The sequence below is a fragment of the Poecile atricapillus genome, chromosome 1 (genome assembly GCF_030490865.1).
Source record: "Poecile atricapillus isolate bPoeAtr1 chromosome 1, bPoeAtr1.hap1, whole genome shotgun sequence".
Lineage (NCBI taxonomy): Eukaryota > Metazoa > Chordata > Aves > Passeriformes > Paridae > Poecile > Poecile atricapillus.
The window spans coordinates 90,800,765-91,089,122 of record NC_081249.1 but is presented as its reverse complement, the minus strand read 5'-3'; the positions used below and the strand labels follow the sequence as shown (position 1 = coordinate 91,089,122).

Sequence of the window (288,358 nt, the reverse complement as noted above, 5' to 3'; positions counted from 1 at the left end):
AGTGGAGAGAGGGAAGCCAATCAACCTAATGAAATAAAGTACAAGGTTAGTGAAGGGCTATTTATAGACTCCAACTGGTTCAGCCTCGTGCACTTAGAGGCTGGTTCAAACTGGCTCCTTAACAGCAGTAATAATCATTACCGAAAAGAAAGAGAAAAAAAAAAAAGTGAAAGCTTGGAAAATTCACTGCCGGAGGTAAAGCTTTAGAGCTGGGTCTGGCTAGAGTCAGAAGTAACTGCATTACTGAGAGATTGAAAGGTTAATAGGAAACCAGCTGACACTGAAAGGGAACAATTAGAGAGGTTAAGGGGCTTAATATTAGATTAATGGTTGCCTGGAGGAGCAAAAGCAGAGATTTCAGGAAAATGGGAGAATGGTGTGCAGAAAACTGTTTGTTTCACGGATGAAGAGCCTCAGGTCTGCTCTTGCCACTCCCTGGATAAACTGGAAGAAGGTGGCTCTTCTATTCCTTGTCTGTCTTGCTCAGTCTCCTGTTTCCATCTTTCTCCCTCTTCTCCTATTTGTCTCTTGAAGTGTCTTTGGGGGTGTTCTCCCCAATAACAAGCACTGTCTGTGATCTTATCATAGTGTTTTCCTTGTGTTCTTCCTCTGTCCTCACACTGTCTCCATAATAAAATAATGTTTGGTATTCCCATGGCCCTTCATTCCTCCCAGTGTGCTGCTCTCTGGAGGCAGTGGGTCTCCAGAGCCTGGAGGCTTTCTGGAGTAGTGGGAATGGACACTTTTATCTGCACTGCCTGTAACCAGGACTCAACACTTCATAAGAGAAAAAAAAAAAATAAAAGTTGACGAAGATCAGATGACGTATCTGTTCCCCAGCACATTCTCCACAACTAGATGAACAATAATGAGACTGGTCAGGTACCTGACTACGTAAGATACGCTGTTCTCCCTTCCCCCACATTATGAGATGAGTAGCAAAAGATTTGGGGTGGACTCATTGCATCTGTCCAGTGCAGACTCTTCAGCTGGAACATTTCCTGTCCCATTTCCCCATGGCCACTGCGGGGACACAGCCAGTTCCCTGAGAGTCCCTGTACCTCAATGCCACGAGAGTTTTGTCACAAAACACCACCAGCTGCTGCTTAGGACCATACTGGGAGCACTGAACTCCCTGCATCACCCTGAAGGACTCCTGAGACCCAGGAAGAGATTCTTCCCTCCTGCACCTTCAGTGGCTGCTGCACTCAAGAACCTTCCCAAATGCCTGGCCCTTGATGGCTACTTCTGTAGTCAAACAAGTGCAAGCTGGCTGGATCCATTTTAATCTTACACTGCTTCCCACAGTACAGCCTCCCCTTTGAAGATGTCCGCTGCAAGATTAGAGTGCAATGCTCTCAACACTTCCTTCTAGGGCTGTAAAAGCCAGGCTGGCACTCCAACACTTTGCAGGCACCTGACAGAAAAGTTTCCTCATTTGTGATAATGACAGAAAATGTCCCAGCTTAGAGAAGTTATGGTCATTCATGGGATATTAGCCCCAAAGACTTAAAATGCAGTATTCTGGCTTAATGTAAACCTCTCAAGGTCACCCATGGGGTCCTGAGGAGAAAAGACCAAAGAAGCTCTGACTGGCATCAGAAGGTAATGTAAGCTGTTTGCTTCTTATAGCCATGACAGCTGAGCACTGATTTCTGCTTACCAGCTGGGACACTGCTAATCAACAGAAAGACCAGAAAGATGACTAGAGAAGCATTCACTTGAGGATTCATCATGAGGATGTGTTTATCCTCAGGTCTCTCTTTCAAGCAGCCTTTTCTGCTTAAAAGAAATGAGCCTGAAGGGACAGGCCCTCCCTGTCACCTTCCCATTCTACATAGGAGCACTTCCCAGACCTAAAATAAGCCTCCTCTATGAGCCTGGCTAGCCACATCCCTGGAGCTGCATGTCTGCTTCAAAAGATCTGATATGCTCTGAGTACTGGCCTCTGCCAGAGCCTGGGGGTGCCCATCACCTGCAGCCTGAAATGCCCCAGAGTTCAAAGCAGATTTCAGCTAAGGTTCCTGAAGTACTGTACAAACAGCCATTAATCCTCAAACCGTCCCTGGGAGCCAGGCCTGTAATTATTTAGCTCAACATTTATCTCTGGAACTCTCTGTGCCCGTTCTCCCAGCCTGGGGATGAAGAGAGGTAAAACAATACCTACCATTTCATAACAAACTGCAAATTAAATTGACTGCAGCTCAGCCGTTAAGGGAAATGTTACCTTTTCCATAATCACCTCCTGCAGGCAAGTGCAACAGCTATTCTTTGACAGCTAGGTAAACTTTGACCAAAAAAATGGCAAGGTCTGAGTGAGACAGCCAACAAGTGGCAAAAGATTTCCAAGAGCAGAAATCAGGAATCCCATCTCTGGGTTTCTTGATTTATCAACTGAATTGTCTTTGCTCCACCCCTCACTCCCCTTTAAAGGTGATCGCCGAAGAAAAAGAAATGCCACCTATGCCCTTTATGTGACTTTCTAATAGATTAAGGAGCCTGTAGGATTTCAGTCCAATGGAAAAAGATTAAGCGTTTTTCCACTTGTTTTCTTACATTAGAAATGCAGGTATTCCGGAGCCTAGAAGTCTCCAGTCTGTCTACATCATGACAAAACTAAGACCAAACAAAGACAAGAGGGCAAGAACGGGGTGGAGAAGGGGAGAGGGGAGAGGAGATGGAGCCAAACTCACAACGTGCTGTTTGCAAGCAACAACTTCATAAACACAGTAACAAAACGGTGCACAAAATACCAGTAAGAAATTATGTGCTATTCAAGAGTTGATTTTCCTGCAGCTCCAGCCAGGGTGTGAGAATCCACAGAGGTCAAACTCTGAGTACCCCAGGAGATCTGCAGAGCAAGAGGAAAATAGAAAGAGAGCCTCATACTTTTTTTCTTTTTCCTTCTCAAACAGAAGCCTTAAGTGGCCTGATATGTCAAAGAAGACCCAGCATACAGGAATGAGAATTGGGTAGTAAAAGCAGACCAATGGCTGTCCTTTCTCTGCCTCCTGTGTTGGCCAGATTCATGCAGAGGAATCCCTGGAGAGGAGATGTTGAAGGGAAGGAGCATGGGGATGGGTGGAGTAAACCAGTAAAACAAAAGGCAATTACAAAGTAAAGCGGAGATGGAGAAAGCGACAGAAGGACAGGGCTGGAGCAAATGTCAGCACACAAAGGAAATGGTCCCACTTCAGTCCAAAAACCAGAAAGGTCACTCAGATGGTGTCAAAGGGACAAAGCTGTCCCTTCTCTGCCCTCTTCCTGCAGCTCCATCCCCTACCTGTTCCAGGGAGGCAGCAAGATCCCTGCTCTGGTCTAAGCCCAGAAGGCAGTAAAGGAAAATTTCAGTCAGTTCCAGCTGCACCTGTTAAAACTACCTCTGTGGCTGGGAAGTTTAAATTAGAGCTAGTCTGCAATTTTTAGGCTTTGCACTGCTTTAATAGCCTGGAATCAAAACCTGTATGACCAGAGGATGGAGTGAAGGGCAGTGAGGGGTGGGAGGGGAGGACAGGGGATGTTGCAGCTGTATTGAAAGAAGTGCAGTTGCACAGGTCCTGTCTAGATGTGGCTGAGGAGTACACAGATCACGTTTGCACAAGGGCATTTGGTTGCAAGCCACTGAGTACTTCAAGGTCTAAAATCCAATTCAGTAAGGAGAAACCTTTCCTCAGGAAGTGTTTTTCCAATTCTTAGCAGGTAGCTCCTCCAGAAACCTCCAAGCACAGAACATTAAATAATCATCTGTTAAAATTACCTCCTTTGGAACTACCTGCCAGCAATGCTTCATTGCTATCTCTATGTATCCTGAAATCCAGAAGTCCAAGAACGGCCTGCAGTAACCAAGTGTAAATCTTGTGTCAGGAAGCAGGTAAATACACTCCAAACTGGTGCCTTGAGCTATAAGGACACAATCCCCTCATTAAAGGAAACTGGAAGGGATTGTGATGAGCTCTTTTTCAAATGCCATAGCAGCCAAGCAATTGCTGATCTTAGAGCGGTGCCTGCTGGCCAATCCTATCAGAAGCACTTGGAAATTTTTCCACAGGGGACAAAGTTGCAGTCAAGTTCAGGAAGACATTTCTAGGGAAGAGGTGCATGTCCAGCTCTGCTGTGCTTCTGCCAGAATTCTGCCATCGAAGTTCTCACCTCCTGCAAACAAGCTGTCCTAATTTTGTGAATCAGTCTGCTATTTACTTCTATCAGATCTCCAGCCCCACACTGTTGCTTGTCTTTACTCGTGAAGGTTTTATTATTTTCAAGCCAATCACAAGGTAATTGATGACTTGATTATTTTAGTACAATTGTTGTCTTAACAATGCAATTCCCTGAAAAGTTCAACTTCTCAAGAATATCATCCCAACAAGATCCTTAACCTGTTTCATGTTGGATGCTGAGAACATAAGACACTTCACATCACTTAGAGCTTTTGAAAAGTCCAACATTTTACATACCTTTGCCATACAGAAACATGCTCAAAATAGCAACAATGCCACTTGTGCAGGCTGGGTGGAACAGCTGCTGAAGCCACTGTTTTCTTACTGTCTTTATGACATGCTGGGCAAAGAAATGATGTTATGGGTGAAACAGCTCTGATCACAGAGGCATTGTCTTGCATCTTGCATGCCTACAAATAGAAAAATACAAAAAAAGATGAAATTACAATGATATAATTCTCTCCAGAGATACAATGTAGCACTCTTATGCCACCATAACACATGTATAACATGGTATTAAACTGGAATTAATCTTCAGCCTGAGGATCTGGAGACAATTTAGATAGGAACAAAAAAAAAAAAAAATAGGTAATGTATCTGGTAATTCCTGAACTTACGAGGGAAATAGAGTTCCATCAGAAGGTTGGAATTATGTCCCCCCAAGCCCACAGTTCTTTTAGGTAATGACACACACCTCTCCATACACAAACACACATGGACACAGAACTCTACTTTTAAGGCAGGAGTTTAAAATGTCTAAGACTGGTAATGGCAGAGGGTTGCATCCATCTTCATGTGTCTTCCACGGGCTGAGACAGCACAGCAAACTCTCTCGGACCCATGTTTTCTCACTGATGGCAGGTAGGGCAGCCTCAGGTAGAGATTTCCCATTACTCACATTTGTTTGCTGTTTTGCTGCACTTGAACTGGCAGTGTGACGTTTTACATCCTCAACATGAGCAGGCAGATGGAGGTGGGAGGTGGGCAGGCAGACAAAAACAACAATAAGGCTGCTAAATGCCTTTCTGAAGAACTGGATATTATCTATACATCTGTTTGAGCTCCCCCAAGCTGTACATAAACCAAAACATTCAGCTGAATATGTATTTAAGGTAAACACCGGCCAAATGTCTGTGTTAAACTGGCAACTGCACAGATTTGAGCTGTCCTACTGTCTCAGAAGATGAAAGGACCCTCTCCCCACATCCTCTCCAGCTTGGGAGATGGTCAGATGCTATGATGTGAGCATTATAACTCAAAAACGTCTGAAAGAAAGTGAATTAAAAAGCACATCTCGGGTTATGGACAAAAGACTATGGGCTACACAAAGTTAATGCAAAAAACTCAAATGAAATGTTGAAGCAGATAATTTTTCTACCAACAACATCTATCTGCTGAGAATAAAAGTCTATTTTCAGAACTGGGGGGAATAAGGGAAGACTGCAGAAAATACTGAATTCAGCAATCTCTAGTCTTTCAGTGTTTGACTTTGCCGCTGCAATGAACTTCTGTCATAATTTATTTGGCTTCAGAAAAATGGAACTGAAAAACAACCAGATGATAAATAATTATTAATGTGGAGCACATTACTAGTGATTACAATACTCCAAATCACCGTATGCATGTTACCACTATGACACCATAGTGATTAGAAAAAGCATATTATGAGTTCTGGTTAATATACTCCAGAGTTGACCAAAGGACTTTCATATTTAATCAGTGCTGTTCAGCAAAATTCATGATTCAGAGCCATGGTGGAGCCTGAGAACTGTAGTCTGGCTGCATTCCACACAGTTATCTACTTGGAGATATTGTAAGAGTGATCCCAAATCAGGTATTTTTTCCCATGACCTAATTGCCTGCTAGGCTGGCCACAGGAACCAACCAGGTCCACACCACTGGAAGCCAGTGCAACTTTTCTCAGGACCCTGGCATGCTTCAGAGTAAATCTAAAGGGAGATGTGATCTGCAGCATCCCTGAGTCACAACATCTTTTCACAGGGAAAAAGATCCCCACCTCCATGGGCTGGCTCTCAACCACAAAGGCCTTCAACCTCAAGGTGCCACAGCCAGTTCCTTATAGTTTTCTTATTAAATCCAAGCTTTGGCCCATCCTGCCTGCTGGCTTTGCATTACCCAAAATCCTAATGACACTGGTGAGATCATTTCCCTAAGGGTCCAGGCCCCTCTTTCAGATGTCCTAAAGATATGTTAAAATATTGAATGTCTTCACCAATTTCTAATTTCTCTAGGAAAAAAAAAAATCAAACTATATTGGCTCTTGAAAACATCTACAACTAACCATACCACATGGCAAATCCCGCCCCCACTCACCAAATGCCCATTGAGTAAGTAGGCAGCAACCTGCCTCCTACAGCTCTTAATGCAAAACAGCTAATTAATAGGTTATTAATCTCAAGGAACCTTTTTCTCTCCCTCTGAATCAATGGCCTTCCTTGGGAAGCTTCACATTCCACACAGCAGAGGGAAGCTGGGAGTCATTTCCTACACTGTTGGGTCTACTCTGCTGCCCCAGCAGAGCAATGTCACTCAGACACACAGAGCTTCAGGCACTTAGAGTCTCTTGCCTTTTTTTTTTTCAAGTGTTGTCTCTCCGAGACAATCCTCTGGCTTTAATGAGAGACACCACCACCATCAAGGTGACTAGTTAAATGAGTTGTTTAGTTTAGCTTAATATTTACTTAAAATGGAGAATTTGCCACTGGAAGGGAAATGTCTGAAAATGTAATTCTCAACCAGACCTAGAGGGAAATGCTGATGTCAGTGGCAAGGCATGGCTCCCCTTGTCAGGGCTGCAAGACACAGCTTACTACAGTATAAGGCCAGCATTTCAAAAGGTTATTCTGGAATTAATTTATCTTTGTAGCCCTAAAATAAGTCTGTTTTGCAGTATTCCGCACAGAATTTCTGGGCCTTCTTTGCACTTAGCCCCACTAATCACTGATTGTTCCATTCACTTACATTCCATCTTCCTGGTCCAACTCTACACGCTCTTATCCCCTCTATTCCCTAGGAAGCAAAAAAGGACCCAAACTGCATACTTGAAGCACACCCAGTGAAAAGGAATGGTAAACAAATATAACTGAAAATGATAGAATAGTAAACACCTTCTAAATTGGAAACTTGCAATTTATAAGGCTAGGAATGATTTTTTTTCTAGGTGGAGAGGCTCAGCTGCTAGAAGGAGTTGAGCCTTGTGACCCACAAGCCTATCCTCAGATATCCAACAGGGATGAAGAAGCAGCTGCATTTTACCCAAGTTTTATATTTGGGTCATATAAAACTTCACAGATTAGAAACTTAAATGTGTCCTTGAGCAGAGGATACACTGATTTCTCCCATGACTGCACTTTTTAAACCACACTGGCCAACATGATGCCCCAAAATCAACCCTACTCACCAACTTTTAAGGAGGAAAATTCCCTTGAGGTCATGACTAAGGCAAAGTTTTTCAGAATTCTGCTACATGTTCATTTGGGTCCCTAGAAATGTTTTGTGTCCTTGTACCTGCCCCACAGTTCAAACTGCACCCAGAAAAGGTTGAGCAGACACACTCACCTCACCTTTTTGCTTTGGGTGTCCCTAAATTGTGCTGCTACTGCTTGAAGAGGATTGCAAACCTGTGTTCCAGCAGCAGCATGATGCCACACAGGGTGTGTGTGTCACCTTCTTGCACTCTGCCAGGCACAATCAGTCCCTGGTTTTAAGGCACAGATACAAGTCTGCTCATAAGGCAACCATGCTGCCAGCAGGTGTTCTGCTGTCCCGAGCTTTTGCTGCAGTCCTGCTCCTGGAAGCCAATCCTCTCATATGAAGCTATTTTTTAGGCACTGATGAAGGCTGTCTCAACTCACAGGACTGCTTTCACACTGGAATCTGTTAGAGATTGCTCCCAACAGTTGCACAGCCAATGCTAATGAGTGGAAGAAGCAACTTTTTAACCAGCACAGGGAGATCCAGCACAGTGTGTTTGCAAGCAACTGAAAGTTGGGCATGTCAGCACAACACAAAGCTGCCTGCACAACTGTGGGTTGAGTTTCGTGACTAAAATCCACGCTTTCAGCAGATACTGAGCTTTGAGCTCATTAATTCTGGGATTAATTAGGAGCAACATCTCCTGCAGACACTGCTTTCATAGGTTAAAGCTAGTGTAAAGGAGAGTCAGGACCAGGGAATCAGTCAGGCTGTGTCTTATGAGCACAGGTAGTTAGCAGCAGCTTCTACTCACTGTGAGTTTACTTATTAGCTAAAACAGGTCTTACCACCAGCATCAAGGATGTTGGAGGGCAGGCTCACTTCCTGGAATACAGTCAGCATTTCCTGGATTCAAGTTGTTCACAGGTCAAAAATAACTGCATTTCGAGCTTGCTTCTACTGTCTGTTATTGAAAACTGCCTATTTTTCCATTCACTGCAAAGTAAGATCGTACACAAGCTTTTCTCAGAAAAAATTGTTTATTCTTTAGTTACTGAGGAGACATTTGAAGAGAAGGATATAGGGAATGGCATTGCAAATACTGTCACCAAAACCAGCAGGATGTCAGGTGAATTTATTCTCCCAAATGTCTGACTTCACACACTTATAGGAAAAAAAACCCCAAAACTACCCCTCATAAAACCCAGAGAAACAACCATATCAATAATAAAAAAAAAAGCTTCACTGTTGCTTTGAAAACTGCGATTTGCACTTCTACCAGAAATTTCTCATGCACAGAAGAAACTGTGCAAGGTAAAAGGGTGAAAGCTGGCAGTGTGAGACTGTAGAGCCTGTAGTTCTTGCTCTTACGTCAGCCTGCCATGTAAATGGGTTTTTCTACTTCTATCAAGCTCCAAAATTCCACAAACCAGTCTTAAGACTTCCAGCAACTTTAATTAACCACAACTGCTTACTATTTTTGAAGGATGTTGCTTCTTGCCTTTGAAACAATGTCAGTTATACCAAGTGTCAAAGAATTTTCAAAACCACACTATATGAGACCTTTCTGTGTTGTTTAGTATTAAATTGCATGAGATGAATGGAGACCATTACACAAACTGGCAAAGTTTCTGGAAGCAATTTCAGACAGTTCCACCAGTCATTTTTTAACAAATATTTCTCACATTAATAACAGAAAATAGGACTTTGCCCAAGGAGGCAAACAAACTACACGTTTACTTTTACCACAATAACCACGACAAAAGATATCTTTGTGTGGAGAGTTGTTAAAAAGTTATTAAGACAGTATTATCCTGATAAATTCATTCAAGGTGGAATGGAGAAGGACACTTGCGTCAGGAATACTGACCCCCAAAAAACAACAAACAAACAAAACAAACAAATGCAAAAACATATAAAATACATCACTTTGGGTTAAGATTATTTTGGGATCAGTTAGTAACTCTTAAGGATAAATAAAAATTGCATGTATATATTACAAATAGACATGACAAAGTTTCTTACATCTTGAGTATTTTCTTAATAAATTATAAATATTTACAGACAGCAGTAGAGGTAAAAGTTCTAGGCCTACCAGACATTTGTACACTGTACAGTGAACAATCTGTACACTCATGCAGTACAGCTCCAAGAAGCAGAAGAAATTGTGGGAGTGGAAAGGGCATAAAAAACAAGAGGAAAGCAGAAGCATCTTAATCCTTGGTTACCAGTGTCAAACCTTCATGATTCTTTACACATACCAAGTTAAAAATGAACTGGCTTTCAACTGAATAATCAGCATGTACACATAAAGAAAAACACTCCATAGCTTGATGTTCTGAAAACATTAATGCATGGTGGTTTTCTTTTTGATTGTTTTTGAGCTTCATTATATAAATTATCTCAGTTTTCAAGTTTTTGTTCTAGTCTCAAGCAACTTAAAAACATACTATTATTTCCTAGAAATGAGTAGAAGTGAACTGACATTCTTAGAAAAATGTAAAGAGCTAAGGCTTAAAAAGTCTTAAAAGTTAAAAAAATATAAAAAGCTTTAGGAAAAGCCCAAAACTGTTGTTAATAGCAGCTTTGTTCCAGTGCAACAACGAGCTGAAATGTAGTTTTATCACAGAATGAACCACTGTGAGGAGATGATCAATTTGCCAGGCATCTGGCAACTACAGGACATAGCTTTGTCTAGAACCAAGACTAGAAAATGCAACCTTCCACCTATCTGGGCCTGCTGAAGGATGAAGGTTTTTTTCTGATTGCAAAAAGGCACTGATAAAAAAATGTGTAGAAAGCTGATCCATTTTTGATTTGTCCACATTCATGCAAATATATAAAACTTTGTAAATCTCTAAATATCAACTACAAAAAGGTTTGGTGTGTTAGTAGGGCACTGTTTGTTAAAACCATATACAAAACAATTCAAAATATTTTGTCCATGATTTGGCCTATTTGTCTTCAAACAGTAGCACTAGAAAATGAGGCTGTCCTTCCTGAGGAAAGAAAAACAGGTACTGGAAACAGTTCAGCCTGTCTTCAAAGTGTGTCTCGATGAAGCTATGTCAACTTCATTGCTTGTGGAAGCCCTTCAAGGGAAAAGGTGGCATCTCCTTCATCACTGAATTCTGCTGCTTCTCTTCCATATTTGTTTGGGCAACAAAGCAATTATCTGCTTATGCTTTAACATCTGAAACAAAAGAATAAGAGAAGCACACAGGTAAATTACTATGTATTTTCTTCTAGAGATTGAACTATCTACATGAGAATACTGCAAGCTTTAAATACTAATGAGGTGTTGTGAAGATGCTCCCCACTGTCACAACTCATAACAACTCATAACAGAGCAGGTACATGACCAATGATATTTGATAGCCACTAAACATTTTATCCAAATTACTTGCTTATGATAGGCACGTTCCTCTGTAACTGGACTACATTTAGAACATTTAGTAGTTACTGCCACCCACCTGTTAAGCAGCTGGTAACCTCTGAAATTGTTCTGACTCCATGACTTTGGATCACAGAATCAGGTAATTTAAGACACCACTTCTATTCAAACATTTTATGTCTATAATCTCGGTATGAGCTGTGCATCACACATACATGTGTTGCTGCTGCTATTTCTTCCACACAGTAATGTCAGGTGCTTTTAGAGTTTTCCCCTTTGAGGGCTGAAAATACAGCTCTTATTTAACAAGCAAGGAGACTGAAGGCAAATGGAAGTTACAGTGCAGGAAGTTCAAGACTATATGATGATACTAAAGAACATGATCAAAAAGCCAGTTTTGTGTGTGTGTGTGTGTGCTATTTTCCTGTGTCTGCGCAGTGAAAGGGTCTGAATATGAAATAGGGTTCTGCCACTTTACATCTTCAGGGATAAGCATTTCATACCCCTACAAAACACACAAAATGTTCTGTTCTCACATGGTTTGCAAGCAGCACCAAAGCAAGCACGGCTGCATCTGGCACCTCAGCATGACATAACAACAGACCAGTTTGAGACGCTAAACCTTTAAAGGTGAGGCAGGAGCAGAGTTTAGCCCAGCAAATCAGCACGTCACATGGACCAGGAATAGACACCAAGTAACTTCATTTGGCTTTCAGTATTACTCACTGTTAACTAACAGGATCTGACTCAGTTATTACGACACACCACAGCTTCCTCTGCAGCTACACAGCCTGTTCTGCTTCCTGGTTTCATGATCAATTCATCAGCAGTTTTGTCTGCATCACCGAGTCAGGTTTTTTATACTCAGTCCTAATTCCCTCCTACCCTTCCATTCATCCATGTTTCCTCACATCTGGAGATTTTTGCACACCTCTTTTCAACATTGTTTTCAGCAAATACCAGAATTTATAGATGTGATTGCTCGGCTGATAATTCAACAGAAGTATCAAACTTGGCAGAACAACTCTGCAGCAGTAAGGTGCCACTTGCTTTCACACTGCTGTGCATTTTGAGAATGTTTAAATGGATTATCTGCACCAGCAGGCTCCAAAGTGGGTGTGCACAAGGCAATCCATTGTGGTGCAGGGAAAAAGTATTTTCGCACCAGTAATAAAATTTTAAAAAGAATAATAGTATTTACTTCATTATTATAATATTTTGATTTTTTATTTTGTGTATGTTTTATAATGTATATAATACTTCAGTATGGTAATAATTGTATATAACTTATAAATATACATAAATTGGGTGTGCATGTTCGAAGTATTTTACTGATGTGTTAGACAATCACAAAAAGTTTGGTGACCACTCACCTACAATATGAAAAGCAGAAACCAGTATGAGATGCCCACAGTTACACCACTCAAGTAAGAACTGTATGACAGACAAAATGACATTTTTCCTTTTTTTTTTCCAAGAAAGGAAAATTATTCACAGTCAACCTCTGTGTCAGTCAGCACACTCCCAGGACAGAGAGCTTCACGCTCACATACCTTCTTTATTGCAGCTGGAAGAGTTGTTCAGGGGCTCCCCATTTCCACCTCCTGCATCCTGAGTCACTTCTGCAAGGATAAAGGAGATACTCAGACAATCCTGGACCTCACAACACTCTGTCTCTCTGCCCCAGATGGATCAAGAATAATCAGACTGAGATTTGGGCCATTTGTTTGGCAACAATAGTAACCCTGACCAACATGTCCCACTCCCATGGGATCACCATTCAGTGCCTCCCTTCTCTTCTCCCTTCCTGACTGTGCATTCTCTTCACAGTCCCTCACACACGCTGTAGAGGCCAAGCACAGGAAGCACTCAGCGCCTGTGGTGCCACCCATTAGGTGACATTTGGCAAAAGTCTCACTGAACGAAGACTGCTCACAGCCCAGGCACTTTTTTTTATTTATATATAATATAAATATAAATATAAATATAAATATAAATATAAATATAAATATAAATATAAATATAAATATAAATATAAATATAAATATAAATATAAATATAAATATAAATATAAATATAAATATAAATATAAATATAAATCTCCTTTGTTTATGCCATGGTCATCTGCATGCTTGGCCAGCAAGCTGCTGTTCTTCTTCTTCAAGGTGTCTGCTGAGAGATAAGACAAATACAGTCCCCTGCCTTGCTCAGCTTTGAGGTATGGCTCTATTGCACCAGACTGAGTTGCTAGTTACGGCTCTACATGTCTACACAATATAAAATATAAAAAAACCAAATATACACAACATTAAAAAGCTCCTGGAGAGCATCCAAAGGACGGCCATGAGGTTGGTGAAGTCTCTGAAGGGGAAGCCTTCTGAGGAGTGGCTGAGGTGACTTGGTTTGTTCAGCCTGGAGGAGAGATTGAAGAGAGACCTCACCACAGTCTACAGCTTCCTTGTGTGGGGAAGAGGAGAGACAGGAACGATCTCTTCACTCTCATGACCAGTGACAGGACTCAAGGACATGGCATGAAGCTGAGTCAGGGGAGGTTTAGTTTGGATATCAAGAAGTTTTTCCCCCAGAGGGTGGTTGGGCACTGGAACAGGCTCCCTAGGCAAGTGGTCACAGCACCAAACCTAACAGAGTTCAAGAAGCATTTGAACAACACTCTTAGAGATATGGTGTGATTATTGGGGTGTCATCTGCGGGGCCAGGGGCTGGAGCTGATCCTGATGCATCCCTTCCTACTCACCAGATTTATGATTCTATGAAGGAATCATGGCCAGTTTGCCTACTGGGTCAGTAGCACTGACTGCTCCCTAGAACAGGCCTTCCTGATTTACACCATTCTTAACTATCTGATTGTCTTTCAGGGCACTGTAACCCTCATTCTGGTCTGTCTGAAAAGAGACCAGAGAACAACTGCAGTCCCTCAGGAGCACACTCCTCCTCCCCAGCACAGGCCACTGCTCTGTGCAGCCCAGGGCTCAGAGCACACCTTCTCCTCTGCAAGTTAAGTACTGCTGTGCTATCAGCAAAAGCTCTGCTTGAAATTGCTTTGTACACACATTTCAGAGAAATATGAAATATGAAACTCACATTTCATAGCCTAGCCTACTATTTCCCATCCATAGAGAAGTGACTGCCTGTTCCCCACAGGTACTGTTGGGTGTACTGCACAGAGGTGTACTCCCCTTCCTGATGTTTCTATTCTATTCTGCAACAAAATAAAGGATTTAGTTTTCTGCATCTCATGTCCAAACTAACCTTTACCTATGGATCTGATTTTTCTCTTGCCTGAACAGTGTGTTTCCTTTCCACCTTAAGACAGGCATAAAATAAGCCTCCTTTTCCCATACCCATGTCTATGTATATGGAAATAGTTACACAAGGGATAACACAATTCTGCAGTGCACCACACCTTCACCATCAGCTACACAATCCCTATTTCTTCAGATGAAAGAAAGCTTTTCTATACCCATTACAATACATGCAGGAAGAATAAGCAGCAAACTCTGGGGGCTTCTGAATTTTTATGAGTTTCCTTTTCCTTATTGTCATCATAGGTGATTTTTTTTCCCTTATAGGAAAGGGGGACCAAACTTTTCCAAGCCCTTATTATCAGCTACTTGTGGAAAATGGTGGAAGAGTTAGTGAATGAATGAATCACTAGTGCAACCAACCAGGGAAAAAAACTGACATTTTTTCTTGACTTGAACAATAATGTTCATTTTCTTGATTTGAACAATGATGTTCAATTTCATCAGCCCTTTGGAGTTAAAAGAACTTCTAGAAAAAATACAAGTCCCAGAACTTCCTTGAAATTTACAGTGACTGAACTAAGAAGACAAAACTGGAGCTTTGCTTAACTGCCTGATGAATGCAGTCAAAAGACTTTCCTAAAGCATAAAGCAAGTGGAAGATTCAGCAGGCTTCATTCCTTAGAGAAGCACATTTCATCTCCCTAATACAAATTTTGCAAGTTGGTAAGCATCCCATCTCTAAATTGGTGTGCTGAGGCTCTTATCTTGCCTCTATGCTGAGTTCTGTTTCCATATATATGGTAAAATGCTTTGCAAACCCAGCAAAAGAAGCATCATTCTCATCATATCAAGAGGGAAGGTGAAGCCCCAAGAAGGTGTTTGCTCTGTGCTGTTTACCAAACACAGCCTCCAGGTCTTTCTGATTTGTCTTCTAGTGATCTACCCATCAACATTTACTGTTTCTAAGGCAATAGGTTCTTCTAGGCCAAAAGGGGAATAGTAAACTCTATACTGAGAACATGCTAATGTGGCTTGGACTGCAAAAGGCCATGTGCAAAATTACTTTCCCCCTTCGTGTTCCTCTGTTCTAGGGCTCCATCTCACTAGTTACCTGCTTCAGGCTCTTCATTCTCACAATAAACAATGTGTGAAAATGCAGCTGCAAGAAAACAGAAATCCTTTTCCTGAAACATGTATGGAAGTAGCACAACAGTCTGCAAAATATGCAACTCAGCCTTAAAGTGACAATTTCATTTTTAACAGATGATCCTGAGAACCACTATGTTATGCCACTTTAAGGACTCACAATTAATTTCAACTTCCCTCCAGCAACCACTTAAGGTCCCAGACCATGACCAACATTGTTTATATTTATGCCTACAACTTTACAAAAGTCTTGCTGAAGTAGATCTATTGGTAAAGCTGCACAGATCTGCCATAAAAAGCCAGAGACAGCTGAGAAGAGAACCTGCATCTACTTTTTTTACTTCATCTTTGTGTTCCACTAACACTGTAACTTTAAACCCTTCCTCTTTGCAGACCTTAAAGAATCTTTAATAGAAACATTCTAAAGCAAATTTAAGTGCAGTACCAAATGAGGTCTTTTGCAGGGGTTATTGGGGGGTTTTTCCTACCCATCCTTCTCCTTTTCTCACTTTCAGATTCATCCACAGTCTCGACTTCAGCAGTCTCTGAACCATGGGCTAGAACCACAGCTGTAACAAATGTAAGGCACCAGACTGAGCACCCTGTGAAGGCACACTGAGAGCTCAAAACACTCCAAGAGGACACTGAGCCTGCCACCTGATGCAGGAGCTTTGGCCATTCCCCACTAAAACAATGTTTGGTCTGGTAACAGAACATTTCTCAAGAATCTTCCCCTGCTCTCCCCAGTCTTCTTGACTGCCTTGGGGGTTAATTTTGTTTGGTTCCTAAAAACAGACCACAGTCTTAACAAAACTCATACATGTTAAAGCTAGAAAATGGTAGCCAAATTCACTCTTATGAAAGGGGCATTAGACTAAAGGAGTTGTACCCTTCCTTAGCTGCTCAGCATACAGAGTGATTTCCACACCCCAACACACAAGAAGCCAGAAAACAATGCAATCTTGCTGCAAATTAAGGAAGTAAAAAAACCCAAAAACTCTCCAACAAAACCATTAGGGAAAAAATCCACAACAAACCAAGCCAAAAAAAAAAAAAAAAAACAAACCAAAAAATCATCAGTGCAGATTAGAACGGACAGCAGAAGCCCAGGCAGAGATCTGGACAGCAAGAGAGGAATGACAGATTGCCCTACAGCATGCACTTTTCCAGCCCTCATTCTGAGGCCAGCCCCAATTCTCCATTGTTAGAAAGGTATCTCCGTTGTCACCTCCAAAGACAGCTGTTGACCAGGAAAATCTCAGATCATTCACTGTCAGTAACTTTGTCAGCCCCACTAACACATTCACTAACTGCAGGTCCCTATAATCATCCAATATTGGACCTGAACTGAGATTTTGAGTCTGCATGTGAACACTTTGAGAACCAATTCAAAAGCTCAGACCCTGCCATAAAAGGAAAGAGCAAATCAGACTCCCTGCTCCAACCAAGAGCAGGTGTTCAAAACATTAATACCCCAATACAGATTTCTTACCTCCCTCTGAGTTAGGCTGTTGTTGGCTCTTCCCAGGGAAAAGTTGCTCATGTTCTCCTATAAAGAAATGAATTTGTTTTAGAAAGGGGAAAAAGTAACTACACGGAGAGAAAACTTCTTTACCTCTCCGATTAAAGACTACACTGACACAGAATAAAAACTGACAATCCCAGACCAAGCACCAGTCTGATTTCCACACATTTGTGACACTCTCTTACCTGATCCATTCACTGGACTGTTATTCTGAGAAGTCCTTCTTCTTGTTTTAAGCTTAATTATACCTGCACAAAAATAAATAGAATACCTGGAGAAATTACTCAGAAATAAAGTATTGTACCTTTAAAAATTTGTTTACGGCCTCCATCCACTTCATCCCCCTCTCCAACCTCCCAACAAAAAAAAAAAAATACATTTCACTGAGAACATGCAACTGAATACTTGACTTGGAGGAAGAACAGAGAATGAAATACTGTTTTGAGGGAAAGACAGTCAGTAAGAGATCAACAGAATGGATCTCCTGCAACAGCAAGTGAGAACACATCTAATCAAATCTAAGGTGGAGCTTTAAAATTTTCTGATAATACGTCTTGTGCTTAAAACAGTAAACTTCTGCTGTTTGATTACACTTGTGCAATGCTTATCCTACCAAGTTAAAACAGGTTTATTTTCTTGCATGTTCAAACCCTCATTGTTTCAAGGGAAGCAACTGAATTGTTTTGATTCTAACTGATGATCAGTTTTGACTGACATTCTTTGTTCATTAACAGCTACAGCAGTGGTGTTTAACACCACCAACATGAACAAGGACATAGAAGGCACTTTCTGAAAGTTTGCAGATGACATCAAAGTGGGGAGAGTAGGGGACATGCTGGATGGGAGGGTTGCCACTCAAACTGACTTCAACAACCTGGAGAAACATGCTGGCAGAAAAGATGTGGTATGCAAAGGCAAACAAAGTCCTGAATCTCTTAAGTCACCCCATGGACCACTACAGGCTGGGCTCTGCCCAGCTAGGAAACAGCTCTGCAGGAAAGGACCTGAAAGCATGAAGAAGCTAACATTACTCAGAAAAATGTGGTCTTGCAGTAGAAGGCTTCCAAATACTGGGCTGTGTTGGCAGAAATGCAGTCAGCCCATCAACACAAATAATTCCTCCTCTGTGTTCAATATTTGGGACACCACATGTGGAGTACTCTCTCTAGTTTTAGTCTCCCAGTTAATGTAAAAACACCATCTTTCTGAACTTACTCCAGCAAATGTCCACAGGGCAACATGTCTAGGGACAGGAGCTGTGCAGGGAGGTGCTGAGACAATTGGGTTTGTTCAGCCTCAAGAGGAAGGATGAGAGGATGATGTCTAACTGCAGTATACAACTAACTAGAGAAAACAAAGGAAACCCCTCTCAGAGGTACAGAACAAAAAACCAGGAAGCAACGGCTACTGGCTGACAAAGGGCAATCCCTAACAGAAAATATCCTTCCCTACAAGAGTGATTCAGCGCTGGGAAATTCCCACCCTTGGAACTATTCAAAGTTTGACTGGACAAGGCCTTAAGCAACCTGATCTAGCTTTGAAGTTGGTCATGCTTTGAGCAGCAAGTTGGATGAAACTTCCAGAGATGTCTTCCCTCTTAGTTTATTTTATGATTCCATGCCAACAGAAACTAAATGGACACTGAACAGGAAAGCAAAAGGTCCGCATGCAATCTATACCTATTCATGTCCTGATCAGAATATCATCAATTAGTCCTTCCCAGATGGGAGATGCATCCACTACTCTTCACCCCGCATGTGGCCCCATCTGGAAGCCAACATGAATCTTCCAGGCAGAGCATGCATAGGATGAAGAAATGTATTCCTGTTTGGGACTCTCTCCAACACAAAGAGAAAAGATGGTGTACTCATCTTTGTAAAATCAGAAGACAATTCAACACAGAAGTCCAAAAATGTGGTAGAAAAAGATATACAGTGATAGCCTATAATTACTATTTCTGATTAAAACATCAGATTTACAAAGGAGATACTTGAAATCTGTGTAGGGATGGATCAAAAAACAAATATGGAACTCCAAGATGATGGCAATCCAGGCTTCCAGGAAGCACAGAAGGTCCCATTTATCAGCTGACCACACTGTGTTGTCAGATAAGACTTGGCATATGATATTCAGATCTGGTGTAAGTCTGTCCCAACAGTAAATGTGATCTTGAGGGCAGCTTTATAATGCTCTCAAAAGCTGTGAAAACACACTCAGGTAGGAACGGGTGAGGCGACAAATACTTGGTAAGTAGAAACACTGTAAATCAAACACCCAGCCTGAAGGAGAACGATGCAAATGCAAACTGCAGTGCTTCCTAGGACTCAGAGCCCAGTGTCAGAATGCAAGAAAGTTCAGTACATCATTTCCTTCAAATCTATTAATTTTTGCCTAAATTGGACTTATTTCTTCTACTGTTTTACAAAACCTTTGATGGTCAAAAATTTTCATACATTCTACAGAATCTCCGATAAGCATAATCTGGAAGCACATAAAGCTCAGTTAGGAAGTGTTATACGTACCTTTCCTGTTCAGGAATATTAGGCTTAATACTAGGATAATAGCTGCAGTAAGGACAAAAGCTCCTAAAAGAGCACCTCTGTTTCTTCTGTGAGAACTGTCTCCTTTAAAAAAAAAATAAAAAGAAAGACTGGTTAGTTAAAAAGCAACTGTATGATACACTAGTTCAGTGGAGATACAGTTCCAAATATGTTTTATAGCTATTTTTTAAAAAGCAACCTCAATAAATCAGTGCACCAGAGTCAGTTATTAGCAAAACCTGAAGCCATCTCCAGGACAGTTACATGTTAAGTACTGCATTTCAGTGAAGACACATCACCACTTGAAAGGCAATGGCTATTCCAATTCTTGGCTTATGAAAGGCTGAGCCAGATTTCAAATAAATGAAATTTCAGCAAATATTGTGTATGGGGTTTGCACTGCAAGGTTTTGATGGTTTTTGTGAGAAGATGCCAGAAGCTGCCCCATGTCAGATAGAGCTAATGCCAGGTGGCTCCAAGCTGGATCTGCTGTTGGCCAAGGCAGAGCCATCAGTGGCTGTGGTAGTGTCCCTGGGATAACAGTTCTAAGAAAGGGGAAAAACTGCTGGACAACAACAGCAAGGGTGAGAGGGGAGTGACAATACGTGAGAGAATCTGCCCAACAGACACCCAGGTCTGTGCAGAAGGAGGTGCAGGTGCTGGAGCAGAGATTCCCCTGCAGCCCATGGAGGACCCCACTTAGAACAGGTGGATCCCCAGAGGAGGCTGTGACCGCATGGGAAGCCCACACTGGAGCAGGGTCCTGGCAGGACCTGTGGCCCCATGGATAGAGGAGCCCACACTGGAGCAGGGTCCTGGCAGGACCTGTGGCCCCATGGATAGAGGAGCCCACACTGGAGCAGGGTCCTGGCAGGACCTGTGGCCCCATGGATAGAGGAGGAGCCCACACTGGAGCAGGGTCCTGGCAGGACCTGTGGCCCTGTGGAGAGAGGAGCCCACACTGGAGCAGGGTCCTGGCAGGACTTGAGACCCTGTGGTGAGCCCACACTGGAGAGGTTTGTGAAGAACTGTGGCCTGTGGGAAGGACTCATGTTGGAGAAGTTCCTGGAGGCTGTCTCCTGTGGGAGGGACCCCACAATGGAGCAGGGGAGAGTGTGAAGAGGAAGGACAGTGTGTAATGAGCTGACAGCTGTCAGCAAGTCCCATTCCCCATCCCCCTGTGCTGCTCATTGATACCATTACCAATATCAGGTAATGCTATTGGGAACAGAACTGAGTCTGGGAAGAAAGAGGGGGTTTCAGGGAAGTGTTTTAGATTTTCTCTTGTTTCTCATTATCCTGCTCTGATTTTGACTGGCAATAAACTGAATTCATTTTCCCAAAGTTCAGTCTGTTTTGCCCGTGATAGTAATGGCTGAATGACCTCTCTATGTCCTTACCTCAATCCATGAGGCTTTTATCATATTTTCTCCTCCCTGACCCACAGAGGATGGGGAGTGACAGATCAGCCTGAAGGGCACCCGCAGCCAGCAAAGGTCAACCCACTACCTGCCTCATTTCTAACAAGTTTCTCCAGTGAAGGAAGAATTCTCTACTAGTAAACCATGACAATTATTTTTGCATGAGAAATGAGAAATTTTGGCAATTAGGGACTACCTTATGCACCCTACAAACCAGATGGTTCCAAACATATTTTTACTCTGTGTTTAAAGAAAACCCCCTAAAAGTTCAAGCCTCAAGCTGAGGTCTGTCCCAAAGCAATAAGCAACAGGAGGAAAACCCTCTTTTCTATCTTATACCTCTCTGTGAAGGAGGAATGAACTGTGGCCATGGACTGTGACTCATGCACATGCTAGATGAGAAATTATTTTATCTTATGGCTACTAAGTAATGGCTGAATAGTTTCACTCCAATTCATGGAGAGCAGTATAAAGAGGACAAGTTGTTAGCATTAATTACATAAGGCCAGAAGGTTCAGAAGAGATTTTCTAAGACTTCTAATCTTTATTATTACTCAATCAAATCACAGCTAAAGGATTTATTCTGTGGAGATCCCCAAAAAAAGTGTCTTTCCACAGGGATCAAACTGTCATCCTCATACTTTTCACAAACTTTATACACACTTTTAGCCCACAAATCACTTCTGCTTTATACTCTTTAAATTCAACTTCCTGGGAAATCAAGAGAAATCTTGCAAAGGCCATGCTGTTTCCCAAACAAGCCTCTCAGACTTGTGTTTGCAACATGACACATTTATTACCTTTTCCTTCTGGCAGGCATTGAATCAAAGAGATTTCAGAGCTTCTTTCCGTTTGTGAAAATTTAATAATACATGTAGCTTTGGTGGTTGTATCAACATTCTCCAAAGGGATGGAAAGCTTCTGGTTCTGATAGCTGCGTGGATTGTTACTGAGGTTCCAAGCATAATTCAGGGGCTCCTGGAAATGTGCTATACAGTTTAATACAAGTTCATCACCGCTGGTGTTGCAACTTATTTCAGGTTCTGGAAGGGAATCTAGAAGGAGAGAAAACATTCTGTATTACTTTAGTTATAAACTATATAGAATTTCAGCACAGGACAAGGGCTGGAGCAACAAAAGCAGCAGGAGAGTGCATAGGCAGAAGTGTGGGGCTATGTCCACATGTGCATTAGAGAGAAATGTGTTTCTGAAAGTGACCTGACTTCTGAATGTGTTTGTGGTTCTCCCAGGCCTAGTCCAACAGTCCTCATGGTTCACCATCCATAGGACTAATCGACACACTGATCACATATATTGCCCAAAGACTGCTAGTGAGGCTGAGTAGATCTGCACAGAATGATGCCACAGATATTCAGGCATGTATAATATGCCCACAGGAATATATTTAATAGATACATAATGCCTGGCATTACCTGGTCAGTTTGCTCAAAAAGTTTGGCTGTCTACTTGAAAGTGTGACGTGCCATCTACACATGTCCTAGAAGTCATCCCAAGGTGAGTAATGATGGGCACACAAATGAGATGTCACCTTTGAAAGTTTGTTCAAAACAAAACTAGAGACAAAGAACAGCCCCCTCTATTTCTGTTTGCTTGCCTGGCAAATATACAATGCCTTTTCTACACATTTTAAAGTGAATAGTGGCTCACATTCTTTATGCAGTTCTTCCAGTACTTACCTAACACCACAAGTACAAAGTTTAAGTAGTGATCTTTCACAGAATCCCAGTACTGTAACTCATATGTGCCAGCATCATCCTTCTCCAAGTTAATTATAGTCAAGGATCCATTCTCCATAAGTACACTCCTGTTGCTGAGAGGACCAAAATATGTTGGTTTGTTTTGCCCTTCCCATTCAGCCACTTTGTCCTTGTTTTTCTTCCAGACAGTTTCCACTACTTTTTGGTCTGCTTGTACTGGAAAAGTAAAATTTTCTCCCACGATGCCAACTACGTCCTTACAGTAGATGTGTGCTATGAGGGGAGGGGGAAAAAAGAAGAAGTTACTTCAACAATTATTTTATAAAACACTGCTTGGCTAATGCCATATGCAATGTCAGATACATTCAAATTTAGGTTAGAAGTACATCACAAAGTTACAAACTAAGGTACACATCAGTCAAGAATTACCCAAACCCCGGCTGTCAGCACAATGGTATGACAGGCACAGCAAAATAATTCAGTTTCCACATTCTGGTCCCAAGCAGAGTAATTGCCCCAATGATCTTCCCTATCCTAAGCCCCTCTCTCCTCAGCACTTTCCCTCTGTTCACTTGAATTAGGCCTCCTGCCCATGAGCTGGTGAAAAATATTAAACGAAGAATTGTCACCACAAAAAATCTGTTTTAGCATCTCGTTGTAGTACACCCAGAGTGAAGTTCCTGCTGACCAAATAAACTGCAATTTTTCCAGTATGGATATTCACAGTTAGTAAAAAACACACTTCAGATGCAAAACTTCTACTGAGTCCAACGCACCTGCTCTGAAGTCATGGGGGTATTAGGGATTTCCCTTGAAAAGTCACTTAAGCAAGTTTATTTCACAGCCAATATACGTGAAACAGCATCCTACCCTCTGAGATCTAGCAGGGCTGTCAGCAAGGATGAAGCTGTTCAGAAACCTCCATTGCTCTCCGTTTCAAGTTAATTACATTCTGCTAAAAATGTCTAGGTGTTCAATATAAATAAATAAAACACAACAGAAGAGAGATAAGAGTTTTTTCCCCGATTTTCATTGTAAACAGCTACATTTATGAGAAAAAAAACAAACAGCTGATCTAACAGACAAAATCTTGCTGTAGGGAAGGGACCACAACCTTTAAACCATCAGCATCTCTGTGTCTCTGCTTCAGTCTTCAGCAAAGACCTCCCACTTCCAAATACCTCCAAATGGCTCTAAAAGAATTTCAAGATCACTGCCATGGCAGACAGGAACATGGACAAAACCACTTTGATATCAAGTTCAAGTTACACTTACATTTAGGAATCCATTTTGGTCCACAGTAGCTGGTAACTTTTTACTTCTAACTCGAAGGAAGGGCATGGTTAAGATGCAAATGAGGTCTCATATTAAGGCAGGATTCCCAATCTGCACCATGTAAAACTTCCCCTTAAACAGTAGCTATGTATGGTGAAACAAATATTACAGATGTCTACTCCTCAAGCCAACTGGTTCCAAGTGACAGCTAGTATTCTGGGTTTTATCTTTTTTTATTTACTCCTAAATGGCATCAGTTTAAGGACACACCAACTCCTATATCCTGACAAACAGAAGGTCAGCTAGACCTTCCTTTCCCACTGGCAAAGGACAGTGCTCGTCAGCTCTTCTTCCACACCACAGAAACACAGACTTTCTCTGACAGGACAATGAACACACACAATAGAAACTCACTTCCGTGTGCTTGGCTGGAGAACTGCACACACATCTTCTCCATGCCTTACTTTCTATGGAATATCCAATTTCCTTGCAATTTACTCATGAAAGCACCCTTCTCACACCACTGGAGTTGCAACTTCTTGTTGTCTGCACTTACAAAGTTGCCTTTTCCAGGCACAGGAATTGTAGAAGTAATCGGGGTAAGCTATCAAATCCCACATCTTGTCAACACAACCTACCTGCTTTTTTTGTATTCTACCCTGTTCAGGCAGATTTAAACATTTTACTTGAGCATCTCTTTCCACCTATCTCAATTAATGATTTCCAGAAGAAAAAAGAACTCACAAACTCCAGACTTTGTGTCTGGAGACCACAAGATTGCAAGATGCTGGGTAGGATGGAACACTGTTTTGATCTGACGAAGCCTGGAGTCTTGTTAGAAACCTTTGTTTATAAAGACAATTTCCAGGAGTGCATATTCCTCAAGAAGTCATCACTCACTGCCTAAGGACCTATAGTATTCCTAGTCTGGAGAAAAACTCCCTCCTCACTGTGAAAGTCTACCTCTAGAAGGTAGAATGTGTCTGTTTTGGCTCAAAGACACAACCAGGCTGTGGTGGCCTGACATGAGCATGAAGCCAAACCACAGTGGCTGTTGACAAGAGCCTTCAGCAAGGACAGCAGCTGCTTGCTGGGCACTTAGAACATGAACAAGGACAGCCACCACTGCTCAGGCAACCACTTATAACTTCCTATATTTGGGTGTTGATCCAGCTAAATGCTCCACGTCTTAACTCTCAGTTAGTCGTAAGTACTAGGCTGGAGTTATGAGGGCAAAATTGTTGCTTCTTCAAGCCCAGGAGTGAGACTGAAGGAAAGCAGAGCTGAGAAAAACCCACATTTTCTCTCCATGGGTTCTACATGGCACAGGGGGGCACTGCTGTCCTCAGCACGCTCTCTTCTTGCTGGCTGGTGAAACAAAGGCTTGGCAGCAAGGAGCTGATGTGCTCCTGCCCAAAGGCATTCAGGGCTTCCAGCAGCAAGACATGGAAAAGGTTATTCCTCAAGGATAACTGTCATCTCCCTCCCACCTTAAAACATCCAGTCTCTGGTTTTATTCCCTGCTTCACTGGTCTAGTGAAAACATGAAGAATCCTCCCACTCAGTGCCATCATCTTTGTTTTTTCAAAGAAATCATACAGAAATGCTGCATGAGGTCATAACCACACATTTTTCAGCTTCTGGAAAAAGCATGTGTCATCATGCTTTCTAAATTCCTAAGAAACCCTTCACCATCTTTTCTGCTTCATTTCATATTGAAACATATTTCCTATTCCACAGTGGTGAGCAAAGAGGGGGAAGTGATAACCAAACACTCTCACACACCCTTTCTGGGAGGTGAGAACTGCCTTTTCTTTCATTTCTCTGCTTTCTTTCTCTCTATTATTCCAAGATAAAGTTCACAGAACACAACAGTGCTGTGCTAAGGCCTCCAGTAGCTTCTACAGAAACCACTAGAATATCTGCTCCTGTATCTCCTAAAACCCACCCCAAATTCCTTCTTATGCCAAGTCTTTGTGCTCTTCCCTTCCAGTCAAATCACATGCTCAAAGTGGCACAGATAAAGAGGAGCTAACATTGTGTGGGCAAAGCCTCTTCTGCAAACCCACCACTTCACCTTGTCTACATCATCTTCTGCTCCCGCTACTCCAGCAGCCAGTCCCACACAACTCAGTGCTGTACTTGAGTTTTAATTCCCCCCAGACTAATTCTGATTCTTTCAGCATTTTAGCAGGCTAAAGGTATCCATATCCAGTTCAGACTAAGTAGAACTTAATACTCCATTTACCAGCAATAAATGTTTCATTACTGTATTTGTCTACCTGGTTTGACTTTCTTCACTATTTTTCTTGGAGCTGATGTAAAGCCTAGTTATTTTTGAGAATATCTGTAACCTAAGCCCTTTTTATTTTTAATGCTAACATTAATATTTTTGGTCTAAATATTTGAAATGCATATAGGTATATATTAGGTCTGTACAGGCAGCAGCTAGGTTCTCCTATTACCATTAAGACACTAACGTTCCACCTGGTGAAATCGAGTGGATAAGTCCTTATTAATTAGTTTATGGCAAGGAACTATTTGCTTCAGGAGTAGGGCTTTCTAAAGAGTAGATTTTTTTCTTATTTGTTGTAACTTCCCAACTATCCCTCTCTTCAGCTTTTTTAAAATTTTTTATTCCTCCAGCAACTGTAATCAGCAGACATTTATGTTCCCTCCTAATCCTCAAAACCACCAGGTGCATAAAACCCTGAAATAAATGTTCAGTCCAGACTATGAGAATACTCACCAACCATAGTCCTCTTAATTCCCCCACAGGCCACAAACACAACTCACTTCCCAAACTCCAGTAAGAAAGCACTTAGACCCATGGTGTAAAAACACAGGCAAAAGCTACAGCCAGGAGAGAGAGAACGTGGTTGACAACAAGCCCAGGCTGTTGCAAGATAAAATCAGACTTGTGCAGGAATGAATGCAAATCTTACATGTAACATCCAAAGCAGAGGTGTTCTCCTGCACACTGCAGCACGTTCACAGATGTGTGTGTTGCTCCCCTGGGCAATATGGGGCTGCATCTACAGAGCTCTACAATCAACAAAGTCAGGACCCAAGGGTGGCACCTACCAACAAGCCTGGGTCCCTCCCCACCACAAAATCCACACCTTCAGTCATATCCCTCAGCAAGGGCCCAATAACAGGCAGCATTCCCATGTAGAGGTTACCCAGTTATTTTTAAACTATGCTGGTGACCAAAAGCACAGGGTTAACTTACCTACTCCTCCTTCTCCCTTCTTTTGTCTGCCTGTTCCTGCAGTGAAATAGGCAAGCAGCCAGAACAATCTGCTGACAGATTGTACTTGACACACACCCCCACTCCAGCTAAAGAAACAACAAAAGAACACACAGAAGGACTCTAACTCCAGGATGTGACTCACTGTGGGAACACCAGGGCTCCTGCATGGAATGGAGCAGAAGTGAGCTAAGTGCAGAAGAATGAGAGTAAAAGCACAGAGGAGGGGCAGGCACTGATCTCTTCTCTCTGGTGACCAGTGACAGGATCCAAGAGACCTGTCTGAAGTTGTGCCAGGAGAGGTTTAGGTTGGATATTAGAAAAAGGCTTTTCACCCAGAGGGTGTTTGGCCACCGGAACAGGCAAGGGAGGGAGAGGACTGGGAATTGCCAGTTTTAGCAGTGGTTAACTGTTATGGAGGATCATTGTGTCCTGCAGATTATTGATTATTTACAGTCTCTAGGCCTTGCTTAGGGACAGAACTGATTTGCATTTAAGCCTACCTTGAACTATGAACAAAAGCAGCAGTTTGAAAGCAGTCCAGAGATGCTGGAACAGGTTGCCCAGAGAATGGATGCCCCATCCCTGGCAGTCTGGATGGGGCTCTGAGCAATCTGGTCTAGTGGAACGTATCCCTGCCCATGGCAGAGGGCTGGAACTGAATGATCACTGAGGCCTCCCCCAACCCAAACCACTCTATGATTCCAAATCCTCTGGTCACTTATTCCCAGCACCCAGACAGCAGCACTTCCTATGCTGTACAAGCACAGTCTTCATGTAGGCTCCGTGATCAACAGCACTGAGGAATAATCTGTCTTGGTAACTCTTTCCTTCAGTTGGGTTCGTTTTCAGCCAGATCATCTTTGCAGTTCTACTTATAGAGGATGGCACAAACTGATGCCATAGACAGCAACTGGTCTCAACCTGTGACAACACCAGCTTAAACAGATTCCAAATTACCACCTCTGTCTCTTACAAACCCTCTATCACCACCCTCAACACGGCCAATAGGTTCTCCTGAGGCTGTAAGCAGAAAGGAGTTCCAGTAAGGAAAAAAACAAAAATAAACAAACTTACACCCACTTTTTCTTTCTTCTTTTTTTTTTTTTTTTTCTATGAACACCTTTAACACCCTCAGGATCAAAGGAGTCTGTATATGCAATGCAGAGATGATCTTGGCTCTCTAAAGTCTATGGCCATTAATCACATTAAGGCAAGAAACTATCATAAATTTTTGTCACTGGGTTCATCCTGTAGTGTTAAATAGCAATGGCAAAAATATTGTTTCATTTCGGTAAAAAATATTGTTTCATTTTGGTTTTGATATGACATAACAACCTCAGCTCTTATAAAAAGCTTTTAACCAGAGGGCAGAGGTTTGATTTTTTTTTCCTCTATGAGGAATTTATAACTTCCTGTTTATTCAGGAAGATTCAAGACAGGACAACACAAGCAGGTGTCAGCTTCATAGTGCTGATAACTGAATTTTCAATTTATACTATTTTAAAAAATTTAAATAATGTATGTTTAATAATTTCTATTAGCAGCACACAAAATAATCACATTCCACAAACAAGCAGAATTTGTTACGTGTCAAGATTTTCCCACATTCGTCACAATGCCTTGCAGTGTAGTTCTCACAACACCTCTCATTGAGTTGTTTTTCTGATCAATAAAAATGTAGAAAGGAGCATATATTTGTGTGTATAGAGGAAAAAAAAATCCAGGTAATTTTAAAATAATAATAAAAAAATAAAAGCTAGCCCATACTTGTTGAACTGCCTAATGACACAAAAAGCCATATTGAGGAAAGTTTGGTTTCTATGCTGGTCACTCTCAGAAGTAGTATGAAAGAAAAATAATTTTTATCAGCCCTCAGGTTGTCAGTCTATGTTCAGCACTGGAGAGGCAACTTCTGCTGAAGTTAGGTGAAACAAGTTTTCTCAATTTAACTCAATTTTTATTAAGAAGGTAAACTGAGAAAGGAAGCAACCATTAATGCAAACATACAATGGAAATGGCAGTAAGGAATCCCTCTAAATATGCAAGAACTAGAAGGCAGTAATAGTGCATAACAAAGGGTTGATGCTCAGAACACTGAAAGTTGTGTAGCTTTCAGATGAGCCTCACTGCAGACGCAGAATGCTTCTAGGTGCTCTAGTTCACATATCCAGCTTACTTCCCATATCCCCTCTGCTTTTGGGGCAGGATCCTGACGCAGCTGAAGCAAATAGAAGTTGGCTGCCATCTGCAGTGCTACAGAACATCCCCAGAGGTGTGGCTTGCACTGTGATCCTCCTGTTGGTGTGGTATTATTTATCCACCTCCTCCACAGGGAGGACACAAAGGTCTCTCTCAGTGGGTTCCTTCACCAAACTAGGCCACAAATACCACATTGACTTTCTTTCCCCACCACGTACAATATCCAGAGTCCCAAATCTGAACAGAGTTTTGTCTTGAACCTCCAACAACTGAAGAAGCATGCTCTTGGTAGGTCTAAAATCAAAGTCCTTCCACAGCCTTGAGGCGAGGCTTGTAACTGACAAATCTGAGGTTCCGTCAGATAAAAAACTGACTTGGCCTGGCTTTGTGAAAAGCAAGAATCCCCATGTGGTGAGTAGGAATTCTGAAGACACCCAAAACTACACTGCAACTTCTGGCTTCCACAGGTCTTCTCCCCTACTCCAGACATTCAGCAACGTGAATGGGATAAATGCAGTGCTTTGAATTTGGACGGAGAAAGGATTCTGGAGGAGAAGGCTGACAAAGGATGAGGATCTTCCAACAGCATCCTGGTGTTTAGAACAGGTGTTTGCAAGGCTAGAAATTTGCATGCCAAGTACTGATCTACTTCATGTACTTGGGCAGATCAGTCTGCCTTTCATGGTCTTAATTTTCACATAGATGATAGATTATTTTACCTTGTTAAAATTAACACTAAACATTTAGACACAGTCAACACACAAATAACAGCAATAATGCAAGCTTACAAACAAAAAACATGGTGTGAACACCATTCCTATTTAGCTTAGTGAACAACAGTAAAGGGTTTGCATTCCTGATCTCCTGCTCCAACCAACCACTTTAGAATCAAAGTTTTACAGAGAAGACAACAGAACTACCTAAGTTTTTCATTAAAGGACAACATTATGATACTTGTTGCCACAATTACCCTCTCCAGTTGTCCAAGTACCATCACATCTTCCTTTGAATTGTATGTTCTTTGGAACCTGGAATCTTTTTTTTCTATATAAGTCTATATAGTAGGTGGACTGAGACATGCAGAGCAGCAGCAGCAGCACACCAACTTAGATAAAGCAAGGTAATAAAGTGTCTTGACTCACAGAAAAAGTTAGAAGAACATACCCAGTTAATCATGCCTTAGTCACACTCATTTAGAACTCTCTGCAAAAGCGCTGCAGGTGAGGTAAGAAATTGCAGCTAAGGCTTAACATGGGCAGACTCATGCAGGTGTGCAATGTTCTGGCTTCTCCACTGGTCATCCCTGCACACCTGGACCCCCAGCGCTCTCTTACAGAACTGGATCTCTCCGTAACAATTAAATAAAGCCTGCTAAAGACCTCTAGAATGGTATGAGGAGGAAATCACAGGGAGTTGCTCTGAAGGCTCAGCAGCAGAGAAGTTCCTTTTTAAACAGGGGGACACAATAGCTCCTATTTTAGGCACATTCAGGAAACTCCCAAAGCAAAAAAAAAAAAACCAAAAAACAACCCAAAACCCAAAGTCAGAAGAAATCCTTTAGACTAGAGGAATGATAAGTTCTTCATAGATTAAATCATGCTTTTTGGCACACCTAGCAATAGCAGCTCGCTCTGATGACAACAAGAAAGTTTGTATATCCATGTTCAATTTCAAGAATGAAGAAATTTTGATGTTCACAGCCCAGTGCAAGGGCTGTGTGTGTAAGGATTGTGCTCCTAAGGCACAGCGGTGGCAATTTGGATTAAGAAGGCCTTTGATTATTATTTTAACAGCAGTTAATAGTAATAATTTACTTCTACAAAAAAACCCAAACAACCAAACCCCCCTGAAAAACCAAAACAAACAAACAAAAAACCAAAGCAAAACCAGCCAACAACAAAACCCAAACCAGACAAAACCAACTTCTAAAAAAGCCCCAGACCAGCACAAAACGATTGAGAACTTTGTCCATGAGCAAAAACGAACACAGAATACAAAATAAACAGACAAAAATACTTCTACAGTAAAAAGGGATTTCCTGACTTCCTTAACACCTCCGGACACAGCGGTACGAGGAGGAGGAGGAGGCTGCCCGTGTGCTGTGGAGCTGCTTCCTTCACAGGACGGGGTAACCTCGGGGCAGGAATCGACACCCCTCGCGTGGGTACCACAAAACTCGCACCCATCCCCACCTAGGTATCCCGTTAACGCAAGTTTGAAACAAACGGGGCACAGGAACCTGCCGAGAATGGGATGGGGAGTTCCAGAACGTGCTGATGGCCGCTGTGTAATCGCAGCTATCGGTGCAGGAGGGACGCGGCTCCACAGGGCCCTGGGCAGGGAGCCACTGTCGCCGGGCTCGTGGGGGGATGGCGGCGGCTGGGGCAGCTCCCGGGGCATCCCCGGAACCTCTCCCCGCTCCCCAATCCCTGCCGTGCTCGTCCCCCCCCGCTCCCCAATCCCTGCCGTGCTCGCCCCCGCCGCTCCCCGGGAGCGCCCATCCGAACTCGCCGGGAGCGGCGGCCGAGGGTGCCCCGCTCCCGCTGCCCCGGGCACGGAGACCGGGAGGGAGAGAGGGAGGGAGAGAAGAGCGAAGGAGTCGGGAAGGGTCCCCACCGCCCTTTCGCAGCTTACCCAGGACGGACGTGAGGCACAGGAGCGGCAGCCACATCGCTGCCCGAGCGATCACTGCCCGAAGAGAAAGCAAAACCCGCCCCGCACCGCCCAGCCCGGCCCTCCCCCGGGAGCTCCCCGTGGGCACTTCTGGGAACTCGGGGAGTGGGGAAAAGGGGCTTCAGCCGCCCCCCGTGCACATCCTGTGCGGTGTGGGATGCCATGCGGGGCCTTGGAGTGCCAGGTGGGGCCACGATAGGGGCTTGTGGTTCGTGGGGCGCAGCGCCAGCAGGTGCTGGTGACAGAAGTTGTGTTGCTCTTCCATCAGGGAGGTTCATCTCTGGTAATTGAAAAGCTGAAAGGAAATCAATTTAGTGTGGAGTGGGAGCTGCGCAGGTTAGGTGAAGAGAGAATTTCAGCAAGCAGCTTGTCGCCTTAGAAAATGATCACAGAATTGTTTGGGTCAGTTCCAACCCCTCTGCCATGGGCAGGGACACCTCGGCTCCTAATACTCCCTGAAACCCGGTGTTTAACACTCCCAAAAATGTCCACTGTTCTCTTCGAGGGACACCTGGCAATGCTTCCTTTTGAGGGGTGGGCTCAAGGCTAAGCCTGGCCATGCTCTCCTGTTCCACCCAAGGTGAAGTTGTTCTCTGGGGATGGTGAGTGAAGGAAAAGAAATAGAACAAAAACCAGCTCTAACTTCTAGGGGTTTTCTTTGACACCAGCTGCTGAACAGCCCATTCACAAAACTCAAACATACTTAGATTCTGTTTCATGGATGACTGGCCTCTTGACACTACTGAGTGTTTTTGAGGAAGAAAGGGAAAATACCACAACAGTTTGGAAAACATAAGTACTCAGCAACTGTTAAAAAACTGCTACTCTGACAAATATTCCAGCGGCAGCTGTGAGTAAGCTTTCCTCTCATGGCAGTGAGTTGCTGTGAGTGGATGCTTCAACCTCCTTCCCCTGTATCCCACTCCCAGTGCTTTACCCTGGCTGAGAAGAGTCCAGGTGCAGACCCTACAGCCTCAATGCCCAGCTCTCAGCAGCTTGTCTGTCTGTCCTGGGGAACAGCAGCACAGCACAGTGCTGTGAGGGAGGCTCTCACCACAGGTTTGTCTCTCAGTCAGATCTCTCCCAGTGCACTTGGCCCCCACATTCACTGACAAGCAGCTGTGCTGGGCTGTTCACCATCTTTTTGAGAGACCTCAGCTTTGCACTTCACACAACAGAATCTGAAAAAAATTGGCAGCCATGGATATCTCTAAGCAGAGGTCCTTTTCCAGAGTAAGCACTGAAGTTATTCCAACTCAGGGATTTTTTCCCCCTTCCTTCTAGGAGTTACTGTAAGCTCCTTTTACTCTTCACTGACGGCTGCTGCATGAGGTGGAATGATGCTGCATCTTGAACTGAGCAATGCTGTCTCGTTCAGTTCTTACAAAAACAGAATAATACTGATCCTTTCTCCATAGCTGTGTTGGAACATCATGACATGCAACTCACAAAAGGAGACAGGCCCATCCCATAAATTCCTTTTACTCAGTGACAGAAACCCACACAGAGCTTTTCTATCCCTTTTCCCCTCTGTTCTTAATCTTTGACAAGCATCCAAAGGAGCTCCCTGTGCTGTGAAGGCTGCAAGTCACAGTGTTTATGCCAGAAATGTTACATGGCCACATTCCTTCAGCACTCTCATGGCAGGAGCATCTGTTCTGTGCTGCTGACTCATCCTCTTCTCAGGTAAAATGTTCTCCCAAGATGTCAGAGGCTTTGGATTGAATCTTGTTGCTGGGAGGATGTTTGCACACTACAACTTTCCTGTAGGTCATGAAATGTCTGAGGTTAGGAGAGAGAAATTTGAAGCAGTTTCACTTTGAAACAGGTTATTTTAGGGTGGAAGGAACCACGGAGGTCACCCACATGCTCTTAAGGCAGACCTATGTTCCTATTGAGCTGCTCCACGTTGTAGAAGATGATTAGGGCTTCACAGGGCAGAGAAACTGAGAGAGAAACTTGAACCTGGAGGCTGGTGCCCTCAGCTAGGTTCTTCTACTTGGTAATACATGGTAAGGATGCTTTCTCCCTTATATGTACTTATACAGGTGAAAGATCCATAAAGTACTCAAAAAAGGCTCAGATTGCTGGTTTTCCTCCTTTCCTGACAGAGTACCCAGGCAGACTTGCCCATATTTTCCCTTCCTCTGTTGCCAAGACAATCTTTAATGCATACATCCTGCTCTGCCATTGCTGAGACACACTTCTGAAAGCCAAGAGTTCAAATTACTTTTTGTTGAGATGAGAACTAATCCCGGTTCCTCTGTCAGTCCTGGGAGCAATACACAGGAGTCTACACGCTTAACATGGTTTCTACTTCACAGGCAAATGACAGAAAATACAGGAGCTCTGAGATCAAGTATTCCAGCAGTAGGGAGGATCCAGAATTTAATGAAGGTGTATTTAATGCCCTTCTTCAAGTTCAAAGGCCACAGGGAGAGGTTTTAGATAGTCATCACTTGCTTAGCTCACACTTAGCTTCCCCCAAGGTGCTGCTATGCCAACTGCATTGTTTCCAGTATCAAAAATTAGTTTTCCAGGCTAAGTGAATTTTCCTGTGATGAGATTTCCACCTGACAACAGGATATTTGCTTATGTGCTTATGTGCCTCTACTGGCTGTTGCTTTGTGAGTGGGGACTCAACACTTTCAGCTGAGTTGGGCACTTTCAGCATTTGCTTGAATGTGCAGACAGCACATTTCTGAAATTTTCTTTTTAATTAAAAGAATCTGTGCATAAAATCAAGTTTGTTTGTTTTCACTATCCTTGACATACTCAAGCAAATCACACTGTGCTTCATGGTTGTGCTCTGTAAGGGACTGTTAAACAAAATCTAAAGTGGTTTGAAAGTCTTTGCAACAGTGCTCCCATTGCCATTATAATCGCTCCCATTGGGAAGCAAGATAAGTGGAATTAAGTTTCTGAATTAATAGAACTGTAATTACTCTGTAATTAAGTTCACAAGCAATAAAAAGAAAACCCCTCAGACCAAAACAGTTGTACTAGTAAGAGCATTTTAAGCACAGAGTAACTTGAGTGGCTTTTGCTGTTTGCATAGGGAATCACACAGTGTGCTGCTATAGTAAAAAAAAAAAACCTCCAGGAATTACTAAATCTGAGAATTCAGAAAAAAATACTACTCAGGAAACAGAATTTTCAATTTCATTAAGACATTTCTTTTTAAAAAAACGCCAGTTTTGTGCATTTGCAGAATTGTCGAACACCAGGATGTTGTTTAACAGCTCTGCAAATCACAAAATAAAAACAGATCTTGCACATCTTGGCCCAAGTTTTGTTTAACTCTAGGGCTGTAATACAGGTGCCTGCTTTATATTACATGGCATTTCAAAATTTCCATAGGACTTGGAAAAGAAGGAATGGGCCCATTGGAGTGCACAGGTTTTATTTTATAATCTGAGATTTGTAAGATAAAATAAGATTAATCTGGTTCTGGGGATGGAAAGATGAAGAATGGGCTGGAAGATAGGAGATGGCAATTGGCATTGCAGCTTTCAGCCTTGGAAAATTGATTGAGTTGAAAAACACAATCACATATTTGTGAGAGGTCCTGCCTCTCTGACAATAAGCCAGCTCGATTCTGGAGGCAAGTACTTCAGGCTCAGAAGGTATCTCTGTATGTATCTCTGGGAGGATGAAGTTGGGGTGAGGCTTCAAGAGTCCTCCAGTCCAGTCAGCTGAGGCTGCCTAACTTTCAGTGCAAACTGGAGAAACTTATATCAGAAGACTTGGAAATAAAATTATTTTCTGCCTAAAACAGCCCCAAAGCCTTCAGCTGGAACAATCTGGAGTGAGGAAATTACTGCTATCACCAATAATTCTAAAGAAAAGTAATGCCTGATTGCTTTTTGAAATGTCTTTGGTCATCTTTCTGATCAGACTGAAGAAATTTCTTTATTTTGTTGTTCAACTAAGCCACGGTAGATTAGTACCTGGACAGGAACTTTACTTTGCTCGTTGCCCTTCCTGCCATTTCACCAAGGGTGAAGCTGCCTTGTCCAGCATGATGGACCACCACAGAGGATACAGGTGTGTCCTTACCTGAAAGTCCATCTCAGCCAGGAATATGGTACCTCCACATCATAATTGTTGTGTTACACGTTTGGGTGTGCACGTATGCTTCTCCATCTGTACACATCAAAGTGGTAAAGTTTTTTATTCAAAGGTCTCTTTAAAGTATTTGCACGCTTATGACGCTGGTACATTACTGAAGCCCTAAAAAATGTGGTCTGGACATGTTATGGTAATATGACCACCAGTTACATTTTCGCCTGCCTTTCCCCTCACTTTTCATGTGTAATCCACTCTTCTGCCTTATTTAGACTGTTACTGGTATCTGACCAAAAGTAGAAATACAGGAAAGGCAGCAATGCAGTAGGAAAATACGATGCAAGGCTGATATGAATCTTCCTGGCATAGACTTACTGTGCAGCCTTGTGATAAACCAGCATCCCTACTCAGCATTTGGCAGAAAGGTCTAGGTAGCAAGGATAAAGCACTGTAACTCTATCGCTTGCTGGGACTGGTTTCACTGGCTGATTTATGAAGTGAGAAGCTTCCCTTGAGGAAAGGGAGGCAGGGAGGAAAGGAAGATCAACACCTTCTTTAACCAAAAAGTCAGTGAAGCCTCTGCTTCAAATTTTGAGTAGTGGTTAAATAAGAGCAGAGGTAATTGCTCAAAATCCAAATTCGGTCATTTTCCCAAAAGTGCACAGGCTGATTGATCATTACAGAGTCAAGCTGATCATTAACCATAGCTAGTTTTCCCCTGTACAATCCTTATGCTTGTATTGGACGAACAGGAAGATGGATGAAGATCTGAAGAGAAAACTGCTGGTTGTTCTTGCTGTCCTCTTGTTGCCCAGCTCAGCACAAACAGGTAAGCAAAACATGAGCGCCTGGCAGGGGTTGAAGATCTTACAGAGAAGGATCTGAATTCAATTCTCCCTAAACAAGCTGTATGTCAAGAGGTCCTTGCAATAATCTTGTTAGGTGCTGGGGAGAAAAAGTAGTGCAAGAATGGCCCTTTCTTCTCTTATGCTTTGATTCAATCACTCTCAGTGATTTAATTCCATTAACCTGATTTACAAGAATGATTCAGGTTTACCCTGAAATGTAAGGATGCAGAAAAGGGAACACTTGGCCTCTGGCAGTGGCATCTCCTGCTTCAAAAGCACAGCAAGTGTAGTAGCTGAGAGAAAATAGACAAATGCCACACTTCCATTTCTTTCTTTAACTGTACTGTCAGCGAGGCTGCCTTAGTGATCACATCTACAGTCCCACATCACCTGCAGTTTCACTGCACTGCACCTCCTGCCTTGCCTTTACTGATGATCCCCCTCATCTTCCGTCATTTCTGACGCTCACCGTGCTGCACTGGACCCACTTTTGCTACTTAGACTGGCACAGAGCCTACATTTTTTCCAAGAAGATCTCTAAAAGTATCTCTGTCTTCCTTGTTAGTGCACAGGAAGACCGAAATAAACAACAGTAAGGGATGGTCACATCCTTCTAGGGGAATCTGAATATTGGATCTCACTCCTTTGTGCTGACCCATAGGCCACGTTTTGTCTAGCTGGTGTAAAGTATCTTCTGAGGGAAATTGGGAAGCTGGTTGTTTGATTTAAAAATATATAAATGAATAATTATTTTATCATACGTCAGATTCAAGGCTGTTTAACTTCCTCCAGTCCGGAAGGGGAAGGTGCATGTATTGTCATTGCAGCAGGATGCCACTCTGCCAGCTCTTAAAGTAACACTGCTAGTGACTCATACTGCTGAACTTTTGTGCTTGCTTTTTAAATTTGCTCAGGTGTTTTTCTAGCTACAGGTCAGATATTTATTTTTTTCTGTCTAGGTCAAAGTACCTTCCAGCAGCAACCTTTTCTTTCTCATAAAGCATTTTCATCCAGTAAATGAATCAATAGTGAAATTATCATTGACATATTTTTTCATCAGCATTCTCATATTTTATCATGAGCACTCTCATACTTACTTCTGGGTTTTTGATGCAATTGTCAGTTAGACTTGTACATTTTACTAAGCTTACCAGAATTTGAATAGAAATATCCCCATTCTGTGGTGATTACCTGTCAGCAGCCGTTTTTTTTTAAAGATCTAACAGCCACTTCATAAATGTACTTAGTGGCTGGTGTAGGTGGCCAATTTGCTAAAAAAAAAACCCAGGAAAATATCACTCACCTCCTGGTGAAACAACTCTCAGAAGTCAAAGCTGGTATTACATCCATGGTTATTTTCCCAGAGAGCTGGAATTCCATCAAAGGTCAGAAACTACTTTGTCAGTCAGGCAAAGTTTCCAGAATTGCCTTATTTTAATTTATGCTCTATACTTTCAATCTTTATTAATAGAAGTGAAATTGCTACCTTCATTTTCCTAATGAATTTGAATGAGGGGTGTTTTTTTCCCATTGCACAGACACAGACTAAAAGTGCCACTTCCCCCCTTTGCAGGGAATACGGACAGACTCTCAGGGCATCACTGCACTGACTTCCAGACAGCCAATTTCCTACGGGGCAGCAAACTGAAGGTCCAGTTTCTTCTGTTCACCTCCTCGAGCCCCAGCTGTGGAGAACTCATTTCAGCTGATGATGGCATCAAGAACTGCAGCTTCAACAGCAGCCTGGAAACCAAAATCATCATCCATGGCTTCAGGTGAGAGAAAGATGAGCACTGTGATTAAGTTTTCACTGGGAAATGAAACACTGCGAGACCATTCCCAAACACTGGCTGGCACACAACTCTCCTGCTTGTGTGACCTTCTCACCTCCCCAGCAGAGTGACTGCATGCAAAATAACTGCTAAGAACAGAGACTGGGATTCTCAGCCCCAAACTGGACCCAGGAATTTTCTGGGAGGCTGTTGGAAAATGCTGCTGACACCCCACCTTACAGCACAACTTGAAGTCCTTTAGTTTGTGACCCGATGTATTTTCTTTTGTGTGCTTCACACCCTTCGGAGCCTAAAAAAAGTTAGAAATTAGTATCAATTTCTTTCTTTCTTTCTTTCTTTCTTTCTTTCTTTCTTTCTTTCTTTCTTTCTTTCTTTCTTTCTTTCTTTCTTTCTTTCTTTCTTTCTTTCTTTCTTTCTTCCTTTCTTCCTTTCTTCCTTTCTTCCTTTCTTCCTTTCTTCCCTTCTTCCCTTTCTTCCCTTTCTTCCCTTTCTTTCTTTCTCTCTCTCTTTCTCTCTCTTTCTCTCTCTTTCTCTCTCTTTCTCTCTCTTTCTCTCTCTCTCTCTCTTTCTCTCTTTCTTTCTTTCTCTCTTTCTCTCTCTCCCTTTCTCTTCCTTTCTCTCTCTCTCTCTTTATCTCATTCTTTCTCTCTCTTTTTCTTTCTTTACTCTTTCTTCCTTTCTCTCTCTCTTTCTTTTTCTCTTTCTTCCTTTCTCTCCCTCTCTGTCTTCAGTCACATCTTTCTATCTCTTTCCTTTTTTCAACATTTTTATTTAAAAAGCCTTTTCTTTAAGATTTTTGTCCCTTTAAATTGTCTTATTGGATTTCATGCCCAATAGCCTGGATTAATGAATCATTTTGAACCCCAAGCAGACAGATTATCCTTTTGTTCTTGAAAGTGTTGGGATTGGAGCTGTTTTGGTTTTTTTAAACTGACATCATTCTGCAAGTTTCTGTGCCATTTTTCAGTCAGTGTAAATATATAATACCATTTGTTTTGAAGTGCAAAAGCCTGAATAGAAAGTGCATAGAAAACCAGGGTGAAACCCTAGCAGGTGTTGCAGGGTCTTCTCAGAAAAACAGCTGTTGCCTTCAAGAGAAATAGCACAGTCTTCACCAGCTGGCATTAGGGAAACTGGGTAGAATGGAGCCTCCTCGGTTTTCCTGGAATTCTTTGGAACAGATTATCTTTTTTTTGGTTGTCTAGAGATGAGAAAATGTAGTGGTGAAAGACCAGATGATCTGGCCAAAGACTTCCTGCTAGTGGCAGCAGAGAAGACTCCAAGTGTTCTCAGTCACTGCACTTGCTCCAGGTGGGCTCTGTGGTGACTGAATGAATCACCACAGAGAGAGTGAGATCTCAGCCTGAGCCCTGCAGATGTTATCTCATTCATTAAAATATCTGGCTCCCTCCTGAATCAGAGCATTCTGGAAAGTGTTATTACACCACCACCACCAAAAAAAAATTTCCAGGTGTGGGTGTCTGGCACCAAAAATAAATTTCAGCCTCTGTCTGGCAGCCTCCTCTGAGACATGTGAAGCTCCAGCAGCAGTGAACAGCACAGTGGCACATGCCCTGCTTGGGGAACACCTAACACCCTTGTCTCTGGTGACTCCACAGGGCTTTGGGTACCAAACCTTCCTGGATTGAAGGGCTTGTCCGAGCCATACTGCACACCAGGCAGGTGAATGTGATCGCAGTAGACTGGGTTTATGGGTCTACAGGAGCCTATCCCTCGGCAGTGGAAAATGTCACACAGCTGGCCCTCGCCATCTCACAGTTCATCAGCAAGCTCCTGGTAAGCTACTGGGCATTTCCAGTGCAGGGAGCACAGCCAGGGAGTTGCCCCCAACCTGCTGTATCCAGGAATTGGACAAGTGGATTTTTTATTCCAAATTTTTCTGTTTTCCCTCTTTCAATCCAGGCTTGAGTATGCCACCATTTTTATTCTTCCTTTTGAGTTTTGACGTTTTCTGGAAAAAATCCCAGTTGTCAGCTGCCTCTTCAGAATAAACCTAAGGCCTGCCTTGGGTTTTCTCAGATCCATAGTCACTGGACAGTCTTCTTCTTCTGCTGATAAATTTTGCCCAGGAAGCTGGAGGAAGTGAGATTTGAAGCTATATTATGTTTGCTCTGGGCTTCAGATACACTTCCCACTCTGTGGAAATACCCAGATGTGTCCCGTTCTGTTCGTGCAACGCACAGCTGAACAAGACTTCTGCAATCAGGGTGATGAATCTTTGTGTTAACAGCTACATGTAAACTCTCCATTAAATGTTTGCAGTGTTGACCAATCTGTTTAGGGCTGGGTTTGCATCTGTGGACCTGAAGAAAGGCTCTGAAAAACAGATAAGGGCAATATCCATAATTTCCTAAAGTATTTGGTTTTCCACTGTACGCTTCAAAAGCAATCCTGTATTAGGAGAGTTATAGAGCTGCTGCATGGGCTGGGACAGGGTATTTCACCTTTCTGCTACAGAAACAATAGTTTTTATTATTGTTATCCTGCAGGCCCTGGGAGTCTCAGGGACATCTATCCACATCATTGGGGTAAGCCTCGGAGCACACGTCGGGGGCCTGGTGGGACACTTCCATGGCGGTCACCTGGGACGGATAACAGGTACCATCAAACTGAGCCTGGAGTCCTCACCTCTCCTTCAAGAGAGAGTGAAAGAGGCAAGAAAGAGGAGTCATTCAGAATGGTCTTTTCATTTCATAAGGGCTCACTAGAGCCAAGCTTATGGGCTTCTTCCTAGATTCTGACAGCGCCTTTCCAACACCAGTCCCCTCCACACTGCCAAATGAACACAGCATTTGCAAAAAGGTCTTTTCACCTCTGCTACACTCTTCAAATTGGTGCCAGCTTACAAGCTGAGCACAAGCCCTCATGACTAGTGAAAGCCCACAACACTCAGAAGCTTTGCTTCCAAATTACAGCACATACCTGTGGTTCTTAGAATTAAAGCCCACAATGCAATTGCAGGGGGAGCAGCCGGAGTGAGCTGCTCTGCAGGAAAATGTGAGCTGAGAGCCAAGGGGACAGTGAGGTGGGTAGTGGCCTCACAGACAAGGGATACAGTCCTGCTGTGTTTGGGCAAGAAGAGCAGAGCAGGTCCAGTGATGGCCCAGTGGTCATCAGGCAAGTTTGTAGTGATAAGGCAAGCCTTTTAGCTTTTATTTACAGAAAGAACAGAAAGGAAGGTGTTTTTTCCTTCTCCTTTTCCTCCTTCCCTTTCCCCTCACAAATGCAGATGTGCTCATTTGTATATTGTTGATATTGCCTTCACCATAAATAATTAATGAGACTAATTCCAAAGCTGTGAAACCAGTGAGCTCCATGGCATCTGGAGCAGACCTGCCTCCTAAACTATTTTTGCCTGGGGAGTAAAAAAAAGTCTTATGGTATTATTTTTCCATCAAATGAGAACAGGATAAACCTCAGGGAAAAAAAAAAAAAAAGTATTCTGCTTCTTGGTATTGCCAAGGATACTTTTCTGTGTTCCTTTGAGTCCACAGAAGTTGCTCTAGGAGCAAGTTTTAGGCAAAAATGTAGATGATTGCTAAAGACTCAATTTTATTTGTGAGGAAAGGGCTCAGAAGTCTCTTGGGTTTAAAATTGTTAGGTAGTATGAAACTTCTGTAATTCCTGAGTTGGTTAATGCCTGGGGTGCTGAATTCACCACCTAAATGCTGATCTCCAGTGACATTTCTCAGACTGAAGTGCTGATATACATGACAGTACAACTTGGGAAGGCATTAAAAAGTTTGATTCTCTTTCACCAAAACTCCAAGAGACACTATGCACCCACTCTGTCAGAGCTATTTAAAGCTCAGTCATGGCTTTACAGCCTAGAACCTTGAGTTAAAACTCAAGGGTGTGCAGCTGAAAGGGTGTGCAGCAGCAAGGATAATGCAAGGAAGCTGTAGTGGAAGCTGGCACTGGCAGAAACTATTCTGGAGCTTAATTGCTGAGAACTAGGAATAATTTATTATTTCTGCCTAGCAGTATTTTTTAAGTTTTAGATAAAAATAACTGGTTCAGAAATAAGAAAGAGAGGGGTTGAAGAGTACTTGTTGTTGAGGTGTTTGATTTTCTTACAGCCCTGGATCCTGCAGGCCCTAAGTACACCAGAGCCAGCCCCGAGGAACGCCTGGATCCTGGGGATGCCCTCTTTGTGGAAGCCATTCATACTGATGCTGACAGTAAGCTGGCTTCCCTCTTCCTCAGCCTGGGCTTCTGTTCTCCCTGACATCATTATTGCTAAGGGGGCTGTAGGTCATTGTCCCTTTTTTGCCAGACTACCATGAATTCAAGTTCACTCTGAGGAAGTTTCTTGTTAGGAAAGGCTTTGATGACCAATTCATACCCCAGAGCACTTCAAACAACCAAAAGGCGGAGATTGCTACGGCAGAGTGAGTTTACGAAGAACCAGCTCAGCATGACTTTTATTGCCTGAAGGGAATTTATGGGTCAGGTTTCAATTTGGTTTTTTCCCACCTGATGTAAGAAAAGTGCCACGAGAGTGCTGTCTGAAAGTAACAGAGTCAATCCAACAGCTGGTGCTACAGCAGAGTAACTTCTCTAAAGCACTGAGGATCTACATAGGCAGAACATGTGCTAAAGAATAATGTGGTGCCTTTGAGTCACACCTTTTGCCTGGAGACCACAAAAACCTTTACCAACACAACTCCCAATTATCCTTCATAATCCCAAATTAAGGCTGTGGTCAGTTTAGTTCTCCTTTACATAGAATCAAGAACTAGGGCTGCTGAGGTGATGGTTAAGACACAGTTTCCAGTCATTTTGATGGCAGGGCCTGGAGCATTTTCTTCTCCATGTATCAAACCTGCACATGTAGAAGCAGGAAATCTGGCCTTGATGTCTCCAGCATTAGGGCTGGCTCCAGTACTACTAATGCTCAACCAATTATTGGGACCTGTCATCACCATGTAGGGTAAAGCCTAAGGAAGAGCCAAGCCTGAGAATGAAGTGGAATTTCACCTCCTTTCAGATTTCGGGATCCGGATTCCTGTAGGCCACATCGATTATTTTGTCAATGGAGGCAAAGATCAGCCAGGATGCCCCCGATTCATCTCTGCAGGTAAGAGCACTCTCTGACCAAGCAAAGAGCTCTCATGGCTATTTAGCAGCCTGTGAAAATGCTGTTTGACAAATAGCTCTTGCTACAGCCAAGGCAGTCAGCAAAGCGAGACAAACATGTTCACAGCCCACATCTCTTCTCAGCAGTACAAGAAGCAGGTGAAATTAAAATCACATACAGACCAAGTGTTTTGGCAGCACCACCATCAAGAGATGCGATTTTGGTGATGTTTCTCTGTGACACAAAACCCTAGCTTCAGCAGAGATGACACATTGCTAGAAAAAGCTCTTAGGTAGCACTAAAAAAAGCTGCCTTTTGTTTTCATGCTGGTAGTCGTGTCTACTTAGAATGTTCCTTCACTCCCAGTTCCTTGGGAATGAGCAAAAAGCCTGAAGCCAACAGGAACACTCATGGCTGCTTGTCTCTGGTTAATTTTTTTCCTTGCAGGCTATAACTTCCTGATCTGTGATCACATGCGGGCTGTGCATCTCTACATCAGTGCCTTGAACCATCCCTGTCCCATCATGGGGTTCCCCTGTGCAAGTCATCAAGATTTTCTAAATGGTCATTGCCTGAACTGTGCAGAACCCTTCCTGTCCTCCTGTCCCAGAATAGGTACAGTACCAGCATGAGACCTTCCTGGAGCAGATGACAATACATTCCTGATGGTGTCAGTGCAGAGCACAGGATGCAGTCCACATTTCTCTCAGCAGGATTTGCTTTGGATCTCTTTGGGAAGAGTGAGAAGCTGTTTCATTTTCAGGTTTCTACAGACACATTTTAAAAGCTCATATATTGCACGAAGTAGAACAGTAAAATCTTGAACATTTCTTATCTTTAAACATTTCCTAGGGCCCAGATATGTGTTAAAAGAGAGTTTCCAGAATTGCCTGCCAGAATCAGTAGGCAATCAGCTCAAAAAAATGTCTTGCTTAGAGAAGCAGCTGGAAATTTTAGTTCAAGCCTGAAGTCTCATTCTTCTGCACCATCCAGTGTTACTGAGTCACCTCCTTTTCATAAATTTCTGCCATGGTCACTCCAAAGATGATGGGGTCCAGTCCAGATGATGACCAGTCTTTGGACTGGAGAGGGTAATCGGCTTCTGAAAATGAGCTGTGGCATGAGGAAAGGAAGTGTCTTCTGCTGCTATTTGCAGTATGGTGCCAGAGGAACATAAAGAGAGGCTTTTTTTGGTATAGGTTCTCTCAGATCAGCCATTTCTCACCAAACCATTTTGCCAGCTATTCAATAATGTAGGCCATGAGTTCTGGTAGTTTGCTCATTTGACCAAGGAATTCCATTTCCCTTGTGTTTGCACTGTCATTTACATCTGCACTAAGTTACCTGACTTGGCAGTCTTTAGTCTTGCTCATTTTGCACAGATGCAACTGATAGCACAGTTTGTTAGCAAAGGAATGAAAAGAAAGCCACCAAGAGGTTCTCTGGTGATGATTACCTGGGGTAGCCAGAGGAGACTTTCTGAGGGAATGTTCACCTTTCAAACAGACACCACAAACTTGTACTTGCTCTGATTTGCACTGGTATAAGAAAGGGACCAAGACAGGGGAATCAGGAAAGGAGGTGACTGATTATATTTCTGTTTTGTCATTCATGGCTTTCCCTGCACTGACTTCATTTCCTTTCACAGGTCTGCTGGAGCAGGCAGGTGTCAACATGAGCAGGCTGCCTCAGGAAGTGAAAGTTTTTTTAATGACCAGTCCTTCAGCCCCATTCTGTGGTAAGTAGCATGAGAGAAAAATGAGCCAGAAGGGTGCTGGCCTCTGAGGAGCCCGGATAGTTCCAGCACATCAGAGTTCCAGTACCCATCAGAGTCAGCTGCTGTGGGCCATGGGGTCTGACATACCACTGAAGAGCAATAACCCTGCACATCCCTTCCATAAAGCCCTTTCCAACAGATTTGTTAGTGTGGGCACAGCCCTGATCTAACACAGCCACGTGGTTTCAGGGCTGAGGTAAAAAGGATGGAAAATACCTGTTTGTTCACACTGGGCTGTACAGACATGACCCCATGCCTCACATAGCACAGAGACTTGATTCTTTCTTATGTCTGTTTAACCTTTTCTGCTGGTGGGGCCAGGGAATGAGTGCTAGAGCCCCTCTTTTGTCATGGGTAGGTACTACAGATAGTACATGTCCTCACACCCGCATTCTTTGCTTCTTGCTCAGTCCACCACAGCCTGGTTGAGTTCCACTTGCAGAAGAAAAGGAACAGAGTGACCAGCATTGAGATCAGTTTCAGCAGCAACAGCACCAAGGACACAGCAAAGATCACCATGTGAGTGACACTGCATGCTTCTGGCCTATTCTTTCTCAGCTCCATGAGTAAGGATGTTTATCCTAGTCCAGGAAAAGCACAACAACAGTGTATTTCCCTTAGTGATGAACCACACCCTTGCTTCTTGAGTCCCTCCACATTTTCCTTAAATGCCCTCAAGAATCAGGCATGTGCTATCACTACTCAGTAACCCTAACTGGGTCCATGTCTTTCCCAAGTGCACAAAGCAGTAGGAACACTCTTGGAGCCCCAGGTTTGCATATTTCAGTGTGGCTATGCTGGTTCCTTTTCCACACCATACTCTGACCTGGTGCCACTTCAAACTGCAATCACTGTCAGTCACTAGCCCTGCTCTGGCAGACAGGGGTGGCTTACAGCAAGACCCCAATCCACCAGAGGCTCCAGACAGGTGGACTTGGTGGCTTAGACATTTCTCTTGATGCCCAAGAGGACAGCAGTTGGAAAGAGGAGACAAGTGCACCTCAGCACAGTCAGGAACGTAGCTTGTTGCCTCTGCAGGAATGCAGAAATGCTCTCACTCCCATTGCAGGCAAAACCAAGGGGCAGGGGACCAGGATCCACTGTGGAGACAGGAAGATGTGTCTTGAAAGCACCACCTTCCACCAGACTGTGTCTGAATTACAGAATCAGACTCTGCAGCTCTTGTCACCAGGGGATCTCCCCACCACAAGAAGTTCCCCAGAGCCTTCCTCACTTCCTACTCCTTGCCCACAGCTCTGGACTGGGATGCAGCTAGCACATGCTGCTGGCTTCCTCAGGAAGCAGGAAAGCAGCCTGCTAAAGTGTCCCAGCCAGCTCCCCTGGGATCACAGGACTTCCAGCGCTGGCTCCCACACAGTTCTTACTGCTAAGCCAAACTATGTGACCTGGAGCTAATTGTGTTTCTGATTCAGTCGTGGGCACCAGGAGGTAGCGGGGAGAAATGGGGAAGGGGAAGCCACACTCTAGGTACTCTCCAGAGTGACACAGATGCTTGGTCACAGATTTCCAGCCTGGCAGCACAATTTGGGTTTGTACACCAGCCTGGTGGAGCTCAGTCTGTTCGACTCCTCCTGTTTTGGAAGCCAAATCTGCCTTTTCTGCAGATGCAGGAAGGAAGAAGTAGTAATAGCCAGGTCAGACCAGGACCCCTGCAGCGCTTCCATTGGCAGCTGTCGGACACTGGGTTTGGTGGGAGCCCAGCAGGAGGCATGTGAGCACTGGAGGGAAAGGCTGCCCAGGGAAGTGAGCCAGGCAGGCAATCCCGGGGCTTTGCTGTACCCTCTGGTTTTAATGAGACAGTGGAGTTAGAGCAGGGAAACCTATCCAGAGATGCCCTGTGGGGGAGAACAGCAGCTGTGTTTCTTTTAAATGCCTTTCTTAGAAGCACAAGGCTCAACTGAAAAATTTGCTTACAGCAATAAACCTACAGATTTGAGAGTACAAAATTGGAGATATCCCTTTTATTTCCCACTAGTAGCAAAGGGCAAATTTCCTTGCTCTAGGCAAAGCTCAGCCTTCCAGTGCAGTCAAGCTCAGAGTATCATATGGGCATCTAAACATAGATCCTCACATCACAGTTCAGACACTGATCGATCAGTGACTTATCTCAGATGATCTGTCATGTAAATCATCCTGCAGTTTCCCAGAAGCGCAGAGGGACTTACTTGGGAGTGTTCAGCTAGTCTCAGACCTTCAGCAAAGGACTCACATGGTTGTGTCTTGCCTCACACTGCCCTTCTTGTCTCCTCTCCCACATATCCATTCCACTCTCACTCCTCCCCACATGTTGCTCAGAATGCCCCAAGAGACAGGTCCCCAAGCTTCAGTAGCTGACATGGGCCTGATGAGTGAGGAGTTTGCTACACAGGACACTTCCCAGCTGCACTCCTGTGTGCTTACACATCACATGGCATCATCTCCCATATCCAAGAAAACATACCTCTGAAGCCAGCCAAGTCTCCTAAATCCATCCAAAGGTTGTGCAGGATGGGACCCAGCGTCAGTCACAGGAGTGGCTCTTTCAGCATGGTTAACTGTACTGAGTTCCTCTGTCCATGGACAATGTGCCATAGAGAGATGGCCTCCATTTGCTATCCATTATTAACTTTCATAAACACAATTTTGCCATGTTTCTTATTTTTAGCAGCTTCAAGCCAGACACAGACACACAAAACGCAGCAACTACTGCTGCAGTCTAAGGGAGAGATTGGCTGTGCTGCTGTGAGCTGGCTGCTGCGAGTGCTGCTGTCAGCCTGTGCCTGAGAGTTACTTTGGTTAGCAGAATTGTAAGCTCTTCCTGATCCTTTTGTCACCTCTCCCCTTTCCCTGCCATCATATTTCTGATCAGACAGTCACCCAGGCAGTTGTGGGACTTTGCCAAGCCAGCTGCACATATATCATTCCTCACAAGCACAAGGCAATCAATGATCTCCGTGCTCTAGGAGCTGCCACGTAGACCAAGTGTAAGGCCCACTGGATGGACTCCATAGAAGAGACTTAAAATACCTGGGCAGCACAGATCTGTGGGACACAACTCACTGGGCTCTGGTCATTGGCTCATCACCAAACCTCTGTCATTTCTCAGTTCACGTTGCCTGGGTAAGAGCATAGGGACAGACAAAGGTCCCTCTATCCAAGCATCCCACCTTTGACATGATCAAAAGCAAGTAGCTAGAGAAGAATATAAAAAAAAATCTCTGTGTAAGTGTGTAGCAATACTTCCCCAAAGAGTTTCCCTGTGTCTACTTACATCTCAGGGACTTTCAGAGCCAAAGAGATCTTTATCCTTACTAGCTTTTGTATTCCACAAACCTGTCCAGTCCCCCTCCCTTGACTTGTACAGTCTTGTAAACTTCCTGGCATTCACAACATCCCAAAGCAAGGATTTTTACTGCTTGAAAGGAGTGGTACTCTGCGTGCTGTGCATTTTTTTGATCCTGCCACCTCTTAGCTTTCTTTGAGGATCCCAGTTTGTGTACTGGAAGAAATGATCCACAACTGATCCCCATCCATGCCATTCACCATTTCATAGATGTTGACTTATCTACTACTTACCTTTCTGTGGCAAGCTGAGCAGTGTTTCAATCCTTATGCAACAGTAAAAAGAATTGGTGATGGAAGGAAATATATTTATACAGAAATATTCCTGAATACAGAGATAAAACATGGAGAGACAGCCTGGAAGACGCTCATGTAATGCCTTGTTTTGACAGATGAGTCTGAGTCTTCTCACTCCATTTTATTATATGAGGGCTTCCCAATAATACTGCAGATTCCTCCAGTGTTTCCATGGATCTGCACATGGACTGTATCTGCAGGTTGACTGAACACCTCCCTCAATCTCTCATCCTGCCTTGCAGACCCAAGGACCAGGAGACAGGCAAACATCTGCTGGCCCACCGAGTTCCCCTCTGCCAGATAAACAGTGTGACCCTGAGGTATATCCCCAAGAATCGTTTTTGGAGCAAGGATGAGCCATCTGTTGTTGGCAAGTTCTGTGTAGCACCACTGCCTCTCAACAGCAGGTAAGCATCAGGAATGTCATAAAGGGATGTGCTGGGCCTATGGATGCAGCCTGTGGTTTGAAGTAATGCCTTTTTCCACCTATTTAGGGAAAAACACATAAAGAGGTCTTTCCCATCACCCCTGTGTCCCTATGTAACTCACTTTGTATTTGTGAAAGAGAAAAGCTACAAAGGTAGTTCTCTAGGAGTTTTCTAAAATTCATCCCCCAGGATAAAAGTGTAGTGCCATGGAAGGAAAAGGGCTGCAACTCCCATCACCTTGAAGACACTTACGTCACAAATCACAGCAAAAGCTTGTACTAACTAAAATTTATTCCTTTGTCCTTGCTTGCCCTCTCCATCTTCCCCTGTCTACAATGGGTCCCCATCTAAAACATGACCGGTGAACATTTTTCAGGATGAGACAACGGAAGACCAATAATATATTTCTGTGTTTTATACAGCAAGGTTTATAAAGCACTAAGGCTGTAGACAACCATTTTGTCATTTTCTAGGTCAGACATGGTAGAGTATATACCTTCAGCCATAGTTACCTTTCCTGGAGTAAAAGCAGCCAAGTCCTTCTCATCCTGAGAGAGATAATTGTCTTCTCCATAATGCAATATTCTTGGCAGGAGTTTTGCAGATCCAAAGTTATTGCAGGCAGGAAAAAACAACTGAGTCTATAGTGACACCTTAAACTGTCCATCCACATTGCTTCTGAAATGCTGGCTCAAGGCTGAAGCAAGCTAGTGGATACTTCAAAGAAGGTTCAAATTCTACTTTAATGGACAGTAGGGAAGCTGAAGTTCTAGGCAGTAAAAATGTATCCAGCAGGCCCAGATAGGAGAAGAAAAAAGGCATTCCTATATAAATACTAGGTACTCCCTTGAGTATAAGGACTTTTCCTTACTAGCATGTTTTGCACTCCAGAGTTGGATATGTTTTTATCACTTATGAATGGGACAGCAAGACACATTGCCTGAAAGAGGTTCTAACCTGCACTCCTGGAAGCACTGGACTTATCTTAGATAGAGATAGAAAGCTGTAGAGTTGCACAGGCTCACAGCTGTGCTCCTGTCACTGTACTGGGAGCACTCAGAGCAACAGTGGTGCTGCTGAGATCAAGGGAAAGGTGAAGGACACGAGCCCATACACACCCTTCCAGCCAGGGCACAGCGGCCCATTCACTATCCCTTGCAAAGCCAGCCTGACTTCTCTGTGCTCTTCCCACAGCAGGACAAGGTCGTGTCTTCCCTGGATCCTCACCCTCCCCAGCAAAACAGACATCTCGTATGACCTGCCCACCGCTTGTGCCTAGCTCTGCCTTCAGGATACACAGAACCAGAAAGAAATCCTAAATCTATCGCTGCTCTCTGCTCCCAGATGATACTTTCAGCATAAAACTGGATGGGTTTTTTACTCCCTGCACTAGGGGCAAGATGTCAAGGAAAAGAAGTGCATGGCAGATTGACAAATACAAGCTTAACTGGTTACAGCAAAATCTTTCAGTTGAAAGGCTGGATTGACATTTTTGTCTCCCAGGTTCTGTACCCAGCTCACAAATTGAGACAGGAAAGGCATTTAATCTCAAGGTTTGAATCTGTATTAAAGTAGGAGTGGAAAATATCACTCTTTTTGTAGTGGTATTTGTATTAGTATAATTCATTAGTGTATTAGTGTTTTATATTAAACTGTCCTGAAATCTTCATATTAAAGGTGAGAGGTATTCTTTTTCCTCAGCAAGGGGAAACAGTGTGGTCCAAGTTTGGAAGGAAGGAGTCATTCTTAATCAGACCTCCAATGGGAAACTCACTAGACTCATCTACAAGATGCTTTCAGAGGGAGACCCTATTGATTTTACAGCACATAATTCTCTCTGAAACTCACATGAAGTGAAGCAGACACCAGGAGCAGCACAGAGCTGTCACATCCAATTTTGCACTGCTTTCACCATCTGCCCAGAATAGAAGGTAGTAGGAGAATGGAGCACTGTAGCCACAGGGCCACCTAACACGAAACAGACCCAGAAACTCAGCACAGCTGTTCAGACCAGAAAAAGTAGTTGAAGTCTGGAAATAATTGGTGAAAGATTACAGTGGGATGCCTGACCACAGAAACAACACACCCACACCTATTCCACACCATGATACATATGCAAATTAAAGAGTTGACAAGTCTTTCATCATTTCTGCCCACAAATCACATCTTCTGTTGGCCATTTTCCCTGGTTCCCTGCAGTGGCCTCATTGAGTGACAGAAAAGTGTACCAGGAATTCCATGCTCAGGAGTGAGGTACATACTAAGAGCATTTTTGCCATGAAGAATTGTCTCAAATCATTTGCCATGAACTGTCACTCCTGCTCCACTAGACAGTGTCACAGCAGGATTAGCTCCTGCTTTCAGTTCACATCCAAGATTTGGGGCCCAAGACTGTTTGGAAGGACAGCTAACAAACACCATCTCCAACACACACTTGGGAGGGGGATAGAGCTGGACTCTGACAACCTGAGAGAGATCCATGTTAGTTGGCATCATGATTGAAGAGTTTCCCAGGAGCTTCTTGTTGAAGACTGGAATATAAACTCAACAGACACCAGTGAAGGGCAGTGTGTAATTCAGCCCAGCCTGGTTCACTGCTTCAGGCAGGTGTATAAAGTTCCTCGACAGATGGACCCAGTCCCACTGCAAATTTCAGTTCCTTAGCAGAAGAGACCCCAGCAGCTCTCATGTCAGTCTGCTGCAGACATTTCCAAGATGTGAAAGGCAGTGAGGTCAGGCTGAAGCACCAATGTATTGACAGAGCATGAAAACAATCATGAGCAGGATGATTTCCAGGCCTAGGCTAGCCCCATTCTCCTGCTCTGCTGTGGGAGCAAAGGTGAGCAATGCAAGGAGCTGTGTACATCACAAATCCCACATACTCACCACTCCAGAGGCCCTCAGTGAGAGTGCTTGATCCCAAGGGCACAGGTTTTGCCCAGCTGAGACTTGCAAGACAGGCTAAACCAGATGCTGGGCCACAGCCCCTGTGTGAATAGAGCAGAGCAGGGCAGGGCAGGGCAGGGCAGGTGGGGCTGCCTCCATCAGCCCAGGGCTGATACAAAGCCAGCCCCACAGGCAGGATGGCTGTGTCCGAGCAAGTCTGTGCCAAGAGGCACTGAAGGACACCCTTCCCTGTGTTGATGGAAGGACCAACATTCCTTGCTCTTTCCCTGAATACCTGCCCTGGAGAGGCTCCTACTCCCATTCCCAACTTGCGTGCACCAGGCTCTGTGAGACAGAGGATTCCTCCACAGGTACTTCCAATTCCCTGACCGAGGAAATGGCTGGGAAAGCTCATGAGACAAATCCTGTTGCAGCTGAACTTGGAAGAAGCCTTCCATCTCTACATTATTTTCATTAAGGCATTGTACTTCCTACCGATGGCTGCTCTCTTCACAGATGTTTTGTATCCATTCCTTCCTTCATTCACTCTTTGTGCACCCTGAGGTCACGCCCCCTTGAGCGCACGAATAAAAGGGCTCTTGCCTACATCTGTTCCAACTCTCAATTTCTTCCCTTTTTTATTTCAATAATCAATGCAAACAACCAACCAGAAGTCTTTTTTCACCAGCTTCTTTAAGAAGCTGTGTTTGTCATTAATGAGAAATCCTAACTCCTGGAAAAGTAATTTCTGGTCTTACTAGTGAGATGCATTATCATCAAACTCTCCATTGTAAGCCCTTTACCAAAGCTGTCAGGTGGCCCATTTCCCCTTGCCCTATCCACTCTGTGCCTTGAGATCACCTCAAGCGATCTCCCTCTTCAAATCCTCCTTCCCTCCACCTCTTCAAATCCTCAAACACCAATAGTTTCATCTCTGACTTTAATGGGAATCATTGAATCAAAGGGAACACAGATTCTGCAAGCAGGCTTGTATTGCTTACAGGATGTTGGTGCACTTTGGTGACAGAGCTGCTGACAACCTCAGAGAGGCAGGACTAGAAAACAAACCATGGAAGCAGGCTGGGGAAGGCAGCTCTGGTGAACAGCCATGGGGTGAGAGGTGCTGGAGTGTCACACTGCAGTCTTAAGCATGTGCTTCATGTGCTCCTGAGTGTAGATATCTGCTGGCAGATGTCTCTGCATGCTAAAGAGTGTCTCTGGTCAAAAACCTGTGTGAGCATCTGCTCCCTTGGAGGGGCTTTGGGATCAAAACAGCCTGTTGTTCCCTAGAGTTCAGGGGTCTGAGTGGGAGCCAGAGGGGCTCGTCCTTTGCAGAGAGGGTGAGAACTCTGGAGATGGTTTTCAGAGGCTGCAGAAGGAACACAATGGAGGAGGAAAGAAAAGGGGGCCAGGGAAGAGAGAGGGGGAGGGAGAGAGAGAAAGAGAGTACACCATTACTATCATACTTTCAAACTTTCCCAAGACACAAACCTCATGGAGCCCACCATTACCTGTTCTTCTCCCCTCCCCTCCTAAATGAGCATGCAAAGCTAGGTAATTCTTCAATAACTGATAAACTGGGGAAAAGGGTTATGCACTCATTCTGAGATGGCAAAAACAAACCCTTCCAAAGTGCCTTCTGTGATACTGGTTTAATAAAGCCCACAGCTCCTTTGCTTTTGCTCTCAAAGCAGGTACAAAACATTAACTACTAACTTAGACACCAAGTTGCAGACCATCAAGCATCCATCCGCTCATCTCACTCAACAACAGAAAGGCAGCCCCAAGATGTAACTGTAAAAAAAAGGTAGCAACGGCTACACATCCTGCAAGTACTTGATAGCAACAAACTAGAACAAATGCAATGTGAACAGGAGAAAAAGCAGGCTGCTCTTGGTTCTTTAAATTTCCATGCAAGGAATAAAGCAAGCACTGAGCAGAACCTCTGAACCTGCCTCCTTTGAACAGGCAGCATCCTCCTTAGAGAAAGAATGTGCTCATCACTGGGATATCACAGTCCATCTTACTCATAAGTGGACTAGAAACATTTTCAAGGAACTAGATGACATGAATAGAAGTACAATATATCTTCCATGAATATTTTCTTGTGTCTGACCTCTGTAGCACTTTGGCATTCAAGAACTGCCCCCCTGAACTGTCGTGCCGAAAGCTGACTGTTGTAGTTGCAGAAAAGGAAAAGGAATGTGACCCACAGAAGCACTTCAGCATGGGGAATTTAGAAAGCTGCAAGGCGATTACCATGTTGGGAGTTACTGGGGAAGGAGGTGAGAACACAGACCAGGGGAAAGCCCCAGGGGAGCTCTGACCTCAGGGACTTACTTTGAACAATGACACTGCAGGGGATTTTCCTGTTTATTACAGATGTAGGAAAAAACTATGAAAGTGCTGTACCTGAGCCACAGCAGACCTGCTGGGATTATTTGCTGAGGTGTGACAAGTGTTTGGATGGAGAAAAAGCCTGCAGCTCCTCTGTATCACTTGTTTTTGTTGTGAGGCACTCAAGTTGCTCTGGAATATTGTCCAGATGTCCAGACAACTGCTGTTGTGCCTCTGGAATGTGATGTGGGATGTGCTGGGATGTGCTGGGATGTGATGTGGTTAAGACACGCAAGTGCCAAGTAGGGTAACAGGGAAACTCTCATTCCACCATTATGAACACACTAAACAGAGTTTTTGATTCCTTGTCTAATTACTTTAGAAATTAAAATACCACACTGTCTATTGTCTCCAGACTGACAGACAAGGAAGATCAACTTCCTCTCCCACCTCAAATACAAGCCTTTAAACATCTGGGCTTTTATTGATGGTTTCTGCTGCCAATAGTGGCACTCCTTGATACTGTTTCAGTCACAAAATCTAGAAAGACGAAAGCTTCCAGCTCATAGCAAGACTGTGTGGAAGAAAGAATAGCTTTTTGCTATCTTCGTTGGGCAAAGTTTTGCCCAACACACACACACACACACCCCTTTTGTGTGTATGTTCACAGTATTGCCTCACTGCCAAAAATGGGCGGAAATTTTTCAATAAAAGCTACAATGTTACTTGCCTCCTTCCTCTTTTAACTGCATTTGAAATTCTGGTTTTATTGAGTTTGATCTACTAGAATTCTACAAGTGATCTGAGAATGCGTATCTTCCTTCTGAGAAGGCAAAATAGAGTCAAAGCACAGACAAAATGACTTTGCCATGTTTACAACACTACTTGTATTCACTTGTGATTGCATATTTTCACAGATACTCTGACAGCTAGGAGGATGGATGTCTCAAATGTGATTCAGTGCTCCTGCCTCTCCAATAAGGCCTGAAAAAGCTGCAAATTCATATCGCCAGCAGCCTACTAGCAAAACCAGGGGCTTCACATTCCTAGGACAAGTGTGGATTTACTTTTTTTTTCCCCTCTGTGCCTCCTTAAAAAGGGAAACAACCAACTACACAAAACCAAACAACCCCAACAACAAAACCCTGATCAAAAACTCTTGCTAACTCTTTATCTGATTCAGCCAAAACCAAATACACTTGTTCTTTCCCTGGCCACTTTCTTCATATCCCAGATAATATGAAGAATACTGCAGACTTGTCAGGGCTCATGCCAGGAGCCAATGCTCCCTGCCACTGAGTCCACAGCACAAGCAGAAGTAGATCCAAGCAGGCACAGGGAAGAGCAGGGTGCAATGTTGCTCTGACGGAAGGCAGCCACTGTAGCTACAGCCCAGCCCTGCAACTTCCTCCCTGCTGGGCAGACCCAACTGAGACACATGCAGGGGTCACTTCTAGGACAGAAATCCCAATCCCAAACTTGGTCCCTGGAAGCTGGATTATTGTGGGCGGCAGCAGGAATGCACATTTTGGGGTCTGCAGCTGGTGTGCAGCAGCTGGCATGCAGTGGCTAGCTAAAAGTAGCTCAGGGTGGAATTTCTCTCTTGGCCACTTGGATTTGAATTTTAAGCACAAGCCACTCTCCCATCTATTTATTTTTGCCTGCATTGTTCCTCTGCCCCAACAGCCACCAGGCACAAGAATGTTTTTCCCCTGTGGAGTAAGGAGCTGGCATTTTAGAAGAGAGCATCTCATTCTCACTCACTGGAAAGCAGAGTTTGGGGCATCTTAAAACAATATTTAGCCTGTCAGTCCACCCAGGGTAACTGGAGGCAAGACCTATACCACCCAGGGCAGACTTTCCAGCACCTTACTGATCTGGCAGAGATGAATCTCAGCAGGAACAAGTAGGACAGATCAAATGCTGGGATGAGCTGCAGTGAGCAGGAAGAGGAAGGACTCTGCGCTTTCTCCCCCTGCCCAGACTGAGCACTTGCAGGGTTTCCAGCAACTTCTTGCTACCAGTCTGCTATAAATCCTGGAGCTGTTTCTAGTCCTGTTGGCATCTCCTGGGATGTAGGCTCTCTCACTTGCAGAGCTCTTGCTCACTTCAATACTGGAGTTTATAGCTCTATATACTCCAGTTTTGAGTATATAGTTCTACCTCATGGTCTCTGTCACCACTTGTGTACCACCTGCCAGCCTGGACACCATTTCAGTGTTTCTGCCTCTCTTCAGGGATGGGGAGACAACTGGGCAGGGAAGAGCTTTCTATGGCCAGGTTACTGGCTCTTCCACCCCACAGTACAGCTGGTGCCTGGAGTCAAGCCTCTGCCCTGCTGCATTTCCTTAGGAAAACCATTGAGCCCACCTGGCTCAATGTCCCCATTCCTTGGGGCAGCAGGCCAAAAAACACTGCAGAGGTGCAAACCCATGGCAGATGGGGGCCAGTGCTCTGTCCAGGCAGATGCATCACAGGAAAGACTTGCTCTGCAAGTGGGTACTTACGCGAGGGTCCCACACAGGGTGAGATGTGCCCGTGCCAGGAGTGCCCTCACTTCATATACTCCCCTTCGCTCACATAGTCCATAAAAGACCCCGGCAACTCAGCAAAATCTTCCAAGACAAGACTGGTGGAGTCCTCACCCAGCAGGTCACTGTCGGGCCGGGATGCCCGGGGGCGTGGAGCCGGTGGTGGCGGTGGTGGCGGCTGTGGCGGTGGCTCAGAGACGCTGGCCTGGCCAGAGCTGGGCATCAGCTCCTCACAGTCCTCCGACTCCCCCTCGGAGGAGGCTGGCCCAAGGACATGGTAGAGGCTGGGCAAGCGGATGTCAAAGCGGAGGCCAAACTTGGCGAAGAGCTTCTCATTGAGGGAGTAGAGCTTCTCCGAGATGTCATAGCCCAGATGGGAGGAGAAGAGACGGGCGATGTAGCGGTCCTTCCTCAGGAGGAGGTACAGCTTCTTCCTCGGCCAGGTGATGTAGCTGCAGTCAGTCTCGGCTGTCAGCGTGACCTGTGGGGCAGGGAGAGAGTGGAGTAAGTCCTGCTGCCTGGGCGGGGGTCACCCACATTGGAGCCATGTGCTTCACTCCAGGGAATGACCTCAGCCCCTTTGAATCCTATTCTCCTTGGAGATGGTGGGGCTGGAGAGCCAGATTGTCCTGGTTGAATGACTGGATAAATCCTCACCTGCTGCTGTTTCCTCTCCCTAGGGAGGTGAAGACCCCATTTTCCTATGCAATTAATAGCATGTCCTCATTTAACCCAGCCACATGTCTGGCTATGATTCACCCTCTTGCTTCCAGATGATGCTCCCTATTGACATCTGAGGGATGTAGCTGAAATGAACAGGGCAGCACAGAGATCCCCATCCCTCCACAGAAATGCTGTAGAGGGGGATATTTTTGCATGCCCAGGCAGTCTGAGTTGCCAGCAAGTAGTCCTGGGGGAGGCTGCTGACCCATTCTGCTGCTGGATGGCACATCCCCGCAGGCCCTGCTCCAAGAAGGCCCCGAGCATTGGAAGAGCCACCTGAAAAGCTTGTCTGGTCATCCTGTGCCCAAGGGACACCCTATCTCAGCAGTTCTGCTGGATTCTGTAGGGCTGAATGGCCTTAAAGGACACTGCAGCACAGCTCAGTGAGAGGAAATAAAAAGCTTTTATTGTGTTCAAGTATACGTAGAAAACTCATGAGGGCTTATTGGACTGACTTTAGAGAACGTTTCATTTTCCTTCTGGTTTTGTCAATGTAGAGACAGACTTCTTCCCCCTAGGTATAGGACAAGAACAATTTCAGTCAAAACCATTATATAGTATGTAAATGAATATGATACTAAATAATAATAAAGACAAGAAATGCAGGAATGGTCAAACTGCCCTGGGCCAAAGAACATCCGAGTGTAATGGAGACACTGGCATGTGAACAAGTGCCGGAGCCAAAATATCCCGGGGGCTCCCTTTCACTCTTTGCCCAGGGGTCTCCTTGGTCAGCTGCCATGGCAGAGGGCCACTGGGAAGCTGAACATGGCCTGGCTGCATGTGTGTGTCCTTGGGTTTGATATTTAATGCCACTGCCCTGCAAACAGCTGTCTGGTGAAAGAAATATAGGAGATAAAACCTGAGAACTTTCCCAGGCCAGGCAAGCAAAAGGAAGGGTCACACAGAAATTGAAATGACCAGAATCTCATTTTCCTAACCAACTTCTGTCACAGTGATCAAAAGTGATCCCTTCTTGTGAGGGACTGACATGCAATAAGCAAATCTGCCACCAGCAGCAGTACAGCAAGACACATTTCACTCTTGAATCCCTCCTGACACAAGTGCTCCAGCATCAGCAGGAGCCTGTAATTCAGCCTTCTGGGGAAAAGTGCCAGCCCTGAAACCAAACTCCTTCAGGCACTGGGACCCAACAGTCCTGTGGGAAGCAGACAGCCAAAGAAGAAAGCTCAAGGAAACCAGCTATCCTCACACACTAAGTCATGCTTCTGCCATTTTTCAGTGGGCTCAGAATTGAAATTTTTCAATCCAGAGAACCATGAGGCAAGAAAAACCTTCCATGCCCTCTTCCAACAAAGACACAGAGTCCAACATGCACTTTTTAAACCAAATTATTATGCTGCTAGGAGTAAGGCTGAGATAAGCTTTATTAACTACTTGGGTGAGAGGGACTAGTGGGTTAAACAGCTGCCAAAAGCAGCATATCACCATGGTTAAGCCTGGCCATCAAAAGTGAGGTCCTTCCAGGACATCGTCTGGTCATGGACTGGTCAAGTTGGACCTGATGGCTGCTGGTCTTGCACAGCTGCTACTTCTTCATGCTCCTCTGTAAGAACACGTGGGATTTAGGCATTTACAGCATATGGCCTTCCCCATCCTGATGCCCGGCACATCTGACCTCACTGACCAGCCCTGTCTTGCACAGCAGGAGAGATGCCAGAACATGGTGCTGGCAGGGATGGTGCAGCCTGGCACCAGCCTGCTCCCAAGCTGTCTCACACACCACAGATAAAGACCCTAAGGAGATCTGGGAACATTCAGTTCCATGGAAATCAGAAAATGCTGTGGATGTCTTTGCAGGTTGCATGCCTGCAGTCAGCCATTTCCCTGCCCGTAGCACTGGGCAGCCATCACTCTCCCTGTTGGATTCTTAGGCAAATATAGTCCAAGAGCTAGCAGCAGTTTGCTGCCAGATTGAAGACCTGTGCAAAACATGAGATACCTCCAGCCCTAGCACAGCCATGCTGTTGTTGCCCTTTCTACTTCATTACCTTGATCTGACATTCCTATTTCTGCTCGCTATCTGTAGCCCTGTGCCACAGTGACACAGCCAGCTATCTCCTGCAACCATAATCACTGGTGACGGCACTCTTTTCAGGAGCAATCACCATGACCCTTTCACACATGAGCCAAATTCAGACCCTAGGAAAACAGATTTGGAGATCTGCCCTGTTTTAACCAAGTCTGCTTGGGGCTACCCTCATGAGAAAGCATCATTCCCTCATGACCGTCCCATGGTCCCAAGGGATTAGCAAAATCCCTCCTCATATGCCCTAACTGACATAATCAGGATTGACATCCTGACAGGTATCAGGCCATCCTGGGATGTGCGTTAAAGATAGAGGGATGTAGGCTTAAGTAATCTTCTCCAGAAGGAAAGCCAAAGAAACACTGTGGGGTGTTGACAGCAAGGCCAAAATCCTTTCAGTTACTGCAAATGAGAATTGGTCTGGCCTCTCAGCAGGGGATCCTTCTGCTCATAAAGAACCATATTCGGGTGTGAATCATCCTTTCTGCTTCTCCACGCAAAACACATGACCATCAGAAACTTCTGTGAGGAACAGGATGTTTGTGGATTTACATCACTGTTGCATATTGCCATGACTGCCATCCTGATGCCAGGACAATGCACCCTGTTAGCAGTGTGCAGGGCAAATGCACCAGCACAGGTACTAGGGAACATCAGAAGGGAAGAGAGACAGCAATTTGACACCTTGGATAAACTGGAAGGGGCACCGTGCTCCACCCTCCTTGCTCTCAGCAGATAGTAGGAGCATACCCTGAGGTCTTCAGAACAAGATAGGAATAAAGGTTAAACAGCTGATCACACAATCCTGTGCTGGCTAAACCACCAGGAAGGGGAGGAAAGTACTCCTGGTCAGCTTTGAATGGCATAATGAGGCCTCTCTACCTCCTTCTCAGACATATAGCAAAGCACCAAGGAGCTGAGCTGGGGTTACCTGGAAAGTTCCTTCCTCAGAGGGTCGCAGTGACTCCCATTCTGGAGAGTCCAGGAACTGGTATGGAAAGACGTAATGAAGGAATTGTCCATCCTGGCACACTCGGATCCTGCAGAGGACAGGTGAGGCAGACAGGCTTAGGCCACAAAGCAGATGTCACACAAATCTGACAGTTCAAACAGTCCCATCAGGGAGGAAAGAAATACTTGTCCCACAAGTCTTGTACTCTCTTGGGACAGCTGCAGGTGCTTTAGTGATGAGGCTATCCCTCCTTTCTCTGTGGGAAACTATTTGCTGCCACTTCCCCATACTCCATCTGTTTTCTGTTTCTTGCTACAAAGACAGCCCTCGCAGGTGCAATGCTTGCTCCTCACCCAGGACTTCTCAGCCCACAGGGCTGCTGCTGCTTTCTAGGTACTTCTAAGCCAGCCTGTAGCTCTCTGTGCTTGTATCTTCCTCCTCTCTCCAGGACTGCATGAGGGCAGTCCCAGTCTCAGTACTGGGAAGTCATTACACTCAGGATCCCACAAAATCCCTCTGCCCATGGCTCCTCACAGATCACCCTGAGAACTCATAGTTTGCTGCACATTACCGCTCACTTTCTCTTGCTCTTCTAAGTATCCCTTTCGCCTACTTTTCCTACAATCGCCTTGCCAGGGTCAAGGTCAAACGTGCACTCAGCTCTGCTGTGGGAATCGAGAGGGACCTGCACAGGCAAGCAAGGACAATGCCAGGGCACTCTGGAGTTCTATTCATAGCTCTGCATCACCAGACTCAGGGCCTCTTGCTTTCCTGTCACCATGTACCCCTGCTGTATGATGCACAAAGGCAATTCTTGCCTTCAGGAGTTAAAAGACTCTGTTAACCTTTGGCTTCCAATCAGCTGGCAGTGCTGCCTGGAAGGATCAGGGACTGTAAGATACATTTCCCGATCCAGGCATATTCTGCATTTAGCAGAGCCCACTTGCTCAGTTTAAGAGAGAGCACCATAACAGCAATGCTCTGCTGGGTTAGCAAGGACCTCACAAGGCAATAGGGTGGGTACTGAGAAATGTAAATCCATTCCCATCTACATGGAGCATCCATGTACATCCTTTACCAGCCAAGATGCACACTTCCCACTGCAGAAAAGAGTCCAACAACTACCCACCATCACCATCTTACTGTCTGTTGCAGTACTTTCATGCCCACAGAGTAGCATCACATTATCCAGTGCAGGTCAAGACAGCACAGACTCTTCCCCATCAATATTATTTGCAGATACAGTAAACTTCAGAGCCATCTGCTCACCAGAGGTGTTTGGTAAGGGGCAGACCTACTGGAAACACATGGACCAAATTTCCCTCTAGTGCTTTGCTATTCAACATCCTGGTGGATCCAGGGTGCTCTTAACACATCTTAGAAAAGGGACCAGCACCAAAAAAAAGGGAAGGTCAGCCATTCTTCTTTGCACACTTCCTCACCAGAGAGGATTGGCAACTGCAGTAAAACAGGAGCCCCAGGTGAGGCTTTGTATTACCAAAGGAAAATCCTTGTGAGACACACCTCCTGCAGCTCAGCACTGCTCCTATTTAGAGATCTTCTTCCTTTCCCATTCTTATGTAACATTAATGCCAAGTTCCTGGCAGCAGACTGGAAGCCAACACTATTGCTATTTGTATGCATCTGGATTTTGCAAATTATTAAGCGGATGTGCTGCTAAAGGCATGCCACAGGATCTCAGGTGAACAAATGCCAGTACTTGATGAGCACAGTTCATTCAATCAAATATCCAGTGAGACTGTCTAGAGGTCCCTGAGGTTCTCCTTGCTGGTCCAGAAGAAGGAATATCACAAATGCTTGACAGCACAGGGAAAGAAAGACAACCTGATTAGGCAGGATCTACCACAGGAGAATACTCTCTCTTTTGATGAAATGATGCTCAAAGTGAAAAATGTCAAAGCCCTGAGGGTTGGGGTGTGGGGAACAGGAACTTCTCCCTGAACACTGCTGGCCAGGGAGAGCAGGTGAACTGAGGCCTCATCACACTCAGCACACAGCTCTACACATAACAGAGGTGTGCCTGGTACCCCCAGAGACCACAGATCCAGACACACTGCTCTCCTGCCTTGAGAAACACATTCTCACAGCCAGTCTGCTCCCATCAGAAATAAGATCACTTCAAAATGATAGACAAAGGGCTAAGGATTCATCAAAACTATCACAGGCAAGGCTAAGCTGACCATTTCATTGCCCATTGCTTGAGTCTGCAAACCCTTCACTGAAATACTCTAAAGTTAGAAAAACAAAACAAAACTAACACCCCAAAAAGCAAATTTCCCCCTTCCCCAACAAACTGATGCATATCCCAGATCCTTTCCAGAGGAAGGAAACAATCCTCACCCCAGTTTCTACAGAGGGTGATAATAAAACAATAAGCCACAGTGGTTTGCTGTCAGACTTTGTTCAGAAATGGGAGTGCCTTTACCTGCCCGACAGCAGCAACGAGAGGCGGTCAATGGGCGTCTTGCCCTCCACCGCATAATTCTGGTCTCTGACTAGCGACTGGACCTGTTCTTCACAGCACTTCACGATTTCTTTGTAGACTTCCAGGGGCACCTGCAAGGGCAGGTACATGGTCTTGTACAGGAGGTCAAACTCTTCTGGGATGGTGTTTCTGCGGAGCCGGTAAGCCAGGTGAGCCAGCTGAAGCAAGCAGGCGAAGACCAGCAGCATGTTCCAGATGAAGATATCCAGCCCACAAGCGCTCAGCCAGCCCCACAGAGCATAGCAGAAGTAGCCTGGGGCCAGGAGGCCAAATATATAGAGGGACCCAAAGATGCCACTTCCCCCCATGTAACCCAGGAGGACAATGCAGCTGGCCAGCTGGTAGGCTGCTTCCTCCATAATCTCCTTCCAGGCATCACACACGGGAGGCTGGAGAATAGCCTGGTCCCAAGAGGGGCTGTTTGCGCTCATCCTTCCCCACTCCCCACCCTCCCCAGCCGTCCTGCGCTCAAAATGAATTGTCATACACAAAAAGGGTGCTGCAGAGGTTGGAAACCAGAGCTGCTGGGTAGCTGTTCCTCCTCTTCCTCTTGAGCACCGTCTGGTCCCACAGCAGCGCTTCAGAGCAACATGCTAAAAAAGTGCTGCCAAATGTTTTTGCACTAGAAAAATTCCAAAAGCGTTCACTTCTCCTCTTTGTGGCTCACAAAGCGTCGGCTGGCCCCCTTCTTAGCCACAACAGTGAGAAAAGAAGCTGGCAAACGTGAGGCCAAAAGAGCTCAGTCAAAAAAGGAGTCGAGGCCATTAGCTGGAAAACTCAGAGACAGGACAGAGATCTTGCAGTGCCTGTCTTGCCTGCGCTGCAGCAAATGGAATAGCGACAGTGAGAGAGCAGCAGAGGGAGCTGGTGTTGAGTGTGGAATGTGTATCTCTTGGCAGCGGAACGGAGAGAGACCCCAAATGGATAACCATGTTTGGAATTGAAATCCAAGGAGCAAAAGCAGCAAGGAGAACAGAGAGCAAGCATGCACCCGCTACTTAACATAACTCAGGCGGCCAGATAAGCCCAGCGCAGCACGAGGAGGGGAAAAGAGAAGGGAAAACAACCAGCTTATCACAGCGAGCTCCAGTCACACATGGGGCTCTCCACCACTCTGTGCTCCTGCGAGAGAGTGACTTTCACCCAGCAGATAAAAGGAAAAAGGTCACCCATTTTCCCACTGTGGCTCGTAACTGTGGCAGGGACTTAGCAAAATAAGAGAGGCCGGCTCTCAATTAATGCTGTCCAGGTCCACTACAGCCTCCCCTTACTCCAGGGAGCTCCCTCTTGTGGGGTGTTTTAGATCAAGGGGCACAAGAAAAAGCTCTGCACAGCCAGAGAACTGTGAATACAAGGGATATAACTAGAGCCTCTGGCACCCAGTTTCATCTATCATGAAGATGACACTATCCTGCCAAAAGCTTTGTGAGTGTGTAACACTTGGAAGCATGTTTTGTGGGGAAATACTAGTTGAGGGATTACAGGCTCTGTTGGGAAGCACCCTTGAGAAATATCATCTCACATTTTCATTTTTTTTAATAGCTATTTAGAACTTGCCACAGATCTTCATTTAGCCCAATGAGGACAGCCAACACTACCCACTCAGGTAACCCAGGACATAAGTGCAAGAGGGAGCCTTTTGAGGTCAGTCCTCCATGGTCAGCTACACAAAACATGCATAAATACAATTCCTCCCCTGCTTCAAGTAACACATTATCAGTCACACAGGCAGGATCTGCCCCACTGCCAGGATGCAGTTACATTTCAGGCATTGAAGCAACCCACGTGGTCTCCCAACACAGTATGAAGTCAACCTGCATGGGTCAGTGGGGTAGAGATAGGGTTTCAAGGGTGGTCGTGTTTCAGGCCGAGCTTGCAGCTGCCCTGCCTAACATACCATTCCCATTGGCACCATTCAGTTAAAGACACACTAATCACCTCTCCTGACTAGCAGTGCTCTGGAATAACACTGTCTCCCAGGCAAAGCTGCAGCAATGCTTTATGGCAACTTTAAAGAATTCATCGTGGTCTTGGTCAGTACAATCTTATTTCTTTAATGATGAGGCCACATGCAATACAGGGCTGCATGGTTCCTAAGAGAGCCCCCACGTGGGAAGGAAAGAAGACAAATTAAGCTTTGCACAGGATGAGTACAGTCCATTCAGAAAGGTGCTTTCTGTTAAGGGCAAAGTGAAACAGGGAACCTGGTCTTCAGAGGCCCCTTAACTAAGCAAAGAAATAAATCCTAGCTACTGAAGCAGAACAACACTCATCTGCAAGAGTTATGGGGAAATTAAGAACTCCTAGAACCTTCCCTCGACCTTCTCTGCAAAGCAGGACAGATGATCTTGTGGCTAAAGCACCACAATAAAAACCTTGGGATCCAGGTTTTGTTTTTCATACTATTGCCATAGATTCACTATATGATCCTGACATTTTAGCCTCTGCAAAAAAAAAAATGTAAGGAGCTTTCTCTCCAAGATAGGCTGACATCTGATAAAATGAGAAATTGAGATATCAAGATTGTGAACACTTAGGAGAAAGATTTTTTACATAAGATCTGTGAGACAAAACTGAACTGCTATGAATAGAAATGTAGAACTAGATTAGAGGAAGCATCCTGAGAAGCAGCATTGCAATTTATCCTACCTTTTCATACTACCAAAATCCTTTTGCAGGAACATCAGAGTGGGAAAAAAGGAAGTTAATAATTTAATTCTTCAGTTAGGTAAATTCCTGAGTAAGAAATAAGCTGGAACACAGTGTTAATGACTCATTAAGACAAAGAAAGTCCTTCAGCTTCAGAACATAAACAGTGGTATTGCAGTGATGCTGAAACCAGCACTGTGGGTGAGGATGACCTGTTGTGATTTCTCTGTGAAAGGCAAACAGGAAGCTTTCAACCCACAGCAGTAACAGCACAAAGCTCTCATTAGAAACTGCACAACTTTTCTGCAGGGTCCCAATGTGACACTGTAGAGAGAACAATACGGCACTTTAAAAGGTAGATCTCGAAGCACACACGAGATTAATTTAGTTTTCAGACTCAGATTTCTAAAAGGAAGATTTGTAAAGTGATTGAACCACCAAGACTAAATCTTCCTTTCTTCCTTGACAGTACCATGGCCATACAGATCATCTTCACATTACTCTCCATTTTCCACCCAGCAAAAGTAAAAAAACTCTCTTATTAGCAAAGAGACATTTTCTTTTCATGCCTTACTTTGGATTAGAGTAAGTGCCCTTCATCCAGGGATGCTGGTTCATCCAAGATGAATGTTCAAAAGCCAGTACTGATTCAATGGGAAATTGACATACCAAAGTTGAAAACTATTTGGAATGAAGATGGCAAGTTTATAGAAAACACCTGAACAGCATTAAGACCCTTCCCTGGGAAAAAAACACAAAAGCATTACTTCAAAATGTGTTTGTGAAGAAGAAAAATAGACATGCCAAGCTTTTCAGCCCTGATACAGGCAGTGTGGAAACAGGTATTTCACTGATTTCCCCACTTAAAATGGACTCAACCAGTAGCACTTAATATTCAGTTGCATGTGATGATGCAATGCAGGTACAGTCTGCACTATGTTTGGCAAATAAATCCTCTGTCCTTGAGAGCCACACAACACAGAGATTATCAGTCCTAAATCTCACAGCAGCTGAATGACTGGTTATTTTGCCCATCCCTCAGGAAGTCAACAGGTGATCCCATAAGCTGAAAACTAGTTTGATGACCTAAGACCTTGGTGGCTTAAAGTCAGAGAGGGCATAATCAAACACCTCTTTTTTGATTTATTATACAGTGCTGGCATTAACCTGCAAAATTGTTACACACTAATAAACCCTGTAGCTCTAAAGTATGCACATTTGATTTACAACTGTTGGGGAAGTCTCAAGCCTACTCCAGACAAGCTCACAGTGAATGACAAAGGTTCAAAGATGGCATGTACAGTATGTAGTTGGGCTGCTCTATAGTTTAGTCAAGTTTCCTGCTACTGCCATGTTTCACACCCTCAAGGTATACATCACCATATGCAGGGCAGTGTCTGCCACCAACAATGTCAGTAAGTACTAACATAGGAACTCCCACTCCCTGAACGAAACCCTGAATCCCCTCCACAGGAATACCATAGTAAGAAATTAAGCCGCTCAGCAAGGAATTTGATTTGACTACAAGGGTCTTCTGTTGTTGATTTTGAGTATAGATTTGTCCAGTATCCTTTCTGTACTTGCTGCACACAGGTACACCAGCATCCCACTCATTTCCAAAAACTTCCTAAAGTACTTGCCACGCTTTTACCTTCATGCAGGTCTAAACATCCCAATCCTTAAGTGAATAGAGTTTGTGTAAAATTCTGCAGGATTATGATTTTTTTCTTTTCTTGACCTGATATAAACAGCATTCCACTCTCGTTTGGCCAATCTCTGCTCTGCGGCACCATTTCCGCAGTTTACCCAGACCATGCTAACACAAAGCAGGCTAACATCCACAGTTTAGCATTCTCTTCAGTTCATCCTCTGACACACAATGGTTCAACAAGAAATAACCTTATTGAATTTTTACCTCAAGACAGTAATAAGCACCAAGAAGACCACCAGGTCCTGATACTCAAACAGCTACAATGGCACAGGCAGCTTTGAATGCTTTCTGCCAGAGCCACACCTGCATCCCTACTCTGAGGCTGAAAGCCAGCATGAACACAACTCTTGCCTCAAGACAGGATGTCCTGAAAACATTCCTAGAGGAAGAGTCTAAACTCTCCTCACACAACTTGTGAGTCTCAGCAGAAGCAGCACCAAGTGCCACATCCTAAATGTTCACAATCAAAAGCCATTGCTAGATTAGGATATGCAGGGCCCAGCAGGCAGAGAAACAATCATGACTGTGCCCATCCCTCCTGCAGGATCAAAGCCAGGAGAAAAATCTAGACAAAGCACAGATTTTGTATATTCAGCTTCTGAAGAGAAAACTCATCTGGACAAAAAGTGATTAGTAGTATCATCTTCAGGAAAGTCAACTCACCACAGGAAGAGTAACATTAGGGTTGCACAGTTACAATGTATGAAGCCAGAAAAGCCCCAACTGTAACAAACCAGAAATTGCACATAATGTTTCTCTAGATTGTAAGAAGGAATCAAAGGCAACAACCACCCTCCCACTATCATCTCATACAAGTGAAAAAAGAAGCCAGAAAACAAAAGTCCATGCATGCATAGCACAAGACCAACACAACAAAAACTCAGCATAAAAAAAACCGCTTTACTTTCAGGCAAGTAACCTGTGCATAAAAGTCACCTGCAGTGACAGAGAGCAATCCTCTGCTATGGGAAGTACCTAATTTTTCATTATAATACTGAAGCTTGGGTAACGGGACTCAAAAACCGTCGGAAGAATTTGAACAGGGGAAATCAAATTCAGTTTTGACTTAAGGAAGCTCATTTTGTAAGTTCGTGGTCACTTTTGCACAAACATAGTTACAGCCACTGTCATGAGCACACTACAAGCTTCAGCATGACTGCTAAAAGCTATGAATGCAATGCTACCAGCATGATTTCACAATTTGCATCAGTGGGAAAACCCACCAAAGTCCTTTCTGTTCAACCACACCACCACAGTAATCAGTGTTCCTATGTTAATGATTAAGCAGGCTTTTCTCATTCTCTCATTCCTGAAGCATACTGTTTTCAGTAAAGGAGGACACTGTCATTTCTTTACTTAAAAAGAAACAGAAGTCAGGAACATTGGTCATTTTCAGGCTTTTATTACGAGGAAAAAATATATTTTCTATAGCAGTGGTCAAGAGCAAACAGTGGAAAAGCTACAGATGTGATACATACTCTATCATTAAAGATTTTATAAATATATTCTTGGTTTATATTTGCTCTTTGAAGTAACTCGCAGAAATAATTTACTTTGCAGCTTTCCAGAACACAGTCACACCAAAGACATCATCTAGAAAAGAAAGGAAACACAGCTTCACAAAACATGGATTTCCACTGGATATTGAGCAATAGTTCAACAGTCAGCAAAAAAAACCCCAAGCACAAACCCACAAAAACCAATATGTGCCCTAGCACCAGAAATTTAAACTGAGGTTTGGATCTCTTAGAAGACAGCAGAGACAGCACCATTCTCTACTGCTGAAGGGTGACTCACAGAGGCTGGGTACTGCCCAGGGCTTCACCACCCTCACGGGACAGCAACGTTGGCTATAATGTCAATGAGGATCGGTCTGCCTTCTCTGTTGTAAGGGCAACACCATCATGAACAGTACTCTGGGCCTGCCAGTGGCACCAGCTAAGGTGCCAGGACACTTCAGAGGCAGAAGTCCTGAAGGCTGTACTCACCCCACTCAGTCCTGTTCATCTCACTCATATTTTGAAGCCCAGAGCTCTCATACACTCTTTGTGAGCTTCAATTAGGTGCCCACAATTTTCTTCTCCCTTCTCAATAATGCTGCAAAACAAAAAGATTTCCAGGGTTCAGCAATAAAATGTTCACTTACTTTTACTCAAAGAAACAGAACTGTCAAACTGTTGGCGAAAATTAAAAATCCCTATTAGGATACAGAGGACTGTTTTTGGTGGGGTTTTTTTGTCTGTCCTATCCAGGGTAGTGCTGTTTTGGACAGTATAAACTATCCCAAAAAGTTACCCAAGTCTGGAGCTGTGCACCTACAACTCTGACAACAGGCATACCAGAACTTCCTGTTAACAGGCCAGGGTCTATTCTGGGCAAGTCCGGATGGGGATTTGTTATACAACACAAGGCTGTCACATCATCAAGTACGCTGAGCTTGCGAGTTTCAAATTATTCAGTAGGGAAGCAACAAAATTTCTCCAGTTAAGAGACCAATACACAGCAGCTGAATCAGTAGATGATATTTTAGTCCAACTTCAGTTGCAATTTAAGGACCCTGAAGCAAAAAGCAAAACAAAACACAACACCTGTCCAGCTATTGTTAAAAAAACTATTCACCGTACACGGTAACTTTTGATGCTATCCATCCAAGTAAGAGCTTCTCATTGTTGGTATGTCATATATACCACAAAAGCATTTCAGACTTGCTTTTTGACTGAATGCCAGAGCTGTTTAGTTTTCTTCTTAGGTTCTACTACAATGAGCATGGACACATCCCCTGGCTGCCCAGGGCAACTCCATCTGACCAGTAACATCCATCCTACCACCCTTTTCTTAGGTGGCCCTGGATTCACCACCACTCTACCATGGACATGCTCCCCTAAATTTAGCAAAAACAGTGTTCAGTATTATGTCACCTACCAAACACCATCTATACCACCAGCAAAGTAAAAAAAAAAAAAAAAAAAAAGACAACTTGGTCATCAAGATAAAGTTTTTTAAACTTTAAAGATTCACTGTCAAAGGAGCTCCATTTTGAGGGTGCACTTCATACTATTTTATAAGTCCTATGATCATGACTAAGCCTATAATTACTAGTGCAACTATACAGGTCACCGTCCAATTTTGAGCTTCTCTGGGAAATATCCTCTGAGACTCAAAAAAACAGAGTATTTTGCTTTATTTAAAAAAGAACATAATTTATACTCAGGTGAACAACAAAGAAGTTATCATCTGCTGGTACGTGTTGCTTCAATAGTGCAGATTTACAAGCAGGCTCTTTGAAACCTGTTTTAAACACAGGCGATGAGGTTTTAATCTCTTCGTTGCTAAATTAACCTTTTAAGACAGTTTCCTCTCCTTCTCTGCACTCTCCCTCCTTCCTCGGATGCTCCCGCACGCTCCTTTCGGGGCGGGGGGAGCTCCCCAAAACCCCCGGCGCACGCCGGCAAGGGCACAAACCCCTGGAAGGGAGGAGGGGGCGGGCCGGGCAGGCATCCCGGCGGGGCAGGGCACACACACCGGCGGGAGGGGGAACGCCCGGGCGCGGAGGGGCCGCCGCGGGGAGCTCGGGCCGGGTCCCTACCAGGCGTCCCGCGCCTTCTTGGTCTCGGGGCAGGCGCAGCAGGCCTTCAGCGGCTTTTTCTCCTCCCGCGCCTCCCCCGCGCCCTTGCCATCGCAGCTAGCGGCGGCCACCGAGGACATGGCGGGCGCTTCCCGGCACCCTGAGCCCGCGGGCAGAACGGGCCGGCGTCAGCCGTGCGAGCGCTGCTGGTTCCGGGAAACCTCGCCCGCCCCTTCCCGGCCCGCGGCCTGCTGGGAGAGAGCGGGAGGAGCGGAGCCCTCCTCCCGCCGGCTCCCCCGCCTCTTCCCGGCCACCGCCCCAAGGCGAGGGCGGGCGCTGCCACACAGCGGTGGGGCGAAAGTGACGTTTTAGCAGGGACACTCGGTGCTGAAGGAGCCAGAAGGGGAAGGAGGGAGCGGGCGGCGGGAAGGAAAAATGGCGTCGTCAGGCGAGAGCCGCTGGCAGCCGCTGCAGTCAGCAAGAGCAGCGAGTGACGCCCTGGGCTCCGCCAGCGCCGGGCTCCGCGCTGGAAGTTGTGGCCAGCCACCTAAACCTCTTTCTTCCTACTCAGCCAATGGGGAAAACAGAGGATCGGTTCTTTTGTGGCGGTGGCTACACGGATACAGCACAGTCACCATCACTGGGAACATTAATGTTGTGATTTATGGCAGCGGCCCAGCCGGGCCGGCCCTTGGCATTGTTGCAAAAAGATGCTCTGATGCTTTATCTTTTATGCTTTCAAGCGTAAGCAACAAGAAGGGATAGTTAATCTGTGAAACAGAGAGCAACTAACAAGCTCCAAGTGCTGTCCATGCTTGACATGCTTCAGTGATCTCAGACCTGGGGGGAAAGTTACAGATCTTGGAAAGAAGAATGTGCATTGATACTGGACACAAAGAATGAAGAATTTATAGGCCACAGGGACATCTGGCAGAACTCCCAAGATAAAGAAGAAAGTAAAAAAAAAAAGCCAACTCAGCAATTGTGTTAAAATAGCTCCAGCTGGGTAAAAGTTAATTCTGGTAGGGGGAGATGATGACCACCAGCTTATGTACCACTGACCCCAGAAACTGTGTATTAAGGGGATCCAAAATTGTAGGAACACTGACAAGAACAAGGAGAAGCAGAAAGTGTCATATAACACTCACCTAATCAGTCACCTACTGAATTATCCATGGATCTCCGCTCAGTAGCCTGTTACTGTGCCATTTTTTGGCAAGACTGTTCAGGTGACCTGCACCCACACTTGAGCCTCCTGGTTCAGCACACATGCATTGTGAGGCCATGCAGCCAGGTGTGAGGATCTGGAACACGTACAGGTTGCACTTGTTGACCAAAATATGATTTTCCCAAATTCACACAAACATGCTGCAAGATAAAAGCCGAGATTGAAACATCTATCAAAAACACATCAGTTCTCCACGTGCTCCCTGCAGGATAACAGTTTGTAACAGAATTGCCCCAGAAGAAGGAATCGTTTCTTGGTGGGATGAAAGGACAGAGGCTGTTAAGGGAGGAGAAGGAAGACAATAGCCATTAAAGCATGGTTAACACATTTTGACACATTGCACTAATTTGGAGTACAATGCAGAGGGGAGACCACAGCCATTTCTCTTCTGAATTGCATTGTGCATAAAAATAGATTGTTAACTCCGTGATTTTTGTTTTCTATTTGTCCTCTGTCTACTGACAATGGCAGATGAATTATGTTAGAGAGCTATGTGTCAGAAAGAAAAATTTATCTACCAGTTAAGGAGGAATAGCTAAGGGCAGGCTACTGAGATGAGACTGCGAGAAAACTGTCAGAACGAGTACCCAGGAAAAAAGATCCAGTGAAAGATCTCAGTCTCTAAAAGGGATGATGAAAAAAGACCCTCCCTCAAGCTGCCATATCATTTGGTAGCCTGGTGCCACATGTAAGAGTCCAAGGACTGCAGGTTGCACTGGTTATTTACAGCTCTGTATTTAGAGGACTAATGGGTGAAATCGGGAGAGACTGCCCAGCTGTCATGGATTTCCAAATTATTTCCCCTGTATAGCCCTTTATCATAATTGAAGAACATACAGCAGTGGCTCATAATCTGTAAACATCACAGCAGCACTGCAATCGTTGTTGGCTTCTTGTGCCTTCAGTTTCACTCACTAAAAGAATGGTTGTCCAAAAAAATATGTACTTGTCTCCAATGGACAGATTTTTCAAGGAACCTAAAAAATGTATTTACATTCATTGTTAGGTTTGGTAAGCCCCTATCAATGTCAGTTGAAAGCAACAGTCTGGGGCAGTCTGGGGTTTTCCAGATTTTTCACACTTCTGATATACATGATAGAAGGTAAATTAAGCTGTGGAAATTTTGTGTGATGAAACTGAGCTGAAGGTATTTTGATATTTTACATGTAGTGCCTATTCTGGGAACGACTTTATCATCTTGAAAAAAGAAACCTGTTCAATAAAGTCTAAAGAAGTATTTTTGGTTTTGACTGAGTATAAACATAAGACAGCCAATGTTCCAGCAGCCCTGTCAACCATATGCTGTGTTTTGTTGTCAAAGAAATTGGTTATGTTTTGTGTCAATGCTTAGATAATGTGAAAATAAAGGATTTCAAAGCTCTGGGCAAGATGTCTTGTCAGGACCCTGCTGCCTGTTACATTAACTGCCCAAGAACAGGACAGAGTTTCTCTTTTTGATCCAAGTTGCAGACCTGTAACTACCAAATGCTATCACTCAGCAGTGGAACCAGAGAGAGAATGAATGCTGGGATAGAAGGACTTGTGCTCCCATCTAGTACAATGGAAGAGACTCTGAAGTGATTATTTACATCCCCTCTAAGCTTCAAACCCCACCTTTAGGTAAAGGCAAGGGGTTTGGATACTGGACTGATATCACCTCAAGAAGCAATGCACCAGTCCCTTCCCAGACTGAAGAGGCAAATCCTTATGTTTCAGGACTACAGCATGAATTCTGTACACAAGGATTCTGTACCACAGGACTGAACCATCTCCTTCCTGGGAGATCACCTTGGAAATTAGTATGGAGGAAGTCTCCTTTCTTACCGGCAAACAAGCCCTTAGAAACACAAGAGCAGAATCAAGATTACTTTAAAGACTTTTGTGTCTCTTGAATGCTCTAAAAAGCCAGTACTCCAACAGATCATCTCTTTCCAGAAATACAGCCAAATCTTCAGAGCATCAGTCTGGAGGCAGAAGGTAGTTTTAAAGAATGAAGTCACTTTCCTGTTTAAAACCAGAACTGTTATCTCTAACAGCAAGACTCGGCCCACAGCATCCCAGATATTCTGAGGTCTCATGCCAGGACCAGAACTCTGGCCCTGCTCTCCCCAGTAAAGAAGACAACAACCCTCCTACAAGCCTTGGTATAAATTTAAAAGATATTAATGCCTTCCTCACATTGTTTTCTGCACATCTCTTACCAGTTTGTGCTAGGTTTAGGACTTTCATCACTTTGATATTATGTCCCTTCTTGTCACTGTCCATTGAAAGCATATCCAAACATTAGTAAAGACAGGAATTTGCCACACATGCAACACTGCAAAATCTGCATCAGCAAGTTCTGTGTGCAGTCTCCCTGGTAATAAGGCAAAAGAAGGAAGCTGGTGTTTTGTACCATGCCACAAAATAACCTGCCCATCCCACATATGTTAGAAGCAGGAACTCTGAGCCATTAGACACGGGACACGTGGCAGCTTTTCCACAATGCAGATACGAAGTAGCTGATGTTCAATGTGCATTTAAAGGCTGGTCAGGCTTATTTCAGTGCTTGCTGGGTGACTGACCAGCTGTTCCCTTTTGTGGAGGAAACACCCATGAAAATCTGAGCATTCTGGAATAAAACCCATTGCACAGACTTGTGGGAAGGACAGGTGTTTGCACTCAAATGGCAGCATGTGTTATCAATACAACAAAAGAGCATGACAGAAGAAGACAACTGTCTATTTTCTGATAGTCTCTGTGTCTGATAGTCTTAGTAAGTAGGAAATTTTAACCTGCATTTAGGAAATAACATCAATAGTCCTCCCAAAGACATGAATCTGCAGAAGGCTGTCCCTACACAATAGTCAGACTTGCTGTTTCAGGTAAAAATCAGAAAAAAAAATTATACTAGGTTTAAAAGCACTTAGGCATGAAGCAGATACACATTAGTCACCCATGAGGAAGTTGATTTTTTTCCCAATATTGCAGAGTTACCCAAGACAGCAGCCTATAAAGATCTTTCCAAAGAGGAAAGCTCTTCTATTATCAGTTCTCATGACTTGGAAAGAACAAGATTTTCAAACTTCTGCAAAAAGACCTATATAAATTTTCAGAACTGACCAGAATCAGACAGCTGAGCCACTTTTAATATAAACCACTACATGCAAGCATCTCCAATTAGTCACCCCACAAAAAGCAAATACTGCCTAAAGTCTGTGCTTGTACATCACAGGAAACCTCATTCAGAGCCCAAGTCCAGGAGCCTGTGTACTGAAAAAAACCCACATCTTACTGTAGCTCCATAAAACCTCCATAATAAAAACTTCTAACCTTTATCAGTTCTGCTGCAAACCAGGCAGTGTTTCTGCAACTCTGGTGAATGGTGTTCAGCTGTCAGTAAGTTGAGAAGCAGCAAAAGAAACTCCGCTTCTTTTCTACTGCACACATTCCATTTGTCCTTTTTTTTCCCTGTAAGTGTTGCTGCTATTAACAATTTTATTCTGCTTGATGGCATGCCATTTTGATGCCTGTGTCAGTGGCAAACCGGGCTTGTTTGAATATATTTAAGTCTCTCATGATTTTATGAAATGTAAAGCTCCACTACAGAAAATGGTTTAACAATCTCAATGAACTGCAGGACCTAACTGGAAGCCTGGAAGGAATCCTCAGCATTTACAAATACATGAGTCATTCCATATTTGAAACTTTACTGACTGCAGCTGCATACTTCTATGTACTCACATTCCAACATCTCACTTATTTTAAATATTGCATCAAGACGTATACTGTGCAGTGCTGCAAGCTGCTTATAAAAAGCCTGCAACATCACATATCTTCTGAATCCATTCAGAATCCCCACAGCTGTTTCTTCATGAAGCAACTAGATAATGTAGAAAGTTCAGTCACTCTGAAGCCATTTCTTTCACATAAGTGGTCATTCTAGATTTCAACTTTGAACACCTCATTCATTTGCACTTGTTTTCTTTTACTTTGCTTCTTGCAGATCTTCTCAAGAATCTGTATAATCCTGATTCCCACCAAAATCAATGGGACTTGACTATCAAGTGCTTAATGGTCAGATATTAAGAAGCATTAGGACACCTTCATATGCAGGTGGGGGGATTCTCAAGAGAGCCTACTTACATTGACATCTTCCTTAATACATTATGTATCTGAAGTACAATTATTTTTTTTAAAAGTGACATGGGAACATATGTCATCTACATGGCAGAAAATTTAATCTAAGTGCTCAGCTCAAGCCCACATCCTGACTATTTCACCCTGACTTTCAATATGCTGTGCGCTATTTTACTGTCTTAGGTTGGTACTTACTCTGTATAACTTCATTTTACTCCATGCTTCCCGTATGGTCTGACATTAACTGCTCTAGTCACTTATTTAAAATGAGAAGGATTCTTCAAGGTCTGGTTCTCTCCTAGGGCTCCATGCATATCAAAGAGAGGATGTTTCCAGCTCAACACACTAGAGGCTGAGTTCTTACCGTGTTCTCACAGTCCGTATGTCAAGGCAACGATGATGTACTCTAGATCCTGTTTGGTTCAGTCTCCACCATGTGAGACTGTGATGTGGGAAGGACTGTGTGGGTGCAGGCAAAGACAGAAGGGAAAGACAAGGGAACTTGCAAGACTGAAGAGAGTGCAGGCTGTGTTCTCTTACATGAAGGAAGTGATACTTCTACATCCTTCCCCAGTCCTTGAAAGGGCTCTGTTGAGACCCCATCTGATTCTAACTTTTTTCTTCCAGTGGCCTCACTGCTTCTTCACCTTTTTATATCTGGTAGGCCTAAACCCCTGTGCTCCTGGATGTGTGTTAGCCCTCATGTGACCTTCATCTGGTGGATTGCAATTAAAGGATGATAAGAAAATGATGAAAGCTTTAATAGATTGTATTAAGATTATGTTGCACTAATTGTTTAAGAGTAAATAAGAGTGTAATATTTGGAAGAGCTATACTGTGTCATATTAAGCTGAAATTAATCTCTGCAGCACTTCTGTCCAGGTATTTAATTTCTGTGGAGTGGCTAAAATAGTCACAGAAAATCAGGAGTTTCTAATGCTCACTTCAGATCAGGCAAGCACAAAAATTCAGAAAGGTGTCTTAATACACTGAAACTTGAGACCTGCAAGCTAACTCAATGGTATTGGCATTTATTCCTCTGAATATTACATGAAAGGAGTGAGAACATTAGGAATTCACTAGTTCCCTAAGGAGTTCAATCCAAGATCCTTTTCCTCCGGAGGCAAGACAACATACCAGACTACTGCCCTGCAAATCGTCCAGATGTCAGCTCTATTCTTTAAGAATCATCATTTAAGGAGATGATCCAACCCAAATGAAGTTAAGTATATGAGTGTCCTCCAGAAAATGCCTGAAATATTGGTAAAATTTGGGTTTTGTCACAATTTGAACCATAGGCTGAAAATGTCCTTAATTCTGCCTTCTTTTTTAATTTATTTTTTTTTTAAGTGCTAATTGAAATAATTACAGAAGTCTTTTAGCAGGCTTGGAAGTGAATTCTTTAACTGTGATCACAAAGAACTACTACTATTTTTCCTTTGAACTTTGACTATTTAGGCTATCCTCATCTGTATGTTGCTTTTATTACAGGAAATGTGCCCACAGTCATACTAAGAAAAAGAAGGCAAGAGAGAACAGGTCTCCTATAAACAATTTCATCCATTTTTTTTTTTTTTTTCCATTTCAGCTGTTGTATGAGAAGATGCCTCTCTTAGCATGGCTCTTAGTAAAAACAGCACGAATTAACCACAGACTTCACCTTAGTGAAGCTCCATTTACCACGATCAGTACTCCCAGGGCATTTGGCACAAAAGATGACACAAAAGATGTCACAAGTTACAAGTGAGGTATTCCACAGTGGTTGCCATGCCTTACCGTAGCCAAAGGTCAACACAGAGACGAGGTCTCAATCCACAAAGCAGTAGATTTCACAGCATCTGTCTCCTCACATCTTTTTGAGACTTACCTCTGCTTTCTGATGGGAATAGTGACCACATTTTCCTCCTCCTCTTTGCTGGCTGGAAGGAAGGCTCCCTTCTTCTGGATTAAAAACAGCAATGACATTGACTAGCCTTGTGCTGCTGCTTTCCCACTTCTTTTGAATCACACACCTGGAAAAGATGTTTATTATACAGACATAGTAAACCGTTTAGAACAGACAGAGAATGGACAGGGAACAATCAGGAATCCAAGGGATTACCTTGGATGGGTCTGAATCTGATTTTTTTTTTTTTATCAATTCACATTCGGATGCAAGAGCTGAACTGGTGGCACCCAGGTTAGAGCCTGTGATGGGCAGAACCATACATGGAGGAATTGTGACATCCTGTGGCAAAAATGGGAAACGGCACACCAACGGTTTTACCGTTTTACCTGTTTTAAATAGATTACTTCTGGAACTTCTGGATATCAAAGCCTCAGCGGTGGCTTTTAAGGATAGAACTTTGTAGTGTAGGCCCGTAGCTTAGATTTTTTTTTTTAATAACTAGAAAAAGTCACCACCAAGTATCACAGGCATCCAGCACCACGACAGTGCTGTCATTTGACCCCTGCTAAGAGTAGAAGATGACCATCTATGGGATGAAATTTAAAGCCAGATGGATGACATCTTGCCAGGGATTTCACAGATCGTCATGGATTGCAGGATGAAAGTCACATTCAAGAAACCCAGCTCTCTCCCAGGCTGTGGAGGACAGAAGGAAAACGGACTAGAGATTCATCATCCGTTTAGCTCAACTTCTTTGCTTTATCCTCCCTAATCCTGCTTTTCCACACCCTTCCTCACTTTTTCAGCTCCTCACCTAGGTCTCCCATTTTCTTGCCTGAACCTCTTCAGTTCTGCTCTACTGGCTGCTCACGGTCTCTCCCTCCTCCCTATGCCACACTGCTTCTCTACCACCCCACTCTCCTACTATTTTTTCTTTGCTCAGCCAGCCAAGTTTCTCCTCTAACATCACGCATTCATGTCCAATCAATCTTGTCTTTGTTCAGCTACTGCTCTGCTCCCAACTAGTGCCTAATCCTACCCTGCTAAATTTTCTACTTCCCCCGTCTGATTTTACAGTTCAAACACATCAGCAAGTCATCACAGCATAGCAAGTCCATCAACAGAGTAGCAGTAATTCATCTTGCAGCAAATTACACCATCTTATCTCAAGGTTAATGTGAGGTAAAATTAATTTGGCTCAGCCTTTGTCACAGGCAGCTAAACTAGTGCACTTTTCTGCCATTTTGCAACATGCAAAGTTAATCCACTCAGACATTGTGCAGTAACTCTCAAGGGTGTGGACAGCTTACTCATACATCTGAGCACCTGGTGTGCCCTACAGCCAAGTGGCTATAAAAAAAAATCCAGATAGACAACACCCCAGCTCACCAACACAGTCTTGTTCTGGAAAAGTTATTAATTAAAAAAAAATACCAAAAGCCAAAACCCAACCCTATGGCCCACAGAGCTAAGCAGAAAGCTCATCAGAAAAGTTTTTTTGTAGGAAATAGGAATCTTATTTGATTGCTTACAGTTTAGTTGACTGCAGCTCACTTTCACCAAAGCAACAGGATATGTCCTTGACATATACAGATCAATCCACTAGATATGCTTTGAGTCCCTTTTCCAAAGTACTGATCATAGACAGGACTGCCAAAGTTTAATGCCAAGGATCAAGTATTTCCTCTGAGCCTTGTGTATGTTGGAATCTTTTTCTTTGGAATGTCTGGTTTATGACATATATTAAAAAAAAAATAAATAAACAAATAAACAAGATCCCTTCAGACCAAACCTCACCACTTTGCCCTCGCAGTGCATTCCACAGCACACAACAGGGTGCTTGAGGCTCTGGCCAGCTCTCACACAGCTTCAGTCCATAAGGATATGGAGATCTCAGGCAAAGAACACTTGATATAGGAATAACCAACCCAACTTCTAACAGTTGTAAGGCTGTCCACTCTTTATACCTGTAGTTCACAGAAATTTCTTAGAAATATAACTAAACATTAGCCAATATTTTACCCACACATACTCTAATCAAAGCAAGTTCCATGAACCTGAACCTTGAGCTTTTTCCCTCAGCCACATATACCTGTCACCTCCCATGAGTGAGTACCAGTCCTCAGGCAGCTATGCAGTGACCTGAAAACTTTTATATTTTATTTTTTGACAAGTTAGTTTTCACCCACATCAGTCTCCAGACTTGGTTCCCTACATAGTCTTCCAGGTGCCAAGACTTGACAGATCAAAGGCAGTAGGGCCAGGCAGCTCCTGGTGAACAAAGGAAAATGTGGCAACAACTCAAATTTAGGCCAATTTAATGCAGTTAAAGTTAATAGTGGGACTACACCTTTTTGGTCTAATATGACTCCAAAGAGTACTTATCTGTCAGGCTATGCCTTGGCATCTTGTAGCAGTCTCAAGAACCCATTTAATTATTCCATTTCTCCTCCTCAACTTGGTTTCCATCTGGATCCATTCCACATAAGAAAAAAAGAGGTCCAGGCGACCTGTATTTAGTCATCTCTGAAATCCTTAAAGTGGAAAAATGTCAGAGGGTGGAGCCAACAAAGAATCATTTTTTGGCCAAAGTACAGTTTACACACCTCATTACCCCAAGGCAGCATGGAAAAATTTCAGCATGGAAATCATGGAGTTTTACTGAAATAAGATACAAGAAAGGAAAATTGAACTTGATCATGAGAAATGCCAGGGAACTCTATTAAAAAGTGGCCTTTGTTGCCACATCAATGATTATCATAAGGTATCACATTGTAAAGCTCTTTAGCAAAATGAGGGTCTTTACAGCCTGCTGGGTATCTTTAGGGTGTGGATCAATCCATTGCAGGAAGTCATATCCTACAGATGTACTGATATAGATGGCATCTGTCAGGAACAAAGCTGTGACAGCATTTTTTAGTTCAGACACATCTTCAGCTGACCCACTAACCTAAAATAGTTGTTGCTTCAGGCAAGGGATGGGCCTTTAAGAAAGTAAACCAGCATTCAAAGTTGAATTGCCTACAAGTAAATTCACAGAGCCAAGGAATTTGGAATAGTCCTGAAGTTGCTCTACTGTAATGAGGTACTGAGGGGCCAGTGTTTTATGTCAGCCTTGACAAGCTGTGAATAACCCTTTGATATACAGTTTTATACACAAAATAACTAACATAAGGGACTTGCTTCAAGATTATAGACAGAAGAGTGGGTCCATTTGCAATTTCTCTGCTTTTTGTGTCCTATTCCAAGGCAGCATTGCTTGAAAATTTCCTGATGTTCACAAAAGCATTATCCCTTTCCAGTTTTAACATTTAGCATGAAGAAGCTTCCAACTTTGTTTCTCATAGAAAAGGATGGCCTCCTCCTTGAGGAAACAGCAATGTTTTGCAAAGCATGATGCTTATCTGTAATGCTTTGTACAGGCCTCTTGAGATGTTCTACAGATGAAAGCCTGCAGCCTCTCTGGGCAGTACGTACCAAGTCTGTTCTCAGAAGAAAAGAGAAGCAATTAGGTTGGAAAAGACCTCTGATATTACCAAGTTCAACCTATGACCATACACCACCGTATCAAATAGACCATGGCACTAAGTGCCACATCCAGTCTTTCCTTAAACACCTCCACCGATGGTGATGCCACCACCTCCCGGGGCAGACCATCCCAATGTCCAGTTCCTCCTAATGCCCAATCTAAACCTCCTCTGGCACATCTTAAGACTGTCTTGCTGCCTGGAAGAAGAGGCCAACCTCCACCTGGCTACACCTTCCTTTCAGGGAATACTAGAGAGAGAGAAGGCCACCGAGCCTCCTCTTCCCCAGGCTAAACAACCCCAGCTCCCTCAGCCACTCCTCGTAGGACCTGGGCTCCAGACCCTTCACCAACTCCCTTGCCCTTCTCTGGACTCACTTTCACCATTTCATAGCTGCAGAAGTCCTAAATGACAACAAGCAAAGGTAAGAATAAGAATATCCAAACTTGAATCCTGTCCCTAACTGTAACTGCTAAACCAGATTTCCTAAGCACTAAGCGAGGGTCCCGGGGAGCAGCACATGAAACAACTCCAGCAGCAGCTACTGAAAAGCAAAAATACACATGTCCTTCCTTTCCCGGCCTGGCTCGTTCCCTGTCCTCCTCAAAGCGCAGCCACATCTCCTCTCTCCCGGAGGCGGCACAAGATGGAGGCGGCAGGGCGAAGCCTCAGGGCTCTGCGGAAAGCGGGCGGCGGGTGCTGAAGGGAGCAGGAGCACAAGCAGCAGCACGCCGGCAGCCGCAGGGGAAAACCCCGAGGGGCACGGGGTCCCCGGGGCAGAGCCACGGTCAGCCACCCACAGGGCCGGGCAGCGCCGGGTCCGGCCCGCAGCAACGCCCGGCCGCAAGGGCGGCACATTCCCAGCCCCGCCCGCCGTGGCCATGGGAACGGCGGCCGTGCCAGACCCGCTCGGCGGGGCTCCCGGCCGCTGCTTCGCTGCTCCTTCGGTACCGGGCCCGATCGGGACGGCAGCGCCCTGGCCGCGGGCCCGCCCCGCTGCAGCCCCGGGCGGCGGCACCGGTACGGCCAAGGCCGAGTTGGGAGTTGGGCGGGGAGGGGTGTGAGGCCTCCCCTGGCCCGCGGCTTTCCCTGCCGGGGGTCCCCCTCTGCCCCAGGGCACCGGGGCTGTCGCCGAGCTCGGCACGGGGTGGGCGCCGCCCGAGCAGCGGGCAAGAGATGGGCTGGCGGCTTCAAGGGGGCTGGGACCATGAAACATTTGCTGGAGCAAGGCCAGCTCCGTGTCCCAGAGGGAAGCATCATGTACAGTATAGTATTTCCACTGATTATCGTTGCACCACGCCTTCCTTTTAATGTTTCATGTCATCACGTTTTCAGTTTAATTGATGGTGCCTCCAAAGAAAGCAGATTTTCTACTAGATTTTTCACCGGTATCTTCCACAGAACAGTAGGATTTCAGCTCTGATGCTGATGGTGACATCTGTTTGATACAGAGACATATATTTCAGTTCTTCTTTCCTAGTTTGTTTTATACTCTCTTATAGACAAACTTTTAAAGAGGGAAGTGCATGCTGATTCATGCTGATTCCTTAAGTATGTAACTAGTTCCATTTGTTCACTTGTCTTTCAGACCCACTGTACACAGTGAAGTGAGAAGGACCTTCCAAAGTCAGATGTCCACGCTCAGCTTGGTGATAGAGTGGTAGGTGTTGGCCAAAGACAGCTCACATGTTCACCTTGTCTTTTTCTGTATACACATGGGTAGAAACTCTGTCTCAGTCCTAAGCTGCTCCCTTAAAACAGCAAAGTACAAAACAGAGAAAGAAGTTTTCAGATAAAACAAGACAACACGGAGTAGCCATGATTGCTGGCCTATGGTGACTCTGTAACAGCAGCCAAGAAATACCCAGCTTCATGCTCTGAGTAATTTCCTAAGCTGTGTGTCAATATTTTTAATAGACTATTTTCATATGCTGTTAACTATAGCTTGTGTATGTTACTTAGACCTAATAAAATAAGTGGGCAGCTGCTGGGCTGTTGTTCAAGCAGAGCTGACATTTCACACAGCTCGTTTACTTACCTTGGGATATACTTACACCTACTTAGACTAAAATGAAATATCTAGTGACATCTAAGCAGGCAATAAAGACTTCAAATCCATGCTGATTCTTCACACATAATTACAAAGTTTAACTTCCTAGCTAATCCTTACCTAGTTAGCCCATGCTTGGCTTCCTACTACATTTGCTCCCCTGCTGTCAGTATTCCCCTTAGCTAGTTTAAAACCAGGTAGAGCATGTCTGTGGGAGCTGCAGTCACCCCTTCAGACAGGAGTGATTGATAGCTGCACAGGATACATACAGGTAGAATGCCAGAGGAAAACACACTTGGTGCAACTGCACGATGAATTGGATTTTAAACTGGATTTAAACATGCACTGCTGAAGCTGTGCATGTGACTGAGACTCCAAGGCAGATATTCTGAACTCAGACTTCATTGCTGTACAGAAAGGAGAAAAGCCCTGAGCAGCTTTCTAACAATGGAGTCAGAGACCATTTTTTTTAAGAATGTTGCTGGATATCTCCTTACTCTATTATCATAGAATGCTTCTTATATCTACATGAAAACAAAAAAGTATTTGTCTGCTTCTCCATAGAGAGATATGCAGACAGAGCTGAGAACATTGCCTGTCATCAGTGAGACCCTTGCAACAATATGGCTGTGGTAACAGTTCAGGCCAGATGAAGTAAACAGAACTGTAGTTGTCATGTCACAGGTGTAATGGCACAGATGGGTGTGGTGGCAGACTCTTGCATAAAACATGTTTTAGAATCAATCAGCAAGTGCATAATGTGTCATTCAAAACCCTACATCCTTGAACTCTTAATCTGTAGCTTCATAAATTGGAATGGACAGAGGCTGTAATACTATTAGTTCATAGGTATTCTAAATTCTCAAAAGTTGAACTCCTTTTGAAGAGAAATGAACAAAAATGCAATTTCATGTATAGCAAAAAGCTACTCGTGGTAGGGTGCCTAGATCTTCATCAACTGACACTGTCTTACATTCTGGTGAGTATTTGAAATGTCACCTGTATGCATTTGAGTTAGCACCTGCTGAAATCAAAGGGGCAGTTCATAACTTGGTTCTGATTTCAGTTTTTACAGAAGCTCAAGCCAATAGAGCTACATCACTTATACTTACAATTGCAAAGATTTATTGGCAACCATAAATTTAGCAATTTAAGGCATATCTACCCAGGGAAATTAGTCCTTAAAAGGAAGGATGTAGATCTTAAATGTGATCATTTTTGTGTGCTAGCTCCCTTTGAGTTATTTTTAACAAATGCTAAAATTGTTCCAGTATAAAATAATGTAACTTCACCCTGCAAGTGGAATATGTTACTTAATTTCTAGAGCACTAGAAATAGGAGGGAGTTACATGGGGTAATGTGCTAGAAGTTCACATTGCTGCACATTCACAGTTGCTGCACACTAACTTCTTTATGTAACAAACCGTTAGACCTTTTGGTTTTCAATATAAGTTTAGCACTGGAAAACAGCCAGAAGACAAATCTGTGCATCTGCTGCTAGTCTGGTATGCTCCACATCTTGAGAAGAACCATCCAACTAGCTGACATCATTAGCATACGTATGCCGCCTTCTTTCCCCATCCCAAATGTGCAGTCCTGTAAATCACAGCAGGCTGGAATTCTGATCTCTTTAATGCTGTTTGAAATGGCTAAATTATGGCCTCTCTTCTGTGTGTCCACACAAATGCTAGGTGAAGGCACCGATATTCTGAAGCATGGCTACTGGACTGATTCATTTCCCAGCCTGCAGTTTGTGCTTCAAGGACGAACATCCAGTGCCTGCATATACTGGTCGAAGATGGAGAGCTCAGCAGCGCCTAGAGGCTCTTCAGCAGCTTGCTGTGTAAGTGTTCTATGGTTGGATAATTTAAAATGAACATACAAACAAAACCAACAAAAAGCCATGCACGCTGAAGTGGAGATGACTGCAATTTGCTCCTACTTATATTTCCCTTGAAATTAAGAGATTGCAGCTGTTGTGGAGTATGGTTACCCATCTGTTTCTTACAGGGTGGATGTTGCACATTCCTTCATCCCTGTGCTATCTGCCTTGCAGCGGTTGCCATGAAAAAGAAGAGTTATTTCAATCTCTTACAGATCAGATGAGCTATGAAGACTTCAGTGACTCATGTGTGTTACTTCAGTGGGAGCTCTTTGATTTTAGTCCCGTGCAATTGCAGCTGGTTAGGTTGCTTTTGCTGCTCCTTCCAGGGTCCTTGGGGCCTGAACAAGGGCACCGCATTTTTAGTGCTGGGGTTTCTTAGTTGAGCTTTCTCCTGGTGTCACAAATTGGGTTTTGATTCAGCAGATATTAAAAAAAAGTTCATGTTTTTGCCACACCACAGGCTTTTTTAAGTCCCCTTGTAGCTGTATTCTAGACTGCAGACATCAGCCTAGGATTTTGTTTTCAAAGGCTCTTTCTGCTTTAAGCAACTAGCTTTAGACCATGGGCTTTTCCGATGGTGCTTGCTCTGGGGTTGCTGGTAACTGAGTTCTACCACATGCCAGACAATAATCAAAGATGCTCAAGAGTGATATGGTGGATTTCACACCTGGTTTTGTTCAGTTTCAAAGACATAGTCTTCTAATTTCCATAATAAAAAGAAAAAAAAGAAAATTGGAGTATTTTTTTCTTAATACTATTTTCAGTGTTTCAAACTGCCCCCAGAACTTAAACACCTCAGTGGCTTCTTACATTTTACCTTCAATTCTGTAACAACTTGACACCTGCACTGCTTTAAAGTTGATTTACATTTCAACAACATGTATTTGCAAAATATCTTGCAATTAACAAAAACCAAGAAATACACCCCCTCTGTTTCAGCCTGCACTGATTGACAGTGCTGCTGATACGGAAGACAGAATATTTCCCAGCTGTCTTCTCAGTAGTTGCATTGCCTCTGCAAGGTTACTGGGAATAAATGCTCATTTATTTCAGCAAAGTCAGCAAATACAAGTCAAGGACATGCAAGAGGCAGGATCTGTGGAATAAAAAGGGCTATTTCCCTGGGTTCCCATTGTGCCTATAACTATTCCATAATAGGATGAACGGTTTATGCTAATAAAGTTAGATCATAAGAATAAGTGCCCACCTGTGCTGAATGAAACACAAATCCATCTGGATGGAGCAACAGTCTGATATGTAAAGAGTCAACTAGTGGAACTAGCCATCAGCTCAATTAACTCATTTGAATTACACACACAGCTTCAGAATAATAGGTTGATTAGTGCTGAGCAAGTATATCAGGTTACAACATTGCATCTCAAAATATTGCCTTCTCTTTTCTTATGTGATGGGACTGAAAGCCTTGGGAAAAGGTGACTTTAAACTTACCTTGGCAGTAAATCATGTGTCACGGGAGGTTAATGAAGCATCTTGCTTTCCTGTGGCAGGTAGCCATATTCTTCCTCCCCAGATTCCACAGCACAGTTTGCAGGAATTATATGAGGGCTTGGAAGACAATTGATCTCAGCATGTAATCCTCTGTTTTGATCTCAGCTGTTGAGCAATGTTATGTATTGTTAATTGTATTTCTGTAAGTATACCTTTGTAATTAAAATTAGGCATCAGCAACTAATCCCAGCACCTACAGGCCCATACACCTTAAGGTCAGAATTCATACAAGTTGCCAAAAACGGTCTTATCCAAAACCTGGCCTTCAGGACTAGCCATATACATAGCTGAAAAAAATAAAATCATCATAGAATGGCCTGGGGTGGAAGGGACCTTAAAGGTCATATAGTTCAAATCCCCTTGCTATGGGCAGGGACATCTTTCACTCAGAGCTCCATCCAACCTGGTCTCAAACACTTCCAGGGATGAGGCATCCACAGCTTCTCTGAGAAGAACTTCTTTTTTTTTGTCTTTAACAACTATGCAGGTTGAGAAGAGTAAGACTGGAGTATAAAGCAGTTGTGAAATCAAATAGCAATCCTGATGAATAGCTTTCAGATTTCTCAGTTCTACCCATTATCTCACTGACTGCCTTAATGAGGTTTTCCATATGATCTTCCAAAGCCTTAAAGAAAACTCTTCAAGATGTTATAGTGAAAAATTTAAACAGTCTGCCTAATTTAAATTCAAACTGGGGGAACAAAAAATGAAGTGTTCTTGCAAAAGATATGGTTGTTCCAGCATAGATTTTGAAACATTCCTACGATTGTCCTAATTTTTCTCCTTTACTGGGGAACTCAAATTGATATTGCTGATTTTAAATTTTTAAACATTTGCTCAAAATCTCTTTACCTGCTTTTCAAAGGTAGAAAGTATCTTCTCCTTTGCTCATTCTGTGTCTTTACACAAATTTGGAAACTGTTTCATTCTTAAGATAATAAGCTTGCTCCCTCCACTTCCAATAAAAGTAGTTTTCTTTACAAAGTCAAGCATGTACAAGTGGTTAATCCTTTTCAAAACAAGCTCATAAAAGAGTTTTAATAAAGGCAGCAAAGACCATTTCTTGACCACACATAGTGGGAAATATACATAAAGTATCAAACTGTTTTGCTACATAGGTAAATATGAAAAAAAACAAGGTAAAATTGCTTGTATAAGTGTGAGAACTGGGGGAATTTAGAGTATGCATGTTGGAGAGTGCAACCAGAAGTGAGAAAGAGGAAAAAAAAAAAGGGGCATCAGGAAAAAAGATCAGAACTTTTCTGAAGGTACTTCTTAAATGATACTCTGTATTTTTGCTTTTAGAGGTCAGTCTTCTCTTCAGATACCTCAGATTGTGTATGAAGATCCTGAAGTTGAAGGAAGGAATCGCTACAAATATTTTGCACGGTAAGGAACAAACTGATTTGAAACAGGGTCCAGTTTTTTCTGTGCAGTTTAAAGAGCACCCAGGAAAAGGTTAGAGCATTATTTTTTCTGTATTTTTTTCTCAGTTCTTTGATCACTGATAAGGAAAATTTTAATAGTAGCTATATCTTAAAACACAAGGTCTTTTTAAATTCACACTATGACAGAATTTTCAGTTATGAGTTACCATATAAGCAAATATATCAGACATTCTGTACTTAATAAGAAAGCTTTGGGCTGTAGATTATCCTGTGCAAAGGAAGAAGATATCTACAAAGCCAGTGTGGTTCTCCAGACCCCAAGAAAGGTGTTTTCTTAGGAAGCAACCTTTTAACTCCCAGTTTCTGCCAGGAGCAGAAAGGGAGTAGAAGGAAGCCTTGATGAACTTTTCATCCATGTCCCCTACTGCAGGACTGCTCTGCTCCTTCCAGAAGGACACTGCAGGTCTCAATGGAGACTGCAATGGACTCAAGATCTGAACCAACAGCTACCATATAAACATTCTTGACTTAGTCACATACACTTTGAATTGCATTCACTATTTTACTCAGCAGCTATTGGCCACTATGTCCACTTTAAATATAAAAAAATTTCCAAGTTTAATAAGTTGAAGTCTATTGTAACTTCTTTATCAACAGTTTTAAAAGGACAAAAATGATGTTATCTTCTGCAATATGAAATTGAGCTTCAAAGTTTCCCAAAGACTAAGGGAAATTGACAGAGAACTGCAATATGCAAACCATAAGAATGCCTAGGAAGGAATTATGAATATGTCATTGAGCCCATATCACTTTCAAGATAGCTCATAAAGTATTGCAGAAAAGGAAACAATAAAATTAGATAAGTCCAAACCAGCGTATCACCTAATTGTAGGAATGAATTTCAGGATTTCAAGCAGTTATTAAAAAAAAAACCCTACAACTCTTTCAAAAAAGCAAAAATGAAGTGAAAAAATGAAGCTAATTAGTAAAAAAACATATACAAAATGTTGGGAACATACTCAAAACTAACTTCAATAATTGTCTTGTTTTGCAACTCCACTTTCTGCTTTGACTTAAGAATAAGACTCAGTCCTACTGGTGAAACTTCCTCAATTCCTCCTTAGTTATGGAAGAGTTCTTTAATATTTGGGCACAATTCTTAAACATTCAACTAACAGAACCACAGTTGTGGAAAATCAGTATTAACTCCACTGAATTTAGTGCAGTTTTTCTATATCATCACAATATTTTAGGCTCATCCTTGTTATCTTACTTTCATTCTTTCTTTTCAGACCTGTCAAGTCTTCTAAGCTGCCTCCAGCTGGTGTTCTAGAAGCTGTTGCTAGTACAGAGTAAGTAGTGACTTGTGAAGAATTACTGTTGTAATGGATAACATCTCACCAGAAAAAGATCAGGAAACTATTTAGCTGGTGACCACTGTTTTTCATAAAGAACTAACAGGAAAAGCTTGTTAAGAGGTAAGGTGCTGTTCTGATCATTGAGAATTGCAGAGGAAATAGGTGATGGCCTGTTTCAGAATTTGCTTGCAGGTATATAAGTAGTGCTTTGTGAATAAAGGACATAACTCTAGTGTATTAAGACTGTGAGGCTTGAAACAGAAGGCTAGGTGTCTCTGAATTCTAGAAGATATATCATTGCAAAGAAGATTCTCTGGTACAGAAGTGTTGTTGGAAAATTTTCTGATATTTTATTACAATTTCTGTGATAGATGCAATGCTGCTCAGAGATGTAGAGCATCCATGATGTAGTTTAATGTGGTTTTCAGCAAGTATCAAATTTTGAGGTCACATAATAAAATTCAGTTTCTAGTAGAATCAGTGGAAATTGCACGCGCTTATATCAGAATTAAATTTTTATTCTGGAATTGTTGGAAAGAGGAACATGTAAACTAAATTGAAGCAGTCCTACTTCATGTTACTTCAACGATTTTGTGTCCATTAAACACAGTGTTTTAGAATGGATACATAGGGAAGATTTGTATGTAATAATCATGAGAGCTGAAACTAGAAGATTTCTGGATTATTTACTTAAGGAGTGTGTTTCAGATTCATTATAGCCTCGGTCTGCTTTTACTAAAGATAATGATATTATTTTATTTATTTATTTATTATTATTTTATTATTACTCCAATGGGAGTAATGTTAAGATAAACTGAAACACATTTAAGACTCCCACCTTTGACTGATGTGTTTCTCGTTAGTTTGCTTGGAGGTTTTTTTAATGAATGTGACCAATCTTCTTCCATCTCACACCTCTTTTTAGGACAAAGTCGAGTGTCCAGTCAGCTGCAAGAGACAGACGGGTCTTTGTCCCCATGTTCCGAACTCTGGGAACACAGACAGATTACAGGGATGGTGAAGCACAGACAGATCCCTATTCCCCTGAATATATAGTTCGCAGTGGCTCAGTCCCTGAAATTCTGACACTGGCTATACTCACTTGGGGTGAGTTGTGAAATTAAGATAAATTGTAATAATCGTGTTGCCTCTTCAGCAGGAAGTTTATTTCTTTTATTTTCTTGTCTTTTCAAGTCTGTTGCTGGCTTTGGTGGTCCTTTTTTGTGTGCATTTGGGGCAATTATTTTATCTGTTTCTAAAATAAATATGATATTTCCCTACTTAATGGTGCTGTTCTCATGAAGAGTTTTGAAGACCATTCAATATAAAAAGGTCGTGTTTCACAAATATGAACTAGGAGCAGTTATTCCATTTACTCACTGTTCTTCAGCTGCTCTGAGTTGAATATTGTTTTAAAAAAACAGTATGAAGATTGCTGCCCCAGAACATACCTGGGATCTTCTCCCATGTCTCACCTGTAACGATGATGGACACTGCACATGCCAAAGAAAGTGCTCATTCTCAGAAAGTGTTTTCCTAGAAAAGCAGCAGAAGAATGAAGTGCCAGTGTTAATGTGCACTGAACTGTAGCAACTGAAGGTGCTACCATTCCTCTATACTTTAGAATCTCACTGGCCTTAGAAGTATTTCCTTCTAGCTTTTGACAGTTCTGCTTGTGTTTAACACATGGGCCTGTGCCCATCCAGCCCTCTTATACTTTTTGGTGGTGGCTATTTGTAGGATTTGCCAATTTCCCAAAGAGCTAATGCTTCTTGTCCCTGTCAGGTCGGGGGCTGCCAGCAGGACAAGCTGAGATGGAGATTATTGACCGCATCCGGGAAAAACGCGCTTGGGAAGCAGCTCTGCCACCCATGGACAGTCCCGCAAATGTCGCAAAGAGGTTGAAGATGATGGAGGCTATGGAAAGGAAGGAGTGGGCCTATAGAGAAGAGGAAATAGATAAGTAGGAATCCAATTATACTTCTTTATTTCTTTTAATTATTGGCTGAATAGAGAAGGAGCAAGAAGGTTTAGGGGATTGGCTGAAGAGTACAACAAGCCTTCTATTTATGTGAAAATACCTGATTTTGGGAAGGGATGCTTTTCTTAAATTTAATCTACAGGTCTGCTACCACAATATATTTTGCCAGTGCTTAACTCCCTTTTTAAAATGAAAGATTGAATATGAGATATGCAATATGAGCTCTTTGTAAAGGTATGTAGGATTTGATGGCATTGCACAGAACACTGCAGAGTACACCCAATACTGTCTGACCTTTTCTTTCCTTGCAGGTTGCAGAAGGTTAAAATGGAACTCTTTAAGAAGCTGCTGTGGAGGAGAGAGGAGAATCAAAATGAGCTGAATGCTATGCGCTTGAACAACCACTGGCAAAATCATCAGAAGGCTAAAGAAGAGAAAATAAGAAAGATTCAGCATGACTGTGCATTAAGTAAGTCTGAAAGACAGGAAGAGAGGGGTATAAGACAGTTTTCAGACAAGGTACTTCTATTTTCACAAGGTTACCATCTATTCAAAACTAAATAGGTTGCATCCACAATATCGATGTGCATGGCCAGCATTTGGTCTGTCATGTTTTTATTTTATCTAGCAAAAGCTCTTGCGAATTTACAGAGATATGGCTTTTACAGAACTATTTGTGTGAACTGCCATCTCACATTTGTGTTTCCTTTTCAGTGCTCAGGAAACTGATAACTAAGAGGAAGAATTGGATGGGAAAGCTGGAAAGACGAGATATCATCAAAGAGTATAATGACTTTTCATCAGAAACATACGCTCCTTTGTCTCGAATTGGTTTTTTCCCAGACAACAATTCTGACTATGCCGTAAAAACCTTCTATCTTAACACCTTTGCAGGTAAGGCATTTCGGAGGACTTAGTTGTGGGAGATACTTACTTGAGATGTTGACAAAATTCAAGTTTCTCCCCCCATCACTCCGCTACTTAATCACTGTTTGTATTAAAATCCTTGTATGTATTATAATCTTTCTTCATTTTATAATCTTAGGATTGTGTGAACTGGAAAAATCTGTCCAGCATTCTCTCTCCCAATTCAAGATTAAAGCTCCGAAACCTAAATGCACTATCACTAAGACTGGCTATATTAAAAGGTCAGGAAGACTAGATGCAGTCCTGACACAAGTTCACCAGGTATGAAGCTGCATCCAGCAGCATGTCAGTTCCTCCTAGGTTTGAATTGCTCATAAATGCAATTGGGAAGGTGTGTAAGCTTCTTCCCAATTTCCTGTGCTGAATTCTTATTTTGTAAAACAGCTTCTAGGACAGCATGGATCAAACATGCAGATTGTTATAGGCTTGACTGCTCTGATACTCAGCCCATCAGTACTCTCACTCCTGCTTCTGCTCCAATCCTATAGAAAACAAGCACAAACAAATCTGTCTTCCTACAGATCAGGTATTTGGGTTGGAACATATTATGTCAATTTGAAATTCTCACCCTTTTCTCATTCTCATTGCTCTGTTTAATAATACACTACTGACTACACTGTCAAGCTTCCAATAATTAAAGAAAGCAAATCTGGATTAATATTCTAAAAATTTTGCACATTATTTAAAAAGTACTTTTTAAGTACATACTGTAAAAACATCTGCAGCAAAGCATGATTAAAAGGACCCCACTCATAAAATCAGGTCACCATGGTGGATGCAAATCACTGTTGTTCCCTAAGAACAGCATCTGATTTGCAAACATGCTAATAGCGTTTTGCATATCTTAATTTATCACAACTGTTCATGCAGATGAGGTGTCCATATATGCAATTAACCACCAAGGAAAGAAGTGCCTCATCTGCATATGCAATCACAATATTTGTAAATTACATGTACTTTTAAGTACACTTCTTGTGATGCTGTTGAGGGTTACCTTCACATAAAATCTGGAATATTCTTGGCTGGCTGCTGTATCTTTGGAAAATAGTGACTCCAATTTGTAAAGCTTGGCAAATTTCACTTACATTTATATATATTATATGTATATATATGTATGTACATTCAGCTCTTTTGGTTTGGTGTAATGTAATAATAACTTCAAAGCAGACAGTAACCTGTTATTGCTGATTTTTAAATTGAAGTCTTGCTCTGAAAAATCAATCATATTATCTCAAGTTTAGATTCTGCTGGATCTTGTAAAGATCTCATTATTATCCAGAATAAAAATTTTCAAAGAAAATCTCGAGTGCTACAGGAATCATTCAAGAGTAAGGACAAAACTTGTAGTTTTAAAGAAACAGAAGTGTTGAAGGGGTTTGAGTTTGTGTGGGTTTGCATAAAATTCAAGAAGTAATTGTGTAATCTGCATCATAACATGGTTCTCATTGTCAGCAGAATGTTAGTCCAAGCTTTTGGAGCTGAATTCCAGTTACAGCAATTGTATTCTGTTTGCTTAAAATACTCCTCATGGTTTGTAAGACTGTGGTGAAGTGTCCAAACTGTAGCCACAGAGAAGTGTGAGCAGCCAAATGCTGGCTGCTCACACAATAATGTCTCTTCAAAGAAAAACTGACGGACAAAGGAAGATGGAATGCAGAACAAATGCAGACAATTCTGCACATTTTCTTTCTTAAATCAGTGTAGATCACTTGGTCTGCACTGTTTTACAGCAACTGAGAGGCTAACAAGTAATACTCATTTCCCCACTGCAAAAATTCCAAATGTATATTCTTTTAAAATCACAAACCATTTCCTTTGCGGGCAAAAATGATAAAATAAATTCATTATGCCAGATTTAACTGCTGCTTTTAGATATACAGAAATAGACTCCAGACTGGTTGGTCCAGACAAGCAGAAAGTACTGACACTGTGAAACATCCAGACTGCCTCAGCTACTGTTAGATTTAAACAAACTTTCTCTTCAGAGAATCAAGCAATGACTGCCCTAATTAGCTCTTGAGCTCTGTGGCTGTTCCTGGTCACTTCTCCCATCAGAGGCTTTTGCTTCTGAAGTTTGATGGCTATAGCATCTTCTGGCTTAGCAGAGTCTTGCTGACAGGTGCACCTCAAATATTGCTGGAGCTGTCAAAAACAGAGCAGTAAAGCATGCAGAGTACTTGCATTAATAGAATTTAGGTGAATCCTCCCTGAGAGGAGCTCTCTGACCACTTGGAATAAGCAGTCCCAATTGTGCCAATAAACCTCCCATCACATACAGTAGAAAAGAAGTTTAAAGCAGGTGATTAGGGATCATCTTACCAGAGCACTATGTTGCTTTGCCTTATTTCTGTAGCTAAGTAGCCAGATCAGTTTTCTGTTATAAAGCTTTACTCTAGTGCTCTCCTAGCACACTTAATCTATACATTCTCTCCCATAACCCTAGAATAAAGTGGAATCCTAGAAAATTCAGTACATGGAGATCTAGCTCTACAATTAGTTCTTAAAATTTTTGCTGGATTATCTGGAAGCAAGTGGCAAATATAGGAGGAATGCTAGATATTAGCATCAGAAGTAATTAGTTTTAATAAAGGAAGTTTCCAAGGCTTGCTTCTCTGCCCAAACGTGAGGAAAGATTGATGAGTTCTCCTTATTATATTCCTTTTTTTTGCCATATTGAGGGTATTCCTAAGCTTAAAGATTTTTAGAAGGGATAAGCAATAATCCAAGTAACTACAAAAAGGATCTGTGTCCTCCTAAGAATGAGAGCTGCTTCTTTGAGACATGAAACTAAGCCAAAAAGAAGTGATTTTAGAAGCAGACTTTTTTTAGGACCATCCTGAAACCTTTATCAGAAGTATTATGTACACTCAGTAGTCTGAATAATTATCTAAAATAAGTGAACATGGCAGAAACAGGAGTGACTCAAAATCACCGGTAAAAACAAAAATCTTTATCTTAAGACAGATCAGTAAAAGGAAAAAGAAAGATAGTTCCTAGCCAGCACAGATAACAGTGCTTTAAGGAATGCAAGTGAGCCATTATATAGACAGCCTAGTATGAAAATCCAAGGCATTAAGGACATAACATACTATTACAGATACCTACTGCAATAGTTAGTTGAATAAATTCAACTAGGTAAGTGAATGCACCAAGGAGTGGAGGAGGTGGTAGAAGACATCCCAGTGCAGAACCATACATGACTTCAGGCAGACCCTTTGTGCTCTGGTGACTCAAGAGGGATGAAGTGTCAGTTGGTTTCAAAAAGTTGGATCAAGATGAGGTCAGACTAAGAAACTTCTTAAAGCAGCATTAAGTGCAATTCTCACCTTCTGTTTTCCTTTATCTGGTTGCTGGAAAGAGGTAGAGAAGTAGAGGGGCCAAGAATGTCTCTGGAGAAAATCTCTGCCAACTTCAAAGCATAGGAAAGGCTGTTTAAGCAGTTATTCCTTCAAGAACAGATCTCCACACAGTGTTAGTTGGCTCATGCTCAGACAGCTCTGAGAGCTTTATGTCAGTCTTGATCAGTCAAGATGCAGCAGCCATGCTGCACTGCCTAGGACATCAAGGCAGCCTGTCCTTGATGATCTCACCTGAAAGGAGGCTCTAGCCAAGGGGATGTTGGCCTCTTCTCCCAAGCAACCAGTGACAGCACAAGAGGGCACAGTCTCAAACTGCACCTGGGGAGGTTTAGGTTGGCATTAGGAGGAATTTCTTCACAGATTAGACATTGGAATGGGCTGCTTAGGGAAGTGGTGGAGTCACAGTCCCTGGAGGTGTTTAAAGAAGGACTGGGCATGAAAAAAAAGATAGACTCAGTGGGATGGTCTGGTTGCCATGGTGGTGTTCAGTCATAGGTTGGACTTGATGGTCTCAGAGATCTTTTCCAACCTCATTGCTTCTGTGATTCTGTAGTCCCACAATCCCCAAAGGAAGAAGGAGAACCATGACTGTATAGTTTGTGCTGTACACGAAAATCAAATATACCTAGGATCTTGTGGAATGGGGAGGATCACAGAGAAGATAAGGGAGGAATCTAAAGAATGGATTGAATGATTTCTTCGAAGGGAGGGTTGCTTCTTAAGCTGTTATCCTGTCAAGAGCTCTCAGAAGCTGGTTGGGAAGCCAAAGTGTATGGTGAAAAGCATGAGTGCCATTGCTGTTCAGTGCATTTTCCAGGAGACTTATGTTCTTTCACTGTCCAATCCAATCAGATCCTACCTTGACTCTGAACCTACTGCCTGAATAAAGGAATGTATCAGGAAAATTGGAGTATGACAGTAACATTTGGTGTATGTTGCTTAGAAATTTAGTACTTTTATCTTTTAAAATCAAGTATTTTTGTAGTGATTCTTGAGTCCTGGTGTCCCTTTTTCCAAAAATGAGAACTTGCTAAGTTAGGCAGAACCAGTTAAGGCAAAGCCCCTACATTTTCTTCTTCTTTTCTTACGTTAAAATCTTAAAATAATTTAAAGCATCAGATTAAAAAAAGCAAATGCTAAGCATTTTTTTTTACTTAATAAAGATAGCCAAGCAGGCACTAGGTAGTGCTGACATGAAAACATAAAGCCACTTCTAAGAGCTGCAGTATATCTCAAATCTACATTAATAAGGATTCCCTCTTGTCCAAATTAATCATAATTTTTTCTTTCTTTAAAAGTTGTTAGTCTGGTTATATTTTGTTATTCTGGGTAGCAGGAAACATTTTTGAAGGCCGCAGTTTTATCAGAAAAATTCTTATGAATGTGAGATTGTACTAATAAACATAGTAGCCATTGTTTTCAAAATAGTCACAACTACAGCAGCTTTTTCTTTCTGCTTCCCTTTCCCTGCCATGCAAATCTCCTTATAAATCATAACCAGCACTGTTATAATCTTCATGGTAGAGAGCTCTAAGGTCTTCACATACAAAACACAATTCAGCAAGTCTCTCAACATTTTTGAACTATAACCATTTCACATGGCTGAAAAGCAGTTTATAGGCTCTGATTCTTGCATTATTAACATGGACCATTTAAGAAGCTTTCAATAATAAAGTATTTTATCCCCTCCACCTAGAAATCTCTCTCCTTTTCTGGAGCAATTCATTATCCTGGCCTGAAAGAACAGATTCTACATGCAAGAAGGGTTTTTGTACAATGACTACTGGAGTTTCAAAACTTCATTAATTTCACAATTAAATTCTGTGCAAATGCCATCAGTTTCCTGTTACTGGAGAGATAAATTCAGCATTGAACTTTTTTCTAAAGTTTTTCTTTTGATTTCCTTCCCTGGTGAAATACTGTATTTGAACATTTGAAAGAGGGAGAGTGAAAAAAGGAAAAGACACACTTTCCCTTGCTGGAATATGATCTTTCAATAATAAAGATCCAACCCATACAGTAGTAGGATTATAGTTTTGAAGAAGATTTAAATGGATATACTCCCTTCCCTTTCTTTGCAAGCCAAAGTGTGATGTCCTGCAGCAGGCAAGCATTGTCATGCAGTTGGAAATGCTTATCTGAATTTCTAGTTCTAAGGGGCTGGGTGGGAAATTGGCAGGACTTGGTCTTTTTAAACAGTTTGAAAATGTCTTGATAGAGCTGAGGCTGTGGTGGCACTCTAGTCTGCTGACAAAGTGTGGCATCTGCCACCAATCAGTGGCAAGCAAGATAAACCCACACTGACCATTCAGTGCATCTTCATGGTAGATGGAAGTTTTTGGACAGTTTCTCTTTTGCCCCCAGTCCACCTGTACAGTTGCTGTGGGTGCCACTGGGCTGCTGGGCAGTTGTAGATGAGCAGAGCAGAGTTGCAAAACATTTTGCTAGGAAGGGGTCATTTGGTTGAATCTCGTGCAGTAATAGCCTATCATACAAAGACATTTCACTGTCACAGAACAATGACAATACCCTCTTCCAGTGATCCCTTCATAAAATCTCCTGACTGCATAGCATTTCTAAACCACAGTAATAAGCATTACCTATTGTTAAAGGCAAAGAGCTATAGTATTCTTAGAAAATTAATTATTTGAGAATTAGAGATGAAGTTCATACCCATTTTAGATTAATTTTAGGTGACTCACAAATGCTGATGACTTGCTATTTAATATGGTAAAATAACTCCTGCTTCCTTCTTACATATGATTTTGACATTCCCATCAATGTCTTCTGACCAACCAATAGACTCATCTACTGACCATACTCAGTTTTTCAGTTGATGTGCAGTAAGAAAGAGAAGCCACAAGCCTGTAAAGCTTTCACCTCCCTGTTGTCAGTGTGGTCAGCAGCAGTCAGCATCTAGAGGACTGGTCTTGTTATGTTGTTCTATTTACCCATGTTCTTATTAAATTGGATGTCTTTTGCAGGCACTACTGGAGAAGAAGAATAAACTCAAGGAGCCAAAGAAGACTCCCCCTGTCTGTGAAAAAATAGAAAGCCCTGTTCCTAAGCCACCCACTCTAATCCTGGAAAAGCCATCAATTGTAAGTGAGCTGGTTTTAGCACTTTTCTCCCTGTTGGTCCCTGATTGTTTCCTACACAGTTGTTAGAGGAATGCCCAGGGAATGAAAGAAGGGAGTTTAATCTTTTGTGTGCATCCATGTTAAAAATAGCCATCATTATTTCTTAAGACTCTGTCTCTATTCTATAAGGATACTAGCAGCCAAAGATTTGAAAATAATTTACAGTATCTGTTGGCAAAAACCTTAAGTAAACTTTATTTTATGAAGACATAAATTAGAAGGCATGTTATTCCCTTGTTCTTGGGCAACAAAAAGGCATAATAAAATTATTATTATTATTATTATTATTATTATTATTATTATTATTATTATTATTATTATTATTATTATTATTATTATTATTATTATTAAGTAGCTTCCAACCTTCTGATCTGACAACACTATCATAATCCAGTGAGACAATTAAGTTTAGACTTACTGAAGTCAGAGAGACATTGGCTGCTTAGCACTGAGCATGCACTTCATTAATTTTTTGGAGTGAAGTCTTGTCATCATGCAGGATGCTGTGTTTGATGAGCATGCACCAGTTCACAGATAATGATTCTCCTGAAGAGACTGAAACAGCAGTAATGATGTGTCATGGGGGATGTGATATGCTGTAGGGAAAAATTACTTTTTAGGGGAGCTGCAACTTCCTTTCCTATCTTAAAGGAACATACTTAAGAGCTGGTTGCCCCAGTGGACTGTTTTGTCTTCTTACTAACACCATTTTCATGATGTACTAAGAATCAGACAGAATTGCCATGTAAACTTGTGAATTTAAGAACCACACAACCATGAAAGGGAAGAGAGAAAGCCTTATTAAATCATCCGAGCTGCTGTGTTTCTTTGTGCAGCATGATATTCTATGTTTTATGCAGTCTATTTTAAGATGACTGCAACTAGAATTTCTTATCTCCTCAGGGAGAGCTTTCCACATCTTTACCAACTTATAAGCATTAGATATTGTATTGCAGTGGTGAGTTTACATGTTTAGGTTTACCAGTTTGGCAGATTTCTAAATACTGTGATGTAACCTGTAAAGAAATCAGAAAAATGTTTCTACACTTGTAGCCATTCTTGAGTGTGTTCACAGATTATAGTTGGGGTTTTTTTAAGAATTCCAATACAATAGAATTCCATCTTCATTAATTTTGTCAACATTTGGTTTATTTTCAAGAATCTTTATGTGGGAACACATAAAAGATGGAGCTCTCCAGTGAAGCTCCATCTGTAAAATCAGGCCACTTGAGCCACTGAAGAGCAGCAATAACATCTCCTGCCTTGACAAACCCAAGTAAAGTTTCTCCTACCGGGTGGCTGTCAGGAGCAGTGAAAACAAGGCTTTTCTCTGTTGTTAATGCTTCTCTTCCTGCCACACACCCATACAAGTACCAACTGCTAAGTGCTTCCCACTGGAACTGAGGATCTTGGAAAGGAACTGTGCCAAAAGAAAGTGGAAAGAATGGATGGGAGAGAGGCACTACTGCAAGCACCCTCACCTTCTCTCCCCTAGTCATTTCTAATGGACTTAATAGCCACAACAAGCTCACAGAGCACCTCTGAATTCCTTCATTACTTTATGACTTTCTTCCAGCCTCCTCTAGTTTGCAGCCATCTCCTAGATTCTTCTAAATCCTTAATTTTTATTTTTTTTCCTGCAGGACATGATGGGCTTTTCATGTCCCCTCATTCTATCCTGCTGGTCTGTAGCAGGCAGATGGACAAGCTGATATTACACTTCCTAAGGCATCATTTGCTGCATTCAAAAACAGAAGTACAGAAAAATACTCCTCATAAAAATTCAAACCTAATCTTAGTTAATATCACACCAAGCAGTTTGGCTTACTGGTATGTGTGCCATCACCATTTCCAAAACTGTCCTGAAAGGATTTCACACTGTAGCCAGGTGATGTGGTAGAGTTTAGCTCTCTAGGACTGGAAATTTGTCCCTTCTTTCCAGAAAAGAAGAACGTACCAAATCAAAAGTCCTCTCGCTAGTTCTGCTTTGCTCCTCCTGGGTGCTGGTGTGGAACGACAGGAATGCTTCCTTTTGTGCTGGGAAAACTCAGTCTTCAACACCTAAGAGAAAACATAACTAAGATTCAAGCCCACATAACTTCTCTCATCCCACACTCTTCCCTGTTTTTCCAGCACTTCTTAAATACCACATGTCAATGCAGACCTCATAGGTTCTTTATTAAAAAAAACATGCTTCCAATTTTAAGATTTTTCTATCTTTCCCGGGCACCCAGTGGATTTTATCCTTTTCCTACTGTCAACTCCAAACTAGAAAACCCCTCACCTAGAAAAATACTGCCATCTGTGCTTTGTCTATTTCCTCTATTTAAAATAAGCCCTTTTTTTTTTTTTACTTTCTGTGGTCATGTTCCCTTTCCCACCACATGCTCTGTCATTCTTCCAAGTAGGTATCAATCACACAATGCTAGGCCAGTAAAGTTATCAAAGAGACAAATCACAATGGACTGTAGTTAATTTTACTTCCAAACTATCACTTTCTGAGTCTTAAATTTACTGAGTTACTCTGATAAAGATCACCACTGGAATAAATATCAAAAGAAAAATTGTATATGTTCCTCTTCAATTTAAAGCCCTTTTCTGTGTTTAACATCTCTCTTGGACATATTCTGTCCTCTTAGTGTATCAACATGTTAAATTAATGTAGCTGATGCTCATTTTGCAAACTTAGATTCAGTCAAGCTACAAATATTACTTAAAATGCATACAGTAATTTTCTCCATCAAAGTCTCCTTACCATTAGGTTCTCATCTCTAAAGACCCTGTAAAATCTCAAATAGAATCTAATTATACAACCTTTCTTCCCCATCCCTTGTAAAACACGGAAGTACATGTTATTCTGACTCACTTTCCTTTCCCTAGAAATTAGAAGAATGGTGTTCAGAAACAACCAAGAAAAGACAGGATATGAGTTAGACTGTTTAACAGTTAGACAGATAATCTACAGAAATCCCAGTCTCCAAAGAATTACATAATTGTTGTGTGGATATTTGTTATGTTTTGGCAGGAGGAAGAGGAAATAGACCTGGCAGTGATCTGTCTGCAGAAGTTGCTCCGAGGCAGGGCTCTTCAGAACATGGTATTCTGTTTGTTAACATGGTAACTCTTTGTTAATGTCAGTCTTCAGAATGATGGTGGGAATGACTGATTGCAAAGGGTGTTTGAAATCTTTCTTCCATAGCACTAATCAGGGGTAATGAGGCTCTTCATAGCAGAATTACTCAAATGGAAAATTCCAGACTAGATCTGGACCGTGAGTACATGTTGCCATGATTACACCAAGGTCCCAGGCACAAGAAACCTCCCACATCCCAGCAGGGCAGTTTGTATTTTGTACCATCTTTCTGCTTTCCACTGGTGGTGAGCTGGACCACATTTGAGGAGCAGCTGAAGCCTACCACTGTGATGTGCAGGACCCATCATTCTACTTTCAGGGGAACAGAAGGGGGTCTAGCTAAAAATTAATTTACTAGCCGTGCCTCCTGGGCTTTATATTGAGTCTGTCACTTGTGATCAGACTAGTCCTGAAGGTTTGTTTTTATGTCCACAAAGAGTACAACTGATACTTTCTCTTGCAGTAACTATTTAATGTTTTGAAGTGTTCCCATGCAGGACCCTGAGCTTTAGTAAATGATACGATATCATGGAAGCAGCTTGAGGTGGAATATATACTTCCCAAGTGTTCTCCAGTTGTGTGATGATCTGTAAGAAGGATGGTTGAGGCCACTGCAGGATTGTTGACTTTCAGAGCATTAAATATCCCACCATTTTAAGAATCTTCTTCCAGATACTGCTGGATCAGAAATATATTACTGAGTTGGAGAATGACACAAGCAGGGTTGAGCGATCTTCTGTTGGTCCTGGAAGTCCTGTTGGAAGAGAGTGGGATTGAAAGTAAAACAGTGTTGGAAGGCCTGGGCCACATAATTCCATAACAGGGATCATGGCAGTTTCAGCAACCTCCCCACCAATTTGTGGCTTTGGTCTGTTGCTGGGATCCCTCAAAACGAAGGTCAGAGGACAGGAGATGTTGAAACACTGTGAAGCTGTGACATTGAGGCAGATATAACAGGGTATGCAAAAGACTATTACCCTTTTGACATAGGTGGTGTTCTGCATTGCAGTGGTCTGAGTTTGGGTAAAGCCAAACAGAATAATAATAAGAATTTAAAAAAAAAAAAATAAAAAAAAAAAATTAAAAAAGAAGAAAAAGAAGTAGCAGATTTACCTGACAGCTGTAGCATTTGCCTAAATACAACCACAAATTTGTTACAGAGAACTAGGTCTTGGTAACAGCTGACCTTGCAACTTGGAGAAAAAGGGTGTGCTCTGCTAGCAAAAACATGTTGCTCTCTAGTCTCCATTTAATATGCTCAGTTGTTTACCTTTATTTTAAAGATGTTTGAAGGGAAGGAGAAGCGCCTGGATCTGATCCAAGAGCTGCGCACCACTCACGCGCTCCAGGAGGATGGACAGCTGCTCTTGAAGGCACAGAAGCAAATGACACTGTCTTTACAGCGACAGCATGAGTCACAAATGCGCCAGGTTTGCTTGCATAGATGGGAAGGTTGATTCACAGCTCTGTCCTGACCAGACACCCTGTGCCTGCAGTACCACAACACTTTCACATTTAATTTTTTATGTTTTCTATTATCCACAGCACAGAAGGCACCCCAAAAGCAATAAAGCTCTCCTAGCACAGGCCAAGTACTGAATGTCTGAGGGGCTAAAATTGGTCTCTCAGTGCTTTGGAGACTCTGGGGAATCTTAGAAACAGACTGAGGCACCCTGACCACAGCTGCTATGCAGGCTGTGTTTGCTTTGTTTGCAGACAGAGCACTTATTTGTATTTACAGAGCTTTGAACAAACTGCAGTGTCAGATGATCCTCAGTTTTCCCACATTTCAATCCATTTGACTGGTACTATGACCTGGTATCACAAGATGTGCTTGTCACTCACATCTGTTGAATGTTTTCCTGAATGTTTGTTACTGCTCTGTCATTTCCCTGTCCTTTTTGTAGCTTGGCACCCTCTCAGGCTCCTCCTCAGCATAAAACCTCAAAAAGGAAGCCAAAGCCAACTTTGTGAATCCTGCTGGGCTCAAGACTTCTAGAACCTTAGCAATGGTGACACATTGAGGTACCTGCCACTGTAAGCAGAGCAAAGAAATTTTGGGCTCCATTCTCTGCCAAGGATCTAGTGAGAGCCAGGGATGCAAATTTCCATCCTGTTTCCTTACAGTGCTACAGCCTTCCAGAGCAGAGTGAATGAAATGGCAGATGCTGGCCGGGATTGGATTATAAAGAAATTTTGTCTAGAGTTCACTACATTTCAGAGAATACAGTATCTGTCACATTCCTGCAAGTTTTCTAGTTTTTATTACTCTGCTGTTTTTTCAATGACCAGCTGTGAGGCAATTTGGCAGCTTCCATATTACAATAACAGTATCCACTGGCCTGGTGGAGATGAAGCCATACCACTGTTTCCTGCTGATTGGGCAGCAACAAAATTTCCCCTTAAATCTCAGTAAAAATTGAACCAGGTGACTGTTTTATCATTTAACATTTAGCATTTCTAGATATTCCCTCATGCACAGGAAACACAGGTGTGGAATACAGGAATACAGAATATTTCTTCTGAGGAATTAAGAGAAAAATAAAAGTCTCAGGCATTAGAAACTTGCAGTGTTCCATTTGTTATGGAAGCCCACGTGAGAGTGAAGGAGAAGGCAGTTCAAACACCATAATTACATTCATAGAGAAGGAAGGAGAGCAAATGGTAAAGATACTGACCTCTGATCTCAGAATTTCCTTTTTGGAGAGCCACTATCCCCCTCTGCTGGTATTGGCCTCCTCTGACTGTTTTTTTTGTTTTTTTTTTTTTACTGTCTCTGGAGGTTTACAGTCCAAGGCTCAGGTTTTCAAACATTTTGAACTTCAAAACTCTCAGGAATGCATATGCAGGAGTTTTCTCTGTGTGTGGCTATTTCAGAAAGTCACTGATGACTCTTAGTTCTATAGGGTTTGGTGGTCACAGGGTTTTTTTCAGGGTTTTGACCATTTCAGTGTAAAAGAAATGCTTCCTGCTGAAAGAGGATGGAAATTCCACATAAAACAGTCAGAGATGAGGAGTTGAAAACTGTTGACTCATATATAACAAAAATCTAACACAAGAGTGTTCCTGAGTTGTTTTCCTCCATTTCACACCAGTTTTATATACAGCACCTGGAGCAATGAAGAGGAGGGAGCACTTTAGTTCCATGTTCAGTCTCCCTCTGGGGTGGTGCAGTTACTGCATCACCATCTTCCATCTGAAACACCTGTGGGCTAAGAGCTGTCACTTCTAGATGTGTGCAACACTGACAATCCCACTTCCTTTGAAACACTGCCTGGGCAAATGGCACAGCTGTATAAGAAAGCTGATTTATTATTACTTGTCTGGGATATTTCAGCTCCACTTCAACTTTAATGTTTAGGTCTATTCTGTAATTGCCTGTTTATTTCAACAGAACACAGCATCCCAGCCAGTTCCAGACATTCCCTCCTGCCAAGGCCTGTGGCTTCAGAGTTCATTCTGGAGATAATGAACTCCCAATAGATCTTGTCTCTTTCTGCAGTGCAATCACACATACCCAGCCCATAAAACAGGATGTGCTTGGAACAAGGACTGAATGGCACCATAATGCTGAACACCTGGAATCTTGTCTCAACTCTGTCACAGACTTTCTGTTTTTCCATTACCCCGAATTCTGAGGTCTCATTTACACTTCTACAAACTTAATGTATTATTACTGTCAATTTGAATTTGTCGACAGTTAGTAACTTGTACAATTTTAGGTTCAATGCCTGAAGCTGCAGGCACTCATGGTTGCACTGTGCATAAACCAGTCTCTCATGAAGAGAGCCAAACTCCTGGGACTGTCCCATGGCTGATTCAAGTGGATGCTGCAGAGCTGTCTCACATGCCTGTGGTAGTCTTGGGACTTCGTACAACGTTCCTGGGGTTTCTAACACAATTCTTTGCATTTTTCTTTTGAAAGCTGTCAGCACTGGAAAGAGACTTGGCCACAGTAGAAGGAAGGACACTGGCGAACATGCTTGATTTTCTGTCCAAAGAGCTGGTGAGGCTGCAAGAAGAACGGAAGAACCATGCTTTGGCCCTGCTGGCTCAGAGGCAGAGGCGGATGCGGGAAGCAGAGGAGAGCGGACGGCGGCAGCTGGAAGAGAGCCAGCGGCAAGAGGAAGATGAGCTTTTCAGACAGGCAAGAGAGGGAGACTGGCTGGACTGTAGGCAGTTTGTAGGAGCTGCCTCCTTGTGGGAAGGTCCAGATGGATGGGAGCTGCTGCAGCACTGACTTTGGTGATGGCTAGTTTTAAAATTGAGGGGGAAAGCTTAGTGAAGAGAGAGTGATTCCTTCCTGAGGGAGTCATGCCCGTCAAACTAAGGATGATCTGAATACCCCTACAGACATTCCTGTTAGGCCTGTCATGAATGGGTGTAGGTTCTAAATTTCTCCAATAAACACCTATGGAGAACAGATGTACCTAGATCATCTCTAGGGATAATGTTTTGTCAGCACTTGTTCTGCCCAGCAGAAATATTAGGTGCTTTTCCAGGAAGGATGCCTTTAAGCAAGGGTTTGGAAAGACTTTGACCCCTCCCCCAGCTCAAGTGGACTGCAAATAACAAGAGGTACAACATTTATTTTGAAGTAATGGTAATAGATAAAATAACCTTGAAACCAAGAAAAAAACTCTGAATTACCATACTCCATAACTATTCTATAGTCCTGTTCCTATTTCCTAGCTCTTAACTGCATGAAGCATACTTCTCCCCGTTGAAAGACATGAGTGGGAGTCTAATTGACTAAACCAATAATTTTCAAACCTTGTGGGAGGTGGTTAATACCAAAAGGGTCTGGCATCATGTTTATTTTTTAAAAATTTTAGCTTCTCATCTTTTCTGTATTTCTGAGTGGTAAGCGGGTAAGGCCAAGGTGCCATAAACTTACGCCCTTCAGATTAGGAGAAGGAAAACACACATTTCTAGAATCTCATCTCTACAGCCATTATAAGAAAGAAAATAATTTTATCTTGGATTTTGACTGGCTTGATGGAACTTTCTCCTTCAGGGTTTGCTTGAATGAAAGCTGATTTATTTACTGAAGTCAATATCCATGATTATTACTTGGCAATTGTTGCTCATGGGACTATGAGAACTGAGGGAACAACTGCCATTGCATTCACAGGACTAACCTGCTGCACTAGAATTGGATCTGTGAATTGGTTTTCTTTCACCTGCACTTGTTCAATCAGTTCTCAGAAAGAATTACTAGAAAATAAATTTTTACAGAAAGCATCTCTGAAAACAAATCTCAGGTTGGCCTGCCTGAAACAAAGAGTCGTGTGAAAATATGTTGTTCATGCTTCTCTGGAAATCTTCCACTGTGCTCCTGGCACAGCAGTAGGCAGAGGAGTAAGATCTTGGTGTTTTGTTCTAGGTGGTGCATATTCAGGACAGAACTATTGACACCTACTTGGAAGACATAATCCTGAGCAGTATGGAGAGGACAGCTGAAGAGCAGGCCAGGGAAGAGGTTCAGAAAAGGGCTGTAGAAATCAATGACATTGCTTACGAAATGGAAAGTCGGTAGGTTATTAAACAGCACGTGAGGGGCCATTCACAGCAGTTTAGAACCTGCCTGACCATGTGCATCTGTGGCTGTGTACATCATCCAAGCCATGGGAAGGGCAGGGCAGTGCTGCTCCTGGTCGCTTCATTAGTGTGGCTGCTGTATGGGAACCAGGCTGTTCCTACCTGCTACACACATATAAATCCATCAGAGCCTTATTTCCATACAGTGTATGCCAGGTTCCCTTTGCAAATCACTTGTGTGATCTGTGAATCACCCTTTTTAGATTTCTCCACACCAGTGTGAGGCTGTGACTGAGCTTTAAGTGAATCTGAGAACTGCCTAAAGCAATACCCATTCATACCGATCTTTTCATTTATTTACTCTACTACAGAAAATCCATTTGAAAGAGATCCTAAAAGACACAGCTATACACAGCCTTTCATTCTGGGGTGGCTGTCCTTTAAGGAGCTGCCAATGTCCATGGAGGTCACTCATATTGATGGCTGCCTGACAAGGCGCTTGGAGTAAAGTAAGTTGTTGAGAACACCACAGTCTGTGTTTGCCCGGGGCATCAGCAGTGAATACTTTTTAGGACCTGCCAAACCCCGGTTCAGTTTCCGTGCTCTTTTTTTGGAATTGAGCCATAAAAATCCCAATGTCACAGTGACTCTCCTATGGTACAGCAGCTGTGTATTTTGTATCTAGATGAATGCAAGCAGAATGTTGGAATCCTTGGGGGAATGAAGCATAGATAATGCATGCAGCCCCTGGGCCAACTGGGAACCCACCAAACACTGGCATGGAAAAGAGCATGGGGGCCAGCCAAGTGCAGAGTCACAAAAGGGAAGAATTTAGCAAACTCAGCAATGGACCAAAGACTAAATTGACAAAGACACAAATCCTCAGCAATATTTCTGTGTCTGACTCAGTTTGTCATCAGAGGGAGCTGAACTTCTCAGTAACTTTGAGGATAAGGAGTATAGGGTGATCCTGCTTTCCAATGCACTGTGGAACATGTTGGCCGTGCACAGGGGAATAGTCACACTGTCATCTATTTGTAGGATAAAGAGAGACCCAGCTGACAACTGCTGCCATGACAATGCACTCCCTTGGAGAGTGAGGGTATTTACAAGGGAGACCTGTTTTTGCAGAGGTGGTCTAGATAGAAAATTAAAATACTAATACCACTGTGCATCTGTCCTGTAGTCGAACTCGCCTACAGTCAGAAGAGATTGTAGCAGAGCTGGTTTACAATTTCCTGATCCCAGAAGCTGAGAAAAACTTTATGAGAGAAAGAGGTAAGAAGTTCAGTAACTTTATTTTCTTTACGAACTGGTTCACTCTCCTTATTCTAGCTCCCTGAAAGGAATGATGCAGCTAAGGGTTGTCTCAGTTCCCTGAGATTCCTTTTTGGCTCTCTGCAGGTAGAAAGTTAAGCTCTGTCACCTTTTTGTCATGAGTTTTTCATGAGCTTTAGTCTTTTTAAATGGTGACTGAAATTCAGACCTGCTGTAAGATCTGGCCTGTGCTTATGCCAAAAAAGGTTGGATCAAATAATCCTTGATGTTCCAACCTGGCTTGTTATGAGAAATTTGGTGTATCTGCAACAATAAAACTGCATTAAAGGAAGCAGCCCATTGCACATTCAGAAACAAACTGGTAAAAATCTTTAAGTAGCACAGCTGCGAATTGTGTTATTATATGGCAATTTCTAAACCTGTAGAAGACTTTAACAAGCAAATTACTTAAATATGTCATATGTGGAAGGAAAGTTATATACTTTCCTATGCTTCCCTCTCCTTCCCAGTTGGCTGAGAGCAAGAGGTAAAGATAAAGTTTTAAGGTTGGCTGTAGTAGCATCATGTTTTAAGGAGATAACCTTGCAGTTGTAAAGGACATTTCTATTTAACAAAAAATGGAATGTTGTCTGTCAAAATACAGAGGGGAAGACACTGGAAACTTGTGTATTACATTAAGTAATGTAATGAATAAGTGGCTGTTCCTAACTGGGATGTTTCCACTGACCAGCACAGGTGGAAGATTGTGACTAAACCAGTCACCCACAGAAAGTGAATATGACCTAAGGAAAGCAATTGCATCACAACAGAGCTTGTAGGGGTCCTTGCTACAGTGCACTTCTCTGCCTTGAGAACAAAGACACTTAGTTCAGTGCCTCTTTATTGCTTTATGAATGAAAACACAAACCCTGAGTACACATTTTGTGGTCTCAGAACTATACAAACTTTCTTCTTCCTGGCTTGTGTGCTGCACAAGCAACAGGACCTGTTCTGCAGCTGGCAGTTCTGCATAAGCTTAAATCAGTTCCCTTCACTCCAGCACTGCTTCTGCCAGCCTTCCAGAGCTGGTGATGTAATTGTAGTCAGTGAAGCCTGCAGCTCAGGCACTAGCACACACAGGTTAGCCTGCCTCAGAAAGGAGAGCAGAAAGAAGACCTGGAGATGGCTTAGGATTCTGGACATAGTGAAGACATTCATCAAGGCTCAAAATACGTACTGGGCTTAAATGCAACAGCAGCTAATGAACAATGCACCTCAGAAGCACTCCCAAACAACAGAAGAAAAAAAATCTTCAGAATCTGTGATAGCTGCAGTGAGTTTGCCTGGAAAGCAGAGCTAGACCAAATTAAAAATTAAAGGGGATGCTGGTGGAATACAGCGGTAGGCAGTTAAGTAAGAGTGATCAAATGTGATCAGGAGAAATTTGTCATGATATTCTTGTGACAGCAGAAATCAAATGTCAGGAAGAGACGTGGCTCATACTCTCTTCTGCTATTGCTGCATGGAGCAGAGGGGGCTCCATTCACTTAAAACCGTTGAATTCTACCAGATGTACACTGTGATGAACACATCCTGCTGTAAACCTCCTGCACAGTGATACTTTCAGAATCATTAACTATTCCATGGAAATCCAAAGGAAATAGTATCAAAGAATGGCATTAGATCTTATAAACACATTACTGCATTGCATTTCTGTGGCGGCTTTTAAAGCCTTCCCTATAGTGGGCCAAATTATTCATTATGAAACTGTGTTTTAGCAACCTGGCCCATGCTTGAGCATTCACCTTCCTTGAAACTCTCAGGAAGTGATCTAAGAGCACAGTTACCTGTCCTGTCAAAGGAGCAAATCCATTTGTAGAACAAAGATTTGAGGGCCTGCAGGTTCAGTCTTTGCCTACACTTTAACTTCCCCTTAAACATCTCTGTTTTGCCATTGCCTAGTGTGGGATTTTTTCCTCCTCATTTAATTGTATTTTGATGCATAAAAGCTGGGGTTATCCCATACTGGTTCACCCTGAAATATCTTTGCACCTCAATTCTGAACCCTGCCTCAGTGGAAGTAGAAGTCACTGTGCTGATATGAAGAACCTTGCTTGGAAAAGGACAGCCACTCACCAATTTCAGCACACTGTCCTTTAGATGGAATTCACTGTGGAGGGAGAAAGGGACTGCAGAAATTCCAGGGGAGAATTCCCAGTATAGTTGATGCAGTTGATGCAAACATGACCAAAGCCAAAATGCCTTGGGTAGAGAAACCTCTCCTGGGAATGAGGGCTGGCTGGTGAAAGTCAGCTTTTCAAATGCAAGTGAGATCCAGTTGCATTCATGGTTGACAAAGTGGACCTGGGAGATGGATAAACATAAACAGGGTGGGTTGGTAACGCTGAGTGACTTAGACAGGGACAGCAGAACTGTGTGCCAGCATGCAGGACACCAGTGCTTCAGATTTACAGTCTAAGCACAGCTCAGCCTTGAAACAGGCCAAAGTAAGTCGGACTTCTGGAGGGAAGTGACAGGATGAGAGCTACACCTTGCTTCTGCATCATTTCTTACACCCTCCATAAGGCACACAGTACTTCAGTCTTCATGACTGAGATAAAGAGGGAAAGGGAGAACAAAGAATAGTCAAGAGCAATAAAGAGAGCTGTAGGGTGAACACTTAGGCTTGGGTAATTATTTCCCAGGAGGTGGGTTGGAAATGCATACAAATAGCTTTGGATGAAAGGAGGCAATCCTGCAGTAGCTGAGGGGAGGTGATAAGGTAGGCAGGTGACTTCATGTGTCAGTTGTGGCTCCAAGCCTTACTTTGAACTCAGTCAGAGTTTCTCAGTGCAGGTCAAATCCTGGCACAGGAGATAGCAGATTTCAGCTGGATTCTTCAGAGGCTTGCTGCAATTAACAGACACTGAAGGAGAAGTCATGTTAAAGCCTGAAAATATATCCTGGGCAGTTGTTCCCAAAGCTGGAAAGAACACTTTGGCTGTGCTTCCCACTGTGGGGGCCAGTCTTCAAAGTGAAATGCAAAGTTGGTTGCTGCTATTAGGTGGCAGTAGAACGCTTTCAGCCAAAGTTAGAAGGGCGTGATTTTTTTTCCTGAGACAGACTTTTCCACAGCTGCAGGGTTGCTAAAAGCTATTCCTCCCTTCTCCCCTACAGAGAACACTTTGCTGTACATTTCCAAGTAAAAGCCTTATCTCTTTTTATGCACAGTGAGGCAGTCCCAAAGAAAACACATCTATGCTGCTCATCAGATCATCCATGGGGGCACAGAGAGGGCTCTGGCTGATCTGGCACCGCATCAGGAGGCATCTGCCGCTGAGAGAGAGGAAGATTCTCCTGCTGGGACAGCTGCTGGACCAAGTGCAGCTGACAGCACTCACCCCACCACAGTTGCACATGAACTTGGACAAGGATTCCACAAGGATCCTACAGCCTCCTAGGACAGAAGATGAGTGAGTTCCCCTTCCCCTCTGTGATTTGAGTTAGGAGCATGGCGAGGGAAAGGGAAGCACATTATATTTACTTTTTCAGGGCACCCTGAATGGAAAGCCCTCTCTCTCCCTTGGGCTGTCCCTCCTGCTGCCTGCCAGCAGTGTTGTCCTTGAACCATTCTGTATACATTTTGGTGTGGCAGCTCCCTCCACTCCCTCCCTAACTTGCTTTGGACTTCATTAGCTAATTTTTCTCTTCTGATTATTTAGAGAAGTTTGAGTGAGAAAGCAGTCTTAGCATTCCTTGTTTGCTTTCCTGGCACAGACCAATAAAAATCTGCACCTGGGCTTTTGGTGGTATTTCTTTGCTTCAATAGCATTAAATGAAAAAATACTCCATAAGTGGGAAATTTTGAGTCAAGAGCATCCACAGACAAGTGTGTCCCACTGATTTCCTAAGTGGTGTAAGGCCCAGTGGCTTCCTGCTATTAATAAAAAACTGGAGCTGAACAAAACCAGTCAGATTTTGCATCATCTTTTCATATCATTAGTCCTTGGAGAAAGAAAAGGTGCCCCTGACCTCAGCAGGGTGGTTTCTGATAAGCAGGCAGTGTCTGGCACAAAGCTGGGTGATAGCAGGATGACACGGGCATGGCAGGGCTGATGCATTTTCCAGAAATGTAACTCTTCAGGCTAACCGCTTCTTGCTTTTTATCACTGCAAAGAGCAATTCTGGAAAGAATCTTATTTTTCTTGGAACAGTGTTAGTCACTCTGGCTCTCCAGCTCCGAGGGCTACACAGAAAGGATGCTGGCTTTGCTGTGTGCTGGCTTTGCCGTGTTTGCAGGCACAGGGAAGCAGCGGGCTCAGACAGGCGCGGTGCATCTGTCACAGAGCTGACGGCTTGCTCAGCTCTCCAGCACTCACGTGTCAGAACTCCCAAGGGCTGTGGCCTTAGCGCATGAAGGGACATTTACACCAAGCACGACATTTTGGAGGGGCTGGAGGGGCGGGCACAGCCGTACCACCACACCCAAAATGCTCATTCATTGATGGCTACAGTTTACAGAGCCAATAGCAGTACTGGGCCTCAGTGCTACAGTGGTAGAGGGGCTGATCTCTCCCTGCTTCCATCACTTCTCCCTGTGGATCGTCTTTTCCTTGTGCTGGGTCTGTAAAGCTCAGGTGTGGTTCGGCTAATCCCGACCGTAGTGCCTCTCCTACATAACACAAACCAGCAGCTGGTCAAAAATGGCACTCATTAATGCTTTCCTGTAAAAATTCTGCATTGAGTCGTTGTTTTGTGGTTAGGCTGGGGCAGGGTACAGGAAAAGGAATTTACAGGGATGGGAGAGGGAGGAGAAAGCAGTCTGGATACCCCTGTATTCCACTCGGGAGTAAATAACAGCTGGAGAGAGGAAAAAGAGCTGCACCAAACCACTGCTGGTCTCCAGGTCGCTGAACCAGGGGCACCAGGGGACTGCTGGGGCCAGGCAGCCTCTGTAAAGTGCTGCAGTTTCTGGCGGGAGTCAGAGAGAAGTGACCAGTTTTGGTTATGACTCTGTGAGGATGATCCCATTATGGACTGGGGATTTGGGGCAATTCTCATGGTATTCGTAGCTAGTCCGTAAAAGGGAAGGTTGCAAATACAAAAATAGAGAACAAAACAGTGTGGGAGGAGGAGCTGTGCAGGGATCGGCTCTGTAGCCTCCTTGGACAAATTTAGCCTGGTTAAAAGGAGGGGGGATAACATGAATCACAAGATCCAGTGTAATAGGAGAGACATGGAAAACTTGATACAAAAGAACAGGAAGACCCATCCATTGAGGCACTTGCTGTATTTCTGAAGATGGTCTTTCAAAATAAACATTCTGCATGTGGCTCATTGTACAATTGGGTGTGGTTTTAAAAAGCTAAATATTCCAACAGGTGTGGGAATGGACGGAGGTTGCAGCACTTTGGCCTTCTGTCAGGATACAGCTCTGCATGACAACGAGGGGGCAGGGGACTCCAGATGCTGTACACAGGCTGAGCTATAAATGTCTCAGCTTCTATTATGATTTAAGGGACACCATCAGGGTAAAGCCATCTTTTCCACATGACATTGCCTAGCATGTAAACTGAAGGCCATGGCAGGATTCCTGCAGGAAGCTCTTCTGTAGAAACTGCTTTCAATTGTCATGCAGGTCTTTTTTTCTCAAGCTTTGCAGAATGTACTTTGAGAAAGAAAATGAGCACAGTGCGAGGGAATTGGGATCATAAATCAACAGCATAAGAATGCACCATTCCCTCTCCTAGCAGGAGACCGAACAACTCTGGGGAGGAGCCCGTACCCGAAACAAACACAGCAGATGCCTCCAGGGCTGCTCCAATACAGTGGAACCATGAGGAAAATTCAGCTTGTCCCGCTTTTCTTTCACCAGCTGCCCGCAGGGAGGGAGCCTGGCAGTGCCGCTCTGCTGGCTCCTGTCTCCTGGCAGGTGGGGGAGACAGGCTGAGCCAAACGGGCCTCTGGGGTCACTGCACCCTGAGAATGGCAAAAAATTGGTCTCTGCAGTAAATGAATGAATGCAAATTGTCCCAGGGCTTCCCTGCCCATATAGCTCTGGTAGATAATCCTATGGCACCAAGTACAGTTCAGGAAAAAGGACTCTGGGTCCTTCTTTACTGGAAATGTACAGTGTCTGCATTTCTGCCAACAGAAAGCCACACCAAAACCACACTCCCCCACTCTCCTGGCTCCCTTCAAAGCAACATGACCATCACAAAAGCTGCTGCCATAGACCTGGGTGTGGTGCTGTTAAAAGAGTTCCTGCTACTTTCTGAGCACAGCTGTTCCCTCTGCTCCTGATCTTGCAAGTATGCACGATTTGCTTGATACTTCATTGGGCTCACTTCAGCCCTCAAACAACTTATTTTTTTTAGGAGAGTGGGATTAAGCCTACAAGTATGGTCCTCACATGCTCAAGGCTTTTAACAAGGCCAAGTTGCACTATTGCTGACTATCCAAGTCCTGTTTCCCTGCTTTCACCAAAGTACTGTTCATGCAACTTTTCCTGTGCTTTTATGATTGGTGAATCAGTATTGTGCTGGCATCCAGCCTCCTCACCACAGTGCCCTCCAGAATCGGGCCTGGGCTTGGATGGGGAGCTCTTGTTTCCTGTGTCTGCCTGTGGAATTGGTTTGAACACCTGCCAAAACTGCCAACTCCCCGAGACAGAATGTTTACACCTGGATTAGTAAATTCAGTTTTCCCGGGACCACCCTGGACCACAGCTCCCACCTCTCCTCCCAGCCACTGCCTGGAGCAGAACTGGCAAGGAAAGCATCTCAACAGACACTGTTTGCATGAGACAGAAAACACCACGAGGCCGAGGGGAAGGGTGTACGCTGAAACCCGTGGAGCAGGGCAGCTCCGGCTCTCTGCTCTGATCATATCATTCATTCCCTCTCATTCCTCCTTTTCTCCCACACGCTGCATCAACCCCACTCACCTTTTCCTCCACTTCTGGCTGGAGACAAGGCCACTTCTCTTGGCCTTCTCTCATGTGCCACATCCCAATCCTTCAAGCAGCACTTGGAAGGGATGTCATATTCCCCTTTCCTTCCTGCAGGGCTGCTTACCTGTATCCACATGCATCACCTCAGCACACCATCCCCAATGGACCTGAGAGCTGTGGCTGCTCCTGCCAACACTCACCATTGCAGCTGCCCACTGCTCTACTCTCTAGTGGCTTGGAACCAGATGAGATTTATCCCATCCAGGTCCCCCAGTGTGGAGGTTGCATGGCAGCCTGCACTCCTGGAGCTTCACAGTCAATGCTGGGGCTGTCGGTCCTTGTCCTCGGGGAGCGGCCGGGAGCGTGCGGTGCCCCTGAGGTGCTGATTGCAATGAGATAAAGGTGGTAGAGATTTGCTGCTTTCTCCCTGGGCTGCTGCAGGATTGAGCCTAAGAATCTCCCTTTTGTTTGTTACTGAGCCAGTAACAGCCTCTTGCAAGCACCATGTTGGTTCATTACCTGTTGAATTGAAACCTCTCTCCACCTGCCAACGTAATTTTTCTGCCTCCAGCCAAATGCAAAACATTTTTTCATTGCTGCGTGGGCCCCAAATCAGTTGTCTCCGGCAGAAACAGCTTCCATTGACCAACCTCTTCCAAGGCTTGGTGCTGTGAAACAAAAATCTTAAAAGAGGTGTAACTGAAATGGTCCAGAGAGTCCCCAGCTGGGCAGTCCCTTTTCCCAAGGCTGCTAACTTATGGCAGCATTCCAAACAATATCACTGATCTCAAGTGAAAATGCTCTCAAACCACTTGGATTTTACCAGTAAGCACTATCTTCCTCCTGAGCACTCTGGCCTGGCAAAGGATTTGGCTACAGGAACGAGCTGCAGAAGGGAGGAGGAGGGTGTGGCTGCTATTATGCCAGAGGAAGCAATCATGGAATTGTTTCGGATGTAGAGGACCTCTAAAGTCACCAAGTCCAGCCATTAACCCAGCACTGCCAGTCCACCACTAAACCATGTCCCCAGGTGCCACATCTCTTAAATATCTGCAGGGGTAGGGGGTGGCTTCACCACTTGCCTGGGCAGCCTGCTCCAGGGCTTGACAACACTTTCCATGAAGAATGTTTTTCCTAATATCCAATGTAAACCTTTCCTGGTACAACTTGAGGCCATTTCCTCTTGTCCTCTCGCTTGTTACCTGGGAGAGAGACCGATCCCCACGTGGCTGCAGCCTGATGCTGGGGACTTGTGGAAGGTGATAACAGGGATCTGGGAAGAAGGGGATGAATGCCCTTTGCTTCCTCTCAAGCTCCTGTGCTGACCCTGCTGACCTGCTGACCACACACCTGACCCTGCCTCGCTCCCTGCAGCCGCTGTCTCCCTCTGGCAGGACATGCCGGTCCCTCTGTCAGCAGCAGGTGTCTGGACCCTGTGACTGCTCTGAGCACTTGGAGGTGAGGTGAAACACATGGAGGTCAAGCAGCCAGTGCCAATGAACAGTCCTGCTCTAACTCCTGCCTTCCACCAGTCTTTAGAAACTTTGCTTAGGGAAAAAAATGCCAACCAAAATGCCCAAACCCCTCAATCTCTCTGCTTAGCAATCCATTTCATTTTGAGTTCTCTGGGCCTCCCACTGTACAGGAGGGCCTGTGGCTCCTCTGCTGGGACAGGTGCTTGTGCTCTGCCAGGCAGCTCTGCCTGGGGATGAGGGTTTGTTTGCCCACAGCCAGAGTTTCTCACTCTGCAGCAAGTGAGGGGGCTCTGCAGACAGCCCTGGGCTTGGGCAGACTGCCCCACTGCAGCTCTTGCGGCAGAGCACCCGGGTCAGAAATGCCCTACTGCAGCCACTCACAAGCTTCCACAAGGGAAGAGGCTGTTCATTCCCCACTTGTCCTGGATGACCCAGCCTTACCTCTGGAGTGAGCTGAGAGGGGTGAGAGAGCAGGGAATTCCTGCAGGGGAAGGCTTTAACTCCACTGACTGTATGGGACACCTACCCAGCTGCATGCAGACTCAGGGAGGAATAGGATACACCAAGAAAATAGCCGTGCCAGGGCATTGGGAATTAGCTGTGTGTGCAGCACGATCCAGGGCTGCATTCCTGCACTGACCAAAGGCAGGTGTTTGCTGTGAAGTCCAGTTCTCCCTTACAGCCCTGAGCACTCACCTGTTCTCTCACCTGAGATGAGCTCCCAGCAGGATTTTGTTTTGGGGGTCGGGTCTCTGCTCCAAAGCCTCGCATTGTACAACACACACCCAGACAGAGCCTGGCTTTCCTACCGTGCCCTGTGGGGCATTGACACCTACACACCTTCCTTTCCTACCAGAGCCTGGATTTTGCAGCCTTTGTGCACAGCTGGTTTAGCAAAGCCAGTCCTTTGCCAGGAACACCACGATTCAAGACTAGCAAGGGACAACAGGACGAGGGCGCAGCCAAGCCCCTCCCGGAGCCCAGGGAGGGAAGCGAGGTTCCAGGCTGGCTGATGAGGTTGTGTACCATCTGCTGGGCTCGCCGTCTCCAAGCAACTGGACGTGGTGCCTCAGACAAACTGCAGTGCTCCTCTCTCCCCTCTGCAGTTCGTGGCTCGCTTCCCTCCTCCTCCTTCTTTGTGACCCTTGTTCTTCTCCCACAGAAAGCCACTTGGACCTTCCCACCAGCAGCCCAAAAGCTGCCACCTTCCAGATAACAAATGGTGCCAGTAGCCTTGACACTGACTTTTAATTCCAACGCAGATGGCTGGCAGCTCGCTCGACAAAGACAAAGCACATCAGTGGAGCAGATCTTGCACCGCATTCAGCTCGGTGCTGCTTTAGGCTCGGATTAGCATTTTAAATCATCCCAAGGCGTTGGTGACCGACAGCTAAGTGGATTTGACCCTGGTTTGCAGACGGGTCTCAAAATGTATTTTCTCACAGGGTGACAGAATGATGTTCCCTGGAAGGTTGGGCAAGGACTGGCTCTTGATGCCAAGGTGTTTCATTACATCTTTTAAAAGGGTGTTTGGAATCTAAACACGCTATGAAACTGTAACAGTCCCACTGGCAATGCTTGCAGGGGTTACAATGGGAGGGAGTGCTGGATAAACTGGACAGCTGCAGCCTCTGTGCAGATGGCTGAATGCAATCCTCAGGTAAGGAGACAGACAGGCAGCAACTACCAGATGCTTCATTGACACTGGGGAGAGCACTGTAGGGAACTTCTGGCTGCTTTTGGTACTCACAGCTTAGGGAGGGTGTTTGAGACAACTGCAGAGGAGATAAAATTTGAACCATTAGAAAGATGTGCAGGAGCTGAAGATCCCCTTCCAATCAGCTTAGCAAGTAGTTAGGAGGTGCTTGAGTCTTGTTCATTTGGCTCTGACATTCAGAAGAGAGATTTCAGACTGGAACTCAGAGTTCCTGTGCAAAGACAGCGCATAAAGAGAGCCCACAACTTGCATTCCAGGTGGGGGAAGTTCAGGAGAGACAGGAGGCCCCAGTGCATGTCCATCCAGAGAAGTGCCCAAGGATGACTGACCACCACCCCAAATCACCGAGGATTGTGATGAACTCCCACCAGAAGCAAGCTTTAAACAGATAAACTCACCCAGAGGGGTGCTGTAGTTTCAGCAGCGATGTGTTTGCAGATGTAAATGGCCGCCCTGAATGCCAAGGCCGAGCAGAGCAGTCCCAGTCTCAGCAGGAGTTGGATGCTTCCAGAATCCCGGTGTCCTTGTGGGACAGAGGTTAGCGAAGGGACAGCAGCCTCTGCTCACTGTGCTGCTTCTGGGGCAGCCAGGCCATGGGTGGCTGCCTGGCCCTGCCACCCCGGTGCCCCAGAGCAGCAGGGCCCGCACAAAGCAAGCCCCGAGCCTGCTCGGGGAGCCGGCACCTGCTCCGAGTGGCACGGCTCCAGCAGCCAGGAGGGGCCAGGACAGCTCCCAGACATGTTTGGCAATCAGGAGAGGATCAAGGGGATCCTGACTCAACACTCACCGTGTGGACCCATCAAGGGCCCCTTCCCACCCTGCTCCCACTTGTCCTGGAGGGCTCTGGAGTGGATGCTCCAGCCCGGAGCCCAGTAGAGGTTTCACGGGAACAATCGCGGCTCGTGGCACACAAACAAAGCAAGAGGAGTCTCTTTGCAATATAAATTTGTTTTTATTGAAGCAGCAGTCACATGACCTCGCATCTAGCCTTTAGGATAGCGACAGAATGGATTCGGCCAGGTCAGCCAGCCCAAAAAAGGATTTTTATTTTTTTTTTTTTTCTTTTTTCTTTTTGCGCTAATAGACATGTCATGTTTAATACATACATTATCCAGTACCGGAAACCCAACTCAGAGATAGCTACGTGCTGATTTGCTGGAGGAACGGTCCACTGGACGTGGTCTCGACAAACTTTACAGATCACCACCAAATAACATTACTAATGGGATCCAATGATTAAAAAAAAAACAACCCAAACAACCATGAGTGCAGGATTCAAAGCCAGCAGTTTACACAGGTTCTTAAGTTTGTATCTATAGGTGGACGGTAAAGGAAGATTGGTTTGTTTCAATTTGAAATATTTATGTCCCAGGGTTCCTCTCTCCATCAAATCAAACGGTATCATAGACAAGCTGGCATTTCTTTAAAAATAGCATGGAATAACACAGCTCATTTAAGAAAACATGCTCATTTCTGGAGTTTTTTCTTTATTATTACAAAGATTCACGTCCACCTATTCTCACAGAGTGGAAAGAGGCATGAGGGTGAGGAACAAGGGTCAGAGAAGGGAGAGAGGAGGAGGGAAGAATAGGGCAATTTTTTGAAATAAAGACCACACACTTGGTATTTTTTAAATTTCATTTCCAGGCTAACCTACTTTTTATTTAATGCAAATTACAGTACCAGTTAACTATTTCCGAACCGAGTCACACAGAACAAAACGTATTTACAAGGGGAATGGGGAGGGGGAAATAATAAAACATTAAGCATACTTTCCACAAAAAAAGTTTATATTTAAAATGAAAAAAAAAAAAAAAATCAGTCACAGAGGCATTCAAGTAGTAATAATGTTATACAGGTTTTGCTTTTCCTTTAAATCAAGACAGATTTGCACAAGTGTATGCAATAGTTTGTATACAACCCACAGTCCTTAATATATATATATTTAGATTTCTGTTTTTAAGATGGAAGTGGTCACGCTAATTGGTGTGTACAGGCCCAAGTGATCCATCAGCAACACATTAATGAACGCAAATTTTACAGGCAAGCAAATTATATATATATAAATATATTTTATATATATATATTAAAAATAAATTGAGAAAGACCAACACAAGGAAGCTACTTTTCTCGAGCTAACCCCTTAGGTACTGTTTTCCTTTCCTGTCGTTTTGCCATTATTGCAGTGTTGCAAAACGAAGCCAACTACGACCAGAAGCGGCCGAGAGCCCCGTGGAAATCAGCTGCCACCCCAGGGGTACCCGCTGGCAGTCTCTGGAAGGCAGAGCCCGGACCGAATACCCTACTGTGCTTTTCCTCATCGGCTTTTCCTTTGTCTCTGCGGTGGCTGAGGTTCCTAGTACAGGAGTACGAGTCTGACAGGCTGCTTGACTTCTGCTTTTCCAAGTACTGAAAACTGGGGGAGGGGGAATTTTAGGTTGCAAGTTGCAGGCACCTGCCATTATTTTAGGTAAAGCTTGGCTTCGAAATAAGGGGACAGAGTGTTCAGGGGTCTTCTACCAGTCAATTTTCTTTTGCAGGTAATTTTTTTTTCTTTTTCCCTAGCAAGGTAGATAAGTTTAATAGTAAAGAACACCAGCGTCTTGATTGAGCATCCATCGGAAATGACAGACTGTGATCCAGCCCGGCTCAGGGACCCACTACGGCAGGGCTGACGTAAAGGACACATCAAGACCACACTGGGTTAAAAAAGAAGCCTGAAAGAGTGTAAAAGAAGAGAGGGACAGCTCTGAGCAGACTGTCGCCAACAGCTTGGCATCACTGACCTTCGTGTCACCAGAAAGAAAGTGCAGCCTCTGCTTCACTGGAATGAACACGAGATGCTTTGAAATAAAACAGCAACCTTTGGTTTGGTAAAGAGTTACGTGTTTTCCCATTCAAGACAATCTTATGTGGAATACTAACAAGGTAGTAAAACACAAGCAAACTAGTTTTAGAAACAAGGCCTTCGTGCTGGGCACAAGAAATTAAGAGTCATGTTAAACTTATCTCAAGAAAACAAAAGTGACTTCGAGGAAGGATGTGGGGGAAAAATAGGGAGAAGAAAGGGAACAGAAAGTCCTCCCGGCAGAAAAAACCACCGCAGTCTCCTACAGCGATGCCCCCACTCCCACCGCAGCGCAGCAACCCTGCGGGATGTGGGCATTTCCCTCCCTGGGGGCCCTTTCCGCTCGCCGCTGCCCCCGGCCCAGCTGCAGGGAGGGTGGGAAAGGCCGAGCCTCCTGGAAGCTGCTGCTGCCCAGCCGCTCCTGGGCGCAGGATTGAGGGGAGAGACAAGCAAAATCTAAATGGGCTGCTAGGGCAAGGGTCCGATGAAATCGGCTGCTGCTAGCGGGAGGAGAAGGGCAGGGCGGGCACCTTGGAGACTCCCAGAACAAAGCCACGGCTCCAATGAAGTAAATGACGGTGGAGACGGTTTCTTTTCGTTCTGCTACTGATCAGGGTATCACCGAAACCTTACAGCACTCAAAGAGTTAGAAAGCGGGGCGGGGAGGGGGAGCAAAGATGCGGGTTTGGGGTGGGAGACATTGTTAATAAAGAAGGAGGAGAAAAAAATAAAAGGGAAATAAAATTCAAAAAATCATGGAAGCGAAGGCACTCCAAACTATATAGATACACTATACATCGCTAGAGTTATTGTTACAATAATACAGGCCGGTACCTACTGTACAGAGTTAAAACTATATGGCTTTAAAAAGCTCGTCTACATTTTGTCTGATTATTAAACAGAATCACTGCCCTGAACGGTAACTTTTTGCTCATTAATAACAGTTCCTGGGTCCACATATTTACATACAAAACAATAAAACTCAAAAATTCAAAAACAACCAAAAATAATAATGTACAAGCTTGAATTTGGTGAGGAGCTTTGTTTTTTGTTGTTACTTTTTCTGTGTTTTTTTTTTTCTTTTTTTTTTTTTTAATTATTTACAAAAAAAGGTTGTTCAAAGACCTGGATCTAACTTGTATAAAAGAGTGTGTGATCCTGCTATGATCCTTGAAAACAGAAATAAAACCAGAGGGGCACCCCTGACCCTCCCCCCCGCCTAACACACACACGAGACACACACAGACGCCGGCACAGTCACAAAACCAGAGAGAAACGCTCTGACTCCCCTCCGCCAGTCTTTAACAAAAAAATGAGAAAGAAAAGCCACATGTCCTGGCACAAGCAGCAATTTTTTCTTTGATATTTTTATTACTTTTTTTTTTTTTAAAGACTCTGTAATTTACTGCCTCCAAATAACAGCGCCTGTGGCCAATGCTTCAGCAGTCTTGTCTATACAGCAGATCCATACCCTGCCACTGTCCTACTTTTTGAGTCTCCTGCGTGGATTTGGATCACTGGGTCAACCAAGCCCCTTCACTTACCTTTCAGGACACTGACTAGCCGAGCGCATGCGTTAAGACGCTCTTCAGCCCTTTCTATTAAGTTGCAGGTAAGGATTTGGAAAGCCATCTGTTTCTCAACGTGGGTGTGCTTTCCTTTGCAGCCAGCCAGAATGCAAGAAAGCTTTAAAACCTTTTTTTTTTTTTTTTGTGTGTGTGTGCCCAACAGCAAATCGCCGAGGGGTATAACATGAGGGTTTATCGGTTTCACGGTAGGTGGTCACTCACCTCTTCAATCAGCTCCTGCATCCCCAAGCCCACCGCGTGCCAGGCAGGAGGGAGAGGGCAGAGCTTTTATCAGTTCCGGGGCTGCTAAGAGTTTCCAAAAAAAATCCCACGTCAACAGCATAAAAGGTACAAGAAGAAACACACCGAGCTCGTGACCAAGCCCCTGCCGCCCCTGCGGCGGCCGAGCTTCCAAAGCCGCTACTGCCGGTTCCCCCCGGGCCACACGAAGGTTCCGCGTGTTCCCGAAAAGCAACTGCTTGCCTTAGAGATCCGCAGGTCGAGGAACGGCTCGGTAAGCACCAAAGGCGACTACAGTTTCTCTGAAGAAGGATAAGGCTGGAGCGGACACCAACCGCAAGCCTACCACAAGATCAGGTCTCCAAAAGTCTCGTTTCCGCGCCGGGGCTGCATCCGGCCGCTCACCTGACCCTTTCGCAAGGAATATTGCTTTGACTTCAGGAAGAGAGACGTGGATGCTCGCACCACACGCCGTCGCAGGGAGGAAACCTGGACCCTGAACTGATGGACTAGAACAAGCATTCACCTCACGCTTCAGTCAGACTGATTCGAGATCGTAGACAAAATAAAAAAAGCAGTATTGTATCTATGTATACATGTATATATTTATATAATATATATACACACACACTCATATAGAGCCAGCTTTCCTACAAGTCAGCAGGTACAAATCACCATCAAGAGCATTCGGATGTGTATTTTAATATTCTACCAATGTAAAAACATAATGGCGACGTGGCAATATGCATCAATAAATAGAGATTTAAAAAAAAAAAGGCAAGAGGTTAAAAAAGAGGAAAATTAAATACAGATTCTAGCTGTGAATTTAAAATCAGAACTATCAGAGAATGTGGCATCCTGCAAGTTAAAACTGCAGTTAAAAAAAAGTATTACAGAATAAACCAGTAGCCTGTTACAGTTCACATTATAAACCCTGGTGTCCTTTTCCTGTATGCACCTTAGGAAAGGGAAGCCTGTTCAAATCAAGAGCCAAGGAGGGGTGGGGAGAGAAAAAACCCAACCAAACACACTTTCACAGTGGCCACTTCCCAAGAAGTCCCTTAACATCCATCCACCAGCTGGGCCCCTGCCCCTGCTGAGGATTTTGTTCGTCCGCTCTTCTCTGCTGAAGCTGGGAGCCGGCCCGAGACACGGAAACAGGAGCTCCAGCTGGGCAAAGGGGATGCCCTGGCAGAGCCGACCGCTGCTGTTCGTGCATGTGTGTGTATTATATTATATATCACCCACTCGGGCAAGACTTTTCCCACATGAAGCTGCAGATTTCCTCATCACTAGCACTGATTTTTAAAATGAAAGGCTTCCGCTAGCCGTTCAAGCCTTAGACACAGGGCAAACCCCCCCCCCCCCCCCCATGGCAACCTATTTTCCTACCACGTCGCCTGCTCCGGGTGCCGAGCCAGGGCAGTTCTTCAGATAACCTGGGATATGGATTTGCTGACAAGAAACGCTGAGCTCTGTTGAATGACCCCTGCTAAGCTCCCGACCAAATTCAAGCTGTGCACTACATCAAAGTCCGAAACTTCACTTAAAAAGAAAATAAAAAAAGAGGGTAAAAAAAAAAAAATAGAACTTCAGCAGAGAATGAGGTTTGGGATTTGTTTTTTTTTTTTCCTTCTTTCTGTTGTGGGAGGGGGTATGAGGCAAGAGTCCTGGTTCTGAAGTACACAACAGCAAACTTCCAACATGAAGAGATTGTCGAGGGGAGACATTGGTGTGTTGTATTGCTCCGCTTTCCCTCCTCCCCCCACCTAGTCCCCTGCCCCGGACACCCTGCAGAGTGAGAATACAATGAAACTGGTTTGTATTTATAGATATTTTACAAGGTTAAATAAGAACAACAATAATAATAATAAAAAATTGAACACTAAAATGAACAGGTTGGTTGGTTTGTTGTTTTGTTGGATTTTTTTTTTTTCCTCTTTTTAATTTTCTTTCCAAATGTGACCAGTGTTGCTGAGCAAGACTCAAATTACTGGTGATTTTTCCTGTGCAGCTGGCTGCTTGGTACTGGTTCAGGTGGAGTTGGAGGCTGATGCTGTAGCTACACTATTGGTCTGAACTCGTTCTCCTGCGTTAACATCTGCAAACAACAGACGAGAAGGGGAGAGAGAAAAAACAACCAGCATTACCTCCAAAACTGAGACACATTGGAAACAACAGCTATGACATTCTCCACAAGGGGAAACCCACAACTCCCGCCAAGACTGTTTGGTTAGGATACTCTCCTGACTTCAGGGCATGCAGATGGAACAATCCAATCTGGGGAAAGATGGAAGATGGTCTTTAAGCAGGGCAAAAGCAATCTGGAGGGCTGAGGGCTGTGGTCTGGGCTCCAGCAGGTTCTGCAGTTTGTAACACTGGCTGCGCAGTGTGAAGTTGCCCGTGTTACATCACATAAATACAGGACAAGGCACACTGGCATTGCCAAAGCCAACACGAGTGTCTGGGGTCACTATGAGGTTTCACATTGGTGCTGAAGCTTCACATTGTTAGTCCTTCTTATAATGAACCTGCCTGTTAGTTGTGTGAATGAGTGCCGACAAGGAACGTGACAAGCCTGCTCCCCTGGCAGAAACAGCTGGTGTGCCAACGTGCAATTCATGCACTTGTTGCCTGAGAAAGTCGTTCAAGTCTGCTGCTGTATTCTGCGTTGCTTAACCCAAGTTGGATCTGCCACCCTCTGAACTGCTGAAGCAGATTAACATCAAGGCCTGAAGCCAGTAATGAGGTTTATGCAAGCACATGATATGTTAGAGGATCAGATCTCTGCAGTAAATGCCTCCAACACCTTCTCAGGGAGGGACAGTGCTTCACAGAGAGACAAGTCACAGGATCAAGGGCATGTGTCAAAGTGCATTCCAAGACAAAGGAGGGTTTGCAAAGAAATAAATGGAAATTCACTGTAACTGTGTTTTCATAGGCTGTATGTACCAGGTATTTCCTCTAAAAAAATAGTACTAGAAGAGCTGGTGGGGGAAAAAGATGCACCTGGAACCATTCTATATAGTATCTAATTAGGCAAGTCAGAAAGATTATAAGATACTTATAGAGTGGGTGAACACCTAAATGCGTGAAATACAGGATGGGAAAAAGGTATTAAATGAGGTTTTCTCCAAGACTGTCAGGCATTTTCACCCACCTAATTTATGTAAGATTAACTGCAAAGCTAATGATACTGCAACAGGAAAATACATCAGAAAGACTTCTTATCTCGGTACAGAAGAGGGCAGACTGGGAAAACCATGTATTTGAAAAGACACATGGAAAGGGTTTATAAAAAGAAAGAACAGATTTGGTGACCTCAGCCTGAAGGGCTGTGTGACTGGCAGGAATACCAGACATGATGAAACACACCGGTGGGTGCTGGGTGTGCAGTAACATTTCTCCATCGTAGAGGAGCTGGTCAATGCTCTATGGTCACCTGTTAGCAAAACCCTCTCCTCTTCAGCCACACTTACCTGACCACAGCCAAGAACAAAGGTAATGAACTGAATCACAGATTGCTTTGGGTTGGAAGGGACCTTAAAGAACATCCAGTTCCAACTTCCCTGCCATGACCAGGGACAACTCTCACTAGAGCAGGTTTCCCAAAGCCCCATCCAGCCTGGCCTTGAACAATTCCAGGGGCAGCCACAACTTTTCTGGGCAACCTGTGCCAGTGCCTCACCAGTCTCACAGTAAAGAATTTCTTCCTAATATCTAATCTAAATGTACCCTGTTTCAGTGTGAACCCATTTCCCCTTGTCCTAACACTTCATGCCCTTGTAAAAAGTCCCTCTCTGGCTCTCTTGTAGGCCCCCTTTAGGCCCTGGAAGTTTGCCATATGGTTTTCCCAGAGCCTCCTCTGGGGTGAAGACTCCCAGCTCTCTCAAGTGAGAGGTGCTCCAGGCCCTGATAATCTTAATCACCTTCCTCTGGACTTGCTCCAGCAGGTCCACATCCTTATGCTGGTGGCCCCAGAGCTGGGCACAACACTTCAGGTGGGGTGTCATAGACCAGAGTTGAGGGGCAGAATCACCTCTCCCAACTTGCTGCCCAAGCTGCTTTTGATGCAGCCCAGGATGTATCTGGCTTTCTGGGCTAGAAGTGCATGTTGTCAACTCATATCCAAGCTTTCATCAACCAACACCACCAAATTCTCAGGGCTGCTCTTAACCCATTCTCTGCCCAGCCTGTATTTGTGTGTGGGGTGCTCTGACCCAGGGGCAGGACCTTGCTCTTGGTCCTGTTGAACTCGGTGAGTTTTGCACAGGCTCCCCTCAAGCCTTCCAAGGTTCCTCTGGATGACATCCCTTCCCTCCAGTCTGTCAACCACACCGCACATGCCAGCTAGAAATGGGCAGCACTTGCTGAGTCACAAATTAAGTAATATCGACAACAGCGGCAAAAATAGTAAATCAAACAATCAGCAGCACCCAGAAACACAACTGACAAGTGGGAAGAGAGGGTGATGCCTATTTGAAAAGGAAATGCTGCAAGGAATGTGTGGGAAGAAAGACAAATTGTCCTGTGGGCAGAGGATGCCAGATGACTGCCCTGGGAGTTTCTCATTCCCCTTTCATCTCACCCCAAATTAATTGCATCCCCTCCTTTACAAAGGAATGACCACCATGACAAAAAAAAGGAAAAAATCTCATCTAATTAAAGCACCAAGGCAGCATGACGACAGTACCAATGTTATGTGGGAAGCTGGCCTTGCAGGAGAGAGATGCCCTCCTACGTGGAGAATTTCCCTGAAGGAGCAATTCCCAAATCCCACATGCATGCAGACCACAAATGACCACAGAAATGAGAAGTAATCCAGCCAGCCAGATAATAGTTTCTACACTTTAAACTCTCACTATGCCTGTTCTAGATTAATTTTCAAGTATGGATGAACTCCAGTTAATGCAACATCTGCTGGCAGTGCCTGATGCGAGCAGTCCAGCTGGAGTCTATAGTGTTGGCAGAGGATTTCTCTGTACGTGTACAAAAAGTGCTTGTATTTAATTTGCTGAAATAAAACTTGTCTTTTGATCTCAATTTCCTGAAGACAGCAGAGGCTGAAATTGTAATCATTACATTGCTACTGTACAGAGATAAAGAAAAAAAAGAGGGGATTGAGCTTCATGTAACATATGCTCCTTTTTTACCATCACTGTAACAGGGGAGTTCCTGAGAATTATATATGCCACATGTTAAAATAAATCAGGTGATGGAGGCCAAGAACATTTTCTTGGGGCTTTTCACAACGATATACAGAAGCCCCCCAGGCTGGGACAGAGCTCAGAGCAAGCTCAAGGCTGACCTTGCTCCCAGCCTGCAAGAAAATGCAGCATTTTAACATTTCAGGTCATTTGTTGACTCTGCATCAACAGGACATTTGAGGAACAAAGAGGGGCTTAGTCCAGCATTGCTTTGCTGAAGCACCAGAAAAAGACCACAACTGGAATATGAGGTTCTCTGGACATTCACTTCTCACCATGAAAAATCAGTGTTTGGGCCTAAGAGAAGGAAATCTGGGCCCTCAGCAATGCTGACAGAGGACAGCAAAGCCCTGCTGGGGAGCACAACTAGGAGCTGGCACGCAGCTTTGTGGCACAGGACAGACAAGTGCCCAGCTCGAGGTCAGGGCAGCCTCTTTGTCCTGAACCACCGCCTGACACCTCTGCCTGTGCAGACAAAGAAGTGTCATCAGGGTTTAAGTGCCAGCTGCTTCCAAAAGTTCTTTCAAACAGAGGGCAAAAGCATGTCTCATCATTATAGAGAACTTCCTCCAATTCAGCTTTTTGCTCTAAGGAGTGCCTCAGCTTTCTTGGAGGGTACATGGCACTCCTTAAAAACCTCCTGAAAGGGAGAGACAGGGCTCCAGTTCAGAGAGCAACAGAGATGCCAGCTCAGACTGAGGAAGCCCATTAGCACTGCTGACAGAATTAGCTGGGTGCATATGTGATGCTGACAGGCTGTGCTGCTCATCTGCAAAGATACAGAGACAAAACTACCACCAGCCTGGGAATCCTCACAGGAGAGCTGAGGAGACAAGTGGAAGGAGTAGGACAGCCTGGTTTTCCTATTGTGCCTGCCTATGGATGTAGGAATCCAGGCTCTGAGCAAACCTGGCAAAATGTGCAAATTTTACTTCTCTTGTAATGGATTCATCCCTGTTCTAAGCTTGTAGAAGCCTGAGAGAATTACCTGCCCATCTTCTCCTGGTTAAGGAATTAAAGTTTTTCAAAATTCCTTCAATGTGACTACCACAAATGCACTAAATCTTATTTCATGGAGCACTGTGGTGTTTTTCAACTACAACACACTGGCAGGTAACACCAGCTCTAATCTGTTTTGTTGCTGAAAGTTCAGGCACACTATTGCACTCGGGATTACATGGGATCAACACAGTGGGATGCCTAAGATGATGACCCCAGAATCCCTGCTGGCACAACTTCCCTGCAGATGGCAATTACGCTCTTCCATCTTAACGCTAACTAACAGAGAGGTAACTACACGTCTGCTGCTGGCTGATCCAGCAAGAAAAACGTAGTCACACAAGCAAATATGCATTGCATTCAGCTTGGTCTGCATGCCTCCCTCTAAGATACTGTGGCTGCACAGTTATGAAACCATCCTCTTCCTCCTCCAGCCATCCCCAGGAATACAACTGCATTGGCATTTTTAATCAATAACCAGTATAAGTCACAGAAAGCTACTGCATCATTTCAAGCAGGGGCCAATAAATCTCATCTTTCTTCTCCTCCACTTTGCTTTAGACATGCCACTTATGTCTGAGAGTTTCTCATAAATGTTTAGGAGAATTTACTAATGCCAGAGAAGCAAGACTACATACTACCACTGCAAAGCCAGCTTCCATTACTAGAGCAAGTACAGCGTTTTGCCTCAAGAGAAGAGGAAATCAACATGAAATGTAATTCTCTAACATTGCTTGCTAGAGAGAAGCACAAGTTACACACTAATAATGTGAGTTACAATTACATTATTTCCTCTTCCCTTTATTGCTTTGAGAGCTACATTTTGCTGCATCATCGCCACTCAGAAAACCAATTTCTGAACCTGTACTGCTTAGTCACACAAGTAAACATTTTGCAGAGAAGTCTCCTGCCTATCAGGATGCCCTGGGTTAGGTGGGAGATTTGTTCCCACACTGCTTTAGCAGTTACTGAGGAACTTAACATTGACTGCTCTGGGAGGTGCAGGGTGGGCAGAGAAAGAAGGGACCTCTTGTGTGGAAACCTCTTGCTAAGTGTAGCATCAGCATGCAAAACACAACAGATTAAAATAACCTCAACAGGACCTAATCCTAAACAGCGTAACTCTGGTGACATTCTCACCACCTGCAGTAAGAAATGACCAACTGCAGAAATCCAAAGCTGACCAATACTGAACTTAATTTCACCATTTCATTCCAATCAGCAAGGATATTATTTTTGGTTTTGAACCACAAATAGGAGGACATATCCCTCAATGCAGTGCTTTAAAAATGTTGACATCAATAATATGGGATGGGTTGGGGTTTTTTTGCTTTGGTTTTTTGATGGTTTTTTTTCTTTTAATACTTCCCATTTAGGGCTTGGTCTAATGCATTTTCTCCCTATACAAGCCCTTGAAAAGTTCTGAGTGAAAACAGATTTCTTAACCCCATTAATTCTTCAAGACTTGTGTCTTGGTGGAGAGAACTCCTTAAAAGGCATGAAAGGGACATTAGATAAAACAATATTTTTCAGGAAGGCTTAAGATAATTTTCCATGTTTGTATTTTGTAGTTTTTTAAGCACTTTTACTACTTTATCTGTTTTCTTACTTGTTGAGCAACAGATGCACATAAGAAGGAAACAGAGAACATGACTATTTGCAAAATACCGCCAAGTGTATGAAACAAACAAATTGGAAAATAGCAGTTTTGCTTTCTCCTAAATTTAGAGTACATAAGTAGTACACGCTGTGTCTTTAATCTACTGCTACTACAATTTCAAAGAGAAATCTCATCTTTCAAACCTGTGTGTGTCTGTCCCAGAGTATGAAAATGCTCTCTGTATGGCACTGGCTGGACCAAGTGCTTCAAATATCAGGTAAGTGTCCAGCACATCAACCAGCAAATGCTTTCCTGCATGTTTCAAGAGCAGCTTTTGAATAAGACCTTATCCTTACCAGCTATCCTATGCTAAGGAAGTGTCCTGCACTACAAAAGGACTGACAGCTCTTGTGGGCTGGTGCTGATGTGCATGCAGGACATGTGGAAGCACACCTGTTTTGCAGCCTGCCTTTGGTTGCCCAAGCCCTGAGACAGCCTCTGGTGTGCTGACTCAGGGCTGACTCAGAGGAAGAATGCCATGTACTGAATCACCTCTGCCACATCCTGCAGCACCTGGGAGTCTCTTTGGGAGTCTCCCAACTGGTATTATCAGGCTTTAAAGCTTTCACTGGAAACAGAATACAATATGGAGTGGCTATTGGCCAACAGTGAGCTTTTAAAAGGTTTCTGACAGAAACCTGAGACAGCAGGAGGCAAACAAAAAATTCACTCAGTGCTGGCCAAAACCCAAAAATCATCTGCCTTGTGCCTGACGATGACACAAACTAACTCAGTAGGAAGCAACTGCAACTACTAGGATGAGGCAGTGAACATGCTCACTGACCTCCTTAACTAGACTTTTAGATGCCAGTGCCCTTAGGGAAAAATCCTCTCCATCCACACTACACAGAGGCCACATGCTCTGAGCTAGCTGGTTTTTTTTCTTTCTAGGCATCACAAACTCATGCACCACCTCTGTTAATTTCAGGATGGCTGAGAGCATAGACATTAGGTGCAAAACAATCCATTAGGATTGCTAAAAAACAGCTGAGATAATGACTTTTTTTTAAACAGTGAAAGTCTGAGTGAAAAGAACCAACAAATTAAGCAATCAAATTCAAGTTTGAGTGCCCTGGGTTGCAATTTGGGTTGGTGAGCGCAGTTAGCACTGAAATGACCACCTACCAAGACCACAGTTCAGGTGATACTGAAACAATCCCTTCCTCCCTGCTCACTTTGTGGGCTGAGGTGGCTCACGGGCCTCAGCAGAGGGAGGGTGTCTGGGCAGCGGGAGCGAGGGTGGGGAAGGAGGGAGGCAGGCAGTTGCATGTTCTCACCTGAGGCCGCTGTAGCATTTGTAGGGGTTGAAGCAGCTGCTTGGTTCCGGGCATGAGCAGGGATGAGGATCGAAGCCAGAGATGGGTTACTTGACAGTTCTGGAGGGGAGGTGGAACAAACAGTTAGCTCATCATCCACAAAGAGCTCCACATGCAGGATCAGCTCCTAGGGTTTCCCCCTGTAAGGGCACCTCAGGTGAAACACATGCCCTTACAGCCCAAGGTCACTCATGTTACATTTTCTTCTTTGCCAACCAGCGAGAGGAAACCACAGTGATATTTAGCAAGGGAGTCTCCAGAACAAGACTGCCAAAACTACAGATAGTGGTGCAAAAGAGTAATTTCCTAGAGGAAGAGAGTGGCTTGGGAGTGAGCAAAGAACCAGCCAAGCCTGTACCTTGCAATGGCCTGATAATGCTGTTTCCTTCTGAGCACTGGAGGAGGACCCCCTTCTTCACAAGCCCATCTGCAATCAGTCTCAGGGAGAAGGCTGATAGCAGTGGTGCTGCTTTGGGCACTGGTTCAGCAAGCAAGCAGCTGCAACAGTTGCTCCAAGAGCTTCAAGGATCAGTTCTTTGGCTCACTCAAGCATCATTTTTTCTCAAGGACTCAGGAACCCAAGACCAAACTCTCACAGCATTCTCCTTGAGCGAGGCCAAGAAGAGGTAACGTATCCTTTAAAAGGACAGGGAAAGGCAAAGGGAATCGGTCAGCTGGGCAATTTAAATGGACAACAAAATGATGCAATCCTTCTGTCTGGAGACATTAACCAGGGAAAAAATAGTCATGTCTTTTAGGCTCCAAATCTAATATAGCTTCAGTGTGTATCAGAATGAGAAACTGTGGGAGGATTAAGGGCAACACACTGCCAACAATTGACAATCTTCTGGCACCCGTTCAAGAGAATCCAGTGCCTCACAGAAGGTGGGACTGAGCCGAGACAAGACAGGTCCTGCTTGTTTCAGAAACAGGAGTGACTGGCTGTCTCTTGAGAAAGCAACATCCGGTAAAAAAGGATGTGAACAGTCACCTCACGGAAGGAGACTGATGACTTTTGGAGCTCTAGGAGGTCATCTGGAGGAGAAATGAGAACAGGAGAATAGGAAGCTCTTTACGCAAGACCTCCAGATAGCACAGGCTGTACAGAAAACCAGCCAAATCATGGCATGGGTTCAGTAAGGGGGTTTTGGACACAGTCTCAAATTATTTGGGCTCATTTTTAAGAGGCTATTACTTCTCTTTAATGCTACCTTTGAACTTGGGGCCTAAAGGGAGCAGCAGTCCACTTGATTTTTTTTTTCTCTGCTGTTACATTAAGTTTCATTACTGCTGGGAGGGTAAGAGACAGAAGACTCCCCTGATTATAAGCCTCTTATTACTACACATTTTGAGACCGTGTTTCAGCACTTATGAATGCAAGCAGGTTGCTACACTACCTGCAACCCATCTATCTTGTAATACTCCATTCATGTCTAAGCAGACCTAGCTTGTCCTTCTAGAAAGCCTCAGTACTTACAGTACTTCTAAAAATACAAAATCCTCAATTCCTGTGGGAGTAATTCAGAATTCATATATTCATAATGTTATGCAGAATTTTTGAATCTCCATTTTAAATGGAAAAATAAACTGAAGAAATAAACTGAGTCCTTAAGTGTCAAAGTGCAACACCAGTTATAAACCTATACTTCAATACTATCTTGGGTCTTAGTATTTTTTTCCAAATTTGTTTCTCAAATCCGTTATTACTGGGAACCCACTCCACGTTGCTCTTTTGAAAGTTTCTATCGCCCCACATTATTTTCTGCTCATTATTCGAAACAATACAGGGCTGTGATCCAAACAAAAACAGAACTAAAACAAGGAAACCCCATGACACTTGCTACCTTCCAGCACTGCACAGTGCCTTGAAGTGCAGCTACAGACTGTTGGTGTTGCTGTAGCCCAAGAACCAGTTGATCAGACAGAACAACACCCTTGCAAGGGCACTTCGACCCCCTTCGCATTCCTCCCTCATCTAATGTTGTCAGAACACCTCCTTTTGTATTGTGGCAATAATAATGGCTTTTTGTTGTGTTTAATGCAAGTGCAACCATTTCCCTAAAGCTACCTCAAGGAACTTCCATAGAAACTAGAAGACTGACCTTGTTCCCATCTCCAACTTCACATTATCTTTCTTGGTATGAATTTCTTAAATTCAGCATACTCTGAGTGTCTTTTAAGTTAAGAGGAGCAGGACAATTCAGAGGAGATAGAAACAAAGTAAAGTGGACTGTCTTGCTTGAAGTTTAATAGCAGCTTTGCTTAAGAACTTGTCTGAATTTTTGCTACACTGCATTTTTGCACCTATCCCATCTGTAAGGATGAGACATGGCAATACTGTGGAGAAAGCTTAACCTATGACTATCTGCAGTCTACAAAATACTGAGAATCTCTGTCCTTAGTGACGTCCCCCACAGTATTTGGGCAGGGTGTTCAACTGTAGCCTGGTTATGGAAACCAAATATGCAACTCAAGGCTGGGTTAATTACAATGAATAGAGCTGCAAGAAGCTACTGTGGTCAAGGCAGTCCAGACAAAGTTTTCAATATCATGATGTGAACAGAGAAGCTATCACAATTCATTTATGAGACCCAACTCCTATCCACATCAGCTGGAAGAACATCTTTGGTTTTCTGCTGATCAAATCATATCATCTGCAGCCACTTAACATCTCCAAGAAAGAGCAGGAATGAAAATGTACACTTTTACTAGAAGACCAGATCACCTTTCATTCCCCAAACACAGGAAAATGCCTGGTGTTGGGAAACAGCAGTGTTCTTTTTCAGCATTATTATACTTGATATATCCACACTCCAAGAATTCCCTGGAAAAATTACTCTTGTACCATGGGGTTTTTTTTGTCACAATAACAAACTTGCCATTATATATGCATATAGACATATACATATATATCTCTCTAAATAAAAAAAAATTAAAGGTCACAGGCCAGGGTCATTAAACAAACAAAAATCTCAGTGCACTCCCCCTTCAGCAAAAAAAATTATCTTCGAGAAGTGTGATAACCATTCTTAAGTGCTGAATCACTGAAAGAATTTTACAGTCTTCAATGGCCCTGGAGTGACATTAACTTTTGTGACGCAGCACAATTGCTGACATGTTACAAGCAGTTTAGGAAATGGCAATCATTTCACAGACTGTTTGAAAATTTGGCTTCTAAGAGAAAAATTGCTTTTTGTCTTGCCGATTTAAAAGCCTAACTGAATTGCAGCTCTGTGGCTAGTAGAGATACTTTCTTAGCCAAAATAACTTTTTCAAAACCCAGTTAGCATATAATATTTGCTTAAATTAAGATAAACTTACAGGCAAGACATTACAAATGACCAGACAATGCTCTCTGCAACAGATTTAATCTCTAATCTCTTTAAACACCCATATGCCCCACAACTACAGCTGGCTGACAAAAACCACAATCTTGATCTTCCATATACCCTCATTGCTCTTTTTCTAGACTCTGTCTGAGCAGCATCAGTGCTCAGGTCAGCAGATTTGGTACGTTGTTTAACTTCTTTTTGAAAATCAATCCAATGCCTTAATGGTCAGATTTATCTTGTAATTTCTAAGTTTTGCCTTCAAGCCCTCTGCAGTCACCTCCTACTTCATGGGTTTCAGGCAACTGGATACAGCCAAATCAAACACTTCTAGAAGTTAATATTGCCTGTTGAAAACAAATGCTATTTAAAACAAAATTGTCTTTCATTACTTTTTAAATTACCACAGATGACTTAACATGAGTCATTATCCATCTAATGATCTGATATGTTTCGCAGTTGGGATTTTTACTCTGGAGCAGCCAATTTGATGGAACCTTGCACAGTAAAGACCAGAGAACAAGAACTGAACAGTAGACACAGGAGGAGCAAAAGCTTCTTGTAAATCCTGAATTCATAGTCAAGACTGTTGTACATTTATCAGCTACAAAGTTCTTCAAATCACTGTGCTAAGCAATGTATTTAGGTATTTAAAAACAACTCTAGTTTGGTCCTTTTTGAGTTTGACTGGTCGCCTGCAACAGAGCTTGTTTGGAAATGCATTAATGATCAGCCTGTGTCCTGCCTTCGCCTTACAGATGGTAAAACTGGCACCTGTAGATGACAGACAGAAATTTGGTGTTTTTTTTTATCTTAAGGAGGTTGCTCCACGGCAACTTTTTTCTCTTACATTCCCAGGACTGTGTAAGTGAGGGCACATTAGGTCCTTAGGATGGCAAAAGAAGAGCTTTAAATTTGCTTGAGCATTAGGGTAGCTTATCCAGCAGCTTCCACACTACCTGAGGGGAACCAGGGATACACTGTTAATACATATATCTGTTTTTCCCCTAAGAAAAACCTTTTTTTAATTGACTCACTATAGAGGTTTCCATTTCTTTTTAAAAACCTTGTTTTCATGTAGTAGATAAATTCAATCTTAATGTCATCATGAAACAATCAATACTTTCAAAAAGAACAGGGGTGAAGCTGTATTAAGATACTGGGATCAAAACTATTTTAGCTACTGAAATTGGCCTTAAAGGGGCAAAACAAAAGGCAATCCAGGAGTACAAGGAAGCACTTGTAACATAACTGCTAAATTTCTAACAACAGATGTAGAAATCAGCACAGAGGACAGTGACCTGGAAGCATAAGCTATTTACTTGACCACTTTAATGTATTTATGCTTCAAAAACGGCTTCTTTTTTTTTTTTTATAAATAAAAAAGCTCCACAAGTTGAAGGAGAGGTTCACATTTTGGCAGAGGAGCATGGCACACACTAAATAGCCTGAAAAATGACACTGATTCTAACTGGGCCAAAAGGTGTTTTAGACTTTCAATAGAAAATGCATACGGAACTATTCTTGCTCAAAGGGTGAGAGTTGGCAGCTAATCCCTAAAAAAACAAAAGAAAAAGTGCTCCAAAATTAATTACTAGCATATTTGTATGCCATATTCTCACACATTCTGTCTTGGCAGGCATAACTATTCTGGGGGCATATCAGTTTTACATTTCTGACTTCTGTATAAAAAAAATAGATGATTTTAAAATCTGATACCAGCCTGGCTTCAAATAAGAAAGTTAGTTGTACATTTATTTTTACAGTTTCTAAAAAATTACTGAGTCAGTGTAATGCCAGATGAACTGTACACCATATAAAATTTGGACAGTAAAGCATCTGTATTTATCTTTTATCCAGAACCCAAATGGGCAGTAACACTACAAACCTCCCTGCCAAACCTAACATGCATTACTACTTGGCTATGGTGTCTCAGATATGAAGAAGCAGGACCATCTCCAAATGATATTCTAACCGGCGTGGTCCACTGACTGTGATATTTTACACAAAACCATCAGCCCGGCTGCAGGCTCTGAGCTATTCATATTCACACTCTGCAAACACATGCTATAAGCATGCAATCCTTCCTGATGCAATCCAGTAACAACCACCCTCAGTACCTCAGCACAACTGAATTGGAGGAACCAAGACTCTGAAAATCCTGTAACTTCAAGACCTTTCCTCTCTTTTTGGAATGGACAACTGGTTATGCAACTATTTAATAAACTTAATACCACTCAGAGATTTTTTACTTCTGAGGGAGTAAAATCTGCATTACATTTATCCAGCTGCTCCTTCTAAAGAAGGGATCCTTCAATGCTCTCAGGCTACCTTGAGTGGTGAAATTGAAGAGTGCAGGTTTATCTCGCCCGTTTGGTAACTTGACATTTGGGTCCCGTAGTTCATCGAAGAAGGAGTGCGCGCAGGCCTCCAGGGGAGTCAGGCGGGCGGTGGGGGTGTACTCCAGCAGACGGCTACATAGCGCAATTGCTTCGGGGGGAGTGCGGGGCCGGAAGACCTGCGGGGACAACAAGAAAACAAGCAAGGAGAAACAGGTTGTCTGGCTAGGTCTCATCTCTTAGTTGACCAGAAGCAAGTCAGAGCAATTAAACCTCTCACTGCCCAGCAAGCTGGAACAAACTTGCGGTTTATGCTAATCAAAGTCCTGCAGCAAGTGTGGGAAAATCCATTCCTGGGGTTGAGAAAGGGTTAATTGCAACGCCTTGCACTAGAGTGAAGGTGCAATGCCAGCAAGAGACTTCATGAGAGCGCACTCAGAAAAACAACTTGGAGAATGAAGGGGAAACTCATTCAAAAATCATGACAAACACACACGGGTGCTACCAGCCATGCATATGGGGTGGAGTGAAGGTGGGGAAGAAGGTTCAAATGAGCAGGATTCACTGAATGTAAAAATATAATACAGCCCCGCTATGGTTTTGGGTTGGGGTTTTTCTGGCTAGTGAAGGAAGTCTTACTAACATGGACTTTTGCAGGCAGGCAGGTCAGACTGTTGCTATGGAGGCTGCTGTTCAGCTTTGGAGAACAACAAGGAAAGCACGGGTGGGGTGCAGGAAATGTCTAGCTCCAATTTGCAAGTTACTCCTTCTGTGACCTTATTCTGGCAAGCTACTCCTGTAAGTTTATAGGGATAATTCCTGCACATTTGGTATTTGTAAAGACAGCTGAAAATTGCGTCAAGAAAACCAACTATTTTAGTCTTAACAGATTTTTACTTTGAGTGATTACAAAAAGCAGTTCTTCAATGCAGCTTTGTTTTAAACCTCTAAGAATGGTTCTACCCACTGCTAACCACACTCTCCATACCCCTTCCTCATTCCATTAGAAGCAAAATAGGAGCTAATCATGTGCGTGACCTGGATGGCCTCCTCAAGCACTTGTCTCTTGCTTTGTTGCAGGTAAAATGCAGTCTGGGGTAAAGGGAGTAGGGTGGGTGAGAGTGTTAAGTTCTGATGCCAGCATTTTTTGTAAAAATTGAGGTAATCCAAAATGCCTTTGCACCAGTGGAGGTGAACTCAAGCCACACAGCACCAAGGAGCAAAAAAGTAAAAATAAAAAATAAAAAAATCAGTGCATGACATGCTAGTTAATCACAGATGAGAAACTTGCACAGGTGCTCCTTTAGTAGGTTTTAAACCAGGCATATATCCTCTCTTGAATGAGAATCAAACACAAAAGCCAAGTTCTGCAGGGACTGCAATTCCCTGCCCTTGGTACCCAGCTGGGCCAGCAGCACTGGGTTTGCTGCAGTGTGTGCTGTGCTAACTTGTGTGGCAGGGAATCCTGACTAGAGGAGTCAAGGAGCTATGTACAGGAAGACCTGACTTTATTCCTACTTCCAGGTTATTGCAAAACAAACTGCAAAAGTTTTCACACGAGGCCTACAATGACAAAAAGAAAGGCTTTAGCTTAACACTGCTGGCAGAGAACCTGTACTGACCACCGTGTTACCAGTGTAGGGCCACCCAAAGAGGCAGCAGAAGCTGCTTTGTGCCCACTGCCTGCGGAGCTTGGATTGCTGACCACAGCACACAGTGGATGCAATTATTACTCCCAAGTCACAGCCTGACCAGAACAAAATCCAAGACTGTCTCCAGTTAAAAAAAAAAAAAAAAAAAAAAAAAAAAAAGCTTCTGGCTTCCCCCCACCTCCCCACGGTAAGTAGCACAAATGTGTATGTCTTGAGGTAAACCCAAAGAAGTGAAGTTGTTCTGTATTTAATGGGAGGTAAAATTACTGAGGTCTCCCTCATGCACCTTCACAGTGATATTTTAACAAGTTTGATTTATCACAGCTTGAAACTTTAGTACTTCACTTTCAGCTGTGTTTTTCTCCTCAGTACAGCTCACATATAAGCCACTATACAGATTTTAAAAATAAAATCATTTTATTTTGTTACAGTAAAGCTGACATGCCCTTATATTGAGAAAATTAGTAGGCAGACAGTCACAAATCTAACATATGTAAAAGGAGTACTCGCTTGTCCACTGAAATGCCTCATTTTCAAGTCCTTGAAACACTAACATGTTTCCTAAACACTGTTATGAACTGCTCAGCTTGCCTTTAGATCTGGAATTAGTCAATTGGGGTAGGCAGTTCCCGAAGTCTGCCCGAACTGCTTCAAACCAGGAAGGGGGAAAATGTGTACATATATATATATATATACTAGGAGGCCTCAAGTGGCCTTCCCCTGTAACAAGTGGTGACTAACACCACAGAGGTCCATGCCCATCTCATCTCTATCATCTTGTGTTACATTTGCCTGGCTGCTGCCTTAAGGATGTCGTTTGAATTCAATTATTCCACTTCTAGCATTTCTCTCCTTTTTTTTCAAGGCTAGGCCTAGTAATTTGAAAAAATGTTTAAGTACATACCCGTACTCCTGAGGTGAAATGTCCTGTTCCTGACGAGTCCTAAAGATGATAATGCAGTGAAATAATCCAAACAGGGGGAGTCAATCCAAAAGAGAATAGTCCAGCAAGGAAAAATATAGCCAATATTATAAGAAATCCATGGTGTGGGGGACATAGTAAATGTTTATACAATTAGAAACTTTCAACATCAGTCTCCATAGCAGCAAGTCCAACTTCACCACAGTGTATGCCAAAAAATCGATTGTGCAATGGTGAGGCATAGTATAGAAACATTTCTATATGAAATTTACGTTCCAATGCCAGTGCATTTACTAAAAAAATAAAAAAAATTGAAATCAAAACTCTAACTTGAACTTAAAGGGTAATTGAAATTCCCATAATATAGAATAATAAAGAAGGTCCTGGATATAAACGTCCACAGAACCAAGTGGCCAGATTAGTTTGTCTCCAAAGATGCATCCCACTTGTAAATCTGTCCCAGACACACAATGTAAACTTTTGGATGGTTTTGGGTTTTTCTCAAAAAAGCCCATATCCCTAGCAATTTGTAATTTGTGCTGAAGACAAAGTAAAAATCTGAGATCTATACTTTAAATTTGGATACTTTTAATTTGCGTGCACTACGAGTACCTCAGGCCGCCGCGGATTATTCTCCATTTTGGATTGACTTCCCCCTCCACTGGATTTTGTTTGCTGGCATTATCTCTTTAGGATTCTTCAGGAACTGGACGTACCACCTCAGGAGTGCGGGTATGGACTGAATTTCTGTCTATTTCGGGTTTATTCCCCCTCATACCCGTCGCACCCGTTACTTAAGAAATTTTTTTCTCCTCAATTTGTCCCCTCCCGCCTCCCTTTTGAATAATGCCCTAAGAAATAAAAGCAAAGCCCTCTATGGTCTTTTAGTTCTTCCCATTCAGCAAAGTTCCCCCGGGAAAACTGCCCAATTCACCCACCGAGAACTACACGAGCAGCTGTCGCCCACGGCAATGGCTACGCCAGCACTTCCATGCCACGGGGCACCGACGCCAAAGCAATGCTGGGCTGATGCTCCGTGGTGGGAAGGGGCGGGAGGATGGACAGACAGTGGGACTTGTGAGCCGTGAAGCCCCTCACACATACATCTCAGCAGGAGTTTTTAAATCTCTGTAGTTCTCAGTGAGGGAATCAATTTAGTAAATAATCCGCGGATTATTTTTAGTCTGCGGACTAAAATTTAGTGCACGGACTAAAATCCGGCCCATCGGAGCAAAGTCTGTCTCGGTCTAAAATACATTTGGGTGAATGCAAAATTAAAAGAAAAGGAAAAAAAAAAACCAAAGAAAAAAAAAAGGAAATAAAAAAGAGAAAGGAAAAAAAAAAGAAAAAAAGCTAAGTGCACAAAGTGTTTGGGTAGACTAACATTTAGTATGCAGACTAAATACGGCCGGGCAAAAGGCACAGCAAGTCCACAAACAAAATAAAAACCAAAAATAAAACACTGACAGGAACTTTTAAAGCAATCAGATACTACCCCACCGGCGCAGCAATTCATTTTTCTAAAATGAAACAAGACCTTGTGTAAGGCTATTTGTCCACAGGAGGGACCGAAGGCTCAAGTTTTCATTTTAAAAAATGAACCTGTTTTGGAGATAAACAAATGCAAAATAAAGGCTTTACATACAATATTCTTCAAGAAAAATTTGCACTTGAATAACTCAAAACCTCTTGTTTCTGCAAAGCAAATGAATTTCAGGCTGAGACCCAGGTTGCTGGTTTTTCTCTGGGGATTTTTTGGATGAGTTACAAAAATCTCTGGATGATCATGTCAAATGGAAATGCTGACTCATCCAAAGCCACAGCTCTTGGTGCTTTTATTGGTTTTTCCCTCCCCCTTTCAGATCCCAATAAATCTATACCTCACCAAAAAGCTGAGGGACCAGTGCGAGTTGTTTCTTTGTTCAGACATGCTGGTGATGCTCAAATACCAACAGACCATAAGAGCAACTCAGCAAGGCCTGACACACTCCTCTCTCCTTCTTAAGTCGAACTGCTATCAATGCAAATTTTTTAATCTTACTCCCCCTTCATTTTTCTGGAACTACTTCTTCAACATTTCAGGTTTAAGTGCCCTGGTGCACTACACAGCTCTTATCCCCAAGAGACTTCAGTTCAGATGAAGGCTTTGTGCACTAGCAGAGCAGTAACATTTTATCTTACTAATTTGAAATAGTTCCTACCAGTGTAGTGGAGTTTACACCCCTTCTGAATTTTATTTTTCTGCACATATGGAAACATGACAGAAAAAGGATGGAAAGCACAGAATTCTCCTATTTCATTTCACTCACATCAACATTCAGCTCTCAAATAAAACCACATGGGGCAAGAGCTAAGTATTGTTTTAACAGAATGGTTGCTCTGACTTTCAATTCATTGACATTCCTCAAATAAACTTTCCATGCACAACACGAGCTCCATCGTCTTGGCATAATTAAGCCCCAAAGCCAAAGCTTCACAATGTGACACCAAGGTGCTCTTCCAGCCAGTGTTTATTAAAAGACATGATTTCATGCCATCCACCACTGTGTGTTTTGCATGCAGATTGTGAATACTGCCCGCATGCTGTGCTACCTAAGAGAGCAGGGGCTTAGGAAAATGACATCTGTTGCTAACACATCAAGTTTGTGACACCATGGTTAAAAATTTCCTCACCAGCTTCAGACTCACACACTTTGCCAAGAACCACCCACACCACTGATTCAAGGCTGACAGTCTGTGCACATCCTTTTGGTTTGTAAGCACATTTTTTATTGCACATGAACATTAGGTAAGAGAGAAAGCTCCTCCCTTCAACCAAAAGCTTGTACTGTTTATAAGCCAAGTCATCAATGTACATCACAACCCTCAAACCAACTTTTAAAAAAGGCTATCATATAATACAATTACTATGAAGCAGCATTTTGATCACTGAAGTTTAACACAATAAGGCTCATGAGAAACACAACACATACACAAACAAAAGGAGAGGGAAGACACACACGCAAGACGCAATGTACGCACTGAGCTCTACCTGACACAAAAAAACCCCCAAGGCTGCATCTGGAGCTCTTAGGACTAGTCTTGTTCTAAACACCTGAGAATTTCAGCATGGAATTTCTGAAATATGCCATTTGGCTATTCTGAAGTCTGTAAAACTCATGTGATAAAAACAGATGATAAAAGATGTCCAGAAAAGAAACAATGGTTTCTTGAAACCATCTTGAAACTTGGGAGATATTTTAAAATATATATAAGCCCCCCAACTTCTTTCTCTGATTAAATAATCCCTCTGTCTTTTTTCTAAAAGAACCTCAGAAATAGTATATTGCCTGATTAGTCAAGAATTCCTGTCTGATGGCACTTAGGGGAAAATGAAGTAACGACAGAAGGGTTAAGTGGCTTACAAATGAGCCAACACAGAACTGGGAACAGGACCAGGAACCTGTCTTCAAAGCTACTTCTTGTTGAGACCACACACTTTTTACTGGGCTCCTTCCATTGAGGACCCTGTGGAGACAGAACGAGCTTGCATTTATTACCCAGTGCATGTGCTCTTTTTGTATCGAGCTCCAAAGGAAAGCAACAAAGCTAAGAGGAACAAAATAGCTCCCCTTCGTCTGAAAGAGAACTCATAAAGCACCCTCAGTGCTCTCAACCTCGCTGGGACAGCTGCTATGAACAGCCTAGACAGATGTGTTGCAGTGGGATGGCTAAACAGATGGTACTGCAGAAGACATGTTAAACTTAGCATTTGACTTCCGTACATCTGCACTGATGGAAATTCTTTCTTAATGTTGCATTAGTGCTCACTCATTTACTGTTAGGCAGTACTTTCTTTACTGCATACAAATCGGGCAGAGGCAGGGCAATTTACCATCCAGCAAACCTGGCTTCTTTTCTCAGCCATAATATTCTGCCCAAATAAGAGATTTACACTGTCAAAAACCATTGCTGATGCAAAAGGAGCTGGCAAATATGAACTTGCCAGAAAAACATTTTTTTTTCTTTTAAGTTAGTCTCCAGCAGAGCTGTTTTCACTCTTTGCTTGTAAAGCCATTACACATCAAGCGAAAACCAGAGCTGTACTCCTTAGAAAGAGGCCAGGGCACAGTTTCACAACAGGCACAAATCAAATCCAGTTCATGCTGGATAGAAGAGTTCTTCCATTTTGGACATGTAGGTCTGCCCTGGTTCCTTGTCTCAACATCTGCAGTCTGGGCAGAATGGTCAGTCAGGTAAAGAAAATGGATTGAAATCCTGAACATGTGTTGTTCAAGAGGTTTTAACTACCATGCAAAGCATAATACATTTCAGGAATCTGCAGGTGGGAGGTGGAAAACTGACCCAGCTCCATAATGAACCTAATGCCAATTATGGAACTGCAAACAAAGAAATATCTCATCCTCACTGCATCTTTGCTCCTCTACAGAAGAGCAGGCTTAAATCTCAGAAAAAAGAGTTAGCATTTTCATCCTGAATCCAAATCCAAGTCCACTTACAAGATTTTTGACAAAAGAGTTTTCACTTTCTTTTGTCATCAGTTATAATTAGAAGTGACAAAATGAGTTGTCTGTTTATCCCTTTTACTGTTTGGTATTCTTCCTTGAATCTACAGTATGAGCAGTCACTTTGGAAGCATTACAAGCAAAACAATCTGCTTAAAAACTAGACAAGAACAAGGAGAGCAGGAGTAGGACGGGATGAAGACATAAAACCAATTCTGGAGGATGGAAAAACATGTTCATCAGAGAGACCAGGCTCTACATCCCAGTCCCAGAGTGTGGGGAGGACAATAGACTGTCCTGCTACGAGCACAGAAATATTCAACACTCAAGGTAAAATGATTAGTATGGAAAAACATATATACAGAACACACATGCACACAAGAGAATATCAAGAATAAAATATAAGGCAAGTATTTTATAGTATTAGCAGAAATTACTTCATAATATAGGCAGAAATATGAATTCTAAAGTCAATATCCAAAGCTACACTTTAGCACAACCAACTGTGGTTCTGCACAACTTCAGCTGCAGCCAGAATTGGCCAATACTTTTGGAAAAGTGCCAGAAGGGATGAGCTGGAGTCTGAAGACTCATCTTAGACACTCTTTTCCCATGCTACAACCATTTGGCTTCAAGACACAGACAAAAAAAAACCCACCCTGAACAGTTCAAATAATAAAAAAGCCCCAGAACAAAAAGGAAGTGCTTACGGAGTTGGGAGGGATCCTGACCAAATCTCCCACAAGTTTATTGTGAAGGCAAAGTGATACAGAGAAAAGTCCTCACGTATTCATCCACAGGAGTGCACAACAGAGGGGCAGAGATGCTCAAAAGTAATCTAAACCTGACAGTTTTTCTCCCTGTCTCTTCCACTGTCAGGAAAATGACTCCTGTCTTTTTCCAACTCAACACTGACTTGGAAATTATTATTCAGGCGCCAGCTAAGTATAGATTTGAGGATGGTGAATAAAGCCATTCTCTTGAGTACACTCAAATTTATCTCACCAAAAGTATATTTTTAAAATGCCTACATGTTTGAAAAATCCTGCAACTACTTTCAGAACAGGAGAAACAAAGGCAACCAAACCACAGCACAATGAAGAGACTAACATTTTGAAGAGCTGTCTGCAGTAGAAAATGTTTCCATGTCTGTAAAATGGAGACAAGGCAGAGGTTATGATTAGGTAAAGAAAACTGCCTTTGCTGTTTCAACTTGTATTGTTCTGCCATCATGAAACACAGGCATATATATGCATACATATCTTTCATTATCCTGACATTATACTGGCAAACATGTGGCAGTATCCTTAGGTGGGGAAAAGAAAAAAATCCAAAAGAGTTATTTTCCCCATACAGAAAGGGCTTAAATGATGTAATTCTATTACATTTACTACAGTCTTAATGAGATCCTTTACTAGCTAGGTGCAAGAGGAAAGGCAGGCTGTGACAGTTGGATATTTTATATATTTCTGGAAGTTAAACAGCCTTTGTTTTTCATTACCCCAGGTACCTGAGACCTGAAGGTAGCATCTGAATAATGCCAGGATAAAGGGCAGCTGTAATGGGGCCATGGTAAGCAACACCAATCTACCACAAGCTTATGAAGAATGCCTTCAGACCTTCTGTTACCTGCTTCACTGTCCCTGCCCCCTTCCAAAAGGGCCAAAAGATTCACAGAAAACTAATCACCAAAGCTGAACTTCAACAGCCCTGTGATTTACCGTCTTGCACTTGATCCTGGATTTCCTCCTTGGCTTTCCAGTCACACAGTTATATGGCAAAGATAAAGCTTAGTCAGAAGAACAGAAACAAGTATAAAGATTAGTAGCACAGATCAGACTTCACTTCTGAGAAGAAGAAAGGCTCAAGGAGTTGAGGTGGCCGAAAGACACAGAAGCCTGATATATGATCCAGTAAAAACAAGAGCAGCAAATTTCCAGAAAGGGTAGCGACTTTTATATTATGAGCTGGCACCACTGGAAAAAATGGACTTGTTTTCCAACCCAGATATACCTATAAGTGTGTTTAAAAGCCTGCCTATTCTTTTCTGACTGTTCTAAGTCAGCCATATTCACACCCTTGAAAAACACTGCTGTTATAACAAGATGCCACTTACTTCACAGACCAAGGCAGACAAGCTGTTGGATGCACCTCCATGAATACAAAATATTCTATACAAAGAACATTTAAGTTACTAAACACACTGGTACTCTGAAAGGGACCTCCCCCCGCCAAAGCACCAAAATGTTCTGGATTCCTCCTGTTGAGGCTGGGCTTGTAGGGATAGGTGACAGAGGAAAAGAAGAGGGAAGCCTTGTTTCTGAAGAATGGTTTGAGAGACTCCTGGAAAGTTCAGATTCTCTTTTCTTTTGCTAGCCAGGGACATGTTGAACTTCCATTATCAGGTGCCTCATTCATGCATGTAAACTGGCATAAAAACACACATAGCTGGCCAACACAAAACTATATTGGAGAAGAGAGAGGCCTCTGTAGGTTTTATAATGGGAGACTCCAACGCTTAAGTTACAAATTTACTTCAATCTCAAATTGTCAAGAAATTGAAAAATCAGTCTGAGAACAGTTTGTACTGCAAACTCATACTATTGCTGCAGCATAGAAAAGTACTTTTTAGAGTGTTAGTTAGACTTCTCTCATAATTTAAGAAGGAAAGTATCAACGTTGTATTAAGATAATACCAATCCGTTTGTACTGAAAAACCTAAGATACATCTATGAAGTTAGGCTTCAAACATCCATAAAACTTGTGCTCAATATTCCAATTTTAGCCCAAAATGTATTGAATCTGAAAAATAATATTCCTTTATAGATTTGTCTGTCTTCAGAATCAAACAATTTCTCTGTCTCTTTAAAAAACTCAGATTACATTGCACTGTAGCACCAGCCACCATTCTTCTTCACAAGTAGCTAGCAGCAAGTGTAGCAGACTACATACCATCACAGCAATACTGAATAGGAAAGTAACATATCCCTGCCTCCCAGAAATGCGTAAGAGCAGACCAGAACCAGATACATCCTATGCAAGTCAGCAACACAGAATTTCAGATGCAACCTGTAGATACTAGAGCTTCCAAAGAAAATTCTTAATTACATTCTATACACAATTTTTCAGACCAAGAAAGTTCCCTGAAAACAAGACCTTATTTTCCTATAGATTACTGGCCTGGAAACAACTAGTTCCAGACTGCATAGAAACATGCATTGGGCACCCTGACTGCCTGAAACTAATTCCAGGCAGGGCTTACAAACCCAACTTTAATAAATACCTGTGTTCTATTAAAAGAGCACAAAACAAGGAGAATGCTCTTGTGTCTAAGAGCTCACTGCAGGGAGTGACTATATTCTCCGTAGTTCTCTTTCAAACATGCTGAAAGTAGCTACCTAGAAGTTATTTCACACACACAAAAAAAAAAAATAAAAAAATCTATCTGCTGAGTCCTCTGGTCATAACTACTTGACAAAAATAACCACCTTCAATCGTTATCTTCAGTAATTCTTCAACTTAGATGGCAAAGATTTGTGCTTCTGAAGCTGCAAGTTCAAGTCGTGTTAGCAACTAGCTGTAGCAACCTAGTTACACACAGTTGTAACAAAAACCCACAAACAACTGACAACATTATCACTTTCACTTCTTCAGTCACTCCTGTTTTTTCAAAGCCAAAGCTCTGAAGAGGTTTTTGTCACTATTCAATTCTAAGATAGAGAAGCTCTGAGAGGATTGCCTATGCCACTGACATGTCATCAGATATTATATCAACGCAACTGGGTAAGAAGAACCAATTCTATATAATATTATTACTTAAATCTATCATGCTTCAACATGCTCAAAATGTTGAAAGGAAAGGATCTGTAGAAGTAATACAGCGAGAAGATAAGAAGATAAGAATCATTACCAGCATCATGCTGGATAATCCATTTTTTTAAATTTAGCATTTGTATAATAAGTACAGATCTCATAAATTAAGTCTCATGTAACCCAATTGCAATAAACTGGTTTAAATGCTATTCTACACCCAGCTGACACCAGGAAGGGCTGTAAGCAGAATGACTTGAGAATGAGAAGCTATGCTGCAAGCACAACTCCAAAACTAATTGTGACCTAATGGAGAATGCAGATTTGATCTTCTGGCAAGCTCAACTCACTTCTTAATTTTACCTGTGATCCTCTACAACAACCAAAAACCCATTCTTTATAAATAGAAGGAAGTTTCAGTCTTTTTGTGAAGCTTCTATTTGCTAAAAGTCGTGTTCTAAAAGACCCTGAAGTGCATACAGATGATTTGTAAGACTCTTTAAGCTAAGCTAAGCATTTAAGCTAACTATGTAACTCAACTTCATGTCCTACAGTACAGCTCTGCACTTCTACTCCACTGTATATTAATTTAACGTCCCCTAATCCAAACACCTTCAATACAAGAATTCAGATGTGAATCTAATATTCAGTGCTACACGGTTTTTGGGCTTATTCTTGTTACTTTTACCAGGATACAATTCACAACTGAAGAAACCACTCCCAGGGATTTCATCTGCTCTAATTTTATTTCCCTCAGTAACATAAGGTATAAAAAAGCCTTGCTGCATTTACTAACCTCCCATACTATTATACATCACTTAACCAACACACAGAAGGTAACTCTGATACGGAAATGCAAATGATGGACTAATGGGGAAAAGGTACATAACTCATTGGAGAATCTATCACAAAACCAGTGATGTGCAGTACTGTCAGGTACATGGCCTGCTATCAATTAGCCCTAATTAGTTTATTCAGCGTTTCTACTGCCATAGAGTGTTTGGTCCAAAAGAATCTGCCCTGGACATGTGCCCAGCTAGGCATGCAACCCTTCCACACATACAATTTACTTTCTTAGCAGAAGGAAACCTGAGTGCTGAGATAGGATGGAAATACACTGTGACTATAACAGATGTCTCTAAACCAGCAAGATGAAATGTTAACTACCCAGGCTTCAATTGTCTGAGACTCAATATTTAACTTATTCCACACCCAAGAGGCTAACTGACTGTTACTCTGTCCCAAGTCAAATATTCAATATTTCTTGATATACGGAAGATCAATTAATTGTGCAGCAATGTATTTGTTTCATTGCTAGCAGTTTTCTCTTTGGTCACAGAGGTAATAATATTGCCTGTGTGTACTGCATTGGTGTCTCCCTATGAAAGCTAGATAACAAGAAATCTTAAGAGGTAACTCCAAGAAAAAAACATCTCCACTCAACAGCACACCTACAGAAGTACAAACAGAGTATTACCTATGAGAGAAGCATTTCAGAAAGTGACTGTCAACCCTCATCAACGCTATTTAACAGCACAAAAGTGCCACATACATACTAGAACACTTTCCTCATTTTTTCCTCATTTCTATGTGACTTTTGTACCAGCTGATAGCATGACAGTATGTAGAATATTGCAATCTGCTACTAAAACACACACACACACACCATTATAAAAAAAAAAAAAACAACCAAAAAATAACCCACCTATGGGCAACCCCCAGATCAACAGATATTAATGCATACTGCTTCAGTATCTCCTTCTCCTCAGCTTCATCAAAAGTTTGCAGGTCCCCAGCTTAGTTAAAGGCACCCAGTTTAGACTGAAAAGCCACCAAATCACTGAACAAACTGAACAACTTGAATTTTTACTTTCAGCCCACATCTTTATTATTCAGATCATATAGACTCACCTTAGTCCATGGATGTGCCTTAATCTGAGGAAATTTGAATTCAGTATAGTTTGGATTCATTTCTCTAATTTGCTCCCTTGTAGGCGTTCCCAGAACCTATACAGGAGAGAAAGAAAAAGGAAAATTGCTTGGATACGCTTCATAGGGAATTAAGCCTGAAGTATAACCTATCAGACACTGAGAAAACTGAAAGTCCATCTATGTAACTAGTAAGTTAATATAAACAACAAAACTTTTGCACCCAGGAGAGTGAAGTCCTGTCTCTGGGCACCCTCCTCCAGTGACCACTGCCCAGAGTAAGAAATGTGTTGCACTCTGTGCTGCTGCCACTTGGCCAGTCAGTGGGCAACACTAAGAAGAGGCTGGTTGTTTCTTCATTCCCTCACACCACAAGGCTTTTATACACATTAATGAGATACCCCCACCTCTCAAGCTTTCTCTGCTTCAGGCTGAACAGTGCCAGCTCTTGCAATTTCTCCTCATATGACAGACGTTCCAGTGCCTTAATCACCTCTGTGGCCCTTGCTCCAACATCAGTGGTCTCTTGCTGGAAATCCAGTTCATGCTAAAAGCCCAGTGTCAAAAATTTAATTATCTTATAGAGATTTTCCACAAAATTAAAACATCTCTCTCAAACTTAGCAATATTTTGGTGGGGTAGAGGGTTCACTTTAATTAGGTTTATATAGATCAGTACTACCAAACACATTCAGGAATTGCAGTTCACTGCATATGGTTGATTAAGGATCAGACAAGTAGCACAGACTATTTTACAAGTCACAAACAGCAGTCCTCTGACAAGCTTAAAAGATCAGCCAGTTACTGCTGAGCATCTCCTGCTCTCCCTGCAAACAAAACCGTGTGGGTTTGGGCGGTGCTTCTCATCTCGGTATTTCCACATAGAGGACAGACTTCGTTTATATCTAACTTGGAAGTATCTAAAAGGCAAACCATCTCTGGTTTACCTTCAGCAAGCTGTACTTCTTATTCCCAGAATCTGCATAATGTTATTTATGGATGCAAATGTGTGTATGAGAAATAACTAACAGTTGCACGTCTCTTGGTAGGGGTGGGTATATTTTGAAAGGATTTCAAAAATCCCTTGAGGGAATAAGCCTTACAATATGGCATCACTGGTTTCTTTTCAGTTAGCACCAAGTATGAGAGAACCATTGTCTTCTAGCTATATATAAAAATTGCAAAGTATCTTCAAGTAATCCCATTGTTTTCTGCTTGCACCCAGCTCTGGGCACCTTTTTTGCTGAGAGAAGGGGAGATGGCAGAAGGACAGAGTCGCTCCTCTATGCCGGGCTCAGGTTTATTGATAGGAAACCTGTAGTGGCACTATTTTGGCCCCATGACAAATCCCTCCATACAACGCAGTGAAATGTTATCACCTCATCTCATCAGACTGCACTGTCACCATCAGGCAACAAATGATCACACAATGTTGGCACTCTACCTTGCTGCTTGACAAAGAAATATCTGGTTACAAATTCTGGTATCTGTATATATTTTCATTCTGTTGGAAGAATGGAAATCACAAAAATGCACTCCAGAAAGTCAGGTAAGGAGGTAAAAGACCAAGGTAACTGCTGTTTGAGTAATTTGTGGAACAGAGAAACTATCATCAGGTATTATGAACAAAACTTGGAATCTCTTTGCTATTTAAAATAAGAGTTGCACAACACAAAGTCCTACCCACAAAGCAACCTTTTAAACAAAGAGCAGCGGTAGAGAAAATAAACTCTGTAACTTGTTCAGACAGCTGAATAACAAATTTGACCAACAAATTATTTAAAATTAACAATAATGTTTTGTAGATCACATTGCTCATGAAGATTAAAAACCTACCTAATTCTAAAAGCCAAGGGTTACTCTCAGAGATGCCAGCAGATTTTTTTTTTGTGCATGTTTGAAAACACTGTTTTTGCTTAGGGGGTAAAAAAAAAAGAATGTTCGCAGATTCCATATATTTTGCTCAACTTTCAAAGGAAAAAAGAATTGAAAGGAAAATGTGTCCTTCTCCTGCTGATTTTCAGTCTGACACCCACAAGAGCATCAGCCACCCAGCTGCCAGCCCTGCCAGGATGGTGCTGCTCTCAAAGCTTTGATGACCATCAGTCTCAAACCTTTCCAGTTCTAAAAGATGAGGTGATTTCACACCCCTAAATGATATCTTCATCTCAATTCAGGATAAAAGTGATTTTTAAAACCTTGGAAGTTTTTTTGATTACTTAAATTAATTTTCTGAAAAATGATGGGCACCTTCTATTGCTCTGATCTTTTCTAAAAGCTAAGTTTTCAGGCCTCTCTAGCATAAACAATACTTTTTAAAAAGCATGTTTACCTTCTTTGCCCTTTTTCTCCTCAAAAAATTTCTTCAATATCTTTTCTAAGCAGCAGCGAGTAGATTTATTTTTAATATAACCCAGATATATCAAACTGGCTTTGTTGCCAAGGCTGCTCAGAACAGGAGCCTACACAGTGCAAGCATATTTGAAGACCACCTATAGCATCAGAGGCCTCAGATTAGATAAGCAAGGGCAATTTAATGGAAGAACCCACAGACAATGTCTATTCATACATTTCACTAGAAGCACAGCTGTAACTCCAGATGATGGGAGAGAGCAACTCCTAAACTCAAGTACAGGCATCTAAGCAACAGCACTTAAGGTTTCATGAATGCTTAGAAAAGAAGGTACTGAAGAGGGATCATGGTAGCTGAAAGAAAGGATTGTCTGACTTTCAGCTACATAGCAGCCTTTGACACATGAAAAAACTGTACAAAAGGAAAAGTGATTATTAGTAGCTACACAGTATCTTTATATTTACTTTGTTCGCCTGTGACTGTAAAACCAGATTGCCCTTCCAATTTGTACTGAAAGCAGATTAAAGGAAAAAAAACCAACCCAATCACAAAGCAACACACCCCAAAATCCAACCAAAAACTGGAAAGAGAAGTAATTTGCAAAGAAGAATACAAGTTTTAAAGACTGTGTCAAATTCAAGTTACAAATTAGAATAGTGGGATGAATAAAGTGGTAAACTGTAATACTGTACCAGTACTTGACTTATCTTGAAGAGGTCCTGTAGTGGATTCTCTCCTCACCCCCATCATACCAATTCTGTTTGCTACACAATTTGAAACTGTACCTCACTGATTCATACCTAATTTTCAGTATATTAGGAATAACTTCAAGTAACCTTGGTAACAGAAATCACTTAAGCTGCTGCAAAAATTGGTAAAAATTTTTCTTTTGAGAAAGAAGTATGAATTACTGTACGCATTTTTGGCAGAATTACTTCATGAAACAGCTGCTCTTGCTGTATCAACTCTGAAAATATTAGAGAGCAGATGTACCTTGGAGAGCTTTCACAGAATCACAGAATGGTTGAGACTGGGCGAGATCTCTGGAGGTCATCTGGTCCAAACTCCCTACACAAGCAGCGTTGTCAAAAGTCAGTCGCCCAAGACCATATCCAGACAGGTTCTGAACATCTCCAAGGATGGGAACCCTACAACCTCTCTGGGCAAATTGTTCCAGTGTTTGACCACCCTCACAGCAAAAATTGGTTTGTGTTCAGATTGAATTTCATGTGCTCTAATTTGTGCCCATTTTTCTTGCCCTGTCATGGAATGCCAAAGAAAAGAAACTGGCTCCCTCTTTGAACCTTCCCTTCACGTACTCTGTACACTAGTAAGATCCCCACTGATCTTCAGAAAGTCAGGGAGCTTTTAGGAAATACAGGGTCCAATACTGAATTATTAAGGTCAATGCAGATTGGCACATACTATTCTATTTCCTGGGGAGTCTTATGGAAAGTGATTTTATCAAGGAAAAAGTTGAATTTTTTTTTCTTTTCTATTTAATACTTGCAAAACAAGAAGAGAACCAAAGTAATTACTGCAATAATAAAAATACAGTTGTCTGATGGAATCAACTGCAACTAGAAATGAGTCAACTTTCAAATGAATAAAGGGGAGGTCTATGTGAGACTACAAAGCATTTTCCTGCAAGTGAAGATGCCAGATCAACTAGTTTTGCTCTTCATTACCGATTGTCATCATCATCCCTTAAATAAATATAAAGAACCACTATCTACTAAGATTAACTAAAGAATACACTTGCTGAGAAGCAGACATTGCTCTGATTCTCCTAGGACAAAAATTGAACACAACAGGTTTCACAGTATATTCTGTCAAGTTTTTTCCTTTACATAAATCTCTAATGGCTCAAGCTTCCCAAAACATTTTTATTCCAAAACAGGGTTCGTGAAGGTAGAGTAATGGTATGTATCTCCTGCAGTTAGAGAAAAGCTACAATAAAGAAAGACTCACAAAATGTCATCCTACCAAACAAGAAGGGGGAATTTATGAACCTGGAATAAGCCCTGAACTTGAATAAAGATTTTCAGTTTATGTTCTTATAACCAACTCTTATAGGAGGAAAAGATGGATTATTCAGCTCCAAAAGACACTTCAGTTACACCTCACTACCAAGACAGCTGCTGCCCACACCTGCTTCACTATGCAAAACTGCGCTGAGTCATTTATGACCAAACCCACACTGTTGCAACAGCAGAGGAAAAGGAAACTGCAAGAGTTTCAACAAATCCCAGTGGAATAAAGGCCCTTTATGACAACCATTGTTACTGCTGAACATTTGCCAAAATGTAATCAGTTAGAAGCGTAGGGACCTTGGTTAGAACCAAGGGTTCAGAAGCTCCAGCTGGTAGTAACCGAACTAGAGAGGGGAGTGTGTGATAACTTAAATCAGAAACCTCTAGAAAGCCATGGTTGAAGTTCTTCCCTGGGAAAACTGTGCAAGTTTATGAGGAAACATATTCCTAAAAGTCTGATGTTTATGGCCTACCAGATGGCATAATTAATACTTCTGTAAACATGACTGCACCTCTTCAGCATAAAGTTGTGAGAGGTGTGCCAATAGTTATTAAAAAAATTCACAGTGTAGCATCTCAAGCAGTTGACATGGCTTGAGACAATACTTCAAGAGGTCTGTGGTAGAAAGTAAAATAAACTTACCTGCTTTATATACACTTCATTCCAAAAACACTTTCTTGTCAAACAGTGAAAGCCAACTAAATATAGATATTTTTTTTCTATTCATAACATGAAAGGAGCTATACAACAGGAATAGGAAGAAACCCATTGTCACCACTGACATGAATATAATTGCCCATCAACTTTTTATACTGCCTGCCTGCAAGCACTGGAAGTGATGAATTAAGCGAGGCACAGGAACAGCCAAGTTGTGATGTGGGGGGACACCAGGGAAAAAAATGCCAGGAGACTTCCCTGAGGGCAGAGGACAGAACCCATGTGAAAGCCCATGTCAGATGCAGGCAGGTCGTCAGCACAGGACTACATCCAATAAAATGAAACACTCTCCTATGGCTTACTCTCCCAGAAGAGAAAGCTCCTCTCTGCCCATTAACTACTCTGACTGGATTTATTTTATTTCAAAAATGGAGCCCAAAATAGTACCTTGACATTTGAGCATGAGCCATATATTATAATTGCAGTCTATACTTAGCATTAGGCACAGTAAAACTGTCAAGAGCCCAAAAAGTTACACATGAATAGGATTTCTGATACTATTGAACTTGCTTTTTCATACATTTTTCCCCCGTGCCTCCCCTTACACAGGAAACTATGAGAAGATTTTATTATTCCTCTTAAATTACCATGAAATGCCAGTTTTGGTGCAAGGAATAATCACAGTGCAGTGGCAACCAAAAAACTCAAAGCAAACACCACCCCCACCCCCATAACCCCCACTTCTTTCCTGCAGTTTTCACAAGTCGGTTGATTCATCTTATACTCTAAATAGCAGCATACGGAGAAAATATTTCCGGTAAAGAAAACACCAGGCAGATTGGCTGATGCTGTCCTCCCCATGTCCCAGGGCTGCTCAGAAAATTATTGCTGCTTCTTTCGTTTGACAGATTTTTTATTTTTTATTTTTTTGTTTCTGCTTTTGAGAGGAGTAGGGGGGAGGTACTAAACAGAAACTTTGAGATCATTCTCTTGGAAACAAACCCATTACCCTTCTGAGATTCACTTCCTACAACAGGAATAAAGAATAACCACTGTCTGCAGGAACTGTTTTAGTTTGGAAAACATATGCCAGCCAGTTTTACCTTGATGGCTCTGGAGTGCTGTAGAGCTTGTGGGGCCAGGAATGTCAACAAACTCCCAAGCTTTCACAGAGAGCATGGCAGTCCTGCAGCCGCCACTGCTGCACTGCAAGCTGTGCACCAAATATTGGAGATTTATGAAGGAGTCTGTCCTGACTGCATCTCAAAGAAAAATCACTCTTGTGCTCTAAGTGCTCCTTCTTTCAAACTGTATTCAGCAGGGTCCCACTTGCACACTGGATTTTAAATAGTGAAGTGGCAACTGCAACCCTCCTGGGCTACTGGAAGAATCTATGAGGTACAAGGCTCCATGACTGCTCTGAGGCACAGTGTTTACTTGTACATAGTATCTTTATGGGATCACTGATGAAATCCACACTACCACCACTTTGACTGTTTCAGAAACTGTGCACATTTCTGAAGGAGATGTCACTTGAAAGTCAGTAGGGGCATGAATTTTAACGAGTATATTGGGTTACCCATTTGAGATATTCCCAGCGATGGGACAACCTAACATTTGCAATAGCAAGCAAGAGCTAAAAATAAGAAGAGTCACTATTCAAGATCAAAATTTGGAAAAAGCACAGCACATGATTTCTCTCCTGTAATAGCATAAGTATTCAAGAAGAGTATACTTGGGTTAAACTGTTTCTTCAGATGGAGCTCCAAGACAGGATTCCCTTATAACAATTATCATTTTGTCAGGGATAAGTGGTCAAAGTTCTTTCTTACCCAGCCAGACTGAGAACATGTGGAAAGACCATATTTAAAGAAACAGGAACAAGAGGAAAAAGCTGAAAGGAGGACTGTCTTTTGATGCTGTGAATGTGATGCTGTGGTTCTACAGGGGCACTGTTTTTCAGAGCAGTTTGCAAATACACAGTAGGTCTGGAAAAACTCCAGGTGCAACTGTATGGAGAAGATCTTGCAAGACTGCTTGAAATGAAACTACATGAAGACTGTTGAACGTGTATCAAAATCTGTCAAAAGCCAAGAATGCTTGTGATGCAGCAAGGGGCTGAGGATGTTGAGCATACGGCCTGCATGAAGGGCAAGCTGTACCAACTGATATCTCCATGAACACAGCTAAAGAGGGGATGTCATCAAGAACTGCATGAGAAAGGAGAACTAATCTAATGTGATGGCATTTTGAAGTCATTATCCAGTCCAATGCAAAAAACTTCACAGCCAGGTGTAGCACTCGCTGTGTTGTGAAATAAACTCTGAATAATCACAGCTGAGTAAGCAACTGAAGAGAAAACTGAAAAGTTTATCTTGGCTCACAAAAATGCCTCAAGTGTGACTGTGACTCAATCATCTTGAATTGATAAGAACCAGCAGTAAAGTTTCTAAGCTGACCTCTTCCGCAGTGGAATCCATCAAAAGTCAGATGTGTTTCCAAGCATGTGGGTATTTTCTTACTATAGCCCATTTTTAGGAGTTTAAAATAACACCATTTTTCCTGCTCCTAAGTTTCAGACACACAGATTCAATAAAGCTATCTAAAAAGCAGGACCCCAGATAGCCCAACAGCAGCTCCCAGGCCCCAGTCTGCAAGCTTCTACCAAGCTCACTGCTATTCTACAATTGTCAGATCCCACAGCTCTGCTTCTCCCACAGCCAGCTAGAATTAACATAAGTCTGTGTTACAATGAAAGCTTTAAATACTAGCTTTCTATGGCAGCAAATGGAAGAGGTGGACACCATCTGTCAAATTTTTTTTAATGTATCCTACCCTAAAGGAAACTTTATACAACATCACGTTTTACATGTTGTGCCAAGATTTTACATTTCTGGTAATTTTTATGCTGCAGAATTGCATGTCCTCAACTGTACTGAGGCTACGAAACTTAAACTCACTCACGTGGTTGCTTCTTTTATACCATCCTTTCAAATCTAAGTTGAATTTAACCATCATTCTGGAAGTGCGTAAGAGCAGCATGTTTCATGTTTTCTTTGCAGAGTTAAAAAAACTAATCTGCTTAATTTGATTATTGGTCATTTGTAAAGGATGTAAGATGGGATAGATCCCTCCCAACAGCTGGCAGAATAGAAAAAAAATTGACCTCACTTTCTACTTTTTCCCCATTTTCAAAAGGTGAGGAAAAATTTGAGGTAAAAACACGTTCTCCCTCTACTCCTACCATGAGAAATACTTGCAAGTGAATACAGCATTACAAGGGAAGCACCTTATTATCCCATTCCTAGAAAACTTCTCATGGCTGTTGATCTTGAACACAATATTCTCAATTGTAACTCTTCTCTGTATTCCCACTTTCACCTTCTGCTAGGGCTTTTCTGAATAATTTCTACAAAACTTCACAACAGAAGATTAGAGAGACAAGGGCACTAAAAAGCAATCAATTTCTCCAGTTTGCACTCAGCTTCTCTTCCCGTCTTACCTCAGAGTATATGCTGTATAGGTAACAAATACTGTCAGAAGAACATGGTACCCACCCATTCAGGCTCATATTTTACATTATACTTTCTTTAAGTTTCAGTGAACATCTTTTTTTGTGATTGCTTCTGTAAGATTTACAGTATTTTTTAGCCAGACTTTCCTAAAACATATTGCCTCAGTACATTTTCTTTCACTTCAATTCTGATCACTAAATATCCGTCTTTCTATATTTAAAGAAATTAGTCAGAAATTTGTTTCTGTGAGGCTGAATATCATAATTTTAACCTGTAATTTACTGAAATATTCTTTACACTGGGTATTCCTTCAGATGCCTTGAGAAGTAACATCAGTTTGCCAGTACTAGATATTGTCACTACAAGTTAGTCAAGAAAAGTTACCACCACAGATGGTACAAAGGTTATCAGCAATTTTACTGAAGTACTCCTCTGCTTCAGTACAACTGAAGTGTAAACAAATAAGTGTCACAATTGGAGCACATACATGCTATGAAATTACTGGCTCACAGATGTTTTCTTCAGTAGTACAGAACTGATGTTAACAGCTTCTCTTAGCAAACTTTCAACCAAACAACAATTTTCTGCTTGCCAAGTACGTCAATAATAAGAGACCATCTATCTCCTGATGATTTTACTTTCACATTGTGAAATCAAAGCAATGGTAGGGCAGAGCACTACAGTTTTGCCAATAAGGCCTCTCTACACTCAGATTTCTGATCAAGCCATGGACAGTCATATATAAGTAATGATAAAAAGTTCTATTTACAAAAATTCAGGTGGGGGTTGGGCTCTTTTCATGGACAAGTGAAAGGACCAGAGGACACAGTTTTAAGTTGCACTAGGGAAAGTTTAGGTTGGACATTAGAAGACATTTCTTCACAGAAATGGTGATTAACTATTGGAATGGACTGCCCAGGGAGGTACTGAAGTCAATTGTCTCTGGAGGGGTTTAAGGAAAGAGTGGATGTGTCATTTACTGCCATGGTCTAGTTGACACGGCAACAGTGTTGGGTCATAGGCTGGATTCTGTCTCAGAGGTCCTTTTCAATCTTGCTGATTCTTGATTAGCTTTAGTTTTTCAGGATTTTAGACATTAATCAAGAAACAAACCAGGACTCTTCAGAAATGTCCAAAGGCAAACACCACATGTTATCACACAAAATCCTAAGGAGGTCTGGTCATCTGATGTGGACCCCTTCAAATATCACAAAAGCAGTGTAGCAAAAAGCAGCACACCACTCCAAGACATTTCTCAAAAGTTAAAATTATTGTCACTTGTACCATCATCAGGCCTACATATGAAAGCAACTCCAATTTTTCTTTAGTGTTTCCTAAGCAAAATGACTCAACTTGGATAAATTGAGTTTGAAATACATTGGGCAGAAAGGCAATAAGAAGACATCAAGAAAGTCATAGGGGGAAGTATGCGCAAGACACGGAGTCTCCAGAGGAAAGCTGCTGACTGGATGTTCAGCAGGACAGACAGAAACTCACTGTAACAGAAGCCAGGTTTGTGTGGTCAAAACCTGGAAGAGATGGGGTGACAGTCTACAAATGTCACAACGCACCCCCAAGCCTCACTAGCCCATGTCCTTCAGGAAGGAGAATGATCAGTCAGTGTTGGTTCATGTCATACACTCTCTTAGGACAGGGACAAAGACACCAGCAGCTCTTCTAGTCAATGACACAGACGAGTAGGGAGTTCTCCTTTTTCACTCACAGATTTGGAGTTTGAAGGACTTTTCACATGCATGGCACACAAATATTTATGCATCAAGCTACTGGCAAAATCAAGGAGGAAATTCTCTTACTACAGTTCCCTCATGGTGATAAAATCACAGTATGTGTACACATCTTATCCCCTGTAAAAATGCCATCTTATTATGTGCATAGTATAAATTCAGAGGAAAATTATACTGCTCCCTCTGGAAATCTTGTTTCCTTCACTGCAGAAGTTGAAAAAGGTAGAGTAGACAAGGGTGCAGGGGAGTCAGACACCAATCTATGAACTATTCTTCCATGCTTCTAATTTGAGAGCCACAGAAGATTCACAGCTTTCCAAATGAAATCAATCAAGATGTGCTTGGACACAAGTGATATGTAAGCATTACATATTCTGACACATTAGTTATTTTACCTTGAAAAACAAGACTCTTGAGGTGGTAGGTACCTTTGCCCTACGTGTCCTGATTCTCTACCTGCAAAAACAAGTGCCCTTTACCACCTTTCATTTTAAAAGAGCTAGGAGGAAGGAAGAAGAGAAGGCAACTACATATGTGAAGAATCTGGCATAAGGAATTTAACAACATTGTTTTCAAAGCCAAGTACTAATTGTGTGCAACAAAGGAAAAAGAGACAGACTCTTTAAGAACGAAAATCATACAGTAATAAATATTGGCTCAGTATATAAGCACTTTCTCCAAGCACACTGGAAGTGCAATCTTTTATGAGGGGAAAAAGCCCCAATATATCATTATGCATGACTGCAAGAAGAGAAAGATCATCAGGTTCTCAAAATAGCAAGAGAGGTGTTTTCAAACACCATTTACATGCAAAACTCTATATATGTATTTTCATCAGTTTCTAAAAGTGCATGTTTTCATACTGATTCCCAAGCAATAACACAGTCAAAACAACAGTTAACATTCCATACCTTGATTATTTCCACCAACTGATCCACACCACTGTCACCTGGAAAGATCGGTTGTCCTAGTAACAGTTCAGCCAATACACAGCCTGCTGACCACACATCTGAAAAGGGAAAGGTGGAGGACAGGGAAAGGTATCAGTAAAATATACATATTAAGCCATTTATAAAAAACCCAGTCATTTTAAGATACTTACTTTATCCTTTGCCATGTTTGATAGCGTATGCAACACAGCTAAAAATAAAAAGACCATTCCTATACTAACAATACCTGGTATAAAACAACATATGCAGACAGTCTTAGAAGTCAAACTGTGAGATAATGAGAACTAGAATATCATGTTAAATACAGTAATATACTGACATTAAAACTTACACATGCAGGGAAAAGACCATAGAATGGTCAAAATACCATTTGTAAACCAAGAATTTCCCCAAACCCTGTGTTGGTTTAAATCACGTTGATCATGAATTATGCATAGGTATCATCCAACACAATGGCTGATGCTTTTAATGCTTCTGAGTGTTGAATAGACTCAGTTCTTCATACATATATTGAAAGCATACATGCACTGACAGATGAACCAGTACCGCAAGTATTACTGGTATCCTGAAGAACATGATGATTAAGGGATCTGGGAGGCAGCCTCTCTAACCACTCACTTTAAGATCTAATCTTTATCCCAATTCCATTTGCCAACCTGGATGACCAAAAGAACTGCAAATCATAGATCACATGTCAGCAGCATCTGTAGAAGAAGCCTTTAACTAATATTTGTATGTACACCAAAAGCCTCAAGTAGTCCTTACGAGATATTCCTGCTTCAAGAAGAAATTTTTCACAATCTCTTGCAGGTGTATCTTCTTAAATAATTAGGCAATTGAATATTACAGAAGCAACTTAGGAATGTATCTAAGTGTACTACAGAATACATGCGTTTTATTTTTGGAACATAATTAACTAAAACGAAAACTCTAACAAAGCAAATGTAGTAAACACTGTTTATCAAGTGTTTGTGAGACTCTAATGTAATTAGATTCACAGCAAACAAATGGGATTTTAAGCTGCTCAACACAGGAGAAGTATTGTACTTGGATGGAGAAAACTGCTTTTCCGCAAAAACAGATTCACTATATGGTTTTCTAGAAAGTCATCAATTGTTGCATGAATACCTGAAACCTTACACTAAAATCCAATCTCAAACAAGCAATCATCAACAGAAGATCTGTAAAACCTATATTATAAGGAAACACCCCAAAAGGGAAAACCCCTTCCACCCATACTTCTTTAATCTCACACCTACTTTTATGAACAGTCAGCAGCTTTGGCCCCTAGGAGAATTTATCTCCTGAGGCCTGTTCCACCTGAGATAATCTATACTAAGGCAGAAATTCTTATTCCCTCATGCATTTAAACTATGTTCCATCCCTGGAAGTGTTTGAGGCCAGCCTGGATGGAGCTCTAAGCAATCTGGTCTAGCAAAAGGTGTCCCTGCCTACAGCAAGGGATTGGAACAAGGTCATCTTTTAACATCTGTTCCAACCTAGGCCATTCTATGACTCCATGGTTCTGTGAAGCAGGATATACACAACTCTGCCAGTTATTGCTAAAGGTCTGAGTAAGGAAAACATCTCTGACAGTTCTCCAAGCCATCTATTATCACTTTCTCACAACTACTACAGAGTGGTGAAAAATAAAAAAAAACTTTCAGGAATTTAAGATTTACAACAAAATAATCTGCATGTTAAAACAGTTTTCCTTTCATCATTTCTAAAGGAAAGAGTGAGAAGGCTATGCAAAAATACTTCCCCTCCTCAAGAATGTGGTTTAACTGGAACATACAGTAGGACAAACAGCACTGTCATTACTTCAGCTTTTGAAATTATTCACTTCCAAATCAAATGGATGCACTTTTACCTAATGTCTTGGTACAAGCACTGCAACAAGGTTTATCCTAAAAGGTAACTACTTACAATGTAAACAGTAACCAGAAATAATCTGAAGTTTGAGTCTTGAATTTCAACAAGCAAACATACAAGATAATGCTTTTTAATCCTTTAGTCACATTTAATAAAAGCTGATATGGCCACTGAGGTGCTAAGATCTGTTCTGGACAACAAGCTAAGAATGAATCATGTAAAAACTGTTTAATTGCATCTAACTGCTAATCAATGTCTCTCACTGACAGCTCCTGCTGTTGGACCAACACGTACAGCAAAACCATTATGCAAAGCATCACTTTTTGTGTCTCCCATGCATATTGGGTTCAGAGAAATTACACAACAGTTCAACAGATAGCATAGATTTCTTCAGAAGTATTAAAGAGATAGATTAAATGTACTAGGCAGTCAGAGCACTGTAACTTAAAGGTTATATATGGCAAGGAAAAATATTTGACAGAATATATACAGACACAAACCTGACAGGAGATAAGTAATCAATCACAATTCACTATTAAGATTTTGAAATTATGCTAGTGTTACCTTTTTCAGATTAGACTGTGGCTATTTTAAAGTATTTTAAATAACCTTCTGGTCTGGCTGCTCCATGAAGCTGGCTTTGTGCTGGTTTTGCTTTTCCTAGTTTCCCTAAATGCTTTTGCACTCCACCAGCCTATTTCAAGCAAAAGCCTATTTCTGTAGGGGAAAAGTCTCAAACCCAATACAAAAATTTTATAAAACAGTGGGGAGCATCAGTGTTGCTGCCAAGGTGAGGAGGGCTCAGTCCCTAGGGGAAGAGCTGGGCTTGCCCCAGCCCTGCCAAAGTGCAACTGCAAACAAATCAAACAGTGTGCACATCCTTGCTCAAGAAGGCTAAGCACAAACAGCAGAGGGCACATGAGAAAGCTGAGGGCATCACATGGGAACAGAAGAAAAAAAAGCAAGGATGTAGGTCATGAGGAAATAGGTGGCAATGGCTGAGGAATACTTGTTGCATTCATGCTGGGTTTAATCCCTCAAAAATACAACAAATCCATCAGAAACCCATGTATTAGTTCGTTATGCACTGAAATCTTACAAACCAGGCAATTTAATGTCCTGTTAGAAGTCTATTTACTTTTCTTTTATTTTACCTGCTAACACTTTAAATATACAGTGAAGTAAAACACACAGGCATTTCAAAAAACCCATCTTTTTTTCAGGGGCATGTAATTCCACCAATTTCCAAATTAGGACTTGGGCAATGTTCCCAGGGCAAGGAAGTGAACAAATCCTTGAAGCATTCTCAACAAAATCCAGAAAATGGAGGCTAACTTGAGCAGCTCCAAGGAGGGACAGGAACAAAGCACAATATACACAGGTATTTATACAACTCTTGATAAGCAATGCACAGAAAGAACAAATGAAGAAATTTCAACTCTGCTGAAACTTGATGGAATTTATGCCATTGATAATTGGCATTGATTATGTAATTGGCTAAAATTTGGTTCCAGGATAATCTGCTCTTTGTATCCCCACACCCTTTACCTCTTGCATTTTAAAATTCATCTACCACATCAGGATGTTAACATCTTTCCTGTAGCCTGAAGTAAACAAGTACTAATGTCTGTATTTAAAGACATTAAGTGTTGCTTAAATGAAGTGATCAGTTTTTGACAGTTCCTTCCCAGACACTTTTCTGTCTTAGTACAGTCAGAGGTAACTGCTATAGATTAATATGTGATGTAACTACCTGCTCTCAGAGGAGAGGAAGCATCTTCTGAACTATTTCCTTTCAGTATGTGCAAGTTAATTAAAGCAAACTAGGACTCTCATTCATATGCTTTAAATTAGCTAATAAACAAGGTAAGAGATAATCTTAAAAGAAAATATGTCAACAAATGCCCCTTACACCAAACTAGTTGGGACAATGTGAAATTTTAGGAGAAAATACTGAAAGCTATTCATTTTAAGAAAGCAAGCAAGGGTACTTTCTTCATACCTTCAGTGAAATGTAGTCTAAGCAATACGTAGAATAAATACAACTACCAGGCAACAAAAACCTTCAAATAAGCTTATTTCAGATAGTTTTCATGCATTATAATGGTAGCTAATGCCATATCTTTCTTAAAGGACACTTAGACAAATACCATTATCACCTAACCTACCTCCATTAATTTAAACATAAAAATTCATCTAGCCTCTTGTACAACAAAACTTTTCTTAAATTAAGTTTTTACTACTTTATTGATCTTCAGAGCTGTTAGATGGACATTGTCTAGTAATATAATCTCCATAATGCCCTTGCTTTTGAATGCATTCTAGCATAGAAGGTAAGAAAACGAGTATTTTTCTTTAAATCAGGAAGAAGCATCTGGGAGGACCACCTCCTTAGCTTTAATTCTATAAGCGTGCAATGGCCATTGAGTTGGAAATTAATACCCTGTCCACAAATTTCACTTTTTCTGATCTCAAACTCTGTCTTTCCAAGCTGAAAAGCTGGCCCTCTTCTTCACAGCACAAACACCATTCATTGTATTACACTGTAGCTCCTCTAATTCCTTATTTGGAGGACATGGAGGAGGAAGGGGGGGGGGAAAAAGGTTTCTCTCATCCACTTAGTAAAAATTAAGAACTTCCATTTATCTGACGCTTTATGAAGCATATTTACCTTCCTACTTTTTTATTACCCTCATCTATTCATCTCTGCCTCACTATCCCTTCATCTCGGTGGACTTCCTCCACCTTGGAGGGGACTCAAAGTTGCTGCTCTGAAAACTGTGGAAACAAACCAAGAGTCAGAAAAGCAGCCCTGGGAAGTCGTAAAATCAACAGATTCTAGTTGCCAAATGCCAGACCCCAGAGCAGTTTTCACTGCTGATTGCCTGAAACGATATTTGGGATGTCAGAACAAGAGTAAAATTCACAATTACAGGCAGGTGTGCGATGTCAGTGGAAGTTTTGCACATGAAGCCACCACAGATCCATGAATTGAAGAGAAAGAGTAGGGCTGGAAGATGAAAATGCTTGAAGACACGCTTGTTCCAGTATTTGGAACAAAAGCTAAACACAGGTATCTCTATTCTTTTGCAATGAGATTAAACTACAATGACAGGTGGTAGAGTAGCTCAGTAAGTTAACACACCTGCTTACTTTCAGTGCTGGAAGTTGCCATCTGAGAAAGAAGCAAAGCCTTGTCACTGTTTGGCAACAGTTCTGGGACACACCCGGTGGTGGTTCTTCCCCAAGAAACTGAGACAGGCCAACTACACATGCCTGCAGAAGAGCTTCTGCTCCAGGCTGCTGAGTTGAAACACTCGTGCTTGCTAGGAAAGTGAATGAACAACTTCATGATACTTATTTTCGGACACCCCAAGAGAAGCCAGCAGCAGTCACGTGTTATAGCCACCATCTCTCCCTGCCAGTGGCTATAAATGTTCCCTCTGGAACACTCCCAACTCCTGCCAGTGCAGTGGTGGAGCAAACGCACTGAGACCAGCAGCCTCTCATTGAGCAGAAGCACCACCAGGATCTGGTGAGCCTTCCCCTGCCTCACCTCCTCACCTAGGGGAAAAACACCAGACTGAGGTAAAGCTCAGCTGCACAGTTTCTTTCCATACAAAAGGAGCACGTGGCAACAGGAACATCTGCACCCACCCCTACTCCAGTGCCTGTCCCAGGACAATGTAGGAGAATGTGGGCAGCCATCCCAGGGTTTTTCAGCAGCAGCATCACCCACATGACCAGCACAGCCAGAACCCTGCCATCACAACATACTCTGGGATGCTATAACACAGAGACTGGCAAAGAAGAAGCCTCAGCCAAAACACTGTCAAGGCATAGCCAAAGGGATTGGTTTGGGAAAAAAAAAACAAACCAGCCCCTCACTTCCCTCCCCAAACAAAAAGCCCAACTGATTAATAACAATAAACTCCTGCAAATCAAGTGCAGGAAGTAAAATATGCCCACTCCCAGCAAGCTTTAGGGACTCACACAAACACATACACTTGCAGAATTCATAGCCAAAGGTACACAAAGGCCTAAACTGTACAAGCTATGAAGGCACCCAATTGACACATTTGTGCCTGACCACTGAAAAATCCTGTAAAGTTGTAAGACAGGCACCCATCAGAGCTATTATGGGTAAGGACTTGTAGCTATTTGGCAACAGTGACTATTTAAAAACTCGAATAGGTCATTTCCCAGGTCATTATTTTAAAAATAGAGTCCCAGGTCTGCTGGAGGCACTAACTGCAGTAAATGTGATTTGATGCTACCCTTACTATGGTATATATTTAAATGCAGCACTAATTTGGTACTTTACAGAAGTGTTACAAACATCACACCTCTGGCTCAGTTATTTCTTAAAGGACCTTTTGGGTTAGACTTGAAGTCATGCACTTCAATGAAACAATCAAGATCCTAGAAGTTAAATGCAAGTTTACAGTTAGTTGTGACATCCATGAAAAGACACATCCTGGAACCAACTGCTACACTGAAGAGAAAGTAATGTCACAAGGACAAATTCATGTGTTTAAAGACAACCTGGATGAAGCCAGACAGCTTAATGTATCTCCTGGTAACAATGCTAAACAAGACAACCAACAACTGACATGGTCATAATGCAGCTGGCTGTGCTGTCAAGTCTTGGGCCACCAGTGTCACTGCGTAGTCTTAAAAAGCGCTTCTTGCTCAGAAATACTTCCAATAGTTATCCTATTGCAGCGCATTATAATCATAAGCCCTGCAGTAACATTAACAAACAACAAAAACCTTTACCAAGAGAGCTGAAAGCCTTGCAGATAACGTAGGAAAATTTCTACTTAGAACACTTTTTGGCTTTGTATTCTTCACTGATTTTACTTTTACCGTAGTTTTACTAGAGGATATTTAACTGGGGGAGTAAAGATCCCTGTAAAGCTTTTACATGTAAAGCTTACTTTTTGTTACCACACACACACACACACACAAGTGATTCTTATAGAGTGATAAAGGGAATATATTCTTATAGAGTGACAGTGGGAAAAGGTTGTTAGGCTAACAACTCACAAGAAAAGCAAGAACTGAAAAAACCAAGCATGCCAACAAATAAGTTTAAAAGGCAGTATTGTAATACTTAAGCATTTCACAGTCCCCTATACTCTGAGCTATGGATTATGCACTAATAATTACATGCTCTTTCCCTTCTTTTAATAAATCTCTTCTTGGCTGCTGATTGGTTTTCCAACAAGCTGGATGAGTTTGGATGAACAATCCCATGTGAAACAAGGAAGAGTTCTCACTCTGCACCATTGCTGCCTACCTAGCAAGAACTAAGGAATATGTACAAACAGCAGCACCACAAAATTAACCCTTAGAATTTCTAACATTGCAGAACGCTGGGGAACTGTAAAGCATGTAAAAGCAATTTACTCCTCCTCATCTCCCAAATCCAATGAGAAAAAAGTAGAAAGTGGATAGGACAGGAAGGAACAAAGGAGTATTCTCAAGCAATTCAATGCAAATTTCAAAGAAATGACTTGGAGGGACAGGTGGGGATTTTTGCCACAAGAAAGTCAGAACAATGACTGAAATTCAAGATATTTTTGGAGGCAAGTGAAAAATTGCACTTTCAGAATGGAATTTTTATTAGAACCATTTTAGAGACCAGCAGGTAAAACAACAAAAATGGAAAGCACAACTTAAAAAAGGGTCTGCAGTTAGAGCAAGATACACTTCACAGGCTTATCCTATAAAGCAGTCTCTCCTGCTGACACATAAAATACTTGTTTTATGCAGTTATCCTCTGAAACAGGAGGTCGCAGTGTATTCTGATAATGCAGCTGAGCCTATTAGCTCCCAGCTGGCAAGAAGATATCAAATGGGATCAGCCACCTTCTCTCACTCATGAGCTCACAACACTTGGCTTTTACCTGGGCTCTGCTGCTTACTGCACTGCACAATAATGCTGATGGCACTCACTCACACAGCCGGAAGTTAACCTGCCAAAATCTCTTGTCAGTTGATGGTGAATCAGCAAATTAAACTGCAAACTGTGAGAGCCAGGGTATCCAGGGGCAAGAGCAGGGGTGGGGCTGCCACTTTTGGTTCTGCCCTTCTATCTTTATTGTGCCATTACTTTCCCCGGTCTACTCTTGGTTCTGCCTCTTTTTCTTACCAGGAAGGTATGCAAGAGTTGCTACAATACATACTGAATAGTAACTAATGGGAAAAAATTAGAGCGGGAAGCCTTCAGGAACATGTTGAGGTGGGGCTTTTGTTTCCTTTTAAGAACTGCTAAGTTAAAACAGGACAGCCAGCCACTGAGTTTCACACTAGTTGAAACACAGTTAGTTTAAATATGCTGGTTATAATCAGTCTACCAAGAGTTGATCATGATCTCCAAATCCTTTTGAAAACATTAAACCTTGCCTAAGTGACTCAAGTCCATAAGCAAGGTAAAAGGTTCCCCAATATTGTGCTGAGAGCCAATCTACTCTCTTTTGCACTGGAAATCAGAAGGAGCCCAGGTAGCATTTTGACTGAAACACTGAAGTTACCAACAACCAGCCAACACACTGTTGTTCATTTCCAAGATTTTTCATTTTGCTGTTCATTTTTAGTTGTCTGCTGTAAGAAAACTTGGCTGTTCCTGATGTCCATCAAACCTCCAGCTTCTCTAGTACTTCCATGACAGAGCTATGTGTCAGGTATATGGAAAGAGTTCTTTGTGTTCAAAATTAATGACTAAAGGACAGCAAAAGCTAGCAAAATTAGTTGAATTAGAAGGACTGCTGTACACAATATATTAAAGTTGTAAAGAGAATTTAAAGTCAATCATTAGGCCACACTTACCTCCTCCTATAAACTCTTTACTAAAAGCCAAGTAAATAAATTACAGACTTATGTCTAAACCATAGCACATCAGAAGCAGTAGGTGATTTTATACAGACATTCCATACAGTTATTTCAAGTTATTAAAATGCTTTTCTAGATAAAATCTCATACCTGCTTTTAAACTAAATAGCAACATTACAAGGATTTTTTTTTCCACTTGTAATCAGATTTCCCCTCTCTACATTGAAAAGGTCCCTTTCCTAGCGTAATTGATGCTGAAATCCTAAAAGGTGTAGAAAACATTTGTATTTCTTTAAAAAGTGATACCTAATAATTTACAACCAAATTCGGCCCCTGGGGATTATATTTGAGATCTCCGGGAACCTTTACACTTCAGTACTGAGGCAGTAGGTACAGATTTCAACCAAATGCACACACATACCTATACTGGAGGTATAATCGGTGGCTCCAAAGATCAACTCTGGTGCCCTGTAGTACCGAGAGCAGATGTACGACACGTTGGGTTCTCCACGAACCAGCTGTTTTGCACTGGAAAGGAAACAACAGTATTTCAGTAATGAATGCCTTGCAGAATTAATGAATTGCTGTGCAGACCAACATTATGCTTTGGCACTCTTCACCCATTCCCAATTCCCAAATGTTGAAGTACAATGTTCTTCTAAACTGATGCAAACTGACTCCTTGATTCACTGTGAAATCAGTCCAATCCACAAAGCATCTACCTTGTATTGGGGACAGCAAAGGAAATTCCAACTACGATCTAGGTGAAAAACGGGGTCGAATTTTTGGCTGCCAGATGTCTTTTGCCAGATACAAAGGCTTGTTTACAGTGGAAAAGAAGACAGAAAACAATTCAGTCAAATGTAGTCACCGTTCAAGGTTCAAAAGCTCTCGATACTCACAAGGACTGAGTGGGGTATTTTTATTTGTTTGCTTTTTTTGTTTGGTTGGTTCCATCACAATATTCTGCCCCTTTGCTACTTAAGAGAGTGTGGTATGAGGTGACAAAGGAAAAGAAAGCCTTTGCCATTGTATTCACATGTTAATGGTCCACGATTAACATGAAGGTTTCTTTTATACTGCAATCGATCAGCCACGAAGGATCTAACCCACAGTACTGCCTCAATACTTCTCTTTGAAAGAATCCAAGAAAATAATGGACCACAAGAATACATTACTTTGGGAATATGAGGCTATGGGCATATTACACTTCTTTCTTAATTAACAAGTGCTAGACAAAAAGGAGCTGGAAGACAAAACTTCCCATTTGGAAATATGGCATTCACCTAAATAGCACCAAACACTGCAGAGTTGCAAGTCAGCCAAATCCAGTGTTAGCTCTCAGACACTCCTCTCAGCCTTCAGCAAAGAACTTCCACTACCCATTTTTAAAAGTCTCAGTTTTTCAGTTTTCTATATAAAAACTACAGTTAACAAATTCCCACTGATAAAAAATAGTAAGTATTCCCTTTTCATGCACTGTCAGTTTTGAGCTTCAGTGTAATTCCTATTTTGTTCCAACACGGGTGAGGTAGAGCCGAGGAGGAGATCCTGAGGCACCAGCCCTGGCGATGCACTGCTTGAATAACCCACATCTGACATTCCCACTCACTATGGCCACGCAAATTTAGCAACAGCAGCTTCTATGACCTCTCACACATATACCCCAACTATTTTAGTCTGCAAAGTTACAGCACAATCTGAAGACTGAACTTTCCCAGAGAGAAATCTACGTTCCATCTCACTGCAGACTGCCAGAATTTCTGTATCAGTGCTAAGATGGGGGGCTGGACTCCAAAGGTGATTCTTAGTGGATATTGGAAATAAATGTGCCTTTGGAAACTAGAGCATAGATGTCCACTATCCAAGAGCTTCAACTGGAAGTGATGCTTCTGATTTTGAGCCTCTATGCTATTTACATTTAGTGAATTGCTGTACGTGCAAGTAGACTGACCAGTGTAACATCAGCCTTTTTAAGTTACAATGCCAGCACACCTGTCCTCTCTTGCCCAAACATGTTTCACAACAGTAATTGGTTTTATTTTCCATGGTGTGGTATTTTCCCCATGTCAGGGTGTATTTATCTTATTTTTCTAATACCTGCAAAAGTAAGAGGCGTGAAGTTTAATTCCTTCCCTCTTAATACCGTTTTCCAGCTCTTCCCTGACACTCATTTGAACTCACTTTGGAGGGAACACAGAATATCAGTAATTTCTCTTTTAAGCTACAAATAAAGACCTTCTAAGGGACACAGAGAATTTCTTGGCAAAGTTGCATCAAGGCTCACTTTGAAGGAAGATCTTTTCACAAGGTTTCAGGCCACAAATGTTCTTACCTTCCGAAGTCACAGAGTTTTAGAACAGCTGTATCAGGGTCCAGCAAGAGGTTCTGTGGTTTTATATCCCGGTGGCAGATCCCAAAGGAATGGATATAGGCTAAACTCCGGAACAGCTGATACATGTACAACTGGAACACAGAAATACCAGTCAAATCAGGGTAAACAATTAGTTTAACACAAACTCTTATTAGAAGAAAAACAAAATCACTGAGGAAAAAGACTATAGTGAATGCCTGTTAGGGCATTCATAAGGTGGGCACAGTATTTGCCATACCTTCCCTACACACCCTTAGCTATGTACACACTTGTGGTTCAAACCTTTTCATGTGTTCCTTGAGATAGCATAATTAGCATAATTACAAAGAAATAATTACGCCAGTTTCCCAACATTCGTGAAGAACAGCAATCATAACAAGCATACACAAAATAAAGGTGTTTCAGTTTTCTCTACAAATCAGCTTCTTCACAGCAGTGAAGTATTACAGGTTATTAAAAAACCCAAAATAACCAACAAAAAATTGCTCCACAAAATCCAAAAGAAAACCCTTTAGTTGATGAAGCTATATTAAATGTTGCCTAAAGACAAGGGTAGTGTCTCAGCCTGTCACTGAAGTGAATCTCCCAGTGTCTCTTGCTGAGGGGACAGAGTAATTTTAATTTCAAATCTCTGGACAAAAACAGAAGGCAAAGAAAACCAACTGTTCAGAATCATTTTATACAAGGCACAACAAACAAGTAGGCTGAGGGAGAGTTTTCTCTGCCCACTTTCCAGAGCTGGCTAACCGCTTAGCAAGGAAGAACAAAGCAAGGGGAGATATTACAAAGCTAAGAACTTCACAGGACAAGCTTATAGGGCATGGGGAGTATGTCCAGCTTCTGAAGCTACACATTTTCGGTAATGTTTAATAAAAAAACTGCTGGATTCAATTAAAGATGTATAGCATATACAGTCATAAAGGCATGGAAAGCCCCTCTTTTAAGGTTGACAAAAGGCTGGCAGGTTATTTTTTACTTTTTTTGTGTTGCCACAAGTTTCCACTTAAAATCAAGCTACAGGCAGGACACTGTACCAGAGATGCACCTCCACACTATTCTTCTACAAGCATGTTTTCCACAGTTCACCTTTAACAGACTATATAACCAGGTGCAATTGCTTGATATTGATATCACGTCATGTTTGCCTCTCTTTCATCACTATCTTTGTCGTCACACTTTCTCTCCCCCTTGTTTTTTGTTGCTTGTTTGGCAGGAAAGTAGGAGAGGGAAGAGAATTGCTTGAATTTTGGCTCTAGGCCTCTGGTTTTCATACTTGTTTCTGAAAACCACAACTCTGCACAAAGAAGAGCAAACAAACATTTTTTCCGAATTGCCTGTTCTAGTCCGTTAAGTATGTATTGTGCAAGTGTATTGCAAAATAATGCAAAAGACTGCTCTAACTTGAGGGGTCAAGTCAACACATGTGGGATTTAGAAAGTATGCCTTTCATCTCCACACAGCAAACCCAAAATTTCCAAGGACTCCTTCCAGCAGGTTAGAAATTACAAATAAATTTAACCAGAAGATTACTAGAACAGTAAAGCTGCTTCTGTGCAGCTTTAAGTTTCTTGGATACCCAGGGAAAAGCAGCTCTCTGCCTGCCTAGTTATCCATCAGAAGTGAACAAATAGGTATGATCTGACCTTTGTTGTAGCCAAGATGCCTGGAAAATTGCAACATCTTTAATGACATTAAGGTAACACAATAATTTTAAGTACAGGATTATAGAAAAGCCTTGCCAGAAAAATAAGAATAACTTTCCAGGCTACCTGGAACAGGAAGTCCCAGGCATCCTGCAAGATGAAAGAGTTGAAGCAGATTTTTCTCTGAAAGTGTAAGGAAGAATATTTTTCTCAAGTTCCCATAACAGAGAACAATTAGGTCAAGAATACTGACAAAAAGATATATAAACCATTTATCAAAAGCCAAGCCTACAGATTTGGGGAAGCATTATAACCTGAAGACATGCTGTTCCACCAAAAGACCAAACAGAGTGACCTTGAAGTCTGACGGATGATAAAATTCTGTGCTTTCTTAAAAATCAGGCAAAAGTGGTACCTATTGCAGAGACATGCCATTTACAATTTATGCATATAGTTATGGCACAAAATTTCATTATTGAAATAATTACTATTTGTGGCTTTCACCTTTGAAACTTTCATCTTTCAACCAAATTGAAGTTTTTTCTTAAGCCAACCCTTACATTAAGCATTATACTTTTAAAGAGGAGTCTGGAGAAATCAATAGGCATCAGGAAAATTTGTTGGTAATTTACATTAAATATTACCTCTACACCATGTTAACAAGTTAATGCCATGTGAAAACATCATCATTCACTAGTGTGTGGACTGTGGTCACCACAATATATGAAACAGAACTATGAGGCCCCAGATGGGTCCCATGTTTGACAGCAAATGAGAAATTTTATTTATTTTAACCCCTCCGTAAAAAACATAGACAACCTGAGTAAGGTTTTGAAACTACAATGTGTATACAAGCACCTTACCCTATGTTGCTTTGAAGACACAAGCCAATACGCTTCAAGTGGAGACAAAAATGTGCCTTTCATGACCACAACAAAAGCACATGAACTCTTACTCATATGCCAGGAAAAGGGGAAGATAACAGATTAGAGAATATCCTCTTGACATCCTCTTTCAGTTCCTGACCTTTGTTCTATTATGTCTTCACCATCTCAGGAAACTGAGAGCTGCTAATCTAGCTGGTGTCAGTCTCTGTCTAAGCTGCTTCAAAAACAAAACACTCCCCCCACATTCAGTCTCCCTGGCCCATTCCACAATTTCTGTAAGGTCACAAATTGGGAATGTTTGTTTAAGTCTCAACCCTCTCTTCTTCCTTTGCCATAACAACAAGTAATTCTAAATTTTTTCCTTGGCTCAAGATCTATTTGCTTGTAACATTTCTGAAAATTGACTATTATGCCAGAAAAGAGTATCCACAGTGTATTTCTATAATATCTTTCTTCACCAAACCACATCTGTCGGTTACCTACCTTGACATAAATCATAGGGAGTGTCTGTTTGGCCCGACTATAATGTCTGGCAACTCTGTATACTGTTTCAGGAACATAGTCCAGCACCAAGTTGAGGTACACCTCATCTTTCTGAAAAAGAAGAGAGAAGAAAAACAAATCAGCACTAGATTTGGGGCATGAAGTACAATTAAAGTGTTCAGAGAACACTGTAGACATTTTTAGTCCCATCTTTAGTGTGAGAACTGCCACAGAACTTTTTAGGCTTTGCACTAATTCATTAATACTTTCGTCAAACTTCTGTTTAAGGTATGTTAATTGTTCTGGTATCCAGTGTTAGATATTGTCTGATTATAAATGGAGACAAGGATATAATTGTTCTGCCCAGTCCTAATATTTTCATTAGGAAAGTATTTCAAGGTAACATCTGCATAATTAGTTAAAACACCCTATTAACTCATTAGTCCCAAGAAGTACAAATTTAAACGTTCAAAACTCAGCCCCCAACAACAACACATCCAAAAAAGTTCAAACAACCTTCATCTTTTAGAAATGTTACTTTGATCTTACTGGACTCCCAGCTATGAAGAGATTAATACATATTAACCATTTGTATGCAGTATGCCATTGTTAACATTTGTAACCATTGTGTTTACAGGTATTTCCATGTCCCAGTTATGTCCAACTTAAACATATCAACTTATTAATGACAAAAGAGAACAAGCCAAAACCAAAGTCTCGAGAATGATTTTTAATATCTAGGATTAAGTTAGAGGTTCATGTGAATGTAACACAGAGAAACAACAAAAGTAGCTTTATAATAAGGTACTTTGTTACCTTATAAAGTACCTTATTATACATTAGCAAAGGAAAGAAGGAACAAAGAAGGCTTAAATGACAAAGTACTATAATCATATAGTGACTAACTGCAAAACTGAGAATTTTCAGCACTAAACCAGGTCTTAAAGAGACTTCTGATATTTTAATGCAGTCTTCAGTGCAAATCCTATCAGGACTGTGAATACATTTAATGTTGGGTGGTTGGTATAATTAACTGTATCAGCATGAAAAATTATTTTGAAAGCTAGTGAATTAACTAGAAGTAACATCTCCTGTATCTGCTATTTTATCACCTAGAACTTTCTATAGAGAAAGACAATACATAGGGAATTTAAATGGATGGAAACAGAACAGAGCTCCCAAGTCTTTGACTGGAGGCCCTTGTCAGAAAATCTACTGGCTATCTCTATCTTAACACCTAAGCCCAAACCTCATTTAGCTACAGCAATTTAATACTACTACTCTACTGTGACTTGACCTATCACTTCAACCACGGAGTAAGGTGTGCTTCTCTCACAGTGCTCTGCTGTTCTGCCACAGCAAAGAGCAGCAGTCTGGTACACGGTAAAACACAGAGAAATACACACCTTGAATACATATGCAAAGAACTGCTGACTTTGTGTGTTTTTAAAGGCTCAGAACTCAAGATCTCTATTCACCATTATTTGACGCTAAAGGCTTGAATTTTCAGGACATTTTAATAGCTCTTACCAATGCCTCCTAATAGACCAAGTCACCTTGCATGGCCCTGCCTATGTCATTCCTGCCTACAAGAAAAAAAACCTCTTTGCTTAGGATCATTGCTTAAATGACAGTGGCAATAGCACAGTACCAAGCAAGTGCCCACCAACTTGCACCTATCTGGTCTTATCATACTTCTCAAACATAGACAAGGAGCAGCCTCCAAAACCCTGCCTATACTGCTGCTTCTCCCAGTGACATCCCAGGAACTGGGAACAATGTGAAGGCTGCTGGGGACCAAGCTGGGGAGAAGAAAATTATTGAAATGGATGAGAAGAGACAACTACCAACAGTGCAGAGGAAATACTGGATGGCTCTGGAACTCCACAGATGTGCAAATGTATGCAAGAAAAAAATCCACCAACAAACTCGTATTTTAGCACTTTCCCTGCAACAAGAAAAGTTCTTCTTTCCCTGACTCTCACTTCAAGCCCATAAAATTCATCCACCACCTCTTCTTAGGTCAGAACTTTCAAGGTTTAGTTATAAAATACCAAAAATAAATGTCCTAAAAATTCAAAGTCAGCTTACGCCTGATAAGGCAACCTGTAAACCACAAGAGAAAAAGTTTTATGAATATGAAAGCTGTTTGCTTCAGTGTAGATACAACCTGATGAATATCCTAAATGTCTGCCTCTCAGAGGATGGGAAAGTCCTACTGGTGACAAATCACTTCACCAAGTATTGTTACTGAGGTTGACTTTCATCCAATGATTTACGTTTCTTATATCAAAAATATTTACTTGAGAAATTAGAGGAAAAAAAAGTAAAAATTAAAGTATAGTGATTTTATAATCCTCTCATAATGCAAACAAAAGGACACATGTAAAACAGTAAAACATATGATCAGTAAATCCTGTCTACACTACTTCACAGCAGTGATTTTTGAGAATTACAGAACTATTCTCTAGATCATATAAACTTTGCTTTGCTTTTAGTGCCTCCATTTTTATTTCTAATTTTACATTCTTTTAAAAATGGGACCAATTTAATAGCATGACATAACACAAGCACAAAAAACCTTGAGGCATTTGCATCTTTGGAGATGGAAGCTTTACTTCTGAGTTTTGATGCCATCCACAGTATCTGAACAAACAGCATGGGTTTTGTGTGGCACTGCTCCTGTGTAAATGTCAATCACACAGAACACGAAGGCACATGAACACCTTCCCCCCACCCCCATCAATTATTAAGTTTTGATGTACCACTTGAGGGACTCAGAACTCCAATGTGCAGCTATAAAGGCAAGGCTTATGCCATTGGCTATGTAAGTAACGGCATATTCCACTCCTACCACATGCAACTGACTCCAGAAGTTCTCTTAATGACTGCTATAATGAATTAAAGACTATTCAAGTGTTTTGAGTGACATCCTCCTAATGTCATCTGGCACTGGTCTAATAAACATAAAGGAAGGAATTTTCATGAGCCCTAATCCTTCTCAGTGAGGATGAACTGGATGAAAATAATATCCAAGTTACCTGGATTCCCCTGAACAAGATTCAGGACAAGCTAGGAAGCAGTCATGGCCTGACAAGCTCTGAGCATGATGTAACCTGGTTTGCCTATCTCATGCATTCTTCCTAAACACATATTTTTCCAGTGACCCAGATCTATTGCAATAGGAAACAGGGTTAGCTGAAAGAGCTTGCCAAATGAGGGCAACTGCTCGAGGATCGACTGAGGCGATCAAGGCTTATCTTTCCATTACAGAAAACCTCACCACATATTCCACAAGTGACTTGTTTCCATACTGCTGTTTCAAAACTGCTGGTCTGGGAACAAACCAAGGTAACCTGTCAGAAGCATGTCTGAAACGACCTACAGAGAACAGAAAAGTCCAGAGGAAGCTGCAGTGTAAAAAATACAGAAAGCAAACACAAGATGTCATTAAATAACTCACTTCTCCTTAAAGACCTTGCTCTTGCCAGCCTTCTGCTGCAGGTCAAATGTTTATGTGTATTTATATTCTCCTGTGCTTGCTGCTAAGGTTATGGCCATGTACAGTTCAAAATAAAAAAAGGGGAAGGGCAGGAAGTCAGATCCTGAAACTCAGGATCAAAGTATTTCATTAGGATTCTGACTTCAGCAATGTGGCTCATGTACCAGCAACTGCATCAAGTGCTTTTTGTCACTTGGCAGATAAATCCTCAGTTGACAAATACTGCTCCAAAATGAGCCAGAGCAGAATAACTACTGCTTTGCCATCAAATTGCTCTGCACCTCTCAAGAACCACCAATCCAGGCACTGCTTCACTCTGATGGGAAATACTTAATGCAAGTAAATACTCACACAATCTGTACCATAATAAGAGGCATGAGAAAGACTGGGACACAAGAGCCAAAACATTTTTGCAAATTAATTTTTTTTCTCGTGGCAGAAATTGGAGACAAAACAGGATGAAAGTACATGAGCATTACACACTAAGTGGCTGAAGACTCAGTGAAACTGAAAACATTGCCTTACTTACAAAGAAAAGGCTGCATGGAGGTCTCAAACTCCACTTTAAAAACTCTTCTCTCTTTCAGTCCACGTAAGTGATCTTATGTGTTAAGTCTTAAGTTTAAAGCACCCTCCAGTTCTGCTTAACTGAGGATAAAGAAGCAGCTACTGAATTAAAATAAAGGAATAGCTACTGAATTCTAAGATTAAATTTTCTCGATTGTTCCTTGCAGTGATAGTTAAAATATTGCTTCTCTGTGATCATCCCCTACCTCAACAAACCTCAAATTCATCCTGAGCTCCTACAAGCTTTTGTTAGCTTTTGTTTTCATGTATCAGACACACTACATTTATAACATGCACATATAAAGCGACAACCAATATTCAGTCAGTCACAGTCCAACTATTTCCCCCATTTATCACCACGATGATAGAAGCCAGGGAGGTCATACATGCTAAACACCAGACTGACAGCAAAAGGAAAATTCTTTCTCTGAAAATATCTCAGCATCTAATAAGAACAGGAAGTATTCCTGAGTTGTCAAGGCCTATGTGGAATGCAAAGAAAACCTCTCTGAACATCAGGTAATAGGATAAAAAGGTTAAGAAACTATTCTGGGTGCTCTTTCTTCTAGGGTGACCATATTTACTGGTCAGCCCTTGGAAAAAGTGATCAACATGCCCATTTCAGTTTGTATCTCCTGGGAGATTAGTAACAGTGTGACAGTGGTTCTGGTGTGGTTTGGGATGGGTTTTCACTTGTTTTTAATGGATTCCACCTGCTCAGTTGTATGAGCACAACTGAGAGGAGACGAACAATACAGGAGTTTCTTAAACTAACATTGCATTAGGAGAAATAAATGTGGAATTGCACTCTGAAGAAACTCACTTTACATGCCTATTCAAGCCAAATGCAAACAGACAAGCAATATGCCTAAAATTAAGTAATACACCTCCAAAATATACTTTTCATTATTTAATAAATACCAGATACACTATCCCAAGGCTTCAGTATTAGGGCTGTATGAGGTAAATAAACCAATGAGTTTACTCAAGAGGATGTTTCCTTTACTTTCTTTATCAGCACCCCACTGATGATGTTCCAGAGGTAGGTGCTGCACGGAGCAGTTACTGACAGGATGCAGCTATGCAAGGATTCTGTCAAAAAGCACCTGAGGGATTTACCTTGCAGTTGGAAAGCAAGAAAATGCCTTTCAGCATTTCATGCAGACTATGCCTTTTTTGAGAGCGCATCATTTGAACACTAGAATGTCAGTATGAGGTAAAATATGCCCTTCACCCTGACTTAGGCACCTAGATTTAGACAACACACAAGGTTCAAAGTCACAGTTTCTGCTCTAGATGAAAAAAAAAAAAAAAAAGTTATTTTACTTTTCTTAAAGCTACAGCCAGCACACACTTCACACCCCTTTATCAAGCACCATGCAAGACCCACCTTCCTTCTCTTATCTTGAAGGCTAAATTTGTTCATTAAAGATACAAAGACTCTGGACACACTTTCAAAAGACAAAGCAAAAATTTGTAACCTTCCTACTCTTAACTAATGAGTAGACATGATACACAAGAAAAATTTGAAAATGCAAAATATGTGCTAGCTGACCTTATTTGTATGAAGGAATGGTGACATCCAGTGGCCACGTGTGTCTGTTTTTAATTGCAGTTTACAACCACATCTATTTCAAAACAGAGCTTTGGCTGCCACCAAAATAAAGGGAGTGTAAGCCTAGAGATACAGTTGCAGTTTCACAGAGATAAATCCAGGGATGTAAGAACGGTTGAAGACTCAACTTCAGTGTTCATAAAGATACCAGTACTTTCTAATAGTACTGCAAATGTTGGGTAAAGTTTCTCCTTTCCTAATCTCTCCCTCTTAATGACGGAGTTTGAGAATTGAGATTTGTCCCAAGACTTGTGTTCCTATGCCTGCTAGTCAAAACTTAACAAATTGCTCTGTAATCCTCATTACTCTTCAGCAAAACACAGTCATGTTATGTAGGTGGGAACTGCCAAGTGGGTCAGCCGTGATGGCAGCATAAGGCTAGAAGTCAACCATCCCAATAAAATTAATATTTAAAAACTTTCCTGGGTCTTGTCTGAAGCCAGCTGGTTTACATTATCTACCTTTGATCACTGAAAGAGTAGAGGGTCTTAGGTGATGCACTAAGACATTCTTTGTCAGGGGGGAAAAACAAACAAACAAACATTTTCTGACCCTGTTATCCCCCCTAAAGAGTGGCTACTGTAAAAGAAAAGGTCGCACATTAAAATAATTTGGCAATCTCTGATGATTCTTGTTTATTTTATGCCCTGTGAAGTCCTTAAGATTATAGAGGTACTTCCAAGGAGAGCTTCTATGAAGTTGGAAACATCTGCCCAACATCTAAAAGGCAGGAGTGAGCTATCATCTTTGACATGAGTGATCTGTGGATATCTGAACCCCAGCTCTCAAGTAGAGATTGTGCCATAAATTGGCCATAAATCTGTTGAAAGACAAAAATTAACAGATGATGTTCGGATCACTAGACTGTCCTGCACACCTCCTGATGAAACAAAAACGAGAATCTTTGGAGATCCACTGTTTTCTTGACTGTTCGCTACCTTCCAGAGTGAGTAGGAATTTCTGAATCAGGATACATCCGTGACAAAAAGCTAGGCAAGACAATACACAATAATGGTTCAAACTACATGTCTGCTTCAGGACAAACACAAGCTGTCTTCTTAATGGTCACCTAACACTGGGAAGATGAGAGCAGGAGCTAGAGCTGGCAGAGGAATGACCTGACAACAGGAGTGTGACCAACCAGATGTACTGGATGGCTCACTGGCCTAGAGAGAAACCTCTGAGCTTCCTATTTTCACTGCATGCACCTCCCACACTAAGGATCTAGCCACTGCTGCCTGCTCTGATCTTGTGAAGCCCCACCACAGGCAGACAAAACTGCTGCTTCTAATAACAAAACCTACGCAAAAACCAGTGACTGCTTATAACTACAACTAAGGAAAATCCCAGCCTGTTGCAACCCTAATAACAGTAACTGATAATCACTATATGATGACTGGTGCCCTTTCTGAAATGAGCTTGGCAGTTCTCAGAGGCAAGGACTACAGAGTTACCAACATCACAAAACTCTTCATCATTGGCATTAATTACTTCTTTGTTGACAACAAACAAGATCCGCCAGGGACTGAATGAATGTTAGTTACTACATTCATCTCTAGTGATGGCCCTTCAGCACATTACTAGGCTGGTGCAAAACATTCACATAGACTGTCAGTACAAAATTTGGTTTAAGGCTGTTAATTGCCCTTTTTATGCAGTTAGCTTTTTTTTCTTTTAAAAGTTCAAGTAAGAAATCAAATTGTTCCCATTTTAACTGGGAACAGAATGAATGGTCCTTACATGAGGACTCATCTGAACACTCCTGCAAGAAATAATGGTGATGTTCACGCCTCTCTGAAGTCTGAGGATACAACTTGCAAACCAGACAGCTGCCCCTTTCTTCCAAACTTCTTCAATGCCATTTAATCCAGTGCTGCCAAAGCACATGAGATAGTACACAGAAGCTTATAGATGCAACTCAGCATGTATCTCCTGCGTTTATTTTAAACTTCAGCCTAAGTCTATGGGAGTAAATTTCCATCCTGAGTCTTCATGGACTTTTGGCTACATGCCCTTATAGCTAAGGCTAAATAAGACCGGACATCAATTAGAACATGCAGAAGGGCCCGCTCAGCCTCCAAAAAAGCATCAGCATATCACCTATTTGTGATCTCCCTGCTTCCATTTTTTGCTTTGAATCCTCTGAATACTAAGCCACCTTAAGGAAGAAGGTGGATTAGTATTCAGAAGGAAAGAAAAAGTAAGGACATAACCACTGCTGCAATTACTCAACAAAAATTGTATTTACTTTTACTTTGATTTGATGCAGAAACAAATCCCTCCAGTAACTCTTCATCCTCTTTTGGACACAGGTATAGATCAATCAGTCTATTCAACACCCTGAAGTATCCATACAAGAAAAACTGACAGTTATGCCACAAGGATCTAACCAGAAATACACAGGAATAAAAAAGGCAGAATTAGGAACTCATTTCAGGTTTTACACAGCTGAGAAATTTTACTTGACAGCTGTTGATTTAAGAAGTTAGGTCATTCTATAAAACAACAGGAAATACTCTTAGCAAAGGAGTCAGAGGAATTATTTCCTATATTCGTGTTTGCCCTGCCTTGGAACATGGCTTGAAAGGTTCTCAGCAGAATCAGGCTAGAAAGGACAGGTAGCAAGACCATCTCCCCCTGCAAAACTAAATTAAAACCTATGGTTTTTAAAATTTTTTTTTAATCAAGCTAAATGCAAAGCAGTTCCTGAAATTAAGGTAATGTATCAAAAATCAACCCTGAAATATATTCCCTCCTAATACAGTCTGATCTGCAGTAGAAAGTTGACAGGCAAACCAGGCATCTTGCTCAAGATCTTATCCTAAGGCATAATACCAAAGCTATCAAACAGTGGAGCTGGCTAGTCCTAAAATCCTGCTCATTTTCTACAAGAATTACCTAGAAAACCATAAATCACAGAAATACAGCATGGGAAAGTCTTGTGACTACTTTCACCAGGAGAAACTTTCATACACAATTCAACCCATTATTTGGTTGGTTTCTTTCTTTCCCTCTGGCTCATTCCACCAGATATAATTACACATTTTAGATTAGTAAAATGCACATTACATCTATGAAAGTCAGTGTCCTGCTATCAGATATCTCATACAGCCTCAAAAGAAGAAAAAAATCCGAATATACTCTGGCAAATACATTAAGGAAGAGGCTTTAAAAAAAACTGGGTTATCCTACAGGTCTGAATGTCTAGAAACTTTCAAAAAGAATGAATCGAGAATGAAATAGTTTATAGAAGCAACTTGAATGCCATGCCTGTCCACTGTCATCTTAATATAAGTTACATACCTTCTTTGAGCTCTTTTAGACTAGAAATCATTAATCAAACATGATTAAATACTTAGCACACAGAACAACTTTTTATATCTATATATACACACAAAGGTATAAATATGTGTGCATGTATACACACACACTTTGCTATATAGAGGCAACATAAATTCAAAGATGCTCAGTAAGAGGGAGTCACCCAGTCACAGAAAAGAATGGAGAAGGAATCAGTCAAAGCCATGTTCGATACATGAATTTCATGCTGCTAAAACTTGATGGCTTTTGTCAAAAGCATGAAAGTTGTTTAAGCAAATGGGAGACATGAAAAGGACAGTTCATCACAAGAAAAAAAAGATAGGGAGCTCAAGCCCTTCAACCAGTTCCACACAGCCTGCAGAAACAGCCAATGGAGAGCTCCAAATCTCTACAAACTAGCGCTACAGCTTGGATGCAGCTAAGGAATGGTCTTACTAGCAAGTGTGTTTTTGACTTGTTTTTCTATTTGACACTTTCTCAGTTTTCCAATCAAGAGTGAAACCTCCTGTTTTGCAAGAATTAAGTCAGTTTTAAGGTTCCCCAGTGTCTAAAAATACCTAGCAATTGAAATGAACTAAAGTGACTTTTAGGCACATGGCTTTCAAAGAGTGCAGGTCTGACTGATGGAGAAAGCCTTTGAGGCATCCCTAATCAAGACAGACTTAAGCTTCTTGGGCATTGGCAAAAAAACCAACAAAACCAAAACCAAACAAACAAAACAAAAGAAACAAAAAATCACAAAAAAAACACCCAAACAAACAAATAAACAACAAAAACCAACTAAACAACAAGGAGAAAAAACCACACAAAACCCAAAAAAACCCCCAAAACAACAGAAAGAGAAGTCTCTGGGCTTAGAGATGCTGGTGTCAAGCACCAGGGAAGAAGTCCAAGCAACAAGAACAGGTGGAGTAAGCACAGTGGAATGAAAATCATTATGCAAAAGTATGCTTGATATGTAAGTATCAAAATTTCAATAAAGAGGTCAACAGTATTAGAGTTACCTCTGAGACTTTCCCATCACTGCTAGACTTGAGTTAATTATCACAAGCACAGATTAATGGCAGAGGATCATCAAGTTCTTCACATAGTCAACAACTGCACACCCAACTCATCACTACACCACTACATTTTCTGCTACACAATTCTTGGATTTTTATATTACTCTTCCCATTGGACTTGGCTTCATTAATCAGTTTATATATTCCTGTGGGGACATATAATTTATATCTGCAACTTCTTCCTACATATCCTTCCTAGTTACCAGATAGGACAATATACTTTTCTCCCTTCTCCACTCCCCAGACAGCTTGATTTTGAGGGTAATATGGAAGAAAAATATATTACTGCTTCCCAAAACTGACAAAAGCATGGCAAGAAACATTCTCCTTCCTTGCCACATGAACTTCAGAACACCAACGTGCTGCTGTCTAGTTTTTCCCGAACAGCAGACAAACTCCATCCCCTTTCCTCCTAGCAGAGTACCAGTCTGCTACAAGGCAAAAACGGCCACCTGTTATACCCTGTAGTCCATGGAGGAAAACCTGTGGCAAGCTGCTGTGCTAACACTCAGCTTGTGTTTGTTACAGCTTCTTCTGCAGGTGTTTCCTGATAGCTGCAAGAATGGCATACATGCCATCACACACTTACCTTCGCATGCTGCCACCTACATGGAAATACTTGCAAGCCAATTATGTTTCATTTTGTATTGAACTGCAAGAGACCTGGCACCCTGAACTGCAGCATTACACTGCTGATGCTCTGCTGGGTGTGTGCTGGCCCCAGGGATTGCTTCCCATTTGTCCTATTTTGCAACAGGGTAGCAGTGGAAAGGCACAGAGCAGAGGCATGAAGACCAAGGAGCAGAAAGTAACATGAAAGAAAACTTCTCACTGAAGCACAAAAATTCATTGGCCATGGATAGAGACACTCTTAAAAGCAAAATGAGGGCTGCCCTGAGGACTTGAAACAGCAGAACAGAACATCCACTCTCAAGTTCAACATCATTTAAAGATTTCCAAAAGAGTTTTTCTCAAGTTACTGTTACACAAAAGCTCCTGGGACAGTGTTCTGAGCAGTTTTAACACTCCACTGTTTGCAGGAGGTTTTCGAAAGTCATTAGATAAGGCAGTTGTCCTCTGTTTGTGCAGGAAATCCTACTGCCCTCCAGTCAAGTTACAAGCTGTTTTAAAAAACCCAAACAACCAACAAAAAAATCCCAAACCCTCCTTCACAGTATTTTCCTTTTTGTACTCATACTGCTTGAGGAATTTCTGTTTATGAACAAAATACAGCTTAAAAAAATGACACTGAACTACCAACAAAACAGACACACATCTATTAGCACCAGCCAAGGGCAAGGAAGCAAAGGGGAGGTTGATTAAAAAAAATAATTAAAAACTCTTAAATTATTTCTCCTTGAATGCTGTAGTTTTGCAAGCTTTCTATAGGCACAAGGCCAGGTCCCCCACGAGACACCTCTCAGGTAACAGCAGATCTCATCCAATTATCCTCCTGTACACTGTACAAGACAAAAACAACTTATCCTGGAGATGTCAACTCCTTTTCTGGTTCCAAAGACCATGAAAGGGTGGGTTACCTCTCCCAGTCTGCTGACCCACTTCATGAAGCTGCAGTTAACAGCCTGCCAATAGCTACCAGCTCTCATATACAGCCCTTTATACCACCGTGGACAAGTGTATCAGCACCTGAATGCAACTAAGGATGCAATCTGCCTTAAAAAAATGAAAGAAAAAAGGGGCAGCATTTATATAAATTATCTAAAAATTATATAAATATTTGTAACAACATATAGAAAGATCAAGAAAATTCAGAAGGTCATCTAGCTCATTTCCCAACCTCACAGCTTACATTAACTCCCATACAGACCACAATCACTTTTTTTTTACTCCGTGGATGATCCTGTTTTAAGGATAAGGTTGGATCAGATGCCATCTTGAAGTCCAATTCATCCTGAATTCTCCTATGATTTGCATAATGCTGATACATACTTAGATAAGGAATACATTATAATTTCACATTAAAACTAAACCCTGTAACCCCTCCTTAAAAAATCCAAGGAACTTTTAAACCTGGACTGAACAAACACAAATGTCAGTATCTATAACTCTTCTTGAGAGTTATTAAAACCAGCTATTTTCTCTTTCTTCTGGAACACAAACATTCTCACAAATGTTACAATCACATGATCATATTCTTTCCTCTGGGCTCTGAAACTCAGCCTGTATCTGGGACAGATGCACAAGGAAGGGGGACAGAAGCATACAAAGACTGGTTCTGGGAAAAGTCACATAAATGCTTTAAATCTAAAATGCTTAACACTGAAGCCTAGAAAACATATGTATCTGCACATACAGAAAAGTAGTGCTAGAACACAAAGCCCAGCTGTGATCCGCGAAATTAAGAAAGGGGCAGTGTGTATGCAAATATACTGCACTCTTGTCGTATTTTTAGTATAACACTAATCCTTATGGGCCACACACTTCTATACTGAAAATCATCTGTTCCAGTATGACCTGTTGGGCACCATTAAACCATTTTCTTGGTGTTATATGTCTAATATCTTCAAGTTTCTGTCTCCAGACATTCAGTTATACCCCAGACAGTTACCAGGACACATTCCTTTGTTTTTCGTTTTTACCTTCTCTCCACTAGAGTAGAAGAAATAACGCAATCGGACAATGTTACAATGATCCAACTTTCTCATAATCTGGAGCTCTCTGTTCTGAAACAAGAGAAAAGCAAACAATTAGAAAAAGTTTCTGTGGAAAAAGGTAAGGTACCATTATGAGCACTTTAACATACAGATACAGAAGTTGCCTAACTGAAGAACAATTAAGCTGGAAAGAGGCAACAGCTTTCACATGTTTTTTAGTATATGTTGCAATTGTTTTATTTATTGTTAATCTGAGAAGATTGACAGCTTTGACTGCATTTTCTCTTTAAAATAAACATCCACAAATCCATCACATTACTCGAGAATTACCTATTTGCATTATCAAAGGGTCAGTGGTAAAAGTCAAGAAGACATGAACTTTTCATTTTTATTTTCTGATCTTATAATAATACAATGTATCAAGCTGAAGAATAGGAAGCCTATCCCCTTTGAATACTGCAAAAATAATGCAAACATTGTGAAAATAAACATTTCCACCTACATGCCCACCCTTCTCTACAGTGCAAGAGAGGTTTGTAACTAAAGATCTTTTCCTCTAACATTCTTTCTGCAATACCAACAAAAAGCACCTGAAATTAAATAGGTAATTCAATTTCCACTTGTGTTCAACCACGGTTAAACCGGTTTAGACAGACAGAATAATAGCATTATTTTCCCATTATATATCAACCTGAAAAAGCTGTTAAAATCAATTCATCACATCCATGATAAACTGGGAACTTTACTGCAGTATTCATTGCATAAATGAGGCCTGAACAAATGAAGGATCTTAAAGCCTAGCAGGTAAAAACAAATGAAGTTTTGAAGTGCAGGTATGAGTAAAAACAAGCAAGTAAAATTAGCACAGCTATGTTTGTCACACTTCATTCCACAGCTGTTGCTACAATGCTTTTTTCCTCTAGTCACACTTACACATTGCTGGTTTTCCTTTCTCAATTAATACACAATCTGCAACTACAAAAATAGAAGGTATTCCTCTTTTTACTTTGATCATGGGATTGCTAATCATATATCCTAAACTTGCAAGAACTAATACACTAGACTAATTCACTGTCTTTACTAGCATCAGTAACTCTGGCCAAGTTCAGGAATTTTTGGGAAGAGAACTCTTTAGCCACCACACATTTTCACACTTAAATGCACCAAGCTAACACCCACTTTGTGCAGTGCTGCTGTCAAAACAATGATTTCAGATTCTGTGTTATCAGAGGGTCCCATATGGTGTCTGTCACTACAATTAATTGTTAAGGAACTTCACAAGAACCACTCAGAGCTTCTGATGCTAACATGGCTACAAACTCTGCTTTTAATTCCTCTAAGCCATGTAGCCTTAAAAAAAAGAGGTGCTACCCAAGATGCAGTATCATTAATCCTATCAACCCTGCCACCCACTGACTGAAAAAATACTTCAGTATTAGCCAGCTCTTTACAAACAGGAGTGACATCTCACACACTTATCAGCTGGCAATTACCCAGCCAGTAGTTAAGGAGAAAGCAAGTCCCTCCCTGAGCCTGCCTAGCCTCTGAGCAGATTAAAGCCTAAGACCATTTGATGCATACCAAGACAGGCCTATTCTACATTGCAAGATGAAGAGAGAAAGTAAGAGAAAGTAAGGAGAGACCTATGAGGTTTTCATGTAGCTCCTGATACCTTATGGAGTGAATTTGTGAAAAAGGAATATAGGCTTCACCACATAACCTCATCAATATGCCTCACATCTCACAGAGCAAAGCATTATCCTGGTAGGAACAGGAGCTCACATATTCTCCACTTCCTCATTCTTTATTGAATCAAATAAAAAAAAATAAATTATGGGAGTCATGGCTGGGGCTCCTGTGCTGCATAGCACAATTCAAACTTCAGATCAAGAGAATCCCACTCTTTTCTTTTGTCCAAACCACTGCTGGCCATGGGGTATCTCCCTGGGCCTTACAACATGGGGTAGATTTCAATTAGTGAGTCAAAGCAGGGATGGCTCCAGATCCATAGCTTACAGAATCACCTATTATGACAAAAAATTAATTTCTCCTCTTGGCTTTTATGGCATTTAACAGTGTTACTATAGGACTAAACCAAACACTGCAGGTTCTAGCACCTCAAACAAATTCCACCAGCATTTCATAGCCCAACATATGGTAAGTAATTTCTTCTTCCCTTTTTCCTACTGACTGCGAGATGGGAATACTACTTTTTATCTCATGGATTTACTGGAAGAAACATGAATATGCTAAGCATTAATGTGTAAATATTATTTTGGTAATATCTCTACTAGCTTCTTAAAATACCCATACGTACTCTAAGTCAGGTTATCACTTCGTGTTCTTTAGATAGCGTGTACATGCTGATTGGATACACTGGAAAAAAGAAATCAGCAAAAGTTATTCTAATGCTAGGCTGAAGTTATATTTATACTCTGGTATCTCATCCTAGCACAAGCACAGTTTCTGCCTACTGTGATGCCTTCCACTTTGATCCATCTCCTTCGGCTCTCATCCTGGCCATCTGCTGCAGCTGCACAAGGAGTGCTTCAAGAGGTGCTAATATCAGGGATAAATCCTAAACCAGTTACACAGTAACCTATATCTTGCATCCTGTGACTAGGCAGAAGGAAACATATCTAAAACTGCAATCTTAGTCAAATAGTCACCTCAGCTATCTTAAAACCAAGCAGATTTCTAATCACCACTCCCTGGTGGAGTTAAAACTGGAAATACTTGAACAGTTGCAAAGCTCAAATTGGATATGGCAGGGGAACAGCTACTGATGTTCATGTTCAAGAATTACTTTTTTCTTGGGTGAATACTTCAAGTAGTCTCACTTTACCATATACTTCCCTGTATACATCTTAAATAAGTAACAACCTTTTCACATTATGATGTGGGCTAATAAATACCAGTGCAGAATTGCATGGAGGGGAAGGGGAAATATCAGATTATAACCAGGGAACCTTCAGTTAAATGAACAGTGACTGATGTCATGCACCAAGTGCAAGAGACGAAATGCATGTCTAAAGATAATGCAAACTAAAATGCTTTCAAAACATGCTGATGTGAAAGGCTGACACTGCACATTCAAAATACAGGGTAGATGAAAACCTAAGGCTCATCCTTATCCTTAACTGATCATTTTTGTCTTCCAAAAAACACAGATGCAAAGTCAAAGACTCGAAGAGGAGGAAGTTGTTATACTTTCCTGTTCTCCCACCATTCAACATGAAGGAAAGGGTAGACTTTTCTAACTGAATGAGTGTACCAGGCCTGGTAAGCACCACAGAAAGCAATACCCTTCAGCACCAGTCTTGCCACAGGAAAGGACCCAGGAGACATCTGTTCCCATCAAAACGTGCTGCTGCAGCACACATTCCTCTGAGGAGCCACAAACCAACAGGACTATGAACAGATTAGTCAGCAAATTTTCTGCAGTTCGATTTCTTTATCTAAAATAATTTCTTTATCCAGAAGGCAAGGGCTGCTGATGTAGACTACTTTATGATTAGGGCACTTCAGCCCTTCACTAACTACTGAGGCAAATACCATGTGACAAAACCCTGTTCATCACTTATGAGGACAACTTTCCTAGACCAGACTGCCTCTTATCTGTTCACTGTATTGAAGAAAACTGGTTGTTCATCAAGGTTAAAGATTAGGTTAAAGACTGCCAAGACATCAGATTCATAACTTCAAAGCACAGCCAATAAAGTTCATGCATGAAGATTCATGCCTTCTCTCCAAAGTTACATTCCCAATCCCTCAGAGCTGTGCTAACACTGCAGGTGATATGATACCAGCAAAGCAAGGTCATTTCTGCCTCACTACTGTAATCTGCTATTACAGACTCGGATAGTCATCATTCCCTGCCACACATATTCCCTCTCCTCCCCATCCAGGGATTTCTAGAGTTAAACCAGTTTGCTCCTAGTCTGATTCCTGGCCTTCTCCCTGCCTCACACTCTCTCCATCCCCTTCTCCCTCCCCTTCTTACAGTAGGGGATAAAATGACTAGCTTCTCAAGAGATGAGGCTTTATGGACTTGCAAATTCCTGAACTGGACTAGAACAAATGAAGGTGAAAGGTTTTGTTCAACATGATAATGTCAATATAGACCCAATGAAATGGAGAAATATAACCTGGATCCAGTTCAGAAGAGAATTCCACAGTTTCCTTAGCTGAAGGGCATGCTGGGTTTTGATTTTTATTTTTCTTGCCTTTTTGAAGTCTCAGCAAGGTTATTTGAGGATTATGTTCAGTGCAGATGAAATGGGAGAAAATAGGAATTTATATTTTTCCTTTGTGTCACACCAAAGACATGACCTGTTTATTTTAAACAGATGAAATCATGTGTGTCTTGAACTTTTAGAGAAGATACCTTTCAGATGGAAAGGCAGGATAAGCTACCAGTCTAATTCAGCTAGTACCTTCAGCATCTGACTTCTTGTTAAATCAAGTAGGACCAGCAACTAAGGTTAATCTTATTTTTGCACGTTTTAAAGTAATTGTTATTATTCTTGGTGTAATACCTTCAAATTATGAAGCTCAATGCTATGTGTTCTTCTCTCAGATTGAAAAAACAGAAGATGGAGCATAAGTGCATGAACTGTGGTATTATAGATAGATGGAAGCAGTACAGGTAGATCCAAATTTCTCAGTATACACACTATTCCTGCTCTCGTATGTCTTGTTTACTGCTTCCACCATAATCTTCTCCATTCTCCCACATTTCTTACCCTACATAAAGTTTTTTCCACAATGAAGAGCATGAAGAGAAAGCCATGGGCAAACTGGGGAAGAAACCATTTTCCAGCAGGAGGCATAAAGAGAGCGATGAAGCAGAAGGGCTAGCTTCTTTCCTCCCCCACCACTTCTTCCCACTTCTACAGCCACAATGACTCATCACATCCACTCACCTTCACCTGCTGCACTGCTGAGCCTGCCCTGAGAACAAGCTCAGGCTGAAAGCTCAAGAGATCTGAAGTATTTTTCATCCAGCAGCAAAAAAACTTCTTTATTCTGACCCTCTCCCACCACAAGAAAAAGGCTGGACTCCAAGCACAGGGCAGCAGGCACATGCTGAGAGGACTTTCAGTGTGATCCTAGCCAGCTACGCTTGATGCCTTGCAGAAACAGCTGCTTGCACAACAGTGAAGCCATCCCTCCTAAACTAAGCTTTGTAAAAGTTACTGAAACAAAGACTCAAGACCACAGAGGATGTCAATGAAATAGCACCTTGCAGGTTACCAAGGGGTAGTGGCACCACAAACCCCAGCATATTTAGCACATTTTCACTAATATTGTTACTAAAGCTCCAATCCAAGTATGTGCAGTTTGTCCTAAGCTTAGAAGTCAGTCCACAAAATAAAAGCTGTACCATATCTTCCCTAAAAATTTGTAAAGTTGCCTGACCCATTCCTCCAAAGACAGATTTCAAACTCCATCAATCACAAAAGTGCTTTTAACTTTTTTGCTGTCCTGCTGTCAGCAAAAGTATTATAGAAACTACTCTCACAGAACTGACTTTAACAGATATATGATAGTTCAGGCATTTTACAGAACAAAAGCCAATTCCTACATCCATCTTGACCCAATATATCACAAATACATCAAGTGTTTGGAGGAAAAAGCAGTGCAAAAGGTGCTTAACTACAGAAGCCTGGGCTGGGAATCTGTCCATGTTGTTCATCAATAACTACCCACCCGTGTTAAGTCCATTTTTTAGGCAAGCAATTTTAAAGCAGACATAAATGTTAACAGGGATCACAGTTTTCCTCATTTACATTAGAGGCGTGGATTAGGACAAAGCCCCAGTCTCCCCCTCCTGTCAGTCACAGCGTATTTACAGCACAAGCAGATCTAATTTGGGGTGGTCTCCATTTTTAGCACACCTGTCAGTCTCAAACTCACGCAATCATGACCTTTAATCCAAAAACAGAGGACAATGCCAACAAATACTATCTATTAAATATCTGCACCTATGACATGCCAAGAGCTGTAATGCCACAACATCCACCACCCAGTTCCTGCTGTCCCATCGATGACTGTTAAATACAGCTGAGCCCATCAGGTCAGAAAGTCCACATACCCTGCTGCAACCTCTACCAATGTGTAACACATGCACATGGCACAGAAGCAATTTTGAGGGTTAGCAATTGTAGAAACACTTCAAATTTATAGCCCATAAAGTCCCAGAAACATAGATCAAATACTAATTTATATATTGCTGACATTCTCAGATTCCCTAAGGAAACCAAAACCCAAAGAAACAAAACTAAACAAACAAAAAAAACCAGTGATAGCCATCAGCAGTTTACAGTTCAAATATAGAACTGCTGCTTTAAATATCCTCACTCTCCACCCCCTTCCTTGTATCTCTTCCTGCCTGCCATTCACAGGAATCTCAAAGGGAAAACCCAGAGGCTAAGTACCTCTACAACATGAGAATAACAAGTGCATGCGCACTGTGCCACACAAGGGGCATGAGCAGAGGAAGCTGCCAGGGGGTCCAAGATAGAAAATGCTTGTGTATGCACATCTGTGCAACTTGGCACATTGTGGTTGCATCATGCTCTGTTTTACTACATAACCTGAAGGAATCCAAGGCTCCAAACCCAGCTACACTTTGCTACCAAGATCCACAATGCTGCTGCACTTTTCACTGTTTTTCATCCTATAAAAATCTGATAATTAAGATCCTGAAGCACCAAACGATGGAGGCATACAGCAAGGCTGCACTGCAAAGTGCTCCTGATACGCTGGCCTGCAAACACCCAGAACGAGTCACAGGCACAAACTGCTTGTGTCAGCTGTATTCTGTCCAAAATTTATTACTGAGCACAGCGACCTTCAGCCTTGGCATGGGTACAGAGCAGGGCAAAAAGTGTCAGCTCTGAATGCGGCAGCAGCAGGCAGGACCTGCCTGAAGACGCCAGTGGGCAGAGTGTGCTGGGCTGGAGCTGGAGCCAGGCCAGGGCAAGCTGAAGGCACAGGGTTCAGGCAAGCGTAGGTGGGGCCACCAGCACACTCCCAACTTGCAAACTCATGATTTATTAACAGCTCAACTGAAATTAAAGAGCAGTCAGGGGCCACAGGAGTCAAAAATATACTTTAAATTAAAGATCTAGAATAACAAGTGAAAAAAAAGTCACACAGCTACCACAAAGGTGGGCTACATTTCATTAGCTCCTTCAGAACTAGACAGATTTGAACCACAACCAATGCAGTAATGAGTGAGCTGACACACGTACTGGATGAAAATCCAAGCTACTAACACACACCTTGTTTTCACCCTATTAATTCCTTCTATTTTACTACTGCTCCAAATAAACTCAGGCATTACATCCCTTCTCAGGGAGGGACCACATGCTCTCCAGTTCCTAACTCTTCCCCATGGTAGTCAGCAATGGCAAGTGCCGTATTTTGTCGTCCAGGCTGCTCCTTCCAATGCAGAGCCCAGTCCTTTAAGCACACAACTTGATCTTCACACAGCTATTACACATAGTTTCCTATAACTGGAAACAGAAATGGTTTATTTCTCTTATGTGTTAAAAGATAAAACAAGGCTTGATCTCTCCTGGGAGAACAGAAGAAAAAAACATCTGACTTTTCTTTCATTTTCTTCCTGTATCTCAGCAGTTTCCTGAACAGCGGAAGATAGATTCATTAGCTCACTGTTTCCTCTGTGAATGGAAGTGGAGCTTAAGAGCCTCCCAGAGACTGCATACTATCTCCAAATTCCTTCCAGCTTTAGAAGCTTGAGACTAAACCTGGAGGACAAACTGATTTCCAGCATCACCTTGCTTCTATACCACAACCTGAAATTCACTAAATCATTTTTAAGTGGTTGTTTCAAATACTGTGACCTGATGAACAGCTCAGTTCCACACTTCATTCGACAGCATCTGCTGTGCTCTGCCAGCAGCAAGTGCAGATGCAGGAAGAATTGCAGTGTACCCAAGATAAAAGTTAGAAAAACAGAACTTCGTCTCAAACTCAGAGAGATTGTTCAAGTCCATCATAAGATTGAAAAAAAGTGCAGTAGAAGAAGAACTGAATGGAAAAGTATTTTGTAAAAGGCAGCCCTATGCTTTTCGAGATAATAATAGCCATTCTATTTCAGTGGAAGCACAGAGGATCTCTGTTAAAACACTCTTACAATAAAAGTTCTGCTATTTCATAGAAATAGCAGTCAGATTTTTCCTCATGTTTTGATTTTCAACTCTCCAACTAAGTAAGTATAAAAATGCCTTTAACATCAGTCCTCAGGGAGTCTGCAACATCCATAGAACCTTACACCTGCAATCATAACCAGAACAGGTTGCAATTAATCTACTAATCAAATAGGTTCCAATCTCCCATGGGCATAAGACATTTGCTGGGTTGCTAATCACTATGTTATTAAACATTAATTAAATGTTTTATTACTCTTGGCCTTCTCTTCTTACATATGATGCAGCAGATGTTTCATGCAAACAGATTCCAAAGCACTTGCAAAACAAAAGTAATTCCTCCTCGCCGTCAAAAAAAAATTATTTAGGAAGCAGGTAAGTGCTGCTTCCAATGTTTATTTTGCCTTTGTCTCAGGCCTATTGCTACATGACATGAAAATGCCTGACGTTACAAGTCGTGAGGGGCTTTTATATCAATCCAAATGACTCCCTCAGACCTGAGAGACGAGGCTCAAATTAGAAGACAAAAAAAGGGGAAATGGTGGGTGAAGACTGAGTAGGGAGTAAAGGGAGGGTGGAACTGGCAAGTGGAATTAGCCTGCAGATGATTATTTGCCAAGCAGAATTAAATTTTCAAGTAGTACAGTTTCTTAATAATGAGTTCCCAGATAACTAAGCTTTTAAAAGGTTAAGCATTCCCTGCTGAATTCAGAGGAAGGTTGGGCAGCTCCTCCATTGAGGCTAGGGGAATGGGAGAAGAAATTGGCTCAACTCGAGCAGGGAAGTTAAAATTAGAACTTACACTCCTTACACCTTATGCACATACACAATAAGCTATTCTCCCCAAATTCACGTTGGGTTTCCCACCCCCTGGTTTGTTAAGTTTGTCATGAGCAGATAACAAAATTTATTAGCTACTGCTGTAACTAAGAAAACCACCACATGTAAATACCAGGTCTAAGACAAACCCAAAATAATAAATACCCTACCAAATTTCAGATGATAGCTCCACATATAAGAATGTTTCAACACGCCTTCATAGTTTTATATAAAACCAATTCAAGCTTCCCCAAATACGTATCTTCATATTAAAAGGCAGCAGCACATTCTTCCCAGAGCTGCAAAATAATTTCACCAGTTGACCTTTGCTAGACACAAACAACCTATCATTCACTTGGAAAGGGAAAGCCAGCTATGTCAAAGTACAAATTTACTATAAGCTGTTGAAGAATTAGTGTTCCAAGCTTGATAAAACAGGTTATCAGACTTCATGCTTGAGGGTTTTTTCTGTAGTCAGCATTAGTGCTTTTCAAACATTGTCCCATTTTTCAAGAAATCATTTCCTTTGGCAAAAGAGTGTCACAGCACTAAAATGAAAAGATTAGGAAATCTTCACATTCACTTCTAGCTTAAATTGCTCCAAAAGAAAAAATACAGAGAAAAGCAAGTTTTAGTAACCATCTGCATAACAAGGTGTGTTTTTTAATGACAAATTTAAAAGCAGAGACACAGCACTATGATTAGATTCACAACTTAGTCACACTAAAAAGGAACAGACATCTCCAAAAAAAGAAAGGTGCAAAAAGAAATTATTTCATATGTCAGGTGAGCACCATGAATTTAAAGTGACACATTTTTAGCAAATTTCAAAAGGCTACAGTACCACCTCATTGGGCTTCCAGTTTCAGAGTTTCCCAAGCACCAAGTCCAGCTGGACCAACACAGGACAGGGGCAACCGAATTAACATGAAGCCAAGTCCTTCTTCCCCCAGAATGTGCAAAAGTCATAGAATCACAGAATGGTTTGGGCCAGGAGGGACCTTTGAGATCATCTAGGTCCAACCTCTCTGCCATGGACAGGGACGTCTCCCACTAAGACCAAGTTGCTCAGAGCCCCATCCAATCCAGCCCTGAACATTTCCAGGAATGAAGTGTCCAGTTTCTCTGGTCAGCCTGTTCCAGCGTCTAACCACTCGCACAATGAAGAATTTCTTTTTAACATCTAACCTCTTTCAGTTTAAATCCATTCCTCCATGTCCTATCATACATGCCCTTGTAAAAAGTCCCTCTCCAGGTCTATTATAATCTCCTTCAGGTGCTGATAAGCTACTCTAGGATCTCCCTGGAGCCTTCTCCAAGTTGAACAGTACCAACTCTCTCAGCCTGTTTTCATAGGACAGCTGCTCCAGGTAGCTTTGTGAGCATCCTGACTTCCATCTTGCTTCCAGAAAAAAGTGAGAGCTTGCACATAGCCCTGTAGCAAGTAAATGGAAGAGAACTGCTGAAAACAAGAGACTGAAGGAACAAAGATGACTTGGTCAGACCAATCATCTTGGCACCACATCACCCAAAGGTTTGTCAGCAGCCATCAGCAGATGCTTCCAAGGAAGTTCCTAGTCATCCGGGACCCTAAAACCTGAAGACATCGACATTTAACTTCTCTTTACTGAACCTGTAAGTTGTTTCCAAAAATGCAATTGTAGAAGACAAGAGGCTCAATGCAAGTCAACCACAAATTATGACAGAAATTGTTTCTGACACCACCTACCATCTTTCCAATGGACTATGCATTCTTTTGTGTTTAACACACAGTGCTAGAGAGGATTCTCATAAGCTAACTCACTAAAACATCCACTGTTAATAATAATGCAAGCAGCAAAACCTTCACTGACCTTGTCAAATATTTCCCACTACAAGATCTTATTCTCATTGTTTAAGATCTTCCACTACACGCCTCATGCAGAACAGACATCTGGAGTTGAGTAATGATCCTGCCCCGCTAAGTCAGCTTCACTAAGGCCACACCTGGACTGCTGAGTCCAGTTCTGGGCTCCTCAATCCAAGAGAAACATGGAGCTCCTGGAATGGATTCAGCAGAGAGAAACAAAAATGGTGAAGGTACAGGAGCATCTCACTTATGAGGGATGGGTGAGGGGTCTGGGCCTGTTCAGCCTCAAGAAGAGATGACTAAGAGGGGACCTCATCAATGTCTGTAAGTACCTTCAGGGAGGGTGTCAAGAGGATGAAGCCAGGCTTTTCTTGGTGGTACCAAACCATGAGACAAGAGTCAATGAGTGGTAACTGATACATAGGAAGTTCCACCTGAATATGACGGAAGAACTTCCTTACTGTGCACTGGAACAGGCTGCCCAGAGAGGTTGTGGAGTGTCCCTAACTGGAGATATTCAAGAACCATTTGGAAGCAATCCTACGCCATACAGTCTGGGATGACACTGCTTGAGCAGGGATGCTGGAACAGATGACCCACTGTGCTCCCTTACAACCTTGCCCATTTTGTGATTCTGTGAATTAATTTCCTTATCCCTCACCTAACCAGTGAAAATATCTTTTTCACATTTTGTTGAAATCAAACTCTCTCTACAAAGGGGCTGACACACTTTAGCATTCAAAATCCCAACAGTATGAAATAATGAAGATTATTGTCTGCTGAGGATGTGATACTGCCTGCCCTGCTTATGTAAGCAAGACAGTATCACTTCCTACACATTCTGCACATAACATTAGGTTAAGACAAGAGTCACTGTATCTTGTGCTCACTGTATACTTACATTCAGGAAAAATCAGATAAATTTTAAAGGTGAATCAGTTAAAACTTTCTACATTGTTTAACTGGACAGCTGAATTCAGAAAGGTCTCAGACACACTTATTTCTCTTGGAAAGTTCATTATCTACTCAAGAAGTCAACTACAGTATTTTCACCCACAAGCAGATCCATGCAGACAAGCCAGTAGGACAGCATGCCACAGCTCAGTGCTCCACCAGGAAGGGACTTTCTTCTACCACCTGCACATGGCGTTGTGCTTTTGGACTGTGTACACGCTGTTCCCACTAGCAAGGAGGATTCTTTCCAAGAGATATTCATCAGTTCAAATCCAAACAAGAGTCCTTGCACTGTTTATCCTTCCTGCTAATTGATGGCCTTCATGTTGCCACAGAAATTGTTCAATGAATACACTGACTCTGTTATGCCTCCAACACTCCAGGCAACCCTCAACATGCCCTAGTTTTTCCTATGTCTCATACTACTTTCTTGTCCTACTAGATCTGTTAGCCCTGCGTGAAAGCAGATAACCTTTATGCCTGTTATGCAGTTACAGAAACAGAGTCATTGCCTACCAGGAAATCCAGCACACTATCTGCAAATCAGGTCCTCTCTTGCCCTTATGTTGACTTAATTTAAAAAAAAAAAATAGCACCAAGTTCCTAACTATTTGCTATGGCTCTTTAAATGCTGACTCCAATCAACCTGTTGTGGTTTCCTGCACATTGGGAAAGAACATTTCCATTTCATATGTTCTCATACTGCTGCTTTTGCAAATATCTAAATGACAAGTAGACAGGGTTAACAAATCCAGTATAATTAAGGAAGATCCAGGTCTCACAGGCAATTCTTGTGCAGGTTACTGTGATGTTGCACTACCAGAAGAATCTAACCTAGAAAGAATATAGAACTACTTAAAAAAAAATTACAGAGCTTCTAATACCACTGCCTCAACTAAAGATTATTATCTGTTGTTATAACCTGTTACCACCTTCTAATTTTATAACTCAGAATTGCTCACTATTTATAAAATATGTTCAGCAGAGCACTGCAAAGAAAAGAAGTATTATCCTCATTTTTAGGCATTCTTCAGAAATCCATGCTCACCTTAATTCTCCTGCTCTACATCCTGTTACGCCTGCCAGACTTCATCTGAAAAGTGCTCACCAAGTTGCTCAGCATCAGAAAACAAAACAAGTCCATCCACATAAGATACTCAATCTTCCTAATGGTTCCCTAGCCCATGTACTACATTTTGGAGTAACCAACTGCTATGTCCTCATTTCCACACATGCACACTTACTACTAATTCCCATGGTAGTCAGCAACACATCTTTTTAAAGGTTCCTCTATTATTTAACAGCAAACCTGAATTTTCTACTAAAGTGCCCACAGGCAATGTCAACACCCCCTATGAAGTTTTATTCTAAAAAGAAAAAAAATATAAGAAAGTAAAAAACCCTCCTCTGCCCACTTGCAGCCAGAGCAGTGCAACTGGTGGACAGCACAGCAAGTAGTATTCGTGTCTCACTGCAACACCCAGATATGCTGCAACGTCCCAGTTCAGGGACAAAGCAGCCTGCAACAAATTATTTCATTTATAATCAATCAACATGCCTGCACAGATAAACTCATCTGGTATAAATGACATGCCTGTGTTCAAGCCCAAAAAACCTGGTACAACCTTCATGACTCAATGTGCCTGCTGAGATTAAAGGAAGATGAATGCGTAAGGGCCTGCAAACTCAGTCTGATAAGCAGATCCTTGGACAAATCTTTGAATGAAGAAAAAGAAGAGGATGAATCTTTAAAAGACATCAAGTTATAGGTTCTGTCTTCATCACTTGATAAAGGTTAGGAGAGAAAACAAGGAGCTTTTAGTGACAGGGTGATTTTTGAAATTAAAAAAACCCTGAAATTAGATCCAGCTGTTGTTTTCCACATGCATTATTATGCTTCAGTGATTCAGACTGGATGTTTGTATTTTGACTAGTTAGCTGAGGACCTAAGCAATCTAATCACCATGGCTGGGCTTTCAAAGGAACAGCACAAATGAAGACGTGAAATGAGCACCTTTGTTGGGTTTGTAACAATTAGACCTGGCTTCAAATCTTAGAAGAACTAGAGAATATAGATGTCTGTAGTCTGCTTATTTGCATCATGACACATATAAGAGCCTCCATTACTCATCTCAGTTCACTATACTAAGCACTACATAAACAAAAACCCACCCTGAAGAAAGTAGACTGACTTCTCCTTAGTTGAAAGTCTGTAATGTATATTTAAAAATATGATAAACATCACACCTCACATTTTCACCTTAAAGAAGACTGAGTCCCTTCTTTGCTCCTGGCAAAAAAAAACATTACAAATGCTCAACGACCACTTCTTTGACATCACTTGTATTTTAAAATAAGTATCAACACCGTGCCAAAGCACCAAGGACTGTAATTAGAATGTTCCTTAATAGAATAAGTTTCTTGTTACCTTTCCATAAATATTTCTTATTTTGGTACAACTCTACGATACAACTCTTACAAAACCACCCAAATAAAGATCAGATTCATTTTTATTTCTTGCGGTAGATCATACAGGAGAGTCTAGGTCATCCAGCTAAACCTCAGTCTACATTATCCTTCAAATTTAATATCCCAGTGTTCCAAATAGGCCATATTTCACTGCATAACGCAGGCAGAAAATGTAATGGAGAAAACAAAGTGAAACAAAAAGCCTAAACAAGCTTGCTTCATAAACACACAAAGTAGCAGAAGAGGAATTCTTTGTATTGTGTAGGCTGGAAATAATTCTCTTTGTCACAAACATCTCACCTTCTCAGCCAGCAGGGACCAGGAAGTATCAAAGTCACATGAAAAAAATGGCAGCATTGCTAATTTTAGAATATGCCCAATAGTCAGAACTGCCTCTTAAGATGCTTGACAAAATACGTAAAACAGCTTCTTTTTATTATTTTCCCATGTCTTGGTACTACTTTTCCAAGAAGCAATGGGTGGTGCACATGTTGCCTTTAGCAGCAAAGAAAACAATTACCCATTACATGGCTCTCAAAGTTTTGAACATTTCCCAGAAGGAGCATGCCATTTGCTTACAAAGTGTCAGGCCCACTCAAGAAAACAACTGGAAAACAAAAATTACTCCTATTTTCACATTTACTTAAACCATCCTCATTTTGTTTGCTGACTTTGAGTTAATCCTCTTCAAGGAAGAGTCACAAATAAAATAAATCTCAATTACAGCTCAATTAAAAGGTTTTAAACAAAGCCAAAAGGGCTGAACTACAGCACAGTGCCGGAGGGTAGGGCACAGCTGTCTTGGTGACACATAAATGAGAAGATCTGTCCCTCTTCTTTGCTTCAGGAAGCCTCCATGGAGCAGCAGGTGGATCTCTTCTGTCCTTCCATGACTAGCATTTTATAGGTTATCCCTTCTTTTCTGTCAAGTGTAATAGCTGCCACAGCAGGATACTTGAATAACAAATACTGAGTTAAAAACAAGAGTTTGGAACTGCCTGATTTAGCAGCCATCCCTTTTAAAGATAAAAAACCCCAGTGTTCCCTGGTAAAAACTGAAGACAAATTATTTAATGATATATTCCAATCACACTCCACGACTGGAATGCTGCATCAAAGATAATTTAATCAAGTAAGAATTTAGTAAGCAATTGAGTGCCACAGGTAGATAACGTTGCTAGATATAAAAACTGTTTATGCTAAATCTTCTGTAGCCAAGCAAGTTTAGCCAGTGGGACTTCCAAGAAGTATCTGCACGCACCAAACATCCAAGTAGTCTCAAAAGCACCATTTTTATCCCATCAAGCTAATCTTCTATTTATACTCTACACAATACTCTCTTCCCTAACTAGGAGATAGGTGTGGAAGGTTCCTCCTGGGACACCATTTCTGCTCAACACCTGCATTAATGCCCAAGCTTTCTATAGCAGCAGCATTACCAAGCTCTCAAGAACATTAGATGAGCCTGCTCTCACGAAGACTGCCCTTCATTATCCACTTGCACTGGTTGCACACTTAGAAAGTCTTCTCCACTGCCACACCAAGACTGTCAGCCATTAAATATTTTACTTTTAGGTAAGAATGAAAAAACCCAAAACTACCCTACCAGCCTGTAATCTGCCAGTCTCAGAAATGCAAAGATATAGAGTCTCCATGGTAGCGATCCTGAAAGGCAACCAAAGATCTCTCCATAGAACACTACAAAATGAAGAACATGAAAAGCAATTTTTACCTTTCTTACACAGACCTACAAATCCATGCCGTAATCAAGGCTACCTCTGAGTAGCAGCTGTGATCCAGACATAAAACTGATTAAAAAATATAAAATAGAGAGGTTATCCCTACTGCATGCAGGGTTACTGTTTTTCTGTGTCAATCCTTCTCAGGCACTTAAGAGGCAGCAATCTTAAAAAAACAAAGGAAAGGAAATTATCTTTCAAAATGGAACTCAATTTGACCACAATCAGGAATTCTGCAACATCCAAGTACACTCTTACAGTTATAATATGCTGCAGTATGTGGCAGAGTTACAGCTATTCATGTGCTTTAAATGATACATTTCCATACCTTGATGAGTTTGGAATTCTTTTAAACTGCACTCTCCACTCTGAATGCCATTATTTCAGAATAGCATCCATTTAACCTCTGTCTCTTAAAACAGTCTTCACCTAATTTAGGAATGTATTTATACAGAATATATATTTCATAGACTATATATAAATGTATGTATTTTGTGAAAATCTGACATATGAACTCACTTCCTTTAGAAGACCTAAGAGACAAGAGGAAATAAACCAAAGCATTACTGGAGCACCTCTATGAGTTATCCGGACCAGTAGGGCAAAAGACTTTTTATAAATGTAATGTATCTTCCGGTTCTTTTTGTTGGTCAGTAAATACACATAGGACAGACAGGTTTAATTTTAGTCTCAAGTTATACACAAGAAGTGAGCAAGAAGAGAGAATACTGACAAAACAGGTATCTTGTTTTAAAGTCCCATCTTGGTCATAGTCTAGGGAGTACCACAGAAAAACTCATGGAAATAGAAAAGCTCAAAATCCAAAATAAATGCACCACTCAAACTGAGGCATGGATCTATAAAAGGCCTCAGGCAAATATCCAGGGGTTAGGAGCAGAAAAGCCCTCAAGAGCTCTTCTGACTCCTCCCTTTACAAAGAACACATTCCTAGGGCCCTGTATCCCTGCTAATGTGTGGGTTTCCACATGGCAACATGTTGAAACACATCTCTAAACATGCACAAAGCCACGTCTGCAGATGAAGAGCATTACCTCCTCTATCCTAGGCCAACTGCAGCTGGATGACACTGTATTCCCTGGACATTAATTATCAGTCCAACTCTCTAGCTAAAAAGGAGAAAACTGAAATCAGTGCTTATAGTACAAACTATTTCATCTCATATGCCAAACTGAAGACTTCTTTTGCACGAACAGCTATTATGCATCCAATTCAGTTGTTAGATTTGAAAACATCTCTGGGAGCAGCCAGAACTACAAATAATTTTGTTATACAGACTTTAAAATAATACAAAGTTAGAAATATGATTCTTAGAGCTCTTAGATCTTCTAGGCCACTGAAGTATGTCCAGGGAGTTTACAGCTGATACAATGAACAGTACACTGCTTTCTTCAAAGACTGTCAAAAGCAAGGGTAAACAGACTTTTTATCCATTAGGAAAGTTTGAGAAAATTGGAAAATGTAATGAAATACATGGCTGTGAGTGAGAATTCAGATCTCTACCCAGCCTTTTTGGTTGCTGAGAACAGACAGGCACTGTAACTGCAATTACAGCCCAACAACAGAATTGGCTCCAATAAGCTTCCAGGAGACAGCCAGATCAAGTACTGCTGTAAGAAAAGCTATTATCTTGGTAAATGTCTCTGATAATCTGGCTAAACTAAGTTGGACCAGAGCTACAAATCTGGCCTCTATACAAGAGCTAAAGCATAGATTAGAAAAAAACCTCTCTGAAAGCCAACGTAGCCCTCCAGCTGTTTAGAAGATGGAATAACAACCTGAACACATGCCCAGACATCTCCCATTCTGGAAATCTTACATGATAACCTCAGTCTTAAAGAGGGACTGTATTCCCCTAGATGAGGACAGCTAGGAGTAAAAGGGCAGTTTTGATCAGGCTCAATTATCTTTCTACTTCTGGTTTTATAAATGTTCGCAGTATTTGCTGAAGTCACTGAAAAATATTTTCAGCCTTCTATCCCCACTTGTGATACAAACACAAACCATCTCATTAGTCAGAAGACAGATCTATTGTTCTGGGTGCTCTTTCTAGCTATTAAACAATAAAATTAAGGCATCCTTTAGAGAGTAACACCTCCATGGTAGTGTTATGAACAGTGATTCACTATTCCTCAGATCTTCAAAGTAACTATGATGTGCAAGTCCTCAAAGACTTAAAAGAAAGGTGCTTAAATGTTACTAATTCTCATCACCATGTTTTTCCTTTGTGACTTTTTATCCCATGGGTGCTTCCAAATCAACTGAGATACAGTAAATAAAGGCATTCTTCTAAGAGAAGGCCTTAGAGAATAATGTTTGAATATTCAATGATCCTTAGATGGAGATATGAGAGAACTCAGCTAACACACATACAGATTAAATTAAAAAAGGAAGTTCAGTCCTTAGTTCAGAGGAAACCTGTAACGAAACACAGATAACGAGAGGTCACAGTGGAAGATAATCACAAATACATCAGAGCAAATCCAACCTCCACACTGCATTCAAGACTTTAAACATTGACTTAAGATGAAGATAGCATTCACTCTGAACCTCTGTGAGAACTTCAGGCTGAACATCAGGAGAAATTTCTTCACAGAACAGTTATTAAACTTTGGAATGGACTACCCAGGGAGGTGGTGAAGTCACCATCCCTGGAGGTGTTGAGGAAACAACTGGATGTGGCTCTTAGTGCCATGGTCTAGTTGACAAGGTAGTGATCAGTACAAGGTTGGGATCAATCTTGGAGTCTTTTCTGTGACTTCGATATCCATTTGTGTGCTTGAAGGAAAGGGTCCACAACTCAGGCATGTACAAAGGAAGTCAAGGCTTCTATGAGTTATCCAGTAGTTAGCAGACACAATGGCTTCTCTTCAACTGTACCCTTAACATTCTCATGACAAAGCTATGACACATAGAAATAGGAGTCTGCAAGATGGATCTGCTAAAACATTAAAAAGCAAGATGATGCACGCATCCTGTGTGAACCCGGCAAAGGGAAATCAAACCTGCACAGAAGAGACAGTGGTACCACTTCCCTTAAAACTTTACAACTGGGTTCCCCAGCACATATCAAGAGGCTGGGTGTCAAACTCCTGTCTGCTTGTCAGTATATCGACATGGCTATCCATAGTCTGAGCTTACAGACTGCAAAACATAACTTGGGTAACCTGACCGAAAGAAGAGTTAAAACAAGTAACTTTGGCACATCCCTCCTCAAAACACCTCAGATACACCAACAGTCGCCTTAACAGATTGAAGCTGCCTGAAAATAGAGCCTTGTTTTCCAGTATAATGCTACTATCTGTTGTATCTTTACTGGCCACAGATAACCAAGAGCTAAGAAACAAGCTTGGGGGAAGTCAGCGAAAGTGGAACTAATTCAATCCAATTTGAAGTCATATTCTCACAGTGGTCTGTTAACCACTGAGATCCTGAGAGCAAAAGATGCAAATCATTAATCAACAGGTTCACTTTTCACATGCATATTTACAGAATTATACCTTCAACCATGAGAAGAGACACAAAACCTATTACAAAAAAAACCTGGGTCAGCTCTAGATTTCTGAATGCTTTAAACAGAAGAGTCTCTTGAGAAGTTAACTGAACTTAAAAACCTAAACACCTAGTTATTTTTCAATGGAAATTCTTCCTTGTGGTTTTACATTTTTCATGTGAGCTGCTATGATCAAAACTGCTGTAAATAAGTTAACATGAACAGTGGATACGGGCTACTTTGAAAAGGTTCTTTTTATACTTAGCAGCTTGATATATCTGAGGCAGGAACTGAAGGAAAGTTGTTGCTTTCAGAAGCATTTCAAACAGCTCACAAAAGTACACGCACCAGCAGAGAAAGAAAGAAACCAGAACCTCAACACAGACTTATTCTTCCATCCTGCTGCTTTATTGGGCTTTAAGGCTCAAATTAACACTATGACTTTACATATTAAAAACAAAAAACCAACAAACCAAAACAAAGAAACAATAAACATGCAAATGCTCACAACACCTATTCCTTCCATAACTAAAAACAGGAAAGAGCACTGCCTACTATTCAGTGGCCTCAGCTTTAGCAATGCAGTGCTTCACATTTATGGACCATCAGGGCCCTAGTTTGACATCCTCTCACACTCCAGAAGATCTGCCTATTTAAATAATTCAGGCAACTAAGCCAAGGGCACACACGGTTGGATGGCTAAACCAAGGCAGTCCCTGAATGATTTGACAGACTGGATGGCATGAATGGTTCCCATTACAGAATTTGGCTTTCTTTTGCTGCACACTTTATGTCTGTGTGAACCATTAACAAGAAATGTGATGCTCAATCTAGACTGTTTGAAAAGGTGCAGGAGGAGTACAAACGCTCTTCATCATTTAGATTTCAACAGCCCAATGCTAAAAGCAGAAACATCAAGTATTGCAATTCAGATAGGAGAAATTTAACTACTTATTCTCAGTCAACTGTGAAATATTTCTAGCAGTTCACACATTTATTCCATTAGGATTTCTTAAAAACCTTAATGGAATGACAGAAATAACAAAAAATAACTATTTATGCTAACATGCCTCTTTGCTTATTATTGGTTTTTGCACGATTGGACAGCAATATGACAGACTCTTAAGCTGAATAATATTCCAATGAAAATGCTAACAAAAGTAGTGCAAGAATTTTTATGCTACCAGTATTTTCTTTTCAAGCATCACAATTAAGATGTGTCACTTGAGGGCCTGCACAGACACATGGATGAAAATAATTGAAAATACTATGAATCTTTTAACGGCACCTATTGATGCTTTGCCCTATTTGAACCTATTATTATGCACTTGTGGGATGGAAACAGAAACACAGTATAGATCTGTGAAAGACAGGTCATTCAATGTCTTTTGGAAATTTTGCCATTTCAAAGCATTTTGGTCCCAAAGTTTGTGAACAGCTGCCTTATACTGTTTTTCGAAAAGAAACATCCCTCTCACCCCTATTAAGCTTCTAACTGAAAAAAAAAAAATAAATCCAAAACCTACCATCCCAAAAATAGAACCTTCCTTAACCTTTAATTAATTAAACAAATTAAATTGTTTCACAGATTAAATGACAAACAGCACATAGTTTGTGAACTGCTCATTCAAATATCAGGTAATTGCCCAAAATTACATTACTTAATTCCTCACACTTAGTATGGAAAACTAGCTTACTGGAGACAGAACTACAATCTGAAATAAAGCATCAATCTCTAGGCGGTATTTTATTTATTCCCTTCAACTATTCCTACCAATAATGAACTCTAGACACACACATTCTAAAATCCAGAACAATTCAGAGACCCTGTTTAAAACACAGTGCCGTGCAGGAACTGCAATGTCAAACTGAAGAACCACTGAACTGCAACAAGGGAGTAGAAAGAAGAAGAAGCATTGCAAACTATCTTTACCATCACAGAAACTGTAAGATTTAACTCTTCAGCACCGATTTAACACTCAACTTCTTTCTGGTCCGGATGAATGCTAGGAGGCTGACTTGTCATATTAATAGAAAAAGAAGAAAGAAAAAAAGGCAACCCCCCTCTGGTAATTCCAGCTTTCAAGCTAGCTTTAAACTTGGACAAAAGCATCTCAGCTTCCTGGCGGAGATCTAAAATAAGCAACTGAGGTACATATTCCAGACCTACACCATAACTGCACTCCGCATTCACAAAATGCAGCAAGAGCCTAGAAGTTACACTCTCTTGGGACTTCCTAAAGTTTCTGAATCATGGCCTTTCAGTTTCAAGATTACCTGCTGGCTCTTCCCAAAGCATTTTTTTTAAAAATCTCATGACTAAGGAATCATACTGCATGTACCAAGATAAATATATCACGATAGACAAGCACAGGGATAAAGCAGGCACCAGCCAAAAGCATACAGATGAAAATTTCATTCACGATTCAAATATCAGGAAGCAACTTCCACACATCGCCTTCCTCTTGTTGCTTGTCCACCACTGTGATCAGTGCAGACTGGTACTTCTCAAGTACCCCTTCCTCTCTTCCCTCAGAAAGTGGTAACAATAAATCAAACAAGCTACCACCACCTTCGGCTACCTACAGTAAGGTTGGCTTTTTTCCCTCAATCATTGCTGAAGTGGAAGTATGCATTAATGAGAGAGGAGCGGCAGATTTCTTAAGGAGCTCCACTGACCAAGCCTTGCCTCTGAACTCAGGCAGCTGAGCACGGATGGCAACAGCCCAGCTGAGCTGTACCCACAGCTCAGCTCTCTGAACACAAGAGCTGGTCTGCTCCTGCACTGCACTCAAACCATCCAGCCAACAGACTTTCAAAGTTCTCTCTTTAACTGGTAAATTATGTGGTCCAGCATTTACTACCTATATCAGGCATTCCTAAAGAGTAGCATACCCTGAAGTAATTGTATGTTATTCTTTATATAAGATACATCTGTCTAGCTTCCAAATCTGTCCAGGCAGAGGCTCCTATTCAACCTGCAAGAATTTACACCTCCTGCCAACATAACATACACTTCTACATCAGGAGGTGAAAAAAATGGCAGGGGGGTGGGGGGGGTGCTAAACTGACAAATGATGGGAAAAACTAGGGAGCTTAGACCAAAGGTAGATGATGCTGTATAGTTGGGATAAAACTCTGGAATAAGAATATGAAAAAATGCAGAACTTGGGTACTAGTGCAGGCAGATGTGACCCATACGAATCATGAAGTTTAAAAAAGTATTTTTAAATTAATGCTATCTATCTGCAGATCTACACATGGACTTGACTATTAACTGGTTAAGTCAACCCAAACACCTGATTTAGGGACATTAAAGCCTCCAGGTATTGGACGTTCTGAGCTTGTATTATCACATGTAGACAATTAATTCAGAGTCCAAACTGGAAACACCCTACTTAGCTTTTCAGTTTAGCTGTTTTGCTTTAACAAAGAAAAGGTTAATATTCAAGAGATGTAATTTTTTTTTTAATCACTTAAAGAAACACTCCAAAATAAAGATATAGTCAGATAACAAAATGTTACTGAACCAACTTCCAAAACAAAAAGCAATCAAAGACCAACATATAACTCTAGATCCCCAAGAAAGACTCATTAATAAAAAAAGTTAGATGTCACCAGCTATTAACATCTGATGGTCAGGATCTAAAATGCTTGGCCAGGCTTTCATTTTACACACTGCAAAACCCCAGAGTTATGAGACTAAAACAAAGATTCTTGTCAAAATTCCTAGCTGACATCTACCAAGCATGACAGGGTATAGGAAATATCCTGACCCTCCCCCTAAAACCTATGCAAAGAGAAGAGAACAAAAAGCTCCTTCTAAGTACTAGGTTTAGAATTTGTTTTTCCTTTTCTGTTTTACCTCTTCTTTATTCTCCTAAAATAAGGCACTCTTACATCATATTGCATGCCTCCCAAGTACTAATTACCTTCAACCCATAATACAGTCCAGAAATAACTCAGATGTAAGAACTATGTAAGAACTTTATATGCCTTCCTCAATTAGAAGTAAACAAACCTTCATTACTTCAATTTAAATGTATATTACCCATTTTTCATCTAATGCATCTGTGATATGCTGACGCCTGTGATGATGATAGCATAAAATTTGAAGATTCAAGGAGAGGACAGACACTAATTCCTTCGAAACACTTCAAAACAATGTTTTTGCTATGAATAAAGGACACAAATTACAAATATTACCAGTGAAACTAGCTGTGCATGAGGTCTTACTGTGAAAACAAGAAATGCTAAAACCAGTACCTCTGCTATCATGTACTGCTTCCACAAGTTGATCTGCAGGCTGCTTGACTATAAGGGAAAGCAGCCAAGTACATTAAGTACCAAGCTGAGGACTAACAGAAGAGATGAGATGGCTTATGGTTCTTAACTTTCATTTGGTTTGAAAATCACTAGGAAAAAAGATTGCTCTTAGGAAGGCTACTAGTTTAGAATAAAGGATCACTAGTCTATTAAAACCACCAGGACAGGACACGTTTATACATCAGGAAACAAGAGAAGTAAGCGATTTCAGCCCAAACTGCCCTGGGCTCAGTACTAGTTATCCTTTTGCTTGGCCTTCACAATTTCTGATTTACTCTAATGTAGCCTTCAACTTTATAGGTGCAACAACTAAGAACAAAGCCCAAACGTTTCTGTTCCTTCCAGCTGCTTAATTACTAATGATTGGAGAAGAGTTTATACTAGAAAAAAGTACCCTTAAGACAAGCTTTTTACTTGTTTCCACAGCTCACTGTCCAAGAAATCTGGTCTGCAACCTGGAAACAGCACATCAAATCAGGTTTTTTAGCTTCCTGATTTGCACTAATACAAATAATCATAGTGACTCACTGATTTTCAGGTTAAATTACTGCTTTATCATAATCCATCTGTTTAATCTTTAGTCCCAAAAAATTTTGTGTATTTATGTGCTCCAATGAAAATAAACTAAGTAAATCAAAAACACTGCCATCAAAGAAAATCAAAAACATTGCCATCAAAGACATGAAAAAGGAGACAACATTCATGAAATGATAATGCATAGGCTCACCTTAAATCTTTTATCCTGCAGGACTTTCTTAATGGCCACAAGCTCTCCTGAATCACAGAGTTTGGCTTGATACACAACACCAAAAGATCCATTTCCAATCACCTTGGTGTCTGTGTAGCTGACTTCTTGTGGTCGGTCCGGACCTTGTCCAGGAGTTGCCACTACTGTAGTTACCTTGCTGCCATCTTTGTCTCCTGCAAAGCAAGAGATACACAAATAATCAAAATACATGTGTAAACAAGATGACCAACAAGACTAAAACAGAGGAGGGTAAGACAAAGATTTAGATCAGCAAATATACCTTAATATTAGAGAGAGAAACAGAAAACCTCAGAAAAAATGCAAAGAAAACACTAAGCATGTCTTTTACCAATATATATTAAGTGGTGACAATTTTTCATTTAGATTATTGCTAACAAAAATTTGCTTTCCAGAAGCAAATAATTGTGCAATAAAAGGTAATTTACAAAGAAGCCAAGTACTTATCCCTACATCTGATTATCAAGTAAGTGATATTAAACACAGTGTTGTTTGCATTACCAAAATGAAGCTTTTTCCTAAAACTGAAGAAATGAAACTGCCAGTACGAGCTCAGATCAGCACTCTGACCTTTACAGACATTTATGGGGCAACAAAAACCAGGAGCACTTGCAGTTTGTTACAAACCCACCCACATGTAAAGCTTTAGCTTGCAGTACTAGGAAGCATAACCTTTGTCAAACCTGGATGTGTGCACCTGAAACGAAACCTAGGCTACATCAAATAACACAATCCTGTTCCTCCCTTCTTCCATGTCTGGACTTCCTTGCAAAGAAGGGAGGCACTTGCTGGGGCAGGGGAAGAGGGAGAAGGATGACAACAGAAGGCACTTAGCTGGTATCTCAACATGAACCAGAACACAGCCAGGGACAGTGCTCAGGATGCAAGATTGCAGTGGCAGCTGCACAGGTGAATATGCTTTGGCACAGATACAGCAGCTGTGGGTTTCACAGGCACTTTCCCAGCCAAAAGACCCAAGTCACTATCACCTACTCTCAGCCCCACTGTTACTACCAACAGTGCTTTGCCCTGCTCAAAGTCTGATTTTGTTCATAAAGGAGCAAAGCTTTAGGCATTTTACAAGCACACTTTGGGCATTTCTTGCCCTTCAGCTGCAATAAAGAGCCCCTTTCAGGCTTGGGTTACAGAACCAAATAGGGCTGCAAGAAAAAACAGAACCTGCTGTTCCATGGCATTTACCACAATTCTATAGAAACTCTTCTCAAGAAATGCTCATCACATCTACTTATTAACAAACCTTCTCTCCACGACTTTCTCCAGGTGTTCTCTTTTCATGCATTTAGAAAAATCTTTCTAACAGATAGCTTGATTGATGGTGCTAGTGCAGTGCAGGCAAAATGCTGCTTGTTCTCCTCCAAAAGGGCATGGAAAAAAAAAAGCCACAGCTCATGCCTGCTCTCTTCCCCCACTGCCTCCTTCAAATATGAGGGCTGCTGCAAAGGAAGTTATTTCTCTTTGGGGAACCTCTCCCCTCACTGCTGAAAACGATGCAGGTACAGCACCTAAAACCAGATTCTGCAAAGGAAGCTTATCTCAGCCCTACCCAGCATGCTGGCGACTTCTTGTGTCTGACTTGCAACACACTTGTTTGTACAGCCCAGCAAAATGTTTGCAGCTTGTGCAATGCTTCAACCTCATGATCAGCTTGTGTATCGAGCTCTCCTCTGCGGAGCTGCTGCCTGTCCAATCCTCATCCACCTTCCACTTACATACCTGACTGCTCTTATCAAGACCTAATATTCTGCATTTGTCCTGACTGAACTGCATCCAAGGCTAGTGAACTCTCTTCCCAGCTTGTCACATCCTTCAAGCACAGTCACTATCCAGAGATCCATTTCCCAATGGTACATGAAATTTACCTGAGAAACTGGTGAAAACTGGTGAATCCTATGAGACTGCCTAAAAGCCTCGCAAAAATCCATTACATACCTCATCCTATTTTTTTCTTGAATGCCCTGCTATGCTCAAACAAAATAATCAAAACATTTTGTATGCCTTTCATGGGATTTCCCGTAGTTCATTGTTTTCCTTGATTTCTCATGAGAAAATCAGTTTGAAAACTTCAGTCAGGATGCCCACATCTACTACTACTTCCTCTGCATCTGTAAGACTCCGAAGAAAAGCAGGTGGCTTGACATGATTTCCTCCTGAAAAATCCACATTAACTACTATTCATCTCTTCTGCTGCCTTTTAGGCTCTTACAAATTGTTTCCTTTTATGATTACAACTACTCCATGAAACAAATTAACAAATCAAATATAAATAAAGCACATTAGTGCTAAGGGTGCCAATTACTTGCCAAGCAATACAGAGTAGGTATAGCCTTTCCCCATAACAGTCATAAGAAGTTGAGAAGCAGCTTTATAGATCTGGAGAGAAAATAGGGCATGGGGTAGAAAGGAGCACTAGACAGATAAATGTCTTTTTACAGGGAGAGAGAAAAGCATAAACAGAAGCATATTAGCTGCATGGAAAATTCACTCTCCTCTTTGATAACTGTAAGAAATAAAAGGAAGGGAGCCACAAATACAAATAAATGTTTTTGGGTTTTTTTGTAAACAAGTTGGAAGTGTAACTCTCATAGCAGCAATACATTTATTTGCCCAACTGTTTTATGATTAGCATTCTAACTCATCAAATATACAAATAAGGTACACCTGCTTTAATACAGCAATCCTCATCACATAAAAGGTAATTCCCTACCTGCTCAGTTTTGAGTGGCTTAGTTTTTTCTTTTTGGCAGGGTTCACTAGACCAGACTATTGAGATTATTGTAAATGAGTTTTGCTCTCCATTTTTCCAAAAATCAAGACTAATGAACTGTTAGAGATAAAAATAATTGTCCCTGGCAACACTGGTTGAGATTTGAAGTACTTGTTATCAAGAGGTCTGCTCTAAGGACTTTCTTCAGAGCTGCAACTCTCTCAGGGACCTCCTTGTCCACAAAAGAAAACCTTGAATTTCAGGCCACTTCAAGTGTTTTGTCCCAGCGTGCAGCCCACAAGCTGCAACCACCCAGCCAACTTTTCCAGGGCTTAAACGAAAAACCAGTCAGCTTTAGACACTTTCCTTTAAGTCCACAGGAAAACAGCTCCTAACTAAACTTGGTGAAATCATCAGTGCTTAGAAGTGTATGCGCTGATGCTTTAATGCTACACCAAGAATTACTTTGTTTCTTTACCAGAATTTACGGAGCATTAAGCCTCACACAGCTTTCTCCCTGCTTTCAGGAAGCAATAGTTTTTGCAAACCATCCACAAAACATACTGTAAGGACTCCAAGCTTTAAAAAGTTAAGCCTGTTAGAGTTTCAGTTATATTCTATTTTAGTATTGTTGAACCTGAGGGACTATAGGGGTAAAATTTACCTTGCTCCCTTGACGGCTTTGATCTCTAAGAACAAAACCATCTCACTGCTGCTCAAAGTATACAAATAATGTGCTTGTATCGCAGCAGCATCCAGAGGCCCCAAGCCTGTTTTGCCACTCCTTGCGCTACATAGATGTAGGTACTGTTCACAAGACCATACACAGTTCAGAATGGTTATCCCAGTTTTAATTGTCTGGACAGCAAGCGCTGACTTGTCAGCCAAACAGCACATAAAGGAGTCCACTGAACAGCTTTTAGAAATGCTGGGCTTAGCCTCAGCATGATGGAAGATAGCAGAGAGGAAACAGCCCTGCCCAGCAATCTTCAGTACCTCCAAACAGATTCCTAACAGCAAACACCAAGAAGAATTGTACCATAGCAAGTCTTAAAGAGAAGCCTAGACAGCTCTCATCTCATTCCCTTCATCTCTTATTTTGTTTAGGACTGCCACACTTGTTGTTCCCAGTGGATAGGCAAGCACTGCCAAACACTGAATACCCTCAACACTTTTGACTGTAAAGTCTACAGAAGAACTAGGACATTAAATAGAAAAACTAAAGAAGGAAGGACTAAATAATGAAGTACTAAACAGCACTTACAGCACAGCTGTAGTGATGAAAAGCATCACTAGCACATGTCCAGAACTTGATGCTTTCTAGGGCTGACAGCAATATGACCTTACTTTACCGTAACCAAAAAGCAAATTCGTGTGATTATATAACCATCATCTATGCCAACCACCTTTGTAACATTCAGGGTATAAGCACAAGGAAAAAGAAATATTCATCACACTATAATACGCTTGCACTTCGTTTCATGGAAACCCTTATAGCATTTGCTCACACAGTACTGATGTTTAACATCCATGACGTGGTATTTGGGTAGGGTTTTTTTGATGAACAGCTTTTTCTATGATTCTGATGTAAAACTGAAAACAAAATCCAGACATTTCAATTTCCAAGTGCTCTGACTGATCTTGTTCACTTCCTACCTTTAGCATGATGACCACATGGGACAAATCACAAGCCTTAGGTAAAATCAGTGAAACCATTGTTGAAAGCAGAGACTATTCATCAGCTTGTGGGAAGAAATGAGCATACTCCACTTAGAAGATTACAGACCATCAGTGCAAGCTACAACCCTATTTTTGCATCTCAAAAAAAAAAAAAATACATGGTGGCAGGTGTTTTTGTTTTTACCCAGGTGAGAGATGGGATCCTGCTACTGAGCAAGCATTTTGTCACATATATACCCTATACCAGCTGTGGATTCCTACTACAAAGCTCAAAGGTGACCATCCGTAAGTGTACCGCATGGGTACTTTTGGCCTGTGCCAAGTAAGGTGTTGTTCAATAAAATTCACTTCAGTCCTCAGGGACCATAAAAGGTATCCTTTGCTATTGATCACCCACACACACCCTCTACTGAATGGGCCTGGAGAAAGTCCAAAATTATGTCTGCCCTACATCCTTTTAGCTGTTTAGTGTCTGACTGAGCAGTAGAACCAAACTTTAATGCACATACAGAGATCTAAGATTCCTTTTTTCCTCTCAACTATATATGTGTGCCCTCTTCTCCTCTTCCATGTGTTTTACAGCTGAAGTGAAGAAACAATGTATTAGTACAATGATTACAGCAGCTTTACTCCTACTTCAAATGCAACCTTGATCCTTAGCACTCTCTATAAACTCCACCTTTTCCTCTCTTTTGACTTAACCTATTTCTTCTTGCTTCCCTCCTCCAGCTGCTACATTCCTCCTCACCAGCATGCTCACAAGCTTTTCCATTAGATACTACTTAGTTTGTTTTTAAGTCCTAAAACAAAACTTCACAGACCTACAACACACTCTGTACAATGTCTGAGTCCCATAACTGTGTTAACTTAAATATCTTCACTGATTTGTTTCAAAACTCAGTATCCACTCCCTGTTAAGACATAGCTCAATATTAAGTCACTTGACTACTTCCCCCTTCATAAGGCTGCACTGCACTGTTTCATCTTAATTTGCTCAATGCTCATTGCAGTCAAGGAGTCACTTCCACAGAAACCTGACACGGCTGGATCCAGCCTCTGCCAATGGGATTAGGTTACAACCAGCAGACTGGCACAACTACCTAGAAAGAAGTGAGCAACCAGAGGGGGATGGAAGTTTATCAGAGCTGCAGTGGCTCTTCTCAGTCGTGGGTAACTGGACGGTCAAAAGATCTGACTACTGAGCAAAACAAATGTTTTAAGAGAAAACTTTTCTTGAGCTATCTGCTAGAATCTGGTGGTGATCATCAGATAAGGCTATGGAATAAAACACCTGACTTCTTAGATAATTGTTCATGGCATGTGAAGAAAGAAGTAGGTCAGCAGCTGCTCTAAAAGTCTTTAACATGGCCAATGTATGCTTGAGGAAAGACTGTCAGCAGTAGAAATCACTACTAATTTTCTTTTTCTAATTAATTTTTCCTACTACATTTTTTAAAAAGTTAGTTTCACAAAGAGCTAATTATTATGAGTCAGTACAGGGGAGAAAGTATTAAAATGGTATTTGTGAACTGTTTTACTAGACAACTTCCTTTCCTCATCAGTGAGCTTCAGGGATGTTACCTACTGGGAGACAGTACAAGATAAAAATCCTAAATCATATAGAATCATAGAATAGTTTGGGTTTGAAGGGACCTTAAAGCCCATCCAGTTTCAACTCCCCCAAGCATCAGCAGAGAACCTCCACTTGGTCAGGCTGTTCTAAGTCCCACCCAGCCTGGCCTTGAACACTTTCAGGGATGGGGCATCCACAACTTCTCTGGGCAACCTGTTTCAGTGTCTCACCACTCTCACAATAACGAATTTCTATGTGTAATCATAAGTTTTCAGTTTGAATTCATTCCCCCTTGCCCTAGCACTACATGCCCTCGTAAAAAGTCCCTCTCCAGCTTTCTGGAAATGAATATTCATGGACCAAATCAGAAAAACTCAGGGAATCAAAGAAATAAGTCTTACAAAACACAACGTGGTTTGGTTTTTCCATTTACTCTGAACAAAAGGAATCCTTGGAATTCCAAAACTAGTTCAGGCCAAACATTGAACAAAAACCTGTAAGTGTGCCCATCATCACGCAGATAAGGCAGATGCATTCACTAAATATACACACACACACTTGTTTTAGCACAGAAAATGTCACTTGACTTCCTGACTGTAACTGAATACTGCAATAAAAGAGAGGCCATTAGACATCACTTAAGATCAGAAGAATCTCATGATTTGTACCCAAGGATTGTGGAAGAGCTAAGAAGTCTGAGAAGTGATATTTGAAAGGAATCAGAAAACTCAGAGAACTTCAAAGATGGATGGGATGATTCATACAATCCTGTTATTTTGAAAACAATTCAGGTTTAAGTACGATACCAGTTATTTTGATAATGAACAAAGAAGCAGTAAGGTACTTCATAGAGACCAGATTGTTGGATTCCATATTGTTAGAGACTACAGATTCATTTGGGGAAAAAAAAGATAAAAACATTGATGCACAAGTACTGTGACTTCTGAAGGGTTTCTGATTTGCCATCACATCCCAAATTAATGAAGAAACTCATATACAGAAAGAAAAGTGATTATTAATCGAATTATAATACATTAGCCTGTAAATTTAACATAAAATATACTAGAAGGTGCCACCAGCATTAATTTTTGCCCTCACCCTTACTGCTTTTATCAACAACCTGAAAGAACAGCCATGAAATACTAAAACAAGATTTCAAGTTATGCACAGGGTAGAGATCAGTGAAAAAGCGGCTGACCTCCCCTACTAACCCAGGCACAAATGAAGCAGAGGAATCCAGAACCCAAGATCACAGCCATGAAGCCAAGTCAAGTCATCCATAGAGTGGAGTCATCCACTCTGACTTACAAGACATCCTAGCACAGACAGAAGCACACATTGCTACTGAGACCTAAAGTAATCCTTAGAGGTATAAGCAGAAGTACATCAGACAGATGAGGAAAAAAAAATTTGAAAAAAAAAACCAAAAAACTCTGTTATTTCACACCTATTGAACAGCTACTGGAATAGTGTGCTCAATCCTGATAGCTGAAATTCAACAGTGATGATTCAAAACACTAGAGATTCAGAAAGAAGCCTCAGACATCATAAGGTCAGCTAAAATACATTACTTTGAGTGAGACTAAAGAGCACAAACAATTTAGGTCAAAGAGAAAGCTGGAGGATTATCTCTAAAAGGAAGAAGGAACAGACATTTCAGAAAGAGCTCTGATCTGCAGGTGGAGGACATATTGCAAATAATGACTAGAAACAGAAATTCCAAGTTTGGGACAGAACTGTAGGTGGACAAAATATAGAAAAGAGTAATTTCCTTACTAAAAACTCTGAAAGGTAGGGTTATTTTTGCAACACTGATTTTTATTTTAGACTGGAGTGTTTCCTTAAACAAAAAATATTGCTGAACTGCAACTGCTGGCTTGAAATAAGAAAGCGTGCACAGGATGAATGTGATGTCTCTTAGGGTCTTAAAAAGGTTACAAAAGTTCAACACCCACATAAATAATTTCTTCCAACTCAGCAGTAATGCAATGGTGTCATAACTCAATATTAAATATGCTGCTTTCCACAGCAGTTAAAATCCAAAATCTGCATTCAATTTAAACAAGAACAAAGTAAAGTGATAAATAATGAAAATGTGAAGAGTGACAGGTCATTCTTAGGCTTTATTGCTAATGATCAAATGATAGGCACAGTTAATTATGTATCAATTCACTTCAGCTCAATCCCAAGACAAATAATCAGGACAAATTTCAGCAACAACTATCAAGTCAAAGATCACCAAGGAAAAAGGCTTTTAAAACACCCTGAAATCAAAGTTGCCATCACCTCTAGCTGGACACAAAGGATGGAAGTAAAAGGAAAATGTTCGTTCCACTTGTACCAAACAACAATGCTTTTTACATGTCAATCATTTGAAAAAAAAAAAAATCCAAAAAAATCTACCTTGCAGAAGGCAAAACCTGTAACTTCAAAAAACGGTAGCTCTACATTTTGCTCAACAGTTTCTAAAATGGCAAATTCAAAGTACTGTGTTAACTTTATGTAGGAAAGAACTGAAAAACTGAGCAAAAAGTGAACAGAATACAAATGGCTGATTTCTATCTAGTGAAATAAACTATCCTACCACTAGAAAACAAAAAGTAAACAGTTTAGAAAGGTGATATAATTTTATTATAAAAATGAAACTGTGTAGCTCAAGCGACCTCTTTTTGATGTCCTTGTGTCACTAAAAAAGGAAAAAGAAACTAAATGTATTTCCAGCAGACTGTGACAAGTAATGGCATGCCTCATATATCTGTATTTGATACAACAAACACAAAAAGTTACATGAAGATGCAAGGACATTTACCCCCTATTATTTATCTGTTGAAAAAAAATAAAAACTAAAATTTCGTAGAAGCATTTGGATTTACCACATCCCAGTTCAGATATTCAAAATGCCATTGGGGCTTGAAGTCTTTCTTTCAATCATAGACTTTTGGAGGAGGCATTCAATTCACTCCCTTTGAAAGCTTAATGCTAAACACTGTAAACAAGCCCTTAAAAAGTAAGCAGGGCAGTGAGCAGGTCCCAGAACATTCACATGATAAGCTTGTTAAAATGTCCACTGAAAGGTCACATGAAGTTCTAAGGCACTGACTTTCATGGTTAAGATATAAAAACCCGTAGAAAGTCAGTGCCTTTGCACAGTTTAAAAAACAAAACAAAAAACACAGGAGGAAAAAAGATGGGAAGAGCCCTGTTGATCTAGCCCAGATGCCTATCACACTGGCCATCAGATGACCTCCCTGGATCCAACTGTGGCAGATGGGATTCCAACAATCAGTTGCTTACATCGGCCACCATGAAATCCCAGCAAATTAACACCCCACTGATTTATAAACCAAACAGCTGAATCCAGAAGGGATGTTTACTTGCAGTGCCAGAAAAAAAAATTCATTTTGCTATAAGCTGTCCCTCCTACCAATGTGTAAGGTGGTGCCCACACCTTTCTGAGGCATATGTAAGGTCTGTGTTAACCATCTCATTAACACAGAGTTTGCTTCAAGTACTCTTTCTGTCATGGCAAACACAGATCAAAACTGTAAATTTCTAAAGAAGAGAGCTGCAGTTAACACTCAGGTGGGGAAAAAATTCTGCATGATTACCTTAGGGAGTACCATATAAAGAATTTCTTTCCAGTGACTAAACAAAATATCCACAAGAATGCTTCCACTTATATTTCTGCTTTGGAAAAAAAACACAGAAACATACAATTAAGGTAATCTAAACACTGGCTGCCAGTGGGGTTTCATAAGCACTCTCATGCTTGTTAACAAGTTATTTTTAGTAGGTACTCTTTCTGTTCTTCTCTCTCTCCACCCACATGCAGAAGAACCCACCCCACAAAAGCTATTTAGCTATATAAATGAAATATAAATTTAAATTTAGATAAGGTGATTCCACAGATTAGAAAGCAAGTACCAAAGTGATCATAACGGATTTTGTTTTTATAATCTTAGATCAGGTCATTTCAGCCCCAAAAAGCTTACAGGTTAAATGCAGCACAAGAGACAAGGACAGAGATAAGGAATGAACAGAAACAGTATGACATCATTTTAGCATAAGACTGTGGCCTCAGTAGTATTCTCCTTTGCTTTTTTGCTCCAAGTTAATTGCTAGCTGAGAAATTCAGCCTATATGGTACTAGGATTTCTTATTTGAGATTTCCTTTAGTTATTCTTCCCTCTTACATCATCAGGGAACATGATTTAGCAAATATCTGCCAAAGACAGCTATAGCAGTTCAGCTGACACGGGGTAACTTATAAAAACACCCGTAACTGAGCCCTGACACGCACAACCCCAGGTTACAAACAGATCGTGTTTATCCACTTGTTAATGCCATTCAACAGCTGACCCTGAACGAGTCTATCCGTGTCTTCTAGCAGAGCTGATGAGTGAATCCATTGTTGGTCACCTACTGACACGCCTACTTGAAGACCACTGTCAGAGACTCCAGAACTCCCACCCCCTGAAGAATACCAAATAATGAACAGCTCATCTGGGAAATTCCCCGGTGGCCTGCAATCTTCCCATCAAAATATCTGGTATGACCTGCAAACCTTTCACTAAAGTAGTTTCTTGCAAACTGCTTAAGTAGGGAGGCCTTTTACTTGCTGGAGACCTCCCTGGCTCAGCTCTAACTGCATTTGTTTGAGTTTTTGAATCCAGTTAAATGTACAAGTCACCGAGACATGCACATCTCTGACCTCTGAGAATAGACATCACCACTGGTTTTTTTCCTTTTCATTCTCTCTTTGCATCCTCCAAGAGGCTTCAAATGCACAAGACTGTACCATTAAGCAAAACCCACAGAAAGCCACCTGCAGTAGTTGCAAGTTGCCAAGACCTCCCCCCCCCCAACACTTGCACAAATTAAGAACATCTTAATACATCTTAGGGGGAGTCTCTATTCTCTTACTGGAGGTTTAAATAAAACATCTTTCAATTGTGTTAATTACAGTAGTGCTTAAGTATGAAGCGTGAACAGGACCCCACTGCGCTAGGCACAGCACCAGGAATAAGAGATAGCTCCTGCCCCCGCTGGGAGGGAGGAACCAAAAAGGAAACGGGCTAAAGAAAGAAGAAAATAACGTGAAGGTAAGGAACAGCAAAAACACAGGTGAAAAAACACCAAAACATCCCAACCCTCCAAAATGATAACATTAAAAGGTGCGGAGAAGCAGAAGCAAGAGCAGAGAGTCAAGGAGAGAATTTAGAGCATGACTGTAAATATATTAACACTGAACTGAGAGAACCACAAGTGAGTTATCCAGGGCTGTGAGACACTTGCTGTCATCACTTCCGCATGCAGCCCAGACCTGCAGAGCCTCTGGGTAGTTCTCTGTGGCCTCTGCAAGCCTTGCCAGACTGTGGAGAAAGAAGCAGGGCATGAAGCAGGCAGATCCACATCTGCTGGAGTCTCCTTGGCAGGTCCTTTCTGCCACATTGTGAAGCCAATCCTTATGACAAAGGTGCGCCCTCAAACCTTGACATTTTTGTCTAAAAAGTAAAGAGCAATTTCTGTATTTATGGATATCATAGGTCAACTTGGAAACCCAGGTGCAATGAACAGTAACACCCACTTAACCTGCAAAGTTTTCCTGGCAGGACAAAGCTCACCCCTTGCGAGAGCCCTGGGTTCTAATAAGCTTTTCTGCTTTCTGGAATATCAGAGGACTCTCCTTCCCTTTGCAATTTCTCCTTTCTGTCAAATACTCCATAACTATGTTGTCCAATTAGGACCTGACAGGTTTTCTTACTCTTCAGCTTCACTGAACGCATCACAGACATACAGCACATACTTGTCATGCTATTCTCTCTAAACCAAGAAACAGCATCTTGGACCCTGATTCCAGCCCAGACAGTGAACAAGACAACAGTGAACAGCAACCAAATCCCAAAGAGAAAGACAGATGAAGCTAATTGTGAAAATGCATTTGGTGACTGTGTTTTAAGATTGGAGGAGGAGTAAGAGAACTGCCAGCTGTTCAGAACCTACATCCACCTTAGATAGGAAGTACAGTGAATAAAAAAGTCAAAAATTAGTAGTAGCCAGTCTGAATCCCTAAGATGACCATGAGCTGAGGCTGAACACCATTCCAAGAGTGAAAAAGGCACTGCAACTGCTTCTCCAGAGAGCAAAATCAAGTTGTGGTACGCTGTTCAATTCATGCTGCAGACCACAGACCACCTACTTTAAGGGACTCCACAGCCTCCACATCTATCTTGAATTAGTGCTTTAGATTGTGCCACAGAACAGCACAGGAATGGAACAAGTCCATTTAGGTTAAAGATGTTTTTGAACTCAAGAAGAACGTTATCTCAATTAACATTAAGAAACTGCAGGCATGCCATCAGTGCAATGCAGATATTCTCCATGGCAGGAGTAGATACCTTGGTGAAGGAGCTATTATTACAGATGAGGCAGCATTTTAGAAGCCAGATGCACAAGCTATTCACCACTGGCAAGTCCTGCTTTTAAAATTATTTTTTTTTTTTAAAGTAATAAAAATAGTAGAGCAAGAAGAGCAAGAGAACTAAGTGTTGGACATCTCTAAAGCTATTTAAGGCAACCAGAGAAACTACAGCTCATTTTCACATTATACGTAATCTGATCAAAGTGGGGGTTACTGCCAGAAAAAGATGGTCTTACTTCCCACTTTCATGTTCCTGCCATAGCAAATCTGGCAATCTTGTAGCCTGGGGATGAGTCAGTTTAGCCTACTGATCTGACAAACTAATCCTGTCCAAAATAAAGCAAGCCTCAAATCAGCAAGCTGAACTGACTCATCTTAAGGACAGGCAGTTGCTAGATCTGAGGAAAGGAAGAACTGGGAACAAGCCTGCTCCTTACTGCCCGTACTCCCAGGAAAGCCACGCTAAGTGTAACACAAGCCCACCCAATGGCACGGCACAGCTGCAGCCTGTGGAGGAGACTGCCTCCAGAGGGGCAATCTTGGCCCTCCCATCCCTCTCCATGCCCTGTCACCACACTGCCCTCCTACCAGATATCAAATGCCCGCTCTCTGAAGGTGAACTGCATCCCAGCTGCTTCTGGAGGAACAGAACTGCCTGCCCAAAGCAAAATGAGCACTAGGGCTGGCAGAGAAAGGAGATGGAAGCAGCCCGAGCAATCCCTTGCTATGACAGCCTGTGATAAGGGCACGCTGAATCAGCCAACCTGTGGGCTTGGGTGAACCACCAAAGTGGAAGCACCTGGGCACCACATCCTCTGCCTTCTCAAAGCAAAACACAAGCTCATACCATCAAATAACTGAAAATTATTTCTACTATGGTTAAAAAAACCCCAACAACCAAGTTACATTACACCAGTACAGACCTTTATTCTGAAGAGTAACAACATTGCCTTAAAATGCATGTTTTAGATAATAGAAGGTATCATTTTTTCCTATGGCTTTTTAAACCTACTAAGAAGTTTATTTTTCCTCTCTCAGAAACTATACACCTACTTCAATACGAATTTTTCCCCAGTGAAAGGACAATAATATAATTCAAACTACAGAAGATGTCTCCAAATATTTTATTCAAATATACAGATTTTAGTAAAATAAAATCCTACAAAATGGGAATAAGTTTTCTCCAGAAAGAAAAACATGAACAAAAGTAATACTTCTCTTAAGAATGAGCCCAGGCACCTGGGGATTTAATTCCCTTCTGCCAGCATATGAGCAGAGGCTTTCAGGGGAAAAATACATACACAGCTGAAATTTTCAAACTGTTCCTATAACTGTTTGTTAAGGAAGACTGCTGAGGCTTGAAATCCTAAAATAGAGACAGGTATCTGGAAACAGGAAGAAGAGAGCAGCACTTTTTTAAGTAAAAATTCCTCTCCATTATGCCAGTAAGAGGAAAAAGAAGTAACAAAATCAAACCTTTCCCAAATTCTGTGGCTTTCCATAGTGGAGAAAGGCAGTATCACTCTTCAAGATATCACAAAGCAGAAAATAAGTGATACTAAGTAAAAGATAAGCTTAAAAACACAAGAACAATTTTTAAGGCAACAAACATTTATGTTATATATCTAAATCTATCTAGCTATTTATATATTTATCTGCCAAAGTCGTATACCTGTCTGGAAGGGGCAGTTTTTCAAGGGCTGCTGTCCCTAATCTATGTAGGTTTTGAAGGCACACAGGCTTTTTCTGCCAGCAACAAAACAAGTTTTCTTAATTACAAGCTTGATTGTCTTGGGGGGGGAAGAGAAAACAGACTCAGGTCTCAACACTGTTGCTTTTCCTTCTCTTCTTGCATATATCCTCATCCCAGGAATCTCAGGCAAGATAAATCAAGTATTACGAAGCCATGACTGACTTCCGTTTCTAGAAGGAAACAATGGAGCCTAATATTTCTCTATGGCTCTTACAGCTGGAGAATTATGGCAATGCTTTATCTTGGTCCAGGTAAGGAGGCTATTTTCAACACAATAAGAGACATCCATCTCAGAGGAGAGTAAATACAGAGGAACAACCTAATGTTCTTGCAGACAAAGTTTCATTACCTGCTTCAGAAGACAGTAACCAACAAAGCACTCTGAAGAACACAATTTCTTTATTATAAGAGCTCATATTAAAAAAAAAAAAAGAAAAAAAAAAGAGATACTCAAATATGATATTGATTAAGATAAAGAAAGCACATAACAGAGAAAGCATGACTTCACCTAAACCATTTTCCCTTGTCTTACAGCAGCAAATAGTATTTAAGGAAGAGTATAAAACAGGACAAACTTGCACCACACCAGCACACTTTGCCAGACATAGCTATAGGTGGCTTGGGAACTTTCCAAGCCAGAGGCAGTATCTCTGGGTATTTTTTCCTGAGTTTGCAAACCCAGCCCAGGATCTGAAGGTAATACACACAAGTAAGCCAACCAATCATTTCTACGAAGGCATACAGTGAAGGGACATCTCTAAAGCATATCAGTGTCAAGACTATCCAATGGAAAGCTGAAATCTTATCTCAACATCTACAGTAGCAAGTAGTGACAACTCTGTTCAAAGACCAGGATGGCTAAGGCATGTGCCAGCTAAGGCATATTACCGAACATCCAGGCATTTTGTTTTATTACATGGAATTAGTCTTCATCTTGTTCATAAATTCATCTTCCATCTTCCAACTGGACAGAAACAATATAATCTAAACTGGTGTCTTTAAATAGACTAAATAAATAAAGATCAAAACCACTTAGCATGAATTTGGGAATAGGAGAGGGACACAACAACATAAAATAAAGATCAAGCAGCAGTGACTAAGAGTTGAGAAGAAAGTAGTTCTTGAAAAGGAGCATATACAGTATGGTTGAATGCTTGCATTTTGGCTGAGACAGGAAGTCTTGAATAGAAATCATTTTCCACAGTAGCAGCCACTCAACCACAAACCCACAATGAAATTTCATTAAGACATTACTGCCTGGCACTGTAGGAGAGATAATGAATGCATAAATCAAACTTATCAGAGAAGGATTTGGCAAAGGCAAGATGAGACTCATCATCTTAAAAAGCTATGTCAAAACCCAACAAAAACCAGAAAAAATTGCTTGTGTTTCAGCTTAGATAAAGTTATGACAAAGTACTCTTTTCTTCTTCTAGTAGAAATATTCTTCTGAATAAACATGTTTTTATAACAATCAAATCAGTAATTGTCCGTTATCTGCCAAGAAATGAACCCAGGATTCTGTTTTTCTTTACACTTGCATATAAGAAAACATTTAATATTTCACTTTGGATCCTTGATAAAATCCAACAGCCCTACAATTCAGCATGCAATTAAAAGAGCCAGCTCTTTTCCCAGTATCTTCCCTGAAGCATGTAATTGAGTTGGTATACAATTTTGTAATTCGTGATAATGTTTGCAAAATACTTATTTTCTCTCTAATATGACCTGAAAATACAATCTACTTTTTGATCCCAATATTACTCCTTCTGGTTTGTCACATCCAAAGATTCTGACAGCTACAAACTACAGGACGAAATGCCTGTTACCTGCATCACAAATGAAGCAACAAAGAAAAACCTTCAGATATTTATATGTATTGCTCTCGATCAGAGGTAGTCAATGTGTGGGTTCATCAAAAGTAGATGGGTGGAAAATATTCAAACCCAAATTCACCCTGTTTCCAACAACAAAGATTATGGAAATATTGACGTTACTCAAAGATGGGGGTTTTAGTTTAACAGTTGATTGTCATCTATCCCAACAATGGACCTTCATCTACCTTTACTCTAAGCTCATTTGCCAGGGCAGCAGAATTATTCCTCAGAAAACTGGGATCAAATGAATAAATGGACATGAGATATCATACTTGCATAGGATGAATAAAAATTGGCTTCCTCCACAATTCCAGGTACTTCAGAAGGTCTCCTTATCACTAAGGAATCTAGACACAAAATTAGGCCTCAGGAACAGAAAGCAAGGACATTTTATTACAGAATAAGAAATGGTATCCAGAGGAGAAAATGCCCTTGGTCATTACATGACTGTGGCCCTTAAGGCTTGGGAGCACAGTGTAGCTTATGCACCAAGAAAGCTCTGTCAAATTAACTATACAGCCATTTCTTAAAACCTAGAAGTTAATTATTTCCTTGATATAGTAAAACAGAAAGATCTACAGCTAAGATAGGAACACAGTCCCCAAACACAGGCTTTGAAAACTGAACAACCATAAGGTATCTTGGGTCTTCATGATCATCTAACAAACATCACTACGTTAAAAATCAGTCACCAGAAACAAACAAGGATAGCATTCAGATTTCTGCACAATTAAAAAAACATCCTGAGAATATCACTGCAGTGGTTTTCAACACAGCAGATTAGATACACACTGGTTTTTAATACTCTTTTAAATTGCACAATCCATTCTCCTTTCACCCCATCAGATACAGAAGTCCCCACAGAATCCACACAGGATAGATCAATGCAACACTGTCTACAAAACACATTCAGTTTAATCTGTGGCCATGATCAACACAACACAGACAATCCATCTTTCAAAAAATCACCTTATGCTGGTCCAATTATGAGAAACAAAACATTTAACAGGATTTTTCCCTTATGACAAAAACTTTTGAATATACAGATGCTTGTAAGCTTCCAACAGACAAGGCTCAGCTCTCCAGGGTTTCACAGCCATCATTCCCATCTCCAAAATGATGGTTTGCTTTGGCACTAGAACATCCCCTGCAAGTAAGTAATCACACGCTGGTACAATGTATTGCAGTTTTACATGTGTGTATTCTTTCACATTCTATTATTTCAGCTTCAGCATCAACGAGAGCAATCTGAATGCAACATAAAGGTTAATTCAAGCAGAAAAGCAATTTGCTGTCTTCCATATTTCCTATCAGGATTCAATAATGACTTACTGTCACCAGCACAAGTCTTTCTAGATCAAAGCAATGCTACAGGAGTTCAATACTCTATTACCATACCCTACGGCCACAAGTCAACAGTTACCGCTTATGACATATTTGCACTTAAACAATGACACTGTACCAGTAAAGGGTAGCAGTGAACTTCATGAAAATAATATCACAATCATCACAGCAGCCATAACTGCAAAGCAATTTTTTATGAAGAACAGGATTAGAACTCCTACCTTGATGGGTTTTATGTAAGAACTTACTGGTTACTGTAGTTGCATGTTGCTTTTGTCTGGTAGCTAAAAATCAGATTTAAAAGTCTCCCACACACTGTAGCAGCTCTCCCCTCTACCATAATTCATCACACACTAAACCATGCTGATGAAAACGTTTGTGTGGCTAGGCTATAAATATCAATGAAGAAAAGAAAAGCAACCTATGTTTAAAAAAAACCAAACATTTGCAAGTCTCGATCATCTCACTAGTCGATTTCACAGAATAGCTGTGGAAAAAAAAAAAACTAGCATGGGGGATTGAACAGGTCAGGCTCAGACAGCCTTCCCTACTAGGAAAACTAATGTAAATCTGTACCAAAAAAAACCCAAAAAACAAACAAACAAACAAAACCCCAAAATAACCCCACACCAAGCTATAAGGGATTTGTTCGTTTTAACACAGATAATTCTTGTCACTAGCAGAAAAGACCTGCAACACAAGTGCTAGGAATGGCTCAGCAATTGTCTTTTTTTTTTTTTTTTTAATTTCACCAGAATTAATGTACTGGAACTGTAAGTCACATACATATTTACATTAAGCCATCTGCCAAGTTTGGGTCTAACATGCCCCGTATAACACAGTGTAGTTAAAAATCTGCAGAACTGCCCTAATTATGACTGAGTTTTCACTTCACATTATCCAAACCTATGCTTTTGGGCACACTGAGTCAGGAGGGGAAAATTCTCATTACTTGCAAGTTTTTCTTAAGTTCTTCAACAACTGTCTCTCCAAAATAATTTTCCAGTGGGAGTCTGTAGGGGTACTGACGGGTAAATGCAATCTCCATCCATGGCAAAACTGCCAATATTAAGAGCATAGCAAACAACTGCTGCTGAAACAAGATGAGTATGTCTTTGGCTAAGAGAAATCCAGCTAAGCACTCCAAGGAAACAGGTAAAAGAAATCCAAGGAAAACAGAAACTTGGACTTTCAAAAAGTTCAGACTGCTGCTTTAACCGTCTATGGCAAAAAATCAAGGCTATAGAGGAAAGAACCAATTACAGGCAAAAAGCTGGCTAAAGACTAGGAAGCAATGGTGAGACTTAATAGTCAACTTTCCACTATAGAGAAGAGTCAATAGTGGAGCTGACCTGGCAGCATTGCTAGGAATCATTCTATTCAACATCTTCACTGACCTAGATAGAAGTGCACCAGTGCAATCCTCCAAGTCTGTAGATAAAGCTAAGCTTTTTCAGGTCAGCCAGCTGCAATGGCAGTAACTGTGAACTCTGGAAGGCCCTCACTGAACTAAGTAGTGTGGCAGATGAGCTTCAATGCAGAATGCACACAGACCTATGAAAATAAATAAGAGGGGAAAAAAAAACAACAAACCAACAAACCATACTAAGCTTCCATACCAAATTTATAGCTGGAGTTTACAATTCAAAGAAGTGATCCTGAAGTCATCACTGACAGTCCAGCAATTACAGGCTCACTGTGCATTACACATTAAAATGTCATCTAGAAAATGGACAGAACCAGTTCTGAAAGAACTCAGAAAAGGGCAGAAAGTAATTGTGCTGCTATGTAAAAACTTAGTGCACTGCAGTCTTAAGAACCAAGATGTGGAGACAAGAATAGCACATGATCAGGGCAAAGCAGAATTTTAAAAGGTATAGAAATGGTCAGTTAAAGGATTAAAGATAGAGCAGCTGCTTTGGAAGAAAAGACTGAAGAGGCTGGGGTTGTTCAATCTGAATGCAAGATGACGGGGGTGGGAGGGTATAATATATTAAGCCTATTTGAATGGCAGTAAATACTTGATGGCAGTAGGTAAGATCAACATAGCTGGTAAAGAACTTTGGAAATCTGTTATCTCAGGATTGTGAGTGGATACTAAAGGGAGCAGACAAGGATCCAGCCTCTAATGTTCAGTCTGATGATTGGATCCTTGAAAAGTGGGAGGATAGTGAGTCACAGATCGGCCATGCTCACTTGTACTCCCTAAACAGCAATGTGACTGTCAAACACCAAATACCTGACTCATTATGGTACTTCTTACCTTCTAAATCAAAACTGGAAAAGAAAATGTTAATGTTAAATATTTCAAACTGGCTTAATATACCAGGAAAACTTCTTAAAATACAATTTCATTATCTAGTTTTCATTGCATTCTTACAAGGAGACAGACCTAAGAAAAGTACAGGTTCTAACATAGATGTGGTGAGAAGCCTGGTTTTCAGGCTAGAGAAGAATGAGAAGGAAGACACAAAGCTTAGTTATTTCAATTACACATTACTCTGGATACTTAAAAGTCAAGAAAAGCTTGCTTACAAAACAGCTACACACCTCTGTGCCACAGGCTCCATCACAAAGAGCTTCAAGGTCAGCAAAGGCAGCCCAGGTTAGAAGTGGGCTACCTGCTCCCAGCTGTGTGACCAACCATAGTTATTGCTCCTTGATGTCATCTCAAGGGAATTCTACCCAGAGTAAAACGCACCTTTAAAAGGCTATCTGTTTCTTCATGAATCCCCATCCTCTCCAGGTAAATTAGGAGGAACAGAAATAACAAACTTAAAATAGTGAGTAACTGGCCAGTATCTCAACTACAGAAGTTTCTTCAAAAGAGACAAGGCCACATCAAGCATCTGCACATGGCTGGTTTCAAGTACTAACAAACAAAGCAGCCTCACTGGTATTCCCCTCTGCCTTGGAAATGAATGCCACCCAGCAGGGAGGTAGTGAGGCTCTCATCCTAATTTCTGCTTCTGAACAGACCTACAGCCTGCTCTTCTGACCAAATCTCTATTACTGGGTCCTCTGCAGCAGGGCAGAGCTGTCTCCGCGTCTGGACTGAGTTTCGGGGCAGCAGTATAGGGCCAGTACACCTTAGTGTTACTTTTATCTTCTTCTTTACAAGATGGTCTGAAAACAGCTTTCAGTATTACATGATGCTGTGATGGATAACACAGAAGACAGGCCTGGAACACACAACCTCTTTTTTCCTTGAGACAAGAGCTTGTTTGCATAGAATAGAAGTTACCCAGTGGTCAGGCACTGGACTGAGCTGAGACCTGACAACACAGACCGACCCTGAACAAGCACCTGCTCTAAGCAGCCACACTGAATGTGAAAACAGCTGCACTTGCAGGACCAAGCTATCCTTGGGTCAGCACCCTGCCCTGCTGGAAATGGATTTCAGTGACATCTTCCAGGGCCTTGGGAAGCTGTGGGGGAGATCAAACCACCTACCAGCAGAATCTACTACAAGACCATGCCCTCTCTCACTCTATTTGCAGGCTGTGAGGAACAAGCATCCACAGCAACAACAGAGAAATTGTAAGAAAAATTATTTGAGGCTTTTCCATGTCTTTAGTTTCTAGTGAAAGAAATTACGCATTTAAGTGGCAACACAAAGAACTCAGCCTGAAGCTCTGTAACTACAAAGAACAACCACTTGCTTAGGAATACAGCACTTGTGAATACCCCAAACACTACAAAGGTACTAAAGACCAAGGGTTTCATCCCCACTTAAACACTTCAATTGTCATTTTAAGCAGTTAACAACACATCCACACATTTAGCAACCAGCAGGTATAAAAGCAACAAAATTCTGTTTTACTAATGAATTAAATTAGGAAAAGTGTTTTTTTTTTAAATAATTCCATTTCTGTCCATGTATTTAAACTAGGAACTTGGAAGCCCACAATTCTCAAATATTACACTTCACATGACTATGATAAACATGTTTTCTAGTGTCTTTTTTCACCTTGTACTTGGGTTGGAAAAGAAACACCAAACCAAAATAAGAAAAAGTCAACCTGACCTATAAAAGAAAAATCCTATATGACAGTACACTAAAATCCGCTAAATTATTCACTAACTGGTATCCATTTCACTTATTTTGCCCCAATACTGCTGCAAAATTTAGCTTTACAACTTTCTGAAAGAGTATTTCAAGTATTTCATGTTAAGAGTCTCGTGAAGCAGGATGCAACCTTCCCAACTTCTTCAAAAGGATATGGATGGAAGTGTTGTGTTGCAAAAGCATGATGGAGAGAATACACTGCGCAAAAGCAAATTTGCAATCATTATATGCACACAATTTAAACCCTTAGCACTGATCACAATACAAGCAACCTGAAGAAATTATGAATTTTTGTTTGATCCACAAGTTATAGAGCTCTCCCTATTCAAAGGACGTTAAAAAACCTCAGTGTTTTGATGGATGAGTGTTGAGAACAATATTAAGATTACGGGGGTTTGCAATATATCCTAGCCCTTCTAAGTATCTAACTCGGGATTTTCTATATACTGAAACTAAATGCTGACTTGTTAATGCTTTACTACACACACTGTACATTTTTACTCTTCAAATGTAGGCAGTTTCCTGAAGATAATGTTTGTGATATCACAGTACAAAAGTCACTGAACCTGTTACCAGAGGCCACCTACATCTTCTGCTTGCATGACTTCAGCTCATTTTATTTTGTCTTGTGTTACTTATGCCTGACCACAAACCCTTTAACAGTTTAACAAGGTAACTTTTGTGATTAACTCAATACTTAAATCATGTCCTTTTTTTTAAATAAAGTGAGGTAAGTGTATCAAAAATACTACAACTCCAAATGAAACAGTAATTTTGTTCTATGACAAGACCAACAGTCTTCTTCCAGTGAACAGAAACCAGCATGACGATCAATTTCTGCACTATTTTTATCATCACATATTCAACTGGAGGAACTGGGAAGGCTTTCCATGGTTGTTTTAAGTTGTATGGCAGTCTATCTATAGAATCCTCTATTCAGTTAAGTTTACCATACTGTTTGGAGAAATATTGAAAGTGGTAATTTGGGGGCTTTTCCAAACACAAATCAGAGCAACAAAAATACAAAGGAAAACACCAAGAGTTACTTATCATTGTAATGAGTAGAGACAACACATAACAGCAAAGAAGTCCAGGAATTAAAACAAACATCGAGATTCTGTCAATTAACTAACAGAGATAAGAAAAAAAGTGATAAAATCCCTTGAGGTTAAAAAGGCTACAAAGCTCTATGTTTATTACTACTACCTGGAACAGGCAGCATTCCTTTTTATAGAGTCTGGAGTGGATCACACCATAAACTCAGGTCTCCTTAAAAGCAACCCATATCTCATAATTAAGCAAGAACCCTGGGCAATACAGAGAGGCTTAACTCTAAAGACAAAAACTTCCTTGTCCCACCTCAAACCTTTGGAGTGTCACAATTCTGTTTGTGAACAGTTAACAATTACAACAGTAGGTACAACAGGCAGTTTCTGTTTGCTTTAGTGCAAAACATGGGCAACTAGAGCTCAGCACATTTAGGTTTACTCAGAGGGGAAGCACAAGTTCAAATTGCTATAAAACTGCACTACATTTTCTTCACAAATCTGGTGATCCTACTGAACTTAAACTAAAACGAATGTTTCAAGCACACCTGAATAATATTCAAGACTAGTTATGTCCACCTAAACCTTATTCTACCCAGTTTCATTGTATCTCTTCCCTAATTTGTATTCCCATATCCTTTCTCCATTTACTCAAATTGCTCTTCAGATCTATTTTGCTCGATTCAGCTCTTCTCCTGTCCTGCTTCTTCCCTATGTGTGATTGAGAGTTACAGTGCCAGCCTCTAGTTTGGTCCTTTCAATTCCCTCAGATGGGAAGTGTAGCTCTCCTCATACCAAGCCATATAGTCCAATCCATCTCAAGAGGTGAGTGATGGTCACTGACATTACTTCAGCCTTCTTTGCAGCTATACAGCCTCCCTGTGATTAAAGGCAGATTTGAAATTGTGTACAAATCACCACTGTCCAGATATATACACAATCAAATGCTGGTCTACAGAGTGTTTATCCTGCACCTGGGAAAGAACCCATCACAACTCATATTCCCAAACTTCTGTACACAGCTGTGCAAAGAGCATGATCCTATTCCCAGCAGAGTCATGCTCAGAGCACTGAGCATCTACCCTGCTTTACTGCAAATTCATCAAGCAATCACAAATATCCTGTGGCATGGGGACAATAATTACTCATTTTAGACTTTAAAATCTCACAGAATTTTAACTCATCCCACCTAATGGCCAGGCTGCAAAAAAATCAGCTCCCAAACTGTAAAGCACTACAGACCACAGTTAGTTGCTGTCCCCCCACCAGCTTTGGCACTCCTGAAACACATGAACCAGACCATACCTGCAGTAAGCAGTCTGATGCTGGACCAGACAGAAGGCCACCAGCTAGCAAGCTGGAAACTGCATTCACAAAGCTAATTATTAGACTGTCATTACATTAAAATCCAAGTCAATTTTAGCCTCTGGCTACCTTTTAAAAGGTGCTTCTGATCCCTGAAGGCAAGGTACCTGGCAGCCAACAACCCATTCAGACTGGTAAGATTAGTGTCCTCTCCATTTGGTGCTATCTCCACGTACATCACCCACTATGCCACTTTGGTACTTGCTCTGTATATATGCCTCAAGAGAACACCTCTTTTTTGCAACATATTCTTCTTTCAAAAGTTGAGCAAGTGCTTGTAAAGTTTCCAGAATTCACAGGGAAGTTGAAAGCTCCTAATCCAACTTTATGGGAGCAATTATAGCAGCTTTTGAGTGTCATTTTTAATGCCTTTGGCATAGATGCTTTTTTAAAGGATGGACTAGAAAGCAATGAGTAAATTAAATCTCTGTACATCAGAAACAAAGCAACTCAAAACATTTCTACTTCTTGTAGAGCAAAACACGTTACCTTCTCCCAAAAGGGAGACTAAATTTTAGACTCGATTTCTTAAAGTACCCCTACACTCTGTATACAAAGTTTTCATTTCATCCTGTAATTCACACAGCCGTTAAAAGTGTCTTTGTAGTACAGACAAGCTTTACAAAAAAGGCTCATGGACTACATGATCATATCACAATTGCAGTTCTGCCTTCCACTTATCACAGCATTCAACACCACATAAACATTATACAAAACCCACAAACAGGAATTACACACACTTAAGAATATCAGGAGAATGAGTATGAAGTAAGAAAGAGTATTACAATTACCCTGTACTACCTCCCCACTCTCCAGCTACTTGCATGGAACAAACACTACTGCTTATAGAAAACTTAACTTCTGTGTGTGCGTCTAAACTAAGACAGCTTCGCACTTCTAATTGGATTGCCACATCTCCAAATGCCGATCTGGAAGAGAAAAGCTGTTTACTTTGATGATGGCAAACAGCAGAACTGATTGAGCATCATTTTTGGAACTGCTTGCTTAATTTCAGAGATCAGCTTCTTTCAACTGATTTTTCCAAGCTGAGTGCAGTTACAAGAAATGCTACACCACCACTAGCACAGGCTGAAGAATGTGAGCTTTAAGCAGGAGCTTTCTAATTCTTCCCTTTAAGTACAAGTTCCAGCACATGCGGTGAATGCCTCATGTGCATAAAATTATTTTAAACTCTAACTTTCAGCTGTTTTCTGCTAGTCTTGATATCCACCTTGCAAAGCTGAAAATCTGAATGCCCTTAAACACCAAAATAATTTCCTTCATAAAAATCACTCCCAAGAATTATTTGCAGTTATAGAAAAAATTATTATTACTTCACCAAAAGTCTACCAGACTTTGAACGTTGTTAATTCCATCTTTAAACTAGGCATAAAATATGGCTAGTACACACAAAATACGAACCAGATATTTTAATTAGGTCATTTACAGAAAACAGTAACTGACTAGGCATCACGTCTGTATTTAAGACAGTCCCTAAATATAAAATCTGACCAGAAGTTTCTACACTCAGCAAGTCAACTGGCGCACCAGAATAGCTGCTCTTCCAAGAAAACTCCAGGTACAAGTAACCAGCTGCCAAGTACAGCTCACCACACACCAGGGCTTGTCTGAAGCCTGTTTACCTATTTCATTATCTTAAAAAGCAATGGTAATGCCAACAGATCTCTAGGTACTGCCAGGATTTCTTTGGCAAGTACACCCATCTTCCATCCCCCTCCTTTCCCTATAATTGACACAATTTGTAATCAAAGCACAATCTTCACTAGGACTTGAAACAAGCACTTAAGCCTCATTTCTTTGTTGCTAGAGGAGGGAGGGGTGGTAAGAACATATAGAAAAAAATGAAGAAGAAAGTGTTACTAACTGAATTAAGCTGAAGTTTTGCTGTTTCAAGTCATAACTATAGACACTGGCTTCCATAAAAACCTCACTTTTTGCTGTCTCTGGTTTTTTCAACTATTAGTATGAATGCAACATGAAAAACTGTTTCAGTAGTGTTTTCACCCCTACCATGATAAACCTCAGTTCTAAGCAGTTTTAACCTAGTGTCACCATTCTATGAGGCAAGTGATCTGCACACAGACCTGCGCCTGAAAATCTAACTGCAGGTTTCCGTCTAAGGAAGGAAACTGCTACTCAAGGATGTCTGCCAGCCCTCCAGGACAAACAAGCAAGTGCTTTCAGTCTTTAACTGTTATGGGTGTGGTTAAACAAGGCTGCTAAGGTGACCTAATACTTAATACTTGGCTGTCATCAGAAGGGACACTCCTTTCTGCCCTCCCTCTCCCGCCAGCCATACAGTCTGTCCCATCCCTTGTCATCACAGCTACAAAAGTAAGCCAATTCAACTTGCTACCCTGGCAGAAAACTGTTTACTCTCAGAGTTAACTTTCTGATGAATAAGCAGTCCAATCAAGCAGTTCACTGTGTGGTCATTTAAGCTCCAGTGAGACCATATAGGAAGGAGTAAGGAAATATGGCCATTCCATCATGGAAGTCCATTTTTATAGCATGAGAAAAATCTGCAAATATAAATATCATTTACTTCAAAGAGTTCAAAAACAAATAAGGGCATTTTTTTGACCCACCATACAAGTTACTGCTACTATGTGTTCATTGAACAGAAAATGGGGAAGGTGGCTCAGAATCTGTTGCATAATGTCATTGATTTAGAAGACTTTCAGGGGTAAACTCAAATAGGCTCTGATCTGAGTAGTTCTCTTAGAAAAGTACTTTCTAGGCCTAAAATACACCAGAAGAGCCCACTGTAAGTAGAAAAACCATTACAATAAAGGCTGGTAATTTCAATGCCCTCTTGAGGGCAAATCCACTTATTCAGTCACCACTTCTCAGAAAAATAGGAAGGCTTAGAAGAACAATCTGCTGGCTCTCCTGTCTCATGAGCAAGGTGCTGACAGAGAAGTAGCTAATTATTTTGTTGCTGTAACTTATTTCATTATCATTCACTGATTCCAGTGGCAGCTGGCTAGTCAAAACTGACTTTATCAGAAGTTTCACATCAGGTGTTTTGTTACAGATACTGTGACCAAAATTCATTTGCTCAAGTGATGAAAAACTAGCCTTCTATTATGTGTGAGTATGACTCATCCTCAAGTCAGGATAGACACCATTTCTCATAATCTTTACTTGAGGTGGTAAACAAGTAGTGACAAAAAACAAGAGTTACAGCCAATGTATCACACAACAGACTGCACTGAAAGAATGGCATCCCACACACTTTACAAATAGAAACAAGAAAGGAAACTTCATTAGTAACAACAGAAGCTGATGTGCAAGATGCCAAGTCAACAAAGGAAAGCTCAGTAACCACAGAAGCAGAGATACCTGGAGAGAAAAAGGAATATGTTTTGTAAAAGGCAGACAGAGAACAATAAAGGAAAACTAAGAGAGCAAATGTGACAAAAAAGAAAATAAGAATATGCTTACAAAACAAAAAGGAGAAAAATAAAATGCCACATCCCTTATTAACGTTTTAAAATACAGTAATGAAATTTCTTACTGTCAACTGGTAAGAAATGGTTATTTAGACAAGACAAAGGGAAAACTACCATGCCTGGCAAGACTGAAAACACAGAGCAGATGAAAGGGACTAAGCAGTCAGGCCTCAAGTTCAGATTGTTGATTCAGTTCAGACTGAGTTATATTGGAAAATCTGAGTAGGGAGGACCTCTGTCTTAAAAGGAAATCACCCAGACTTCTCAGAAGTACACTCAAAAGATTTCTTCTCTCCCATAAACAGATTAAAACAAATGTGGAAGAGAAGAGGGGAGGAGACCACAGACATAGAATATCAAGTAACTGTACTCAGCAGGGATTCAGGGGCAAGGAAAGGAAGAGGATGTTTAGTCACTGCCTTCCAGAAGTACTGAGATGAAGCTGCCCTACCTCTTCCTACCTAAATTACTTCAAACTTGTATGGAACAATGCATATTGGATTACAGTGAATCAGTACTTTACTAAAAAGACAAAAAAAAAAAAAAATTGTTATCACATACTATTTATGAACTATTTTCCAGCTACATCATGACCTTTAGGAAAAGTAGATTTGTTTAAATTTTAAGCAGTCCCTTTGGCTGTACAAAGAAGTCCTACACAGCTATAAACATTGCTACCTGTACCTCTGACCTCAAGGGGAAGAATTGGGAGCATGGCCCCAGAAAGAATTACATCTTGGCAGCGTCCTCCTGTCTTGGTACAAGGGACTTCTTACTCCCCCAACACGTTACCACAGAAACTGGGTCCTAAGAATAAAACACTTTCAATCTATGCTACAATCCCATTCTCAGAATCTTATGAAGGAACAGTGTCAGGTGGACTGTGACTCTTCTTCAGAAAATGGACATGCAAACAACCCACCATGTAGAATGAATTTACAACAGAATAGTGTGCTACAGCTTTCCATCTTCACAGTCACACTGAGATAGTTTCACTGTCCTTTATTTACTGTCTCCTCCTGCGGCTCTGAATGAACACACACAGCTATTGAAATGTAGCATCTCATTCAGTTGACCTGCAATGATTGGTCACATGTCCAAACCCTCAGGTCCCTATCACTGTAATACACAAGGGCTTCATAAACTGTAACTGGCCTCAGAATACCTAATAATATAGGAAAAGGCCATTAATCGCTTGTTTGAGTTGAGGCATTGGACAAAACACTATTTGCCTGCATCAGACAGCAGTATTGCCTGAACAGTAAGAACCCTACCATGGATAAAATCACGAAGTTATAAAGGCATTTTTACACTGGTATAGCCAGTTCCACATGGAATAAGAAATTGCAAGTGAGATAAAGTTTCTCTGTAATGGCACACTGACCAGACAAGAGCTTTCCACAGCATATGCACCACTTTTTAAAATCTCAGAGTTAGCAGGATGGCAGCCAGGCACACACAGTTTGTTGGGGTCCCAAGACAGCAGCAGGAGGTGGCAAATGAACCCAGACCTCCGAGCTTTCATGTTTTCTTCACCTGTAAAATATTGCTGATGCTCTTCACTGTGCTCTCATTATTTTCTTCCCTGTCAGGAAGACAAGAACCAAAGCTTGCAGAAGCTCTGCAACCAAGCACTTGTTTAGAGTTCACCGCACAACAGGCATTGCCATACAGGATTATTGTAAATCAACTTTTGTCTCTCCACTATTAACGAAAAACTGTCCTATGACTTAAACCAAGACTAAAAACTGGGATAAAGACAGCAGAAGTAAAAACTGGGAAAGGCCTTGGGACTGAACTGAAAGCTTCACACAGTGAGCTGGTCTTTCTGGCTGATTGTTTCTTTAGGAGGCAGTGCTCCATGACAAATTCATTAGGAAATGTTGGATGTCACTCAATGTAATGATAGGGATTAAAATACAACTTGCAAATTGATATGTGGGGTAAAAAAACTAAACTTTTGCCTTAAGGTACAAATTATAAGCCAAGTTCATCTCTACTTTTCTGTGTTTTGTATTCTACTCTGCTTTTTTCTGTAGATTTTCCTCCCCACCACAAAAAGACCTGGACCTCATCCATCATTATCAGCCTAATCTGATAGAGCAGAAATCTCAGAGACATTCTGGATCCCCTGTCAATCAGCAAACCAGGAATACTCCCCCAGCTCTCTCATCCTGGTTGGCAGCAGGGAGCCAACTGATCAGCATACACATACCAAGCACCAGCAAAAACATGCTCTGCTCCAAACAAGTCGAGGTCCATGCCTTCCCTGCGTGTGAGAGGATGAAACCAAGGTCACCAAGTTACAGTAAATAAATAAATAACACTGGGCAAATCCTTATAAAGGGGGCATCACTAGTTTCAATGCTGTGGTGGGTTGACTCCGGCTGGATACCAGGTGCCTACCAAAGCTGCTCTATCACTCCCCTTTTTCAGCTGGAGAAGAGAGAGAAAAAATGTAACTAAAAGCTGACAGGCTGAGATAAGGACAGGAAGATATCGCTCCCCCATTACAGACATAATAAACTCAATTTGGTGAAAAGTTAGTCTAATTTATTACCAATGAAACCAGAGTAAGATAATGAGAAATAAAAATGAATCTCAAACACCTTCTCCCTACCCTCCCTTCTTTACGGGTTTGACTTTACTCCCAGCGTTCTCTACCTCCTCTCAGCACAGGGAGAGAGGAAATGGATGTTGCAGTTGGTTCATCACCTCTTGTCTCTGCTATTCCTTCCTCCTCAAGGAAGGACACTTCTCTCCAGCATGGTGTTCCTCTCACTGGAAATAGTCCTCCATTAATTTCTTCAATGCCAGTACTGCCCACAGGCTGCAGGTCTTCACAAACTGCTCCAATGGGTCAATCTGTCTCACCATGGTCTTCATCAACAGCTGCAGGCAAATCTCTGCTCTGGCACCTGGAGCACCTCCTCCCTCTCCTGCACTGATCTTGGTCTGCAGGGCTGATTCTCACGTATTTTCGTTCCACTCTACCATACCTATTGCATAGGTATTTCCCCCTTCTTAAAAATGTCATCACAGAGCTGCTATCACCACCACTGATGGCCTTGGCCAGCAGCTGATGTGTTTTGGAGCCAGCTGGCATTGCTCAATTGGACATGGGAGAAGTTTCTGGCAAGTTCCCACAGAATCTACTCCCTGCTACCAAAACATATCCACACAAACCCAATACAACTGCTCAAAAATCTGTGCCATACAAAACTTCTGCCCACAAACTTCTCAACCTTTGCTTTTAAGGATTGCAGGGCTGTTTCCACCTACATTCGATTTAAATTTCTTCACGCGTCCTCTCTCACACCACGTGTTTTAATATCTTGAGAACACACTCTTAAGAAACTTGTAATGGCGGAGCTGTGTCTTTGGCAGTACGGTCACTCCATGTTTGCACCTGTTTGTGCATGAAGTAGACATTCAGACTACAAACTGAATTATAACTGCAAGCCAGATGTGTCTTTTTATACCAGTGGACACCTCTGCCACCAATTGCTACCTACACCTATGCTTGACAGGCCATTATAAAAGTAGCAACAGCTAAAAACATTGCAAAACCATCTGAGGCTATAAATAAATGGAACTCTAACATGAGAGTTTATTTCCAAACCATAATCTCTAAAGTGGTTATAGTAATCATTGGCTTTTAATTTTTTACTTTTTACTTTTTTCCAACACAGTAAAACAGACTTAAAGCAGACCCATCTACATCGAAGAGATACTTGACCAATCTACCTCAATTCTACACCCTACAGAGAATTCCAAACTGCTGAGGACTGACTACTTTCATTTTCTTAATGCTACTGCCACCTAACATATTTCAATAGCAAAACCACCAACCCACAAGTGCTCATGGCTTTCTGGGAGAAATACTTCAGAGACAAGCAGGAACCAACCTACACACAGCCTGGGAAATTAGCATTCACACATGCTCTAGCTGAACACATCACTAAATGGGAAATAGCTCTAAATGAGACAAGGGACTCTTTAGCAAAAAAAAAAAAACCTCCAAAAAGAAAAAAGGTCAATTTCTCTTAATCAAGAGGACAGAAAGCAGAACAAGTAATTTCCTAACCCTTTACATTTAGAACAGATTGCTGCTTTAACCATACAAAAGCTAAGCCAACATGTTTCAAAGTGTTCAAGATCTACAGAACTGACAATTTGGTTTTCTATTTCTGTCTGCTTACCCTGCTGCTTCTGCCTGTAAACATTTTGTAGGAGGATGTGAAATTCAACAGAGAGGACTCTGAACTATGAATGACTCCACAGTGGCACATTCTTAGAAGTGCGTGGTGGTGCCTATGAGCTCACTCACACATGATAACGTCACCGTCACTGGTTAGGGTCAATTCAAGGCAGCTACAGCTCTACTTGGTTACAGCTGAATATCAGTTCATTAATGTCAAAGGGTCCTGTCCCCACCTCCAGTGGTAATTTGAAGCCAGAAGGAAAAAAAGAAAAAAAGAACACAAAGAAGGAAAAAAAAAAAAAAAGAGAAGGAAAAAATATGTTTATGGGGAAAAATTAGGTTATGAGAACACCTGGTAATACCTTCAATTCTTCGCTGGTCTTCAGCTTCTAGTAAAAACACACACTGAACACTGATGTCTCATTTCATTAGGCCTCATAGTTTGATTTACCACACTCATTTTGTCCAACTTGATGACTTGAAGATCTCTGTATATGTTGCATAATTTACTCTGAATGCCTAAATTCTGGATACTTCACCTTGTGAGGTACCTATGCAATAAGTATTTTCTTCCTGGTCTGTATTAACAACATAACCAGCTGCCTGAACTAGTAAATCATAATACAAAAAACATCCTAAGGTCTTATCTACACAGGGCTGAGGAAAGAATAAATTAGGTAAGATTAAAGTAAGGTACATTACACACAGATATTCTGACTTCAAATTAGGTATACACAACTCACCTTTAAATATACCTTGACCTTATCAGCCCAGGTCAATGCAACTGCTTTTTCTCCACAAAAAGGAACAGGTTTGCTTTATAATCACAGTTAAAAGATACAGCCTAATAGTAGAGCACAACATTGTCTACGCAGATCAGAACAACTACTCATTTCATAAACACATTATTAAAGAACTCCTCATTGCTTCTTCAACTCACGGTCTTTGTTGATTCAGTAATCAACCTGCATCATATCTAAGACTTCCAGCAAAACAACTTGCTATACATGACACACCACATCATTAAGGATCTGAGAAAAATGATAGATGTAAGTTTCTCCACCAACATAGTTTTTCCATCAACTGAAGACAACGTACAGGACTGCTGGCTGCAGAACGTGAACTTTAATAACAAGGGACTTGGAACCTCAACATCCCAAAAGATAGTAAAATTACATCTTCTGTTTTACAGATGCACATATGAACAGATGAAGGGAAAAAAAAATACAAAACAGAACAGGAACCAACACCTGCTTTTAAATAAAGATGCCATTTTACCTAACATGTTGCAGTTTTAAGTCAATTAAAGCAGTGAAAAAGAGAACATCACCTAATCTTCTTAATTCTAAAAATTATCATTTTAACAACTTTGCTATACCTTGAGTTTAGGATAAGACACATCGTATACATCCCACATATCTGTTATACCATTTCTATAAAACCAATATAGAAATGTACAGCAGATGGAAAGGATGAAATGCCATACAAAACACAGCATCTCAGAAAACCTCGGGGTCTTCTGCTCATCAGAAATGTGCACGCTTAGCCGGGGAAGCTGAAAACTTCAACACTGCCCATCTATAACATTAAAACAAGCTAAAATACATAAAAAGCTACCACAACACAAATTGATTTTGCCACAAACTCAGGGAAAACACTGGACAGTAGTTCCCATCATTACCACAAGGTAAAAAAGTTTGTAAGCATGCAGAGATTTACTGGAGCTGGAGCCTTCCCAGCACACGGCACCCTGCCAACCACAGATCAATCCATTTGGTGACCGAAATTCAGGAACAGCTGGTTTAGACTAAACATCTCTAAATCCAACTTCTCCTCTGCCTGTAGCAGAGCTTGACTGCAATGAAATAACATTGTCACTGCTGAAGTAAAGCACAGTTTTATGAAAAAAATAAAATCATGAGACCAGAGATTCTTCAGAAGACATGAATTTCCACAACTTATTCATAAGGTCTTTGGTGTCCACACAGCTTACAACTTTTATCAACTCCTTCAGCTTCAAAGAATATACTACCACAGTGAAGCAACGCTAACTTCTGCCAAAAGAAAGCACATTTCCACCAGCTCCATGACAGTGAGCAACATTTTGACTTAAGTGCCCTAAAATGGCTTGCAGCTACTGCTAGAGGTGAACATCAAATTTTGTGTTGATGAAGATTCATCATGTCACAGGGCAACTGTTTGAAGAAAAGGTGCCTATTTTACCTTTTTTGGACCTCAGCCTTTCACTCACAGGGAATTAAATCACAAGACAGAGCCAACAAAGCAGGAACTTGAATGGAAGTCAAGATTTTATCAGCAACTAGATTCGGTATGTAGTTGCCATACAGAGGCTCAAAGAAACTTGTTTAATACTCTGAAAATAACTCCAAAGGTGACATCTTTAGAGCTATTACCACAACATAAGAAACAACTCTTAAAAAGTAATAAATACATACTTCACAACTCTTTCCATAGCAAATTCAGTGCACCATTATTTCAATATTCCAAAGTAAGAGAAACTCACCGTGCTTCTTTCTGGAGTAAACCTTCCTAAAGACAAGCTAAAAAATACTGAATATATTTTTAGAGTTTGAACAAAAAAAAATAAATTCTTATTTTAGACATTTAAGTGTATAGCAATTTTTACCATTAACGCAGGAATTCAACCACTCTGCTCTGTAAATAATCTCGTGTTGCCTCAACTAATTAGCAGCGGCTTTCCCTAAGCACACTGCATGTTCTGAGATTTTTAAGTGGTTATACATTATAAATATGAAAGTAATTGAGTCCTCTGAGATGACTCAAAAATCCTAATATTCCACATCAGCCAGAGATCCCAGTATCATGGTTGTTTAAGAAAGTTTATGAAGTTCAAATATATTTGCATTCTTTTTGAGTTACTCTGGAAGACATGAAACCCTTCAACCCTCAGAACAGCAATTATGGCCATCACTTCAGACACCAACATATCAAACAAAAATCTATTATCCTATAGATAATCACTGACTTTCAGAATAACTTTTTCTCCAGTAATACTGTACCACAATGAAGAATGCTTGTTATGGCAATCTAACTACACTTCTTTTGGGAAAAGAGGGAAAGAGGAAATTTTGAAGGCAGGCATTTTTATTTAAGTACAGTTTTAGCCTCATATTCAGAACAATGGACTGCAGCCAGATTATATTTCAAGGAATTCTGAGTAAAAACATGTTATTTTTTTCTGGAAAACAGTAAATTCTGAGCCCTGAATCACAGCCAAAAACAACAACTCTAATTTGGGTATGTACTGGGAGAAGTATGGAGGCAAAACAGAGTTTGAACACACAAAGAAACATGAAGGCCAAGATTTGGAGGCAGAGGGACATACAGTCCTGTGTACAGTTCAGCAGAGTGCTCTGTACTGCTTCCAGCCAAAATCAAGCAGCTCTTAATGGAAATTATTTAAAGAATAAAATGCTTATCTAGAATTTAATATTTGCAAATATCAACCAATAATACTAGACTTTTTATTTCTTTGGCTACCATTTTTGACATAAAAATCAGATTGAGAGCCCAGTTTGTCAGCAAATAAAAAGCAAAACATACTTACAAAATTAGGCCAAAATAAACAGTTCCATTCATAGTGTAGATGATAATTTAAGTTGAATTCACATTTTAAAGATAGACAAAGGCAAAATTACCTCGATTCCTCTTTCTGGAGCCACCAGCAGGAAATGTACTAGCAGTCAAGGGAAACCAAGAAGAGCCACAGCTAGCCATGCACAAAATTCAAAAGCAAAACTTCTCACCTTCATAGTAACTGTGGTTATTTTATGGCCTCACTACAAGGTGGAACATCACCCTCAGAGATATGCAGCAATTTAAATGCCTCAGCACCTCAGATTATACCTGTAGGTTTGGTGAACTAAACCAGATGTTTTTACATCAAAAAGGCTAAGAATTTTGGTTTTCACAAAAAAAAAAATATAAACCCACAACAAACAAGAAGAAGCCTTTAAGCCAGAGTTTAGAAGTTCAAGACTGTTTATATCCAGTTATAAACTATATGTGACAGCACTGGAAGAGGCTGACACCTCATAACCAGAAGACATAACTTGCCAGGCTTCATAGAAGTTTTTGCAGGGTTCTGCCAAGAGTTGAGCACACTTCTCAACCCTGCAGTGATCAAGCTAATTCAAATGACCAAGTGATTACTCTGTATATACAATTAATTTCACTGCCTGCAGTCTTGAAGCTTCACAATAACCAAGAGAGCGGAAACATCCTCAAAGAGCATGTTAAACTGGTGCTTCATTTTCATGCATCCCAGTTTCTTTTTATCTTCTAGAAACAAAGTGCACACAACTCTGGACTACTTGATAAGAACACATAACCACGATATTTTCATGGAACAAGCAGATTTAGAGCAAAAGCTCAGCGTGCTTATGGTAGGTCTTCCCAGTGCTGTATATCTGGTAACATCCTGTAGGATCAGAGGCAGGTGTCTGTTCCAGCAACAATAACACTGTCACCACACTGATTGAGGCACTGAGCTCAACCATCCAAGGACAACATTCTCCACATCACCAAAGGAATGTAACAGTAACAGAAATTCCTTGTAATGATTCCTCTGAAGCTGTGCATTTAAGAAATGCCACTTGGAGAAAGAAAAACCACAATAAAACCAACAATCATGAGTTTAGCCAAAATGCTCAATACAAAAGAATCATGGCAGGAAGAGTCAACAGATCGAAGAAAAAATACTTAGTAAAAACACAAACTGGCACATCTCAACACTGCATTAAAAATAAATAAAACATGGTAAGCAAACACTTGCATGAACTTTAATCCCAGTCCAACAGAACTTGAACTAAAAAAGTTTAGTGAGTCATGATCCAAACAAAAGCTCATCAAGGCTACCTATGCTTGGAAACAGCACAAACTGTACTCATGTTTTACTACTAGATTAGAATTAAGACCCTCCCAAAATTAGTTTTTGTTGCTCTTGTCTTGGGCATATATCATGCTGAACCTCCTCACCTGCAGAAGCATTAGGAAACAAATTTTCATAATCAAACCACATTGAATACTAACAATCTTAACTTGTCCAAGATTTTGCCTAATGCCTTTGGGGGAAAAAAAAAAAGCTTTCTAGAAAAGGTTTTGCTGTTAGCATGTCAGGGATGTGAGAACAGTAAGTGGAAATAGGTGAGGAATTCTGACCAAAACCAGTTTTGGTTTCAATTTTTTTCCCTTCACAAAATCCCTTGAGAAAACAGGTCAAGCAGATCAGACAAAGAGCTCTTCTATCCACATCTAGAATATATTGTTTCACTAAAAGCAAGAAGAGTCATTTAAAAATTTATTAGGAACAAGAAGAAAAAAGCAAAACCAACCAAACAAAAAACTACTAAAGAAAAATTGGATGGAGAAATAAAATTTTGTTTAAAATAGAATTTAAGTGAGTTTATCTAACTGCCTTCACTTATAAGGCTTACAATTGTGATGTGGATGTTCTGCACAAAACCTGACACATACTTTCCAAAAAGCAACCAACTAAAAATCAAAACTTAATTATGACTTAATTATTCTCCCCCATTTTTCTCCAATACATTGAATTTGTACATAATACTCTAAATACTGAATTGAAAAGTCCAATGTCACACTCAAGTTACAGAAGGCAACCCCATTTGTCTCTGGAGTTCCACAGAAAATTAACTATAATACCTTAAGATTCAGAAGGTAAGGTATGCCTATAATACTTTCAAATCAACCTGGTTTCCCCTATATTTTAACATGCAGTACCTACCAGTCAGTACATTCTCTCATGTCAGACACTACATCCAACTCCCCTCTAAAAGTCAAATAATCCAAGCTCAAACCAGGCTGCACAAGCAGTGACAGTGAAAAGCAACTTTAGTGATACATGTTCCTTGCATAATACTCATTCAGTCCCTAACTCGGATTACAACCACAACATTGGTAGTTACATACTTGAAAATGAGAAGGGGATTCCCCGAAGTTATCTGTGAGCATTCCTAATAAACTAGGGGCAATGGCAAAAAATATTAATGCTTCTTCAAGAATGGCAGGAAAATTGAACAAATCAGACAAATTCAATACAGGGTAGAGTTTCTTTTTTTTATTATTTTTTCCTAATGGAAAAAATTCAGGGGGAAAATTGATGTTATCCTAAATATTTAAAGACAAAATGCTTTTTTTGTACAGGTCTCAAATTCTAAACAGAAAACAAGTCTGCTGGTATAGAAAATTCCTAAACACAATGCACATCAAGACAATTCAACATCTGATAAAGCTACATGGCTGCTCTAGTTACTACTGGCCACAAAGAAACATTTCATACATGTTCATGAATAACTAGATTAGAATGTTTCTATTTATTCACTTTAGCTTTATTCCAGCCACTTTAGTGGCCTGGATGAAGGCACACAATTGTTCTTTAACAAGAGCAACCAAGGCTTTCTCTTCAAGCCACAACAAAGGAGGTCTCCATATATACCAGAACATCCCCCTCAGCATGTCTGAGGTTTGTTTCTTGAGTTTATGTTGCTAGTGTTATAAAATCATGAAAATTTATCAGCTTTAACTTCTCATATATATCTTACAATACCTGGAAAAGTAAAAAATATCTTTTAGGTTCTCAAGTGCATCAACTTCTTAATGAAGGATGCTATATTGTGTAACTGTAGGTATATACTCAGTCAAAATAAGTCTTTAAGATACATAGTTTTTCTTGAGGAAAAGACACTCTAAAAAATCTTTTCCATTGGGAGGAACAATAAAAATAGAGACATTTCAGCAGAAAATACATCCTTTTGTAACTTCAGTGCCATTATTTTTACACAGGCAGAGTAACTGAGAGAAGTAAAAGCAGTAATTAATATTTGCTCACTCTGCCCTCAAGGTACTTACAGAGAAAAAAAAATATCATTTATACATCTGACTATTTTGCTAAAATTAAGACAAAGGCCATCAGTTTCACCTCCCAGTTCGCCTTTTCCCTGATATCACAGCTTTTGGTCTACACTGAATTCTTCTTTTGTGAGGTCCAAGTAATCAGGTGGGTGTTTAGCTCTCCACGTGTACCCTGAGCTGCAGCAACTCCAACTCTGCTCATTTCCTTCCCCGTCTCCGCTGCAGAACACCCACCACAATCACTTATCACCCTGACAGCTACACTGCTCACCTGTCCCACTCATACCAGCATCCTTGTGCACAACTTTGTCCAGGCTTTCAGCATAGGGGCTCTCCACAGCATCCTATTTCTGCGATACCTGGATTCATGGTCACTGAAGTATTCTTGTTCATACTGGCAAAAGTAAGAATTTGTCTCATATTAAAGGCTGTTTACAAACACAAAAAGGCAAAATGCAGCAAAATAGAAGTATAAATTTTGCTCCTGCACTCGAATTTTCTTGAGTGACTTTAGATTCTACATTTTCTTTCCACTGGCAGGAGCTAGAAGAGTGCCTCAATGAAGCATTTCTCCTTCATTCGCCGCCAAGAAAACCATTCTCTCCTGTAATAAAGTGCTGCTTTTGGGTACACCACATGACTCAATTAGCATGCTTAATTAAAAACTTCCCAGCTGGATCCACTGATCTGCACATAAATTTTAGTCCAAATCTAGAAACTGAGCCCACTTACATATGTTTCTACCACCATCTCTAAAAAGATACCAAGACAGTATCCAAAAAGTTCTGTTCAAAAAACATATTTAAGACATTGGTAGAATACGAAACTTTAAATTCTCACTGCTTTCTTTATTTAAACCAAAGGTGCATTGCTGCATTCTTTAAACCAGACCCATTTTTAAGCTTGCTGCTCCACTTACTCTTTCCCCTCAAAAAAACATTTTTGTATTTGTAAAGCAGATCCGCATAGAACTGAAACTCACAAAAAAATTACACTCACTTCTTGTGAGTGTAACATCAGTAAACTCTGGCATTGCAAACATTGAAGTCAACATTTTCCAGAGAACTCCATTCAAGAGTTCTGGTTTCCTGCAGTTTCAACAGATACTGAGTACAACAAATGTAAAGGACCAAGAAAGTGACATGACCATTTAAACCAGAAGAGACTTTAAACATGAAGACAAGTTACTAATATTTTACAAATATGGAAAGGGAAGAATTAGTATTTTTCTCCATTTCTTCTTCATGAGAAAGGTACTTTAATGATAAGCACAGCATTAACTTAAAATTTCAGTCAGCTCACCCAGTGACTCATACTTATCTAATGCATCCTAAACTCACAACAAAGTTCAGGGAAGAGAGGGGATTTAAGCATTAATTTTACTGTTATTATTTACTTTGAAGCCTCATTTTCAGAAAACTCAATCTGAATGGCTCCCACAACCCAAAAAGACCACTTGGTTAGGCTCTACTTTATTTCTTTCCTTGCTGCCTTTTCTGATGCCCGGTTACTTTGTTGACTTCTTGTTGCTGTCACAGCACTGAAGCTGAAGAATGTCAGCAGAAGCATCCCAGTCTCTCACAGCTATCAACAGGGAAGGGGGACAAGTTTTCCACAATACACAAGTTGTAAACTCTTCCATCATTCAGATAATGACAGCTGCAGACAAAAAAAGAACTGTACGCCCCAGCAGTCTAAGCCACCCAAGAGATGGGACTATTTTGTGCATGCTGAAGTCAGATCAAACACTGAAGCACAGCCTATAAATGAAGTACAACCATCTCCAGAAAGAGCCTCACACAGCCTTACAGCCAACCTTCTAATCCTTCCATCAGCCAAAGATTACAAATGGAAAAAATAAAAGGCATTTAGGACTACTATTGCACCATAGGAGGACTTCGGCATAAGGTTAGTGAGTTATCATTTCCTCTCTTTTATTTGAGCAGAATAAAAGGAAAAAAACACTAATTTGACATCTATCAACTTTTTCGCATTCAAAATCACATGGAATATGGAAGCAAGGACTGAATGGAATTTTACAATTCAGTTATATTTACAATTCAGGATTCCAGCCTTCCACAGTAACTTCACATATGTACAAAATAAGACTATAGCTTTGCAAGGCTCAGAAAAATCATTTGTTTAGTTCTAGTCAAAGTTTCTGCATCAAAAGGGAAACAATGTACCAGTACAGATGATCATTTTTGCTCTTAAATGTCTGTATAGTTTTTCATGTGACAACTCCAGACCTAACAGTTTCACACATCCATCTTACTTGCCAGAAAGCTACACATAAGTCAATTAAAATCCCTAAAAAATTCAGATAATAGTGACAAAAGGCAACACTAAGATCCTCTTTGAATCTTTGAATTTTGAACTAAATTAAAATTAAAGGAATGTAACAACTATCTACACTCCACAAATGTACAAGACCAAGAATGCGTTTTCTTTCTTGGCTCATGTTCTATGCAACATCTGGTTTCTACATGCAATCTTCAAACTCTTGTCCCTTTATTCAGCTAAAACTAAAGCAACTGCTGTGAATAGACAGTAGTTATATATTAATGGATATATTGAACGAATGGATTATTGAGTGAATATTCTTCTTGCACTGGCATTATACACCAAAGCAATACACTCTAAGTTGTTTGGAGCAGATAAGACACCCCTAACAAAAGCTTGGTACCTATGCAGCTGGGTCCTGGTCTCTGCCTTAAGCTCTGAGCAGTTCTTGACTTGTGCTAAATTCTTTTGTGTTGAAGCAAGAACCACAGGTTGGAAAACTAAAGGAAAGCACTGCTTTTCTCAGGACCCACACAAAGCAAGATCCAGAAACCCCCACAGAAAGTCTGTGACTCTCAGCTGCTGTACAGGACTACCAAAAAACAAGCTTTCATTTGAACAATACTTGTACAAAAAGTGAAAATCAGAGCAGATTTAAACATCTAACTAAAAATACTCCCCAACTGCTTTGCCAAACACAGTACATTTACCTAAACTCCAACACTAAGGAAGCTCTATGAGATCAGGTATTAGAAAGAGGTTGGGTTTTTTTATAAAGTGAGGGTAGTGAAACACTGTAACAGAAAGGTGATGGGTGCTCCATTTCTAGAAACTTCCTAAGTCAGATTGGACAGGACTGTGAGCAACCTGATGTGTCCGAAGATGCCCCTGCTCATTGCAGAGGGACTGGACTAGATCACCTCTCTAGGACTATCTATCTTGTTTTTAACTGTTAAAGCTGTGGCCATTTTCACAAATCCTTATCTCTGCATCCACTAAATGCCAGCAAGCTGCCAGTAACACAAGGCTACCTCATCCCAAGGGGAGAGACAAGAGGATCAGTGTGCTGTAACTGAAATTCATCCCAAGACCATGCAGAAATAACTAGAATGACATAAAGTAATACCATAAGGGACTACAGGCTGTCTTAATTAAAACCTCTCCAAACTTCTATATATAAACTACCTGGCAAGCATCTTCATTTTTCAAACAGGCACTACTGGGAATCTGACAGCCTTCCCTAATCTATTCCAGTGTTCTGGAGGTTCTTAAGTGTTGACGCAACTAGCTTAATAAGTGTTTGCTACAGTTTAAACCCACAAACAGTTTCATCTCCTGTAGGGAAGACAACAGCTTTGTCTTTTCTTTTCAGCTATCTTTTATGTATTGAAAGAACATTATGAAAAGAAATCTCCCTTCTGCCTCCTCTAAAAAAAAAAATAAATAAATAAAAAGAGAAAAAAAAAAATCATTCAAAGTGTTTTCCGTTTTCCCCTAAAGTACTTTTTTTAGACTTCTGACCATTTTCCTTTGCATGCAACTATCCTTCTCCCAGTACAATACCAAAAATCAGGTGCTGTACTTTAGCTCATTAGCATGCCAAGAAGTGGGAAGGTTAACTCCACGTATTTTAAGTGACACTGCCATCAATAGATCCAGTAAAAGATCTGCTGGTTCTCCAGCATTGGTTGCCTTACGGCCACTGTGCAAATATCCGACTCCAGATTCTTCCCTGCAGATCTCCTACCGCCCCACTTACCCCCAAACCTATCAGCACAGTCAAATCTACAGTCAAACCTTACTTAAGAAAAAGATGCCATCAGCCTCTCCTACATTTCATCCTACTTAGGGTACCACTTAGTTAAGATAATTTTGAACACATGCCCCTTAATCCTAGAAGTACCTCTGATAGTGCAATTCAGTCTAGAAATTTTACTTAGATCAGTTACAAAAAAAACCATCAATACTTCACTACACAAAACTTCAGAAATCCTTATTTTGCACATCCTTCTGGTTTGACAGGAATCCTGGCTTCAAAGAACATTTATTTTATAATGGCTGTAGACCTGTTCTTAGATAAACTTAACTTAATAATAACTTAAAAACAATAACTTAAATTAATATTTAAATTAAAATTAAATTTAAAATGAATGACTTAATAATAACTTTAAAAGTTATATTTCTGCCATGATATATAAAGCAGTTAACACTGTGAAAGTGAACATATAAAATATAAAGATATGTCACTTGTATGAACAGACATATTGGGTCAGATCAAGGCACTGCCTAATCCACTTTCCTGTCTTTGACAGCTGTCATAAAGAAACACCCAAAAGAATAACATCCAAGCCATTAACAGGAGGTATGAAGACAGACATTTGCCTTGAATTATGTATATATACATACTGCCATCTATTTTAAGCACATTCAGTAATTTTACCTAACAGTAAATTACACAGTTCTCCAGCATTACATGTTGTTGCCCATATCCAACATCAGTTTAAGGGAACTAAGATCTTTCAGCTGTATAAAGCCAATGATGCCACAACAAAATTACTGAAGGAAAAAATTAACAGTATTCCATAAAAGTAGACATCTGAAGGTTTTAGTGGATGATGTGTTTTAAAACAAGCACTTTCGTGCCACATAGCTGACTCTATTTACCAGCACAACCCATGGCTGATCTTGTAATAGGTTTCATTTATGTGGTCTACATATTCTTTTCTTGAAAGAACAGCCATGGGATGGGTCACTTTGTAAGAATCTGAAGAACACCATATTTTTTAAAAGAGCATTTTTGAACAACTTCTAGAGATTTGCAGCTATTTATGCTAGTAGCACAAAGGAATATTTTTTTTCTTAAATCTATGCCAAGTTGAAGCAAAAGTGATTCATAACTGCACCAGCCTACTTTTCTGTGTCCTACAGAAGAAAACACTCTTAAACTTTCAGTAGGAACACTAACTCTCAATTCAGACTGCCCAGCTTCCAATAATGTCACTATAGTTTCAGTCCATTTTTCGCATTTGAAGAGTTACACTCTATATAGTCTACCGCCAGACATCCAAATAGGTACATTTCACAGGGGAGAACATTCCAGATATAATTCACAAATCTGGTAGAATGCTAGAATTATTGCACTAACTCTTTGTATCTTCATTTTAAAATGGGGGAAAGATACTTAGAGGTTGTTGTATATTTAATGTTTAATTACTTTCTTTCCACCTAAGCACAAAAACTAGTAATATGTATGGCAAAACTGCTTCCACACACAGAATAACTCCAAGCTAGGGCTGAAGAAGTTATAGAAAACGAAAATGGTCAAATAACCACTATTTGACCCACTGCATGTTTCCTAAGTATGAGATGGTTTCATATTAACACAGACAAAACAAGAAATCAAAGTTAAATGGCACAAGAGATGTCCAGAGAAATTAAATGGATTTCAACAAACAAATCTCCAGGAGTTCAGGAACATCTGCTCTCTTCAGTGTCAGATGAGAGCAAATTATTCCTCTTCATCTACAGACAAATTCCCTATCCCTTTTTTAACCACTTTTCCTGACAAAATCCTGGACATTAACTGAATTTTTAGAAATACCTGCCTTTATCCTCTACTATACTTAGAAATCACAAGGCTTTCAAATACAGTCATAAAAACTTGCATCTGTAGTCTCAAAGCAAAACTGTAATAGCCTATGTACAGCAGTCTTGAAGAAGAACCTGAGTCCTACCAATCAACTTTTTGTTCTCCTTACTTCATAAACACCCTGCATTAGTTCTACAATTTAACGGGCTACTGATATATTTTCCATACTCTTCTTCTTCATATTTCCCAGGAAAATAGCACACCAGACACAGATGCCACCCCTAGCAGCCTTGGCTTTGGGGTGCTTCCCCCACCCCGCCCCCACTAGCATATCTTAATTCTGAAGGGTGTAAGGCATACCTGTAAAGTGCTAGATGAGTGCTGCTCACCCCTGCAGCAAACCCCAGTGCACCACAGCTTCACTGGACGCACAGCAGTGCACAAGAACACTGGGAGAGATGAAAGCACCACAGCATAGAAGATTGCACAGGAAGTGTGAGTAACCAGAGCAAGTTAAAACCTACATCTTACCACTCTTCCCAGGTACTCAGACAAGAACACCATGAGCATGTAAAGATAAACTTTTGCAATCATACATGTAGGTAGAGCAGTCTGTAAAGGCTTTAAAATAAAAGCCTTCACATGAGGCCTAGGTTTAAATTCCAGATCTCAGAACTCTAGATCATCTCCTCCCCTCCATATTATATTTCTGACCACGCATATGTGTGCCTCTCTAGTCTCAAATACATGTAATAAGTAATAGAGAAAAAGGAGCTGCTAGAGGACAATTTAACATGACTTTTCTCAGAATCTACTGATTTCGAAATAGTCTGCCAGGAACTCCTTCATAATTCCACCTGCTCTTCACTTAAAAGAAAAAAGGACAAAATAAATGAATAACCCCACAACACAATGTCTGAATAAACTAAAAAGCTTAAAAGGCATATGTAGATACTATATTTTTTAAACTAACACTAGAAAAGACATTCTGTTTTGCAATTATGCCACAATGTAAGAATAAAAATTAAGGTTTCACCAGATATTTTGAAATACAGGCAGTGTCATTGTTTCAGTAAATATTTCTGAAGTACCATAATTATTAAAAGTTATGGACACAGCATAAACATTTCTGCACCACTTTCTTTTAGAGTTGGCCAACTGTAATAAGTATTTACAGTCAGCCACGAACTGCTCAAATATTGCCATTGAAAAAAATAACCCAGGTTATTAGTGAAAAAAATAAATCCACAAGCTACTGCTTAAAGCCAAGGCATTGACACCAAACAGAAAATGTTGCTTGCTGCCTCATGAGTATCTCTACCTGTCTCCAAAATCCCACAGGCATTTCAAATGTGCTACCTGGGAAAGCAGCCACCATTCTTTTGCTGTCAGAGATCCCATGTCAATTGCCATGCTTGAACCTTGTCAGCTTTCATGGACACTGAAAGCCAGCTGAAGGGAAGCTTCAGTCCACTGAAGTTGAATCCATTGATTAGACAGATAGAGACTTGTAGGTTGGGCAGCATTCATTCTCCTAAGAAGATCTTCCATTAAGCCAATACAAAACATGCTCTGCTTGCTTGAATGACATTCAGACATTCCTGCTGGTGAACTTCACCTGCACATGTGAAGAGTCCACTGCCATACCATGTCACTTGAATAAGAACCTATACACAATCCCAAACTAACTATGCCCACTGCACTGATAAAGGAAGAGCAAGTTCAAAGTTGAGCTCAATCTAAAATTGACTACCTTTTTTTGGAAGTAACAATTAAAGCTCTCCCTGCCCTCTCACTAACCAATATAATCTGAAATTTGGGTCCACAATTTCTGGAATAATAAAAGTTCTCCCACTCCACACAAACTTTATGCTTTTGTCTTTAGTACATTCAGTAGATGTTCCACTAGAAAACCCAGACAAACGGATAAAAATCACCTAGCTATCCTTGGGCCTCCAAAACATTTCCCCAACACTCAGCTCAGCAATCCACTGTGGTTACTAAAACATATTACTAAATCTATTCCAAAGTCTCTAAAACTGGAATTTGATTAGGAAGGTTCTATTCTCTGAGTGACACAGAAAAAAACCGTAAGTTTGCAATTGCTATGGTGCATGACTGTACATACCCGTGGCTCCCAAGGTAGCACACACAATCAGAAGTAAGATGGCAAGATTAGAAGTGAAATGGTCAACAGATAGATTCTTCTCAAGGACAACACCATTTTCCGCTTCTTTAGGTTTCAATTGAGCAATTGTATATATAAAGAAAATAAAACATTCCATCTACTCACCTGCAGAGAGATTGCCCTGCCAGAAAGCTTTCGTTCTCTAAGCGAGGCACAAAACATTTTTTCTGATGCTGATACTGGACCCCACAAATTGAGGAAATACATTTATGGCTATGGGCTTCACTCATGGGGATACAGATGTGTGCCAAATGATCCACGTTTACTTGGCCAACATCCAAATATTCCGTTTATTTAGGCTGATGAATTTGTGACCCCTTCCTCCCGCTAGGAAACCCACACACACAGGTCAATTCATTGTGCTACCTTTTAAAAATAGATACTAAAAGCAACTAAGCAGATGAGACAGGGTACAAGTATCATTGTATGTTCTATGTTAATGTCTACAGGAGGGTGTGAATCAAAAAACCAGACTGGCACTATCAACTGTGACTAAATAGTTTTCCTCTTTCTACACAGCAAGGAAAAATCAAATTCTTCTCTACAGCAAGAGTCACAATTAATCCTTCTACAAAACATATTCTTGGCCTGCCTGAAAATTAAACAATTGCCTGCATTCCTGGCAAAAGATATTACTATGAACTACAGGGCTTGTATCTGACAAGAATTATATTCCTACTAAAAAAGTCAAAAGAGATGATGTAGCTGTAAGAAGTCTGCCTTGGTTGGAAAAATTCAGCTGCTGCTTCCCTTCTGGTTATAACTTCAGAGCCAACACCCAACTCTTCCCCTTCTAACTGCTCTGACCCAAAAGACTGGCAATTTTTGCAGCTGCACTCAAACATTTATCCTCATGCACGTACAACAGCACAGTGCAGAGCCAGTATTTCTAAGTCCTACAAACCGTCCACAGCATCGCTTATCCAGTGGCATCAATGAGAAATATCCTCCCTTCCCCTTCTGATCAGGAGGTCTCTTATTATGATCATCTACTGCCAGGCACTTGGAATACCAAAACGTTTTTCCAACTCAATCCAACTGCCTGAAAACACAGAGCAAGCAACATAACTATATCACTAAACATTTTTGTGACATATCAAGTTTAAGAGACATTTTTCAGACACAAAAATACTTTCACCAATGCTACATAATGGTCATTATACCCTTCAAAGAAAGAGACACTCAGGCCTATTCAGACATATTAAAAAGCTATAAAGGTGTGTTTTTCTTAGCTGTGTGTTCTCAGTTCTGTGCAAGCTCAAGTTAATTTCCTGTGGCAGGCACCAAGGTCCACTGCAGCCCCACAGCAACCTGACTCTGTATCACCCACAGAGAAACCCTGGAAACCATCTAGAAATTAATCAACATGGAAGATAACGGGCAGCCCACTTTCACCTGTAGAGGAAGAACTGGTACTGATGAGGCAAAGCCAGAAAATACACAGTCCCTGCTACAGGGACACAGCAAAGCTCCCAGCAAGGACTGAAGCTGTCCCTTCAGAAGGAACTGTTGCTGTATGACTTTTGTTAAAAAAAAAAAAAAAAAGCCCTGAGTTCTTGACATTGACAAGCTATCTTACCACTTTCCTTTCTTCCATTATAAGACAGTCTAGGTGAGAACACAAATTGCCTTAAATGCTTAGATCTACTTCCCGTCTGCAAGAGATAAAAGTACAGAGTGAACTGCTTTGCTTTATTTCCTTTTCTGAACAGACAAGACATCTGTGGCAAGAGCACCTAATGAAAAGATTCTTTGATAGCACTGAACATACAAGAAAAATCACTGTCCACTTCTTTTAGAGGCACAGCAGTATGACTTCTGGGCATCCACATTTTTGACAGTTCTCAGAGACTGATATAGGACTGCTTTCAGAAAGGTCTCTAACATGGATTTCTATTGAAATACCATCATCTCACCTCTCCTACTGCCCTGACAAAGCATCACACAGCAATACCTATAGGATACAGGATTGAGTTAACATGCACCATTTTCAGAGAAAACACCTAAATAATGACACTCTCTCTATGGCATGCTAAGCTATTACCTATGGGGGCAGGAAGGATTCCGAAGAGGTGGTGAAAACAAATTGTTGTTACCCAAATCCAGATTGCAAAAGCTTCAGGTAGACATTCATTTGAGGCTTCAGTTTAATGAGATGCAGCAGCACTGACCAGGAATAGTTGTCTGTGCATGACTATGATGTCGTAACAATTTCTCACAGACCTGAATCTTGCTACCACATCTCACACCTTTCTCACCTCAAGATCAGACTGCTATAGAGCACTCAAGCGGTTACATTTTAAATCAATTCCTAAAATCTAAAGTGGCATTGACCATTATTCTTCCAACCTTCCACCTCCCCCAATGGCAGCATGCAGCACTTTGGAAACAATCTCTATGGGATGAGAAGTGACAAGGGGATTTCTGGTTTTGCATCTGAAGAAAGGGGGTCTGACCTGTACAGCACCTACAGATTTTAGGCTTTTCAGCCTTTATGGCTGAAAGAGTACCTTTTCTTGTCACACTGTAAATGTTGTAATTGGCATTTATTTTCAACATACATAAAGAAAAGAGCACCTATTTGTCTAGCTTTCTGAAAGAAGTTCCAAAAAGACATATTTTTTAATTTTGCATGGACCTGGATATTCTGTGAGGCATTCAAGCTTTCAATAATCTCCTTTTCCTAGTTGCTTGATTTTAAAAGTTTTGTTTGTCTTTCAAGGCTGCTCCAGGCTGATGCTCATTAAATTCAGAAAGCAGCCAAGTAACTCCACCAGCCATATCGCTGCTGCAGGAGACAGCCACTTTAGCACTTCCCACACTAGCTATGGGTGACTAAAAGTCCTCAGAGTAAAGTTAAAAATTAAGTTTTTTTTTTAAACAGAATCAAAAGGGAGAGAACTCCAGAAAAATACTCAAGTTTTAAGTTGTCTACAGAAATTTCTGGAAATTCAGAGGTAACACACTTTTCAATTTAAAATGGGACTCAGTCATTTGAAACAAATACTCCAAGCGCTTGAACCAAGAGGCTTCAAGTGTTCTCCAAGCACCTGGCACGGTTTAGCTACTGTGTTCAAATAATCAAAGGGTTTAGCATTAATTCATTTCAGAAAATCCTACAGCTGATTGCAGCACAAAGCTTTAACTGCAGGCTTTTTGCACACTCTGTAGACTTTCAGAATCTTCTTCACTCACCCATCCAGTTTAAGAGAGAGCATGGGGAGAGACACCGCAACAGCCAATATCTCACAGATTCCTGTAATTGTGAAGATCTGTGATGAGTAAACTCCAATACTGGAAAATTCCTTTATCTTTTATCTAAATCAGCTCTTAAAGATAGAATACAAGAAAATTAAAGAGCTCTCTGGGGCAGTAGAGGGGGAAACTCTTCAGGTCACATGGTGGTCTTCAGCTTTTCTCATCTCCTTGCCACCACCTGTGATACCTACAAGGCCCTTTCAAGTTAACAGATGAAGCGATACAACTTCCAGAGCCAGGATGCATGCAGGCAAGGAACACACTCCGTAAACCATAGCTGTGTAAACAGGTGAACAAGATGGTTCCAATATTGCTAGGAAATACAGAAGGTGAATCAAGGGGTAACAAGAAGAGATCACCTCCAAGAAGCAGTGCAGGGAAGAGGAAATGTGCAGAACAGAAATGGAATGCTCAGCTAACTAATGGTATGAATAAAGAGTCTGTCAGCATCAGAATTAAGTACAGCAGACAGTTCTATTCCTTTTCAGACTGCAAGGCACAACTTTGAGGCACTGTAACATGAAACACTTTCCACTCAGTCACACATATTCATTAGCTGACCCCCTCAGTACATTTTTTCCTCAATCTAGGAATGAGAAGAGCTGCTCACCCAGCAGCAGTCAGAAAGCTGGACAGGGCTAGGATGAGCGACGGCCAGACACATAATGCTCAGCAGGCTTCTGGAAGGGAGTGATTTTCCTCTCTCCAGCAAGGAAAGCAGGATGGGCAGCTTTCAGTTTCAGAAACCAATTAGGTAGAAACTGCTATCAAAGCAATAGAGAGGGCCCTACCCTAACTGGGTTGAGAAACACCAGGTGGTATTATCTCAATCGTTTGCCAGTTTCAACAACCCCACTCATTCCTTCTCACTGAAGGCACCCAGGGTGCCCTTTTCCAAGGCTCTTCCCACACACCTACCTGGACACCACACAACATTAAACTAAACTGTCACCTAGATACCACTGCTACCTAAAAAGCCATCACTTTTATGTAGTGGTTTGTGGAATAGCTACTAAAAGAGCAACAAACTCACAGACTTTATTCCTTCGTGAACTACTTTTAAAGAGCTATCACACACTGTGGGAACAATACACAGCAATATAGGCTTACCAAGCTATTGTGCTTTCAGGGGATTTTACAATACAGAAAAAACCCAGTGAATCTAAGAAGAAAAGAAAAACTTCAACAAACCCCAAGTCTGGCACCACTCTAACATTGTTCCACAGAGTCCAAAATGAATTATTACGAGATTGTCCTTCAGATTTTGCAACCCAAGAGTATGTGGTCAACATCAGAATTAGCTAAAGCAAATAAAATCGCCTTCCTCACCCTCCAAGTTGACAAATCCTGCATAACCAATTACAGACCCATGACAATCACACATGGAGCAAAAAACTCTTCATGGCAAGTGTTAGCCAAGACATTATTTGCTGCAGATCATCAAGACAATTGGCTACAGTTACAATAAGTACTGCTGGCTGCAAGGACTTGGTGTTACTTGAAACACATATTTCCCAGAAGCTCAGAGAAGGAAAAAAACCTAAAAAATCAATTCTACAGTCATTAGATGAAAATTCTGAAACTGCAAATTTTGAGACTTCTATTTTTATACTGATATTTTTGGTCATGTGTTGCATGACTACCCTTTATATTTCAGGATTATTTTTGTAATAATGCAGGGTACCATTTGAGAAACAAGGTACTTCTGCAAGCAGTGCAAGAGCAACTAGGTAAAGAACAGAAGAAAACTTCAAGCTCCTATCTCTTCTCATGCTATAATGTGCAGGTTGATAGTATCAGCAAGTGGAAAACTGGAAGCTTAGCTCTCTCCTTTTGAGGGCCAAGCTTAACAGAAGCAGTACACACACTTTTCTTTTTGTTCAGGAAAGCCTACAAACCCAGCAACACAGTAATACCCTATTTGAGGAATACTCAGCAATAGGAATACCCTATTTGAGAACTATTTCAATGTAGAAATCCATATGGCTGAGTGATTTCACAACCACCAAAATATAAATAGAGAAATAAAAATAGTCAGATTTCAGAAGACAGATGTATGGCTTGAAAGAGATACATGAAGGCCACAGGGTTCCTACTGCTGCAGAAATGTTAAAACCCTTGTACCATCCCTGACAGAGCAATAAGAGCAGCATGCATGAGAAGTCATCTTTCCCAACAGCCAAAGGAGAAGCAGCTGCTGGTAATCTCCCATCCTTCCATTCGAGGCTTCATTCAGTTACCAACTTCTGAGAACAAAGTATCATAAATTCAATCTAGTAAATTGCACAGCAAAGAGATGAAAAATGCTTGCTCACTCTTTCCTCCCCATATACCTTGGGAAGAAAAGCAGTCAGAGTATGGTTCTAGTTCTGTTCCTCCCAGGAAACACAAGGAACAATGAACCCTCCTCCAGTATTTTATTAATGCTTTTCTCATCCCTTAGATCTATCCTTCCTAGGTAACTGTTGCAGCACTCACACAGGAGAAGCAATAGCTGCAAGAGACATCAGAGCAAGAGTGACTTCATCATTTGATTTCACCCCTCTTCACAAATGAGAGCAAAAAGGCTGACATCAAGCAAGCCAGGTTTTGCTTCCAAACGACCCACACCAAAACAGAGGCACTAAAGATGTCCCAGACACTCAGAAGATACCAATCCATCAATTTTCACTTTCCTCACAAGGACTCTTTTGTCCCAGCTTTAACTCAGACTGGCTAAAAACGTAACTAAGTATCAGCCTACAAATATATATCAAAATGAAAGAGCCGCCTTAACTCTGTCCACCACATAAGCAGTCCACACAGGCAATACACAGCTTGCTACATCATATGATAAGATGTTACCAACACTTTGCTAACCAGAAAAATAAAACCTTTTGTGACACCCTGGAATTTTTCTCACTCAAAAAGAAAAGAAAAAAAAAAAAAAAAAAAGGAAAAAAAAAAAGGAAAAATAAGTTAACTTCCCAGGCTGTCTTACATGGCTGGATTAACTGAAAATAGAAACTGCACTTCCCACAGAATCCTTGAATGTGGTTCTCTTGCTTTGTTCTGACATTTTTTTCCAGACAGCAGAAGGACCAGGAGCACATGACTAGAGCGACTGGGGGGGGGTTATCACAAGTGCATGCGCTTTATGTTACGGCCTTTGTTTCTCCCTCAGTGTTATACACTTGGGATCGAATCATATTTGCAAACTTGTTAGTCTGCATCAGTTAGCACCCTCTTCACAGGCAAGCATCTGTCTAGTCTTTGACCTCAAATAAACGGGAAAGAAGCATCAATGACCTTTCAAGAATCAAGCTGTAGAGCCTGAATAAGACAAATTTAGTTGCAGAGTATGACAGGTTGAGGTCTCTCTTGGTTTAGACAGCCACCTGCAGAAATACTGATCAACAAGACCTGCTTTCCATTCCATAGGCACATAAAGTAAGCCAGTAAATTAAAATGGAGTCACCCACAGTTCTCCTCCGTACAGATCAATAATCCTTAATAAATACAAATGCTGGACCTGACCAAACCTACGCTGCCAAGCTGCTAATATGGGTTTAACTGCACCCATGGTTTTTGGAGCGCTGCTAGCACATTGATCATGCAGATACAAGGTGGACTACAGCCCCTGATCCAAATGCTCTCTTCAAGGCTTCAACCACAGCGGTAGACATTTCAGTGCAAAAAAACCCGATAAAAATTTCTCATCTGTCAAAAAAGCTCACAATCTCCCAGTGCTTTGGCATGAAACACACAAGCTCCTGCGATGGATGCAGGCATGCACCCACAGAGCCATGCCAGGTGTGGCTTTATACGAATATCAAATAGATCAATCGAATGGGAATGCATATTGAGCATTCTTGGTCCCATAAAGATGTCATCCTGCATTTCGGTAAGAAAACGAAAATATCTCTAAAAACCACACTGTTCTCATGAATCTGGAAGAGTAATTCAATTCTTCATGTGAACATATTCAAATCAGGAGTAAAGAAATTCCGTATGATAAGCACACAGCCGATCTATAGCAACTCAGAACTGGGCCTTTTTGTATCAGCATTGTATATGTGTTGAGGTTTAATTCATATTCTTAATTCACATAAACCAGCTAAACCCAAACGATAGAATATGAAGAATGAGCACACATTAAGCATGATTTCTGACATGTCTGTACAGAATAAAGCACAGGCCTCGTTCTTAAAAATATTCCTCTGATCAGAAAATTGGAAAAGGAATGCTAAGCTTGACATGTGAGCCCATGGAGTAGTAATTTCAAAATAAGCATTTTCTTACGCCTTCTTCTGAGCATTTTACCAGAGCCTGGAGGATATTAGAGACACCTTTTGTAAGCTCCCCTCCCCCTCCTTTTTTTTTTTTTTTTTTAAATGGGCTGGACTAAAAGGTGCTCACACCCGATCTACGGGTGCATGGAAAAACCTTCCATGCTCTCTCCCCTTCACAGCCAGGAGTGCTTTAAAAAACCTCAAAAAAACACATAATGAACGTGAATGTCACGGTCACACCTGTGTGCCCGCAATTCATTTCCTCCTTTCGGTGGGAGGAGGGGGGCAATGAAAAGGAAATACTGGTTACGGAACTCCCAATCCGTTTCACAAAGGGGGGAAAAATGGCTTTTTAATGAGCCAGAGGCCGCTGGCAGCGACCAGGAGCTAAGGACGAGGACAAACCCACCGGGATTTTCCGTCCAGCAGGCCCCGAACGGAGCGGCGGCGTGCGCCTATTCAAGGTTAATGGGGGGGGGGGGAAGGGGAGAGAAAGGAGCTGCCGAGGCCGGGGCTGGGGCCGGGCTCCCTTCGCCTCTCCCCGCCTGGGCGAAGGGCGGGGGCAGCCTCCCCGGCCCTCACCCCCCACCCGAGGGGGGCAGGATACTCACGGCTGACTTTCATGCTGCCGAAGGCCGAGGGCTGCTGCACCGGCTTGCAGCTCTCCGCGAAGGAGGTGGTCCTGGGCCGCCCGGACATGGTCTCTCCCGCTCTGCCCCAACGGCGATCACCTCTCTCCTCTTCCTGCCTTCGCCCTCCGCCTCGCCCCGGCGGGCCCGCCTGCCGCTCCCTCGCTCGCTCAGCTGCAGGAGACGGGTGGGACGCGCCACATGAAACGCCGGGACCCCCCCTTCCCCCCCCGGGGAAGCCCCCTCCCCTCTCGGTCTCTGTCGCCCGGCGGCTGGTGCTGCTGCTTCTTCTCCTGCTTCCTCCTGCTCCTCCTCACGCCGCCCGCTCCTCACACGACCATCCTTCCCGACCGCGCCGGTGGGTCCGAGAGCCGCCTCCCCCCGGCGCCGCTCCCGAGCGAGGGGGGTTCGCTGGGCCTCGCTGCCCCCACCCCGGGCGCCAGTCACATGGGGCGGAGGCTCGCGGCCCGGCTCCTCCGATCCCGCCGCCGCCGCGTTTCTCTCTCCTTTTATTTGCTTTATCTCTTTGTTTTTCCTTTTCTTCTTTTTCTTTCTTCTCTTCCTTCCCCCCTCCCCGTTCCTCTCCTTCCCCTTCGCCTCTGAGGGAGGCGGCAGGCAACGGAACTATTTTTTTTCCCCGGCGGAGGGATCTCGGGGCACCGCCGAGCGGAGGCGATGCGGCAACGAGTCGCAATAGGATCCGGTGGTGGCGGCGGGATCCGCGGCGCGCGGAGGGGGGTGAGGCGGCCAGGCGGCCTCGCTGCTCGCTGACGCTGCTGCTCAGTACGGCGCTGAGGCGGCGGCGGCGACTCCGGAGCTGCGGCCGCTCATTGCGCCCGCACGGGCAGCTGGCGACGGCTCAGGCAGGGCACGCTGCACTGCGGACGGCGGCCGGCGGCGATGGCACGGGCCATGACGGCGGCGGTTTCCCTGCTCCTCCTCAGCCTGGCTTCAGAGCGCTGGCGGCGGTTGCTGCTTTTGCTGCTGCTTCCCCAGGCGCCCAAGGCACATAGGACTCGTCCGCCCGGCTGAAGTCTCCCGCCGAGCCCCCCTCCCCGTTCCTGCCGATCAGTCCCTTTGTCCCCGCTGCTCCCTCCGCTGCGTGCCGGGCTCCCGCCGCTGCGCTCTGTGCGTGCGCCAAAGCCGCGCAGCCGCCTGTGCCCGCCGCCGCCCCACGCTGCGGAGCAGCCGTAAGCGCTGTCTGTGAATACCCGGCCGAAAAACCCGGCGCGCCCGCAAGCCCCCGGCCCGAGGCCGTTACGGAAACGCCCGAGCCTTCTCGGGGCCAATCCTGAGGCCGTTACAAGAATGCCTGTAACTGGCCGGAACCAATCACGGAACCACCGCGGGCGCGACCGATTCTCCCCGAAGTGAAGCGGACACCCAATCGGAGCGCGCCGCCGCCGCCCTAGCAGCGCGGGCGGGCGGCCAATGGGAAGGAGGGCTCTCTTCCGGCCATCGCCGGGCCAACCCAAGTGGAGCCGAGGAGGAAGAGCCAATCAGGGGGCGCGCTGCCTCCGTCACCCAGCCCTGGGACGTCTTCAAGCCGCAGCCCGAGGCGGAGAGCGGCCGCAGGCTGCGATTGGCTGGCGGCGATGAGGCTGCCTGCAGGGGACCAATCGCGAGGAGCGGGTCCACGGGCGCACCCGCTCCCGACGGGGCACGGCCGCTCACCTCTGTGGGGGCCGGGGGAGGGCAGCGCGCATGCGCAGCGCGGCCGGGCACCGCCCCTCAGGCGCGCCCCCGCGGCCCGTCCCGCCGGGAGCGTGCTTGGGACAGCGGGAGAGGAAACCCGAAATTGCGGGGTTTGTGCTTGAAACTCATCAGGCACAGAGGTGTTGCCGTTCTGCTTCAATGAGCCGTGAAAGAAATGGCGCTGACGCGCACAGTACTGCCTTAGAATCATAGAATGGTTTGGGTTGGAACGGATATTAAGGACCCCTCAGTTCCCACCTCCCTGGGCAGGGACACCTTCCACTAGACCAGGTTGCTCCAAGCCCATCCAAGCCCATCCAAGCTGGCCTTGAACATTTCCAGGGATGGGCCATCCACAACTCCTCCGGGCAGCCTGTTCCAGTGTCTTACCCCCCTCATGGTAAAGAATTTCTTCTGAATATCTAATCTAACCCTACCCTCTTTCAGTTTGAGGCCATTCCCCTTTTCCTGGTCATGACAGGTTCTTATAAACAGTCCCTTTCCAGCTTTCAGGTTGGAATGGGGGGAAGGAACAGTCGTGGATGTGGTTCATGAAGTGATTCTGCATCAACTGGGCCGAGCAGGGGAAAGAAGATCAGGGCTCTCATAGAAAGTCCTCCCAGTTCAGCTGTTAACAGCAAGGCTTCCTCACAGATAACACAGCTTGTATTGAGGCACTAAACACTCATCGTTAGGTACCACTGCCACCATAGGTAGATTGAGCTTGGTCCTTGTCGGAGTTCCAGGCACTGTTCTGGAAGAACTTGTCCTTCTTCAGGGCTCTGGAGCGTCCCTGGGGGCAGCAGCTCCCAGCCCTGGCACAGCCAGCACTGGAGCACTGCTGCCTGCTGTGACCTCAGTGAAATTACTCGGCAAACATCAGCAAAAACTGAGCACCGCTTGCTTATGCCATTAAAAAAAAAAAAAAAAGAAGCGCTCTTGCCAGAATAGTTTATACCACAAACAAAATAACTTTGACTAGCAGAAACATATTTTGCCAGCGTTAAAGACTAACTAAGAGCTGCTGTTTTCTTTTCAAGGCATCAAAATATTGCCAGATTTAATTTTTTTTACAGCCCTGTTCTGAACACCATTGCTATGTGACCAAACAAAGACCTGGCCAAAGGCAGCTAAAATTTATCCTTTATAAGAGCTGTTTTCCAAAGTAAAAAACAAACCCAGACTGTCAAAATGGTCCTGTTCAGCACTTTGCTCGCCTCAGGGTGCTTGGCTTGCTGGAAGCCTTTTTTCCTGCCTAATAAATGCTGAATGATTTCACCTACTACAAAGGCGGTGGGACTGTTTAAGGCTTGATTCTTCAGGATCTACCTGTGCAGCTCTGTACAGCTGTGAACCTGACAGGTGAGAGTGGTGTGCCCTAACAAGGGCTAAGAGACACTGAATTTGCAGCATAGGAGTGGTACGGCAGCCACCGAGCCACCCTACCATACTCATTGTTCCAACCTCCCTCTGAGACACCACTGTGTCAAATGTTGCTTAGACACAGCTTCAATGAGCTACCAACAGTGAAAACGACATTTTCTCTCCTGTTTAGCAGAGCTGTTGTCAGAAATTAGGGTTACAGATTGGGTTAGCTCTCTGAAGAACATTCTTACATGAAACAACAAAGTAGATATGCCACCAGGCAGTGGCCAGCTCTCTTCTACCTGAAATGTATCACCAGGCATTCCAGTCATTGTTTTTACTGGCTTTGGGCATCAAAATGCTGACACAAATCACATTTTCTTATTTTCTGACAAAATTCTTTTAAATTACTACATAAACAGGAGAACTGACTGAGGAGAGACAGACAAGCTTTATTTCTTGAAAAAGTTGGCAGTCTGAAGAACAGCAGGTGGGGGAGGGTGAACTCTGCTTTTCAGCATTTGCTGTTACTCACAATACTGGTAAATAAAAATCAGACAGATGCATAATTTGTACTGATGGTGCCCATTTGAAAAGTATCCCTTAAAGCTTTGTAATGAGTCTACAACCTGATAATAAAAATGGGAAATCAACTTCATTTACTTACAGAGAACAAGCTACTTCATGAAAATAACTTTGTGCTTGTCCTCCTTTATCTGGTATAGCCATTCTCTAAAATCCCTCTGTTTCCTCTTCAACAGCTAAGTAATCTATATCAAAACCACAACTTGGTTGCTACTAATAACACTTTTCTGAATACAAGGCCTATCTATCCATGGGGGAATGCATAATACAAAAATCCCAGCTGCGTTATTTCATATTTGGCAATCCTGCACATATTTCCATGTCATAATTTAGCTACCAAGTCTCCAAAGCTTGTCCATTCAAGTTGTAGCATCTTCTCATCCACCACAAGTGTGTTTTAAAGGAAAATTGTGATGTAATTGAGGGGATGGAAAAGCGTAAAGCACCTCCAATTTCTGTTAGTCTTTTCATAGATTCTTTCCTTAGTTAAGACTACTCTCAGAAAAGCCCTAAACACACAATAAGGTCATCTATTAAGCTTTCATCCTCAATTTCAAAAATGGACTGACAATTAAAACCATTTGTGAGAGTCATGAATGAGCTAGTTGCTTTTTTAGACTGAAAGATTCTCTTTTGACAACATTGCAAAGTCCACATTTATTTTTGGCCCCTTGGCTGATGAGATGACCTCCCTTTAGAATCTGCAAATATAAATAGAATTGACATTTTAATGATCAGTTTTAACAAGCTTTTATAATCCAGCATCTCAAGCATCAATATTGTTCCAAGTCTGGATGCACGGGGCAGTTTTACAGCTGCCCTGTCTCTGTAATGTGCAAGCACCCAGTGAAGTTGCCTGATTAGGTGAAGTGTCCAAGAGAAATTACTGAGGTGTTATCTCTCTGAAATGCCATAAGGTGGCAGTGAATTGGAAAATTGGTACAACTTCTGGGTAGAACAAAGTTCTAAGGAGTTCAGGAGAAGAGTAGGGGAGGGGTTTTATTTCCTTCTTTAGGGGTTTTCATTTGTCTCTTTGCATTTCATATATCACCAATAAATTTCAATCATTCTAATCAGACACTGAATAGGCCTGCTCCAACAGGAGCCAGTAGACATGTTCCTGCACAGGAACTCCTGCTTTTTTCTTTCTCTATTGATTCCTTTTCAAGTGATCAGCAGGAAGATTTTCTGTTTGCTTACCCTGCAGCTCTTGCTGGGTCATTCCACCAGAAGGCATGATGAGAGGCCTACCTCTTGCTAGTCTGATAAGGATGCAATCATTCAAGGCTATTTTGCTATGCTAGAAAATGTAAATTTTATTAATGGATCTACCAGTCTTGTATCTAACTCCTTAATATTGCCAAGGCAATTATCTGGAGAATAATTTAGTGAGATACTGTAATGGCTTCTCTCTTGTTTGATTGGCATGGGCAAACTCGATAGTTATGGTTGAACTTTAACTTTGTTTTTTTTTTTTTTTTCTAGTGGAAAATCAGAGATTGTAACAGTAACATATTTACCGATTGCCCAGGCATTAATGATTAAACAATAAATCCTGAAAAGTGGTTTTGATTTTTGTCCCAGAACAAAACCTGAAGGAATCTATGTTTAGAACATACCAGTTGCATTCATGTTTCTGAGCAGGACACAAGTTTTTAATTCTGAGAACCCACTATTTTGCAATCACTTCCTGTCACAAAATACGTCATCACCAACAATTGCCTCAGAAGACAGCTGATGTTTTGCTGATCTGGGTGTGTCTGGGTGCTCCTAAGTCCTTGCAAGACTACAGGTAAGTTTGCCAGAACCAATAAAGCCAAGTGGTCCAAACAATTCAATTTCAGAGAAGTTACAGACAACTTCTGTATTCCAAACTTGTAGTGCAGGTGAATGAGCAGAGACACCAAATACAGGTTCATGGCAATATAGCAATATGTGGAAAATGTCTGTGACTTAGTATGCAGGCAGGTGCATCCTTCTGTGGAATTGATGTTCTGCACAGGTTTAATGTGGTTTTATCCACTGACTCTTGACAAAAGCATCAGGTTTCCCATCATGCCAGGAGAATATCTGGTTGTATAGTTGCCTTTGCCCCAGAATTTGTCTTCGTAGATAACCCTGGAAAACAAGAGTGTCCAGAGCCAGAGAAGCTCTGTCAGTTGAATGAGCTTTTGATAAGTCTTCCAGATTCTTGCTTCCTGGAAAGCAACATTTATGGCCATTTACTCAGGAACCTGAAAGGGCTCAAATCTAGAAAAAATGTTGGCCTCTTCTGTGTGTATCATCTCACATTAGATTAAGTCAAGCAGCCCAAGACTGATATCCCTTTGCTCTCTCTGTGCTACAGTTTTGGTGGAAGACCCTGTGAATGTCCCATGCTTGCAATTTCCCCGTTTCCCCAATCAGCTTCCAAACTGGCTGTTGAGGAGACTTTCAAGGTAAAGAGAGTTAAAGCCAGCCTTATTCCTGAGGCCCTCAAGAATTTTGAGAATATCTTGGACGGATAGACAGCCTTAACTACAGCCCCAGTATTAGGCCTACTCTTAAGCTGGACTTTGGTAGATGTATGGAAGAGACATGTGCAGGGGAGAAGAGCCAGGCTGGCTTTCCAAGTCATCACAGTGACCTAGAAGTTATACAGGGAGCCAGGCACAACAGCAAACAAAGGAGATTTTTCTCTGCTTCCTCCTTCAGACAGCTGGGGAATGTTGCACCAGGGTGATGAGGTTTATTGTGCCTTCTCACAAACACAGGAAGATTCGCTAGTTCCTATTGAAATAGATTTTGCAAAGAAAGCATTGCACGTGGTGCAAGGTGCCAACAGGAGAAAAGGCTCTTCAGAATAGATGTTTGCATCCCCAGAAAAGCAAAGGAAGCAGCAATAGGCCTGGTAAAGCCTGCCTGGGATGCTGTCCTTGCTGGAAGGGCTCTCTGCAGAACAAAATTACTGTCCTTAACTGCAGTGAAATGTTCATCCAGCTCTTGCTGTTGCAGCTGTTTTTACCCTAGCTGAAAATAACTGCATGGGTACAGGTCTCCCCAGGACAGCCAGCTCTGTGAGGGAGAAAGAGGACAATAGTGCTTGGTGGGTTAGAGCCATTCTTGATATCCACAAGGCAAAACGTGCTATAGTATATCTGCAGAGGGAAATGACTGCAGTAGACAACACATAGGAAAATGGTTGAATAGAGCCACCAAAGCTTGGTTATACATCAGCTACAACAATGACCTTGCGCTGTTGTATGTCTTGCCTATGAACTGGGATCTCTAGTTTGCAGCCCTGAATTAGAAGTGGTGATTCTCTTCAGAACCTGGGAGAAAATGCACAGCTAATTATGAAGTGGACAAAAATGTAACAGTATTTTCATTTAGTTCATTGAGTTTTTGCCAAGCACTCTAATTGATTTAATGATCCCTGTCCCCGGCTGCTCACTAATCACCATTGCACACTACTTCCTTCATCTTTGGCTGGCAAATGGTTACTAATTGTTGCTGCATCTTGCATTGTACATCTGGTGTTGACAGCTGTCCTTGCCCTGAGATGGAGAGACAGCTGTTTTTAAATGGAGAGCTCTCTCTCAAATCTATAAAACATCTGGGAAAATATGGCACTGAAACTGAGCTATCAAGTATAAAAATCTAGCAAACGTGCATAGGCTAGAGGGTCTGCAAACACAAAACTTGAAAGTAGGCACAGGAATCAGAACAGTGAAGACTCTCTGCTGTGTCTTTAAAACACAAGTCCTGGGTGTTTCCCATAAAACATGACTCTTTCCCCTAATTCCCTGTAGACTGCTTGACATCATAAGATCTTTTACACTCTGCACACCTCCTAATTTGATCAGACTAACAACCCATGTTGCTTTTGCTTCAGCCTGTTAGACATAATTCAAAAGCGTTTCTAAAAGGCAGGATTCAGGATCGGGCAGTAAGATCTAACTGGCTGGAAACAAGAATCCAGTAGTATGAAAGCACCAAAAAGCCCTAGAAATCACTGGAAACAATTGCATTCCTTAAAAAAAAGAAAGCCCAACCAATCTTTTCCAGAATCTCCTTTCCTCCTGAACATTTTGTGACTGTGATTGTTACGAGGAACCTATTTTTTTCCTCTCCCTGTTTATTTTGTGTCTTTAGCAGCACTGAGCGTACAGTCCATTGTTTTGCTAATGGTCAGCAAAGCTTATCTCCTGATCGAGCCGCTATTGCTCACATGCTGTTCTGCAAGACTTGGATGAGCACTCCGCTCAGACCCTGCAGAGGCTGCAAGCCAGCAGTGTGAGCAAGGCTGAACTCAACAGGCAACAATAAGCAGGCATGTAAGGACACAGAAAGGAAATGGGTGAGCTTAAACCAGGTTAGCGTGATTGGAGCAGGAGACACAACAAATGACCCCTAAGAAAAGAGTCTGCAAGCAGAAAAGGCCTGGCAGAATTAACAACGCCTTTTTATAAAGGAGTCATTTCAGGACATCTGACTTAAGGGAAGTGCCACATTTATGTATTTTTAATTGGACTGGATTTAAGCCATATCAAGCTGATGATTCCATTCTGAGTTCAAAAGGATATTCTCTTTGCCTCATAGCACGGGAACAAGGGCACAATGCAATTAACAGGAAAGGCGGCACTTTCAAAAGAAGTAGAAGGGAGTATTTTTAAATTAAGCAGTTATTGTATATTTCAGGCACTTAAAGTAGAAATTTGTTCTAGTCACTGGAAGGTGAGACACTTCTACGGGAGATGATTCTAATTCTCAAGTGTGGTGGCTTTCAAGCTGCTCCTAAAGGAACCTGTCTCTTCTTTTTACCCATGGAAGAGCTCTAGAAAGACCTGCCTGGTAAGTGGCCTCTGGAGTAAGAAGCCTCCCACGAGGTGCCAGTAAGATAGTTACATTTCTAACTGGACTCTGAAAGTCACTGATGCAGGCAAGAACCTGGATAACAGTGATCTCTTTTTTTGGTAAAGAATGCTGTTTGGGAACATGCTGTTTGAATTCAAATCACTCTCTAAGTGTGGATGTATGGGAACATTTATAAAATGCTCTAAAGCGTCTTGCTCTGGCCACAATAAGGATCAAGATCTTGAACTAGAAACCAAGGCTTGAGCTGTTTAATCATCTTAAAGCTCAGCAGTGGTTCGTCCTGACAAGAAGAAAATCAAGCAATGGTGTCAGGAGGCGCGTGTGGATGAGCAAAGACGTGATGACTAAACTATGACATAAAAATGAAATGCACAAAAGGTGGAAGCAGGGGTAGGTAGCCCAGGAGGAAGCCTTACTAGTGACAGTGTCCTTCAGCAATCCCAAGCCCCTGAGCAAAGGGGCCAAAAGTGCTGAGGAAATGTAATGGAAAGGCCACTCTGTAATTGAAAGATCACACTGATCAGGAGAGGTTCCTGAGGCCTGGAAGAAAGCCAAAGCCACTCCTATCTTCAACAAGGACAAGAAGGAGCATCTGGGAAATTAGAGTCTTGTCAGCCTCATCTCAATTCCCTGAAAAGACAATGGAGCAAGAAATCATGGGAACCATTTCCATACACATGAAGAACAAGGAGGTGATCAAATTAGGTCAGCATGGGTTTACAAAGGGGAAGTCAGACCTAACCAACCTGACAGCCTTCCACAGCACAATGAGCAGTCTTGGTGAACAAGAGAAGAACAGTGATGTTTTCTGCATTGACTTTAGTAAGGCTTTTGACAGTGTCTCCTATAACATCCCCATAGACAAAGTATGAGTAACCTAAGTGGGCAGTGAGGTGGATCAAAAAATGACTGAATGTAGGGACCCAGAATGTCATGGGTCAGTGGCACAAAGTCCAGCTAGAGGCCGGTCATTTGAGGTCTGTCTATTCTGTTATCAAGTCTCATACTGTTTGACATCATCATTAATGAGCTGGATGATGTGAAAGAGCACATCTTTGGCAAATTTACATATTACACAAAGCTGAGAGGAGCTGACACACCAAATGTGCTACCATCCAGACCAACCTGGACAGGCTGGGCAATTTATCAGAGAGGAATCACATGAAGATCAACAAAGAGAAATGCAAAGTCCTGCACCTGGGGAAGAATAACCCCATGCATCTGTGTGGGTGCTGGTGTCTTGGGTTGCAATGCAAGATGTAACCAAAAGTAAGTATTCTATTACCATCTGTTAAAACCAGGTGGGGCAGTGTTCTTCATCTCTTCCACACCTATCTCCCTCCAGGGGGACATCTTCTGTTAATGAGCCATTGAGTCTCACGGCATGGCTGATAAAATTCCATCATCCCAGTGTGAGATGCTCCACCCAGGGGGAGGAGCCAAGCATTCCTACCTGGATATAATCAGAGACTGGGAACACCACAGGCAGCCTTTCTCCACTGGATTCCCAGAGGAAGACCAGACCCATCCACATCACCACCACTGGATCTTCAGAGGAAAACTACACCCTTCCACAGGATCAGTGCTTCAACAGAAACACATCTGTCACTCTGGGAGTCACCATTTAATCAGACTGCTACCAACACCCTGAGCAACAGGGAAGTCCTATTCCTATTCCCATGTCTTTGACTGAGAGCCCCTTGATTTCAAGATTATAATAATTTCGGCAGGGGGAAGGAGGGGGTTTACATTTTTCCATTTCAAGGGAGGTTCCTGCCTTTCTTAGCAGGCACCTGTCTTTTCAAACCAAGACAGCTGGGGACTCTGCAGAGAAGGACTAGAGGGGTTCTGGAGAATGTCAAGCTGGGCATGAGCCAGCAGTGTTCCCTCACAGCAAAGACAAACAGCAACATCTGAAGTTGCATTAGGAAAAACATTGTCAGCAGGTCAAGACAAGTTATCTTTCCCCTCCACTCAACACTGGTGAGGCCATACTTGGAGTCCTGTGCCCAATTCTGGCCTCCTCAGTACAAGAAAGACACGGACTTACTGGAATGACTCCAGCAAAGGGCACAAAGATGATTAAGGGCCTGAGGCACATCTCATGTGAGGGAAGACAGAGAGCTGGGAATGTCCATACCATTCATCCTGGAGAACAAAATGTTTAGGGGGAATCTCATCAATGTGTATAAATATCTAGTGGGAGGGAGTGAAGAAGAGTGAGATAGGTGCTTGCTAACTGGACAAGAAGCAATAGGCATTATTTATAACATGAAACTCCACCTGAACACCAGAAAACATCTTTTTACTCCGCGGGTTATCCAAGACCTGGAGAGGTCATGTAATCTCATCTTTACTGTGTATCTAATTCTTTACTGTGGGGGTATAGAGGCACTGAAAGAGGGGTCCCAGAGAAGTTGTGGAGGAAGTGTTCAAGGCCAGGTTGGATGGGGCACTGAGCATGTTGGTCTAGTGGGAGGTGTCCCTGCCACAGGAGGGGGGTTGGAACAAGGTGATATTTAAGATTCCTTCCAAATCAAACCATTGTATGATTCCATCTATGGAAATGTACAAAACCTGATTGGATCTGATCCTGGAAAACCAGGTGTAGCTGACCTACCTTGAATAAGAGGAGGTTGAACTAGATGATCTCCAGAGGTCACTTCCATCCCCCACATTCCTGGTGTCCTGTGTGCTCTTGGTTCTTGTGCATTTTGCTGATTTTTCCCTGAAGTAATTAATTATTGCACTGAATGCATGTACCTCTGAGGGTGAGGTGTTTGTGGAGAAACCCAAACTTAACAAAATAGTCAGAAGAATTGTCAATTAAAAACAAAATAGAGGATCTGGGAATCACAATCATGACTGTGAGGTTCTGTACACATGCTTTCAGCAGAGTAAGGAAGGTCCAGGGAGATGGAAGCTGACAAAGTGCACAGGGCAGGGTCAGATGAGAAGTGGGAGAAGAGTGACATATGGCAGTCAGCGCTGAGTATGGCACACAAGAACTTTGGTTTTATTTCCTGGTCTATGAGAACCAATGTTACAAGGTTTGGGCAGTCTGGGTGGTGGTGGTAAACTTAAAACCCTAAGACTGTATCAAAACAGGGTGCCAAGCATGGACAAATAAATCAGAGTCAGTATTTTCAAACTGTGCACCCAGAAAATGGAGGAAACACAAGTAATGACTGCCCAGGAGAAGTTGGATTTACATGACCACCCAGGAACTCTGAAGCACAGACAGTTCTCCAGGGCAGCAGTCCACAAGCTGAACCATGAGCCTGTCCTTTCTCCAGCTGTATTCCCAGTCTCCTTCACAGCATGGTCCCAGTGTATTTTATACACTAAGGCAGGATGCCATTAATAAAAAAATATGTGAGCCTGTAATTAATGTCTGTCTCACAAAAGAAGATTAGAGAAACATTTGTCAAGAATGGTCTAGGAATAATTGCTCCTGCCTTAGGAGAAAGAGATGAACTGGAGTCCCCAGATGGCTCCTTGAGGTCCCTTTCAGGCCTCTTTTCCACAAAGTCATACATGCCAAAATTAAGCTAAATTAGGTTTGTACACATTGTTTTAATTCCAGTTTTCTGTAACTTCTGAATGCTTGATTTCAGAGCCATTTTGGCACAGACTACAGTGTCCTGCTTTTTAGGATGCTGGTCAGTTTGTTTTAAAGCCAACACAGCTTAGCAAGGATGCCATGTTATGCACATCCACCCCTAGCAAGAGCCCCCTGACAAAGACTTCTTCAAAAAGACAAAGAGAAAACCGAGGTGACTGTGACCTCTCCAACTAACAAATGTTAGGGTAGCAGTGGGAGGGGAATCACCAGAAACTGGCCTTTCAGATCCACATGCTGGGAGCAGATGAGATGAAAATCTGAGGATTCCTTGGTTCCATCCTGAACTCTGGAGAGCAATATGTACCACCAGGAGGTTTTCACTTTTTGCCATCCATGTGCTCTCCAATCCTATTCTTTTTTCAGACCCTTGAAAGCAAACAGCTTCTTTGCTACCTCCTCTGCTCCCTGTCCCACCACTGTCAAGTTAGAGTCTTTCCTCTCCCCACTCTTGCCTCCACTAACTGCTTCCCAGTTCAAGTCATGCCCACACCCTACCTCTGTCCCCCTCACACCCAGTCACCTGGCTTGGCCTGCCATCACATTTATTTTTCACTTCTGCTCTTTTCCCTACTCCCTCACCTTCTTTTTTGCCTAACAGCTGCTCCCAAACCCTGAATCCTCAGTGGCTTAATCCTTCTCTCTGTTCTCATTGCTGTTCATTGTTGATTCAGAAAATCAGCCTCCCCCATTCCTGCCTTTGCCCCAGTCACACCATCTTTCCCTCTTACACCACCTCCTCCCCCAGGTATTCCAGCGCCAGTCACAGCAGATTCTTCAAACAGATTTACCTCTTTCCTCCCACATCTGGCTTTCACAACCACTTCTGCCATGCTGTTTCACAGCCAGTGTGGTGGTCATCACTTGATAAATGAGATAAACCCCACTTTGCTCTCAGCTCAGTGCAGCCTCCCACTGCAACACCTGGCAGGCGGGGTGGGCTTGGCCACCACCTGTGCACAGCCCAGGTGATGGGTGCTCCAGCAGCTGCAAGGACACAGAATATACTCAGCCAGGACTTCCCAGGGATGATTTGAAGATGGCTTTTTTTGTCCAGTAAGTGCTAATAAGCCTCCACAGACCTGTGTGGTCTATGATTTTTCAAAGTTGTAAAGTGTGGTCCAGTTTGGATAGCTTTTGTCAAGACCCATAAAAGCTAGATTTCCAGTTTGTATGGTGTGATGAAGTGTCTCAGAAAAAAAACTGAAGTATGCTTGATATGGGACAAATGCTTTTTCTTAGCCTTCTTATTGGAAATGTCCTGAATCTCTTTCATTTTAACTTTTCGTCATTCTGAAAATTATAAGCAAGTGAATCCAAGATATTTTTATAGGAAATGCTGTGCAGCCTTGATAGATAATGCAATCATAAAGTATTTCACCTTTTTTTCACCTTTGTTTTTCTCATTTCCATTCTCACCAATTATCAAAATCTGCTAATTGCTGCATACTCCTCGCCTCTAATATTTTACCCTTCGTTAGAGAACTTTTTGCTGCAGGACAAACTCCTCATTATCAGGAACATCCCCTGAATTAATTTATTCCATTGGTGACTCCTGAGTCATAAAAATAGTGGTATTATACTGAGGACTTAAGTCATAGGCAGTGTTAAAGAGGCAATCTGCTTGAGCAGCTGAATTAGTCTGAGCAACATCCTTTTCAGCAGAGTGTTGTGAACTTCCCTTACACTGATCACTTTTCTTTTACAAAGATGATATTCAGGTTTATTGAAGGTATTTCTGTTATCCTGGGCTTGGGCACGCTTGCTGAGTTGCTGAAAAAAAACCCACAAGGTTTATGTCAAAAGTGGAAGTCACTGTGCTCTTTTCCACAGACACAGACATCAGCAGAACAGTTCTTGCTGCTTGAATGCCATGAGAAAGTAAATTTCTTACATCTGTTTTGGTCAGCCCAGCATTTCTTTTATATTCTACAGGTAGGTTGCAAACTTGCAAATCCAAGGAGACAGAGGAAATTTCCCTGTGAGGAAAGCGTGCCTCTCAACGCTCCCAGGCATGTTGGGGCAGAACAAAGCTGTGACCCATTCTTTCATCTGGCACCCTAAGGGTAGGAAGATCTTTAGAAGTCAATGTCTCATTTATGACTGTGCATTAGAACAGCCTAAACTGGTCACGGAGAGAAATTATTTTACAATAGTCCTGTAAAAGGAGCGACAGAATCTCTGTAGCTCAGCTGTTGGCTGCACAGGGCTTGGCACCAAACTTGAAATCCGATGAATAACGTTGGAAACTAAATTGTTCCTAGATTTCCAGCTGTACCGGAAGGTAGGTGGTCAGTGCAAAACCTACCCTACCTCCTGCAGCTGCTGCAAGATTGATGCTGTCTGGATCAGGGGGAGGACAGCCCAATTCTGTAAAATAAATAGGCCCCTGCTGTGTCCAGCATAGAGGTGTCATCTCTCCTTGTAGGAGTGTGGCCCCCCTGCAGCCCAGGGTCTGATTGCGTCGCAGGGCACTCATTTTTCCCAGTGGAAAGCTGCAAGATGATGTTTTTTATTTAAGTGCTTTACCAGACATACCTCACATGCTTGTGGGGTTGTTTCTAATGCTGTCATTATCTAGAAAAATCTTTGCCTCGTGGTAGAAATCGCATACTTGCTGATGGGGAGCAGGGTTCTTTTCTGTTTCTAATTGATGATTGTCAAATGCCAATTTTTCCAGACGGTGGGATGATCCTGAGAAAGTGGGATGTTTTTCCTCTGTGTAAAGACACAAATATATGCATGAACATGCACAGAAATATTATTCAATTCACTAAAACCAGCTGTTGTGAACAAACCACCCACATATAGCAACTACTCAACAGCAAAAACATTGGTCTCCCCTGTTAATATTCCAGACTGCTGTCTGAACTCCTTCTCCATCTTCTCTGGCCTCTCACTCTTTCAAGAGGACATTTGGGATTCTCTCTGCCATCCAAAACCTGCTGTTTAAGGAAGGTAAAAAGGACCCACCTGGGTGCATCAGCTGTTACTTTACTGTTCTTTCATGGGTCCAACTGGTCACTCAGCCTTGCTGGTGAAACACTCAGTTTTGCAAACATATAGTGAGGAAACCTTGATGCAGCTCAGGGAGGTGTCACTTGAGTGCCAGGTGCCAGTGAGAGACAGAAGAGACCGTGGTTTTTCCCTCTGAGATGAACATAACAGTCAGCAGAAGAGACAAGGCTGTTGACTCCCAAGTTTCCTCCTTGAGAAAACTAGACCCCATGTCATCCTTGGATACACTTCATTGTTGTTGGGTTTGTCTACTTTGAAGGCTTAATTCAGATGCCCTCAGGCAGCTGTGGCTGAGGGCAGTGGGGGCTGGGAGCTTTTTTCCACAGGAAGGCAGTGAGTATTTAGCCCAAAGGTGTTGTACTGAGGCACAGCAGGTATCCAGTAATGCTGGGCTTCCAGGGATGGGAGAGCCTGGCTCCCCCACTGACTGCAGCATTGGCAGAACTAGGAAAAGACTTCACCATTGGAGCATTGTGAAGAATGGACTGCAGAAGCAGGAGAGCTCTAAATGTGTTTTTGTTACTGGCATGAAAAAGGCTGGCTGTAATAGCAAGGAAATTAACTGATACTTGCCAAAGTGTAGCTCACCATCAGTGTAAGATTCACCTGTCACAAGAAAGGAAGTCTTTATCCACCACCTCTGTTTGGGGGACTGCTAAAAAATACCCAACCTAAACCCAGCTGCTTTCAAACAAGGGTTTGAATTTGCTGTAATCATGTACACAGTATCCCACTGTTCATGGATCTGCCTAGCACTGCTGCAAATTCAAGGTGTGATTGCATCAGCTAATATTATTCCTGCCGTTCTCTTTGGTTTGAAATATCACCCGATCATTTGGGTTAGATATGAGATGCAATTGCCTGGAAACCAGTGCACAACTCCAGAAGAGTGCCTTGCTCATTATACTCACTTTTTTACAATAAAATATCCATGCTATTCCTATGTTGGATCATGTCATCAGGACACTGCAGAGGGGTGTGCTTTCATTTTCCCCTTCTATGAACCCCTTGAGAGGTACCAGGGGCTTTCTAAGGAACTCAGGTCCTTATGGATTTTCTAAGACGTGGGAAACTCCAAGAAATAAAAGCTCTTCATGGTTTCTGCCCCCACCAGGCACAGGTGCATCTCTCAACAATTCCAGGAAATGTGTTGAAAGGAAACACGGATGGACAGCCCTTCTGTGAGATTAGTAACATACTGGCGGTGAATCTAGGACCCGATGGGTGCTGGGACTCCCAGGGCCATTGCAGATTTTCAGAGAAAATGTCAGCTTCCTGATGAGCCACAGGAATTTTGCCTGCTTCTGGCCTGCCTGCCTTTCTGATGTTCTAACCTCCAATGAGTGCTGCTTCTCTCTTTTCAAAGGTGAGCATGATCCTGTCCCAGCATCCTGGGCCTCCTGTGCTGCTGGGGGCAGGGAAGAGTACACAGCCATCTTCACATGGGTGCCAAGGGAAGGATATGCAATAAAACCAGGTAGCAATGAAACTAGGGCTCTCCCTCAAAGCCTCCCTGCAGACTGAAAGAGGGATAGGTATGAGCTGCTGGAGGGAACTAAAAATAGTCTCTTCTCCGAGTAGACCAGGGATCCTGGGAAGAGGAGGCCACATTCTTCATCAGCATGGAAGAGAGTAGGTTGGAGAACGGGAAGGAAGAAAAGCTACTAACTAGAAGACAGCATTGGCATGAGAACAAGTAGACAAAAATAGGCTATGAAAAAATGTGGGCTGCAAATCAGAAACAAGTTTCCTTCTGTCAAAGTGAAGTTCTCGAATAACCTGCCAAGAAAATTCCCAATGACTTAAGATGGACTGTGATAAATTAACAAGAGGGACTTTATGACTCACTGTTTGTCATTGCTGGGAAATATGATGATGACTAGGAGATCCCTTCTAGCCCCACATTCCTGCTGGTATGATAACAGAGGAATCTGTGTAGGGTGCAATAAATGCTGAATCACTGAGTGCATTATCTAGTTGCCTGGCAGGACAAAGTCCCTCATACCCATCCTGTCTGCAAGAACCTCCAGGACAAAAAAAAAAAAAAAAAAAAAAAAAGAAGAAAAAGAAAAAATAAAATCCTTACGTAAATGATTGTGATCTGGCAGCACAAAGCATGCAGCTACAGATGCCTGAGTTAGAAGAAAACCAGCTCAGCTACAGAGGCGCCTCTACACAGGGGAAAGGTAGCGTGGGTGTGAAAGCAAGGAACCCCACTGTAAACACTGAGAGGTACACATAAAAGGTGAATGTGCTCTAGCAGCTTCAATACACAGTCTTATTGAGAGAAAGAAACTTGGAACCATGTGGCAGTGTCCCATGCACTTGCTCAGCCAGGTGTGTTCAGGGATCAATCAGGTCCATAGGGCACGACCGTGTCATGTAGCAGGAAGTTCCTGCAGTTAACATCAACCATGAAGCCATCCACAGTGGATCCACAGTTCTCCTGCCATGCCAGGATCCACATTTATTTCTATGGTATTTTTTCCCTGTCTCCATGGAGCTCCCCAAGCACTTTCTGCCTGAGCACAAGGCCAGCAATCAGGATGCAGCTTACACTGATGGCTTTAGTGCCTCACAACTGGATAGCCACAGCTTTGCTGCTCTCACTGCAAGCGCAGACCTTGGGGTAAGAGCAGCAGCAGCTGGCAATTCAGCAGGGCAGAGCTGGAGGTAGAGGCCAAGAAGACAGCCCTGAAAAACCAGACAAACTAAGAGGTATGCCTGGTTTCAGGACAGCAATGCTGCTCCGGAAGAGAGCACAGCTTTCATGACCACCAGACTCAAGGAAGACTTTTCTGAAGCTTCTTCCAGACCTGTGGAGGTCATGTACAGATGTAGGTGCTCCCTCATCTCCTCAAAACCTGCAGCCCAGGCTACTTGGAGTTGTAGGGCCCCTGACTTCTGCTCCCCACTGTGCCACAGGAATGTCTCCACACAGACGTGGCACCACTGTGTCCAGGGATTGCACGGTCCAGTTACTCTAGGCAAAGGCACCTGAAGGTTCTCTCTCTTGTGGTACTTTCAAATACTCATTATTTCTCCTAACTGCACCTGGTATCAAAGATGAGAGCAAGACATTCCCAGAGATCCCAGCTGCTAATGCCAACACGAAGCAGTGGGAAAACTTCCACACCAATGGTCAGCACGCCCATGCCAGAGAGTCTGTCGTAATCCCTCTCTGCCATAGCTAACAAAACTATTTTAATCTTTTTCCCTTTTATTTTCTTTTTTTTTAACCAGGCAGCTGAATCACAATCAAGATAATTTTTTTTATTTCCTAAGCTGTGGCAAGTTGACAGGGTAACGGAGGCAGACTGAGCCATGACATGTGGTTGTAGCATAACAGCCTCAAGGCTTCCTTGCCTTCCTGCCTCTTGCCAAAGCTCACGAAGCAGGAGAGAGATCATATCCTGGCTGTGATGTGACCCTTCCCCTAAACAGCCATCAGCAAGGAGAGGGCCCACAACTGACCACAAGATTCGAGGTGTGACCTCAGCAGTGCTGAATACAGGTGCTG

The 288,358-nt window shown here is 41.9% G+C and overlaps 6 protein-coding genes across 8 annotated transcripts; 2 read left to right on the top strand and 4 right to left on the bottom strand.

Moving 5' to 3' along the window:
- Window positions 1-8,688: 8,688 nt before the first annotated feature.
- On the bottom strand, window positions 8,689-32,126 carry CD58 (CD58 molecule). 2 transcript variants are annotated; one of them, XM_058836518.1, is made up of 9 exons: window positions 32,024-32,126; window positions 22,642-22,935; window positions 21,745-21,999; window positions 19,506-19,607; window positions 17,169-17,231; window positions 16,951-17,007; window positions 15,947-16,027; window positions 12,600-12,668; window positions 8,689-10,845 (listed from the first exon to the last, which is right to left on the bottom strand). In XM_058836518.1, the coding sequence occupies exons 1-9, from the start codon at window positions 32,058-32,060 to the stop codon at window positions 10,832-10,834; spliced, it is 972 nt and encodes a 323-aa protein (XP_058692501.1). In that variant the 5' UTR covers window positions 32,061-32,126; the 3' UTR covers window positions 8,689-10,831. The 2 variants fall into 2 exon arrangements, with proteins under 2 accessions (XP_058692501.1, XP_058692509.1); XM_058836526.1 differs by lacking the exon at window positions 15,947-16,027.
- On the top strand, window positions 31,494-53,380 carry PLA1A (phospholipase A1 member A). Its single transcript, XM_058836486.1, has 12 exons — window positions 31,494-31,549; window positions 36,883-36,959; window positions 38,552-38,753; window positions 40,391-40,568; window positions 41,282-41,390; window positions 42,872-42,973; window positions 43,783-43,872; window positions 44,320-44,487; window positions 45,521-45,610; window positions 46,060-46,168; window positions 49,531-49,695; window positions 50,911-53,380. The coding sequence occupies exons 2-12, from the start codon at window positions 36,887-36,889 to the stop codon at window positions 50,993-50,995; spliced, it is 1,371 nt and encodes a 456-aa protein (XP_058692469.1). The 5' UTR covers window positions 31,494-31,549; window positions 36,883-36,886; the 3' UTR covers window positions 50,996-53,380.
- Window positions 53,381-53,525: 145 nt separating this feature from the next.
- POPDC2 (popeye domain containing 2) lies at window positions 53,526-64,568 on the bottom strand. 2 transcript variants are annotated; one of them, XM_058836508.1, is made up of 4 exons: window positions 63,642-64,568; window positions 61,175-61,283; window positions 57,585-57,951; window positions 53,526-53,971 (listed from the first exon to the last, which is right to left on the bottom strand). In XM_058836508.1, exons 1-4 carry the CDS (start codon window positions 64,184-64,186, stop codon window positions 53,889-53,891), a joined length of 1,104 nt encoding a protein of 367 aa, XP_058692491.1. In that variant the 5' UTR covers window positions 64,187-64,568; the 3' UTR covers window positions 53,526-53,888. The 2 variants fall into 2 exon arrangements, with proteins under 2 accessions (XP_058692491.1, XP_058692481.1); XM_058836498.1 differs by having other exon boundaries at window positions 57,447-57,951; window positions 63,642-64,567.
- Window positions 64,569-69,443: 4,875 nt separating this feature from the next.
- LOC131574791 (cytochrome c oxidase copper chaperone) lies at window positions 69,444-71,879 on the bottom strand. Its single transcript, XM_058829537.1, has 3 exons — window positions 71,648-71,879; window positions 70,050-70,158; window positions 69,444-69,654 (listed from the first exon to the last, which is right to left on the bottom strand). The coding sequence occupies exons 1-2, from the start codon at window positions 71,764-71,766 to the stop codon at window positions 70,074-70,076; spliced, it is 204 nt and encodes a 67-aa protein (XP_058685520.1). The 5' UTR covers window positions 71,767-71,879; the 3' UTR covers window positions 69,444-69,654; window positions 70,050-70,073.
- An 11,404-nt stretch (window positions 71,880-83,283) lies between these two features.
- CFAP91 (cilia and flagella associated protein 91) lies at window positions 83,284-113,702 on the top strand. The gene is made up of 17 exons (XM_058856042.1): window positions 83,284-83,408; window positions 83,977-84,048; window positions 86,130-86,281; window positions 89,138-89,221; window positions 90,513-90,572; window positions 91,504-91,685; window positions 92,364-92,541; window positions 92,871-93,028; window positions 93,274-93,453; window positions 93,605-93,747; window positions 99,830-99,946; window positions 103,011-103,082; window positions 104,402-104,548; window positions 107,044-107,265; window positions 108,505-108,653; window positions 109,846-109,937; window positions 113,148-113,702. The coding sequence occupies exons 3-17, from the start codon at window positions 86,154-86,156 to the stop codon at window positions 113,375-113,377; spliced, it is 2,142 nt and encodes a 713-aa protein (XP_058712025.1). The 5' UTR covers window positions 83,284-83,408; window positions 83,977-84,048; window positions 86,130-86,153; the 3' UTR covers window positions 113,378-113,702.
- Window positions 113,703-120,992: 7,290 nt separating this feature from the next.
- GSK3B (glycogen synthase kinase 3 beta) lies at window positions 120,993-270,062 on the bottom strand. The gene is made up of 11 exons (XM_058856055.1): window positions 269,679-270,062; window positions 214,992-215,185; window positions 190,403-190,486; window positions 177,737-177,847; window positions 174,685-174,815; window positions 172,771-172,877; window positions 163,599-163,696; window positions 152,367-152,462; window positions 139,559-139,745; window positions 133,860-133,958; window positions 120,993-126,817 (listed from the first exon to the last, which is right to left on the bottom strand). Exons 1-11 carry the CDS (start codon window positions 269,764-269,766, stop codon window positions 126,750-126,752), a joined length of 1,263 nt encoding a protein of 420 aa, XP_058712038.1. The 5' UTR covers window positions 269,767-270,062; the 3' UTR covers window positions 120,993-126,749.
- Window positions 270,063-288,358: the final 18,296 nt, after the last annotated feature.

Excerpts from the sequence above, each read along its gene's own strand:
- LOC131574791 (XM_058829537.1), bottom strand. The coding sequence starts at position 71,766 with ATGTCCTCGGTGGCCGCCGCTAGCTGCGATGGCAAGGGCGCGGGGGAG. Across the intron at positions 70,159-71,647 it reads AAGAAGGCGCGGGACGCCTG|CATTATTGAGAAGGGAGAAG; the intron begins GTAGGGACCCGG and ends TTTGTTTTGCAG.
- CFAP91 (XM_058856042.1), top strand. The coding sequence starts at position 86,154 with ATGGCTACTGGACTGATTCATTTCCCAGCCTGCAGTTTGTGCTTCAAG. Across the intron at positions 93,454-93,604 it reads CTATCTTAACACCTTTGCAG|GATTGTGTGAACTGGAAAAA; the intron begins GTAAGGCATTTC and ends TTATAATCTTAG. Across the intron at positions 108,654-109,845 it reads GCTTACGAAATGGAAAGTCG|TCGAACTCGCCTACAGTCAG; the intron begins GTAGGTTATTAA and ends TCTGTCCTGTAG.
- POPDC2 (XM_058836498.1), bottom strand. The coding sequence starts at position 64,186 with ATGACAATTCATTTTGAGCGCAGGACGGCTGGGGAGGGTGGGGAGTGG. Across the intron at positions 61,284-63,641 it reads TCGTTGCTGCTGTCGGGCAG|GATCCGAGTGTGCCAGGATG; the intron begins GTAAAGGCACTC and ends TGTCCTCTGCAG. Across the intron at positions 57,952-61,174 it reads CTGAGGAAGGAACTTTCCAG|GTCACGCTGACAGCCGAGAC; the intron begins GTAACCCCAGCT and ends CCTGCCCCACAG.
- PLA1A (XM_058836486.1), top strand. The coding sequence starts at position 36,887 with ATGGATGAAGATCTGAAGAGAAAACTGCTGGTTGTTCTTGCTGTCCTC. Across the intron at positions 41,391-42,871 it reads TCACCTGGGACGGATAACAG|CCCTGGATCCTGCAGGCCCT; the intron begins GTACCATCAAAC and ends ATTTTCTTACAG. Across the intron at positions 43,873-44,319 it reads CCCCCGATTCATCTCTGCAG|GCTATAACTTCCTGATCTGT; the intron begins GTAAGAGCACTC and ends TTTTCCTTGCAG.
- CD58 (XM_058836518.1), bottom strand. The coding sequence starts at position 32,060 with ATGTGGCTGCCGCTCCTGTGCCTCACGTCCGTCCTGG. Across the intron at positions 17,232-19,505 it reads AATATTCCTGAACAGGAAAG|GTATAATTAAGCTTAAAACA; the intron begins GTACGTATAACA and ends ATTTTTGTGCAG. Across the intron at positions 16,028-16,950 it reads ACAGCCTAACTCAGAGGGAG|CTGTGGTTCTAGCCCATGGT; the intron begins GTAAGAAATCTG and ends CATTTGTTACAG.
- GSK3B (XM_058856055.1), bottom strand. The coding sequence starts at position 269,766 with ATGTCCGGGCGGCCCAGGACCACCTCCTTCGCGGAGAGCTGCAAGCCG. Across the intron at positions 152,463-163,598 it reads AGTTGGTGGAAATAATCAAG|GTTCTGGGAACGCCTACAAG; the intron begins GTATGGAATGTT and ends TCTCCTGTATAG. Across the intron at positions 139,746-152,366 it reads AGGCACATCCATGGACTAAG|GTCTTCCGGCCCCGCACTCC; the intron begins GTGAGTCTATAT and ends TTGTCCCCGCAG.